At 42.3% G+C, this 221,543-nt stretch overlaps 4 protein-coding genes across 8 annotated transcripts in view; 1 reads left to right on the plus strand and 3 right to left on the minus strand.

The window, feature by feature from the left end:
- ACTN1 (actinin alpha 1) overlaps window positions 1-6,538 on the minus strand; it is a 96,160-nt gene extending 89,622 nt beyond the window's left edge. Inside the window, exon 1 of one of the 3 annotated variants that reach the window (XM_029238793.1) lies at window positions 6,153-6,538. In XM_029238793.1, coding sequence (XP_029094626.1) covers window positions 6,153-6,257 — 105 coding nt within the window. In that variant the 5' untranslated portion in view covers window positions 6,258-6,538. The remainder of the gene's footprint in view (window positions 1-6,152) is intronic. The other 2 variants (XM_029238796.1, XM_029238794.1) reach the window with 2 other exon arrangements.
- Window positions 6,539-24,104: 17,566 nt separating this feature from the next.
- On the minus strand, window positions 24,105-62,735 carry LOC114903544. Its single transcript, XM_029236416.1, has 7 exons — window positions 62,213-62,735; window positions 61,153-61,280; window positions 60,025-60,592; window positions 59,312-59,492; window positions 55,662-55,802; window positions 27,110-27,304; window positions 24,105-25,184 (listed from the first exon to the last, which is right to left on the minus strand). The coding sequence occupies exons 3-7, from the start codon at window positions 60,029-60,031 to the stop codon at window positions 24,986-24,988; spliced, it is 723 nt and encodes a 240-aa protein (XP_029092249.1). The 5' UTR covers window positions 60,032-60,592; window positions 61,153-61,280; window positions 62,213-62,735; the 3' UTR covers window positions 24,105-24,985.
- Window positions 62,736-66,752: 4,017 nt separating this feature from the next.
- DCAF5 (DDB1 and CUL4 associated factor 5) lies at window positions 66,753-166,349 on the minus strand. 3 transcript variants are annotated; one of them, XM_029236414.1, is made up of 9 exons: window positions 166,076-166,349; window positions 138,903-139,046; window positions 136,559-136,595; window positions 135,541-135,680; window positions 133,642-133,771; window positions 113,473-113,686; window positions 92,557-92,623; window positions 78,151-78,278; window positions 66,753-71,906 (listed from the first exon to the last, which is right to left on the minus strand). In XM_029236414.1, the coding sequence occupies exons 1-9, from the start codon at window positions 166,287-166,289 to the stop codon at window positions 70,134-70,136; spliced, it is 2,847 nt and encodes a 948-aa protein (XP_029092247.1). In that variant the 5' UTR covers window positions 166,290-166,349; the 3' UTR covers window positions 66,753-70,133. The 3 variants fall into 3 exon arrangements, with proteins under 3 accessions (XP_029092247.1, XP_029092248.1, XP_029092246.1); XM_029236415.1 differs by having other exon boundaries at window positions 166,255-166,312; XM_029236413.1 differs by lacking the exon at window positions 166,076-166,349 and adding an exon at window positions 165,196-165,532.
- Window positions 166,350-201,168: 34,819 nt separating this feature from the next.
- The window catches only part of EXD2 (exonuclease 3'-5' domain containing 2), a 57,479-nt gene continuing 37,104 nt past the window's right edge, over window positions 201,169-221,543 (plus strand). The window contains exon 1 of the mRNA XM_029238997.1: window positions 201,169-201,217. The gene's annotated coding sequence lies outside the window, so the exon portion shown is untranslated. The remainder of the gene's footprint in view (window positions 201,218-221,543) is intronic.

A 221,543-nucleotide genomic window follows, 5' to 3' on the forward strand; every position in this document is an offset into this window, starting at 1 on the left:
ACACACACACACACACACACACACACACACAACCTAACTGCCAGGGAAAGGGGAGGCTTCCCAGCAAGACCTTTCCTGTCACCTCAGGCAGCAGTGGCGGCTCCTGCTCTACAGTGGCCAATGCCACGCCCCCGGCCGTGACTGGCGTGGCCTGGTGGGATTTTCTGTCTTTCTGGTTCCCTCTGCACCTAAACTGTCATTTCCACAACCCCACATGGGTGGAGCATCTGATACCTAACAGGGGTTCGATCAGCGCTCACTGATTGACTCCACAGGAGAAATGGTCCATGTTCTCACACTGTGAAGGGGCTAGAAGGTAAGAAGCAGAGACACAGCTCTTCCCTAGAGACACACAGTAGCAGGTCTGTGGCTGGGTCCTGTCTCAGGCCGCTCTACCCTGGCAGGGCAGGAGGCACCAGGTCTCATGTGACAAGTCCTCCAGCCAGGTTTGTGGTTTGTGGCCACTGGCCAGGCGCCCAGCCCCAGGCCTTCCTCGAGAAGCTGGAAAAAGGAGGCCCAAATCCCAACCACAAATCCCAAATGACAGGACGCCCATTTAGTTTGACCTCCTCACACAGAACCGCCCCACAAGGAAGGTCCCAGAGGTGAGGGCCTCTCCCAGCCCCGTCCCACTGAGCACAGCCTTGGCAGCCTTCCTCAAGAAGTCAGACTTCAGGAAATGAGTTTCCTCCTTTTCCCTTTGAAAAGGCTGGATCCTACAAGCCCATCTCGAGCGACCAGCAGGCCCTCAATGTCTCATCATTCCTCAGAACTGGAAAGTCTGGTTTCCCCTGTGCTCCGGGCACTCTCACATCTATCTGTCCAGGGCAGGGAAGGTGGCAGCCTCCACCCACAGCCCTGATGCTCTAGGCCTCGTCCATCTCTTCTATCTCTCTTTCGGGCTCTGTCAATCACTTCACCAACCAGTGGGGCACCTGTGCTCAGCGCACCCATGTGGGACAGGTTTCAGAGAGGAAGCAGCTGTAACCGGTCCTGGAGCAAAGCAGGGCTGGGTAAGCAGCTGGGGGTGTGGGCCGGACCCAAAGAACGGCCTCAGCTAATTATCAGAGAGGGCTGAAGACATTCTAGAATTGTCTCTTTTAGAGGAAATCCATTCTCTGAGGTCATTTTACCTGTATTACAACCAGCTGACAAAGTTTTTAAGCACTTCAGCATTCATCTCTTCATCCTGGATACCCAGGGAAGTAGGGAAAGGGTAGGCAAGGGATTCTATACCATTCTATAGGTAAAGGTACTGAGCAACCAGAGAGGTCACGTGACACTGAATGAGCCAGAGCTGACTTCGGGGTCAAAGGTCAAGGACAACACAACTCCCACATCCTTCTAGTCAACCTGGTCTCCTTCTGAAATGGGTTTATATACTACATCTTATCTCAGAGCATCATGGGTAAAGGCCATAGCAAATCTGCTTCCTCAAAATAGTTGAGCACTCACTATATGCTAGGTGCTAGGTAAGTGATTCACCCAGGATCACACCACTAGTCAGTGGAGGGGCCAAGACTTGAACCCAGTGTGCCCAAGAGCATGTCCACCTGCAGAGGTTGGAGCTGGGGTCCAGCCCCAGGATGGGGTGTTTTATCTGGAATGTAAAGCATTTCATCCCAATCTCCACCCCCCTGGCCCGGAGTTGGGAGCCATGCATGATGCCATTTATCCAATTGTTCGCATCATTTCTGGACCATGTACAACAGGCCTGACTCTCTGACAGGCAGAGCACAGGACAGGCTGGGTCCCTGCTCCCATGGACACTGGCACGGGAGTGAAGCAGGAAGGAGTGGAGAACACTGGGGCTATGAGGATGGAGTCGATGGCCAATTCTCTCCTCTTATCTCCACCAGGCATCACTCTGGCTTTAGAAGTCCTAACCTCCTGCCTTCAGGGTAAGCAGATGTCCCACTCCTCCCCAGGTAAACCCACCCACTTTGCAGTCCTCCATCTTGATCGGTGGCCTTGGTAGCTCCTGGGATGATGGTCTCACAGTCCAGAAGCAAGTGTAAACAAAGTGGCCTCTCTTCCTGCCACATCCCCTGACAACCTGGCTTGACGTGGGTACAGAATCAGCATCTGGGCCTATTTACAACCACCTTCTTTCACCTGCCAGGGCCGCCTCTCTGTTTGAACTTCCATCAGCTCAACAAATATTATTTAAGGTCCTACATGTTAAAAAAAAAAAAAAAAAAACAGGGGTTGGCACCTGTGGGAATACACATTAAACCAGAGCCTCTAGGATTTAAGAGGGAAGAGAGAGAATAAAACTGAACAGCAGGGGGACTTCCCTGGTGACGCAGTGGTTAAGAATCCGCCTGCCAATGCAGGGGACCACGGGTTCGAGCCCTGGTCTGGGAAGATCCCACATGCCACAGAGCAACTAAGCCCGTACGCCACAACTACTGAGCCTGCGCTCTAGAGCCCGCGAGCCACAACGACTGAAGCCCACGCACCTAGAGCCTGTGCTCCGCAACAAGAGAAGCCACTGCAATGAGAAGCCCGCGCACAGCGACAAAGAGTAGCTCCCGCTCGCCGCAACTAGAGAAAGCCCACGCACAGCAACAAAGACCCAACACAGCCAAAAATAAAAGTTAATTAATTAATTTAAAAAAAATTGAACAGCAGAAGCTGCCATTTTACATATTCTCTGCTGTCAGCCCAGCAGGGGGGTATTGGAGGCTGAGAGAGGTTAAGTTAACCTGCCCAGGGCCACAAGCCTGAAAGTGTAAAGCCAGGATGCTACTCAAAACCTATGCCCTCTCCAGCCCACCTGACCCCGGGCATGCATGCGAGTGCGCACACAAGGGCGTGGGTGAGACCCACATGAGGGAATAAAGTGGGGACTATGGTCATCCCCCCAAAATGGGCATTCAAACCTGGGGCCCCTAGAAAAGGTGACTTTGGCGCTCAGCCTCCAAGATCAGAAAGACTATGAACGCCGGTAAACTTCCCCAATCCACTGCATTTTGTGTCTGGAGGCAGGGAGTCCAGCATGATGAACTCTGCACTGAAACATTCTTTGAAGGGACAAGCCGTGGCCAACCTGAGGCAGGTTCTTGAGTCATGCCTGCTGCCTGCACGAACTTCTACCTACATCTGCATCAGCCTTACCGTTTGCCCATGAAGTCATTTAATCTGATGCCTGTTAAGAGCCCCGAGGGGTGGGCAGGGCAGGCGCACGGCCAGAGGAGGAAATAGAATGGAAGGGCCACAAGGACAGGGACCTCACCTGTCTAGTTCACTGCTCTACCCTCAGCACCTGGAACTGGGCCTGGCCCAGAGTAGGTGCTCCAAAAGTATGTGCTGAAGTTTCTAATAACAGCTCAGAGAAGTGAAAATGACTTGCCCGAAGTCTCACACATAGCACTGATTGTACCAGGGCTAAAAACAGGGTCTTCAGCCTCCCACCCAGTGGCCTTTGTATCCCACGGCACTGTGTCTTCCTCCTCCCCGCCCTCACCCCCAGACTCACTCTCCCGCCTGCATCTGGAATGGTCGGCCTCTGTCTACTCGTTAACTCTGGTCCCACTCAACCCTCACCTCCCATGGTCAGCAGGGAGGGTGTCAAAAGCACCAAGTTACTTTAAGTCTGATCCTCCACTTGTTGTACCACTTTATATCCCCACCAGCCCTCTGGGAACTAGGGGAAATGTGCAGAAACTGAGAGGAAATAATTAATGGCAGGAAAAAAACAAACCCACCAAAGCAGGTGTTGGCTCCTCTTGGTCCGAGATCTTTGCAGGGTTGGATGCCAGACCCAGTTTTCCGGCCTCTCTCACCAACAAGGAACAAGTGAGGGGAAGCTGCCTGCCCAGAACACGGCGGCATCCCAGCCCCACCATGCACCCGTCAGGACGCTGGGCTGGTTACTTCCCCCTCTGCCCCTTATTTCTTCATCCTCACGTGTGCCCAGCTCACAGAGCTGTTGGCAGTAACAACTGAAACAATATATATGATTAGAAGAGTGCCTGGCACACATCAGCCAATGCCAGCTCTTGGAACTGTTGAGTTTGTCCCTAGATAACCAACTTTCCCAGGTGACCCTGTTCCCACCTGGCTGCCCAAAAGCCTGGTGCACACCCACTACCACCCAGGTCAGGGTTTTTGACTGTGAGTGTGTGTGTGTGTGTGTGTGTGGAGAGAAAGAGACTTATATAATTTTTCTCCCCAACTACTTTTAATATATTCATTCATTCATTTGATAATAATGGGTACTGTGTGCAGGTCCAGTGCCCGGTGCTTAGTCCCACAGTCCTTAAAAGGACCTAATTCCTAATTCTTGGGCAGTCCTGTCACTCCTGCCCCACCAGGCACACAGTAGGTGTTAGGCAAACAGGAATTTTTCCTCTTCTACTGCCCATGGAAGATCCCAAGATATCCACCACATCCTAATCCCTAATTCCACTCCTCACGTCCAATTTAAAATCTATTCTCAAGAAAGCTGCACCTTGTGGGGGGGGGGGGGAAGAGCCCCACCCTTTCCCGCATAGGAATCTCCAAATAACTCCCTTCTCGATTTCACCAACAGCCCAACTGACCCAGGAGATAAACCGGGTGAGGGAGGACTCACCTCTCCCCCAGCTCTCCCAGAGGGGCCGACAGGAAGAGGGGGAGGGGTGTTTAAGCAGCTGCCACACATGGCAAAGAAGTCAGCTCGAAGCCCGGGAACCCTCGGATGCGGCCACAGAGGGCTGAGTCCAGGAGAAGCCAAGACCCTGGAGCTCAGGTCGCCCGGCTTCGGGAAGCCCTTTGTGCGCGTGTTTTAAATTACCTCTTCTTGCCTGATGAAGTGAGTAAAAGGGCGCCGTTTCAGGGCTTAGGATTCCTGAGTGAGCTAATACAGGATGCCTTTGGCTGAAAAAAAACTTCAGTCGGCTCCCTAAACTCCCCCCCCTTTTAAGTTTAAAAAAGGGAATGAATGTTACCATTTTTGGACATGAGCTTTCTCCCTCAAGCCCAGCCCTAACCGCACTATCCAGAGGGACGCGCCATCCTGTCCCCCCCCATTCCCAGATCAGCAGAGGGGTGGAGGTGGGGGGTTGGGGGGTAAGGAGGGACCGGATGGGAGCGGGGGAGGGGGAGGGGGTGTTCAGGGTACGTGGCCGCCTGGGGCAAGAGCTCACCGCTCAGGCAGGAAACAGGGACAGGGCTGGGGCGCCCTCTCCCCCACAACAAGAGTGGGTTGTGAACTCTTCCTGCCACCGGCCACTGTGCCCGGGTCCCATCGCCAGCTCCGAGCCCAGCGCCAGTGGCGGAGCGCGCCCTCGCACGCGGCGCCTGGGACGCGCCTCGCTGGCTAAGCATGGAGCCCCAGTGACTGACCCCAAATATCCCCGGAGACAATGCCTTGCCCTAGAGCCCCTCGACTCAGATCAAGTTGCCCAAATTCGCGATCTCCCGGGAATGAGCGGGGGTCGGAGAGGCAGGACGCAGACGCAAGTCCATCTCCGCTCGCAGCTACCAACCACTGAGTTAAGCAATAAAACGGTTTGCCGTCCAGACCCCGCCCCCCCCAGGGCCCCCTGGGGAGCTCGCGTTTGCCCCCGCGTTCTCCCGGCCCCAACCGCATTCTGGCAGGTCCACCTCCAGGCAGACCCAGAGGAGGCTGCCAATCCCGCCGGCGCCCGCTTCCCCCTCGGCCTGAGGGCAGGGGCTGGGAGGACCCGTGCAGCATGTCCCCTCCAGGTACCAAGGCGACCCAGGAAGCGCGCTGCCACCGCACGCCATACGGAAAGGCGGTCAAGGGGCGGGGAAGGGAAGGGAAAATCGATCCGGAGCTAACAGCCACCGAGCCGGGGACTCAGCCCCAGCCTCCCGAGCACCGCCCCTGCGCCTTGCCCTCCCGGGGCTGGTGCGATTGTATAGCCGGGTGGCCTGGATAGCCCGCCCCAACGCGACCTGCCCGCCGGCGGCCCCACCTCCCCGCGCTTGGCCTCGGCGTTCGCGGGCTCTGGGACCCGGGCGCTCCCCCTTCCGCCCCGCGCCTGTAACCCAACACCCCTCCTCGCTGCGGCCGCGCATCCCCCGCCCCCGCTCGTGCGCGCCTGGAACCGGTTCACAGCCGGGAGCCCAGAGCTCTGCGGGCGGAGTGGCCCGGGGCTGGGGGCTGCGGTGGGCTGGGGTGGGCTGGGGCGGTTGCTGACCTTTCTCTGCTGCTTCTCCCAGGCTGGGTCCAGGAGCAGGTCTCGATCCCAGTCCTCCTCGGGCTGCATGTAGTCATTGGTTTGCTGGGAATCATAATGGTCCATGATGGTGAGCGCGTGCTAGGGGCTGGATTTCTTCCTCCACCTTCTCTCCCGGCGGCGGCTGCTGCGGCTTGCTGCCCCGGCGTGGGGAGGGAGTCGGGGATGGGCTGAGCTGGGCTGGGCTGGCGGGGCCGGGCTAGCTCCCCTGCGCCCGGTTCCGCCGCGGCGCTGCTCGCGAAGGCGGCTGCTAGGGGCGGCGGCGGCGGCGGCGGCGGCGGCGGCAGCGGCAGCGGGTCGAGCTCGCTGACTGCCTGCCTCAGGCGGCCGCTCAGACCTAATCTCCACGCACACTGAGCGAGGCGGACACACTGGCGCTGCGGGAGCAGAGGCGGGCGGGGGCGAGGGGAAGGGGCAGAGCCCTCCCGAGGTTCTCCATTGGCCAGGCCGAGTTGCCCAAACTTCCCCCCATCGCCTCTCATTGGGAATTCCTGGCATCCGTCAGCCGGGCCGCGGCGCATATAGGTGGACTGGGCGGCCCCCTCCGGGCGCGCACGCCCCCGCCCACTCCCCGGGTTCCCACTCCCCCGCGGCTCATGTGACACCAGCTTAAGCTGAACGGGACCGAAGCCGGTGGACGCCTCCCCGAGCTCGGGGACCGAGCGGGCGCGCGCTCGGGAGCCCCAGGAGCCGCCGGGGGATTGGACACTGCCCCCGCCGACACGAAGGCCCCGAACTCCGGCGCGCCGGCGTCCTGTGATCCCGCGCGCGCTCCAAACCCCAGAGTGCCAGGAGCTGGAGGACAGATGCTAGGAAACCCGAAAAGCATTCCATTTTCTCTTTCCCAGGGTCCGGAGAGGTCGGCACCCAAGGAAGGGGGGCGGGAAGTGCCGGAATGGAAAGGAATTTCCTGGGAATTTCCTGATTCTGCCGCCCCGCCCCGCCCTGCGCGACCCCGCAGACCCCTGCCCTCCCCTAGCCAGGTTTCTTGCCAGCCAACTGCGCTCAGAGGCCACACAGCTTTCCCGCCTCGCCGCGGGGTCCTTTGCCGCCCGCCCTTGGGCTCAGGGGCTATGTCGCTCAGCTTTCCGGGATCCCCTGCGAGTCCCCGCGGGCTGGCAGGGCTCGAGCTACCCTCATATACGCCTCGGCAGCATCCCGATAATTCCGAGTGATCTACCTACGCCACGTCCCTCCAACACACACCCCTGACTGATGGAGAAACTGAGGTTCAAAGAGCTGAGCTTAAAAAGGGTTTTATCAGGTTCTCTGGACTCCACAGGCCAACCCTGTAATCTTACGCCTGACAAACAAAGCCATATTGTTATCGGAGAAGGAGGGAGGGCAAGATTGACGAAACACCTTTAACTTCTTGGTGCCTGCCTGGGCTTCCTTCCTCAGGCCTGGTAAGAGGGAGGTCTACCCAGTGGGCTGCAGCAGTGACAGACACCAAGAAGAGGCAGGCCTCACACCCTGGTGGGCTCCTCTGAGGGGCGGCAAGAAGGCCTCCAATAGCTTACGGACAGAGAGTGCTTAATCTCCATTTGTTCCCCTGAGGGGTGACTGGGCCGACTGCAGAAACGCAAGTGTGTCAGTCCAGAGGTGAGTGAAGAAGTTAGGAAGGGCCGTGAATTAGGATACCTGAAAGGCCACAGATGGAAAAGGTGAAGAAACTGCCTGTGACTCCCAGGAGGACCAGCTGATGCTGTTGTAAGCAGATATGGGTGGTGCAGATATGGGTGGTGCAGATATGGGTGGTGCAGATATGGGTGGTGCGGTCGCTCCGGCATCATCAATCTCGCACGTTTATGCAAGTGTCACTGGTCAGCACTGTGCCTGCCACAAGTCCCTGGCTGAGGAAGCAGTGCTTCAGAACCACGGAGACAGCAGATTTGTGGACTATTTTATATCCACTTCTAAACTGTGGCTCTAAACCTGACATAGAGGGTAATGATGCCGCCGTATCCATTCATTCACTCAAATATTTGCTGAGTACCATCCGTGTGTCAGGGGATGTGCTGGATGTTATGTATCTAGAGATGAAAAAAGACACACTCCCTGCCCCCATGCAGCCCTGCAGAGACAGACACAGAAACAAAAATATACTGCAAGGAGATAGATAGTTCCCCGGCCAGGGGGTGCAGAGTGGGGCACAGAGGACAAGCTTTGAGCCCAGCATAGGAAAGGAGGCTCCAGGTATCACCTTTTGGAGGAGGTGAAATTCAAATGAGCCTTAAAGAACAAGAGTCAGCCAGACAAAGAAGAGAGTGGGAGGTTATTCCAGGCAGAAGTAACAGTGTGAGCTAATACATGGGGGCAGGAAACCATGGTATAAAAGGCATGCCTAGCATTTCAGCTTGGCTAGACTAGAAACTCAAGGCAAGGAGGGGCAAGAGGTGGGGCTGGAGAGGTGGGCAGCAGCCAGAACATGAAGGCCTCCTGTGCCTTGTGAAGTGTGGCCCTGAGGGGAACAAGGCTGGCTGGAAGCTGTGACAACCAGTTGCAAAGGAATTGCAATAATCCAGATAGGAATGGTGTCTTAGCGCATTGGGGCTACTATAACAGAATACTGTAGATCACATGATTTAAACAAGAACATTTATCTCTCCCAGTTTTGGAGGCTGGAGAAAGTCCATGATCAGATTTGGTGTCTGGGGAGAGCATGCTTCCTGGTTTAAAACCAGCCATCTTCTCACTGTGCCTCACATGGTGGAAGGGGCAGGGAGCTCCCTATGGTCTCGTTTATAACGGCACTAATCCCACTCATGAGGGCTCGGCCCTCGTGACCAAATCATCCTCCTCATACCGTAATATTGGGGGTTAGGATTTCAACATAGGAATTTGGTTGGGAGGGACATAAACACTGAGTATTTAGCGAATGGAGAAGAGTGGATAGACAAGAAATACTTGATAAAACTGAGAGGCCTAGGAGTTTGGATGTGAGCAGGAGAGAGAGAAGCAGGAGAGAGAGAGGAGTCTTTGCTGCTCTCAACAAATGTTTTTGTTTGTTTGTTTTTGTTATGTTTTGTTTGGCCACGCGGCTTGCAGGATCTTAGTTCCCCGACCAGGGATTGAACCTGCACCCTCAGCAGTGAAAACGCAGAGTCCTGACCCCTTGACCGCCAGGGAATTCCCTCAACAAATGTTTGATATGGGACAGACCATGCACTTTACCTATATTATTTAAGCTCCACCTGTGATGTGAGAATGTCTCCATCTTACAGAGAAAACCGACTAATGCTCAGAGAGGTAGCTAACTAGTCCAAAGTTATGTGTGACTCCTAAAACCATGCCTTTAACCCTGGGATAGTTACACACACACACACACACACGCGCGCGCGCGCACGATATTTGGCAATGTCTGGAGACATTTTTGGTTGTCACAATTGGTGGATTACTATCAGCATCCAGTAGATAAAGGCCAGGGATACTGCTAAACATCCCACAGTGGACAGGACAGTCTCCCTACGACAAAGAATGATCCAGCCCAAGATATCAGCCATACCTAGGTTAAGAACCAGTGTTTTAGCCGTAGATTTCTAGTTTAGAGGATCTGGTGAATGGTGGAAGTACTATCAATTGAGATAAAGAATTCTAGGTTTGGGAGCAGAATCATGGATGGTGTTTGAACCCACTGAACTGGAAGTGCTCTGAGAATGTCCAGAGTCAGCTGTCCAGCAAGCAGGTGATGGCACAGCCCTGACCTGAGGGGAAACAGTGTCTGAAAGTCATCTGACTACGGATAGTATGGACACCATGAGAGCTCTTCTGCTGAGAAGAGCGCCCAGCAGAACCCAGAGGATCAGGACTTAGAAAGGAAGTGTAAAGAACAAGGACCCCTGGAAAGAGAGGAAGTGGTCGGCAGGAGTGCAGGACAACATGGTGTCATAAAAATCCAGAGTGAAGCTTCAAAGTGAGGGGCATCGGCAACGTCAGATACGGCAGAGAAGCCGGGAAAGTAAGGCCTGAAAAGTTGTTTTTAGACTCATACAGGATGCACACTTTGGTTTCTGGATTTTTCACTCAGTTTAATGTCTGTGAGATTTGTTTATGTTGTGGTTTGTATCAGTAGTTGATTTTTTTCTTTGTTTTTCGTTTTCTATTTTTTCCTCCTGTGTAGTATTCCATTGTATAAGCATATGCTAAGTAACTTATCTACTCTCCTGTCAATGCATTTGCATTGTTTCCAATTTGAAACTATGAATAAAGCTGCTATGAACAGTTTTATATTTTTATGTGTGTTTTTGATGAACATATGCATTAATTTCTCTTGGGTGTATATCTACCTAGGAAGGGAGTTGTTGCATCATAGAGCAGATACATGTTTCATTTTAGTGGATATTGCCAGTTTTTCAAACTGGCTGTAACAATTTACTCTCCAAGCAGCAGGATGTGAGAAGTTCAGTTGCTCCACATTCTCCCACCACTTGGTGTTATCAAAAAAAAAAAAAAAAAAATTTTTTTTTAATTTTAGCCATGAAGATGGGTGAGTAGTGGTCTCTTCTTATGGGTTTAATCTGTTCATATGTTTATTGACCATTTGAATCAATAACTGTCATTCCCACTGCCATTGATAATAGCAATTGATTTTTTTAGCTGCTTGAGATAGATGATGACATGCATATTTTATTAATTTCCCCAAATTTAATTCACTCATTCATTCATTCAACAAATATTTATCAAGCAACTGCTCTATGCACAGCACTGGGCTGGAGAGTAAAGATACAAGAGCAAACAAGAAAGATGTGGTCCTGTCTCTCTTAAAATAGGTAATAGATGCTTAGTAAATATTCCATGAATGCTTGTCTGGGGAGGCTGTTTGGCCCCTGATGGGAGCTGTTTTGGTTTCCATTGGAGCAGGTCCATTATGACTTTTCAATAAAAGAAGGTTAAGAAAAACAGCTCCAAAAAAAAAAAAAAATCCCCAGGGTCACATGGGCAGCCCAAGTAAGATAAGATCATAAAAGAAAATGAGAGGGTTCATCTGGGGAACCACCCTGACTCCTTTCTTCCCAGAGGCTCAGCCTTTCTTGCCCCTTTTCCCTCCATTCTTTGGATTTCTCTGGATGCGATGACAAAGGAACCAAGATTGTGGGCAGAGGTCTTGCCACTCTACAGGCCAATGGGTGTGAATCAAGACTGAAGGTGTCTGCTCAAGTCAGTGGCCGGGAAGCGAATACTCAGGTCCTTTCCACCAGCTGGGGCTTTCTCTGGAGCTGCTCAAAGAATGGAACTCCCGGCTCAACAGCAGCAGGTTCTGGGACGCTAGCCCAGTCCATTACCAGCACTCCAGGCAGCCCCAATCCAGCCGGTGATGAATCACCCAGAAAGCCAGAAGTGCTTTGCTGCTGAAAGAACCTACCTCTGGAATAGATGACCCAGCTTCCCTTAGAAAGAGGGAGGAATTATGATGTCTTTGAGTTCTGGGAGTACTTACCAAGCACCTGCTTTGTGCCAGGCAGAATACTAGGAGACTCAAAGAAGAGCCCGGGTCCTCCCAAACCTCCAGGTCTAGCTGGGACCAAACCATGGGCTTCCTCCCCTAGAATTCATCCGTCCAATGGATAGTTACCGACGGCACGGTCTGAGGGTAAAAATGAACTGGATTGACATATGCAGGGACATAAAAAATGCAGAGTGCCACAGCCACTCCAATGCTCCTCAGGCCCTTCTTCTTACCCCGCCATGAGTAATTGACCACACAAGGTCCTGTGGGGAAACACAGACATGTAGGATCTGCAAGATTCTGGAAACTAAAAGCCCAGAGATCTGGGGGTTTCCTTCATTGTGTCCTGAACATCTGACCTTACAGCCTAAGGCTCCTTATGGGCTCTTCCTAAGAGCTAAGGACATGGTTGTGTTTGTAGAAGGCTAGAAGAAGAGGGGAAATCACTATGGTTTCTTGGGTTTCTAGCTCAGAAGGTGAGAGGCCTCAGTTTTTTCTAGTCCCAATAGCAATCTAATTCATTAACTCACTTTCCCCTGAGCTCCCACAGGACACCATTTGTAACTGAGATAGCATTTGTTGCTTTATTGTAGTCCTTTGCCCACATTTCATCTCCTACTGTTCCTATGCAGTCTTACCCCTCTACTGGCCCCCACATAGCCTACTACAGGGCCTAGCACACAAAAGGTGCTCCAGTTCAATCTTTGCTGAAAGAAAAATGGCCCGAGTCAAATGCCATCTCTGTGCCTCCTTTTCCCCCATCAACCTGTAGGAGGCTCTGGGAAGCCAGTCTTCTGCCATAGTCCATGTAAGCATTTCACCAGTCCCCTGACCTCCCAAGAAACCAGTGCTGGAGAAAGTGACTAGGCATCATCCTTCTGCTCCCCAGCCAGCAGCTCTCAGACCTCAGGCCTAAGTCCTCAGCCACGGGTACCGGTTCCTGCCCCTCCCACCACAGGCCCATCAGGGGAGGAAAGAAGACAATCAACAGTGTCCCTCCTGCAGAATCTTTACTGAAAGACTGGCCTGGAACAGGCAGAAAACTTTCTTTGGTTCTCATGCTCTGCCCAGCTCTCAGGTCTTAGACCTCAGGTGATGGAACATCTGGCCTGTCTGGTACCCTCTTTTCCATCTTTTCTGCATATATCTCTCCCCCAAAGTCCAGGGGTCAATCCAAGCAGAAGCCTCAGAAACCTCCCCCTCAGATAGCCACCCTGAGGTCAACTCTGTGAGCAGGAGGTAGTCGTGCCTGGTGGCTGCCCAACCTGAACCCTCCAAGGAGAGGGGGGAGCTCTCCCCCAGCTATCTCTAGTTCCCAGCAAATACTGGAGCAAAACACCCAAATCACAGCTGGGAAGTTCCTGGTGAGTAGTATACCTCAACCTCCACCCCCTTGGGAGGTGGCAAGGGAGCGAGTTCCATGGGAGTCTGATCAACCCCAGCTTCCCCCCCTTAGCAACTTGATCCCACTGGTCTTCTACAGAAGCTCAACCCTAGAGACCTTCTAAGGTCACTCCATGGAAATAAAGGGATAGCTTTTTGGAAGCAGGTGTCCTTAACTGGGCGCAGGAGGGGGTGAGGGTATCAGAAGACATGAGCTCCTCAGTTTATTCACCTGCAAATTGAGAGAGCTGGACTCACCGCCTGGTCTTTAAGCTCTGAGCTCTGTTCTAAGAATATCCTCCTTAGGCTCCTCCTTCAGATCTCCAATGACAAGAGGGTTTGAGTCTTTGGAAACAGTGTTTCTCAATCTGGAGTACTCAATTCCTTTATAAAGGATACAAATTTTCACAAAGTTACTTAATTTTTGTTTTAATGTTCCTTAAACGTGCACAAACATAAAACTAGGCACAAGCTCTTTTCTTTTTGGCCACATCACACCGCATGCAGAACTTCCCCAACCAGGGATGGAACTCGTGCCCCTGCAGTGGAAGCGCAGAGTCTTAACCACCGGACCACCAGGGAAGTCCTAGGCACAAACTTCGTAAGGTTGATGATTGAGATAAAATCAAAACAAGCTTACAAATTGTATTTAACAGAAACTATAAAACCAGTAAGACTCAAACAAGCCATATTAATTTAAATGTGACTGTTGCCATTTGCTGAAATTAAACTACAGCTCCCAGCATGATGTAAGTTCTGACTGTGGTAGAGCAGGTGCTTCTTTCGCATTCAGGATACTTGTATCACCACACGCCAGGCGATGACTCAATTCTCCTATTACTTTCTCTATTTGAACCACCACATCAGGGCATCATTTAACCTTCATTTGGTAGGAACACACTGTCATGCACTAAGTTCTCCTCTGCTGTTTTCTCATTAGCACTCCACAATTAAAGTTTTAAAAATTCTTTTTAATCTTTTGCCAACGGGAGCCTTCTCTCAGGTTTCAACGTCCTTACCTCTAACAGAAGGAGAATCACCTTCATCCCACCTACTTCCCAGGATGGCTGTGAAATATCATTCATTTATCCAACCATTATGTATTGAGTACCTACTCTGGGCCAGATACAGTTCTAGACACAGAGAGTATAGCAGAGACCAGAAGAGACAAAAATCCCTGCCCTATGGAATCACATTCCAATGAGAGAGACCGAGAGTAAGATAAATGAGGAAAATAATATGATAGTATTCAGGAAAAAATTAAGCAGGGAAGGGGAATAGAGGGTGTGGGTTTTCCAACAATACCATGCAATTCTTCACCACCAGCTGGGTGTCCTACACATAATATAACTCAGTTCTGACACCATCTACCTGGAGACAGTGTCAGATCTCACAGGTCAAGCCTCAGTCCTATGGGACTTCAAATGCCACTCAGCAGGCAGGGTTGCCACCTGTGCTTCTCACCCACCAAATATAGAGTCTGAGGTTCTCACGTCCACCTCCCTGGGTTTGATTAATTTGCTAGACTGGCTCAGAGAACTCAGAGAAACATTTTACTTACTAGATTACCGGTTTATTATAAAAGGATATAATTCAGGAAGAACCAGATGGAGGAAGGGCATAGGGCAAGATGTGGTGCTTTGTTTTTGGTTTTGTTTTTTTGGCTGTGCTGTGTGGCATGTGGGATCTTAGTTTCCTGACCAGGGATTGAACGTGCACTCCCTGTATTAGAAGGCAGATTCTTAACCACTGGACCACCAGGGAAGTCCCGGGGTGGAGTTTTTATGTCCTCTCTGGGCACACCATCTCCCCAAATCACCGTGTGTTCACCAACCCAGAAACTCTGGAAACACCCTCCAACCCCAACCCTGTCCTTGTTGGGTTTTTATGGAGGCTTCATTATATAGGCATGATTGATTAAATCATTGGCCACTGGTGACTGATTCAACCTCCAACTGCTCTCATTTCCCTGGAGGTCTCAGGAGTGGGGCTGAAAGTTCCAACCCTCCAATAACACAGTCGGTTCCCCTGGCAACCAGCCCCCATCCTTAGGTGCTTTCCAAAAGTCATCTCATTAACATAAACTCTGATGTGGTTGAAAGAGGTTTGTCATGAATTTCAAGACATCTTTATTGCTCTTACCACTTAGGAAATTTTGAGGGTTTTAGGAGCTCTGTGCCGTAAACAGGACAAAGAGAAAATATATGTTTCTTATTATAAATCACAATATCACAGAAGAGAAGTAAAGGGAGATTACTTTTTTAAATGGGGTATTCGGGGAAGGTTTCATTGAGTAGGGAACATTTAAGACCTAAGTGACATGAAGAAGGAAAAGCATTTGAGGAACAGCCAGGAGGCTAGTGTGGAATAATGCACATGAGACACATATGAAAAAGTACAGGGCAAATGTGGGTATAATAGATACTCATTGTTTCACTGTCCAGAAACCATTTCCTCTTCTGGCAACTGTACCTTGATTTTCCTCTAGGGAGGCACTTCCCCTACCCCAGTCCCTGCGCTGCGGGTAGAGTTGACCCCACCCCTAAACACCAGGGCTGGGCAATGATGGGCCTGGCCAATGAATTACAACGATTGGTTTAGGACTGCGCACAGGGACCCAGTCAGAATGAATGACACGCAATGAGACTCTTGCTGGCACTCCTGAGAGAGAGGCTCACAGTCTCTTCCCCTGGAGATCCCAGCAGTAAGGATGATAGGAGCCTGGAGCTTTCAGGAGCTACCACATGGAATCTAAGGGAAAAAGCCAGGGCAGAGGAAGACAGTTCTAAGAGGTGAAGAAAAACTGAGTCCTGGTGACATCTTTTGAGTCCCTGCATGAAGTTGTACCACTTCTGGAATTCTCAGTTATGTGCATCAATTTATTAAGTTTTTAAAGTTGGTGTGTTATTCATGTTAATATTTGAGAATAAAACCAGAACACTATAGGATACGGCAGATAAATTCAGTAAGATTGTCTTAAAGACTTTATACACTTTTACCCATGGAAAAATTACAGGGTTTTTGTTGCATCTATAGTCACATGTTTTCATTTATTTTTTAATATGTTTCCTTTTTAAAGGATTTTTGTTAATCTAACTCTGGTGACGTGTTCTCTTTCTCTCCTATCTTTTTTATTTTTTTTAATTTTTAAAATTTATTTTATTTTTATTTGCTTAAGCTGGTATATCAGATTAGTTATTTATTGATGCATAATAAAGTACTGCAAAACTTAGTGGCTGAAAAGAGCAAACATTAATTATCTCACTATATCTGTAGGTCAAGGTTTGGGAGTGGAGTAAGCTGAATGATCCTGGCTCAGTGTCTCTCACTGGATCTCAGTCTGGATGATCGCAAGGACCCTGGAGGCCTGACTGGGCTTTCATGATGGTTCACCCATGTGGCTGTTGGCAGGAGGCCTCATTTCCTGGTCATTGAGCTCTCTGTAGGCTGATTGAGTGTCCTTACAACATGGCAGCTGACTTCCTCTGGAATGAGTCATCCAAAAGAGCAAGTGAGGGGGGCCTTTTATGACCTCGACTCTGAAGTGCACATTGTCACTTCCACTTGTTCTGTTTGTTAGAAGTGAGTTACTAAGTCCAGCCTACAATCAAAGGGAGGGGATCAGTCTCTACCTCTTGAAGGCATGAAGACCAAAGAATTTGTGAACATATTTTAAAACCACCACACCTGGTTTGAGTTTGGTATTCTGTCACTTGCAACCAATAGACTTCCGATTGATAGATATTCAGGAGTTTAGTACTATTGTATTAGTGGTGTTATAATGTGGCTTGTGGTAAAACAAACAAACAAAAAACCAGTAGCCAAGAAAGTGGCAACAAACCTTATCTTATAAATGCCAACTTGATCCTGTCCTGCCTAAGCTCAAAAACCTCCAATGGCCCTCATTATCCAAAAGTCCAAAATTCTTTACATCAGACACAAAGCCCACCATGTCCTGGTCCCTGTGTCCTCACTCCCACTCTCCCACAAACTCCCTGCTTCAGAATCTCCAAGCTGCTTGCTCTCCTCTGAATAAGCCATATTTCCATGTGTCCATGCCTTCATCCATGCTGTTCAAACTTCTCCCCGTAGATCTCTGCTCATCTCTCAAACTCAACTCAGACGTCACCTCTCCTGTGAAAATTTCTCTGACTTCACCCTCAAAAATGATGATACTACTATATTGATGTCTATTGAGCGTCAGGTGCTTCATATTTGTTATGTCCAATTCTTAAATCCATAACCCTGAATTTATGTGCTATTTCTGTTATCCCATTTTACAAATAAGAAGATTCAGGTTCCTCCAGAGAGGATGAGAAATGTGTTTATGGTCATCCAGCTGGTAAGTGGCAGGACAAATATTGGTATACCCTAGATAGTTAGTTAGTTAGTTAGTTATTCCTTCCTTTGCTCCTAAACCACCATGTTCATACACCCTGAGTATAGTTTTAGGTGAATCTGGCTCCCCTGAGGACCATGAACTTCTTGGGGGCCTGGACCCCCTGTCTTGTATAGCTGCCCTTCATAGAGCATTTCACCACATGTGTTAGACACGGGGATTAATGTTGTCCATTTTCCAGATGAGGAAATCAAGCCTCAGAGGAATTAAATGGTCAAGGTCTGACTCTAGATTTCCTGCCCTTACATGTAATGGTGCACGAGGCATAGCAAGGGCTTGGTGTGCACTCATTGGAAGGCACAACTGGGGTGAAGGAGCGAATGAGAACCCGGTGGCCCCAGGTGCCCATCCCCCACCATCTCCAGCTGGGGGCTGGGGGGGGGGGCTGCTGTTTACCTGCCTCTGGTTGAATGGGGCTTGGAGGGGTTGGGGGCCCACAGGCAAGAAAAGTGGAAATAATCCAACTGGAAGCCAAGTGTCGGTTTCTGGTACTGGCTCAGCTTCCATCCAGCTGGGTGACTCTGGGTCGTTCTTTCCACCCCTTGGGGCTCCTTTTCTAATGTCACATGAAGGGGAAGTGCTAAGATCCCACCAAGTAATGCCAGGTGGGATGTGAGATGACCCCACACAGAAAGGGGCAGCCCAGACCCTTGTGGGGTCCAGCAGCTCCTCAGGAGGCCAGGGCCCAGGGCTCCTCTACAAGTGGCACGCTGCTTGCTCTGGTGACCAAGGTGGGCCTCTGGCCTGGACTGAGTGAGTGCCCACTCCCTGTGGGTCACCCCAGCTTCTCGGCACTCCACTCAGAGTCCTCCGTCTCATGTGAGAAGCTGAAATGAACTTCCACCCCATGTGCCTTACCTTGAATGTGTTCAAGTTAAATTTTAGCTGCCATCCTTGCCTGGGACCCCAGAGGACATGAATTCCATCTGGAGTTTCTCACAGGCTTCACACCGCCTTGGCTAGCCAAACCGTGTTTGGATCAACAGCAACTTCATCAACTCATCTCCAACCCCAACCCTTACTAAATGCATTAGCGCAGCAAGAGCCCCAGGGTTGACCTTTGTGGCATCCATTGTTATGGCTGTTATACAGACACAAACAAGAGCAGGGGTAATAATTCACAGTGAAGTGGTTCTTCAACCAGAGGGCTGGAGGACTCTGGGAATCATGACCTCCTGACCTGCCTGGCAGCCTCCCACTAGCCTTTTCTTCAAATCCCGCTTCCAGGCTCTGCCTTCTGGGAAGCCCTCCTCCACATTCTCTCTAACTCTATTTTGTCTCCAGCTTAAGGCCATGTTCCCAGGTTCCAGCCTGGAGGAGAAGCCTCATAAGGGACAATGTCCAGGCCTCAAAGATCTTCCTGTCTCCCACTTGCTCCATCATACTGAGTAAGTCCCTTCACTGACCTGTTTCTCTAGATGCTCAGAAGGAAGAATTATTAACACTGAATGTGTTGAAGTGTTTTCAAATACTTAGGATGGAAAAAGAACCTGGGTAAATATAATCTTAAACCTGGTATATGGCTCACTGTGGTTGTTGGTGCCCCCTGCTCCTGGCTGGCCCAAGGTAAAGTACAAGCTGTCCTTAGAGAATTATTATGGTTACGTTCATATAAACTTAGCTGTTGGGCGTTGCTATTGGTGTCTTTCTTATTTTCTTTCCTTTCCTTTGTTCTTCCTCCTTTCCTTTCTTTCTACCATCTGAAAGTCAGAATACATTTGCCGTCACACCAAAACTACCCAGCCTATGGCCAAGAAGAAGCTAACCTACCCCCTAGATCTCTCCAAAATATTTTGGGAACCACAGCAGGTCAAAATGTGTGAGCCAGTCAAACACCTTTCCTTGAATTATTTTGGAAGTAGACCTGCAGGCAGAAGGAGATTATCTGGAGTGAGAAAGGAATGTGCAAAGTGGTAGGGAAAGAAATGGAGATTAGAGAGACAGGGTCTCCAGCAAATACAGCCTTCTCTACAAAACAATGGTGTGGCTTGACAACCAAAGGAATAATGTGGGTTCTGAGATATTTTCAAGTGTTTAAAAAAAGAAGTGACTGCAGAATCAGGGAAGGCCAGTGTGTGTATTTAACTCCCCCATAAATATCGATTTGTCCAACTCCCTGTAAAGAACCAGGGAAAGAATCACAGCTCTTAGATCGAGGTACATGCTGGCCCAGATGGGGAAGGGGGATGGAGATTGAGCTGCCACCTGGACAAGATGAGCTGCAGAAGGGACAGAGACATGGGGAGGAAGGAGGGAAGGAGGCGAGCAGAGTTGGAGTGCGCAGGATCCAGAGAGGGCAGGGCAGCGCACATCGGAGTGGGTGATGGTGGCCTGACTCTGAAACATTTTCTCCATCTGCAAAATGGGGATATTGGCAATGTCTCTGAGGCAAGGTGATGACTAGTCAGGGTTCTCCAGAGAAACAGAACCAGTGAGATGTATATAAATAAAGAAAGAAGTTTATTATAAGGAATTGGCTCACGTGATTAAGGAGGTGAGCGAGTCCCAAGATCTGAAGGCCAGCAGCTCAGGACCCAGGAAAGGCTGATGTTTCAGTTTGAATCCAAGCGCAGAAAAAAAGCCAACATCCCAGTTTGAAGGCCATCGGGCAGAAAGAATTCTCTCTTACTCAGAGGACGGTCAGGATTTTTTGTTCTATTTAGGCCTTCAACTGATTGGATGAGGCCCACTCACATTAAAGAGGGCAACCTGCTCCACTCCGTCTACTGCTTTAAATGCTAATCTCATCTAAAAACACCCTCACAGACACCTCCAGAATAATGTTTGACAAAATATCTGGGCACCTGTGCCCCAGTCAAGTTGACCCATAAAATTATCCATCACGCAAGGTTATGTTGAGGATGGACAAAATGAACTTGCATCTGTGGAATCAATATATATTTGTATCCATGTGTATAGATGGTAGTCAATTGAGTTAATCACTACAACTGTGCCTTTTTCTTGGCCTGAAATTCCCTCCTGTTGTTTTCTAGGTAAAGTGTGTCCTGGAGCTGAGGGAAGGGGGTAGGGACAGCCATGGAAGGGAAAGGTAAGGGGAGTAACAACCAGATAAATATTTCTGTTAGTGGCAGAAGGGTAATGGAGAGCCAGGACCACAGCATCTGGGGCTTAAGAAAAAGAGACATCTAGAGAAGCTTAAATATAGGGTTACAGGGAGAGGGACTGAGGCTAGGCCCTGGCGAGTCAGTGGACTCTCCCCTGGGGAGCCACAATGGAGACAATCCCTGCCTTGGCTCCTTGAGGCCTGTTATTCCTATCAGTCTCAGTGCCAGGGCAGGAGGGCAACCCATCCTCACGTCCCCAGCTACAGGTTATATAAAACATGCGCTTTTTTTTTTTTTTTTGGCCCACGCCACACTGAATGTGAGATCTTAGTTCCCCAACCAGGGATCAAACCCATGCTTCTGAAGTGGAAACGCAGAATCTTAACCACTGGACCACCAGGGAAGTCCCAAAACATCAGCATTATACGTACACAGTACCTATAAGGTCAGAAATTAAATTAGACAAGGATTCAAAATCTTTGTTCTTGGGCTTCCCTGGTGGCGCAGTGGTTGAGAGTCCGCCTGCCGATGCAGGGGACACGGGTTCGTGCCCCGGTCCGGGAAGATCCCACATGCCGCGGAGCGGCTGGGCCCGTGAGCCATGGCCGCTGAGCCTGCGTGTCCGGAGCCTGTGCTCCGCAACGGGAGAGGCCACAACAGTGAGAGGCCCACGTACCGGAAAAAAAAAAAAAAAAATCTTTTTTCTTATCAGAAACAAGACACTAATAGAGGCAGCCTCACTCCACAGGCTTCCTCTGGCCCTCAGAATTTTGAAGGAGGTGGGCAGGGGTGCCTGTCTCAATGCCTGGGAGGTAAGATCTCCTGGAAAGTTGGATATCTTACTCCATTATAGTAGGGCTGGTGTCATGGTTCCAGAAGTATGTACTTCTAACGATCTAAGTGCAAGTCAAGAGAATGTCCACAGACACGGGCCTCTCATGGTTCTGGACCCGACTCCACACCCCCAAGTCCATGTCCTCATGTGGGAGCTGAGCAGAGTGGCACTCAGGGCATCACCTGCGCCGAGCTCTCCAGCACTCCTTTTGTCACAAGAAATCAAACATTACTGTGGGTGATGAGCAACACTTTCAGAACTGGGCAGATTGCAGAGACCATCATTCCCCTGCTGTCCCTGCTGGGACCCCACAGTCAGGGGACCCATTTGGGTCAAGTAGGGTGGGCATGTCCAGAGGAACCAAGGGGCAGGTGGACAGTGGCCTAACGCCCAGCTCTAGAATATGGTTCCTGGGCTAGTTACCCAGACTCTCCGGGTTTAATTTCTCCTCTCTTCTGAACACAGCAGTTCTCAACCCTGGCTAAACTCACTTAAGGAACTTCAAAAAGACAACCACACCTGGGCCCTAACCCAGGCTGATAAAATTAGACTCTCTGGGGGTAGAACCTGGGAACTGGTACGTTAGAATCATTTCAGGTGATTCTAACGTGCATGTCCACTTGTTTTTATTTTGCAGTCTCTAATCTGCTGGGTTGGCATCCGGATAACTACGCTTGTGAGGATGGAGTGGAGTGTGGAGAGAGGTAGCAATGAGGCCGATTTTATGTGGCTGCAGGATTCGAACTGGAGTCACAGGAGCAGATTACAAGGAGGCAGATTTTGGTTCAGACTCGGAAGAAATTTCTGACCATTCCTGAAACACCAGCCTATGAACCACACAAGATGATCCGTTGTGTGTAAATTTATATTGAGCACGCCTAATTTTGCAGATAGATACATTAACTAGTTGAGTAGACTTTACTCCAAATAGCTTTTGGCTGTTTCCAAAATTCAAATTCATTCCCAAGAGCAATCACAGTGTCACTTACCGCAAGTTCCTTAACCTCTCTGAGAGTCCAGGGCTCCCTCCCTAAGATGGTTGTGAGGCTCAGCCACATGCTTCACTGTGGTAAGATTTCAGTGAAATAAGGAAGGAATGTGAAAGCTCCAGATTCCACTGATTGAACCTAAATGAAGGTGAATCCTCAGGCCATCAGTGAAGATCTGAAAAGACGGCATTTATTCCTAGTTCTGAAAGTAGTTTTAAGCCTGGGGTGGAGAGATCTGGGCCTGGGTTGGACTCCATCTTCCCCACCCAGGAGTGACGTGACTTGATCTCTCTGAACCTCAGTTTCCTCCTCTATTAATGGGACTGGGAGGGTCAAATGGGAAACACTCACACAGATCTTAGCAGAGAGCCTAACATTTGGCAAATGCCCCATACATGCTGATACCTTGTTAATTATTATCACCCTTGAAGTGAATCCAGAGCCTACCTAGGTGAAGGGGATAAGCCTGTGTGGATGTGTAAGTCTGGAATGTTTGTTAGGACACCCTGCCCCACCTCTCCGTGGTCGCAGGTCCTGGAGAGTCTGTTGACTTCCATTCAAGTCCCAGGCCTTTGGCTCAGGAGCTCTACTCCTGTAGAGCGTGTCTGGGCGTGAGAACAGAAGCCAAGGCAAGTGTTTGTTTTGGAACAAAGAAGGGACAAGGATGGATTTCTGGAGGCACTGGCCGTTTCCGAGGAAGGAGTCATCTGTTTCTCATAAGATGGAGAGGTGGGGTGGAATCCATTTTCCTGAACTGTCTCCTACAGCTCCTGTGGGTCAGGAGAGGGACTGAGGGAGGAGTAGGCCCCTCCACAGCCAGGCCTAGACTTTGAAAATGGACTTGCATTTCTTTTGTGTCTTCCAAGCCTAGGCGAAAAGCATTTCTGAGTTGTGTGCTCCCATCTTCTCCATAACTGGATGAGGCTGTGTGTGTGTGTGTGTGTGTGTGTGTGTGTGTGTATGTGTGCGTGTGTGTGGAGAGACAGTGTGCGTGCAGGGGAAATATTGCTGGGGAAGGTGTCTAGGTGAGCAATCCTGAGTCACTGGCTCTGGAAAATACCACCAGAGCCCTGATTTAAATTTCTAAGGGCTCTTTAACTTCTCTCCCTCACTGTGGGGTTCAAGAAACTGCTTTCCTGGACTTCCCTGGTGGCGCAGTGGTTAAGAATCCGCCTGCCAATGCAGAGGACACAGGTTCGAGCCCTGGTCCAGAAAGATTCCCACATGCCGCAGAGCAACTAAGGCCGTGCGCCACAACTACTGAGCCTGCACTCTAGAGCCCGTGAGCCACAACTACTGAGCCCACGTGCCACAACTATTGAGTTCATGTGCTGCAACTACTGAAGCCCGTGTGCCACAGCTACTGAAGCCTGCATGCCTAGAGCTCGTGCTCCACAACAAGAGATGCCGCCGCAATGAGAAGCCCGCACACCGCAATGAAGAGTAGCCCCCGCTCGCCGCAAATAGAGAAAGCCCGCGTGCAGCAACGAAGACCCAACGCAGCCAAAAATAAATAAATAAAATACATAAGTTTATAAAAAAAAAGAAAGAAAGAAACTGCTTTCCTGATGTAGCTAAAAGTGTCAGCCTGGCTGTACAAACCCCCACACAGAACCACCCTCAAACACACCCAGCCATCATTAACAAGGGGAAGGTGATTTTTCACAGGGGTTTTGTTCCTCCCCATTCAGCATTCAGGTTCATGTTTTGCTTTAGCACCACCAACATTTCATTAAACCTTACTCAAAAAAAGGAAAAACAAAAAAAAGGCACCCACAGCTCAGAATTTGTTTTGAATTAATTATTTTATTTTTATTATTTTGTTGTTGTTAAAGAGTCGAGGGATGGACCAGGTGAGGTTCAGAGGCCCTACTGCATGTGATATTCCCAAATGTTTCTTTGCGCCGCTTGACATGGAGGGGCAATGGTAGCTCCCTCCCAACTCCCAACCATTCAGCAGCCCCACCCCTGCCCCCTGCTGTGGATGGAAGCCGATGGTGGCAGTGGTGCAGGGAAAGCGGAGCTGTCACAGCTTGTTGTAAACAGATGTCAGAGGCTGTCGGTGCCACATCTCTCAACAAACCCAAATTACGGCCCCAGGATTTCCACAGAAAGAACTGGGAAGTGTGGAGACATAGAACTCATAATACCTGCAGCTTAATAAGGATGGTATGCCTGCTTCCATGAGGAACTACTGATCTCATAGCTATGCTCCAGAGGTCCATGGGAAGGTCTGGTCGGGTGGCCTTGTGTGACTTTACCAAGAATGACCACCTTGCTAGGGGTGGGCAAGAATTAAACATTTAGTGAGTCCCTTCTATGAGTCAACATTGAGCTAACAATGGGCCTAACAGCTTGACACATATTCTCTATTAAATCTTCACCACAGCCATGTGAAGTAGGGGAGGGGAAACTGAGACTCAGGTTGTGTGTCAGTCAGGATAGGCAAGGTTGTGCTGTAGTAACAAACAGTCCTAAGAATCTCAGTGCTTTTATACAATTAGTGTGTATTTGCCACTCACAGCAGTCTTCCATGCAGTGACTCCAAGACCCTGGCTGCTTTGATCTCTTGGCCCACCATGTAAACTCAAGGCCTCTTCCACAATTGCCCTGGCAGGGGAAGAGAGAGACTGGAGAATCATGCATGAGTTGCTTTTTTTTTTTTTGCGGTACGCAGTCATCTCACTGTTGTGGCCTCTCCTGTTGCGGAGCACAGGCTCCAGACGCGCAGGCTCAGCGGCCATGGCTCAGGGGCCCAGCCGCTCCGCGGCATGTGGGATCTTCCCAGACCAGGGCACGAACCCGTGTCCCCTGCATCGGCAGGCGGACTCCCAACCGCTGTGCCACCAGGGAAGCCCATGAGTTTCTTCTTCAGCCTGGAAGTGAACATCTGCTGTCATTTCAGTTGCCAGAACTAGTCCCATGGCCCCACCCGCCTCCAAGTGGGCTGAGTCTTCCATGTGCCAGGAGGGGAGAAGCACAGGATATTGGTGAGAATAGGACGTTGAACACAGGGAGGTTTAATAACTAGCAGGTAGTGGTTGGCAGAACGAAGGTGTAAACTGAGTTCTGCCTAGAATCAAAGCTCTAGGTCTGTCCATGACACTTGGAGCCAGTGAGAGGACCCCTTCCCTCCAACCTCGGTCAGCAGGCCTTGTGTGAGCATCCTTGTGTGACCCGCTGGGCACAAAGGCAGTCATTAAATAGCAACAATAGACCCTTGTACTTCTACAAAGCCTCCCCATTTTCAAGGCTTCTTAAAGTACGTTGCTTTACCAAATCCCTAAAACACCATAACGAAACAGAAAGGGAAAATTTCGTAGCCCCGCTTCTTGAGCTCCACATCTCAAGAAGCCAAAACCAGAAAGGTGAAGAGACCGGACACGCTCAGAGCTAGTTTTTGAAAAACCCAGACTAGAACCTAATTCTGATAAAACCTCATTTAAAACTCTTCCCAACCCATCCCACTCTCTGTAACTTTAGTATCGGGAAAGACCACCCTTTCCCCCAAAATTATCTCCTCTCCTCTAAACTGCCACCCTCAGGACACCATGCCTTCACTGGACCCTCCTCTGGGGGATGTCATCATTAATGCATGCAAAACAATTAATGTGTCACACTGTAAAGCCTTAGGTTTAAGAACATCTGAGACAGAATTTAGATAATGGACAGAACAGGGTAAATGAGAGAGTGCAGGAAGGCTGAACTGAGAAGCCACTGGCCTTGGTGAGATGTGGATAAAGGGGGAGTCCATTCCAGGTGGAAATTCCTTCCTAATTCTCTCTTTCCTCTGTTCTAGTCTATTGCATTTAAAATTTTACTAAGTGCCTTTCCACATACTATTTTATTAAATTTCCTGAAAAATTCTATTAGGGAATTGAGAACTTGGTCAGATCTTTCTTCTCATTGGACAAAAAACTGAAACCTACAGACGATAAAGTGATTTGTCTAGCACCAGAGCAAACTAGAGCCTGAACCCAATTAAAGAGGCAAAAATGTTAAAGAGTAATAATCGTCGATTCTTGTGCATATGTGGTGAAACTGTCACATTTAGAGCTACCTGGTAGCGTATAAATTAATACATTTCATAAAAAAATCAAGCTTTTAGTATGAAATATTTCATACATATAATGGATTTATATATGTATGTGTGATATTTAGAACAATAAAACACTATATCTATCACCCTGCTTATTACCAGTGTTCTAAAACATTAGGTCACTTTAAATTATAAAAATGATGTATACTCTCGGCACAAAATTCAAATCATGCAGAAGATAGAAACTTTAAAGTCTCTTTTCTCATCCTGTCGACCACTGAATCCCACTCTCCAGGATAACCACTGTTAACAATTGAACACAAGATCTTAATTAAGTTCATTTTGGAAGCAATCCAGAGAGATATATATGTACACACATATATATATCAAGAGTCTAAAAATGTCTATAACTTTTGGTCCCGTCACCCCATTGTGGGAATTTATCCCAGGAAAAGACCTCCTAGGATTCCTTCCTTTCCTAGAAATGGCCAAGCTCATTCCCATACAAGTCCTTCCCCTTGTTGTTTCCTCTGTCTGGAAACCTGTTCCGCCAGATTTGCTCATGGCTGGAAGTCCACTCAAGTCTAAGCTCAGATGTCACCACCCCTGAGAGGTTGCCATGGTCACCTGTCTAGACTGGCTCCCTCTCCCCACAAAACCACCTGGCACAGAGTAGGAACGTACATCTGAGTTAAGAGGATAAATGTCCACTCATGAAACCACCATCTGGTCTACTTAGATAAGGGATATTATTTGACTCACCTTGGAACCCAGGCAGCTACTACTGCGAAGAAACAGTTCTTGCTGGCTTTCAAGACTCTAAGGACCTGGCAGTGTGGAAAGTCACCAGCCAGAGGCCATCCCGACTGTCCTTTCTTCCAGCAGAAAGGCTGCCTTTCAGACGTAGATACTTCAAGGTGGGCTGCCTTCCCTCTCAACCCTTTTCTTTCTTGGCTTCTAAAACAAACAAGAGGTAAAGAAAATCTATGGGTGAGAGTCTCTATCAAAACAACACCTAGTCCTACTTAACTAAGCTGAATAATTTGAACACTCTCAAGTCAGACAATGGAAACATTGAGAGTTTCCACCAAAACAGAAACTTGGCCAAGTGGGAGGGATATCCAGAAACCTCCACAGCATTCTGAGTTGGCAGGGGAAGTCTTCTTGCTTAGCCTGGGGGTAGGGAGAAGGGGTGAGAAAGGGAAGCCTAGGTCCTGATCAGAGCTCCACAAACCCTCTCTAACTTTTCTTTTTTCCTTATAGCAAAATAAAACATGTTTACAAAATAAATTACATAAGGAAAAAATCAAAACTTCACATAATCCTGCCATCCAGAGAGGCAATATTTTGTGGTGTGTCCTTGCAGTGTTTTTTTTTTATAGCATAATTATGTTTAAAAAAATTAAAATGTGATTATACTGTATACTTATTGCCTCATAAACTGCTTTTTTCACTTAATGATACACTGTGGACATCTTCGCTTGCCATTAAATACTACTCAATGCTGTCAATTTTTTTTTATAGCTGTTTAGTATCTCATTGTATGGCTGTATCATCAAACAAACACCCAGTCATTGGAGATTTAAGTTGTCCCCAGTTTTTATAAGCAGCTTGTCAATGGCTGTTTCTGAAATGCATTCATGATTATTTCCTTAGGACTAATTTCCAGAAGTGGAATTTCTGTGGTAAAGGGTATTACAATTCTAAGGGTTTTTTTATGCAGCTGTTGTGGACAGCACATTTATATGTTTGAAGAGCATTAATAGACGTGGTTGACTACCTTATTCTTGGTCTCTTCACCTATATTTTTACTGAGTGTAGTGACACAGAGCTAGGAACAGTACATTCAGATGGGAACTTCTGCCTTCAAAGAAGCTTGTAATTTTTTTTAAAATTTATTTAATTTATTTAATTTTTTTGGCTGCGCTGGGTCTTCGTTGCTGCATGCGGGCTTTTCTCTAGTTGCGGCGAGCAGGGGCTACTCTTCGTCGTGGTGCGCAGGCTGCTCTCTGCGGTGACTTCCCTTGTTGCGGAGCACGGGCTGTAGGCGCACAAGCTTCAGTAGTTGTAGCACGCGGGCTCAGTAGTTGTGGCTCACAGGCTCTAGAGCTCAGGCTCAGTAGTTGTGATGCACGGGGCCTTAGTTGCTCCACGGCATGTAAGGTCTTCCCGGACAAGGGCTCGAACCCATGACCCTTGCATTGGCAGGCGGATTCTTAACCACTGTGCCACTGGGGAAGTTCAGAAGCTTGTATTTTAAACAAAATCTTTTGATTTTTGATCTGGACAAACATAAAGCAAATCAATCAAACAGAAAAAAAATGATCTATTAATTGATCAAATCAGTTAAAGACAAAATTAATGGGAGACCCTGATCTCCTTTGTTTTCTATCATTAAATAATTACTTAACTAATTACTGAATTACTTAATGCGTTAAGTTTGCCTTATGTGCATTTATGGTTCACGTTTGCCTTTTATGGCATGCACTGATGACTGGCTGCCTAGTAGCCTTTTCCCATCTCCTCCATATTCTGCTTCCTATTATGGACAATGAAAAGTCAGAAATTCACTTTCCCAGATGCCCTAGCAGGTGAGGGTCGCAAGCCTTTGCCCAATTAGAGCCAAGGGGACATTTCTTGCAGGGATCTGGGAAAGTTTTTTCCCTGTTTGACAAAAGGAGAGAGTTCACAAAACAAGCTCTTATCACCTTGGCCCTTCACCCCATTCCCAGGCTTTGAACCTTGTCATATCAGTGCATGATTCCAGGAGCTGTGGCAACTGTCTTACAATCATGAGGCACTAAGCATCAGGATTAAAAAAAAAAAAAAAACCCTCTGATAATTGTTAGTCCTCAATTACATCAGGGGGGCTGCCGAATCTACCCTGGATTCTAGCTCCCAAAGTAAATATCTTTATGGCTTAACTTAGTGGTTCTCAATGTTAGTGGTTAGGTGACCACATTCGAATCACTTGGGAATTTTGTTAAAGTAAGACCGATGCAATAGGTCTGAGACTCTGTATTTTTATGGACATCCCAGTTGATGCTGATGCTGCTGGTTCAGGGACCACACTTTGAGTAGCAAGCATCACTGTTTTATTGGCTTGAGGCATCTCAACTGGTGCATCCTTTTTCTGGATGCAAAGGTCACCCTCATTATTTCACAGGTGTGGCTCTGGGAACCATGAAACAGCAGGAAGGATTCTTTCCTACCGAGGGTCCATTAGCCCTTCTGAATCATCAACCCCTAGTCAGAACTGGGGGATACCTAAATCAATGCATTATCCAGTGGTAAAGTCCTGGGTCCTGAAGCTGTAGACTGTCTGCAGATGTGCTGTCCTGCACTTGCTGCCCCAGCCAGACCGGCTTTTCTGACCAGATCCACCCTGACAGGCAACCTTAGGCCAAAGGGGTTGTAACTAGAGCTCATCCTTTCTTTGGGGCCCGTTCTCTACCGGCCTCCATCTTGGCTCTGCTCTTTAGGTGGCATCCTTCTCTTTGGTTGCTGAAAGTCAGGTTTCCAAAAACAGTGATGGTGAAATTTCAGGCCACAGAGAAAGAACACTGGCAGAAGCCCTCCATTTCCTTCGGAGATGTCTACACATTTACGCTTTCTTCCCTCTTTCCTTCAGTCTCAGGAAGGACATGCCGGCCTCCTGCCTAACACAGCAGTCCCCAGTCTGTCACGTCTGCTGCTCTGAAACCTCTCAGCAAGGTCATCAGTGACCATGTGGGTTCTCCTTCTTCTCCCAATGGGCTAGTCCATTTCTCTATTCCCTTGTATAGCAAAATCCCTCAGGTAGATTGGTCTGTCCTTGTATCTCCATCTCCTTCTGTCCCATTCACTCCTGTACTCACTCTTGTGAAGTCTAAGTCCCCACCACCCCTCTGAAGCTCTCTTGTCAAGGTTGCCCATGACCTCCAACTTGCAAGTCTCAGCGTTTTAGGTTGGTCCCTATCTTACCAGCTGATCGAAGCTTTTGGCACAGTTAAGCCCTCCCTCTTTCCTGCCTGTCTGAGCTCACTCCCATCAGCACACCCCACTCACATGGTTTCACTCTTACCCTCACTGGCTCCTCTTTCTCAGTCTCCTGGGTTGGTTCAGCCTCCTCTTCCTGACCTCTCCATGGTGTAGGCCTGGGGCCCAGTCCTCACTTCCCTTCCCCTCCCTTCTAAGTTTCTCCAGGGATCCCACCTCTCCCATGGCTGTCAGTCCCATCTACAAGCTAATGAAATGTTATCTCCAGCTTACCTCCCCTCCCTGGCCCCCACCCCGGGTCTAGACTCGAAGCTTCACATCTCCAATTCAGAATTCTCAACTTCTCCTCACCTGCACTATTGACTTAGAAGCTCATGCGGCGGGACTTCCCTGGTGGCGCAGTGGTTAAGAATCTGCCTGCCAATGCAGGGGCCATGGGTTCGATCCCCGGTCCAGGAAGATCCCACATGCTGCGGAACAACTAAGCCCGCACGCCACAACTACCAAGCCTGTGCCCTAGAGCCCGCGAGCCACAACTACTGAGCCTGCATGCTGCAACTACTGAAGCCCGTGCGCCTAGAGCCCGTGCTCTGCAGCAAGAGAAGCCACCGCAATGAGAAGCCTGCGCACTGCAGTGAAGAGTAGTCTCTGCTCTTCATAACTAGAGAAAGCCCGCGCCCAGCAACGAAGACCCAACGCAGCCAAAGCTAAATTAATTAATTAATTTTTAAAAAATCTCTAGTGTTTGGACCCAGACATCAATATTTTTTAAACATCCTCAGAAGATTCCAGCAAGCAGTCAAAGTTGGGAATCAGTGCCTAAAACTCATTCCTCATGCGCAGGAGAGGCAGTCCTCTGGTGGCCAGAGACTGGGCATGGGAGTCACACAAGTTTGGCTCTTGACCTACCAGCTACATGATCGTGGCCAGGTTACTTAAGATCCCTCTGACTCAGTTACTTTACTTGTAAAGTGGTGGGGGGCTGGTACTAACCTCACAGGTGTTGAGGAATTGTATTAAGTGAAGTGACTGATATGTAAAAGGCATTTAATATATCTCATTATTTTTAGTCCATAGCTCAAAGTTCCCCTCATTGGTTGAGTATACTTTCCAACATGCCCAAGGAGACCCCCCTCACACACACACACACACACACACACACACACACACACACACACCACATTTTAAATTATTTTTCCTGAGGCTACATAAAACCTATTGTAAGCCTTGTCAGTTCCCTTCTTGCCTCTCACCATTTCCACCTAGTTTCTTGAAACTATAATACTTATAAGGTTGACCTTGGGTGCCATCTTAGAAGTCCCTGTCTGTCCTCTTTGGTTCTGATTTGCAAGGCACTGCTGCTGTTGGTGGGTCCCCCTGGGCAGGACTTTATCATTTGGAGTCTTCAAATCCCTGGTTAGGAATGGGAGGAGAGTCCACACAGCCTGATGAAAATATTATGTTTCCTTGCTTTGGGCTAAAATTATCTCACCCTATCATGCTGATGGGAAGCCCAGGCAGTTGAATGCCTTCGGTTAATTAAAATGCAAAAATAAATCAATGATTACTTATTAAATACATTTTTCCTCAACAAACCTCTCAAAGCTGAGATTTCTAGAGAAAATGGGCCGTACAAGGGATCACTGGTAATGGTGTGGTCAGGGATCCCTAGACAGGACAGGACTTTAGCCAGTTCATATTCAGGCCTTGGGGCTCAGGTTAAAACCCAGGAGCTAGGGCTGTTCTGGTGGGAAGGGCTGACCTTTGTACTCTGAGGAAGTCAGGAGGCCACACCCACAGAACCTGTCTGCTATCCTAGGCCAGGACTAAAGTCTGAGGTGAGGGGTGAGAGCTGAATAATTACAGGGAAACCATCATGGTAGAGCCTTTGACTTAATAGACATGATTAATAAATACCATCTCTGAGCTCACACCATATGCCAAGCATTTGACATACTTTCTCTTGCTAAGTTCTCCCAACAGCTCTATGGATTAGGTACTAATGTCTCCAGAGAGAGTATCTTCATTCATTCATTCAAGACTATTTATTGAACTCATATGCTCAGTCCTTTTTGGAAACAAAAGCCAACACATTCCCTGCCTCATGGAGTTTACCATCTAGTGGGGGAGACTAATATTACTTGGATAACACACAGATCAATGTATTAGCACACTTTTGTCCACATGCTAGATTGACGTATTTCAGGCAGCCCCTCTCTTGCTACCATATAGAAGTGCTGTATAAACACAAGTAAAACATTTGAAAATACACAGCTGAGCTCAAAAGAAAAAAAGGAAAATCCTCAGATTCCAAAGATAGTGCAAGAACTCAAAGTCAGAATGAGGAGTGAGAGCCGAGCCTATGATTCATGGGGTTTCGACTAGATAAAGGCCCTAAGTCCTGGAGCCTAGAGTTCTAAGGCCCTTTCAAAGATAGGAGGTAGCCCTAGGCTGTTTGAGGCAGGAGGGCAGGAATTTATCCCTCTGAACTTATCCTTTTAAGGCTTAGAGATTTAAAGAGAGAACTAGTCAGGGAAAAAGAAGCCTGGGAAAACTCTACCAATCAGGCCGGCAGGAGGAGCAACAAAATTTTCTCACTGTCCTGAGCTTGGGTGGGAGAAAAGTTCCTGTGAAAGATGGAAGGTCCAGGCCTGCCCCACATGGAGGGGAGAGTTAGATGGCTCCCACTGCATCCCCTCCTTGGTGTGCCACTGGTCCAAGGACTCCTGTGCCAAAAAGTTAACATAAAAGTTAGTCCAGGGACTTCCCTGGTGACGCAGTGTTTAAGAATCCACCCGCCAATGCAGGAGACACAGGTTTGATCCCTGGTCCAGGAAGATCCCACATGCCACAGAACAACTAAGCCCGCGCACCACAACTACTGAGCCTGTGCTCTAAAGCTTGCGAGCCACAACTACTGAGCCCGTGCACCACAACTGCTGAAGCCCGCGCGCCTAGAGCCCGAGCTCTGAAACGAGAAGCCACCGCAATGAGAAGCCCGTGTACTGCAATGAAGAGTAACTCCCACTCTCCACAACTAGAGAAAGCCCGTGTGTAGCAACAAAGACCCAACGCAGCCAGAAATAAATAAATAAAATAAATTAATTAAAAAAAAAAAGTTAGTCTGGAACTTAGGACCCGGACAGAAGCAAAACCTAAAGTACTCTGTAAGGACATTTTCACAGACGTCCCACAACAAAACAACTCCCATTGAAGATGAGTTCCTAACCAAAAATTAAAAACCACAGAGGGAAACAAACTACCATAAGAAATAATCAGTAAATATAAAAATATTTTTTAAAATAAACAAAAAATACAGAAGAATTCACCCCCTAAGAAATGGAAAGAATACAAAAGAAATCTGAAAACCTAAAATAAACATTTTAAGTGATTATAAAGAATTTTCTAAAGAAAATAAATAATAGTAAAGAATAGGATACTATGTCCCAGTGCCTTGGGACAAAATTTGGTCATGAAATGTCTCCCAAATATTCGTTGAATTCCTGACCAAGAGGAGGATCTGAGAAATGGAATATTTCCTACCATATCAGTAAACAAAGGATGTCACAGTCATCAGCGATTGCAGCCCTCCAACCAGCCTGTGAGCCTTGAGGAAACTCAGGAAGGAAAGAATACCTGCCATCTAGCAGCCGTCAGACTGTGGCCACTCCCAACAGTGAGACCTGAGGAAACTCAGGATGTGAAAACCCTGAGGAAACTATGGATGTGAAAACAGAAGATACTGGCCCCAGATAGCTGAGGTGCATATCAAAGGAATGATTTCAGTGAGCCCAGATTCTTGCATCTTCCCATACATAGAAAGATGCTAAATTCCTTAACTTGGGATATCTGGTTTTCTTTAATTAACAATAACCTTTTGATGTTCCCAACTACCTGCCCTTTGTTGCAAAACTCCTCCTTGGAGCAGTTCTCTCAGGGTTACTTGAGATGCTGCCTCCTGAGCTTGAAGTCCTAAAATTTCCGGCCAAATAAAACATAACTCTCAGAAAAAAAAAAAAAAAAAAAAAAAGAATAGGAGACTATGAAAAAACTTGATGGAACACAAGCAAAATAGTTTTAGAAATGAAAAATATATTGGGTTGGCCAATAAGTTCGTTCAGGTTTTCCTGTAACATCTTATGGAAAAACCCAAATGAACCTTTTGGCCAACCCAATTTTTAACAAATTATTTATTAAAATTGATAGATTGAAGAGCAGAATAAGACACAGCTAAAGAGACATTTAGCAAGTGGGATGATTCCTCTGAAAAAAATCACTCTGCCATTAGCATAGTGAGAAAAAGAAGAGCGGAAAAATATGGAAGCAACCATGGCTAAGAGACACAGAGGGGAAAAAAATGACAAGATCTAGCACATCTTAGCTAGCATACCCAGGAGAATAGAGGGAGAATGGGAGAGGAGCAATATTTGAAAAGATAATGGCTGGGAATTGATCAAAGTTTAAGAAAAACCTAAATCTTCAGATTGAATAAGCACCCCAACCCAATTTCTGAGAATAAATAACAAAAATTCACACCTTAGGCACACAGTGCAAAATGTGGAAAAGAGCAAAACTAAGCAGGTAATATTAGAAAGTGTCATAGTTCTATGAAGGAGAGAGTCACAGTCCTAGAATAGCATGTAAGCAGGAAGCGGGGGGAAGGAAGGGGGTGCTTATCTTCCCTAGATGTCAGGAAAAGTGTGATTATTAATTTTATGTGTCAACTTGGCTAGGTTATTGTACCCACTTGTTTGGTCAAATACCACTTAGATGTTTTGGTGAAGGTATTTTTTAGATGTAATTAACATTTACAATCAGTGAATTTTAAGTAGGTAATACTCCATACTGTGGGTGGGCCTCATCCAATTAGTTGAAGGCTTTACGAGCAAAGGCTGAGGTTTCAGAAGAAGAAGGAAGTCTGCTTCAAGACTGCAACATAGAAACCATCCTTGTCTGGGTTTCTAACTTGCTTCCCTGTGGATTTCGGACTCAAGACTGCAGCATGAACTTTTACTGGAATTTCCAGTTGGCCGACCTGCCCTACAAATTTCAGACTTGCCAGCCTCCACAGCCATAGGAGCCAATTCCTTAAAATCTCTCTCTATATCTACAGAGATAGAGATGACAGAGATATTCTGTTTCTCTGGGGAACCCTGACTCATACAGAGGCCTTCCTCAGGCAGCTGGGGGTTTGAGTGAGGTCTTAAGGCTGAGGAGGCCGCCTAATTCCGTTAATTACGCAGAAGAGAGGGAGAGGAAGAGCTTGAAGAGAGAAGGGATGGCTCAGGCCCAGGCCACGGGTCTGGGGACAGGTAAGAGACATGAAGCAGGACCAGATCACACGAAACCTTGAAAATATTTGGGGCTTTTCCTTAGGAGCTGCCGGAAGTCTGGGCACGGTTATAAATAGAGGATGTCCACAGTTACAGAGCAGACGTGATAAGCCTGGGGTCATAATCAGGTGTCCATACCCCAGAGTCCATGTCTTTCCACAGCACCACCTTCCTCCCACAGAAACCAGTTGGGGACGTCTGCTGTTATCCATCTGTCCAGCATATATTCTGCCCTGCTTTAGAAAGCAGCACCCAGATTTTCATTTTAGGGGGAATCTCTCTCCTTTTGGCAGTCTTGGTTGTCACTCCAGCTCCCTCCCCCAGGACTTTGAGCTCGGAGTGGAGTGATGGACACAGGGCTGGAGCTCTCTGCCCATGACAGGGGGACCCAGCACTGCCCCGCGGGACCTGCCATGGAGAGTGCTGTACCATCCCTAGTTTGATAGGTTTGTCATTTTCCTCCATTTCATGCTAAAATACATGCCTAACTATTAATCCCCTGGAGTGATCCCGTGTTCACTTGAGTTTGAGAACCACTGAGCGAGAGGAAGGCAGGTCCTTAGGCAGAAGCCCAGGGCCTTCCAAATACCCATCCACCCTGAGTTGCCCACGATCTCGCTTGCCACAGGGTTTCCTCTACTTTCTTTAAAGTGAAGCTTCTTTAGCCCGAAGTTTGTGAATACATTTGCCGCTGTGAAGCCTAAATGAGACGGTGGGGGGCTGAGTCCCAGAGCCAACTTCAGGGCCCTGTGTGCATAACGCCTCTGCCCTGAACTCCACGCAGTGACAATGACCTGCGTCCCAGACCCTCAGGGCACACTGACCTTGACCAGCACCAACCTGACTCCTCTATAACCTAGGATTTGCGCCGGATTCCTGAGAGAATATCTCTTAGAAAAGGAGGACAGGAGCTCCTGGGGTGCAGGCAGAGATTCAGTCTCTAGTATTGTGCCTGGCACTAAAGGGCTCATCTACAATGCAAGGGCGTAGGGGACAGAGGAAGGACAGAGAGAGGAGCTTCCTCACCTTCTACCTCTGAGAAGATTGAAAACACCGGGATCCTTTGTACAAGGCTGACATGCAGAATGTGCCAGAATTATTTAAATATTGAAATGCTTCCATGATGGTTGCTAAATAGTCACAGCCCTGAGCCCTCCAAACACAATGCTCTGGCCACCCCTGTCCCTCCACAGAGGCCCTCCCCCACCTCCAGGACCCTGCCGCAGTACTTCAAATTGAAGTCAGTTCTGTTTGATCAATGCCCTTGCATGCCAATTGCTGTGTGCAGTGTCACCCGACTCATGAGATTTCCATACACAAGACACCAGCTGCTTCCTGGCTGAGGGGTTTGGCATGGAAATTGGCAAAAGAACCACTTAGCTAAGACCACAGGGTAGACCCATATGATTATAGCCACAGTGAAATCTGGTGTCACGTGGCATTACTGCTCAGGTTCTCATGTGCAAGGAATGGCTGCCACAGGGTTTTGGGGGGTGCCGGGCTGTCTGAACTTTAATGGAAAAACCCTTGACTTGAGTCCTGCTCTGGTTCTGAATATCCTAGCGGTGTGAACTTGAGCAATTTATCTAACCTCTCTGAGCTCCTACAAAATATCCCTTGCACAAGGTTGCCAGGGAGATGAACATATTGAAAATTTAGGAGCTCGGTCCCCCGCCTCAAGGTCTTGTGCTAAATCCAGACCTGTAAATATAGCAATGGAGGACCTGCCCCCGCCTGCTGGCTTCTGCTGTTCCCAGAAGTACTCCCAGTCCCTGGTGATGGTTACCAGGACACCAGCTGTAACCAGGTGCTCCCTTGGCCAAGAAGACACTCCCCCACACCCCTCCTCTGAGGGCCTGCGGATAATAAGCAGGAAGTGGCTGAAGGGCATGGTGGCCCACATGCCTTTTCTTTGCCCTGCCTGTTTCCTGGTGATCAGGGCTCACTGTTGGGGGACAAGGGGAGGTGGTCACCTCCCACTATGACTCATCACTATGTAGCCAGTCTAGTCTTCCTCCAGCCCCATCCCACCCCAACACTCACACACACTACACAGTCAGGCACAGTCAGGAACACATACACCTACACACATTCAGACATATGCTCACATATTCATATACACTCACACATACACACATGCACACACCTACACTCACCTGCAGTGCACCCACACTCACACACACACTCATACATATTTATGAACACTTGCACATGCTCACTCTCACCCGCCCACACACACCTTCAGACACACACATACATGCTCACACCCATTCACATATTCACAAGACCTGTAAAAAGCGCAGTACGGGCTTCCCTGGTGGCGCAGTGGTTGAGAGTCTGCCTGCCAATGCAGGGGACACGGGTTCGTGCCCCAGTCCGGGAAGATCCCCCATGCCGCGGAGCGGCTGGGCCCGTGAGCCATGGCCGCTGAGCCTGCGCATCCGGAGCCTGTGCTCTGCAACGGGAGAGGCCGCAACAGTGAGAGGCCCGCGTACCGCAAAAAAAAGAAAAAGTGCAGTACATGATATAGTTTTAGATTTTTCACACATTAAAAAAAAATTAATAGGGACTTGTTTTAATATTTAGTAGAGAAAAATGACAACCCTATCAAACCCTATCAAACTAGGGATCTCACAGCAAAGATTGTTTAGGACAAAGCGAAAAGAAGGTTGGACAAGATTTAAGTAAAAGGGAGTGAGTTGGTTTAAAGGGAAATGCTGAGTAAATCATGGCAAAATTTGTGTGAATGATCCCCCAAAGCCCTCAGAAACATGGTGCTGATGGGAGTAGAGGGTGAGGGCTCTGTATGGAACATGTGGGGAGAGGAGGCATGCCAGCCCTGAAGGGAGACTTGGGGAAGGAGAGAGAAATTTATCAAGTTTTTCTTTTATGGCTATTGCTTTCTGTGTCCTATCTAAAAAACCTTTGCCTGTTCCAAGCTTGTGAAGATAGTCTCCTATGTTTTCTTCCAGAGGCTTTAGAGTTTTAGCTTTTTTTTTTTTTGCGGTACGCGGGCCTCTCACTGTTGTGGCCTCTCCTGTCGCGGAGCACAGGCTCTGGATGCGCAGGCTCAGCGGCCACGGCTCACGGGCCCAGCCGCTCCGCGGCATGTGGGATCTTCCCGGACCGGGGCACGAACCCGCGTCCCCTGAATCGGCAGGCGGACTCTCAACCACTGTGCCACCAGGGAAGCCCGAGTTTTAGCTTTTTATGTTTAGGTTTGTGATACATTTTGAACTAGTTTTCTTGTGTGGTACGAGATAGGAGTCAAGGTTCATTTTTTTATAAGTAACTTGTTATTCCAGCACAATTTGTTGATATAACTTTCCTTTACCCATTGAATTGCCTTGATGTCTTTTCCTTTTTTTAAAATTAATTAATTTATTTATTTTTGGCTGCATTGGGTCTTCTTTGCTGCTCCCAGGCTTTCTCTAGTTGTGGTGAGTGGGGGCTACTCTTTGTTGTGGTGTGAGGGCTTCTCATTGCAGTGGCTTCTCTTGTTATGGAGCACGGGCCCTAGCTGAGTCGGCTTCAGTAGCAGTGGCATGCGGGCTCAGTAGTTGTGGCACATGGGCTTAGTTGCTCCACGGCATGTGGAATCTTCCCGGACCAGGGCTCGAACCCATGTCCCCTGCATTGGCAGGCAGATTCTTAACCACTATGCCACCAGGGAAGTCCCTGCATGCTTCTGATCGATATTCTGTGTCTGCCCCTTCAGCTTCCTCCTTCCTGCTATTGTGCTCCCTTGCTCTCCAAATTTCAATTGGATTGGCCAACAGGGGGCACTATGAAGAGATAAGAGGGCAGGAAGGGAGAGGTCAGGTATTTGCTCCCTGGCTCCTTTCTTGCTAGTCCAGTTTGTCAGTAGCTGCATTTCTCCACATAAGCCACAGCTTTTGTCAGGTGGCCCTCCCTTAGGACTCCAGTTCTGGTTGATTCAGGTTGTTCTCGCCACTTGCCCCTCTTGCTAGAGATTGGGGCTTTACCATTCCTTAAGGTAACTCATGCCCATACCTTGGCTGAAGACTATCTTTAGTCACCTTTTTTGAGTCTGCATCTGGTTCCTGCAGGGACCCAACTGATACAGTAATCTATGGTGTACATCAACCACACTTTACCCATTTACTTCACTGAGACAGACCTTCCCACGCCCCTGGTTCTTCATCATCCTTAAACATTGCTATGTTGAACCACTTCATGCAGTTTTATACAAACTTATGTAGCAGTTTCAGAATTTACATAGGATACTTGTGCAGGAGCAGGTCCTAGGTAGGTCTATACCTCGTTTAACTAGACACTGAGTGGTTATGCTTCAGAATAGCAGCATCAGCTGATCTGCTCACCCAAATTTCATGGGAGTTCCCAGCCACCCATGTTGATACCAATGCTGGGTGTCACTCAGCTTTCTAATTTTGCCAGTTTATTAGGTGTAAAGGGAGATCTCATTGTTGTTTTAACTTGCATTTGTCTGATTACTCATGAGTTTCAGCATCTCTTCAAGTGCATTTTTAGTTTTTGGATTTTCTCTTTTGCAAATTCCCCATTTGTACTCTATTATTTTCCTCAGGGATTTAAAATTTAAAACACCATGTAGGCAGCAGTGGGCAAGCTTGGCCTTTGGGGAAATCTGTTTGCAGTGTTTACACCTGGCAAATGTTTCCCCTGCCTTTCCTCTACCCCTTACTCCCAGTGGATCCCCATTTGCTGCCTAAGCCTCTCCCCCGCCCCTCAGCAGTGACCTTACCAGTACAGGTGCAGCCACTAGCTGAAAAGTCACTCAGTCTCAGACACTCAGCCTTTTTCATCTATAAAAATAGAAATTGACATAATTACCATGAGTAGGTCACTTATTCATTTAAATGAGCTGGACACTAGGCAGGTCTCCTGGTTACAGATACATGCCCTTGAGAAACTCATGGATAAGTATAATCCAGTGAAACTAATACTACAAAGGCAGTCTGGGCCAGATGTGGTAGGTACAGAGAGGTCATTGTGAGATACAGTATGTGAAGTCAATTTGAATAATAAACAGAACTGCTAGCATTTAAGCACTTGGAGTGTGCCAGGCACCATAGCAACTGCTTTATGTACATCGTTTTATCTAATTCTAACAACAACCCTTTAGCAGTGCTTCTGAAAGTGTATTCTGCTGGCCCCTGGGGGTCCCAAGACCCTTTCAAGGGATCCTGAAAGGTTTAGAGTATTTTCATTATAATACTAAGATATTATTTGCTTTTTTACTGTGTTGACATTTTCGTTGATGGCACAAAAGCTATGGTGGGCAAGACTGCTGATGCCTTAGCACAAATCAAGGCAGTGGCACCAAACTGTATTAATGGTCATTGTTTTCCTCACCGCCACATAGCTGCAGCAAAAAGATTCCAGTTTCACTGAAGAATGCCCCTGATGAAGCGGTAAACATTATCCATCTTATTAAATCTCCCCCAAGTACATGTTTTACTATTCTGTGTGACAGTGGGAAGTACACAGAAAGCACTTCTGCTGCCTTTCGACGACTGTCTCAGGGACTAGTACTCATATGACTGTTTGAGTTGTGAGCTAGATTAGCCACCTTTTTCCTGGAACATCATTTTTATTCTAAGGAATGCTTGACAGACAAACCATTGTTCTTCATATCTGGATGTTTGGCAGACATTTTGTTGAAAATAGACAAAATGAGCCCTCTACTTCAAGGAAAACAACAGTATGATAGAAGTTTGGAAAACTTGTATCTGCCACTATGATCTTGACAGCTTCTCATGCTTAAAGACTTTTCTGATGAAATCGGCAGTGATATTAGGCATGTGATTTTTCTAGGTTGATAATGAGATGTGTCAACTTTCGGAAGATTTGCATATTCTATAAAAAATACTCTCCAAATGACTAATGCACAAAGTTATGAAATTGTCTTCACATATTTCACCCAAAAGCACATATTGCAGCAAAATGAAGGTAGAACAAATATGAGAATCCAGCTTGCAAAAATATAAAAGAACATTATTTTTTTCTCAGTAAATCTTTTGTTTTGGAAAGCACAAATAACTTTGAAAACTTAAAAATAACCATGTTAACATGTAATGGGTTGGATGTTCAAAATTTTTATTTTATTATTTTTTATTGAGGTTTAGGTGAATTACAATATTAGTTTCAGGTGTACCACAAAGCTATTGTTATTTTTAAATTAATAAATAAAGGTGTTTTGATTTCTCAGCTTGAATATTTAATATGGTAAATCTATGAGTAGATAAATATATAGGTATAAATAATATGGTAAATATGTGGATATCTAAATATACAGCTATATCCTACACACATAAAAGGTCTATGGTCTTTATACTCTGTGTTCATACTGTTGTTTCCTTGAAGTGGCAGGTCCTGAGACCAAAACTGCTGCCTTAGAGGTAAAGTTATTAACCAAAATCTGTGGCTGAGGAAACTGAGGTTTAGAGATTAAAGCGCTTGCCCGGGTCACATAGCCCCTAGGTGGTGACACCGAAGTCCAAGCTCTGTTCACTCCACCATCAGGGCTGCATTGCCATGTATTGACAAACAAGAGAAAGGCCTCCTGCAGCACAGAGAGCTCTAAAAGGAGAGACTGTGGGCCTCAAAAACAGCAGGTGCATCTGAGTTGGGGTGAAGGATCCACTCAAGGAACAGGGAAAGCCTCTCAGAACAGGTGACACCCAAGCTGGAATTTGAAAGAGTAGGATGTTGACAGTTCAAAAATTACGGGAAGACTCCATAAAATCAATTTGTTTTATCTCAACAAAATCCAGACCTGGGATCAATGAGGACAGCCTGATGGACTTTGGTTATTTAAAGTTTCAAAGTCATGCCCCTGGCTTATATAAACTGTCTCCTTCCATTTGTATAGGCTCACAGCTTACTAATGAAGCACTTCTGCTCAGGTTGTTTAATTTAATTTCTATGAAAGCTTTGGGTGGGAGGTTGGGCAAACATCATTGTTCCCATTGTACAGAAGAGGAAATTGAGGCTCCAAAAGATTAAGTAAGAAACTGATCAGTGTGGGGACTGATGACATATGAGACAGGGGTAGGAGGATAATTATTTTTACTCTATATCTTTTTATGCCTATTGAATATTACACATGTGCATGGATTAGCTATTCAAACAAACACATTAAATGTTTTTTGTAAATGAGGTCAAGCAACATTCCGAAGGTCACAGAACTAATAAATGATGGAACACTGGGATTCCAGCTCCAGTCACTGGGTTCTGGAACCACATCTTAACCATAATGCTTTCTGGCCTCCTAGAATATGCTATTTTCTGGCTTTAAAAACTGGGAAGCACAGACAGAAATGGAAAATATTTTTATCATTATTAATAATAGCACTGGACAGAGGGCCTTTGAGAGGCTGAGACTTGGGCCTGTCAGGAGCTGCTTTTGTCTAGTTAATGGTGGTAAGTTAGGCCAGTTAAAAGGGGAGGGGGCACCATCCTTGGACACTAGGGAAGGACAGCTCTTCTCTCTAGCCCAATACTGATCAAGCAGAGAAAGCTGGTCCGCTGAGAGAGCAGGTGCGAGACGATGGACCACTGAGACCTATGGAGGCGGGTCACCCACTGACCTGCTGGTTCCCCAATCCAGGTTCCCTTTTGTCCTATTAAACACCACCTAGAACCAACTAGGTGATGGATTTCTGCTCCTGGAAACTAACCCAGTCCTGACAGAGTTCATGCATTAGGCACTTGCTGGGCCATGCTCTTTGCTTTCACACTTGATATGCTTCTCTGGCCAGGATTATTACTATAGCCTCCCAGCTGGTCTTCCTATTTCAGGCCTTGCCCCTCTGTTTATTCTCTACACAGCAGCACACACAGGATGGTTCTGCTAAAATGTCAGTCACTCCTTTGAACAAAATGCTCTAGTGGCTCTATCTCACTCAGAGCAAAAGCCAAAATCCTCTCTACAGCCTGCAAGACCCTGAACAATCCAGGTCTTGACTCCTCTGACCTCGCCTCCCACCACTCTTCTCTCACTCGACCACAGTTACATAGGCCAGAGAGAGTCCAGACATAAACTCATACACCTATGGTCAGCTGATTTTCTATAAGGTTGTCAAACCATTCAATGGGAAAGAACAGTCTTTAGAACAAATGGTGCTGGGACAACTGAATATCCACATGCAAAAGAATGAAGTTGGGTTCCTACCTCACACTATATTAAAAAATTAACTCAAAATGGATCAAAGATCTAAATATAAGATAAAACTATAAAATTCTTGGATACAAATATTTGTGACCTTGAATTATATAATGGTTTCTTAATTATGACACCAACAGTTCACAAGCAACCAAAGGGGGGAAGAGTAAATTAGACTATTATGCATCAAAGGACACCATCAAAAAGTTAAATGAAAAGCCACAGAATGGGATCATGTATTTACAAATCATGTACCTGATAATGGGCTAGTATCCAGAATTCATACTGAACTCTTAAGCTCAACAATAAAAAGACAAACACCCCAATTTAAAAATAGGCTTTGGGCGTCCCTGGTGGCGCAGTGGTTGAGAGTCCGCCTGCCGATGCAGGGGACGCGGGTTCGTGCCCCGGTCCGGGAAGATCCCACATGCCGCGGAGCGGCTGGGCCCGTGAGCCATGGCCGCTGAGCCTGCGCGTCCGGAGCCTGTGCTCCGCAACGGGAGAGGCCACAGCAGTGAGAGGCCCGCGTACCGAAAAAAAAAAAAAAAAAAAAAAAAAGGCTTTGAAGGGTTTGACTAGACATTTCTCCAAATAAGATATAAAAATCGCCAATGTCATTAATCATTAGGAAAATACAATTCAAAACCACAATGAGATACCACTTCACACCTACTAGAATGACTATAATATTCATTTTTTCTTTATAAATTTATTTTATTTTTGGTTGTGTTGGGTCTTCGTTACTGCACGCGGGCTTTTCTCTGGTTGCTGCGAGCGGGGGCTACTCTTCATTGTGGTGCACAGGCTTCTCATTGTGGTGGCTTCTCTTGTTGGAATCACGGGCTCTAGGCATGTGGGCTTCAGTAGTTGTGGCAGAGGGGCTCAGTAGTTGTGGCTCACGGGCTCTAGAACACAGGCTCAGTAGTTGTGGCACACGGGCTTAGTTGCTCCGTGGCATGTGGGATCTTCCCGGATCAGGGCTCGAACCCGTGTCTCCTGCATTGGCAGGCGGATTCTTAACCACTGCACCACCAGGGAAGCCCACTCTTTTTTTAAAGAAACAATGAAAGTGGAAAATAACCAGTGTTGGCAAGGATATGAAAACTTCAGAAGCCTCATACTTTGTTGCTGGGAATGTAAAATGGTGCATGTGGCCACTTTGGAAAACAGTCCTTGCAGTTCCTCAAGAAATTAAAGAGAGTTACCATATGACCTAGCAATTCCACAAGAGAATTGAAAACATATGTTCACACAAAAACATGTTCATAGTGGCATTATTTGTAATAGCCGAAAAGTCGAAATAACCCAAGTTTCCATCAACTGATGCCTGGATAAACAAAATGTGGTATGTCCATACGATGGAGTATTACCCAGCAATAAAAAGGAATGAAGTATTGATACATGATACACATAGAGGTGCCTTGAGAATATTATGCTAAGTGAAAGAAACAAGACACAAAGGCCACATGGCGTACTATTGAATTTATATGAAATGTTCAGAATAGGCTAAGCCATACAAACAGAAAATAGATTACTGGTCAACAGGGGATGGGGGAAAGAGGGAATTGAGAGGTGTGGGGTTTCTTTTTGGGGTGATGGAAATATTCTGGAATTAGGTAGTGGGAATGGTTGCACAATGCTGTGAGTATAGTAAAACCCCAATATATTATACACCTTAAAATGGTTTAAATGGTGAATTTTACGTTATGTGGAATTTATCTCAATATAAAAAATTTTAAGTAAATTTATTTTTTAAACATCTTTATTGGAGTATAATTGCTTTACAATGATGTGTTAGTTTCTGCTGTAAAACAAAGTGAATCAGCTATATGTATACATATATCCCCATTTCTCCTCCGTCTTGCGTCTCCCTCCCACCCTCCCTATCCCACCCCTCTAGGTGGTCACAAACCACCAAGCTGACCTCCCTGTGCTATGCGGCTGCTTCCCACTAGCTATCTATTTTACGTTTGGTAGTGTACATATGTCCATGCCACTCTTTCACTTCGTCTCAGCTTACATTTCCCCCTCCCCATGTCCTCAAGTCCATTCTCTACATCTGCGTGTTTACTCCTGTCCTGCCTCTAGGTTCTTCAGAATCATATATATATATTTTTAGATTCCATATATATGTGTTAGCATATGGTATTTGTTTTTCTCTTTCTGACTTACTTCACTCGGTATGACAGTCTCTAGGTCCAGCCACCTCACTACAAATAACTGAATTTGGTTTGCTTTTTTTTTTTTTTTCCGGTACGTGGGCCTCTCACTGTTGTGGCCTCTCCCGTTGCGGAGCACAGGCTCCAGATGCGCAGGCTCAGCGGCCATGGCTCACGGGCCCAGCCGCTCCACAGCATGTGGGATCTTCCCGGACCGGGGCACGAACCCACATCCCCTGCATCGGCAGGCGGACTCTCAACCACCGCACCACCAGGGAAGTCCTCGTTTCCTTTTATGGCTGAGTAATATTCGATTGTATATATGTGCCACATCTTCTTCATCCATTCATCTGTCAAAGGACACTTAGGTTGCTTCCATGTCCTGGCTATTGTAAATAGAGCTGCAATGAACATTGTGGTAAACGACTCTTTTTTTTTTTTTTTTTTTGCTGGTAGATCTGTATAATTTTCTACACAATTTTCCCTAAAATTTCCCATAGTCTATGTTTTCATAATTTCTTTTTTTAAAAAACACCTTTATTGGAGTATAATTGCTTTACAATGGTGTGTTATTTTCTTCTTTATAACAAAGTGTATCAGCTATACATATACATATATCCCCATATCCCCTCCCTCTTGCGTCTCCCACCCTCCCTATCCCACCCCTCTAGGTGGTCACAAAGCACGGAGCTGATCTCCCTGTGCTATGCGGCTGCTTCCCACTAGCTATCTATTTTACATTTGGTAGTGTATATATGTCCATGTCACTCTCTCACTTCGTCCCAGCTTACCTTTCCCCCTCCCTGTGTCCTCAAGTCCACTCTCTACATCTACATCTTTATTCCTGTCCTGGCCCTAGGTTCTTCAGAACCTTTTTTTTTTTAAGATTCCATATATATGTGTTAGCATACGGTATTTGTTTTTCTCTTTCTGACTTACTTCACTCTGTATGACAGGCTCTAGGTCCATCCACCTCACTACAAATAACTCAGTTTCATTTCTTTTTATGGCTGAGTAATATTCCATTGTATATATGTGCCACAGCTTGTTTAACCATTCATCTGTCGATGGGCACATAGGTTGCTTCCATGTCCTGGCTATGGTAAATAGAGCTGCAATGAACTTTGTGGTACATGACTCTTTGAATTATGGTTTTCTCAGGGTATATTCCCAGTAGTGGGATTGCTGGGTCATATGGTAGGTCTATTTGTAGTTTTTTACGGAACCTCCATACTGTTCTCCATAGTGGCTGCATCAATTTACATTCCCGCCAACAGTTCAAGACTCTTCCCTTTTCTCCACACCCTCTCCAGCATTTACTGTTTGTAGAGTTTTTGATGACGGCCATTCTGACCGGTGTGAGGTGATACCTCATTGTAGTTTTGATTTGCATTTCTCTAATGATTAGTGATGTTGAGCATCCTTTCATGTGTTTGTTGGCAATCTGTATATGTTCCTTGGAGATATGTCTATTTAGGTCTTCTACCCATTTTTGGATTGGGTTGTTTGTTTTTTTGATATTGAGCTGCATGAGCTGCTTGTATATTTTGGAGATTAATTCTTTGTTAGTTGCTTCGCTTGCAAATATTTTCTCCTATTCTGAGGATTGTCTTTTCGTCTTGTTTATGGTTTCCTTTGCTGTGCAAAAGCTTTTAAGTTTCATTAGGTCCCATTTGTTTATTTTTGTTTTTATTTCCATGTCTCTAGGAGGTGGGTCAAAAAGGATCTTGCTGTGATTTATGTCATAGACTGTTCTGTCTATGTTTTCCTCTAAGAGTTTTATAGTGTCTGGCCTTACATTTAGGTCTGTAATTCATTTTGAATTTATTTTTGTGTACAGTTTAGGGAGTGTTCTAATTTCATCCTTTTACATGTAGCTGTCCAGTTTTCCCAGCATCACTTATTGAAGAGGCTGTCTTTTCTCCATTGTATATTCTTGCCTCCTTTATCAAAGATAAGGTGACATATGTGCATGGGTTTATCTCTGGGCTTTCTATCCGGTTCTATTGATCTATATTTCTGGTTTTGTGCCAGTACCATACTGTCTTGATTACTGTAGCTTTGTAGTATAGTCTGAGGTCAGGGAGCCTTATTCCTCCATCTCTGTTTTTCTTTCTCAAGATTGCTTTGGCTTTGGGGTCTTTTGTGTTTCCATACAAATTGTGAAATTTTTTGTTCCAGCTCTGAAAAATGTCATTGGTAGTTTGATAGGGATTTCATTGAATCTGTAGATTGCTTTGGGTAGCAGTCATTTTCACAATGTTGATTCTTCCAATCCAAGAACATGGTATATCTCTCCATCTGTTTGTACCATCTTTAATTTCTTTCATCAGTGTCTTATAGTTTCTGTATACAGGTCTTTTGTGTCCTTAGGTAGGTTTATTCCTAGGTACTTTATTTTTTTGTTGCAATGGTAAATGGGAGTGTTTCCTTAATTTCACTTTCAGATTTTTCATCATTCGTGTATAGGAATGCAAGAGGTTTCTGTGCATTAATTTTGTATCCTGCTACTTTACCAAATTCATTGATTAGCTCTAGTAGTTTTCTGGTAACACCTTTGGATTCTTTATGTATAGTCATGTCATCTGCAAACAGTGACAGTTTTATTTCTTCTTTTCTGATTTGGATTACTGTTATTTCTTTTTCTTCTCTGATTGCTGTGGCTAAAACTTCCAAAACTATGTTGAATAATAGTAGTGAGAGTGGGCAACCTAGTCTTTTTCCTGATCTTAGTGGAAATGGTTTCATTTTTTCACCATTGAGAATGATGCTGGCTGTGGGTTTGTCATATATGGCATTTATTATGTTGAGGTAAGTTCCCTCTATGCCTACTTTCTAGAGAGTTTTTATCATAAATCAGTGTTGAATTTTGTCAAATGCTTTTTCTGCATCTATTGAGATGATCATATGGTTCTTCTCCTTCAATTTGTTAATATGGTTTATCACATTGATTGATATGCGTATATGGAAGAATCCTTGCATTCCTGGGATAAACCCCATTTGATTATGGTGTATGACCCTTTTAATGTGCTGTTGGATTCTCTTTGTTAGTATTTTGTTGAGGATTTTTGCATGTATGTTCATCAGTGATATTGGCCTGTAGTTTTCTTTCTTTGTGACATCTTTGTCTGGTTTGGTATCAGGGTGATGGTGGCCTCATAGAATGAGTTTGGGAGTGTTCCTCCCTCTGCTATATTCTGGAAGAGTTTGAGAAGAATAGGTGTTAGCTCTTCTCTAAACATTTGATAGAATTCACCTGTGAAGCCATCTGGTCCTGGGCTTTTGTTTGTTGGAAGTTTTTTAATCACAGTTTCAATTTCAGTGCTTGTGATTGGTCTGTTTATATTTTCTATTTCTTCCTGGTTCGGTCTCGGAAGGTTGTGCTTTTCTAAGAATTTATCCATTTCTCCCAGGTTGTCTTATTTTTTTTTAATTAATTAATTAATTAATTAATTTTTGGCTGTGTTGGGTCTTTGTTGCTGCATGCGGGCTTTCCCTAGTTGCGGCGAGTGGGGGCTACTCTTTGTTGTGGTGTGTGGGCTTCTCATTGCGGTGGCTTCTCTTGTTGTGGAGCATGGGCTCTAGGTGTGCGGGCTTCAGTAGTTGTGGCATGTGGGCTTCAGTAGTTGTGGCATGTGGGCTTCAGTAGTTGTGGCTCGCAGGTTCATTAGTTGTGGGACATGGGCTTAGTCTGTCTGCCGCATGTGGTATCTTCTCGGACCAGGACTCGAACCCATGTCCCCCACATTGGCAGGCTGATTCCTAACCACTGCACCACCAGGGAAGTCCCTAGGTTGTCCATTTTTATGGCATGTAGTTGCTTGTAGTAATCTCTCATGATCCTTTGTATTTCTGCAGTGTCAGTTGTTACTTCTCCAGTTTCATTTCTAATTCTATTGATTTGAGTGTTCTCCCTTTTTTTCTTGATGAGTCTGGTTAATGGTTTATCAATTTTCTTTATCTTCTCAAAGAACCAGCTTTTAGTTTTATTGATCTTTGCTATTGTTTCTTTCATTTCTTTTTCATTTATTTCTGCTCTGATCTTTATGATTTCTTTCCTTCTACTAACTTTGGGTTTTGTTTGTTCTTCTTTCTCTAGTCCTTTAGGCTTAAGGTTAGATTGTTTATTTGAGATTTTTCTTGTTTCTTGAGGTAGGCTTGTATTGCTATAAACTTCTAAGCTTGTTTCTTGAGGTAGGCTTGTATTGCTATAAACTTCTAAGCTTGTATTGCTTAGAACTGCTTTTGCTGCATCCCATAGGTTTTGGATCATCGTGTTTTCATTGTTATTTGTTTCTAGGTATTTTTTGATTTCCTCTTTGATTTCTTCAGTGATCTCTTGGTTATTTAGTAGTCTATTGTTTAGCCTCCATGTGTTTGTACTTTTTACAGATTTTTTCCTGTAATTGACATCTAGTCTCATAGCATTGTGGTAGGAAAAGATACTTGATACGATTTCAATTTTTTAAAATTTACCAAGGCTTGATTTGTGACCCAAGATATGATCTATCCTGGAGAATGTTCTTCCATGAGCACTTGAGATGAAAGTGTATTTTGTTTTTTTTTGGATGGAATGTCGTATAAATATCAATTAAGTCCATCTTGTTTAATGTATCATTTAAAGCTTGTGTTTCCTTATTTATTTTCATTTTGGATGATCTGTCCATTGGTGAAGGTGGGGTGTTAAAGTCTACTACTATTATTTTGTTACTGTCGATTTCCCCTTTTATGGCTGTTAGCATTTGCCTTATGTATTTATGCACCCTTATGTGTTGGGTGCATAAATATTTACAATTGTTATATTTTCTTCTTGGATCGATCCCTTGATCATTATATTGTGTCTTCCTTGTCTCTTGTATTAGTCTTTTTTTTAAAGTCTATTTTTTCTGATAGGAGAATTGCTACTCCAACTTTCTTTTGATTTCCATTTGCATGTAATCTTTTCTCATACCCTCACTTTCAGTCTGTATGTGTCCCTAGGCCTGAAGTGGGTCTCTTGTAGACAGCATATAGATGGGTCTTGTTTTTATATCCATTCAGCCAGTCTATGTCTTTGGGTTGGAGCATTTAATCCTCTTACATTTAAGGTAGTTATCGATATGTATGTTCCTATTACCATTTTCTTAATTGTTTTGGGTTTGTTATTGTAGGTCTTTTCCTTCTCTTGTGTTTCTTGCCTAGAGAAGTTCCTTTAGCATTTGTTGTAAAGCTGGTTTGTGGTGCTGAATTCCCTTAGCTTTTGCTTGTCTGTGAAGGTTTTAATTTCTCCATCGAATCTGAGTGAGATTCTTGCTGGGTAGAGTAATCTTGGTTGTAGGTTTTCCCCTTTCATCACTTTAAATATGTCTTGCCACTCCCTTCTGGCTTGCAGAGTTTCTGCTGAAAGATCAGCTGTTAACCTTATGGGGATTCCCTTGTATATTATTTGTTGCTTTTCCCTTGCTGTTTTTAATATTTTTTCTTTGTATTTACTTTTTGATAGTTTGATTAATATGTGTCTTGGCATGTTTTTCCTTGGATTTATCCTGTATGGGACTGTCTGCGTTTCCTGGACTTGACTATTTCTTTTCCCATATTAGGGAAATTTTCAACTACAATCTCTTCAAATATTTTCTTCATCCCTTTTTTTTCTCTTCTTCTTCTGGGACCCCTATAATTCGAATGTTGGTGCATTTAATGTTGTCCCAGAGGTCTCTGAGACTGTCCTCAATTCTTCCCATTATTTTTTCTTTATTCTGCTCTGCAGTAGTTATTTCCACTATTTTATCTTCCAGGTCACTTATCTGTTCTTCTGGCTCAGTTATTCTGCTACTGATTCCTTCTAGAGAATTGTTAATTTCATTTATTGTGTTGTTCATCATTGTTTGTTTGCTCTTTAGTTCTTCTAGGTCCTTGTTAAACATTTCTTGTATTTTCTCCATTCTATTTCCAAGATTTTGGATCATCTTTACTATCATTACTCTGAATTCTCTTTCAGGTAGACTGCCTATTTCCTCTTCATTTGTTAGGTCTGGTGGGTTTTTACCTTGCTCCTTCATCTGCTGTGTACTTCTCTTTCTTCTCATTTTGCTTAATTTACAGTGTTTTGGGTCTCCTTTTCTCAGGTTGCAGGTTCGTAGTTCCTGTTGTTTTTGGTGTCTGCCCCCAGTGGGTAAGGTTGGTTCAGTGGGTTGTGTAGGCTTCCTGGTAGAGGGGATTGGTGCCTGTGTTCTGGTGCATGAGGCTGTATCTTGTCTTTCTGGTGGGCAGGTCCACATCTGGTGGTGTGTTTTCGGGTGTCTGTGACCTCGTTATGATTTTAGGCAGCCTTTCTGCTAATGGGTGGGGGTTGTGCTCCTGTCTTGCTAGTTGTTTGGCATAGGGTGTCTAGCACTGTAGCTCGCTGGTCACTGAGTGGATCTGGGTCTTAGCGTTGAGATGGAGATCTCTGGGAGAGCTTTCGTTGTTTGATATTACGTGGGGTTGGGAGGTCTCTGGTGGTCCAATGTCCTGAACTCGGCTCTCCCACCTCAGAGGCTCAGGCCTGAAACCTGGCAGGAGCACCAAGACCCTGTCAGCCACTTGGCTCAGTTTCCATCTCAGAGTCAGCCTCTTCAAGGAAGCTGAATTAAGTCAAGCAGCCATCGTATGGGCAGGGCACTGCTGTGGAGCAGGGTTGGCAAACTTCTTTTGTGGAAGGAAAGATAGTGCTTTTGGCTTTGGTGGACCATATGTTCTCTGTTGCATTTACTGAGCTCTGCCTTTCTAGTGTGAAAGCAGCCATAAACAATACATCAGTAAACTGATTTTTAAAAAAATCTTCCCATAAAGAAAATTCCAGGTCCAGATGGCTTTAATAGTAAATCAGACCTAACATTTAAGGAAGAAATTGAATCAATTCTACACAGAAAATGAAAAAAAAAAAAAAAAAAAAAGGAACAGTTCCCAACTCATATTTTGAGGCCAGCACTACCCTGATACCCAAATCAGAAAAAAAGGTTTGATTATAAGATCACAAGAAAAAAAAATGAATCCCTAATGAACATAGACCCTTAACAAAATTTTAACAAATCAAATCTGGCAATAGGATAGAAAGGGAAATGAGGCATGACCAGTTTTATCCCAGGAATGAAAGGTTTTTTTACCACTTGAAAATTAATCAATGTAATTCACCATACTAGCGCCACTGAAAAAAAAACCAAACAACTATATGATCATCTCACTTGAGTTATAAAATTTTTTGACAAAATTCAAAAGCCATTCAGTAAACAATAAATAGACAGGAACTTTCTTAACTTGTTAAAGGACATCTATGAATAATCTCCAGCCAATATAATACTTAATGGTGAAAGACTGAATGTTTTCCCCCAAAGATTGGGTAAAGAACAAAAATGACCACCTCACCACTTCTTTTCAACACTGTAGAGGAGGTCCTAGACAGTGCCATAAGGAAAGTAAAACAAATAAAAGCTATACAGATTGAAAAGGAAACTACCCTTATTCAAAGACAACATGACTGTCTACTTTGGAAGTCCTAAGGTACCTACAAAAAGCTACCAAAACTAATAAATAAGTTTGGCAAGATCACATGATACAAAGTCAATATACAAAAATCAAATGTATCTCTATATATTAGCAATAAATAGTTAGAAATGAAAATATAAAAATACAATTTACAATAACACAAAAACTTGATTTCTCAGGGATAGATTTAACATAATATGTGAGGAACTCTCTACAGGAAACTATAAAATATTCCTTTGAAAATTTTAATAAGACCCAAGTAAATGAACATTAAATGGACAGATACACCATGTTTATGGATCAAAAGCCACAATATTGTTAAGATATCAATTCTCCTCAAATTAAGCTATTTTTCAATTGCAAATTGTTCAAAGCAATCCCAATAAGCTGCTAGTTGGCTTTTTTATTTTATTTTTTCCCATAGAAATTGACAAGCTGACTCCAAAATATATGTGGAAATTTACAAACTGCTATATATAAAATAAACAACAAGGTCCTACTTGTATAGCACAGGGAACTATATTTAATACCCTGTAATAAATCATAATGAAAAAGAATATATATATATATATATATATATATATATATATATAAAACCTAACCTCTTTACTGTACACCAGAAGCTAACACAGCATTGTAAATCAACTATACTTCAATACAAAACTTTAAAAATTAAATAAAAAATAAAATGTATGTGGAAATAGAAAGTACCTAGAATAACTGAAACAATTTTATAAAAGAAGAACAGGGAATTCCCTGGCAGTCCAGTGGTTAGGACTCCACGCTTTCACTGCCGAGGGCCTAGGTTCAATTCCTGGTCAGGGAGCTAAGATCCCATAAGCTGTGCAATGTGGCCAAAAAACAAAGCTGGAAGACTTGTCTGATTTCAAGACTTATTACAAAGCTACATAATCAAGACAATGTGGTATTTCTATAAAGATAGACATATAGATCAATGGAACTTTATAGAGCCAGAAATAAGCCAATACATATATAGTCGGTGAAATTTTTTACAAAAGGGCCAAGGTTATTTTATGGAGAAACAATAATGTTTTCAACAAATGGTGTTGGAACAACCTGATATCCATATGAAAACAACTAACTTCAACCCTTACCTCACACTTTATACAAATGTTAAGTCAAAATGAATCCTAAAATACAATTGATTTTTGTATATTGACTTTGTATCATGTGACCTTGTTGGACTCACTTGTTAGTTTTGGCTAAGGAGACGGGCAGTTAGGATGGGGGAAAGTGGGGTGGGGGTCATGTGTGAGGCTGGCTAATTTAGAACAGGTGGTCAGGGAAGACTTCCTGGGAGAGGTGACATCTGAATAGATTCAAAAGAGGCAGGGGAGCCAGTCGTGGCGCTCTTTGAGAGGGGGAGTCGGTATCTCCCTGAGCTGCCCAGAATTTGCACTCACGACAATGTTGGGCAGCAGAAGCAGGGGGCTGAGCCCAGGTCTGACTGCGGAAACAGCCTAAGAGAAGAGGCTTCTTTGGAGTGGAGGCTGTAACTGTGGGCACCGACTGATTTAGGTAGCAGGCTGATGGCCTGGGGAAGCGGGTGCCTATTGTCTGGGTGGAGTGGTGCATGGAAAGTCATTTGTCACTTCCCTAGGGTGGCACTGACACCAGCACCCTAGCTGGGATCCCTGTAGCCTCCCTGATGTCCACTGGGACAGAGCATGTCACAACATGATACTTTATATATTCATTTACTTATCTGTCATCTGTGTCATAAAAACATGAGCTCTGTGGGGACAGGGACCCTCAAAGAACAAGCAGGTGACTGCAGTTTCCAAGTGATGAGCAATCTGGCAATCCCTCCACAGCCCCACAACCCTGTGATTATCCTGGGATTCCTGGGGAGGAAGTCAAAGCGTAGGGCCAGATGGCCAGGCATAGAGGTGGTTCAGGCCCTTGGAAAATACTTGAGCCAGGGGTGATTAATAATTCCCATCCCACACAGTGAAATTGGAGACTAGGTTGCATATCTTTTACTTCATTTAATTCTCACAAATGTCCTCTAAGGTAGATTACACTCTCACCATTCCCAGATGAGGAAGCCCCAGCTCAGAGTTTAGATAACTTGTCCCAGGTCACGTAGCTGATAGGTGGCAAAGCTGCTTCTCTCCAGGGCCCAGGGTCTTTCTTTCCACCGAGCTACATACCTTCCATGATGCTTGGCAGGATGAGCTTTAGAATAGGGTTTGAAGCCACAGGTGGTTGTTATGGTGATGGGGCGGGATGGTGAAGGTGAGCTCCAACGGGTGTCCTGAGTGGCTGCTGGCACCTGTGAGACACCAGGAACCCTTGGGCAGGAGAGGAGACTTGGGTCAGATCCTGCTTCACTCAGGCAGCCATCTTGCCCTGGAAACACTGAGGATCACGCGATCCTCAGATTTGGCCAAAGGTCCCAGGCCCAAGAGCAAATCCATTCAAATGGAGGGAGAATCATGTGACAAAGGGGATCATTAGCCAAGAGCCTAGCTTGGAGCACCTGTGAATTCACAAGTCTAACAGCGCACACACTGAGTCATCAGATACAAAGCACCCGGTACTGTGTCTGACATGCAGTAGATGCTCAATCTCTGGTTGTTATTATTATAATAAAGACAATTTCCTTATGCAGAAATTAAATTGGAAGCTGAAGTTTCTTCTGGGCTGAGAGCTGGAGAGCTCTTCAGGGCCAGGGCTGTGGGAACCAGATGAAATTTGTTCCTAATGAGGGTTCTGTGGAAGCTCAGCAAGTAGTTCTATCAAATTAACAGGCCCGATGGACACAAGGGAGGAGATTTCTTCCAGAGCCTGGGCCCTGCCGTCCCTCGTCCCTTGGAAATCAGATTACTGGGCTGGCAGGGCCAGGGAAGAAGCTGAACTAACACAATTACCAGCCCCAGCTTGTCCATCTCAACCTGGGAAAAGGGCAGAGAGGAGGGGAAGGCAGAGGGGAGTCAGCCTCTCTCAGGAAGTTACAAATCCAAGAAAGCGGACAGGATGAGCCCAGCCCTGCTGCAGAGCCCCATCTCCACTATCCCTTCCTGAGATTAGTTGTCTCATCCCCATGCTGTTCCCACGGAGCACCAGTAACAGAGGCCTCTGTCCTCCCTTGGAAATCAGTGTGGTAATTCCTTTTATAGCTAGGATGCCATCAAGCCTCGGCTTGAATCTCCTTAGTGATGGGGTGTTTGCTTCCCATCAAGGTCTTCTATTCTATTATTGATTCAGAAGCAGCCAACTGTAGGCAAAACCACTGACATCTGGTCTTAGATTTGCCACAAACCAGATGTGGAGCCTTGGGCAAGCTTTGGCCCCCATATCCTCTCCTGTAAATGAGATCTGTGACCCTGTGGGAAGCACTGTGTTCGTGTTCTCCATGTCCTTCCACGCTCTCCCACTGGGAAGTGAGCTGTGATTTTCCAGGTGGATTCTGACTCATAGAAGCACATCAGCCCATCACGGTCTCAGGAGTTGACATGGGCGTTGCCCAGGCCGCGGTGGTCCAGGCAGAGCCACCCTTTACAGACTTTCCTTCAGCGACTGCAGGAAGCTGCTCTGGCCTTATCCCCAGACGGGAACAAGGCAGTGTGTTGCTCTGATTGATGATGAGGGCTACCTCACCGCCATGGAGGCAGCCAGCCTGAGACAGAGCAGACACACATGGAGGGCAGAGCCGAGAGAACTGCAGGGAAGGGGATAGAGCCCTGATAAACCTTCAGGCCACTCTATCCCAGAACTTTTCAGTTACGGGAGAGCCAATAAGTCACCATCATTGTTCCATGCAGTTTAAGCCCCATTTTCTGTCACTTGCCACTACTAGCCTCCTAATGGGCAGAGACTCCTTTCAGGCTTAAAAGTGTTGAGATTTTTCCTGAGAGGATATCGGCTTCTCTGCATTTCCATTCGACTGTAGTTACAGCACTGGACATACCCACTCAGTTTCCAAAGGAAGGGAGACTAGGAATCTGCTGAAAGAGTCTCTCATCTCCCATCCAGGTCAGTAAGCTAGGAGGGATAGGAATTTTTCTCGGACCATCCACAGAAAATGATGCAGAGGGGGAGAGGAGTCTCTACCACTCCGCTCATTTCTGAGCCACTGCATTCCCTTCTTCTGCTGCTGTCAGTTTAAGTTGGGTTTCTGTCATTTGTACCCAAGATACCTGACTCCTAAAACCATTCCACACATCTTTGTTTCCCAGCACCCACCACTGTCTGGCACATAACAGACTCTCAATTCAGATTATGCTTTACTTCCCATGATCTGGAGCCTTCTACCAATTTTGCCAGATTCAAGACTGTATTAGTATATGTGGTTGTCTCTTTGGAGGAACGGGTCACATTTTTGGAAGGCAGGTTAAGTTTACTGTCCCAAACTGCTCTAGGTAATTATATGCCCATTTCTCAGAGAGAGAAACTGAGGCTCAGAGAAGTTAAGTATGACAAAGCCAGGAAGGAAAGATATGTCTTCTTAGAATTACACTGCTGACTGATGATAAACTTACTTTTAGTTAATAGAACACCAAAGGCCCTGAATGTCCCTTCCAACTTCCATTGTGAGGAAACCCTCCACCCCAGGCTGGCAGTGAGCCTCTTTGGGCAGTGGAGGACATGGTCTGCATGTAGCTGGTCAGTCCTGTCCTGGAGTCAGCTTTGACTCAGTTCCAGGGAGCCTTTGGCCAGTGCTGGGTTTTTGAGCCAGAAGGGCCAGAGGCAAATGCGCACATCTGAGGGCAATGGCCCATGGGCAGGGTTAAGGTAGGTGAACCTCACCCAGTTCCCTATGAAACCAGAAGCACAAAGAGGAAGGACCCACAGGCAACCACTTAAGCATACCCTCCCCCTCCTGTTTTTCTTTGTAAAAGTCTCTATTGAGATATAGTTCACATACCATAAAACTTGCCCATTTAATGTGTAAAACAATGGTTTTTGATATATATACTGAGCTGTACATCCATCACTACAATCTAAGTTTAAAACATTTTCATCACCCCAGGAAGAAACCTTACACCCATTAGCAGTCACTCCCCATTTTCCCTCAACCCCCCCTGCCCCCTAGCGCTAGGCAACCATAATCTACTTTCTGTTTCTTTAGATTTGCTAATTCCGGACATTTCATAAAAATGGAGTCACACAATATGTGGTCTTTTGTGCAGGCTTCTTTCACTTAGCATAATGTTTTCAAAGGTCATCCACGTTGTAGCATTAATTAGCACTTTATTCCTGTTTATGGCCAAATATTACCCCATTGTATGGATATACCACTTTCGTGTATCCATCAATTCATGGACATTTGGGTTGTTTCCAATTTCTGGGTATTAGGAATCACTCTGATATGAACATTCGTGTACAAGTTTTAGTGTGGTCCTGGTTTATTTATATATTCACCTCTGTTCCCCATTCTCATGTTCCTTCCCACATAGGTAACTGTTCCAGTTTACACAATGTGTATCTTTTGTTTTATGTGTTTATGATAAACGTGTGTTCCTCTTGTGTGCGTGCATTTTTAATTTACACATGTGGTTGTATTATGTTGCAGTCCTTATTCTGTACTTTCTTCACTCAGCTCTGTGGTTTTGGGATCCATCTATGTTGCCATGAGCAGTACATCTGGTCCATTGTGCCGTCTGCTGTAGGTCCTCGGGGGTGGGTTACTACCACATTTTGGACCTCCACTCCCACTTTATCACCCACTTCCCTGGCACCACATGCAAACCCACAGTGGAATCTTGCGTGTCCCCTTCAGAACCTGGGTGAGAATGTCTAGAACGTATGTCCAGGAGAGGATTGCTGGGACATATCAATAGAATATGTGCATACTTACTTTGAGTAGCGCCCGACCGTGAACAGTCTCCACTGCTGGCAGGCAACAAGACTGGGGCTGCAGGGAATCGGAATTGTTCTTTTCGTCCATTTTCCCCACATGGAAATAATAGCCAAAACAGATACTCGCCATCCTGATTTGCAAAGCCTCAGGACACCAGTACTGAGATGCACCGTGCCTACTGAAGGACAGAGATAGACACATCTTTTTACTTCATGTCTCACATCACTTTGCTAAGTTTCTAGGATACTGTCTTCATTTAAACATCCTGGTCTCATAAAGTAAGGTTGTTCTTTATCTATCCCTTGTGGATGAAAATTCTGAAGAAAAACTACTGTTCCAAAAACTTTCTTTTGTTCTTGGGATGCAAAGATCTTTGACCCTACAATGACCATTTTCATGTTTTGTAACTGGGGAGGAAATGCTGGGAGGGAATTGGCTCCTTAAACCCTCCCCAGCACTAGGAGTACCAAGGAACTGGGAAGAGAAGGGAGGATTCAAGGGATCAGCTGGGAATTTTCCCTCGGATTTCTGGTGACTTCCTAGAGAGAGATTAAAATCCTTATGGATAGTGGAAACTGTGAAATTTCTTCCCTGGGGAAACTTCCTACATTTTGGGAGGATCAACCATCTGGGCAAAGCTCAGGGTTAACACATCACTCTGGGTCTCCTGGGGGAGTGGTTTCTTTTTAAGGGACTCGCTCAGCGCTTACCCTGCATCCCTACACCCAGGGGTGCCTCTTTTCACACAGCAGCATCATCCGAAGTCTTTTGCCAAGAATCCATTTGTATGTAACGTGAATCCCTTTGTCCTCATTTTGGTTTGCTAAGTTTGGATTTCTCATTATCGTCTTTTCCTAAGTGAAGGCCATACTCCTACCAGACAGATCAAAGCTCTGTTGGACAATCCCAGTAAGTCACTGGAAGCGTGGGGCGGACAGCGGGGAGGAGTCGCGGTGGCTGTGAGGGTCTAGGCTCCCTCTGCCTGTGGCCACTTCTTTCCCCTCACTGGCTTCTGGTTTTCAAATTCTAGCTCTGCGGAGCGGCTTCTGTGGCTGGCTCTATTTGGAAGTATTTAGGACAAAGAAAGAACCCAGCATTTCAAAACACTGAGCTTTATTTCCATGTCACTTTCTCATAAATGCTGAGAGGGAATAGATTAGGAAGAGGAGAGGACACAGTTGGAGAAGTCGCCAGGACTTCCTACTCCCATTTTTCCTTGACATTTCACTTAATACCGGCATGATGGACATGAAGCCAAAGGTCAGCAGGTCACTGGACCTGGAAGAAGACAAGATTATGATGACAATAATAGCAGCTCTCTTTACCCAGTGCCTACTTCATGATGGATGTTGTGCTAGATGAGATATATATATATATATATATATATATATATATACACACACCCCCATATATATGTACATATGTATTTATATGTATATATATATATATATTTTTTTTTTTCCCCCCACTAACCCAGACAGTAACATTGCAAGGTAAGCCTCATCTCTACTTTGTATAGCCTACAACCCCAGGCTACCCTGGACCCTCACAGTCCCCCCTACCATGGCCCTCATCTCTCCCTGACTCACTGTTCTGCTATTCTAAGGTGGCTGGGCTCTGACTCAGAGCAAGGAGGAAGGAGGTTTCTTGGCACCAGCAAGGGACGCAGAGCTCAGGAGACAGCTGAGAGTTAGAATAAGCTTGTTAGTTCCCTCTCTGCTGGGACTGACGGGAAGCAGCAGCAGGAGAGAAATGCCCAGAAGTGGGTGGAAAGGGGCAAAGGAGAGTCTGATCACCAGAAGGCAGGGATGGTGCAGAAGCTGCTTCTCAAATCTCACCCTCTGATCTCACTGCCCCTCACAGAGCAGGACCCACAGCGTGTCCAAGTGGGGAGGACTGAATGTCAGAAGCAGCGTGGAAAACTGGGCAGCTGAAACTCTCCTAGGCCTTGAAGTCACACTGAGGACTGAGAAGAAGAAAATCCCTGTGACCGTCAGCTCAGCAGGTGTCACAGATGTGTGCTGGGCTCAAGCTTTCCCTCCACCCCCCCTCTGCGGTGACCTGGTCCTTGAGCTAAATGCTGCTCATAAGAGGGGGAAGGAAGGGAGACTGGGGAGGGGAACGCTCTAGGGAGGGAGCCCATAGTGCACTTGGTGTGGCGGCAAGGAGAGCATGAAGGAGGAGACCGCGGGGCTCACATGCCTCCTTTTCTGGACTGGGAGGTCCACTGGATGGCGCTGGCAGGACCACAGTGTGCAGCTGAGCAGGTGGTGCCTCCCATCGCGCTGGGAGGGGCCAGTCTTGTGGACCACAGTGTGAATAGCAACCTCTAGGGTTAGGCACTCCACAGGCTGCAGGGTATAGTGGTCCTGCCCTCCGGGCCTAGAGAACACCTTAAAGAGGCTACCGGCTACTCTAGATTTTGAAGGTGGGAACACTCGGACTTGAGCACCGTCCAGGAATTGAAGAGGCCTCCTGAAGAGGCCGTCATCGGTCATAAGGTCAAGTGTTACTGGCAAGGGCCTGGCCAGAAATCTTCCTGACTGCCAAGGCCTTGTCCCTGGCCCCAAAGGCACCCAGGGCTGAAATGGTAGAGTCCTTGATCTTTCCCTGCATCAGCAATCACAAGAGCCAATGCCCATTAAAAAGAGAAAATCTATGGATTTCCCTGGTGGCGCAGTGGTTAAGAATCCGCCTGCCAATGCAGGGAACACGGGTTCGAACACTGGTCTGGGAAGATCCCACATGCCGCGAGGAACTAAGCCCGTGCGCCACAACTACTGAGCCTGCATGCTGCAACTACTGAAGCCCACGCGCCTAGAGCCCGTGCTCCGCAACAAGATGAAGCCACCACAATGAGAGGCCTGCGCACCACAATGAAGAGTAGCCCCCACTCACCGCGACTAGAGAAGGCCCGTGTGCAGCAACGAAGACCCAACACAGCCATAAATAAAATAAATAAATAACTAGAAGGTCTAAGTGATCTCGGACACACATGAGCCAATCCTCTTGAATGAAGTCAGAGCTTTGCCTCTTAAGCCTGCTGCTCCAACGGTTTCATCTATTTCCTAAGTTCGACTGTTTTCCAAAGGAGACCCCAGAGGCATGCTAACCAGTGGTCCTCTGTCTTTTCACGCCCCCATCCCTCTTCCTGGTTCCCCCTGGCTCCTGTTGTCCAGGGTACCAACATCAGGATCAACCCAGCCAACCATCCTCTTCCTTCCCTTCTGAGTGGAATCCAAGAACTGTCTTTTCCCCGAATTCTTCATACATATTGACCTGAGAGATGAAGAGGTAAAAATAGCGTGGATGTTTAGCGGGCAGGGGCTCCTAACCCCCACCCCTCTGGGATACCTCCAGTGTACTCTCCTGTCTTAGGGGGAAGCGAGGTTGCCGACTGGATCCCAAATTAGGGGAGAAGAGAGAGGAGGTCAGCAGGTCAGATGTAGCTGCTGACTGGACTCAACTGACCTCACGAGGGACACACAGAGCACCCTGACTCAGTAGGAGCCCAAGCCTAGGACATCTTCTCTGGTCTCTCGGCAGAAAGACAAGCTGGGGAAGTTGTAGGATTTAGACACTGGCCTGAAGAGAAGGACAAATTTGCCTTTGTGTCAACTCTTGCCCCCATGGTCAGCCAGATCGGAATGAGGCAGAGTCTCTGCCAGCTCTTCCACCTACTGGGGCTGCCCAGCCTCCCCCAGTAAGGCTAAACTAGGTAGCACCTGCCCATGGAATTCCAACCCAGGCAGGTGCTTGAGGAACAAAGTGCTGGAATTTCCTTTGAGCAGGGAAGTTTAAAACTCAGATAAAGATGAAGGGGTCTGAACTGTAAGCTGCTTCTCGGAGCTAGTTTAGGAAAAAGATCTTACCAGGACCCAGCAGCCAAGAGGAACAGCAATTTGAACCAGTCTTCTTTGGCCTGCAGCTGGGCAGATTCCATTTAAAATTTGTTCCTTCCTCTTCTGGTCCTTGGGTGCTTACAACCGGAAAAGTCTTCTCCCGTTGTTGAGCGCCGGTGTACCTAAAACCTAATGACCTCAGTTCCCACACTCCGGTCCCTTTGATCTTTTCTTCCAGTCTCCCAACATGTTTATTGCTCCCCTCTGAAATTCACCCAAGAGATTTGTTGACATTTCTTGGCGCTGAAACATCAAGACGGCATTCAGCAACCTACGAGCCTCCAGAGTTGCTGAGAGGTGCAGGGACAAGTCACGTTAGTCCGAGTTTAAGGGCCCTGGTGCTGATTTTCTGGGGGTGAGGGTGGTCCAAGCTCAGCGGACTCTGGTTTCCCTTTGCACAAGGCTCTTCCCTCCTTGCGCTTCCTCCTTACAGGCCATCTTCAATCCCTTGCTACAGCTGCATATTGTCATCAGAGCCCCCGCTGGAGTCACACTGGTTGAGGGTGGGAAGATCAAGGAAAGAAGGTAAGCGTCCCCTCCAACCAAAGAACCACATCTAGAAATAGCAAGATGTGAGGAAAGCACCAGCCTCAGAGGCCAGGCCAAGCCACTCTCCATCTCAAAAACGAGGGCACTGGACGGGATGATACAGCTAAGCACCCCTACCTCCTTCAGGACCACTCTTCCCTACCCTTGTTCTAGCTTCTCTTCTGGCAGATGTGTTTTATTTGAAAAGCTTTCCCCCCCCACAAGTATAATTCCACTGCCTCTTTTCCACCAGCAATTCAAACCCCTCCTCTCTCATATTGCTCTGTCTGCCCTCTCCAAGGCCGCACATGTGCTCTTAAATCTCTATTCCAGATCTGTCCTGAGGGTTTAGCGGGCTGGGACTGAACACTTGACCCTTTTTCCCCTTGGCCTAGTCAGGCTTCTGTTGGCTTTTTTACGGTTTAGCTTCTTCTTGAATCAGATGTTACAGAATATTTAACACACATACACATGCAAAACAGTCCTGCATGGAAAACTCCGATAAAAACTTTTCTCGGGCACAAACACAGAACATTTCCATGGCTTGCCACTTTTCTGATTCTCTAGGGCTGGCCCAGTGCCAGATCGGGGAATTTTAACTCTGAAGGCCAGGGAGAAGTTTGCTGTCCCAGCTCCTGAGGTCTGGGTCATCTCCAGTACCACCATATTAAGACTGCAGTTTAATGAAATCTGCTAGTTCTCCCCCATCCCCTGAAGACTTGCTGTAGTAAGCAGGGATCTGTGGGCCCTGTCAGCCAAGGCTGGCTTTTTTTTGAAGCTCTCAGACAGAGCCTTTAGACAGTTGGCTCCCCAAGTTGGAGGCGGTGTCTAAGTCCCCAAACTCAGCTCCAGTCAGGTCCACTATAATGGGGATAATTTACTCTTTCCTGTGGTTTCAGAGTAGGGTTTGCTAATAAACAGTAAGTTCTTTCTCTGTTTCTATATTCCTTGGCAGACCCCATTGAAAAAAGCCTTCTTTGTGGTGTGCACGTTGCTTTCGACAAGCACTGAGAGCAGAATAGAGAGGATATGCTAATGACAGCAAGCACTTCAGTGTTTTCCATACATCAGGCTCTGTTCTAAGCCACACACACACACACACACACACACACACGTGTGCCCACATGTTTAACACTCTAACAATGTGCTGAGACAGGTATTCTTCCCCCCATTTCACAAATGAGGAGCTTGAGGCTCCGAGCAGTTGTACACTTGCCAAAGATCTTGGCTCACAGACTGGTTCTGGTGGGCACTATAGGGATGGCTCAGGTATGAGAACTCATTGGAACAGGATGTAGACAGGCCATGAGATGGAAAGAATGAGATTTTAGACTTAAGAGGGACCTCCATTTCACAGTTCCAAAGAGTCTGAGTGATTTGCCCAAGGTTCATGAAGCTACTCCACTGAAGAAATCAGTACAGAATCCACTTCTTTTGCTACTTCAATGCCACTTCCATCCGACTCACAGGTCTCTCTTAAGAGGAAGAGAAAAGAACAGACATTAGCTTTAGCAATTTAAGGTGGGGTCTTGGAGAGACTAGAAATGTTAGAAAATACTGACTCTGAGACATGAAGAAAATATAAGTTAAAAAAGTGGTAGGGGGAGGCCCCAAATAGTGTCACTAGCCATAGTGCCTAGGAATAGTCCAACAGGGAGATGTTTTCCCTTTGAAAGCCTATGCCAATTGCCAACAAACACACACTCACCTGTTTTAGGTACATGTTTAAGTGTGCTGGTGCTCAGGTCATTATATGATTGTTATTTCATGGAATATATGCATTCCACCAAAGGGAATTTCTCCCAAACCAATCCTGCAGTTTTATTGACTTCCATTTTAAACTTCGGATTTTACTTGGGGATTTTTTTTTTTTTTGGCTGCACTGCAGTTTTCAGGATCTTAGTTCCCCGACCAGGGATCGAACCCGGGCCCTCAGCAGTGAAAGAGCAGAGTCCTAACCACTGGACTGCCAGGGAATTCCCTTACTTAGGGATTTTCAAGAAACTTTATGACCTAGTGTTTTAAAGGCCAATCCATCGCATGTTCAATACTAGTTCTGTGGATCTGGAAAGCAGTTTGAAGGCACCTAGCATTTCATTCCTTCTATTGCAGTCTTCCTAACCTCCTTCCCTCCAAATGTCTTCCATGCCAGCTTCCCTAGACGTTCCCAAGAACGTCTCTCATGCTTAAGGATCTGGATTGGCGCCCAGATATCTTAGTATTTTATTGCCTTTTTCCAGCCTTGGTGGAGGTACTAACAAAGCCAGACACGGGGAGTCTTGAAAGCTAGCATTCTGTACTTCAGCTGGAATATTCCATTAGCTCATGGCTTTGGGCTCCAGAAAAGAAGTCACTTCCCAATTTTAGTAATATGAAATACTAGCTACCCAATTTCCTTACAACATGACTGTCTTGTAGAGAAGCACTGCAGGACCCTTCTGCACAGCTCAAGTAAACTCTGTTGAGTGAACACAACTGAGCAACTCCTCCTGTTGTCCCTGGCCACATTAGTGCTGGCCCCAGTGAAGTTTATCTTTGCCTGTCAGCCTCCATTCTGAGAAGCATCTTACCACCTTTGTACTAACAGTGAATTGCAATCAGGGTGCAGATGGCTTAGATTTTCTTCTCATATACATCTTTCTTCTGCTGCATGTGGGAAGCACTGTTCTTTGAAGAATTTCAAATTTACTTCCAAGCCACTTACTGTTATTTTTACTCTAGTATGAGTGCTCAAGGACAAATGAGCACTTAGACTGAAATACCCCACCTGAGAGAAACCACACAGCTTGTCCGAAGCCCTTATCCTGCTGCTGTGGGCAAGTCTGGACTCACCTCACCTTACCTCACCTTAGTATTTCAACGCTGGCACATCATCTTGCTTAGGTCCTAAGGGAAGGACAGTCTTCCTTTGGAAGCACAGATTTTCCTCACAAGAGTCTTGCTTGGCAAGAATTTTTCAGTTAACTGAAGGAGGCAGCTTTACAGACAGGATATATATATAAGGTGGGTTTTTTTTTTTTTTTTCTGTTAAGAAAAAAAGTTTGCAATGCATGTCTGGGACAGGACAGGAAAAGCAACTTGGTATTTGGAAACATGAGAAAACATAATTCTTTGGAGGCTGTTTGTAATGTCATTTCACTGCATCATTCCCTCAGTTCCAGCTAGTAAGAGTCAATTCCAGGATTTCACTATCCTGAGTCCGTCTAAGTCTGGTGAAGGAGACCAATTAGGTACCTCCTCCTACCCCAAATGTTGTTGTCCCAATGTAACCTTTGTCCCAACACCTAGAAGTGACAATGATCATTGGCATAGATGTAGTGCACCACAGTTTTTCTTCTAGTCTTCAGTGTGGCTCTGAATCAAGTTTTCAATTAGGCAAGAATTAAAACAGGAAAGAAATGAAGGAGGAGGGGTGTCTAAGCAACCAAGTCTTCCCTGGAAGAGAAGAGGAAGCCATTAGAAGTGAATAATAGGTTTATTTGCATATACACAAAGGAAGAGCTAGCGTTGCCAGGAGAGAGGCGGGGCTTGTGAGGAGGTAAGGCTTCAGCAGAGGAAGGCACCTTGACAAACAAGGGACTCCGGGCTTAGTAAATCAAGCACAGTTGCAACCTTCTTTTGCCCCAAGCCCACTACTCATTTAACTCATTTACCTGTTGTCCTAGAGACATGGGAATCATTTACAAAACCAGGTGGAAAATAAAGTGGAGGGAAGGTTTTATAAATCTGGACCAGCCACTTAAAATTTTATGTACAGGATGCAGGAAAAAAACCGTAAGAGGCACTTTTTGAATAGCTCATAACCTAATCAGTGCCATCTGCCCTGTTAGTAAAAATACCTATCATGGAAGAATCTGAGGATTAAATGTGCCTCCAAAGTTGGCGTCTCAAGTTTAGGCGAAGGGACCCCGGAAGTGGTAGTTCCTGCCAAGTTTAGGCGAAGGGACCCTGGAAGTGGTAGTGGCAGGAACTACCACTTCTGATCTCTCCATGATCAGAAAGGAGATTTCTGGAAATGAGAGTGGAATGGCTACAGAGACAAGCATTCCTCAGCCTGCTTCTGTGGGTATGCTGCGGGGCCTATCTCTTGGCAAGCTGAACCTGGGATGTCTCCCAAGGATGGAAGCCATCCTTGCTAAAAATGTCTTTCTTGGACACTAAAGTTGAACCAGAATGAACTTTGACTTCTCTTTTGAGTACCCAAATGAGATAACGGCTCTTAACATGAAAAGACCAAGTCCTGCATTTGGGAACAGTAACTACCAAGTGGCTAGTTCCCAGTGGAACTTTACTTCTTCTCCAGAAAGATATGCGGATTGTCCTTAGAGAAGTCAGAAGTGGCTAGCTACGGACTAGATTAAATAATATAAAACAAAAAGATTGGGAAGGGGAATGCTGACTAGGAAGGGGAAGAGAAACACACACTGAGTGATTGTATCTTTTTTTTTTTGTATATAAAGGATTAAAAAATTCCAATTTAATAAATTTTGGAAAAGCAAATGTAAAATGACTTGGGCTTATAAAACCAGAATTTACAATTATCTGTGAATAGTCAAAGACAAATCATAGAACCGTTTTGATTACAGATTAAAGTAATTCTAATGGTTACAGAATCACTTTCCCACTCCCCGGTGAGATTACAGTTGTTAACTTGTAAGCATCCCCACTGCTACTCACACTCCTTGGTCTCCTTCTCCTAAGCCAATGTTTTTACACCCAAGTCACATCACACACACCAGGCACATCTTTCTTTTAACAAAGCTTAGCAAGGTGATATCTCCTTTTGGCTTAGATCAACAACCTTCCTTTATAAATAACCCCCCTTCCCCCAGTGACTAAATTCACCCAAGTCATCATCCTCCACAGGCTGTCTCCCCTTGGTCCCAGTTCCAGTAGGACAGGTCCTTCCCTAAAAAGAACGCTGGATCAGTGAGGCCACACCAGTCACATGCTAGGTCCTCTCTAAGCCAGTGCCGCTGGTCTCCTAATTGTCTAGCACCTTCGTGCTCAAGACAGTTGTAGTGTTCTCTCTCTCCCTCATTTCTTCCCAGTATTCTCCTGCCTTTTCATGACATCCACGCCAACAAGGTATCTGTCATCCTAGGTCTTCCCGTCTTGTACAGGCCTTCATTAATAACCAAGCGAGTGTGACCACCACTGCAATGCTGAAAAGCTCCTGGTCTTTTCCTCTCTCAATCTTTACCTACCTTAATGAAACAGAGCCAGTGACTCCTCTCTCCGTACTCTCTGCCTCCTAACAGACCTACTCAATAAGAATCTGTTACTTCGAGATGCCTCCTGCTCTGCAAGATCCAGTCAGAACACCACAGTCTCTGTGGACAGCAGCAAGCCTGAGGGAAGATGCCAGTTCCACCAATTCTGACCATTTTGGGTTGAACCAAATGAAGGCAGTACCATACTCTGCTCTTTCCTATACTTCTTCATTAACACACCTATAACATTCACTTTAGTAGTCTGAGCACAAATCTCTTGAAAGCTTTCCCCTTCTTTCAATATGCCTAGATGCCACCACATGGGGTCAGGAAGAGCCTGCTGGCTTTCTGAGTGCCTCATAGGAACTAGCACCTAACTTGTTAAAGTGTTACCCACAACTGGTTATATTTTATGGCCTCCCTACAGTATGGTATTGCGCCATCGCTCGATTTGCAACCAGTGAAATTTATCAGGGGTCTATCTATGTTCTCTCAAATCTGATCTTAAGTGCTAACCTCTCATTAGCATTAAAAACGCTCCACTTTTAGTACGTCTACATTAAATGATCAATGAAGAAGTGCTACTGAGAAAACATGGAAGATTTCTTTAAGAAAGGAACCATGCTTTCCTTTCCAGCACAGCCAGTGGGCTGAAGGCCTATTTCCATTCTCGTCTCCATTCTTTCAGCATAAATCCACTACTCACTGGCAACACAACCTGATTTAGCAGGCACTCATTATTAAGACCAGAACACCTATGGCATGTAAATGGGGTGAGATGGCAGAAAATACAGATCCATAGATCCTTTCTGATGGAGAAAAGAAAGAAAAGTCTGAGACAATGAGCTCACACATGCCAGCGCACACACACAAGAACAAGTCAAACATCTCAACGAGGATTTACTTTAACAGAATCTGCACAGGTACACTATGCTCAAGTCTTACTAGGAAGGAGTCACTTGGATTTGTTTCCCTTTCTTAACACAGCACAGCCAGTGGCCAGCTAAACATCAGACCCATTGTTGAATAGAAGGGAGCAGCATCAGACACAAAACTTCAGGCCCTGGTTTTATGTGCCTTTAATACTATTTTTCCTTTCCTCTGTGTTCACTAAACAGGATTTAAAAATTTTTATAAAGCTACTTTTCATAGCTTTTTGCTTTCCCTTTGTATTTATCATGTTTTTAATTTCTTCTCTGAGGAGGAATTCTCCGAATCTGTGTCTTCCAATTCGATTCGGTGCCTTTTGAGGCCACTGTGGCCATGAACAGCCCTGCTGCTGTCTGTGTCTGGGGGGTCAGTGGGGTCCTCTCTCGTTCCAGCACTGGGGGTCTCACAGGCCATTTCAGACCCACAACAATCTTTGTGTAGGAGCATCGCTGTCAGGGACAAGTTATCATGATCAGTGTCCGAACGTCCTGGGGACGAGCAGGCCACCGCCTCCAGCTCCCCAAAGCTCTGCCCATTGCTGTGGGGATGAGGGGGCCGGGGGTGTAAGCGCCCATTGTTGTGGTTGGCACAGATGGTTTCGAGGCTCCTCTCCTCACTGTCATCAGACTGGGTCCTCAGACAGTTGCCAGACCCGCTGCTGAGAGCGGAGCCAGATGCCTTGGGGACAGGAGGGGAGGGTGGCTCCTCAGCCCGGCTGCTCAGGGCCTTGCTCAGGGCCTTTCCATTGAGCTTCTTGGTCTCAAAAGAGTGTTCTACAGAGCCACCAGTGTTACTCGTGTCCTGAGAGGTGTCCTCTGGTGCCTCAGCCCAAGGGTGACCGCTGGGCTCATGGCCTGGGCCATTGCTGGGATTTATGGCAGAAGTCCCTTCTTTAAAAGCGTCCTTGCTGTGGCCTGCGGGGGGCAGGTCCTGGCTCCTCTGGGCCATGGTCGTGTTTAGACAGGCTTCCTTACTGGAAGAAGGGGCTGGGTTGTCTTTGTGGCTGGTTCCTGCTCTCCCTTCATCTGCCTCCCCAGACACAAGCGAGCTCTCTCCCTCTTTGTTATTTGAGTAGGAGATATAGGAGTAGCGGAGCCACTTGTAAGCTTTATAAATCTTGCGCTCAACTGACTCTATGTCGGAAGTTGGCGATGCTCGGCTTGGCTGAATCTCCAGAGTGGACGTGCTCCGCTCAGGAGAGGAGGTGGGGGAAGAAGAGAGGTCATCTACTTTGATCTGGGGGTAATCATAGTTGTCTTCTCCAATGCAGGTGTCAGTGGGCTTGGTCGGGGCACCAGGCCTCTCCTCTCGAGGCATCTTCTGCCGGCGCCGCATGGCGTTCCGCTGCCGGGTGGACGCTCGCCGTTCATTCAGCTCCTCCTCATCCTCGGAGCTGCTGGGGCTGCCAGAGCTGCTGGACTCGTCTTCAGGGCTGGGAGACCGTGGCCGGGGGAAGAGATCTGTGTCCAGTTCAACCTCACAGGCGTTCTCTTCTGAATCGGACTCGTTGGAAAGAGCCAGGAGGCGTTTGTCCTGGTAGCGCCGCAGGGCAGACAGGCGCTGCTGGCGAGTGGTGGCATCCTCGCACGTGGGCGGTGGCGGAGTTGAAGCCACCACATTTGTGGCAGTGACCCGCAGGGGGCCCAGGTGGAAGGCGCTGTCAGCAGACTCATCCACTGTGGGCGGAGGGGAGCGGGGCAGCGAGGCCGAGGACTCGGAGTCGGTGTAGCCCGAACGCTCACTGACCCCTGCGTGCAGCTGGAGGATGGTGCTTTCGCTGAGGTCGCTGTCTGAGTCGGAGCTCCAGCCCTCGATCTCGCGACGCACCAGGGAGTCAAAGAAGGCCATCATCCGGGGGTCTTCCTGCACAGACTGGTTGGCGTAGTCGTGGGACAGGCCACTCCCACTGTTCAGGACAAGGCTGATGTACTCTTCGTGGGTATAGAGACAGCGAGAATCATCCTCAATCCGACCATCCAGATCTCCGGTACATCCTGGCTGCTTGTATGGGCTCCAGATCTGCACAGAAGGCGAAAACAAAACCAATGAGGGCTGATCAGAATGTATTCTAAAGCTGTCGGCCATAAAGAACACTAAGGCAGAGCTTCCCCAGACCCTCCCCGTCACTGAGCCAGGACTTGGTAACCAACTTTAAAAATATAATCCAGACTGGATTATGTGGGCCACATATGAAAATGGAAGCTTCCAGATTCAAATGTGGGACAAAGCACGGTCTAGGACACAGCATTAGCCTAGTTTCAGGGGACCCAAGTCCTGTCTCTAGGCCCAGGATAAACACACACCCTGTCTGCCACTACCCCTCTTCCCTTTAGCTTCCTCTATTAGTAGCTTGGAAACTACAATAACCCCCTTCATAATCTCAGAGCACAGAGGATGACTTGAAGATTGGCCAATGTGTTCAAAGCTCTCAGAACACTGGAGAGGTACCACTTTTCCAAAGTGAAAAGAGACCCAGCAGTCAGTCCTCTGCGAGTTAATATTTCAGCCTATAACTCTACTTCTCCCCAACTGCAACATTTCTATTTTAAACTAATGGGAATTGCTTACTGGAGCTTGATAAGAATAGCCAGCTGCCTACACTGCAGTTCCCTCTTGGACGTGCAGGCATCAGTTACCCAGGAATCTGGGTTCTCTTAACCAGGGAGCTGCTGCTGGCTTGCTCCCCAGCTCTTCTGTTAGCTGCAGGAATAGGTAGGACACACCTTCCAAGACCACAGACCCATCCCTTAATACCCTTCCACTCCACGGTCAGAGACATGGGCGCATAGCCAAAAGGTGGCAGAACTAGGATTCAAACTAAGGTCTGTCTGAATGCAAAAGCCCAACTTTACAAGTTGAGTAAGTTATGCAAAAACGATATCCAAGGTAATTAAGCTGTCACTGCAAATGAGAACGATGAGCTTCACCTGACTGCCAGACTGGTCCAGAGCAGCACAGAGAAGCTCAATTACATCAGCTGGTAGTCATGGCAACTCAGATGAAATTCCAGATGATTTTCTTGCCTTGACAGGCTGGTGTCTATATTTAGATAGCACCCAACCCAGAAAACAGTGGCTCCTCATCCCTATCCTCTATCAAGACAATGGCTTTGTTTCGGCAAAGCTGTCCAAGGACAAATTCGCCTTCTTGTAAGCGCTGTTCCTGAGGCCCTTTCCTTCCGTGATTTACTTTGATCTCCTGGGAGACAGTGTTTCTTTGGAGGATCCCCAGTTCAAGAGGGGCTGAAGAAATCTTCTAGGCTAAGTGTCTTCACCAGTTCCCAACTCAGATTCATTCCTCCTTCAACTCTGTTCCCTGCCCACAACTCCTCAGGTGTTCTCCCATCTCCAGCTTCATAATCTTACTCAGGGGAGTTTTAAGGCAGTGGTTCTCAAACTTTGGCATGCACGTGAATTACCTGAAGAATAATTAAAATGCTGACTCCTGGGACTTGCCTGGTGGCGCAGTAGTTAAGAATCTGCCTGCCAACGCAGGGGACATGGGTTTGATCCCTGGTCTGGGAAGATCCCACCATGGAGCAACTAAGCCCGTGTGCCACAAGTACTGAGCCTGTGCTCTAGAGCCTGCGATCCACAACTACTGAAGCCCGCGTGCCTAGAGCCCGTGCTCCACAACAAAGAGAAGCCACCGCAACGAGAAGCCCGAGCACTACAACGAACAGTAGCACTTGCTTGCCGCAACTAGAGGAAGCCTACACGCAGCAGTGAAGACCCAATGCAGCCAAAAATAAATAAATAAATCAAGGTGTTTTATCTTAAAAAAAAAATGCTAACTCCTGAGCCCCACCCTTAGAGATTCTGATTCAGTAAGTCATGGGTAGGTTACCAGGGCTCTGCACTTTTAATTAGCACTCAAGGGGTAAGTGGGGGGACCAACTTTTAAGAAACACTGGAATATAGTTAGCATAAAATAAGTAGCAGAAAATAAAGGCTTAGCCTGAAGCAATTCTCAAATTCTTTGTGAGACTCAATTTTCGGGAAACATTTAGACCTGGCCTTCAGCAATGGCCCAAGCTGTAAATGACTATCTCTGCAAACAGGTGTCTCTGGGAATAAAAGTTTGGTGGCTTAGAAAAAAACCGAGGGGGGGACTTCCCTGGTGGTCCAGTGGCTAAAACTCCATGCTCCCAATGCAGGGGGCCCGGGTTTGATCCCTGGTCAGGGACCTAGATCCCACATGCTGCAACTAAGAGTTCACATGTCGCAACTAAAGATCCCGCATGTGGGAACAAAGATCCCGCCTGCTGCAACTAAGACTCAGCACAGCCAAATAATTAATTAATTTATTAATTAATTAAAAAAGAGAGAGACTGAGGGGTCCAATAGGCAAAGCCTTTAGGGTGTTTTGGGGTCTTAGTCTATATTCTGGGCTAAAGTTCTCACTCCCCCAGTTTAAAAATGGAAAATGTTACTAACCATGTTGCATAATATGAAATCTATATGTACTTCCCAGAAACTCAGAATTTAACAGAATCACAAAATGTTAATGGTGAGATTCTTGCTGGCCCAACTATCCAACAAGCCTAGATTTTAATCTACTACCCAGCCTCCTATATCTTCACTTCAGGAATGAAAATCAAAATACTGAAAGTTGGCATTTATATGCGCTCTGGAATGTATTAAGCTGAGGTAGACTTTCATTCCTGAAGCTTGGAATAATGGAACAAAACAACGCTGGATCAGGAGGCAAGAGTCTTGAATGTGGATTCCCACACAGCTCTAGTTCGCTGGTGATCGTGGGTGAAGCTCAGCTTCCTTATCTAAACAGTGAAATTAGATGGGTCTCATGCAATCCTAAGATTCAGAGCAAAACAAAACCCCTGTCCCAGACGGCCAGTCTTCAGTCCTCAAGGGACTTGCCGCACAGAGCTGTGGGAACTAGTAGAACAGGTAGGAACCCGAGCCTCAACACTTCACATGGCCCAGAGCAAATGACTTCATCCTTGAAACCTCTTTCTCAACGGTAGAAATGAGAATGATAAAATGATATAACGTATACCAAAGCACCAATAACTGTGGTGCTTCCTCCTTCGTTTGGCAACTGAATACCTCAACTAGAAGGTCTGAGACTCATCCTCAAAGAGACTTTTGAACAGCAGAAGCATTGACCATCCCGATTATGTTAGTCCTTCCTCATCCCTAAAATATCAATTTCAAACATTTGTGAAACTATTTTTCTTACACTGAAAGTCAACAACTCAGAAGTGAAGCAATGAAAACACAACCTCCTGTTGCATGTTAAGTGTGGCTAGATGTTTCTCTTCATGGGGGGGCAAAGTTCATGAGAAAAGTAGGAGGGATAAGCAGCTTTCTCTTCAAGCCCAGTGAAAAGTTTAGCACAAGAGGCTGCTGAGGAAAAGGATGCAGTTCAATTCTTATTCAAAGCATCATCGAAATGGAAAGCAATTTAAGTAACAAGTGTTCTGATCTACACAGGTGACCATGACATGCTTGATGTAGCATCTCTAAGCCCTCTTCTCTCTTTGTGCTATCACACTAAATTTAGACATTTGCCCACCTACCAAGAAAAACTACACAGATAGAGACTTAAGCTGTTATTCAGGGATGCTCCACACTCTCTAATCCGGATTCCAAGACTTCCTGGGCCCACCTCTGGCCTACCATCCCTGCCTTACATCTTAGCCCTCCCTTTCTGTGCTCTTTACTTTGGCCAAATGATCATTTTCTAAACTGGTCCTACACTTTGCTGCTTCTGAGCATTTATTCATGAACACACTGCCTGGAATGCAGTAGGTGATCAATAAATATTTATTGATTCAGTGAAATAATTAAATGTCCATTCTCTCTCCTTAGAATGGTCCTCCCATCTTACTCCTTTCTTTTCTTTTGCAGGCTTTTTCCTTCAAAATCTAGTTCAAGTATTACCTACACTGAGATTACCCCAGATGGGGAAAAAAATTTCCCCCGCCCCACACAGCACTGTTTCTATCTCTTATGTACTTATTGCATTTTTCATTACCTTTATTTCTTATCTCTCCTACTGGGTCACCAATTCCCATGGGGACCTGCATTACCTTTCTTTCTTTGTGTTCCTCACAGGGCCTAGCACAAATTGCACACAGTAGGTATGGTTCACAAATACAGGGTGAGTAAATGAATATTGGTCTTTGAGGAAAAAAATGACAGCATTTGCTCCATCTTGCTATCTCTTATGTTTAACTACAAAATGAACCCCCTTTTTTGCTAAGTGTGGGCATTCAAGGGGATAGAAGACCTGTTATGGGTGAGAAGAGGCTGGCCCTGACAATAGGGACTCTTCTCCTCCAGGCCAGAAAGGCATCAGTAAAGGACAAGTCAGGGGGAAGGTGGAGTGAGTAGAGAGAGAGGTGGAGAGAGAAAAGCAGGCTGGACTAGAATATGATGGAATGATGCTCTTTGAGCCATTGATCCTCTCAGAAACAGCAAACAAGAAAGTGACTTTTATTAAAATAGTCAGAAATTGTCAGGCACAGGTAACTTACAAGGCACTCTTAGGTGTCAAGTCACTGTTAGCACCCTCACTTGACAGATGGGAGACAGACTCGAAGGGCTGCCCAAGGGTACTAACTGTACTGACTTAAGGTTTTAAATGGCTAAACATGCCTACTGGTGAGGCAATGTTCAGACCTCACTGGAACCTGAAAGCAGTGAGCTCCATAGTTTAGTCTGAATATTTTCACAGAGAAAATATTTTCTTCTCCTTCTTCTCTGAGAACTTGGCTAGTTTCCAACCTATGACCTTTCGGGTAAGGACTCCGGTTGATTAAACAATAATCGGGGAGACTTAGCACAGAAGCATCCCAGAGTGTACAGCCAAGCAGGAATCTCTGTTCTAAAGGAGATGCTCAAGCAGAGCTCCCTGAAAGAATGATGTCAATGGGCCTAGAGAGGACATGCTACTGTGCCAACCCATGAGTCACAGGCTACAGGAGAAGGGAAAACAATGCAAGGGACAGGGGCAATTCAATGACTGCCCAAGTGAAGGACTACTGAGATGATCAAACCCAGCAGGGGCATCAGGCTGCCTGCTGTCTTCCCGCTAGCATGGTAAATGTGGCAGTATACTAGGAAGAACAAAGAACAGGGCTCTATGCTAGCCTTACCACTAATTAGCTGTATAATTAACCCCAGACTGTAAATTTACAATTTAAACCTCATCGTCTACAAAAGGAAAAGTCAGTAAAAATGATCTAGAAGTCCTGTTCTAGCCCTGTTTATTTATGGGTAAATAAATGTATGCAATCTTGAAAGTCAGCCCTGATCCACAGGACCAATAAAATCTAAATAAAGGAAGTTGGAATAAGGACAAATAAAAATATTGACCCATACTCCAACATTACATTTTTGATAGCTTCTTCTGCCTCAGATACAAGTTGTATAGTTTTTTGGTTTTTTTTAAAGAATGAAAGAAAATGAAAACTATCAATTTGTTACAAATCAATTTTTACTTTTCCCCTGAAACTTCCCTCAGGTTTTCAATGTCATTTTGGGGAAAAAAAAGAGGAGTTTTATGTTTTGCTGGGGAGGGGGGGATATCATCTATCCTTATTTAATAGTCAAGTTATCACAGGGTCCTCAAGAATTTGTCATTTGCCCTGAACCCTCATTTTCTCAGATGTGGAAAAGGGTTACTAGCGACTGGAATGTGAGTGATGGGCAGCGGGCCATCCTTCCGTGGATGCAGGCCAGGCTGAGTCTCTCAGTTGCAAGCTCTGAAAATATTCCTTGGCAGGGTTAAGTTCATTCAGTCAATGTGCAGTTGATGCAAGTGTTTAGCCTCAGTCACAACCACATGCAGTGGCTGATATGCATGTGGTTGTGATATTTTGATATGTCCTGAGACAAGTTAGCTATGGTTCCGGTAGTCACTTAGTTATGAGGACAGCAATTAAGGAAAAGTGCACACAGAGTAACTTTGGGGATGATAGCTTCTTTACCTCCAGATGGGGTTTGGAAAGCAGAATTCATCAGACTCCAGATCAGAGACCATGGAAATGTAGTGGCATACAGGTAGTATCTAGTTTCAAAACCTAGTGATTATTTTTAAAAATGGCCCTTAAAGGAGGGTTTTAAAACCACCCTCTTTAACATCAATTTTTCCATATTTTATAATATGTCAAAACAATTGAGAATTCTGATAGACCTTCGGTATGTTTAGCTATGAGGTCCTACATACATTCAGTTTTTTCCATTTACGAATTGCAATAATTTCTCTAAAAGGACAAGAGGGTAAGGTGCCTCACCTTGATGATCTTTTCTACACCAGAAGAGCAGATCATGTAGGTGTGGGGGTTAAATCGGACCTGGTTCACAATAGACCGATGCCCTTTCAGCACCATGAAGGCTCCGTTGACCACCCTACCAATGCCACCTGGGAAGACAGAAGGAAACAAAAATCAAATGACGAAACAGATGGAAGTAAACAGGTTCCAGTAATGGCAAACAAACAGCTCTGAACCAGAGCCAAGATATCTTATTAACTGTACCACCAGCAGAATGCTTAATCTTACAGATAAAGTTGCTATGGAAAGAAGGAAGATGAAATATCTCTCGGCATATGTGCTCTTACCAAGAGCCTTTATTTAGTCTTTAAGCATTGCCCACGCCCACCCACTGCAATTCCATTGTCAATGAAGCCACAGCCACTTAAAACATTTCTCAAGGTTTTGATCCCCAAGATAGAATCCAAGTGTTACCTTAAAAAAGGCCAGTCATAAGCAAAACGAGACTGAACTGCTTGAGAACAGGTGGCAGCTGAGCCAGGGACATGCAGAACCAGAAGCATGTAATTACTTAAAACGTGCAAAAAAATCTCTGATCCGGTTGCCCTCATTTTCTATAATGAAAACAGCCAACAAAGCAAACAAACAAAAACCTCTGGGAAAATAATGGAGAAAATCCCTTCTTCACTCTGATGGCAGGGAGAACTAAGGATAAAGAAAGGAGATATGGGTCACTTTCATAATAAGCAGAGCCCAGGTATTGAGAATTAGAGAGTGTGGGCCTTAAATACACCATGTATGGAGGCCATTGATAGAAAAGCTGTATCTTAAGGACCATCCTGTAGGCTTTCTTCTTCAATGACGGCGAAAAGTACCAGAGGCCTAGAACTTATAGATGAAAATGTCATCATTTATGAACTCGGGACAATCTCAAAGGTTCAACTTCACTGGTAAGGGCATCACACTCACAGAACAAATGCACCCAAGTTCTGAATAAGGTCGCTTCTGAGCAGCCATCAACAGCTCAGTACACACCAACTGGCAAAATGTGATGCATACAGACACAAACAAATGAGTGTTCATTTATTTAAGCAATGAGTGCCTTCTTAGACCCTACCAGGAGCATGGCACCACTAGGGCACAAAGTACCATCACGCACTATCTCAGCTCCACACGCCTCCATCCCAGTCCCAACTCCACCTTGTTCAAACATTTATTCCAAACGTTTCTCATCTCAGTATCTGGAGGGAAAATGGCCAGAACAACATCCCTTTTCCAGAAATAATCTGGTTCTGCAGAAGGTGTCTTCTGCTTTTGGCCTCCTGACAATTCCTCCTTCACCTCTTCTGCCTCATGAAAGATATCCCTCTTTATTGACATGTACATATCTTTTTTTTTATGACAGCAAGAGGTTTCAGACTGTACTGATTTGCTCCTTGGTGGTGCCAACTTGGCTAGCACCAGGTGCTTACTCTACTTTGTGAGTGACAAAAATATCCTTTGCCTAAATTTTCCCCCATGTTTGACATTATTAATATTTGAATTATTCAGGATGGATAATGTATTTAGAGCCGTTCATATTTCAGCCCAACATCATCATGTTTGTTAATAAACTATAAAGGAGAAGAAAAGTAACTAGGACATAGGTGTGTTTTTATGGAGACAAAGGATCAGGAAAGGTTTAAGCACCAAAGGTAGGCTGCCTTGATGGGAACCCCTAGGCAGCCTGAGTGCACTAGGTTCCTAGGGTGGAGTGGGAGGAGGGGAAGGTAACCTGAGCCTAGTCAAAGTACAAAGAAACTTGAGAGAATTAAGGAAAAGGGATCCATGGGAATCTAAAACAGTTGTCTCAATACAGTGATCTCACCACCCCAAGGAGTTCCTTTGGGTGAGTTTCTTTTCTATATATGGTTGATTCAACAAGTAGCAGTCCTGCTCATGGATCTCTTCTGAATTCTATGTTTCCAACATCCTACTCCTATTCATACCCACACTGGGGTGGTCACTAGCAAAGAAACTTACGGTTGAACCTAGTACCAATCTCTTGTTTAATCCTTCTGCCTCTAAGAAAAAGAATTTAAGTGACTCAGAGAATTTCAGTGACTTCTTCCAAGTAGCTAGTAAATGGCAGAGCCAGTATTTGAACCAGAGTCTGTTTGGTTATAATGCCTAATATCGTTCCCTCTGTAACAGTGGCATTTAAGAGATGAAAAGGTTTGAATAGGGGTGGAGTCAAAAGGTCATAACTGATTTCTAAATCCTTCTGGCAGTCATTGTACAAGTTGATTTTCTTTTTAAGTCCTAAATTTAAAAGAGGGGAAGAAGAAGATTCTATCCAATGGTATTGTGATTGCAAGCTCTACAGTATCAGCACAGGACATTTCATCACATTGCCAACACTGAATAGTCTATGAGAGCAGAACTGGATCTCTTGCACACCCAGAACCTGGGGTGCAATGCCTGAACTAAAGCAGGAACTTAGTAAAACTAAAGCAGGTATCCATTGTTAAATGGATAGTGTTTCAGGAGAGGGCAATTCTAGAATAAGTACCACCAAAGGAGGACAGTTAGAAGGTCTCATGTCTTAAAGAATCAGCTACCAGAGAACTAAAGTTTATCAACTAAACCAATCTTTCTGTCAAAGATGACTTAGAATACAATTACGATAACTTTCATATCTAAGGAATAACTGAAGGGTATCAATGCTTGAAAATTCAAACCATGGAAAAACTGTTTCTAATGCTCTTTCAAGCACTGTGACTTCATCTGGTTTCTCTTCTTGGCAGCAATTTTTTAAAAAAATAAATTTATTTATTTTTGGTTGTGTTGGGTATTTGTTGTCGCACGCGGGCTTCCTCTAGTTGTGGCTAGTGGGGGCTACTCTTCATTGCGGTGCGTGGGCTTCTCATTGTGGTGGCTTCTCTTGTTGCGGAGCAACAAGGCTCTAGGCACGCAGGCTCAGTAGTTGTGGTGCGCGGGCTCTAGAGTACAGGGTCAGTAGCTGTGGCACATGGGCTTAGCTGCTCTGCGGCATGTGGGATCTTCCCAGACCAGGGCTCAAACCCGTGTCCCCTGCACTGGCAGGCGGATTCTTAACCACTACGCCACCAGCGAAGTCCCTTGGCAACAATTTTAATAAGAGATTATTTCTCCTTCCTACCCAAATGCGTACCCAGAAAATCTGAAAATGAAGAGGAAGTCAACAGAGCCAAGAGACAGAAGGTGAAAACAGGTACAGGAAGTACTGCTGCCATCTGTATAAGGTAACCCAGGCTGCGTACAGAGAATCATAGCAATGAATGGGCTTCAGAGAGGTTCTCTATAGTCCCTCTCCTGGTTTCCAGGTTTCAAGTAATTGAATACAGCTGCTACTGTACAGTTTACATACAATGATTTTTAGAGAATAGATGTTTTATCAGTTCTGGAGATTTGTATATACCAGATAAATTTCTTTAGTCTGAAATGGCTAATGTCAAGATGCCAATACCAGTACAACCTTGGGGCCTCCTCTCCTCCATTATCTAACCAGAGCCTGCTCATCAACAGGAGAATCGAGTTGGAAAAAGTTAGGTGGGGAATATTTTTGCCAAGAACTATATAACCGGGCTTCCCTGGTGGCGCAGTGGTTGAGAGTCTGCCTGCTGATGCAGGGGACACGGGTTTGTGCCCCGGTCTGGGAAGATCCCACATGCCACAGAGTGGCTGAGCCTGTGAGCCATGGCCGCTGAGCCTGCGCGTCCAGAGCCTATTGCTCCGCAACGGGAGAGGCCACAACAGTGAGAGGCCCGTGTACTGCAAAAAAAAAAAAAAAAAAAAAAAAAAGACAGATATTGGTATAGGAAATGCTGGAAGCACGGGAAAACTTCATCTGGTAGCTCTAGACTTGAGTAGCAAACAAAAGCCTGCAGAACACACTGATAGGGCAAGATGGGAAGCAAGGACATAAAGGAGTGGTACTACTTTGCAGGAAAAGAAGTCAAAAAATCAGGTAACAATGGTTATTGCCATGATGCAATGGACTTCAAATCTCTGTAATTACCTAGTCCTTCCCTAAGCAATAAGACTTGGGCTTGGTGATATTCACCAAAGAATCCAATGGTTAATTCAGTTCCCATCCTAACTCGTCTTATTTGACTTATTAGCAAGATTCAATAGAACTGCCTCCCCTTTGGCACACTTTTTTCACTGCCCTCCTAGGATCACCCTCTTTTGGTTTTCCTGCTACCTCACTGGTGACTCCTTGTTGATTTCCCTTTTTGGCTCTTCTCCCTGGCTTTTTTTTGGGGGGCTACTCAGCGCAGCATGCAGGATCTTAGTACCCCGACCAGGGATCGAACCCATGTCCCCTGCAGTGGAAGTGCAGAGTCTCAACCACTGGACCACCAGGGAAGTCCCCTCCCTGCCTTCTTAACATAAGAATGCCTTAGGGCTCAGTTTTTGGTCCTCTTCTCTTAAACTACCTATACTTCACTCACTGCTGATCTCAGTCACTGGTGTCCTCATCCAGTCTGTGGCTTTAGATACTTACCTATATGGTATCAAAAAAATTTTTATCTCTAGTCCAGGTCTTTCCTGAACTCCAGACCTCCATACCTCTAACATCCAAAGTGTTTATTCAACAACTCTACCTGGTAGTTTAAGAGAGATATTAAACTCTACCTGCTCTCCCTTTCTCCCCCAATCTAATCTATTAGGAAATCCTGATAGCTTTACTTTTAAAAAAAAATATTTATTTATTTAGGCTGTGACAGGTTTTAGCTGCGGCACGTGGGAACTTCGCTGCGGCATGCGGGTTTCTTAGTTGCGGCATGCATGTGGCATCTAGTTCCCCGACCAGGGATCGAACCCGGGCCCCTTGCATTGGGAGTGTGGAGTCTTAGCCACTGGACCACCAGGGAAGTACCCCCTCCCCCTTTTTTGGCTTTACTTTCAAAATATATCTAGACTTCAACCCCTATTACCTTGGTTCAAGCCACCACCACAGCTCACCTGTGTGAGAGAATCCTACTAGTTCTCCTCATTTCTACCCTTGGCAGCCCCACTCCCACTATCTACCCTCAACTCAGTAGTCAGAGTGATGCTGTTAAAATAAGTCAGATCATGTCAATCCTCTGCTCAAAATTCTCTAATGGCTCCCCACATCACTCACAATAAAAGCCTACATGATTGGACACCCCTATACCCCATTTATCTCTATGACTAAGCCCTACTATTCTCCCCTCAGGCACATTCTCACTTCAAAACCTTCATACTGGTTCTACCTGAAATGCACTTATCCCAGATTTCTGCAAGGCTCTCTCACCAAATTTGAGGTTTTGTTCAAATGTGACCTTCTCAGTGAGGACTATACTGAATATCCTATCTAAAATTACATTTCCCTGACTCTGTTCCCATACCACTTCCTATCCCCCTTATTCTGCTCTATTTTTTCTTTTTCCAAAGCGCTTCTAACCTTTTAAACATACTATATAATTTACTGTATCTATTGTTAATTGTCTTTTTCCCCTGCTAGAATGTAAGCTCCATGATGGCAGGGCTCTTTTGTTCTTCTGCTGTATCCTAAGCCTCTAGAACAGTCTCTACCTAGTACATGGTAAATTTTCAACAAGTATCTGATGAATGAATGAAAAGGTGTGAGTGTATTAGACTGTGGAATATAAGCATGCAGGAAAGAACCCAATCTCCATTAGTGGGCTTCACCATCCAACATGCGGATTACCCAAGTGTCTTTCTCCATCTTCCTGCTGTCAATTTTGTGTGTTTCTTTTATTGTGTTTTGACTATAGTTAAGAGCAGAGAAATAAAGTAGCTAAGATCCTACTTATCCTTCACAGTCCTCTGAAATGCTAATTCCATGAAAACTTCACTGATCCCCCGAATCTCTTCAAGCCCTCCTTAATTATCTTTTTTTATAGGCTTTGGAATCCATTTTTAAATTTAGTGTGCACATACACACATACCCTTTTCTCATCCCTCTTAGATTGGAAGTTCTTGGAAGGCAAGAAAGTATTCATTTTTCAATCACCCATAGGATTTGCATAATGTTTTATCTAAGGATACTCAGTAAGTGAACAAATTAAAGTAAATCTCATTATTTCCTCTGGAACAAGGCTTGAAGCAGAAGGCTAAAGCTGTTATCTACCAAAAGGAGGTTTGGTAAGTACCTGTCCAGGCAATTAATCTATTTCATTCCTGACTCCACTGGTAGAGTTAATGAGGAGCCATGAGGGGCAAGGGACTCTTTCTTTTCCTCACATATCTAAAAGAGTTGTCCAAACAACCTCTTAGTAATTCCAAAAGGCCCTAGTGAACACTCCCAGGGCTCCAAGTTTCAAACCATAAAGAGAAATACAATCAGGGTACTGACAATACAGAGAGAGCAGTGGCTGCCTCCTGGGGATCCTGTAACCACTTAAGAGTTAAGAAAAGCCAGATGGGACAGCCAGTGCTGTCAGTAAAGCTCAAAGAGCTCCACAGACAGCAATGCTTAATTGTACAAAAAAAGTCAATTACACTAAGTTCTTCTTTCATCTGTACTTCACATGTGTTTGCAACCAACTACTTGTGGCCAATTAAAAACAGCTGTTCTTCCTATTACATGGGAGGAAAAAGCAGATGCCCAGGCCTAACTCACTGAGAGTAAATGCATGTCTAGAAAAAGGAGGAGAGACAGAGTAGGCACACGTATGCAGGCCCAAGGAAATACATTTACAGCTGTTTCCAGCCGACTTCAACAGCCTACTGTCAGTGGGGGGTGGCTGCAGTGACCTGGCAGTGAAGCTGCATGTTTTCCCCTCTATTCAGGGAAAAAACTGTCGTATAACTTCCCCCCTCTTAAACTACTGATGAGTCAAGAGCAGCCTTCATGCAAGAAAAACTCAACTGACCATTCAGGAGGGCCCCAGATGAGCACCATGGCTTGGTCTCTAAGGAGTTTTTCAGAGGAAAGTTAAAAGGGAGAAAGCTTTTAAAATGAGGAATAGCAACATTTAGTAGCTACTGAGCACCCTCACAATATCCCTAAGAAAGCAGATATTATTACTACTGTTGTTATTGTTTGCATTAATATTCTTATTTTACAGATGAAGAAAGTTTGGCAAGATTAAACAATTTTTCCAAAGCCTCCAACTAAGAGACGAATGCATCAGGAATTTAAACCCAGGCCTACCAACTCTATTACATTACGCTTCTTTCCATAAATAGTAAGGTCTTAGTGTAGAGGCATATCTCAGGGGAAGCAATTCTATCAGTGAAAACCCTAAAGTCCTTTCCAACAAGAATTAGGGAAAAGGGAAGGAGAAGGCCGTATGAATATTTTCCAGAGACACCAACATCTACCAAATGTAAACCCATTACGTCTATTACCTAGGTTACTAGGCAGCAATGCTCTGGAAATTATGGATCTATGGGCATTGATCTTACACACAGCAGTAACAATGTCTTACATTTGAAAGCACCTAGTTTTCAGAAAGCCTCCAAGGCTGTTAAGTCATCCACAATATGAGGTGGTAGGGCGGGGGGTGGAGGTAGCAATTTTACAGAAGAAACTGAGACTCAGACAACTGCTGTTATATAACCTGCCTAGAATCACTCAATCATTTGGTTACTGGAAGTACTGCAGACTTGAATCCAGGTATGATCTTAAGCCTAACGCTCCTTCCCATACACCATACTGGCTCTATAGATAACGGCCAGCCTGCTTATTTTATCTTCAGAATTATCACATAGAAACAGATGCTCTTCCTACGTACTTCGTAGGTGTAAAATATATTCTGATGGGCTGCTTCTTTGCTACAGCAAAATCCCCAGTTCCTTCCTCTGATTTTTAAAGAGGTTTTGAGAAATGAGTAATTATTTGACATCAGTTAAAAAAATTGAGCCTAATCCTCCAGGTAGGAAGTTTTACAGTGGGTATTAGTTCTTACATCTTGAAATGATTGAGGAAGCCCTATGTGAATTACTTAGCCAACTGGCTAATTCTGTGTTGTTTATATAATAAATAAACTTCATCTCTTTGGAGTTTGTGTAGCAAAAAAATTTCTCCAGTGATTGTCAGTCTTTCTGAACAGGAGAATGGAGAAGAAAAAGATGCTCTTGCTTGTGGCTCACACTGAGAAGCACACAGCAGGTATTCAATAAATGCAGATTGCGTGTCATCTGATTATGCCATTAAGGCATATAACAACAAGCCAGCTTCCTCCCATAGCCTGCCTCAGTATCTTACTTTCAACTGGCATGAACAGAGACAGCGAGCTCAGCCTTTTCCAGATTTGTTTAAGTCAAAATGGCAGTAGATTAGATGAGGAATTTCCTGACAGATTTTTCATTATCTAAGCATTCAAAGCTAGAACTCAAGGCCACATTTAGCCCTTTTATGTTATGTTTGGCTTGCTGAACCTTTCTAAATGTTTTTAAAAACTATGAATTGCCAACATTTAAAAATAGAGAGCCTACATATAAGAACTTTCTAATCACTGGAGTTGCCCTGGGGCAACAAGCACCCTATCATGGGGGGCAACCTAGCAGAGGGTTTAAGTTATTCCTAAATAAAAGTGTACTTTAATATATGTAAGTTATAACTCAAAAAAAAATTATTGGGGGGATATGTATGTGAACAGAAAATTCTACAGACCACTGATCTGGGCTAAATACATGCAGCATGTGAATGCTTCTGCTGGGATATCATGTTTTCATTTTTATTCATTTAAGAAAATTTTATTTCTTTTGTGATTTATTCTTTGTCCAATGTTTATTCACTAATTTTTTTCTTTTTCTTTTTTCATCAAGGAGTATAAAAAGGATACAGAAAACAGCATAAAAAGTATAGCTTAGGGGCTTCCCTGGTGGTGCAGTGGTTGGGAGTCCGCCTGACGATGCGGGGGATGCGGGTTTGTGCCCCAGTCTGGGAGGGTCCCGCATGCCGTGGAGCGGCTGGGCCCGTGGGCCACGGCCGCTGGGCCTGCACGTCTGGAGCCTGTGCTCCGCGGCAGGAGAGGCCGTGGCAGTGAAAGGCCCGCGTACCGAAAAAAAAAAAAAAAAGTATAGCTTAATGAAGTTTTTTAAGGTGAACACCTGTATAACCCAGGTCTCAAGAAATGGAATTTTTCCTGGCCATTCAGAGGCCTCTATATGCTTCATTCCTATTACAACCCCTTCCCTCCCCTAAAGAAATCATTATCCTGACTTGTACATTAATCGCTTCCCTGCTTTTTAAAATAATTTTATTCATCCAAGTATGCATTCCTAAATACTTTATTTATTTATTCTTGGGTCACACCGTGCAGCTTGTGGGATCTTAGTTCCCCGACCAGGGATCGAACCTGGGCCTTCGGCAGTGAAAACTCGGAGTCCTAACCACTGGACTGCCAGGGAATTCCCTTCTAAATACTTTAGTTTTGCCTGTTTTTTGTTTTAATATATCTTTTGGGTTTCTTATACAATAGATTTCCTCCTGTCCATCCTTCCTTTTCTCATCAAAATGTAAATACTTGTTGAAGAACACAGATAATTTGACCTATATCCTCACAACGTAGTACAGAACACTCCTCTGTCCTCTGTGCTACCTGCAAATTGAAAGCTGGATCCTGAGGTCTGATTAGATTCAGGGTTATTTTATTTTGCAAGACCTTAGGCACCATCGTGTTTCTTCATCAGGAGACTCTTAATGTCTAGTTGCCTTTCTTTTTGTGATGTGAACAGCTGTAGATGCTCAATGTTTAGAGGCATTAATTCACTGAGGGCTGCTAAGTGATTATATTAAAATTCTATAATTTCTTTTTTCTAAAATGTCTTCTATTTTACCTATAATTTTGAAAGATATTCTCCCTGGATTTTAGGTTCCCTAGAATTCTAGGTTGGCAGGTTTTAATTCTTTAAGCACTTTAGGGATATCATTCTACTATATTCTGGCTTCCATAATTTGACCATCAATCTTATTGTTGCTTATTTACAGGTAATTTGTCCATTTTCTCAGACTGCTTTTGGGCTTTTTCTCATTATCTTTCATTTTCAATAGTCTGACATGATATGCCTAGGTGTGTTGTATTTATTTATTCCGCTTGTGGTTACTGAGTTTCTTGAATCTGAGAATTGGCATATTTCATTTGTTCTGGAAACTTTCAGTCATTATCTCTTCATATATTGCTCTGCTTCACTTTCTCTCTCTTATCCTTCTGGGATTCCAATTTCATATGTTAGATCACCTGTGTCCCACTTGTCTCTTACACTCTCTGCTTTGCTTTTTCCATTCTCCATTCTTATCATCCTTCAGTTTGAATGTCTTTTATTGACCTGTCTTCTCTTCACCAAGCCTGTCCTCTCAAGGTTAAACAAATCCAAAAAATTCTTAGTTTTAGACATATTTTTCAGTTCTACATGATTTTTTTTTTCTAGGTAGATTCCAATTCTCTGTTGAAATTCTCCATCTTTTTATCCATTTTGTCCATCCATCATTTCTATTTTCTTTATCACATTTACAACATTTCAAGTTCCTGACTGTTTGACTTCAATATTTAGATAATATTGTGGGTTGGCTTCTTTTGATTACTGACCACATTTTCATGTCTCACAATTTTTTTATTGTATGCTGGACATTGAGGATAAAGAACCATGGAGACTGCTATGGACTGAACTGTGTCTCTTGCAAATTCGTATGTTGAAGCCCCAACTCCCAATGTGACTATTTGGAGAGAGGGGCTTTAAGGAGATAATTAAGGTTAAACAAAGTCATAAGGGAAGGATTCTAATCCAATAAGACTGACGTCCTCATAAGAAGAGGAAGGGACACCAGCGATGTATGTACACAGAGAAAAGGCCATGTGAGAACACAATGAGGAGGCAGTCATCTGCAAGCCAAAGGAGAGAGGCCTCAGGAGAAATTGAACTTCTCAGAACCTTGATTTTGAACATCTAGCCTCCAGAACTGTGAGAAAACATGGTTCTGATGTTTACAGTCTGTGGGATTTTGTTATGGCAGCCCTAGCAAACTAACAGAGAGATGAAAGCTGTTTCCTCCATATGCATTTACCCATTCCACTCTTGAGAAAAGAAGGGGCTGATCACCCTCAATCCAATCAGAAGGAACCAGGTCAGCACTGGGTTGAATAAGTCTACTTCTTCTTTTTTTAAAAATATTTATTTGGCTGCATCTGTTCTTAGCTGTGGCATGTGCGATCTTCGTTGCGGCATGCAGGATCTTTCGTTGTGGCGTGAGGGCTTCTCTCTAGTTGTGGCACGGTGGCTCTTTAATTGTGGCGTGTGGGCTTAGTTGCCCCACGGCATGTGGGATCTTAGTTCCCTGACCAGGGGCTGAACCCGCGTCCCCTGCATTGGAAGGCAGATTCTCAACCACTGGACCACCAGGGAAGTCCCAAGTCTACTTCTGGTTTCAAATGTCTCAAAGGCAAGACCTGTGGCGTGCTTGTTGCAGATCTCTTCCACTAATGGAAGTTCGTGTCCTACTTACGTACCAGGAGACTGTAGGATATTACACTCGGCCTTTCTGGCCCAGCTCCATCCTCAAGTGTAGTCCTTTTGGACTTTTGATGGAGAGCCTGTCAAACCTCTGTTCTCTGCTCTGAACATTCTGTTCTTTGGAGGTTTTAATCTTACCTCTTTATCATCCTTTCCCAAGTAGGTTCAAAATGCCCTGTGGAGCAGGACCTTCCCACTAGGGGAACTTGGTCTCCTAAGCACTGTATACTGTGGGCATTTCATTCTGCTTTCCAGCCTAGCCCCCTAGCTCCCAGGGCAACCCCAGCACCCAGCAAATGTCCTATAGGGAAGACTGGTCATGTGTTTGGGGTTCCTCTAGAATCCAGTCTATCCTATCAACACATGTGGCCATCGAAAACTCTGATTTCTTTTGACCCTGGTAGAGTCTGTCCATGGCAGCCCAAACTACAGCCTGTACATAGATGCCCTCAGGAAAGAACATGGCCAGCACCTTCTGCTCAGTTAGGAAGGGCTCTTCCTTCTTCTGAACTTCAGTTCTCCTCACAGACTTTGTAACCACAGCTCTCTGACATCTTTAAAAATATGGCTTTTGTAATTTGATTTTTGTACTTATTGCAATAGGAGCTACCTACTGCATCCTATGTGGAATCTGACGTCTAACAATTTATTTTTTAATAGAAATTTTATATCATTCCCTTTTCCTCCTTGAAATAATATTTCTACTTTACCTACCTCCCCCCAAATTTCAACCTAATATATTTTAATGAAAATCTATCATAGTTTCACCAATAAAAATATAATTACAAACTTAAAATTTTCTTTATTTACTGTGACTGTAAGGCTCTAAGTGTTAACATTTCTGTATTGGATTTGAGTTACCATTACAATACTTACTGGAACACAATTGATCAAAACAGATATACTTTTAATGTTTTATAAAAACCAATTATTATAAAAAGGAGCAATTTATTGTAAGTGCCTAAGAAGATAAGGTAGAAGATGGTGGAGGGTTGGGTTATAGCCCTATGATTAAAGGATACTTCAGCTTTTTTGGCATCTTAGAGGTTTTTACACCTTAAGGGCAGTGCACCATGCCAAGGTTCAAGTGGCCAGAAATTTCTGGAGTACTTCCAATTTTCTGGTGTTTTTTGTTTGTCTGCTTATTTGTTTGTTTTTCTGTAAAGTGGGGGAAGGACAAAGGGAAAAGGGGAGGTGGGAAAGGACAATACACATGGAATTTGAGAATCTAGAAATGGATTCCTTTAAACCAGCTGTGCCTATACAATCCTTGGAAGGTCCAGGCACCCATTTCCCAGTTTTGATACTGGAATCCTAAATCAGCTATGAGGGTCCCTGCCAACCCAGAGATTGCACACCCATCTACATATAAAGACAGCCTAACAGTGGCCTGTACCCTAAGTCAGTACAGAAATCAGCAGGAGGTGAAAAAATCTACAATACTACTGCTAATTCTTTCCCCTTCTCTTAATACAAACATGAAAAAGATTCCAGAGGACAGTCCTGGGGGAGGGGATGATCCACTTTCTGTTTTAAAAGCCACACTGACTTAATAATGAAAAGCTTTTCAAGATCAGGTAAAAGATACAATTAAGCCCATAGATTATTTCTCAGCTAATCAATCTAGGACTTACAGGGGTGGGAGACTTAATACAGAACTATCTCTAGTGCTGGAACATCACTTTTTGTTCAGATAGACTGTTGCTGTCCCATCTGGTAGTGCTTCAAAGGTAAGATGCTTCACTCATGCTTTCCAAATTCCAGAAGGGGAAAAAGGTCTTTTGTAACTTGTTTAGTAACCAGACCACAGCAACAGGACAGTTTCCAAAAGTAAGCCTCAACAAGTTTTGAAAGGCAGATGTTAGGTAACAATATTGTTAATTCAGCAATAGGCAAGCCAACAACTTTCCTAAACTCTGAGCACTAGACACATCTTGTGTAATATAATCAGCACAGTCCTCTATTACTTTCCTGATGGCCATTTTCCAGTTTGATGCCATGTATCACCTGGAGCAGATGGCTGTACTGAGCTGTCCTGAGAACAAAAAATAGACATTTTTCTACCAGTAGGAAGCAACCAGTGTAACACTCATCTGAGCACGTGAGGACACTATTATCAAGAATGAAGAGGGCTTCCCTGGTGGCGCAGTGGTTGAGAGTCCGCCTGCCGATGCAGGGGACACAGGTTTGTGCCCCGGTCTGGGAAGATCCCACATGCCGCGGAGCGGCTGGGCCCGTGAGCCATGGCCACTGAGCCTGCGCGTCTGGAGCCTGTGCTCCACGACGGGAGAGGCCACAACAGTGAGAGGCCCACGTATCGCAAAAAAAAAAAAAGAATGAAGAATGGTCCGCACTGCCTGAAAGCTCAGATGGCCTAGATCCAAATTTATGGAAAGTAGCAGGCTCTTTTTCAGAATACATCTAGAGCAAAAGCAGAAATATTTCTTCCTAATTTCTCTCATGTCTGGGGTTAGCCAAACTCCAGGGAGTATATCTATCTGTCCATCACCAAAGAAAGTTTCCCTTTACCTAACATCACCAGGGAGGCTAAAAGAAAGGCAGAGGCCCTACCAGCTGTTTGTAGAGTCATAAGCAGGAATGTGCACATGAATAATAAAGGAAAAGCATGTAAAAAGCAAGATAATAATACTCCAAGTGTGAAACAGGAGAGAGGAAAATGGACATAAAGGAGATCTATGAAGTCTAAAGAAAAGTTCTTAGGAGGAAAAAAATCTGAGCATGATTATGTCAGATAAGGGTATGCATGAAGGTTATAGCTAAATTTGGCTCCTAATTTTTATTTTAAAATTTACTTTGGTCACTTTCCGAAAAATTTTTTGTATTAAAAGAGAAATATCTTCCTCTACTGCTAAAGATCTGCCCTTTCAGGGCACAGCACGCAGGAGGTCAATAGAGCCAACATTAGCAGCAGGTTCACACTCGGGATACACTCACCTGCTTCTGGATCTGCAGGAATTCTCCACATGTACAGGTTGAAGTCATCAGAGCCTGACAGGATATACTGTTGGGACAAAAAAAAATCTATTTATTACTTATGTATTGATTGATTATCTACCTATCTATCTATACAGAAAAAGGTTTTTAAAAATAAACAAGATAAATGAACATATATTCATAAGGCACCACAGAGCAAACACTCTCTTAAAAGTATTTGCAAATCAAAAGGCTAATTGGTTAAAACTTGGCAACAACCAACCAACCTGATTTAAAAACGGGCAAAAATGGGCAAAGGACTTGAACAGACATTTCTCCAAAGAAAATATACAAATGGCCAATAATGTGAAAAGATGTTTAACATCACTGATCATTATGGCAATGAAAATGAAAACCACAATGAGGTACCACGTCACACCCATTAGGATGGCGATTACCAAAAGCAAACAAACAGAAAACAAGTGTTGGTGAGGAGGTGGAGAAGTTGGTACCCACTGTGCATTGCTGGTGGGACTATATAATGGTGCACAAACTGTGGAACACAGTATAGAGATTCTTCAAAAAGTTAAACATAGAACTACCATATAACCCAGAAATTCTACTCCTAGGTATATGTCAAAGAATTGAAAGCAGAGACTAGAGATATCTGTACACCAATGTTCAGAGCAGAAGGCTCACAACAGCCAAACAAACTAAATGTCCATCAATGGATGAACACATAAACAAAATGTGGTATATATCCCATACAATGGAATACTACTTAGCCTTAAAAAGGAAATTCAGACACATGCTACAACATGGGTAAAACTTGAAGACATTATGCTAAGTGAAATAAGCCATATACAACAAGACAAACGTTGTATGATTCAACTTACATGAGGAACCAAGAGTAGTCAAATTCATAGAGACAGAAAGCAGAATGGTAGTTGCCAAGGACTGGGGGTAAGGGAGAAATGGGCAGCTACTCTTCAACGAGTACAGAGTTTCACTTTGGGAAGATGAAAAAGTTCTGGAGATGGACACTTGTGATAGTTACACAACAATGTGAATGTACTTAATGCCACGAAGCTGTACACTTTAAAATGGTTTTAGTGGTAAGTTCCATGTTATGTATATTTTACAATTTTTCAAAAAAAAATTTTTGAATTTTATTTTATTTTTTTGTACAGCAGGTTCCTATTATCCATTTTATACATATTAGCATATATATGTCAATCCCAGTCTCCCAATTCATCACACCACGCCCCTCCCCCCAGCCCGCCACTTTCCCCCCTTGGTGTCCATACGTTTGTTCTCTACATCTGTGTCTCAATTTCTGCCCTGCAAACCATTCAACTGTACCATTTTTCTAGGTTCCACATATATGTGTTAAAATATGATATTGGTTTTTCACTTTCTACCTTACTTCACTCTGTATGACAGTCCCTAGATCCATCCACGTCTCTACAAATGACCCAATCTCCTTCCTTTTTATGGCTGAGTAATATTCCACTGTATATATGTACGACAACTTCTTTATCCATTCCTCTGTCAAGGGGCATTTAGGTTGCTTCCATGACCTGGCTACTGTAAATAGTGCTGCAGTGAACATCAGGGTGCATGTGTCTTTTTGAATTATCAGTTTCTCTGGGAATATGCCCAGTAGTGGCATTGCTCGGTCATATGGTACTTCTATTTTTAGTTTTTTAAGGAACCTCCATACTGTTCTCCATAGTTGCTGTAACAATATACATTCCCACCAACAGTGGAAGACAGCTCCCTTTTCTCCACACCCTCTCCAGCATTTGTTGTTTGTAGCATTTCTGATGATGCCCATTCAAACTGGTGTGAGGTGATACCTCATTGTAGTTTTGATTTGCATTTCTCTAATGATTAGTGATGTTGAGCAGCTTTTCATGTGCTTCTTGGCCATCTGTATGTCTTCTTTGGAGAAATGTCTATTTAGGTCTGTCTTCTGCCCATTTTTCGATTGGGTGGTCTGTTTTTTTAATATTGAGCTGCATGAGCTGTTTATATATTTTGGAGATTAACCTTTTGTCTATTGATTCTTTTGCAAGTATTTTCTCCCATTCTGAAGGTAGTCTTCGTCTTGTTTGTAGTCTCCTTCGCTGTGCAAAAGCTTTTAAATTTCATTACGTCCCATTTGTTTATTTTTGTTTTTATTTCCATTACTCTAGGAGGTGGATCAAAAAAAGATCTGGCTGTGATTTATGTCAAAGAGTGTTCATCCTATGTTTTCCTCTAAGAGTTTTATAGTGTCCAGTCTTACATTTAGGTCTCTAATCCATTTTGAGTTTATTTTTGTGTACGGTGTTAGGGAGTGTTCTAATTTCATTCTTTTACATGTAGCTGTCCAGTTTTCCCAGCACCACTTACTGAAGAGACTGTCTTTTCTCCAGTGTATATCCTTGCCTCCTCTGTGATAGATTAGTTGATCACAGGTGCGTGGGTTTATCTCTGGGCTTTCTATCCGGTTCCATTGATCCGTATTTCTGTTTTTGTGCTAGTACCATATTGTCTTGATTACAGTAGCTTTGTAGTATAGTCCGAAGTCAGGGAGTCTGATTCCTCCAGCTCCGTTGTTTTCCCTCAAGACTGCTTTGCCCATTCGGGGTCTTTTGTGTCTCCATACAAATTTTAAGATTTTTTGTTCTAGTTCTGTAAAAAATGCCATTGGTAATTTGACAGGGATTGCATTGAATCTGTAGATTGTTATGGATAGTATAGTCATTTTCACAATATTGATTCTTCCAATCCAGGAACATGGTATATCTCCCCATCTGTTTGTATCATCTTTAATTTCTTTCATCAGTGTCTTATAGTTTTCTGCATACAGGTCTTTTGTCTCCCTAGGTAGGTTTATTCCTAGGTATTTTATTCTTTTTGGTGCAATGGTAAATGGGAGTGTTTCCTTAATTTCTCTTTCAGATTCTTCACCATTCGTGTATAGGAATGCAAGAGATTTCTGTGCATTAATTTTGTATCCTGCTACTTTACCAAATTCATTGATTAGCTCTAGTAGTTTTCTGGTGGCATCTCTAGGATTCTCTGTGTATAGTATCATGTCATCTGCCAACAGTGACAGGTTTACTTCTTCTTTTCCAATTTGTATTCCTTTTATTTCTTTTTCTTCTCTGATTGCCGCGGCTAGGACTTCCAAAACTATGTTGAATAACAGTGGCGAGAGTGGACATCCTTGTCTTGTTCCTGATCTTAGAGGAATTGCTTTCAGTTTTTCACCATTGAGAATGATGTTTTCTGTAGGTTTGTCATATATGGCTTTTATTATGTTGAGGTAGGTTCCCTCTATGCCCACATTCTGGAGAGTTTTTATCACAAATGGGTGCTGAACTTTGTCAAACACTTTTTCTGCATCTATTGAGATGATCATATAGTTTTTCTTCTTCAATTTGTTAATATGGTGTATCACATCGATTGATTTGCTTATACTGAAGAATCCTTGTATCCCTGGGATAAATCCCACTTGATCATCGTATATGATCCTTTTAATGTGTTGTTGGATTCTGTTTCCTAGTATTTTGTTGAGGATTTTTGCATCTATATTCATCAGTGATCTTGGTCTGTAGTTGCCTTTTTTTGTAGTAACTTTGTCTGGTTTTGGTATCAGGGTGATGGTGGCCTCATAGAATGAGTTTGGGAGTGTTCCTTCCTCTGCAATGTTTTGGAAGAGTTTGAGAAGGATGGGTGTTAGCTCTTCTCTAAATGTTTGATAGAATTCACCTGTGAAGCCATCTGGTCCTGGACTTCTGTTTGTTGGAAGATTTTAAATCACTGTTTCAATTTCATTACTTGTGATTGGTCTGTTCATATTTTCTATTTCTTCCTGGTTCAGTCTTGGAAGGATATAGCATTCCAAGAATTTGTCCATTTCTTCCAGGTTGTCCATTTTATTGGCACAGAGTTGCTTGTAGTAGTCTCTTAGGATGTTTTGTATTTCTGTGGTGTCTGTTGTAACTTCTCCTTTTTCATTTCTAATGTTATTGATTTGAGTACTCTCCCTCTTTTTCTCGATGAGCCTGGCTAATGGTTTATCAATTTTGTTTATCTTCTCAGAGAAACAGCTTTTAGTTTTATTGATCTTTGCTACTGTTTTCTTTGTTTTTATTTCATTTATTTCTGCTCTGACCTTTATGATTTCTTTCCTTCTGCTAACTTTGGGTTTTGTTTGTTCTTCTTTCTCTAGTTCCTTTAGGTGTAAGGTTAGATTATTTGAGACTTTTCTGGTTTCTTGAGGTAGGATTGTATTGCTATAAACTTCCCTCTTAGAACTGCTTTTGCTGCATCCCATAGGTTTTTGGATCGTCTTGTTTTCATTGTCATTTGTCTCTAGGTATTTTTTGATTTCCTCTTTGATTTCTTCAGTGATCTCTTGGTTATTTAGTAACGTGTTGTTTAGCCTCCATGTGTTTGTGTTTTTTACGTTATTTTTCCCTGTAACTGACTTCTAATCTCATAGCATTGTGGTCAGAACAGATGCTTGATATGATTTCAATTTTGTTAAATTTACTGAGGCTTGATTTGTGACCCAAGATGTGATCTATCCTGGAGGATGTTCCGTGCGTGCTTGAGAAGAAGTGTAATCTGCTGTTTATGGATGGAATGTCCTATAAATATCAATTAAATCTATCTCGTCTACTGTGTCATTTAATGCTTGTGTTTCCTTATTAATTTTCTGTTTGCACGATCTGTCCATTGGTTTAAGTAAGGTGTTAAAGTCCCCCACTATTATTGTGTTATTGTTGATTTCCTCTTTTAAAGCTGTTAGCAGTTGCCTTATGTATTGAGGTGCTCCTATGTTGGGTGCATATAGATTTATAATTGTCATATCTTCTTCTTGGATTAATCCCTTGATCATTATGTAGTGTCCTTCCTTGTCTCTTGTAACAAGGAAGGCTTTATTTTAAAGTCTGTTTTACCTGATATGAGTATTGCTACTCCAGCTTTCTTTTGATTTCCATTTGCATGGAATATCTTTTTCCATCTCCTCACTTTCAGTCTGTATGTGTTCCTAGGTCTGAGGCAGGTCTCCTGTGTACAGCATATAGATGGGTCTTGTTTTTGTATCCATTCAGTGAGCCTGTGTCTTTTGGTTGGAGCATTTAATCCATTCACGTTTAAGGTAATTATCGATATTATGTTCCTATTACCGTTTTCTTAATTGTTATCGGTTGTTTTTTTAGGTCCTTTTCTTCTCTTGTGTTTCCCACTTAGAGAAGTTCCTCTAGCATTTGTTGCAGAGCTGCTTTGGTGGTGCTGGATTCTCTTAGCTTTTGCTTGTCTGTGAAGCTTTTGATTTCTCTGTCGAATCTGAATGAGATCTTTGCCGGGTAGAGTAATCTTGGCTGTAGGTTCTTCCCTTTCACCATTTTAAGTATGTCACGCCACTCCCTTCTGGCTTGTAGAGTTTCTGCTGAGAAATCAGCTGTTAACCTTATGAGAGGTCCCTTGTACGTTATTTGCTGTTTTTCCCTTGTTGCTTTTTTTGTTTTGTTTTGTTTTTGCGGTACGTGGGCCTCTCACTGTTGTGGCCTCTCCCGTTGCGGAGCACAGGCTCCGGATGCACAGGCCCAGCGGCCATGGCTCACGGGCCTAGCCGCTCTGCGGCATGTGGGATCTTCCCGGACCGGGGCACAAACTCGGCAGGCGGAATCTCAACCACTGCGCCACCAGGGAAGCCCCCTTGTTGCTTTCAATAATTTTTCTTTGTCTTTAATTTTTGCCAATTTGATTACTATGTGTCTCGGCATGTTTCTCCTTGGGTTACCTTGCCTGGGACTCTCTGCGCTTCCTGGACTTAGGTGGCTATTTCCTTTCCTATATTAGGGAGGTTTTCGACTATAATCTCTTCAAATATTTTCTCAGGTCCTTTCTCTCTCTCTTTTCTTTCTGGGACCCCTATAATGCGAATGTTGTTGCGTTTAATGTTGTCCCAGAGGTCTCTTAGGCTGTCTTCATTTCTTTTCATTCTTTTTTCTTTATTCTGTTTCGCAGCAGTGAATTCCACCATTCTGTCTTCCAGGTCACGTATCCGGTCTTCTGCCTCAGTTATTCTGCTATTGATTCCTTCTAGTGTTGTTTTCATTTCAGTTATTGTATTGTTCATCTCTGTTTGTTTGTTCTTTAATTCTTCTAGGTGTTTGTTCTTTAATTCTTCTAGGTCTTTATTAAACATTTCTTGCATCTTCTCAATCTTTGCCTCCATTCTTTTTCTGAGGTCCTGGATCATCGTCACTGTCATTATTCTGAATTCTTTTTCTGGAGGGTTGCCTATCTCCACTTCATTTAGTTGTTTTTCTGGGGTCTTATCTTTTTCCTTCATCTGGTACCTAGTCCTCTGCCTTTTTATCTTTTCTATCTTTCTGTGATTGTGGTTTTTGTTCCACAGGCTGCAGGATTGTAGTTCTTGCTTCTGCTCTCTGCCCTGTGGTGGATGAGGCTATCTAAGAGGCTTGTGCAGGTTTCCTGATAGGAGGGACTGGCGGTGGGTAGAGCTGGCTGTTGCTCTGGTTGGCAGAGCTCAGTAAAACTTTAATCCGCTTGTCTGCTTATGGGTGGGTCTGGATTCCCTCCCTGTTGGTTGTTTGGCCTGAGGCAACCCAACTCTGGAGCCTACCCGGGCTCTTTGGTGGGGCTAATGGCGGACTCTGGGAGGGCTCACACCAAGGAGTACTTACCAGAACTTCTGCTGCCAGTGTCCCTGTCCTCACGGTGAGACACAGCCATACACTGCCTCTGCAGGCGACCCTCCAACACTAGCAGGTAGGTCTGGTTCAGTCTCCTATGGGGTCATTGCTCCTTCCCCTGGATCCCGATGCGCACACTACTTTGTGTGTGCCCTCCAAGAGTGGCGTGTCTGTTTCCCCCAGTCCTGTCGAAGTCCTGCAATCAAATCCCACTAGCCTTCAAAGTCTGATTCTCTAGGAATTCCTCCTCCTGTTGCCGGATCCCCAGGTTGGGAAGCCTGACGTGGGGCTCAGAACCTTCACTCCAGTGGGTGGACTTGTGTGGTATAAGTGTTCTCCAGTCTGTGAATCACCCACCCAGCAGTTATGGGATTTGATTTTATTGTGATTGTGCCCCTCCTACCGTCTCATTGTGGCTTCTCCTTTGTCCTTGGATGTGGGGTATCTTTTTTGGTGAGTTTCAGTGTCTTCCTGTCGATGACTGTTCAGCAGTTAGTTGTGATTCTGCTGTTCTCGCAAGAGGGAGTGAGAGCACGTCTTTCTGCTCTGCCATCTTGAACCAATCTCTCAAAAAATTTTTTTAAATTTAGGAGCTTCCCAGAGATCTGTTATGCAAGCCCAAGCATCCTGAATTTCCCTGTTGTCATCTACATCTTTGAGCAGGAAGCCATTGCCAACCCAGCTATGAGTTAATGACAGAGACGTAAGCAATCCCCTTTTATGAGGCAGCTTCAAACTGCCTGATCTCAGAAAGAGAGGACACTAAGCCAGATCTATTTTAATTAGGACTCATAAGAGCACTGTCTAATAGCAACCAGTGAGCAATTCTGAGAGTTCATTTATTTCCAAAGATTAACAAAAGTGCTTTGCTTTAAGTTTAGGTCAGCGTTACTTCCTACCTTTTGGTCCCACCTGCTTATTCCCCCAGAAAAATAAAGGCCTACAGTTTTCTAAAGAAAATTTCTGGGCTTCCCTGGTAGCGCAGTGGTTGAGAATCTGCTTGCTAATGCAGGGGGCACGGGTTCGAGCCCTGGTCTGGGAAGATCCCACATGCCGCGGAGCAACTAGGCCCGTGAGCCACAACTACTGAGCCTGCACGTCTGGAGCCTGTGCTCCGCAACAAGAGATGCCGCAATAATGAGAGGCCTGCACAGTGCGATGAATTGTGGCCCTCGCTTGCCACAACTAGAGAAAGCCCTCGCACAGAAACGAAGACCTAACACAGCCAAAAGTAAAATAAAATAAATAAATAAAAGAAATGCATTTCCATTCTAAAAGTAAATTTCTGACTTAAAAATGACACTGCAAATATCCAAAAAGTGTAAGTCCAACATATACACAACCTCATGCCTAATGAATACATTACTAAATACTTTGTAATCATTAAAAATCAATTTACCAGTCTTCAAAACACTAGTAAAAACGTGAGAAAGGAGGGAAAGAGACTCATGTTCAAAGATGAAGAAAGTGCTATCCACAGGGGTTAGGTGATTTGGCTCAGGGCACAGTGGAAAAAGAAGTGGGTTCAGTTTCCTCATCTGGTTGCTCATTGCTATGGTCTACATGTTTGTGTCCCCCCAAATTCACATGTTCAAATCCTAATGCCCAATGTGATAATATTAGGAGGTGGGGCCTTTGGGGGGGTGATTGGGCCTTAAGGGTGGAGCCCTCATAAATGGGATTAGCACTCTTGTAAAAGAGACCCGGCAGAGCTCCCTAGCCCCTTCTGCCATGTGAGGAAACAGTGAGAAGTCAGCAGGCTGCAACCAGGAAGACGGCTTTCACCAGAACCCAATCAGGTTGGCACCCTGATCTTGGACTTCCAGCCTCCAGAACTGTGAGAAAGAAATTACTGAAATTATAAGCCACCCAGTCCATGGTATTTTGTTATGGCAGCCATAACACACTAAGATACCCTCTGAGGCTCATTTAGTTCTAAGATTCTATGATTACTCTGTGAAGGAATGATGTAAGCCAGATCAGAGCTGAAAATCCCTAAACTGCTGGCTCACAGTTGCTTGACGAGTCACTACATAAGTATGTTGAAAATAAGGAAACTCAAAGTCTAATCGTGTTACACTTCAATTTAAAAGTTTCCTCAACAACAGAAACCAAAGACCTCAGGATTTTAAAACTGGGCAAAGTACCTGAACAGACATTTTCCAAAGAAGAAATGTACAATGGCCATATACAAATGGCCAATAAGCACACAAAAAGATGCTCAACATCACTAATCATCAGGGAAATGAATATCAAAACCACAAGGAGATACCACCTCACACTCATTAAGATGGTTACTATCCAAAAAACCAGAAAATAGTTCCTCAAAAAATTAAAAATAAAATCACTATATGATTCATCAATTCCACCTCTGGGTATATAGCTAAAAGAACTGAATGCAAGATCTCTTAGAGATATTTATGTAACAATGTTCATAGCAGCTTTATTCACAACAGCCAAAGAGGGAAGCAACCCAAGTGTCCAGCAAGAGATGAATGTATAAACAAAATGTGGTGCATACACACGATGCAACAGTATTCAGATTTTAAAAGGAAGGAAATTCTGACACAAGCTACAACATGGATGAATCTTGAACCTTATGCGAAGTGAAATAAGCCAGTTGCAAAAAGACAAATACTGTATGATTCCACTTATGAGGTTCCTAGAGTAAGTGAGTAGTCAAAATTCATAAAGACAAAGTGGAATGGTGGTTACCAAGAGCTGGGGGCAGGGGAGGGAGGGGAGTTAGTGTTTAATGGGTACAGAGTTTCACTTGTGCAAGATGAAAAACTTTTGGAGATAGATGCTCGTGATGGTTACACAACAATGTTAATGTACTTATCACTACAATTATACTTAAATATTTTCCCCTTAAAAATAGAAGAAAAAACGAAAAGATGAACCTTCACTGTCTTGACTTAGGGTCCATCCAGTAACTCCCTGCAGTTTAATGACACTATCTTGTTTGAAGTTAGGAAGTTGGAATTCAGGAGCCCAAAGGCTTTTCTCTCACAGCCTGTTTGGCAAAACTACCTACTATCAATAGTTAGGGGAAAAAATTCATTAATTACACACGAACCGAGCACTTATATGCCAGGCACTCTGGTGTTTACAAAAAGATATATAAGGTAATACCTGGGTTCTCAAGGAGCTTAAACCAAGTAGAAAGTATACATGTAGGTACACAGCTACCCTGCCATGAAGTCGAGATCACTAGGTGCCATTATGAGAAACAAGGTGCCACCCACAGGTAAAGATGTGGTAGAAAAAGGCAAAGGAAAGAGGAAAGATAAAGTGCTCATGTAGTCTACTGTTTTAACAGAAACAGGAAGCACGGGTAACTCACTCCTTCATACCCTGCTCAAGTCCCTCAGGCCTTACTGCTTAGTGTACCTGATCTCCAACTGCCAGTATCCATATCTCTTTGCCTAAGGGCTTCTCCAAAGCTCAGGAGGCTGCAGGGTACTCTAGGGAATGAACACTCCCTGTGAGCAGGGTCCAGCAATGACTCATATCCCAGCTGCCTAGATCCCAGGTAGAATAACCCTGAAGTGTGTGTTCTATACCCTTTCCCCTCAGAATCAAACTCCAATTGCCCACAGTTGTAGTTGGCTCACTAAATCATCCTTCTTTCCCCCTATTTCACTTTCCCACTCCTCTGATATTTACTGCATTTCCAAATAAATTACTTGCACCTGAAACTTGAACCCAAATTAAGACACATGGGGGAGGGAACACAAAAGAACTGTGTACTAATAATTTATATATAAAACATATTTATTATTCAACAGCTCATCATTTCATGCTCTGTGTTTAAAAGAGGCTATAAAACTTCATATAGAGAATTCCTGTTACCCTGTGCACCCCCCTCCCCAATATCTTCCCCAAACTAAACAAACAAAAAATAAATATTAAAAGAAGAGTGGGGCTTCCCTGATGGCACAGTGGTTGGGAGTCCGCCTGCCAGTGCAGGGGATGCGGGTTCGTGCCCCGGTCCAGGAGGGTCCCACATGCCGCGGAGTGGCTGGGCCCGTGGGCCATGGCCACTGGGCCTGCGCGTCCGGAGCCTGTGCTCCGCGGCGGGAGAGGCCGCAGCAGTGAGAGGACCGCTACCGCAAAAAAAACAAAAACAAAAAAAGAGTGAACCAAGGCTGGGCTTATCAGAGGTTTTACTATTTCATTGCAAAGGATCAGTGCTTTCCCATTTGCTCAACTATTCACCAGGGAAAGCCATGAAAAGGTAAAAGGGGACTCCCAGACAGAAAGCTGACGCACAAGGCTTCCTTAGAAGGAAAAAAACTCCCACAGAGTTGAGGCCTCTTGGATTTAGTATGACAGCTCCAGAAATAGGTGGAAAATGAGTACCATGTACAGGCTTCCTCTCAGAGACAAGGGCAACTCCTGACCCTTTCTTCCTCTTGCAGCCACAACAAGGGAACAGCTCAGGATAATTTCCAAGGAGGGGGTCTCGACGCACTGCCGGCTAGTCAGACTGTTTAACTGTTCACACACACCGGAATCACAAAACTGCCCTGAGGAATTCATTTATGGCATTTCTTGGTTGTCTGCTGGGCCCCTTCCAACATTAAAAGTCGGCTGCCTAGGATACCGCTGAGAGAGTGAAATAAAAATGAGTTCATCCATTTACTCATTAAACAAGTATTTACTGAATGTCTACTATGTCTACAGTGTTGGGCACTGTCCCAGAGAAAGGACTGATCAGAAAGACCCTGTCCCTACCTTCATGTGACTTACATTTTATTGGGTGGGGAGAGGAAAAGAATTTTATGCATATATAATGTGAGTGAAGAGTAAGTAGGGGAAAAAAAGTTAAAAAGAATATATGTATGTAATGTGTCCAGTGGTGGCGTTACAGAGAAAAATTAAACAGCAGGTTAGGGCATGTAGGGAGTGCTGGGGGTGGTTAGTTTCATTTTATACAGGGTAGTCACAGAAGGCCTCTCTGATAATATGGCATTTTGAGTACAGCCCTGAAGGAAATGAGGGAGCAAGTTATATGGCTATCTGGGAGAAGAACAGAAGAATATTTTACAAGGGACAGAGCTCTGGGCTATTTTAAAATACAAGGTAGGGGCGGTCCATTGGTTAAGACTCTGTGCTTCCACTGCATGGGGCACGGGTTTGATCCCTGGTTGGGGAACTGAGGATCCTGCATGCGTGTGGCAGCAGCAAACAAACAAATACCACCACCAACAAAAAAACCACAAGGCAGCCAAAGGAGCTTTTTCTTTTCTTTTTTCTTTTCTCTTTTCCCTCCCTCCATCCCTCCCTTCCTCTCTTTCCTTCTTCCTTTATCTCTCTTTCTTTCTTTTTTTCTCTCCCTCCTCCCCTCCCTTCCCTTCCCTTTCTTTCTTTTTAAAACTTTGCAGAAATAAACATCATTTCAAGTGGACTGAGTCCAGAGATACATTTAACATCATCAGAGCAGCTGGAAAGATTCCTCTCCTCCCAGTTGAAGGAGGCTGAAGCCTCTGACTGAGGGGTGAGTGACAAATTAAAAACTCACTTCAGGGGGTTTCCCTGGTGGTGCAGTGGTTAAGAATCCGCCTGCCAATGTAGGGGACCAGGGTTTGAACCCTGGTCCGGGAAGATCCCACATGCCGCGGAGCAATGAAGCCCATGTGCCACAACTACTGAGCCTGCGCTCTAGAGCCCACGAGCCACAACTACTGAAGCCGGCGTGCCTAGAGCCCGAGCTCCTCAACAGGAGAAGCCACCGCAATGAGAAGCCCGCACACCGCAACGAAGAGTAGCCCCCGCTCACCGCAACCAGAGAAAGCCCACGTGCAGCAACAAAGACCCAACGCAGCCAAAAGTAAAATATAAATAAATTAATTAAAAAAAAAAAACCAACTCACTTCACATGAGTGTTTCACCTTGTATCCTCACAGAGATAGATGGGGCAGGGCTCCAAATGAGAAAGAATGTTTTAGGGAGTCCATTATCTAGGCAATAGAAGCCCCATTTCCCCAAATGCTTTGAGGTATGGGGGATAGGAGACCCACAGCCTACTTCAGATCAGAGAGTGGAAGACATACTTAATTTTAACTTGGCTTTGTGGGTAAGATGGGTGATACCAATGCAAAAATGAGCATAAGTTGTTGTGTGGATCCACACCATCCACAATCCTTCCCAGCTGGCCACAGAGGTTAAAGGTTGGTTACACTCTAACCCCATCTCTCACTGTTCATTCATTCCATAGCCCAAGAGGGCAGCCTGTTTACTGATCTTGATGCAGCCCAGTCATCTTAAGTAGAGCTAACCTAAAGCCAGTGCATTTTATCTAATCCACTGTCAGTGTGGAGATATTAATTTGTTCAAGCACAGGGACAGAGCAACAACTGTTCCTCTTAATAGATTTCAAGGAACTACCACCATGACCACCACCACCACCAACAACCAAAAAGAAAAAAAAAACCACCCCCCTCCATATTAGCACCCTGTCACTATCTTATTTGCCCACATGTCCTCTGTCAATCTATTAACCTTTAGAGAAAACAGTCACTCACATAATACTCCCTACTCTGGTAGACTGCTGTAATGCCCAGTGTCCCCTCCAAGAACTCCTGAAACCAAAAAAATGCCTCCCACTTCTCACCCACCCAAAATCCACGTTAAAAAGAGGAAAAAGTTCCAGCATGCAGGAGGAACAGACCATCCACTGATATACTCCAAAAATAACCCAGAATATGTCTTAGGTTCTTTGCTAACAGAGAAATCTCTTTCTGCTCAATTTCTCCGCTCCACTTCTCTAAGTAAAATATATGTATATGATATGTGTGTGTAAGTGTAAAGTGTGTGTATGTGTGTGTGCACAGCAGTTAATATTCCCCAATATCTGCTGATGGAGAAAGAGATATATCAATCAGCTATTATTCACTGAGTACCGATCAATTTACACAGTTCTCTCTGAGGTTCCTCCCATAGTAATTGATTAATTATTCTCCAGTAAATGGCACGCCTGTCTAATTAACTGTATTGAATAGGATAGAAAAACCAGATGGCTCTCTAGCCTGGATCAGCAACAGCAGAAACTGCTATTTAACATTTAAATCAAACACAGCTCTCATTTCTCCCTGACCTTTGTCAGAAGGGGAAAAAAAAATGTGACTGAACCATTTTGTGATGTGCCCTCTATAAGATTATTTTCAGTAAAAGGTTTGCCAATTGGTATATAATATACCTTTGATCATATCACTTATACCCAGAGCCTATCACAAATACTATCCAAAGCAAACAGGAAAAGTTTTCTTTGGAAATGAGCAAAGCCATAGGTTTATCTGATTTTATTTGTGGTCAGAGAAAATACAATTCCATTGGCTACCAATAAAAGCACACAAATATGCATACCCATAAGATTAACACTATTTTTTGCATGTGAAGTTTCACGTGATTTTTGCTTCTTTGGATCATTTGCCATTTCAGCTCCACTAGGCTCCTGGATTCTTTGGTTTATTAAAATAACTTTTATGGGTTCTGAGTAGGAAAAATTCTATTAATAATAATAAAAAAGTTCCATAAAGACAGCCAATAACTGTCAAATAATCAGTAGGGAAGAAATTTAAAAAATGCTCTAAATCTCTAACAGCTGCTTGTAACAAAGTAGGCTGCATTACTTAAAGATGAATCTCTGTTTGGCAAAACTCTTTTGGAAACCTGGGCAAGATGAGGGGTCATCAACCAAACGGCCTTCAACAATCAATTTCTCCTCTGTGGGCCTTAGTTTTTATACTTGGGGACTGGGAAGTGGGGAGACGGCATCACTCATTTCAGTCTGCAAATATGTATTTATATTGTTTATTCAAGCAAAGGTCTCCAGTCTTTCAGAGGAAGGAATATTATTTCCCTTTTCCCTTTTTTTAAGATACCCAAAAATGAGGTAAAGCTACTTAAACACTACAAGGAGAATGGGGCAGGTAGAGCAGGTTATACTCTGTTCCCATCATTAATATCTACCAGGGATTTCCTAGTGAAGCCCAAACTCCTAGTCAGGAACTATATATTAAAGGAGCACTGCCATGTTGTATCACCAGATCACATCAATTCCATTTGTTCCTAAGAGGAAATCAGGTCACCTAGTGGTCCTTTTCAGCTTAACAATTAAAAACCAGACTATATCTAGCAGGTGTGCATATACTCCAAAACCTTGTAAGCTTTCTAAGTTCTACATCAGTAAATGAACTAAAAGATGGTTTAATCCTTGAGTAAAATCTTAATCCAGGATTGCTAATACCTGAAATCCCTAGTTTTCAGGAATTCCATAAACTCCTTAATATTACAGGCAAAACGATGTGCATATGTACATTTTTCTGAAATGGTGTTCAAAGCTTTTAGACTTTCAAAGAGGTTCAGGAGTCAAAAAGATTTACAAATAGCTGATTTAATAAACAAGTTATTTTCATGCTACCTTCTCTTTATAAAGTAGAGTCTCCTAAAATATTCACCTAAAAATACATACAACAAGGAATTCCTCTGCCATAACTGTGTTCAGCTCTTCCTCATCAGCCCATGGAAGAGGCTATTGCCACTTGATCTGAAAACACAGGTGGCAGCAGGTCTACGAGGAAGAGGGTACAATCATAGGCAATGGACTGAGCCTAGTCCTGGTTCAGCTACTGATTAGATCTGCAGTTTCAAACTACTCTAGACCTTAGTTTCACATGGAGATGAAACCTGTTCAACTATACCCAAAGGTTGCTGGGAGGACTAGTATGACATGAAAGTGCTTTAGAAGCTAAAGAGCAAAAAATATATAAAAGAAAGGCAAGGAGAAGAAGAAAAAGTTAGCTTAAAGATACAAAGCAAGTCAAAGGATAGAATCTGAGAGTTGAATCTCCCCTATTAAAGGTGTGCCTTTATTTCAGGAGAACATATGGCATGCCACGCCCCCACGTGAGCTTAATCAGGGCTGTATGGAGTTATTAGAAAAAAAAAAAAGCAGAGTTATAACTTTCTAGGTTCCTTTACTGGCCTGGAGTGCACTTCCTGGTGAATTCCTACACCTCTATTATACCCGTATAATGTCAACACAGAAAGGTTGAGTGGTGATGTAATGTCTGAGGCCAAGCCATGTATTCAAGGCCGTTTTGTTGGATTCACAGTGTACAAGTCAGCTCTTTTCTCCAGGGGATGAGATACGATGATTTAATTATCATGATTTTAGGGGTCTGCCATCTGTCAAGTTCAAGAGAAAGACCTCTGTAAGTGATCCCAATGTTCAGACACTCCAGGGCTCAGCCCTTTCAAGAAAACTTTATTATTCTTTCTCCTTCCTTCCCTATCCCACTTTCGGCAAGATGTAGGGATTACCAGGCCAGGTGTTAGATGAGACTAACGAAAGAGAAGACTTAAATTACCACACTGTCCATTTCCAGGCCACACCAACCAGTTAGCCTGAAAGACTTATTTCCCAGAAGCCTGAGGTGCTCTGCTGGACTCTCGCAATCTAGGGCAAGAGCCATTTAAGGAATTGTGAAAGAAAGGGAACAAAAGCTGGGTGCTGTCTTACAAGTGTGTGCCAGAAAAGCTAGCAGGTGGAAAATTGGCCTTCTTTTTTAACCCTGTTAAGAGATTGGCTCACTAAGTATACAGAGGGGAGTGTGAAACTTGGGAGCCAGAATGTACCTAGTCAGGCTTCAGAGAGAAAATGAAAAACAAAAAAATCCAAGTATGATACAAAAGCAAGGAGGAGAACCTTTGGGTTCAGGCAGCCTCGAGGAAGGAATGCTGTTTGTTGTTTTACTAAAAGATTCCTCACTATACTGCAAGGTTAGAAGGTGGGCTGCCTTTAAAAAAAAAAAGTTAAGGCTTTATTTGGGGCTAATTGTTCCTGTTGATGCCCAATCAATCTGATGTCACTCATGTCACCTTATCTGATGATAGAAGTTATCGAACTTGAGTAAGATTATACTAGCAACAAACAAACCATGTATTTTTAGCCAAAAGTGGGGATGACAGAGTGTATATACAGGGGTTTGAATGAAGATCTCAAAGAGTGTGCGAACTGGCAGTCACGTGAATGTGTCTACCACAGCATCTGGCGCACAGGAGATGCTCAGTAAATATTCGCTTTCTTATTTTATAAGATGCAGGGGATGAAAACGCAGGAAGTTAGGAAGGGTTCAGTAGGAAACAGGAAAAAGGAATGTGTCTCCACTCACCTATGAATTAGTGACAGACCATGAAACTAAACATGACAGGAAAACATCCTGCTGAAGCACAGAGGTTTGAAACTGGTGGCTCTAATAAAGAATAGATGTTATGGTTCACAGGTTTGTTTCATTCATACAATGAAGTATGAATTTGCTGCAATACTTAAAAATCAGGAAACTTCACGTAACAAATCTTTACTTCTGGCTTCCCCCGAAAAAACCAAAGGCCCTCCTGGCAGCAATGGGCTGAAGCTGCGTCAAAGCTTCATTTATATGGCATTCACTTAGATTTAGGATGGGGTGGGCTCTCCAGCTGGCCACGGTCCCCACTACTCACTAATGTTTACTTCTAGCCCAACTCACTCATTTTTGCTGCTTGCCTTGCTTAAGGCATTACGTTGTGACCTTCTGTAGAGTGAAAAGGAGTCTCTACTGAGAGCTCAAAAATCTGGGTTCTAGTCCTACTCAAACTTGTACATGTCTTAACTTGTATACCTACCCTCTCTAATCCTGTTTTCTCATCTGTAAAAGGAGGGGTTGTACAAAATGATCTCTAATAGCTCTATAATTAGAATTGATCTACAATGGTGGCAATGTGTATGGGGAAGACACAAAGTAGGCTCAGTCGGTTTTATGCTTTATTCTGATCTTGAAATTTTAGTTTCATTTTGGGGCTAATGAATTACCTAGTGAACGTAGAACAGTCTTATAGGAAGTACAGGCTCTCTGGCATAATGGTTTGATTTGTGTGGACTGAGTAATAGTGTAATTAAAAGCCAGAAGACTGTCTCAGATAGATAGGTCGCTTACTGCCTTTCTTGACCATGTTCATTCCTATTATGGAAATTCGCAGATTCCTCTCTGGGATGGTTACTTACCCAGCCTATGACTAAATGAAGAGTTCCAGAGCACAGAGCCTCGGGCTGTGGGCGTACTCAAAGCATACAAGAAAAAGATCAAATATAAAGACCGATATAAGGAAAGGGTAGGCTTTGGAATTTGAAAGCAGCTAAAAAGATCCTGTCTGAATCAGTCAAAGAATATACCTATCAGTCCTGCAGATCATACTATAACTGTGGCAGCTGCCGCTTTAGCCCTGAGTGTGGAAAGTCAGAGCCCATAAATCACCTTTGAGAGACATGTTTCAGGAATGAGACAATAATTTTGGCCTCCTATGCTACACTTAGAAAGTATAAGCTCAGTAGATTAGTTTCACTGAAAATCCATTATTTAACTCATCCTCTTAAAGCTCCTGGAAGTTGAGCAGGAAAACAGGTACTTATCAATCCTGACTTACAGTTATACAAGGCTTAGGCCTGGAAAGCTAAAAACCACACATTGACCAAAGTACTCAAGATTCACTTCAACAAATATTTATTGTGCTCTCAGTGTGCCAGGCATTGGAGACAAGATAATGATGAATTAGCTACATTTCTTAGTCCCTAAGGAGTGAAGAAAACAGCCAAACATAAATCTCTGTACTTCCTATTCCCTAAGTTATATACTTCTGATAATCTATATAGGGAATATAAACAGACTTTAACTCTGAAATGGATTTGAAGTTAGACTCAATGACTTCCCATCCTCCTCTATCCATGGCAAACCACTTATCCCAACCAAAAAGCAGTCTAGTTTGTCAGAAAGGATATATTACCCACAAACTTTTCCCATAGGACAAAAATCATACGTAATAGTCAAATCTGAATAGAGAAAATCAAAAGCCATTCAATGTTTTTATCATTATATATAACCTGAAAGGCCAAAACAACTACATCTTGTCAATGTACATAACCAGGACCACCACAAAACACCTTGTGTGGCTCTGCCTATGGCAGTATCTGTACCTGTCCCCCCGTATCTCAAAGTGGGTAATTATAACCTAGGTCAAAAGTTCTCAATCAGGGGCAATGTCTGGGGACATTTTTGGTTGTCTGGGTGACAGCTGGGGGAGATGATACTGGCATCTAGTGGGGAGAGGCCAGGGATGCTGCTAATTAACCTACAATGCACAGGACAGCCCCACAAAATAAAGAATTATCTGACCAAAATGTTGACAGTGCCAAGGAGGAGAAACCATGGCCTATGTGCTCTTACATATTGGTTAGAGGCCTTTCTTCTGGGTCTTTTTTTTTTGTGTGTGGTACGCGGGCCTCTCACTGCTGTGGCCTCTCCCGTTGTGGAGCACAGGCTCCAGACGCGCAGGCTCAGCGGCCATGGCTCACGGGCCCAGCCGCTCCATGGCATGTGGGATCTTCCTGGACCGGGGCACGAACCCGTGTCCCCTGCATCGGCAGGCGGCCTCTCAACCACTGCGCCACCAGGGAAGCCCTGTTCTGGGTCTTTTAAGGACTCCATGCAGGCAGGTTCTGGCTGCTAACATAGAAACTAAAAGAAAATACAACATCCATTCTCCTTCACCTCTTTCTCCTTTCTCTCAGGGCCTGTGTCTCCAGTAATAAAACCTAATAAACCACTACATTTCTACATTTAGTGCCTGCTCTTTATTGTTCAATGAAATAAAATCACATGCATAAGAGGTTGACAGAAGACGGAAAACCAACAAAAGCAAGGAAGAAAGGTAGAGAGGGAGGCAGGGGCTTGGTTGTCATTTCCATACCTATATGAAACTAAATCAACCATTCTGCAGAGCAAAAAACTACCTATTCTATTGTGAGTCACATCATCTCTAGAAACTGCTTCTTTCCACCCAAGAAACAAACTGTCTATAAAAACTAAGTCTATCAGGCATTGTGGCCTCTCCAAGGAGATATCGCTTATATAACTGAAGCCACCTAGTGGTTTTAAGTGTAGATTGCAGCTAAGCAGGCCCTAGGACTCTGACAAATATAAATTCTGAATTTAGATATATATTCTCTATTTATAAAAGGGGAAATTCCTAGCCTGGACAACTTAAAAGATATTCTCAGTTTCTTTAACATGCAACTCAAGTAAAAAAGCATTTATTGTGCTTCTACTACATATGCTAACCTTTAAGCTGTGATGTCGGGGAGCCTCTGGGAGCCTCTACCTCAGCTAGGGAGAAAAACCCCAGCTACTGCCTTCAAAAAGCAGGGTCTTCACAAGTTCTCAAAGAACTGTTTCTTTTATGCCCCTTGCCCACAAATAACTTTAAAGCAGTGGAGTACAGCATGTGAGAATTGTATGTCAAAGTTTAACATAGTTGATGGATCCAAAGCGAACACTAAGAATTAGCAAGACTAAGGTTTCTATTTTCCCAATCTAGATGTGAAATGGCAATAAGATTTATTGTGTTTGAGAAGAAAAAAAAATTTATCCATTTATTTGATCAATCCTCCTTTATATTTGTCTTTACTCAGCTTGATTACTCAGACCAGTCCAACTGATCCATTCACTGACACCCACTTCAGAACTCTATGGCCAAGAGAGACAGGTATAGCGAAGGTATAGGTATGTTTCTAAATTGCCAGCTCTAAGTCAACATCAGCATCTCGATTTCACAGCATCTCGATCTGTGAAAAGGCTGGAAACTCACAGCTTGGGTTCTCCTTCCCAGTTGTGATACTGGCAATAAAAAGGAAAAACGTCAGCATCTGGCTTCCTCTCAAACAAAGCTGCTCAGCCCATTTCATCCAAGAAAAAGGTGCCATTCAAAGGGGCTATTCAGGATGTATGTCTCTTGGAGGGTACTTACAGTGTTTCATACATCATTGTGTTTCACTGATACAAAAAAAAAGGTGTCTTTTTTTGGCAGGCTAATTTTCCATGGACTTCCTCCTTTCTTTTGAAATGACACACTCTTAGAATCTTAAAGTCTGTTCACAAACTTGGCAGAGCTAGGTTGCTCAGAACCATATTGTGGTTTATGGTGTGTGCCTCATATTACCCAAAGGCAGCTCTGATGGAAAAACTCACTATTAAGCCAGAATGTCTCCAGACACTTATTGTTTCCCCTCAACTGTTTCTACCTGACATGGCTAAAGAGAAATAAAGACCAGTACAGAAAGAACAATCTGAGAGGAAAGCATGAGTGTGGGATGCAGGCAGCAGAAGGCACTTACCTGGTCACGATCTCCTGCAAAACAGCAGCTTTTCATGGTACATGAGTTGAAGTAACCCTGATTGTCAAACTGGAACACAGGCAGGCGGGAGTGGATGTCATAGAGCACAGGAGGCAGGCGACGTCTCAGGGCCAGGAGCTGGGTCCCGTTGCTGTTGAATCGCACACTCATGGCACTTTGGAGGGATAGGTTGCCCCCGTAGCGCAGGAGAGAACTGGAAGGCAGAAAGCACAGGGATCAGGCATGAGGCAGGCTGGACAAGAGTCTGCAAAAAACACTGCATTTTGTACCAGGGCCTCCTGTCAGGCTTGCACATCTGAATTTTGGCAGAAAGTTGTTTTTATGCAGTGGGCTAGAAGGTAATAAAGAGGACGGGGATGACTCCTTGATTACATTAAAGCAAGTTATTTAACCTGGTGGTTCCCCTCTTCAATCTCTGAAAGGCAAATTACCAGTAAATTTATAGGAAAAGGATAATACAAGCATCTTGAAAGAAGAGACATATTAAAATGATTAGTTCTTTTATTTACCAGAGCTACATACACAAATAGATACTTGTCAAGACCCTGGCAAGTCAGTGGTGTCCACACTAACTGGCTAATCATGGATGGTATTTAAGGAATATATTTGTCCTTTGAATTAGAGATACAAGAACCATCAGCCAAAAAAAGATATTCTAGTTTATTCTGGATTTTTAAAAAAATAATAATCACTTTATTGCTTACACATTTATTTTTGAATTTTCAATCTGTTTACAGAGAATTTTTATATTCCATATGGCACAACTCAAGAATAAATATTAAAGAAAAATTTTAAATTAAACACAGAGCAAGCAGTTACAACAATTAGAAAAGCAAGATGACTTGTTTCCCTTTACAATTCCCAAAGAGTTTATATTTAGCTTTAAAATATACTTTGGCTAATATATATAATTCCATTTATCCACCTTGTACTAGAGAGTGGTATGATCTGGTTCACGCAGTATTCTTCTTTAGTTTCATAACGTTCATAACATTTTTTAAAAGTCACACAGTATGGTTCCAAATAATTTATTTTGATGACTCAGAAGATACTTACAATGTGTTAACTAGGATGGCAGTGAACATTAACAATTATACAGTACTAAGTAACAAATGGTGTGTGTTTTAACTTTCTAGTAGTCAGGCTCCTTGATTATGATTACCCAGACACTATTTTATTATAGAGGGATGATGGTTCATTGTCCATGTCAACCAACTTTTCTTTCTTTAACTCTTGGAACACGAAATTACTGGTAAGAAAGTGAGATTAAGTATATGCACTGGAGGGACGTCCCTGGTGGTGCAGTGGTTAAGAATCTGCCTGCCAATGCAGGGGACGCAGGTTCGAGCCCTGGTCCAGGTAGATCCCACATGCCATGGAGCAACTAAGCCTGTGTACCACAACTACTGAGCCTGCGCTCTAGAGCCTGCAAGCCACAACTACTGAGCCCGCACGCCACAACTACTGAAGTCCATGTGCCTAGAGCCTGTGCTCTGCAACAAGAGAAGCCACTGCAATGAGAAGCCCACACACTGCAATGAAGAGTAGCCCCCGCTCACCGCAACTAGAGAAAGCCCATGCGCAGCAGCGAAGACCCAATGCAGCCAAAAATAAATAAACAAATTTATTTTTAAAAAAGTATATGCATTGGAGAATGCTATAGAAATGAGGGCCACATCAGTGCTATTAACTCACTCTGCTTCACAAGACACTGTGGTCATAAAAAGAGATTCTAGTAGTTTAAGAAAAAAAGTTTATAAATTTAGGGAATCAGAGCTGGAAAGGGCCTTGAGATACATAAATTAGAGCCTGCCAGACTTATTTGAAACATTTTTAAGGAAGAAGTTTTGATAGCATTTTACCAAGTGAAAACTTAAAGAACTATATGTTACCAGAAGAAATTTAACACTGAATGGATAAAACACATTTTCTTTTATTTCTTTTCTGGCAAGAGAGTGATGGAGAAGTTTAAGGGGACAAGAAAGGAGATATCTCAAAAACAAAACTAAACTGAACCGAAAAAAAAACAAAAAAAACAAAACCTGTAAACAACCAAAAGAGGAAAAAAAAAGGTTTATAAATGTGAAAAAAAGGAATTAAAAGTAATTTACAATTATAATAGTGTCTATAGGTTTTATAGAGAATAAATTACTCCTGCTATTAGTGTTAGCATGTTTGACCATTTGACAGAATTGAATTCACAACTTTGGTTTTTTCAACATGCTGTTGTATTAACCATAAATCCAAGAAATCATCTTTTCTCTGAAACTCTGATATTAATTTTGGTTCTGAAGACTCTTTAATATATTCTTTATATACAGTTAAATTTATATCATTATACAGATATAATGAAATGATATGTGGTGTAAACCTTTATAACTGGCAAAGCGCTATACAAATTAAAGAGATTATTACTATAATGTTTTTTAAAAAAGAAAGCGGATATCCCATGGGAAAAGGAGGCCCTGGACCACAGTGCAAAGGAAGCTGCCAACCTGGCCTAATCATAAAAACATTCTGCACCTCCACTAGCCACAGTGAGTCCTTGTGTCCCCCAAAGCAGTCTTCTCACCAGAGGGAAGAACGCTCTAGTACTGCAGGTATGTGTGGAAACAAGGCTTAGGCAAAACAGACTTTAATCCTCTTATGTTTGGAAGGGAAGTAAAGAGAGAAGTGACTTAGAACACGGTCCCTAGAACTCTAAACATCAAGAAGAAGCCTGGTACTCCTGCAGTCCCCAAGCAATAATCCCTGCAGAGCAATGTTCTTATAATGTCCTAAACACAGGCCACAGTCATTCACATACAGGGAATGAATGATGGGGCTGTTAGAGCCCAGGCATTTCCTTTACAGGGTGTCCTAGCTGCCACAGGCATGTGGTGTTATCTAAACACTGATCTCAAAAACAATGAGAGCCTTTCAATTCAAGATCAGCATGGAGTGTGCAAATAAACCAGTATCTGTACGACTGAAGAGGAGTTGGGGGTGGGAACAAGACTCAACAAAAAGAAACTTGGTCAGCCACAGCGGCAGGGCATTGCATCAGCTCAGGCATCCCTGACAGGAAAGCTGGGGCCTCTGGCAACACCCTTTCCATTTGTTAACAGGAACTTCCTCTGCAGATTCTAGTCAGGCCTGCAGGAGTCTGCCCAGGACAGGCATCTGGGCCCATCCCATTCCCACCCAAGCTCCTATGTCTGCAATCTGGCCACTCTACAGGGGTCTGTTTGTGGGCTCCACAAGAGTCACTAACTTTTCTCTTAGTTTCTGGGCAGGGAACTCCTCTCTCTCACACAGGGAGGGTAGGTACATAGGAATCTTGCTCCTAGAGTGTTTAGGGGTGCAGCTACCAAAAAACTGTAGCAGCAGCTACTAAAACTGAATACTTCATGTTTGGGTGCAAAAATCCTTTCAGGGGGATAGACTGACACCTGAAATTCAGAAAGTGAGCTACATTAACTGTAATTTCTCAGCAGGGGTTCTGCAGCTGGCTCCTCCTGTTGAGAATGGTAAGAATGGTCTTGTTCATCAGGAAGAAAAGGCTTAGGAGCAGTTTCCCCTCACAGTCAAGATATAAAGATAATGTCAAAGATCCTGTTGTTTACGATTCCAAGGGTAAGATGCATGATAAATCATCTGGGACTTTTAAAAAATGCAGATTGGGACTTCCCCAGCAGTCCAGTCGTTAAGTCCGCACTTCCACGGTAGGGGGCATGGTTCAATCCCTGGTCGGGGAAACCAAGACCCCACAAGCCACATGGGCAAAAAAAAAAACAAGGCAGATTCTCAGGATCCATCCCCAGATATTCTAATTCAGTCTGAGAAGTGGACCCAGGAATCTGAATTTAACAAGCAACCTTAATTAATTATGATGCATGTGACTTTCAAACCACACTTTGAAAAATATGGTTCCATTTTGGAATTTGGGGCGGCAGGTGTAGAGGGGAAAATAAGGTGGAGAGAAAGCAGATTACTAGAGGCTCAGCGAAAAGCCAACCATACAATATGGCACTTTTTACAGCCCCATGTCTAACAGCAGAAAGGACTCTAATTCCTTTTAAGATCAGAGTTCCACTCTACCAACAATGCCTGAAATGTTTTTTTTCCTGCCCTCAACACATTCCCTGAAGGAGAAATTTCTTACTTCTTCTTGGAGAACTGATGGTACCTGTACATAAGAATGCCTCAATCTTGACAGCAGAGGTGCCACCATCTCCACTCCTCCAGAGAAATGGTCACCATTACACACCCAAATGAGATGAGCAGTATCTTGAAAGGACTAGCAACAAGTTAAAATGAGTTCAAATCAAAATATCCCTAGTGGGAAGCAGCTGCATAGCACAGGGATATCAGCTCGGTGCTTTGTGACCACCTAGAGGAGTGGGATAGGGAGGGTGGAAGGGAGACGCAAGAGGGAGGGGATATGGGGATATATGTATACATATAGCTGATTCACTTTGTTATACAGCAGAAACTAACAACATTGTAAAGCAATTATACTCCAATAAAGATGTTAAAAGAATTAAAAAATAAATAAGATAAAAGCAAGTAAAATAAAATGATTGTTAATAGATTTTAAAAAACCCCAAAATATCCTTGTAAGAAAAATAAAAGCAATCAATCTATTCCCAGCCTATCTTCAACCAAGAATTTGTCATAAAATGCAACAAGAATGGGGTAGGAGGTGATCCAAGGGTCAGCATGCAAAAGACGCAGGACAAAAAGCAAGAGAACCTTAGAACATCAGGAAAATATTCCTCACTAGTGTGTTCCCCTGGGTTTTTGCTTTTTGGCCCCTCAAAAATATTCAATTGGACTTCTTTATTGCTTTGGTGGGATAAAAAGAAAAATTTAAAAAGTCTTTGGCCAAGGCTAAAGTCTTGGAACAGAAGAGAAACAAGCCAAGGCTGTTTCCAGAAAAAGTGACTAGGAGTATCAAGTACTGCACAAGATAGAGCATTGGTAAACGTTCCAAGATCTGGCTTCATGAACCTAGATTTCCATAAATCCATGATTAAGTAATTCATCGACAGTGCCAACAAGATTTTCCAAAGCCCACTGGCATGAATTTCTTCAGAGTTTCTATGTGAAAGTTTCCTAACACCTGTGAAACACTTGGAGTCAAGGCACTGCTACTCCAAATCACAGGCATCAGAGCTGGTATCAGACAACGAGAGAGGCAAATTCAATGTTCCACGGGTAGGAGAAAATCTCTCCCCTCCAGTTTCTGCTTTAGGACAGGATGACCTATAAGGAATACAGGGGCATTTTGTACTTCCTATAACACAACCCAGAGAACATGACAAATCCTAGAAGATACTAGAATTAAGTAAAAAGTGAAAATGTTCAAAAAGTCACAGCCCACATCAGTTCCGTTCAAGTGTGTTCAAGATCTTGGTGATCACTTAACCTTTTTCTTTCCTTTTTTTTTTTAATTGAAATATAGTTGATTTACAACATTGTGTAAGTTTCTGGTGTACAGCAAAGTGATTCAGTTTTATATATATATATATTTTTTCATATTCTTTTCCATTATGGTTTATGACAGGATTATTGAATATAGTCCCCTGTGCTATACAGTAGGACCTTGTTGTTTATCTATTTTATACATAGTAGTTTGTATCTGCTAATCCCAAACTCCTAATTTATTCCTCCTCCACCCCCTTTCTCCTTTGGTAACCGTAAGTTTGTTTTCCATGTCTGTGAGTGTGTTTCTGTTTTGTAAATAAGTTCATTTGTATCATATTTTAGATTCCACATATAAGTGATATCATATGGTTATGTTTTTCTCTTTCTGACTTACTTCGCTTTGTATGACAATCTCTAGGTCCATCCATGTTGCTGCAAATGGCATTATTTCATTCTTTCTTATGGCTATGTAGTATTCCATTGCATATATATACCACATCTTCTTTTGTTTTCAAATGGTTGTGCTGTGCATGCACTTGTGGGATTTTACTTCCCCGACCAGGGATTGAACCCGTGGCCACGTTAGTCAAAGCATCGAGTCCTAACCGTGGGACCACCAGGGAAGTCCCTACCACATTTTCCTTAACCATTTCTTTTATGTGAGTTGGAAGGAGAAGAACCTGGGCTTTCTCTTTTGTTTTTTCTAATACAGTCCTCAGTTCCAAGATTGAGACTTCTCTAGGGGAAACCAGAACTATTGGACAATAAGCCCGAGAAAGACACACTGTCATCTGTGACTAAACAAACTTATTTTCTTCAGAACATGATCCACTGCCAAGCCTCTCTGGGTTGAAATATAGATACAGGTTCAGTGTCCATGGTAAAATTTCCTTCCCTTTTTGAACATCCAGAAATTTAAGTCTGAATGAGGTCAGCAGAAGTGCTAGACTAAATTTCTGATAAAAAGATCTTCAGGTAATCAAATGGCATATCTAGTCCCTCCATGAAGCAAACATGGATGGTAGGTATTGCAGTGCCTCTAATCATCACCTTCCAGAACAGGGACATACCCAGAGTTCAAGTGACATACAGTCCACGGTTTTGCCTTTGGCTCAGAGGATCCCAAAAGCCACATAAAACCAACCAAGATCTCAACCTTATGCAAGATCTCAAAATGAATTAAGAAGCAGTGCCATAACAGTTTTGTTCTTGGACACTCATGACATTTCTACGGAATTAGGGACTCAGCATTTAGTCATCTCAGTTCATCAGATGACCTGCTTATTCAAAACCCCCCTTTACTCTGAGCTGTGGAAAAACAGAGAGGGGTTTTGTAAGCAGCCATTTAATCTTTATCTTAAGCTATTCTTGGCCCTACCGTCTGACAGATGTTACACAGCATCAGCCCTGACCTCACAGTGTAGAAAACTGGAGAGGAAGAGTTTAATGAATAGTGGTTGGCAGGAGGAAGAAAAAAGCCAGGGGAAGGGGGAGACTGAGATGGCAGTTGCTACAGCAACAGTAACAGTGCAGAAGGAGTGGGTGGGAATACAGGCAGACTCTGATGGCAGGAGGAGAAACTGGGTGCGTGTGCTGACTGTCAGGATACAAGGCCACAAAGCTAGAGGAATGTTAAAGAGGAAAGAGGCAAAGTCTAGAAAAAATCCTAAGCAGAAGAGGGTTTGAAAACAACAAATACAATTTGGTATCTTCTACAAGAACACTTATGCAAACAGTTGAAAACAAGAGAAGAGAGGAATGCAAAGGAAAGGGGAGAGAAGGCCAAAGTGCTGACCGATGAGACATGATTATAGGAAGATGGCTTATTTCATACAGGAGCCACTTACTGAGAATGTGTCCAAAAACCAAAGTCACCTCTAGTTGGCAATAGTATAAATGTCTTAGGATAATGGCTTTCAAACTTGTTTATAGTAAATCTTTGTAGTAAGTACATCTTATACTGCATTCCAGTACACTCACATTTATTTAGCATAAATTCATTAAACAACTTACTGTCTGCCGTGTGCAATGCACTGATTTTCTACTTTCCATTTTCTATCTAATAAATACTTGTGACCATCTAAATTAATTTCATGGCCCAATGGATTATTGAAAGAGCTTCCTATCTTATCTCCTTGCTTCCACTCTTGGCCCATGCTTCATTTCATCCTGAACAAGACAGCCAGAGTCATGCTGATCCATGAGTCAAGACCACATCATTCCTTTGCTGAAAATCTGCCAGTGGCTTCCCAGTTCAACCAGATTAAAACCCAAATTCTTTTTTTTCTTTTTAAGGTTTTAAATTTTATTTATTTATTTACTTACTTACTCATTTAACTTTCTGGCCGCGCCACGTGGCATGTGGCATCTTAGTTCCCTGACCAGGGATGGAACCCACGCCCCCTGCATTGGAAGCACAGAGTCTTAACCACTGGACCACCAGGAAGTCCCCCAAACCCAAATTCTTTATGATGTCAACAATGCCCTAGACAGCCCCTCAATCCCTATGTCTCTGGCTCTGCCCCCTAGCACTCATTTTACCTTATTCTGCTTCAACCACATGATGCCTCCTTCCTGGTCCTAGAATACGTCAGACATGTTTCTGCTTTAGGGCTTTTGCACTTGCAAATCCTGAGGGAACGTTCCTCCCCAGATATGAGCATGGTTCGTTCACTTAACTCTTTATTCAAATATCCTTCTCAATTAGCCTTTCCTGATATACCCTATGCAAAAATGCAACTTCCCCAATGCTCCCTCTCTCTCTTGCCTGCTTAGTTTTCTCTACTACATGAATCACCATCTTACATACCATATATTTTTACGTACTTATTTTTGTTTCTTATTTGTCCTTTTCCACTAGACTATTAACTTTTATATCTTTTCCTGTGCATCCCAAGTGCTTAAACAGTGCCAGACACATAATAGGCATTCAGTAAGTAGATGCTGCATGATCTAATGGATCATGAGTAGCAATCTGAAAAACCTGGCTTAGAACATTAAACAAAACAGGCTCCACAAAGTTTCACCTGGCTCCTGACATTTGTCTGCCCACAAAGTCTAATCTTGAGAGGCAAGCAGAAGAGCAACATAAAAATCAGAGAAATAGCAGGAGGCTTGAAGATCATCGGAGTCAAAGTTTTCTTTCACAGGCAAAGGACTGTGGCCTAGAAAGTAAAATGATTTGCCAATGACCACTTAGGTCTTTTCCTCCTCACTGACACCACCACACGTCCTTCAAATGAGTTAAATTTATCTACCTGCTAATAAGCAGCTAACAAGAAGGAAGACTTTAACAGGTAAACAGGTATCATAATTTTATCTTGTATTTTAAAGCAAGTTTCTGATATTTGTAAAATAAAAGTTCAAAAGGAAAATTAATACTTAAACTTTAGGAAGTCAATTACAAGCTAAAAAAAGAAAATTTATCTATCAGGTTTCAGAAGGTAGAGAGTGAATTCTACAGGCTTTGAATACATGCCCTATCCAATTATGTCTAAGGATAGATAGTGATAAACACTGGGATTGATGCATGTACTAAGACCAACAAGAAGATATGTTAATTAGGCTATAGCATTTAGGTAATTTTTTTTATACCTTTCATTTTATTTTCCAAGTTTTCCTACAATGAACATGAACTTCTGTAATCAGAAGAAAATATATCATTCTAAAATGTCATCTCAAACATACTCCCTCTTTAATTAAGGGACCACAGAAGATAGCTTTGAGAAGAGTATGACAGTGGGGAATTTAAAGAGCTTCTTAACTGAAACTTCAAATAATATGCTGCCCCACAGGATTCTGGTATAGATGCAAATCTGAAATTAAATCATTGTTTGAAATTCATATAATGATAGTTAAACAAAAATTTTCAAAGGACTCTGAAAATTTCAGTGTCCCTCACCATCCTTCTCAATGAAGGCAAATAATATCCCTCCTTTGAAAGGTTTTTAAGTACTAAACAGGCCTCCCTTGGTTAGCACTGGACATAGTACCAGCTCAGATCTGAAACTACACCTAGTTTGATTTCATTCTGCAGATCCACCATTCCACTTCCCAAGCACCCATAAATAAATGGCAAAGTTGTATTATTGGAATAAAAAACTGATTCAAAACACAAAGTTTTTAATGTAGAATTCAGAAACATTAGCAATGTTCTTGGAAACTCTTCTATACGTGGGCAAATTCATGGATAAATGAAGCCAAGATTATTAAAGAGTGTATGAAGACATCCCCATCTAAAACACGTGACTCACACCAGATAAAATACAAGGGGTCAAACCTAAGGTCACAAAATAAAAAGTTCAAACTATGAAGAATTCACTGAAGGAATCAAATCACGATAGATACCCTTGAAGAAGCCACAAGTTCTTCATTAAATTTAATTTCCAAATATTACTCAGCCATAAAATGGAACGAAATTGAGTTACTTGCAGTGAGGTGGATGGACCTAGAGTCTGTCATACAGAGTGAAGTCAGTCAGAAACAGAAAAACAAATACCATATGCTAAATGCATATATATGGAATCAAGAAAAACGGTACTGATGAACCTAGTGGTAGGGCAGGAATAAAGATGCAGACGTTGAGAACAGACTTGAGGGGGATGGGGAGGCTTGGACGTAGTGAGAAAGTAGCATTGACATATATACACTGTCAAATGTAAAACAGACAGCTAGAGGGAAGCTGCTGCATAGAACAGGGAGATCAGCCCAGTGCTTTGTGACCACCTAGAGGGGTGAGATAGGGAGGGTGGGAGGGAGACGCAAGAGGGAGGGGATATGGGGATATATGTATACATGTAGCTGATTCACTTTGTTATACAGCAGGAACGAACACAACATTGTAAAGCAATTATACTTTAATAAAGATGTATAGGGACTTCCCTTGTGGCACAGTGGATAAGAATCTGCCTGCCAATGCAGGGGACACGGGTTCGAGCCCTGGTCCGGGAAAGATCCCACATGCCACAGAGCAACTAAGCCTGTGTGCCACAACTACTGAGCCTGCACTCTAGAGCCCACAAGCCACAAGTACTGAAGCCCACATGCCTAGAGCCTGTGCTCCACAACAAGAGAAGCCACCGCAATGAGAAGCCCGCACACCACAACGAAGAGTAGCCCATGCTCGCCGCAACTAGAGAAAGCCTGTGCGCAGCAACGAAGACCCAATGCAGCCAAAAATAAATAAATTAATAAATAAATTTTTAAAAATAAAGATGTATAAAAAATTAATTTCCAAGATGTTTGTTTGTAAATTGTATCATCTAATCCTTTCATTAATCCTATAAGGTGGACAGTGAAGGTAACATTATTCTCATCTCAAAGTAGAGGAGACCTAGGTCCTGAATGCTTATGTGACTTGGCTTTAACCATACAACAAATAAGCAGCAGAAATAGGGCCAACAAGTTGTTTTCTGCTTCTTGGTTCAACAAGATTTCACAGAATACACTCTGGAGATGGATTATTCCACCCAGCAAAAAAAAATAGCATCATGTAACAATGCATCAGGGCCAGAAGGATTCATCTAAGTAATTCACTTCATACCCTTCCCTGTAGTTCAGTAACTCATATATTCAGGCATGCCTTTACTGAATAAGCATTTATTGAATACCTGCTAACTATTCTAGACAATATGCTAGGCACATGAATTTAAAGATGAAATAAGATGAAAGGACACTTTCAAGAACTAATCAGGGACAAGAAAACCAACAGTTTCCTTCTATAACATGAGGAATATGTGCTGTGAGAGACATAGGAAGAGTATCTACCCTCCACTGGGTACACAGGAGGGGGAGCAGTCACAAAAGACTTCCTAGAAGAAAAATCTAAGCTGACTCTTAACAGAGAGAGTCAGAGAGTTGACTCAAGTTCTTAACTGGCAAAAGAAACGAGATAAATCTGGATATGTTAATATAGATAAATCCCCAACATACGCTGATGGGTGAAATAGTCAAGTTGTAGAATAACTGCAGAGTGGTACATCATTTGTGTGAAAAGCATACATGCATATAGAAACAAAAATCATATATTTTCTATGGGTACATGTATAAGCATATAAAAGCAAAGAAAAAGTTCTGGAAGCATATACTACAAACTCCTAACACTCATTACCCCCAGAGGAGGGGGCAGGGGACCAGGACTGGAAGAGGTAGTCAGAAGGAACTTTAGCCTTACTGACAGTTTTAAAAGGAGAATGTTATTATGTGTTATTTGCATTTAACTTTTTATTTTGAAATAATTATAGATTCAGAGGAATTTGCAAATAAATTTTCTTGTAAAAAGAATTTGCAAAGAATAAAAATCATATGATCATCTCAACAGAGATGCAGAAAAAGCTTTTGACAAAATTCAACATCCATTTATGATAAAAACTCTCCAGAAAGTGGGCATAGAGGGAACATATCTCAACACAAAAATACAATAAAGCCCCAGCTAACATCATACTCAACAGTGAAAAGCTGAAAGTGTTTCCTCTAAGATCAGGGACAAGACAAGGATGCCCACTCTTGCCACTTTTATTCAACATAGTTTTGAAGTCCTAGCCACAGCAATCAGAGAAGAAAAAGAAATAAAAGGAACCCAAATTGGAAAGGAAAAAGTAAAACAGTCACTGTTTGCTGATGACGTGATACTATACATAGAAAATCAACAAGGTTCTTTGAACCCTTTACCCAGACTCTCCCAATGTTACCACCTTGCATAACTACAGTATGATGTCAAAACAAGGAAATTTACATTGGTACAATCTATAGAGCTTACTCAGATTCTGTCAGTTATACATGCACTCATTTGTGTGTGTGTGTGTGTGTGTGTATGTGTGTGTAGCTCTGTGCAATTCTATCACTTGTATAACTTCATGTAACCACAATACTTATCTGTACCATCACCACAAGACTTCCTTGTGCCACCCTTTTATAGTCACATCCACCCCCTCTACCTCTAACCCTAACACCTGGCAATGACTAATTTGTTCTCCACCTCTATAATTATATTCTCCCATGAATGTTATATAAATGGAATCATGCAGTATGTATCCTTTTGAGATTGGCTTTTTCATGTAGCATAATTCACTTACGGTTTATCCAAATTGTTGCATGTATCAATAGTTCACGGTTTCTTATTGCTGAGTAGTATTCTATGGTATAAATGTACTACAGTTTTTTCTGTTTTTAAACTATTCACCCATTGAAAAACATATGGGTAGTTTCCCGCTTTTGGCTATTATGAATAAAGCAGCTATGAACGTTCATGTTCAAGTTTCTGTATGAAAGTAAGTTTTCCTCTCTCTTGGATAAATGCCCAGATGCGCAGGCTCAGCGGCCACGGCTCACGGGCCCAGCCGCTCTGCGGCATGTGGGATCTTCCTGGACCAGGGCACGAACCCATGTCCCCTGCATCGGCAGGTGGACTCTCAACCACTGCGCCACCAGGGAAGCCCAAATTTTCACTTTAAAATAGTTAATTTTATGTTATGTAAATTTTAACTCAATTTTTAAAAAAGAATATCTTTCAGAGATACATACTAAAGTATTTATAGAGGAAATGATATAATGCTACATGGAAATGGATCCAAAATAACTGGGAAGGGAGGTCACAGAGGAAGAATAAATGAAATAAGATTGTCAATGGGTTAATTGAAGCTGGGTGCTAGGTATAATGGAGTTTATTTTACAATTCTACATATATATATGTGTATGTGAATTTTTTAATATAAAAAGCTTTTTAAAAAGAAGAAAAAGTCAAGATTTGATTTTAAAATAAAGTGTACTTGATTTAGGAATTTGGTATCACCTCCTCCTGAATAACAAGAGTTGGGGAGAATTAAAGGGAAGATATGAACTGGAACATGCTTCCACAACTCCCATCCGTTCACCAGGCATTCCCCAGATGCTCTGGTCTGAAGCTAAGTCTCTTTCTATAAAAAGGCACACTGGTGAGAATGAATGGACACAGGGAAGCTCTGGCCTAAAGCCCAAAGACCCTGGGTCCAAATGAACACAGCAGCAAATTCAACAGACCGCTGAATAATCACAGCTTCCACCTTGAAGGATAAGCAAAGTTGTCAGATCACCTGGGGTATGTATTAAAAAATGGCAGATTCACAGGTTCTGCCCCAGATCAACAGTTCAATCTTTGGGTCTGTGCTTTAGGAAGCAGCACGTTAACAACCTCCCCAGGTGATTCTGATGCCCTCTAAAGTTTGAGAATCACTGGGTTAGGATACTGGGGCCCTGGTATCTTCTAGTGGCCAAAGCTGATTCTAGAGCTCCACCTTGTGGCCCAAAAGCCAGAAAGCAATTTTGCCAGAATCCTTGACTTCCATACATCACTAGTTGACAGGTGTCCAAAGCCCCAGAAGAACCCTTACAACCTCCTCTAAGGATTTATTCCCTACAGATGACATTTTGATCCATGCCATTACACTCAGGGAGTTAATGAAAACATTACAGAAAGCTAGCTTTGAGAATACATACTATTTTGGGATGAATGTAACACTGTACTCATTCAATATTTACTAAGGGTCCATAACATTCTAAGCACTGTGCTAGGTGATAGAGATTAAAAATAAATAAAACATGGCTCTGTCCTTAAAAATCCACAGAAAAACATGAGAATTAATAGTACAGATTAGGACAAGCGCTTCCTTCCTGAGAAGTAATTCCTGAGCACTGGAAGGAAATAACAGACATAATACTGGTCTGTCTGGAGATAAAACAGTCACAGGAAAGATAATCAATGATGGCAAAAGCAGTGACTGAGACATGCAACATGAATGCCACAGGCCGTAAGCATTATACTTTACAGAGGCTCTAGATAGAGCGAACCCTTCTGCTAGAAGTGAGGGCAAGCTTCATTCATTCAGCATGTACTCTGTGCCAAAACTGGGCTAGATGCTGGGGACACAGTGAGTAAAGTAAGCTTTAAGAGTAAGTAACAGGGAGACATAGCAAGGACGTCTGCACTGATGGGCTTCCATTTGATCTTGGACCTTGAGGGGTAACTAGGATTTGAATAGGAAAAGAAAAATCAAGAAAAAAGGAGAAATTCTCCTCTATGTGTGTTTGTATGCAGAGGTGGAGTTACAAGGGGAGAAGGGACACTGGTACCAGCGAAGGGGTTGACTGCTTGCGTAACGAGTTTTTATTTCATCCAGTAAACTAGGTCATACATTCATTCCCCAAAAAACATTTTCTTGGAGCATCCTGCATAATTGGTTCAGGGGATATGGCCATGAAGAAAGATAAAAGGCAGCCACTAAAGCTCCTGGGTAGGGGAATGGCAGAAGTGATGTTTAAGGACATGTGCTATGTGCCAGAAGCAAGAGGCAGGTTAAGAAGCCAGTGTAGTCAACACCTTATGGAAACAGTGATATGGACCTGAAATAGGGCAGGGGCTTTAAGAACTGAAAATAGTGACCAGGCACTAACACAGAGCAAGGCTGGTCATGGCAGAGGGAGGCAGAAACAGAAGAGTCAAATGGGACTCTAGGATTTTAGCCAGGATGAGTACAAGAGTGATGGTGACATTAATAAAAATACAGAACTTAAAGATACGCAGTTTTCCGGGAAAAAAACAAGCTTTTATTACAGGCTTCAATAGATGGGACATTTGCCTGAGTATTGGATATATACATATAAACAGTAAAGATGGGTGAGTGGGAGAGGAGAGAGAGAAAGCAGAGTATAAATGCCTTTTCGGGCCTTTGAAGTTGAACACTTGGGCTCTATTTTCCCATAATAGTATGAGTAGTCCTCAAATGCAATGTGGCAGAGATTGCCTAGCTGTTCAGAAGGCAAGGAGTTACACTTAACTTGGTCTCTACAGAAGTAGGATTGGTACAGGCCGAGAGAACATTTAGGCCCCAAAGCCAGGTGAATTACTAAGAGCAATTCCTTTCTGAGAGCAGGAATTTGCACTCATTACCCATGATCAAGTGTGTCATTTACACAACACGTAAAAGCTTATAAGGTAAGTCTTTACAGGAATTCCTGGCTTGCCCTAGTTTTATTATTGAGTGGGAAAGAACCACTCTCTTTATTATCCTTGTCAAAGCAAGACATTGTTACCTGTCACAGAACTAATGGTTCCTGACAAAAACTGACAAACTAAAGATACGAGAAGGGAGAGAGGTGGTGAGTGAACAGACAGCTAAAACAGGCAATGAAAACGGTGAGACAAGGAGAGTAACAGCAGGGAAAACTTCACTCTTCCTGAACACTTTGGGTGTTCAAGGAGTTCAGTTTTGAAAACTGTTCAGAGACCACTGCAATAGTCCAAGCAAGACATCATAACTGGGATGTTGGCAGTGATAAAGGAGAGGATGGTTGTGAAAAGACATCGGCAGAAATAATCTAAATGAAATAAACCAAACCTCGCCCAAACTTGCAATGTATACTTGGATATGTGAAGTTTTCTCTTATCCAGTTACTTATACTCAAGTTCCCCAGCTATGCCCCCCTCATTTCCACTAAAATCCCCAAAGCAGACCCTCAAGCTCCAATGACTGTATGACCAGGGAAGTAACATAAATGAGAGAAGCACACCCGGATCAAGACATCAAGGAGTGGTGGAACCTGTAACACATCCCAAAGGTTTAAAGAGGAACCCATGACTCAACTTCGGCTGACTGTTGCCATGTGAGAATAAAGATCCAATGATATCAGATCTTTTGAATTTTTCAAGAGATGGTAGAAACTGTGATTTTTTCTGTGTAATTTTCTAAACACTATTACATCATGTAGGCCAAGCAAAATATCTCCGTGGGTTGAATATGACCTATGGGCAACTAGTTTACAACTTCTGTTCTAAAGCTTTACAAAAGAAAAATTAAGAGCATGTGCGGGTTTCCAGGGTTAGGAGAGCGAGAAACATGGGAAGTCAGCATGAAGACTGGGGCTGGGCCAGAAGACAGTGAAAAGGGAGGCAGAAAGTCTAAAGGCCTCAGACTCTAAAGTTGGATAGGCCCGTATTAAAAAAATTTGAGAGGAATTCTGACAAAGTTTTATTTCAAGGAGGTATAGATGAAAGAAAACTAGTACAGGGGAGGATATAATACACATATATGCATGTTATTTCACCTCTCTGTACCTTGACTTCCTTATCATTAAAATAGGAATAATAGAATCTATTTCATAAGGGTGTCATAGGATTAAATAAGGAATTATTCATATAACTGTCATTATCCCCAGCATGTAATGCTTAATAAATGTTAGCTATTATTTATTATTATGAGGCACTGAGAGGTGAAGTAACATGCTCAAGATCACATGGCTATTAAGGTATACTACCTGGCTCTGTACCCAGGATGTACTTCAGATTCTACACTCTAAACCACCAAGCTCTTCTGCCTCCCTTTACAATCTGTACAACAGGAAGTCAGGTCAGATGATAACTGAAGTCCCTTCTAGAGCTGACACTTTATTCTACCAGCCAGCCCTCTAGTCAGCTTATTTCAGGGCAGTAGTAGGACAAACATGAACCTGTTCACACTCCTATGGGCTACCTGCTGAAGTGGAGAGACACAGCTTAGGCTTGGGGTAGGGCAGGGAAACCGTTCCAGCATGGAACCACCCATAAGGTAAGGTAGGAAGGGAAAGATATTCAATGTGAGCCCCCCTTATTGTTCCACAGAGATATATTTGTTTCTAGGGAGCCAGTGGGCCACTAGAAAAGGCCCAGAATTCACACATGTGCCCAAGCTACTACAAGCTGGAAGTTACTTAGAAGCCTGCTAAGGAACCACAACAGGCTCCAAATCAAGAATCTTTAGAACACTGAGTGACTCATCCTCTTGGGGTTCAAAGGTCTCTATGAGAACCTGGTAAAAGCTCTCCTTGTCCCTAGAAAAAAATGCCACGTGTGCTCACTCAGATACACAAGCACACATGATTTTACCTGCAATTATAAGGGGTTCACAAATTCCCTAAAATCTTTCCCTAGACTTTAAGTATCCCTGAAATAGATCATCTCTCCTGTTCCAGGCTTGTCCTCCCAGGCAATTCAGAATTGTCCCAAGATCTGGGTTGGGGTTTCTAGGCAGCTGTGTTTAGGAGACAAATCATCCATTGCAACTCAGCATAATTAATCCTGCATGGAAAAGACAAAGGGCCGTCTCTTTCTCCCCATACCAACTTGCACTGAGAAAATTCAAACAGAAAAGATCTGCAGTTTAATCCCCAAACACTACTGGATGTGAAGAACAGGACCTCAAGAATATTTCATACCCTTTTTCTGCCTCATATCCAAAAAACCTTAGAAAAGTTGAAAGAAACAGGTAAAAACATCCTAGTCTCCACAGCACTGTGCTCCTCGTTTTATTCTAAAAAAGGAATCAGTCAAGATTGCCAATTAGCTTTACTAGATGACTTTTCTCCCACATGGGCTTTGAAAACTATAGGTTACCAAAGAAACCACATAACCTCACCCATAAATGAAGAAGTAATCAAAACAAGAAGATATTTTTCCCCCATAAGACCTGCAACAGTTTAAGTGTTCATGACGGTCTGGAGATGCATGTAGTCTCATGCACAGTTGGTAGGTTTGTAAATCAGTGCAGCCTTTTGTGGTCGTGGGAAAATTTGACAATTTTTATAAAAAATGTAAAAACGTACACTCTTTGTTTGATGCAGCAATTACCTAGATATTTTTGCAAAGGTAGGCCAAGATAGACATGTGATCAGGGTCAGTGAAGCATAGTTTATAATGGCCCAAACAGGAAACAAGAAGTCTGGTTGCTGGGTACATCATATGAATGGAATACCATGTAGCCATTAACGGAATGTGCTAGATTTGCAAGTGCTTACATGAAAAAAGCTCCAAGACATATTATTAATTGGAAAAAGAAGCTGAGCACAGTGGTATTATTATGTGGTTCCTTTAGTCTAAATTCTTTTAAGGATATATATTCCTTATGTGAGTTACACACATTAAGTTATGTTCTGGACAGATACATAAGAAACTGTTCACTGTAGTTACCTTTGGAGATAGTGACTAGAGACCAGGAAAGAGAAGTACTGTATTGATGTAAAACATTTAAAAAACATACAAGCAACAGAGATAATCTTGAGATGGGATTTTCTTTTTCTATCTTTTTTTTCTATTCATTATACTTTTCTGGATATAGACCTTAAATCTAATAAATGTTACTATAAAAGTAAAGCAGAAATCTCAGAATTTTTTTAAAAAGAAAGAAGCCATGTTTAGTGAGGAGACAAGTAAAAAGGGGAGGAGGGCCCCAATATAATGCACAGTAAGAAGCTGGTAGGGGAAAATCGGGAGAAGCATTAACGTTCAACCCCCCTCTTCTCTCAAGACACTGCTAACATCATGAACTGCTCAAGCTTTCCACTGGGGATGAATAGCTCAGAGCTCACTCCAGTTGCCAGCTATTCATTCTCGGTATGGGAGATAGCAGGTTGGGAGAAAGCTGGCATCTTTAGTCCAAATTCTGCCTTTTGTGATAAGGACAAGGCAGAACAGTTGTTCCTGAAGAGCCCAAAGTGGCAGAGGAGGCTTGGGCCGAACACAGGAGACTGTCTTCCTGGCAGAGAACAAGCCTCCCTCAGCACACAGCGTAAATGCACAATAGGGGTCCTGCTACTACACGCATTTCAGCCACATGGAAAAGGAAGAGCCAGGTGCATAGGCAACAGAGAGCAGGAGAAACCTCTGCTGCCCTACGGAGTCTCAGGGAGCCCTGCTCAACACCAGGGATCCCCTTCTGGGCTACACAGATCTGCCATAGATCCAACCTCACCAGACTGCCCCATGGAGAGAATTAGCTAGAATTAAAAATCACCAAGGAAGGTAATCCTCTGTACTCAATTGCCCCTTTCATCCGAGGCCCATGAAATAAGTCATAACCTCGCTTACTTTCCATGATACTCTTCTGCAATAGTACCTTAAAGTGGGAAGTTAACTCCATGTAGAATTTTCAGAGGACCCAGCAATGCATGCAAATCTTTCATAAAGCAAGGTTCGGCTTCATGCACAGATGCCATAAAAGGTCATCTCTCCCCCATGGGATTTAAGGAACATGAAAGAGGCTCCTACTTGCCCCATCCACATATTTCTCTTAATGATGTCTGAAATTCCCCCATTAGTGATTCGGATCATCAGCTCAGAATTGTCCTAAGTGTACTCTTTAATAATGCAAACAGAAGGGGAACACATTAGGTCCCTAACACTGTAGTGCGGTGGCTCTTAACCTTTACTGTTGCAGTCACTGGTCCTTTTGTGAAACTGAAAAAAACTAAACTCCCTTCTCAGAAAAACAGATGAATACACAATATAATTTCCATGCAGTTTGGAGGTTCACAGTCTTCCTGAAGCTCATATTCCCTTCAGCCCGGGGTTAAGAATCCCCAGTTCAGGGGCAATGCATTTAACAAATCACCATCACTCCTCCAGGAAACCTCCCATGCATTTGGGGAACCCTGGACCTAAAGATAGAAGGTAGTGCTGAAGAGAGCTCTGCCATTGCAAAGTCTGCCTAGAACTGATCCTGTCTAGAGTCCAGATTACAATTTATGATTCCTCCTTAGCAAGGAGTGTGGATGTCTCACACTGCCTGCCCCCTGGAAATAGGGTCCCCCTGGCTTCAGAGACACTGGGATATGTTAGGAGATGTCCAGCTGAGATCAAATGCCAACCAGGTTCTCAAGACTGTTGCTGACTGATGACATTGCCTGAGAGTTGAGTCAGGGGAAACTTTTAACAACTTCTGAATAAAGGGGGCTCACCTCTGAGGTTTTCGAATATCCCAAAGTCCCACTCCTTCCTTTGAATTGGCTGTGGCCAATAACCTGGGCTCCACAGGGTTGAACATGACACTGTGAAAGGCTGATGGGTAGTTGGCCAGGCAGAAGGGCTCTGTGAAGAGAGAAATTCTGATCAGTCCACTTCAGGCACTGCTGGGCCTGTGGCAGGCAGACAAGCAGGAATGTGAAAGCAAGAGGCGCACAGCCGTTAACAATCACCCCAGTGGGCTGGAATCCAGTGTAGGACATCATTCCAGTAGCCACGCTTGTTCACAAGGTCCCAAGTCCTGGCACACACCCTTCTGCACCAGAAAGTCTGCAAACAGCAACTTAAACACATATACACAAATTTTAAGCTATAATGCCGATAAATAAACATAGTACCTATTCAGATCCTGTAACAAAACAGAAATGGTCACTGTAAATGGGAAGTTAAGCTGTTTTACAGTAAGTAAAACTGAATTCCTCATGAGCTAAAAAAATTCACAATCAATTACTGGTAGGATTATTATACCTTAATCCAAATTTACTAGCTTTAGAAATTGAAAGTTTTAAAACTACACAAAGATTTAATGAAGACAAAATAAAACAATAGTGCAGTTTTTCCTTCTGGTAATATTGCTCCCTAAATTGAAAAGAAAATAGCCTCAGTCTAGAATTTTAAGATTTCATTTCATCTAGTACTTGAACTTCTCTTGCATCCAGCCAGTTTCTAATCAACTTCACCTAGAAACCCTGCAGCCTCTTGTATATACTAGCTGGCTCCAGGTGAGGAAGGAATCACTTTGCTGCCTGGGGGGACATACTCCTATGGAAGTTGTTTAGAAGCAATAGACAGAAAGCACTCCTCAGTCTATGATTTCCATATGTGATACTTCACAGGCCTCTGGGCACAGGGAGTGCTCAATAATCTCAGCCACGAGGCAGTTCAGACAAAGGAGAAGTGCACGTACCAAGCAAACCACTTCACTCAAACATAGCTGCTGCTTTTGGCTACCAAACCTGCCTGACTCTGAGAACAAACTTCTCTTATAGCCTGAACCTCAATAATGAGCACAGACCAGCATGTTAAACGCTCAGAATACAGAAGAATAAAAAGACTCAGAGCCTGCCAGACAAGGTAGGCAAGATAGTAACTCTATGTACATAGGTATGGTCATGACAAAGCTGCACCAAGAGTGGGGCTGGGGGTGGCACTGAGGGTATGCTGGAGGAAAGAGCCTTTGAAGATAGAGTGACAGAAGTCTCTCTGCAGGAAATGGGCTGAAAAGATGCATTTCCTGAAGAACTTCAGAGAAATTCAACAAGACAAATTCTTCATTTTACATTTCAGAGACCCAAAGAACACATTTGGAAGAGGAACTCACCCAGACAATCCCCCTTAAACAGAGGGTATCTGCTATCATTTTAAGTTCCTACGCACAGTGAAGGTGAGGTTCTGTGGTTCTTTCAGCAAAATAACAACCCTGGATCTAGGATGTAAGAAAGTGCACAACACGCCCATTCTCTGTAAGTAACCAAGAATATGTGCATGTCAGCACCATGCACAAAGCTGGCCCTTGGTGGCTACTCTCTACAAATGAGGCACCACATGTTCTGCTCCTTGGGGCTACTACACAGCAAGATACTGTGGTATTTACTCCAGGTGCAAAGGTCTGTGGAGATTCACAAGTGACTGGAGGAGGACTGGCAGAGGTGCCTCACTTCTGAGTACTCAGGGGTAAGGTGGGACCTCCAGAGACACATTTATGTCCCTATGTGAGTTTCCTCTCCCTTTATAGCACTTCTACCCAGGCTACTCAAGTCATAGACTGGATCTGCTATGAAACTGACATCAAACTCTTCAACACAATCCAATCACCTTTTGCACAGTGACCCTACCTCCATGGGGAGATTCCCGGATGTCCCAGATGAGAACCCGACCATCATCTGAGGAGCTGGCAAAAATGTTGTCATTCACTGGGCTCACTGACAAGCCATACACCGCATCTTCATGAGCAAACACATCTAAGGTCTCACTGCTGAGAGACAGAGAGCAGAGAGAGGCACACAGGCACACACATACACACAAAAGTAGTGCAGAGTTAAAGCCCTCTAGTTCCTAGAATGGAGTTCTCTTTCATTTCCAGGAGAAAGTCAACCTAGCTAAACCCAAAGGATATTACATTTACTGAAAAGTAGGTATTCGACTTCCAGGTTAAAAAAAAAAGTATTACTAAAGAGATAAGACTTCACGACAAGTTTGCTTTTTGCACTAAATAAGCATATTTAAAGGTGATTCAAGGGAATTCCCTGAAGGTCCAGTGGTTAGGACTCAGCGCTTTTCACTGCTGGAGCCCGGGTTCAATCCCTGTTCGGGGAACTAACATCCCCACCCCCAAAAAAGTGACTCAACTGATGAGTTTCATGTTTTCACTTACTACAGAATGCATCTGCTTGTGTACAGTCTTGGGGGTGGTGCTGGATTTCCAAAAAGCGAGGGAAAGCTTTAAAGCAGCCCTGATGCCAGCAGGGGCAGAAGAGGGATTCCTGGCAGTCTGGCATGGTGAGTAAAAGCATGGCTCCAAAGCCAGGCTGCCTACGTTCAGATCCTAACATCACTTGACTTTAAGTTACCTAATATCTCTATGCCTCAGTTTCCTAATTGAGATAATAGTATTGCCTCATAAAATTATTGAGGGTTAAATATTATGTTTCATTCCCTTACAACCTCTCCCTTTAAATTTTTACCTGAAAACTATAATTTTATATCAACTTCGTAAATCTTTTTCAGCAAAGGACAGTTGAGTTCATGTTATTTTCTTCAAAAAACAAGAACTATTTCGGTCTAAAGAGATACCTGCCTTTCTTCATACGAAAGACAGAGTTAATTACCTTCACATACCAACAATCTATTTACCTTTCAACATCATGGAGGATAACTTGCTCATCATTTCCTGCAAGGGAAAAAGCAGACATTTGGTAATTCCTGCAAAGTGACCCTGTTCATATTACAATTCAGTATTTTAAAGATTTCAGGAAAAACAAATGAACAAAGTCAATGTTAATATTTACAAATTAGGAGTGTTAATTAGAAAAAGGTTTATAAAAATAGTGAAGAAGGATAGGATATTCTTATAGAGAATTTGAAAAAGCATAATAGCATGTAGATATAACATAATAAGTTTCCAAAATGCATTATCCAGTGGATGATTAAAAAAACAAAAAACTGTGGCTATTCAGGAAAAGAATAAATGATCATGGGCAAATCAATCCATTCATCCAAGCTAGCTTTTTTTTTTAAACAAAACATTCATTAACTGTGAGACCTGGAAAAATATCTGTAACTTTTCTATGTCTCAGCAAAATAGGAATAACAATTGTATCTACTTCATAGAGTTATCGTGAAGACAAGAATATAAAAGCATTTGGAGTAGGACTAAGCCCCTAACAAACATTTGCTACTATTCATACCCTCATCATCTTTTATAGCATTAAAATCTAATGATAGTGTGATCCTAAATAATGGGAAAGATTTTATCCACAACTTTTTTCTCTTGCATTTCTCAAGGAATCTAAAAATACTGCATCCATGATATGTGTAGTCCTGCCTTCAAATGGTTTATATAGCCAAAAAATAAAAATCCCAAAATGAAGACAGTAAAAAAATTTCCCACTCTATGCTAAAAGCATAAGCAGTAGAGATGTGGCCAGGTCATCTTAAAGTCCTCACTGTAACTCTATGGTGGGTTCATACCAAGTAAATCAAACCCATACTAATGCCTTTTAGGTAACAGGCACAGAGTGAGGTGCTGAGGATACGAGAGGAATGAATAAGATTGAGGAATTCACAGTCCACCCGCACAAACAACTAATAGTGACAAGACGGGTTATCTTATTGTAGCGATATGCTCTACAATGGGAACACAGATAAAGGAGCAATTATGTCCTTTATGAGCAGGGTGAAAGTACATGGCACAAAGGGGGAATATTTTTATGGGGAAGGAGACACTTGAATAGAAACTCAAGTAACTCAAAACTCTTACCGATGGAAGACTTATGGGAATTGGTGGGGTCTGGACAATTAATCATGGCCTATGGAGGAAGAGTATGGGCAAAAGGCACAGAGCACTTAAGATGACAAGTGATTTAGTGAATTAGAGCACAAGATGCAGGGGAGGAAGATGAGGCCAGATAGGCAGACTGGATTGAGGCTTTATCCTGTGGATGGACATGTAGGGTCAAAGGTCCACATGGTTGAAGAAAACTCGTATAAGCAATGAATAAGGAGAGTTAGATACCGGTAGCAGAAATCACAGCAGGACACTGCAGTAGTCCAGGCCAAAGATGAGGACCTGAATCAGAGCAGTCGGTATAGCAAGAGAGCAGAAACTAAAGGATGGATATGAGGCTTCCAAAATAGATCTGACAGTGTAGTTGGTGACATACAAGATGTGAAAATGAAAGAAAGGCAGGTCTGAAGCTGACTTTGAGATTTCTATTAGACTGAACCATATGAAACTGTCATTTTTGTAAGCTGAAAATGCTCCAATGTCAGCAGTTTCTTAAAAGTTAAACCTAACAACTTACATAATTAGTTGAATGGTGATAATAACCGAGAAAAGGAAACCAGGAAACAAGAGGAAATATTGTGCAGGGGAGAAGGACTAATAATCTTAGTTTTAGATCTGCTGGATTTAAATTACTTTTGGAAAACAAAGGTAGATATTCAGTGGGGAAATCTGCAGTGCAGAAGAGAGGTCAGGGCTAGAAATGTAGTGGTCAGAAAGGAGTGTGACTGATGGATGCCATCATCAAGAGGCTGGCTTGAGCAAAAGCCATTCCAATTATACCCCAACACAACGTTTTTTCAAACAGGAGCCATCCATGGGTCATAACACCAATTTGAGTCACAACCTTTAAAATCTTTAAAAACAAAACAGAATAGAATAGAAAAAAAAAATCAGTGTACCACACATACTAAGGTTAAGTACTCTTTCTAACATGTTTCTGTGTACCAGACTGCAATGTGAAAAGTTTTCTACCAAAAAAGAGAGAAAGAACAAGAGCAAAGGAGAGAAAGGACAGACAGACATTAGTTTAATACATGTGTCTAAACTGCTGTAATACAGAGAAGACAAGCTAAGGGAAAACAGTAATTCCACAACTCAATGAGATAAAGGAAGGAAAATCAAGGAATAATTTTAGCACTCCTTTATCTGAAATCCCAGCCACAATTTCCCAAGGGGAAATCTCCTTCTCACCTCCAGAGAATACTTTGGTGTTCCCACTGTTGAAAGCCAGGCAAAAAATGTTGGAATGATGCTCTCCTTTCAGCTGTATGGGCTTAACTCTGGAGTGGATAGCTTGTTCCATGTGCCATAGTAGAACCCGGCGATCATCTCCTCCTTGAGAGGTGAGTAAGAATCTAGAGTTAAAAGAGCTGACATTTCAAGGCTGACATTTGGTTCTGCCAGCCTGAATCCCATACTTTCCAAAACTGCATCTCCCCAACTCTGTGAGATTCTGATGGGACACATAAACCCAGAACTCTACCCCCTTAACCATCAGTAGACACATGGCCTCTAAGCCACTCACTTTTCCCCAGAAATTACATCTTGAACAGATACAGAGAAATTTCTGAATTTCCAGAGACCCAGTTGTTTAAATATTTCTTCATTTGCTACCTAAAATCCTTCCACTAATGTCCCCCCACCTTTTTTTTGTCTAACAGAACCTGAGTTGGTTTCTACTGCTTGCAATCAAAGAACTCTAAATATGCTAGTATTTATACCATAATAGTTTCCAAAGCACTCTCCCTGATGTGATCTGACTATGGGACACCAGACAAATGACAACTGAGGAGGAATTGCCTGTCACAGTAGCAGGATTAAGACAGAACTTGGCTCTCATGAAGCTCAGTCCAGCTCTTTCCTCTGCATAATTCTCAATAGTCTGAGTTGAATGAGCAATATTATACTGCATGAGCCAGCTCCTGGAGAATGAGAAGATACATGCTCTACATATTCTTTATATTTGCAAACGCATTATACACATCTGGAAGGATGAACAATGGACTGTAAACAGTGGTTACTACTTCCAGGGAATAGGATTAAAAGAGAGGTAGAGGACAGATTAAGAGGGTTTCTACTTTTACTTTATAGATTTGGCACTGCTTGACTTTTTTTATTTTATTTATGGCCGTGTTGGGTCTTCATTGCTGCACGCGGGCTTTCTCTAGTTGCGGCGAGCGGGGGCTACTCTTCATTGCGGTGCACGGGCTTCTCATTGCAGTGGCTTCTCTCATTGTGGAGCGTGGGCTCTAGGCGCGCGGGCTTCAGTAGTTGCGGCACGCGGGCTCAGTAGTTGTGGCTCGCGGGCTCTAGAGCACAGGCTCAGTAGTTGTGGCACACGAGCTTAGTTGATCCGCAGCATGTGGGATCTTCCCGGGCCAGGGATCAAGCCCGCGTCCCCTGCATTGGCAGGCAGATTCTCAACCACTGCGCCACCGGGGAAGCCCTGCTTGACTCTTTACAACAAACCTATATTATATTCCGAATAAAAATTTAACTTACAACAGGAGCAAACATGGGCAGCAAGCCATAGTAAGCTCTATACCTCTGCCTCCCCTCCTCCATTCAATATAATAGCCACAAATTATATCACATCCATAACAAGGGCATACCATGCAACCATTCAATCAGTAGATCTCTAAGAACTAACTCAGAAAGATGACCAAAGGTCTTTGTTAGGGGAAAAAATGAGGTGTAAAGCAGTATGCATACCAACATCCATTTGTGTAAAACAAATTTTTAAAAAGCTCCAATACAGCAGGAACCTTGTCAGTTTTGTTCACTGCAGAATTCCCAGCACCTAAATGAATGTCCCAAAGAGTAGACATTGAATGAATATGCTTATGCTTGCATATCTATGCTTGTATTTGCAAATCTAGATGGCTACAAAAGAAGTTTTTAGTGGACACCACCTCTAGGCTAGAATTGTTTGGAGACTTTACATTGTGGTAAAATATAAATAGCAGAAAATGCACCATTTTAACCATTTATAAGCATACAATTCAGTGGCATTAAGTATATTTGCAGTGTTGTACAACCATCACCATTACCCATCTCCAGAACTTTTACATCATCCCAAACTGAAACTCTGTACCCAATAAACAATAACTCTCCCCAGTGCTCAGTAACCACCATTCTACTTTCTGCCTCCATGAATTTGATTATTCTAGGTACTCCCATATAAGTGGAATCATACATTTGTCCTTTTGTGTCTGGCTTATTCACTTAGCATAATGTCTTCAAGGTTCATCCATGTTGTAGCACTTATCAGAATTTCATTCTTTGTAAGGCTGAGTAATATTTCATTACACACATACTGTTATTTTTTTTAGTCCATTCATCCATCTATGGACATTTAGGTTGTTTCCATCTTTTGGCTATTGTGAATAACGTTGCTAAGAGCATATGGATGTACAAATATCTGTTCAAGTCCCTACTTTCAGTTCCTTTGGGTATATACCATTGGAAAATTTTGTTTTAATTTTTACTTTATACCTTCCTTTACTACTTGACATTTTGCCATAAACATATTTCCTCTTTTAGTAGAAAAAAAATCAGTAGAAAACATAGTAGCCAAATCATACTTATTCTCCCTCCCCTAGAAAGAAGTTGCCTTCATTTCTTGAGTTCCTTTGTTTCTTGAGATCCTTCTTCCTTCCATTGTCCGTCAAAATCAAGTCCTGTGTCCTCCTCCAAAGTATTTCACTGTCAACCCTTAAGGGAATGATCCCTTAAGTATGGCCCACAATGTTCTGTGTTTATGATCTGCCTAATTCAACTATGAGTTCTCTGGCCTGGGATGGTTTTCTAAATTCTATGTCTCTTATAAGTTAAGGTCATGAAAATAAGCTTTGGGTTTTTGTTGTTTTATTTTCATGAAAAATGGCATAAAGGGGTTTTCCTCCCTATTAATAGATTTAGACAGGCCATGGGCACTTTAGTTCTACAGTCTCTACTCTTACTGTTTTTCCCCAACACTTGAGGCCACAGGTCAGGGACTTGGCACTGTTTTTGTTACTTTATATCTTATATTTAGAGAAATATTTCTCTGTGCCCATGTCTCTATCAAAAGTGAAAAATTAAAAGATAAAGAGGCCCACATGTTTCTTCAACTTACTCATGTTTCTAATCTAATCTCCCTGAGCCTGAGTTTCATCAAATACAAAACTGGGATCATAACAGCTCTACTCGCATGGGTTTTATAGATTATAAAGTCAAGTACAAGAGAGTTAAGTAATCTGCCAAGGTCACAACAGTAAGTAAAGTGGTTGAGCCAAGATTCAAAAGCAAGCAGTTAAGACTCCCCACTCTCTTAACCACTACTCTGGATTGCTTGCCTTATAGAATGAAAAATAAACCGTAACTGACAAAGCAAATTCAGCTGATGGACAACTGAAAGGATTCTCTGACTTGGTAGCACAACTCAAAAATGAGTAGGTAAGAATAAAACAAAGGACCACAGGAATAAAAACAGAAACCAACTTAAGTGGAGTAAACGGAAGGAGCAGGGACAGGGACCAGGAAAGGCTTTCCTGAAATTATAAAGATTCTAGCAATGCACAAAACCGATAATGGCTTATTATAAAGAACATACAAAGAATTCCTACAAATCAACTTTGAAAACAACTAGGAAAAGAGGCAAATATGACAACTCACAGAAGAGGAAAACCAAATGACCAACAGAGATTACAGAGGATCTCAACCTCTGTAGTAATCAGGGAAATGTAAATTATAATTTAGATACCTTCTTACAAAATGGCACAAAGAAATGTACAAAAGAATGTTCACTGCCTCACTGTTCATAATAGCAAAAAAAAAAGGTAGATAACATAAATATCCATCAATATATAAACTGATAAAACCGAATGGAATACAAACATGAATGAAGTCTAAGCACAACGAAACACTATACAGCATTTAAAATGAGCTACAGATACGTGTACTGAAATGAATACATCTTGAAAACCTAGTATTAAGTAATAAAAACAAGTTTCAGAAGGATATGTAAAGGAAAACATTAAGTATATAGTTTTAAATATGCAAAACAATACCATATTTATGAACACACAAATAACAAAAGGGGACTTCAAATGTACCTGTAAAGTTTTATTTCCTTTAAAAAAAAAAACAATAGATTGGAAGAAAATTTAACAAACTGTCAACACTTTGTCAAATCTGATTGATACTTCTCTTCTTTATGTTTAAATATTTCATGACATTGTTACATCTATGAGATATAGTAACAGTACTGTGGTCATGTTAAAAAAGAAAAAAGTTCTTATCAGTTAGGGGTGCATTCTGAAGTGGGTGAAATGGCAAAAATCTGTAATTTCCTTTAAAATATTCCAGAAAATAAAAAGTAGGGGGATAGGTGATTAATAAAATGTTGATAATTGTTGTAGATGGGTACACTACATTTTTGTATATGCTTGCACATTTCCATAAAATAAATAAATATATATATTTTTAATGTTCATGATAGAAAAAGAAAATAAGACTCTCCAGGATGTGCTGGGATACCCATAGCAAAGAAATATAACTGAGGGCACCTCTGTGTTTGTTCATTAAGACCTATGCAGGCAGTACAACCTCTCTTGAACTGCAGCAGCTTAAAAAAAAAAAAAAAAAAAGTTCAATAAAAAATAAAACAGAATATCTATACCTATGCACTCAAAGTCATAACCATTCTCAGCCAAAGGATCTTCCCCTATCATCCAGACAGCATTATCTTTAATGCTCATTCTAGATTTAATTTTGCCAAATAAATTCTTTCTGATTTTAAAAGAATGGTTATTTGTAGAGTGCCTTGAGATCATTTAAAACGATGTGTCCTGGGGCTTCCCTGGTGGCGCAGTGGTTAAGAATCCGCCTGCTAATGCAGGGGACACAGGTTCGAGCCCTGGTCCGGGAAGATCCCACATGCTGCAGAGAAACTAAGCCCGTGCGCCACAACTACTGAGCCTGTGCTCTAGAGCCCGCGAGCCACAACTACTGAAGCCTGTGTGCCACAACTACTGAAGCCCGTGCACCTAGAGCCCGTGCTCCACAACAAGAGAAGCCACCAAAATGAGAAGCCTGCGCACCACAACAAAGAGTAGCCCCTGCTCTCAGCAGCTAGAGAAAACCCGTGTGCAGCAGCGAAGACCCAATGCAGCCAAAAATTAAATAAATGAATAAATTAATTAATTAAAAGTAAAATAAAATGATTTGTCCTTAGTACCTAAAATGATGATGACAGCCCAAGTCCACAGAAGATTGGAATCACTGAGGCAGAAATTATCGCTATGGCAGGGCCTGCTTCCTCTGCTTTGCCCTCAAGGTCAGTGTCAGAAGATGGAAGGGGCACATGCCCCTCCCACCCCCATTTCCTTAGGCAAGGTATTAAGAGCCCTGTGTAAAGATGACACTTTTCAACCACGTGTTGGCAAAAAACACCAACGGTGCAAACTGAGGCATAATCTGAAATTGCTGGGCTGCTTTTAAGCCAGTAGAGAGAGCAGAACAGCTGTGCCCAAAACTCTGACCCCACAAAGCAAAGGAGGGCTGGTGAAGCAAGGAGGGCTGGTGAATCAGTTTAGAACATGAAAAAAGCTCTACAGTTCTGTCTCTGTGAGTCACCTGGTCAGTTCAAAAAACCAAAGATGTATTGTAGAGTCCCACAGAGAGAGACTGTCTGACCTGCAAACAGTCCAAGTGAAGAGTATGATCCTTTAAGCCAGCTCCGTAAGTCTGGCAGCGGTTGGGTGCTTGTGGGGTTGGCCTCTCAGACACTTCAGGGGGAGCACCAGGACCTCTTAGGAAGGCAAGACCTTTCTGCTTAGTGCCAGTGCCAGGCAAGGGACAAGGAGAGGCCAGGCCTTCTAAGCCTGGTTTCCTCACAAACCACTGCTTAGCTTCAACCCAGGTGAGAATCCCAAGAGAATACAGCTACTTATGCTGGTCATCTTGGGTTGATTTAATTCTGTATCAAACTCACCAATTCATCCTAAAATGTACTATAATCACATTGTGGCAGCAGCTCTGTAGTTACAGAAAGACTTTATATTTAAACATTACTCTTTTCCAGTGGCTTGTGAGCTATAAGCAGAAAGTCTGCAAGCTCTCACACCGTGCTGCTAACAGAAGAAATTATTTAACATTCTTCTTAAAATAAGAAAAGTCCAGAAAAGCTGAGGCACAGAAGGAAAGAATTTGCTTTGGGTTTCCTCAAAGTCAGCCAAGCACAGGACAGATCTGAGAGAGCACTCTGAAAGTCGGGATCAAATGCTCCTGCAGCACAACATTGTTTGTAGAGCAAAAGACATTTACATGTCCATCAAACTAAGTCTCATTAAATAGTGTTCAGTGAAAAAAGCCAAACACAAAAGGACAAAAACTGTATGATTCCACTTATATGAAGCACCTAGAGTAGTCAAATCATAGAGACATAAAGTAGAAATGGTGGGGGCCAGGGGCTGGGGGAGGAACAATGGGGAGCTGTTGTTTAATGGGTACAGAGTTTCCGTTCTGCAAAATGAAAAAGTTCTGGAGATGGATGGTGGTGATGGTTGTACAACAATGTCAATGTACTTAATGCTACTAAACAGTACACTTAAAAATGGTTAAAATGAAAAAAAAAGAAAAAAAAAAACTTAAAGGGCTTCCCTGGTGGCGCAGTGGTTGTGGGTCCGCCTGCCGATGTGGGGGACACGGGTTCGCACCCCGGTCCGGGAAGATCCCACATGCCGTAGAGTGGCTGGGCCCGTGAGCCATGGCCGCTGAGCCTGCGCGTCTGGAGCCTGTGCTCTGCAACGGGAGAGGCCACAACAGTGAGAGGCCCATGTACCGGAAAAAAAAAAAAAAAGAAAGAAAGAAAGAAAAAAAAATGGTTAAAATGGTAAATTAAAAAAAAGGAGTTCCGTGGTGGCCTAGTGGTGAGGATTCAGGGCTATCACTGAGGTGGCCTGGGTTCAATCCCTGGTCGGGGAACTGAGATCACACAAGCTGTGTGGCAGGGCCAAAACATAAAAAATAAAATAAAATGGTAAATTTTGTATTATGTATATTGTACTACAATTTTAAAAATGCAAGAAGTTTACTGTTCATATATATACTATGTATTATGCAGGCAAAAAAAAAAAGCATGAGGCAGCTCTGTCTCTTCTGCTATGGCATAATCACTATGATGCAGTGTTAGTGACTGTGTTAACTATTCAAAACATTTTCTTTTAAAAAATGACACAGTGGGATTAGATTCAGGGTTTAGGGTTCCATCTTTGCAGGCAGCAAAGGTGGTACAGGAAGTGCAAGCTTTTGAATAAAAGTGTCTGGATTCAAATCCTGGTTTCACCACCCATGTGTCCTAGGTGAGTTATTCTACTACTCTAGCTTCAATTTTATGACTGTAAAATGAAGAAAATGCCAACTATCTCCCAGGGTTGTTATGTGTTTGCGTGAGATAATAAATATAAAAGCACTTATTAGCCCAGTGTGTCATTTATTAGGTATATACACTCCTTAAAACATCCTAGTTTCTCTTAAGTATCCTCCATGAATTTGTCCCAATCTTCCAAACTCTTGTTTTAGGTGGCATTAGAGTATGAACAGCATGATGTATTTTAATAAAACAAAAGAATACACAAATTTGTACATGGAAGGGCAAAAGTAAAATGGTTAACAGAAGTTACTCTTGGGGATAGGAATTTTACTTAATGCCCTTTTATACTGCTGCAGTTCTGTTTATTTTTTTAACCTGCAAAGATTTAAAGGAAATCAAGCAGCCTGGCTTTCTTCTCAGCCTATTTATTCCTTCTTCTCCATGTGTGTAATCGCCACTCTGCGGAGCCAAACCTCTTTTTGTGACAACCATACCTCTCCTTGAGCTCTAAGAAGAAGCATGGAGATATAGAGGTGCAGCCTATGTGCCATACAGCCCAGCTACATCAGTGTATGAGAAATAAGTCTGTTTTGTTATTTCCCCAAAGTTGAAAATAATTAACTTTTGTATAAAAGTTTATTCACATATATCTTCACTTGCGAGGTAAGGATTATATAACCCTTTTTCCAGATGAGGATCAGAGAGACAAAATGACTTGCTAACAATCTAAGAAGCTAGGCCTGGAGCCTAAAACCAAGGTGTATCCTTTCTACCAAAGTGCAAGAGGCCAGAACACTACTTACAATTCCAAGTGAGGATGTTTCACAGCTTTACGCAGGGAAGAAAAGCACCATCCATCCAGAACTTTTCATCTTCCCAAACTGAAATTCCATATCCATTCAATATCAGCTGTTCATTCCTGCCTCCCCTCTCCCCTGGCAACCACCATTCAACCTCTAGAGACACCACTTCTGTCTCTATGAATTTGACTACTCTAGGTACCTCATATGAATGGACTCATACAATATTTGTTCTTTTATGACTAGCTTATTTCATTTAGCATAATGTCTTCAAGGTCTACCCATGTTGCTGCATGTACCAGAATTTCATTCCTTTTTTGAAAAAAAAGACTGGATTTTTAAAAAAAATTAATTTGTTTGGCTGCACAGGGTCTTAGTTGCAGCACGCGGGATCTTTGTTGTGGCGCGTGGGCTTCTCTCTAGTTGTGGCGCGTGGGCTTCTCTCTAGTTGTGGCGCGTGGGCTCTAGAGCGCGCTGCTTAGCTGCCCCGCAACATGTGGGATCTTAGTTCCTTGACCAGGGATCAAACCCACGTCCCTTGCATTGGAAGGCAGATTCTTAAGCACTGGACCACCAGGGAAGTCCCGAATTTCATTCTTTTTTAAGGCTGAATAATATTCTTTTGGATGTATATTCCACATTTTATCAATTAATCTGTTGACAGACATTTAGATTGCTCCCACTTTTTTGGCAATTGTGAGTAATGCTATTATGAACATGGCTGTACAGATACCTGTTCAAGTTCCTGCTTTCAATTCTTTTGGGTACACACCCAAAAATGAAATTCCTGGATCATATGGTAACATTCTATGTTTAATTTTCTGAGGAAATGCCATACTGTTTTCCACAGCAGCTGTATCGTTTTACATTCCCACCAGCAATGCACAGGGTTCCAATTTTCCACATCTCATCAACACTTGTTATTTTCTGCTTTTGATTTTTTGGTTTTTTGATAATAGCTATCCTAATGGGTATGAAATATTTGTTGGCCATTTCTACCTTCAAATAATAGACTAAAATGATTCTCTTACTGAATATCTTGGAGCACATCATTCTACAAACAGTCTGTTATTTTTCTTTATGTATGGTTTTATACTTACCTACCCTGAAATTCAGTTACCACTCTTCTGCTCACTCATTCCACCCAAAGAGTTGCCTGCAGTTTATTTCCATTGGTTTGGCATTCCACTACTTGAAGGAACTAATGTCATATATAAATTGGGGCTATTTATATGCATTCTCTCCTCAAATCACTTACAAAAACATTAAGAGCACTAATCTCTGTTTACCCAAGCATGCCAATTCTGCAATTAAACCTACTTTAGAGATGGATGTAGTGTGAGGCAGCACAGCATAGCATTCAAAACCATAGGCTTAGCTTTGCTCTACAGTAGAAACTAACACAACATTGTAAAGCAAGTATACTCCAATAAAAATTAATTTAAAATAAATTAATTTAAAAAAACATAGGTTCAACTGTCAGTGTTGCTACCCACTTACTAGCCATGTACCTTTAGACAGGTTACTTAACCACTCTAAATTGTACCCTCTCATCTGCAAAACTGAAAAAATAACTCTCTATTCTATAGTGTTATGTTAGGATTAATGATAGATCTGTGTGAAGGGCTTGGCCCACTGCCTGATACACAATACAAGCTAGATAAATGTTAGCTAATTATTATGCTATTTGAACTCCAACAATAGCTAACATCAGCTCAATTTACTCTGGGTCAGGGACTATCCTAAGGGTTTTACATGTAGTGGCTCTTCAAATCCTCTTAACAGCCCTATGAAGCAGGTAGTGTTATCCTTATTATACAGATGAAACTACAGAAAAACTAAATAACCTGAAGGTGCACAGCTACCAAGAATGGAAGTTGGGATCTGAATCCAGGTAATCTGTCTCCAGAGACGGTGCTCCTTACCACAATACAATCCAGCCTCTCAAGTACAACAGGGGCCAGGTAGCAAAGCAAATGAGTGAAACCTGCCAGATTAAATAGCAGATTAGAGGTTACACAACCCTTTTTAAAGGAAAGCCACTACTCAGCTCCAGCCAGTTACTGCCACAGCAGAGTGCAGGCTTAAGTCAACCAGATCTTCCAATTTTTTAAGAGAAGATAGCAACCTGATTTTTGCAGGCTGAATGCAGGCCTCAGTGCAGGCTGCAATTAGCCCATGGATAAGTTAAAATGGGGTGATTTGCCCAAGGTCACAAAACTGGGGTCCAGTTTTAGGTACTTCCTAAATCAGGAAATAAAAAAAAAATCAAATGGCAAGTGCAGGCAGGTATGGAGAGATAAGGAGAGGTGGTATCACACAAGTTTGCTCTTCACTACAGAAGTAGCCACAGGAGTGATATTTCTGCTAATAAGCTGCTCTTACCTAGTACCTTTTTCCTAAAAACTGATTCTACTCATCTACCTATTATTTCATTTTTCCACATGTCCAATTAGGCTAGTAAGGCAGAAACATTATCCCCATTTTAAGGATGTAAAGGGTGAGGCACTGGTGTGCCTCAATGATGGAAGCCTTGACTCCTTGCTTGAATCACCTGACATTAAATGAGAAGCAGAAATTAAAGTAGCAGCAACACCCTAAAGAGACAGCTAGAACCCTAGGAAATAAAATAGTTTCTCTAAAATTAAATGATTAGTAGCAGTGGGGTTTAACAGAACTAGGGTTTTTAAATCCTAAGCCAGCACACCAGCCCCTAGACAATGTCTCAAATTCCTGAGCAGAAATAGAGAAAGGAATACACATCAGAATCACAGAGTAGAGTTGGAAAACACCTAACAGATCATCTTCTCCAACATCCCCTTTCTGCCAATGAAGAAACTAAGGCACAAAGAGGTAAACTCGCCTATCGAAGAGCACACCATCAGTTAGAGGCAAAGTGAGATTCAAATCCAAGATGTCTGATTCCAAAGCACCTGTTCTTCCTAAAGTGTAGTAAGCAGAGGCCACTGGATGATTTCAGAAAGTAGAGAAATGATTTTAACAATTATGTATTTTAATGTGTATTAGGAAAAAGAAACCTAGACCATTAAACCCATGACTTCATAGACATTATAATGATATAAAGTTTCCTTTCAAATATTGTTTTAAGGAGTCAATTTAGAAAAAAATGTTAAATAGCACAGATGATACCCCTTAAATGTGACAAAAGTCAAAAGGGTGGGGCTCAAACTTCTGAAATTTAGAGAATAGTTTACCAGGCACCTCTACTACCTATCTCCTTAAGAGGGGGACTCTAAACCTGAGGTTGTGATTTGACACACACTCAAACACAGACAGAGTAACTAGGTATTAATCTCTAAAGGCATTAGGAGAATGTGACCATTTTAACAAAGAAAGCTGCAATCTTATCAGTTACACTGTAATCAGCCTAAAGGAAGACTACAAAGCGGCCAAAACTTCAGACAAAAATATTCAGCCTCACTAATAATCAAGTCCAGTTGTATGAGAACTTCAGTAATAATAAAAAATTTTAATACCATCTTCACATATTGACTGAATAGCAAAGATTAAATGATGCCCAACAATAGCCATGATGCAGTCTAATAATACAGTGGTACAAGTATAAATAAATTAATTCAACCATCTCAGAGGACAAATATATATCAAATGTATTTTATAAATTATAAAAAAACTTTGATCCAGAATCCCATTTCTAAGATTTTATTCTCAGGAAAAAAAAAAGTTTTTGCAAAGGTTTAGTTATAAGAATTGTGATAAAAGCAAAAAATAAATAGAATGAGAGGGAACTGGTTAAATTCTGATGTAGGCCCTTGACAGGATACAGTGCTGCCATGATATATCATACATTAGAACAGTTCTCAAAGTATGTTCCACAAACCCCAGGAGGCCTGCTAAGTCAAAACTACTTTCACAGTAACACTAAAATGTTATTTGTCTTTTTCACTGAAGCCAAAGAGTTTGAGAATTTTTGCTTTAGAATTGTGGTTCTCAACCAGGTGATATTGCCCCCGCCATGGAGCATTCAGCAATACCTGGAGACATTTTTGGTTGTCACAACTGGGGAGCTGCCACTGGTATACACATATAGTCTTAGGCCAGGGATGCTGCAAAATGTCCTACAATGCCCAGGACAGCCGCCTATAACAAAGAACCATCCGGCCCAAAACATCAATAGTGTTGAGGTTGAGAGACTCTGCTTTTGAAAATACTCAATGACATATGAAAAAAAATGTCAATATTAAGAAAAAAAGATAAAACAGCAGAGATGGCCTAATTCCAATTTTATTTTTAAAATATGTACATTTAAATACAAAAAAGTCTAAATAAAACATGTCCCAGGTGTCTAAAATGGTCATCCTGAGTAGGTGGGATACTTCTTTCTTTAAATATGTATTTTCCAAATTTCCCATAATTAATACATAACATTTTAAAAACTTATGAATAAGTGGGAAGTCTGTCTCATAAGTGCCATATTCTGATAACTTGTATGATTCAACAGGAAATTCTCAACAGTAAAGTATGGAATTCGTAAAATATCAAAGAACAAAAAGATCCTCAAATAGAGCTAGGGCTAAAAACAGATCCTCAACAACAGTAAGGATTTACAGGGAAGTTATGATAGTGGATGATGCATTTATTTTGAGGTACTCCCAGACCACAGACTGTCTTCATGTCCAGTCTCACTTCTTCTGCCCTACAGAACTAACCTGCACAATACACTCTCCTCATTAAACCACAGATGCTCTTCATTCAATCTGAGAAGTTTCTGATTTTTAAGTTTTTCTTTTTTTAAATAAGAAGATTGCCTGCATAACTTCTGCAAAATTCCTTGCATAAGCAACAGTAACAACATAATAAAGCTTTCTTTTCTCTTCTTGGGCAATTTCTAAAAATTGAACCAAAGCAGGCACCAATGCTTAGTCCTTCCAGGAAGGTACACAATATCCACCCAAGAGTAGGTATAAACAGAGAGGTCAACTCTGAGACTAAAATCAAGGGCTGCTTGAACCTGGTTGCCAAACATGCCAATTTCAGTTGTTTCTTGCCAGTATGTCTAAGGCAAAACATGCTTCAGCCACCTATGGCAGCAAGCGATAAGATATCTGTACTAGGCCATCAAACATGGTTAAGACACCTAAAAGAAAGAAACAACAATCCTCAGAGACTCCAATTAGTCACTTGGCTTTAAGGAGTAACATGAAAGATACAACCGGAATTTAGATACAAGACTTGAATGGAAATTCAGAATGAGGAAAGTTGTGTAATAAGATTCTGACGGGTATCTGGATTTGCAAAAATTCCTTCTTCTGGGTAATGTTCTTGGAAAACCTTTTAAAGTAAGGAAGTATAGGCAGGCTAAGAACTAAAACTGGAGAGTCAGCCACAGTGACAGTCTGCCTCCACCCTGGAAAACCTCTACTACTCATCTGCAAAATAATGAGGCGCTACCAACTTAATCAAAACAACCATGTTCAGAGACAATAAAACTGCAGACAGAATGTACTCGTGAAGTAAGCCACTTACTTGAGTAAGTCCTTTATAAATGCAGAACCTCATAATTTTCCGTACTGAGGGACCAGGTCAGAAGACCCAGATTTTAATCTTGCTTGTACTACTTACTAGTTGTGAGCTACTGGGCTCATCACTTTACCTCTTTGCTCCTTTATGCCCTTATATGTAAAATTAAAGGCTTCAATTAGATGATCATTAGTCCTTTCCAGCAATAAAACTGTATGATTCCACAGAGGGAGAACATCAGCAGCCTAAGATCACAGAAGGGTGAAATCAGGACTCTAGGCCAGATCTCTTAAACTTCTTTAATGATGACATTACACAACACCAAAGATATTCTACAGCCAACTGCCCACATATCTGAAAAACTACAATCCCTGAAAACTCTTCGCCGGGCCAATCTATACACTTGAGGGGGCCAACTTTTATTCCAAATGTATATGGTGCTAGATAGATACTCCACAAAACTAAGCCTTTAGCATGGTTTTAGTATTATATCACTTTGGGTTAAAAACATCTTAGGAAAAAAACTCCAACTCAGTGGAGAATCATTCGTCAAAACATCTTTCCTCAAAATCAACTCTGCAAAAACATCAACCCACAGGAAGACTTAAAAAGAAAAAAAGAAAGAAAAAAGAATGTACAGCAAGTGATCAGTAGAACAAGAACTATAAGAAGAAGTATATAGAAAGGAAGGGGTAACTTACTAGCCTCTGGATCTAGCATTTTCTAAATGGTTTTAGCCTTTTTGTTTGTTTTTCTTTCTAATAAGAGGACAAGGAGGAGACAAATGACTAACCAACCACTCTGCCTCTCAGATTCAATTTAGTACCTTAAAAGTGGCAGTTGAAAGACCTGACGTGGGGAGAATGGGGGCTTGGAAGCTTTTCCAGCAGAGGCATTCAACAGTGAATGGGAGGAGTTAAGAGACTAGGGCTTTGGTTCTACCTGAGTGCCAGACAACTCGGACAATCATGAGCAGGTGGCCATGTGACTTATAATCCAAACTAGGACCTTTTCAAGAATGAAAGGAGCACTAATAATTGTACTAGGATGTTGGGATGGTTCCAAGTAAACCAGGATATATGGTCATCTTAGTTATAAAGGACCCCAGCAAAGGCAGGGGACCTAAGGAGTTACTTGATCAACCATTTAAGGTAATCTTACCTCACTTTATCAACCGCAGGAGCCCCAGCAGAGGCAAAAGGGAAGATGGAAATCAGCCTTGCTGCTAATATAATCTCTGCTACTTGGATATATTATAAGCTTGTCAGTTACTTCAGATGCCATTTTCTCATTGATTTCTACATGCCCCAGCCCTCTGGAATATAACTCCCTTAAGATTGGCCCTAACAGGAAAATAGTACTCAAAGCACATAGACCTGATCTCCATTGCATATCAACTCTGTATCCTGAGAGGTACATGATAGAATCTCGGGCGTCTAACACTACAAAGTGCAAGGACTGAGGTGCAAGGTGGCAAAGCAAGTGCAAACATGCAGGCATGAGAAGAGCAGACAACTAAAGTGACGAACTACTGTTGTCAATGCTTTCCATAAATCCCTGACCTAGAAAAACTGAGGTGAAGAGCAAGTGGAATCCAAGACCAGAACCTGAAGAGTAACCCTCCTTGTTCATCCAGTCAGTGTGCAAGCTTGGAAAGAAAACACCTTTTTCACAGAAGCAGAGTGAAGCTGCTGGTGACAGAAGTAAACTTAACCTGCAATAACACTATGCTTCATTTTACTGTCAAAAGTGCTTCCAAATGACTTACAGTGCTCTCTGGGCAGATCGCCCATGTTACACTGTTTAAACCTTCTTCCAAAAGGCACTTTATTCTGAAGCACATTATCTGTGTCCCAAGCATAGATATTTTCTCCCCAGGTATAATTATAAGGAAAGATACCTATTTCTGTTGGCTGAAATTCAGCCATACTCAAGCAGCATACTTTCAGCAGAAATCAAACTCAAAACCACAGGCTCAGTAAACACATATGTATTATTTGTACTTTTAGTTAGATTAATGGAGAAGAGGAACCAACTTGGTAACCACAGTTTGTATACCCACTCTTAATTACAGTAAAGGAGGTGTGAAGTTGGTCACATAGTTGAAGTAAGTAAGCGTAGAACATGCAGTGTTAAGGAAGAAGGAGACTTTAGAAGACAGCCAAGATCCACCAGAGGGCAGACAGCAGAAGCAAGAACTACAATCCTGCAGCCTGAGGAACAAAAACCACATTCACAGAAAGATAGAAAAGATGAAAAGGCAGAGGGCTATGTACCAGATGAAGGAACAAGATAAAACCCCAGAAAAAGAACTAAATGAAGTGGAGATAGGAAACCTTCCAGAAAAAGAATTCAGAATAATGACGGTGATGATGATCCAGGTCCTCTGAAAAAGAATGGAGGCAAAGATTGAGAGGATGCAAGAAATGTTTAACAAAGACCTAGAAGAATTAAAGAAAAAACAAACAGAGATGAACAATACAATAACTGAAATGAAAACTACACTAGAAGGAGTCAACAGCAGAATAACTGAGGGAGAAGAATAGATAAGGGACCTGGAAGACAGAATGGTGGAATTCACTGCTGTGGAACAGAATAAAGAAAAAAGAATGAAAAGAAATGAACACAGCCTAAGAGACCTCTGGGACAATATTAAACACAACAACATTTGCATTATAGGGGTCCCAGAAGGAGAAAAGAGAGAGAAAGGACCTGAGAAAATATTTCAAGAGATTATAGTAGAAAACTTCCCTAACATGGGAAAGGAAATAGCCACGCAAGTCCAGGAAGTGCAGAGAGTCCCAGGCAGGATACACCCAAGGAGAAACATGCCAAGACACACAGAAATCAAACTGACGAAAATTAAACACAGAGAAAAACTATTGAAAGCAACAAGGGAAAAATGACAAATAACATACAAGGGAACTCCCATAAGGTTAACAGATTTCTCAGCAGAAACTCTACAAGCTAGAAGGGAGTGGCATGATATATTTAAAGTGATGAAAGGGAAGAACCTACAACCATGATTACTCTACCCAGCAAGGATCTCATTCAGATTTGACAGAAATCAAAAGCTTTACAGACAAGCAAAAGCTAAGAGAATTTAGGACCACCAAACCAGCTCTACAACAAATGCTAAAGGAACTTCTCTAAGTGGGAAACACGAGAGAAGAAAAGGACCTAAAAAACAAACCCATAACAATTAAGAAAATGGCAATAGGAACATACATAACGATAATTTCCTTAAATGTGAATGGATTAAATGCTCCAACCAAAAGACACAGGCTGGCTGAATGGATACAAAAACAAGACCCATATACAAGTTGTCTACAAGAGACCCACTTCAGCCCTAGGGACACATATACACAGAAAGTGAAGGGATGGGAAAAGATATTCCATGCAAATGGAAATCAAAAGAAAGCTGGAGTAGCAATACTCATATCAGATAAAATAGACTTTAAAATAAAGAATGTTAAAAGAGACAAGGAAGGACACTATATAATGATGAAGGGATCTATCCAAGAAGAAGATATAGCAATTATAAATCTATATGCACCCAACATAGGAGCACCTCAATACATAAGGCAACTGCTAACAGCGATAAAAGAGGAAATCGACAGTAACACAATAATAGCGGGGGACTTTTAACACATCACTTATACCAATGGACAGATCATCCAAACAAAAATTAATAGGGAAACACAAGCTTTAAATGACACAATAGACCAGATAGATTTAATTGATATTTATAGCACATTCCATCCAAAAAGAGCAGATTACACTTTTGTCTCAAGTGCACACGGAACATTCTCAAGGATACATCACATCTTGGGTCACAAATCAAGCCTCAGTAAATTTAACAAAACTGAAATCATATCAAGCATCTTTTCTCACCACAACGCTATGAGATTAGAAATCAATTACAGGGAAAAATAACGTAAAAAACACAAACACATGGAGGCTAAACAATACATTACTAAATAACCAAAAGATCACTGAAGAAATCAAAGAGGAAATTAAGAAACACCTAGAGACAAATGACAATGAAAACACGACGATCCACAACCTATGGGATGCAGCAAAAGCAGTTCTAAGAGGGAAGTTTATATCAATACAAGCCTACCTCAAGAAACAAGAAAAATCTCAAATAAACAATCTAACCTTACACCTAAAGGAACTAGAGAAAGAACAAACAAACCCGAAGTTAGCAGAAGGAAAGAAATCATAAAGATCAGACCAGAAATAAATGAAATAGAAACAAAGAAAATGGCAGGGGCTTCCCTGGTGGCGCAGTGGTTGAGAGTCCACCTGCCGATGCAGGGGACACGGGTTCGTGCCCCGGTCTGGGAAGATCCTGCATGCCGCGGAGCGGCTGGGCCCATGAGCCATGGCCGCTGAGCCTGCGCGTCCGGAGCCTGTGCTCCGCAACGGGAGAGGCCACAACAGTGAGAGGCACGCATACCACAAAAAAAAGAAAGAAAGAAAATGGCAAAGATCAATAAAACTGAAAGCTGGTTGTCTGAGAAGATAAAATTGATAAACCATTAGCCAGACTCATCAAGGAAAACAGGGAGAGGACTCAAATCAATAAAATTAGAAATGAAATAGGAGAAGCTACGACACCGCAGAAATACAAAGCATCCTAAGAGACTACTACAAGCAACTCGATGCCAATAAAATGGACAATCTGGAAGAAACGGACAAATTCTTAGAAAGGTATAACCTTCCAAGACTGAACCAGGAAGGAATACAAAACATGAACAGACCAATCACAAGTAATGAAATTGAAACTGTGATTTAAAATCTTCCAACAAACAGAAGTCCAGGACCAGATGGCTTCAGAGATGAATTCTATCAAACATTCAGAGAAGAGCTAACACCCATCCTTCTCAAACTATTCCAAAAATTGCAGAGGAAGGAACACTCCCAAACTCATCCTATGAGGCCACCATCACCCTGATACCAAAACTAGACAAAGATACTACAAAAAAAGATAATTACAGAGCAATATCACTGATGAATATAGACGCAAAAATCCTCAGCAAACAGAATCCAACAACACCATGATCAAGTGGGATTTATCCCAGGGATGCAAGGATTCTTCAATATATGCAAATCAACCAAAGTGATACACCATATTAACAAATTGAAGAAAAAAACCTTACGATCACCTCAATAGATGCAGAAAAAGCTTTTGACAAAATTCAACACCCATTTATGATAAAAACTCTCCAGAAAGTGGGCACAGAGGGAACCTACCTCAACATAATAAAGGCCATATACGAAAAACCCACAGCAAACATCATTCTCAATGGTGAAAAACTGAAAGCAATTCCTCTAAGATCAGGAACAAGACAAGGATGTCCACTCTCGCCATTATTATTCAACATAGTTTTGGAAGTCCTAGCCACGGCAATCAGAGAAGAAAAAGAAATAAAAGGAATACAAATTGGAAAGGAAGAAGTAAAACTGTCACTGTTTGCAGATGACATGATACTATACACAGAGAATCCTAAAGATGCCACCAGAAAACTACTAGAGCTAATCAATGAATCTGGTAAAGTTGCAGGATACAAAATTAGTGCACAGAAATCTCTTGCATTCCTATAAACTAACAACGAAAAATCTGAAAGAGAAATTAAGGAAACAGTCCCATTCACCATTGCAACAAAAAGAATCAAATACCTAGGAATAAACGTACCTAAGGCGGTAAAAGACCTGTACTCAGAAAAGTATAAGACACTGATGAAAGAAATTAAAGATGATACAGACAGATGGAGAGATATACCATGTTCTTGGATTGGAAGAATCAACATTGTGAAAATGACTGCTACCCAAAGCAATCTACAGATTCAATGAAATCCATATCAAATTACCAATGGCATTTTTTACAGAACTAGAACAAAGAAATCTTAAAATTTGTATGGAGACACAAAAAACCCCAAATAGCCAAAGCAGTCTTGAGGGAAAAAAACGGAGCTGGAAGAATCGGACTCCCTGACTTCAGACTATACTACAAAGCTACCGTAATCAAGACAGTATGGTACTGGCACAAAAACAGAAATATAGGTCAATGGAACAGGATAGAAAGCCCAGAGATAAACCCATGCACCTATGGTCAACTAATCTATGACAAAGGAGGCAAGGACATACAATGGAGAAAAGACAGTCTCTTCAATAAGTGGTGCTGGGAAAACTGGACAGCTACATGTAAAAGAATGAAATTAGAACACTCCGTAACACCATACATAAAAATAAAGTCAAAATGGATTAGAGACCTAAATGTAAGACTGGACAATATAAAACTCTTAGAGAAAAACATAGGAAGAACACTCTTTGACATAAATTCCAGCAAGATCTTTTTTGATCCACCTCCTAGAGTAACGGAAATAAAAACAAAAATAAACAAATGGGACCTAATGAAACTTAAAAGCTTTTGCAAAGCAAAGGAAACTACAAACAAGACAAAAAGACAACCCTCAGAATGGGAGAAAATATTTGCAAATGAATCAGCAGACAAAGGATTAATCTCCAAAATATATAAACAGCTCATGCAGCTCAACATTAAAAAAACAAACAACCCAATCGAAAAATGGGCAGAAGACCTAAATAGACATTTCTCCAAAGAGGACATACAGATGGCCAAGAAGCACATGAAAAGCTACTCAACATTACTGATTATTAGAGAAATGCAAATCAAAAGTACAATGAGGTATCACCTCACACCAGTTAGAAGGGGCATTATCAGAAAATCTACAAACAACAAATGCTGGAGAGGGTTTGGAGAAAGGGAACCCTCTTGCACTGGTGGTGGGAATGTAAACTGATACAGCCACTATGGAGAACAGTATGGAGGTTACTTAAAAAAACTAAAAAGAGAGCTACCATACAACCCAGCAATCCCATTACTGGGTATATACCCAGAAAAAACCATAATTCAAAAAGACGCATGCACCCCAATGTTCACTGCAGCACTATTTACAATAGCCAGGTCATGGAAGCAACCTAAGTGTCCATCAACAGATGAATGGATAAAGAAGCTGTGGTACATATATACAATGGAATATTACTTAGCCATAAAATGAAACGAAATTGGGTCATTTGTTGAGATGCGGATGGATCTAGAGACTGTCATGCAGAGTGAAGTAAGTCAGAAAGAGAAAAACAAATATCGTATATTAACTCATATATGTGGAACCTAGAAAAATGGTACAGATGAACCGGTTTGCAGGGCAGAAATAGAGTCACAGATGTAGAGAACAAACGTATGGACACCTAGGGGGGAAAGTGGCAGGGGTGGGGGTTGGTGGTGTGATGAATTGGGAGATTAGGATTGACATATATACATTAATATGTATAAAATGGATAACATAACAACCTGCTGGGGCCTCCCTGGTGGCGCAGTGGTTGAGAGTCCACCTGCCGATGCAGGGGACACGGGATCGAGCCCTGGTCTGGGAAGATCCCACATGCTGCGGAGCAACTGGGCCCGTGAGCCACAACTACAGAGCCTACGCGTCTGGAGCCTGTGCTCCGCAACAGGAGAGGTCACAACAGTGAGAGGCCCGCGTGCCGAAAAAAAAAACAAAAACAAAAAAAAACGTATGTACTACAAAAGCTTTTTTTTTTTTTTTTTGCGGTACGCGGGCCTACGTGTTACTACTGTTACAGTAGTAACAGTTGCAGCAGCAGCAGTAGCAACCAGAGCAACAGCATGGTCTAAGCCCTTGTGCTAAAAACTTTACAGGTGTTATTTCATTTAATCCTCACCGCAACCCTGTGAGATGCATCACTGTCCTTATTATATGACTCTTAATCTCTCTATATAACTGTGGATACTTATATCCCATAAGAATATGGGAGACCCATATGAAATAGAAATAGGACTAAATAGTGAGTCCAATTATAAATATTACGCCCAAGTAATTTAATGCCTCTCCCCATTCAAAACTCCTACTTAATTAACACTTTGAAACAGTATAGTTGCTGATGCTATCTGAAAAGCTTCTGAGGGTGCTTTTTCTACATTTAGTCATAAGCATTAAAAAAGAAATCATAATCTCTCACTGTAACTCAGAACTTCACACTATGGGCTATTAATCTGCTAGTGCTACCAGTTCCAATGCCTTAAACATCAATTCAGGGTAAATAATATTACAGCAACTCTTATCCCAAAGAGCTGAATATTTTTATTTACTGCTAAGATTCTATTTACCAAAACCATTTATAAGATATAAGAAAGCAGAGAGTTAAATATACAGAGCTACACTCTTTTTTTTGACTGTGCCTCACAGCTTGTGGGATCTTAGTTCCCAACCAGGGACTGAACCTGACCCCCGCAGTGAAAGCGCTGAGTCCTAACCACTGGACCGCCAGGGAATTCCCCCAGAGCTACATTCTGATTGGTCTGTCAGAATGCAAGAAGATGTTCATCTTCTTCCCCAAGAGAAAATAAAAAGACTTTTAAGCAAACATATTTCCATTCTGGGGAAAAGGAGAAACCTAAGAGGAGGCAATGGAGGCAATTTAAAGAAAGAATCAGATGCAACCAAAGACTTAAAAGGTAAACCCAGGCTATCCCCTAAATATGTGTACTAGCATAACCTCCTTGATGGTGTTACAATCTCTTGTAAGTAGCACTTAATTTTGTTCCTTATCTCTCAAAGAACTAACACCCATAAATATTCTAAGATAAGACTGCATCAGGCATAAGCTGTCCTTTATAGAATAATGTTCACTCAAACCCATATAGTTCACAAAGTACCTTCACATATGACATTTCATTGAACAGACCTCATTGTTAGGTAGTGAGGGCAATTTGTTAATCCCGTTTACTGATGAGGAATGCAGGAACTTGCCTAAATTCGTACAATCTGTGACTGGTAGCGCCTCCAACATATCACGTGACACCAAATCCCAGGCTCTTTCCCCACCATATTGTGCCTCCTCATTCCACATCAAAAAATCACAAAACTATCCTGTCTGCCCCATTTGCACATGTCCATTACCATCACTGTAAGAACAAGTGTCAGCTAATAATGAAACCACAAGTAATAAGTACAAAGGGGAAAGAAAACAAACTCAGCATTTTTTCTGAGAGGCTGGAAACTCTGTTCAGTACCCAATCTAAACTTTGCCTAATGTAGCTGTCACAACAGCCCTTCAGGTGGGTGCTGGTATTCCCATTGCTTAAATCTGGAAAGAGAGGCTTAGCAACTTGACTAAAGTTACACATTAAATGACACAGCAGTGATTTTAACCACGTGTATGCTATACCACACTGCCTTACATGATATCACAGTAATGCCCCTTTCAGCAATAAAGAAAAATACTTTTTAGGGCTTCCCTGGTGGCGCAGTGGCTGAGAGTCCGCTGCCGATGCAGGGGACATGGGTTCGTGCCCCGGTCCGGGAAGATCCCACATGCCGCAGAGCGGCTGGGCCCATGAGCCATGGCCGCTGAGCCTGTGCTCCACAGCGGGAGAGGCCACAACAGTGAGAGGCCCGCGTACCGCAAAAAAAAAAAAAAGAAAAATACTTTTTAGGTTAAAATACTTCTGTATTTCAAAATGTCAAAAAACATCCTCCCACTTGTTGCTGTCACACACTCACTTCCCAGCTGAGCACCTTTTCTCCTTCCTGGTTTTCTCTGCTTTACTCTTAAATCTGCTGGCCTCATTGTGCCCTGGAAAAGGGGCTAGCTATTAGAACAAAAAAGCAATGATGCATCCTTAACAAACAGCATTTTATAAGGCCATAGGAATCATGCAAATATTATTTTTGGCCTAGGTCTAAGTTAATTCTATCAAATAGTGTGTGTCACGGAATTCCCGGGCAGTCCAGTAGTTAGGATTCGACACTTTCACTGCTATGGCCCCGGGTTCAATCCCTGATCAGAGAACTAAGATCCCATAGGCCGAGCTGTGCGGCTAAATAAATAAATAAAATTAAAAGAACAAAAAAAGACAAAAACAAAACAAAAAACCCCAAATAGTGTATCAGTTACAAGAAACGTGAGCCTGCCCAAACAATTAGAAAATGAAAACAGTGAGCAAACTATGAACAATCTATCATTTTAAAAAACTGTTTTTCTTCCAGTTTTGATATATAATTGACATACAGCACTGTGTAAGTTTAAGGTGTACAGTGTAATCACAATGATAATCACAATAAGTTTAGTCAATTCACTCTACCATATAGATACAAAATTACAGAAATAGAAAAAAAATTTTCTTGTGATAAGAACTCGAAGGATTTACTCTCTTAACTTTCATATATAACATACAGCAGTGTTAATGATATTTAACATGTTGTACATTATACATTTCATCCCTAGTACCTGTTTGTCTTATAACTGGAAGTTTGTACCTTCTGACTGCCTTCATCCAATTCCCCTGCCACCGGCCCAACTCCCCCGCCCCCTCCTCTGGTAACCACAAGTCTGATCTCCTTTTCTGTGGAACAAACTATCCCTTTAATCACCACTTTCAAGAGCTTTAACCAATCCAGACAAGATACAAGCACTACAACAAAATGTATAAAAGTAATCTCATTACCATCCTAGAGTCTGGCCTCCCACCACATTTTTGGTGAAACATTAGGGATTGATAGCATTAGCCTCAAAATACCATGTGCTCCTCCCCTCAGGTGTTAACTGCTAAAGAAGGACAATGATAAATAAGATGTAAACACCTTAAATAGGTTTAAATTTGGGAAGATTATTGAAGGACTTCCCAGAACAAAATTTAATTAGCTTTAACAAGTGTATTTATGACTCCCAGAGGGGGCTTCCTTATCTGAAGCGAACAGGAGGAACTTTCTGTTGCGTAAGTTGTACTCATACTAGGTGGTGAATAAGCTAATTCTACCGTTCAGGGAACAAGTAAGAAAAGCTAACGCTAGCTGAGCTAAACTGGAGGGGCAGGTGAAAAAGCCTACTGGAAGACTAGGAACAAGGACATGAGTAGATAAAAAGGAAACAGGGAGAACTAAGCTAGAGGAAGCGTGCCGGGAAGGAGGAGGAGTAAGGGACAAAGAAAGTTGGAACCCAGGAAGTACTGATGGAGATGGGCAACTCAGGCCTAGAAAAGAGGAAATGAATGACTAGAACCAGGTTTACCAGAGCCTGCTTGTGGAAAGGACCCTGCTCCTCTATAGACTAAAATTAAGATAAAGGAAATGAACTGGTCAAGTCTAGAGAAAATTGGGTTCATGGGGGAAGGTACTACACAAGGATTAACTGGTAGAAAATGGAGGCAACTTTTTAGCATCTTTAAAAAAGTGTTAATGGGGACTTCCCTGGTGGTCCAGTGGGTAAGACTCCACCATCCCAATGCAGGGGGCCGGGTTCATCCCTGGTCGGGGAACTAGAGGCGGCAACTGGGGCTCGACGTAGCCCAAATAAATAAATATATATATTTTAAAAGTGTTAATGAACTTTAAATGGATGAAATGTATGGCATGTGAATTATATCTTAATAAATCTGTTATTTTTAAAAAGCGTCGCAGACGTAGAGAACAGATTTGAGGACGCGGGGAGGGGGAAGGGTAAGCTGGGACGGGGAAGGGTAAGCTGGGACAAAGTGAAAGAGTGGCATGGACATATATACACTACCAAATGTAAAATAGCTAGTGGGAAGCAGCCGAATAGCACAGGGAGATCAGCATAGCACAAGATCAGCTCGGTGCTTTGTGACCACCCAGAGGGGTGGGATAGGGAGGGTGGGAGGGAGATGCAAGAGGGAGGAGATATGGGGATATATGTATATGTATAGTTGATTCACTTTGTTATAAAGCAGAAACTAACACACCATTGTAAAGCAATTAAACTCCAATAAAGATGTTTAAAATAAATAAAAAGCGTGTTAAATTGAGCAATGTATGACTACATTTATGATTTAATCAACACGATTAGCTCAGTCTGTAATAGCACCCCCCAAATTCCCTCACCCTGTAGGGTGCATTTACTTGTGTCTGGGAACATGTCTGTTGGAATACATCACTCTGGGAAGGAGACAGGAGTATGATGAATACAGAAGTAGCAGCAGGGGAAAAAACTGGGAGCTCTGTAAAGAGCTCTTCCCCCATCTTTGCCCCTGGAATTTTTGGCCCTGTGGGGGAAGGAAGCTTTTGTTTGGGGTATGTCTCGAAGTGGAATATCAGATTTCTTCAGGAGATGATCTAGGACCAAAATCTACCTAGTCAAAGAGAAAACGATCTGAAGTGGAAAAGTCAAGTCAGTTCTGGAGAAACCCCAGAAGGTTTATCATGAAATGATCACAAGTCTTATCTCTGTTACCCCCAAACTGGACTGCACGCCCCGTGTCACTTCCGAATATTACTCGCGAAGACGACGGATGCTTTGCCATGATCCCAGAAGTTTCTGGCGAGCTGCCCACTGACGTAAATTAGAAAACCATTCGGGGACCGGCCTGGGTGAAGCGCGGCGCCACGTCCAGCGCTGGGCTCCCCCTTCCTCCCTCTCGATATAGGAAAAGGGACGGGGTTGGGAGGGCAGAAGGCGAGCGGGAACGCCAGATCAGCCGTCTTCGCCCTCCTCCCCTGAACCGGGTTTCGGGGAGCCGCCCCCAGCGTAACCCATCCCCACTCGCCAGCCGTGGGCCCGCGACCCCCGTGATGAGGGCGGCGGCGGCGAGCGCCCCCACGGGCGGCAGGAGCACCTCCCCCGGAGCAGCTATCGCCTCCACCCGCCCGGCCCCGGCCTCCCCGGGAGCAATAGGCTATCGATTCAGCTGCCTGTCGCTAGGAGCCCCGGGAGAGCGAGGCCTACACCGCCCGGCCAGAGCGCCGGCCTCGATTTCGCCACTTACCCAACACCGGAGGGGGAGCCGGGGGGCAACCAAGCCCAGCTGGGCGGGAGGAGAAGGCGCGGAGACCACCTGCAACGGCAGGCGCGGGGAAAGGGGGTGCGGGCTCGGGGCTCCAGCCAACAAGTCTCCCGGGGTCGTCCACCCCCCCACCCCCTGCCTCGCAAGTTGCGCATTCAAGTTCAGGCCGGTGCCCCTTGGCCTCCAGAGCCCTCGGCACTCCCAAAGCCATAAGAAAAACAAGATACGGAAGAGGCCACTCCAGGACCCGAGGAGATGGCGCTGGGCCCGAGGGCGACGAGGGGGCGGCCCAAGGGGACCCGCTCGTCACCTCCCCTCCGTTCACCCGGAGTCGCAGCCCCGACCCCTCCGGCGGCCGGCCCTGTCACAGCCCGGCCCCCCGGCCCCAAGGCCCCTTCCCGGGACGACGGAGACGGGCTCGAGCTCCCCCCGTCGCCGCCCCCGGCATCCGGCGTGCCTCGGCCTCCTCCCCCACCAAATCGCTCAAATGCCCCCAGCACCTTTTAAAGTACGCGGAGGAAGAGTTTCCCATCAAACTTTGTCAAGCGGTAACCTCGCCCCCCTCCCCGACCCACACTTCCACCGCAGTCATCAGGAGAGATCACTTTACACTTGGGATAAAGCGAATTAAGGACCTGTCAACCATTTTAGGTCTTTTTTATAGAAGACATCCTCTCCTACCCCTCTCTCCCTCCCTCCCCCGCCAGGGTTTTAATTTGACACCCACCTTCCCACCGCCGAAGGGGGGGTTTAGGAGGGAGGGGGTGGGGACGGAGGGCAGGAGGAGGGTGGCGAGGGAAAACGGAAAGGGGAGGTTGGAAGGGGGCCGGGAGGCGCGGGGAGGGGAAGGGGGTTGATTTACCTGAGACCAGCCACTGGCCTCCATTGTTGGAGAATTCAATGGCATTGACACAGCCGAAGTGGCCCAGGAGGTCCTTCTTGTAGAGGTTTCTGCAGCCTCGCAGGCGTCTCCTCTGAAAGTCCTGAGTGAGCAGGGGGTCCCCATGCAAGCCCCGCTGGGACAAGAAGCCCACCACTGACCTCATGCTGTCCCCCAGGCCAGCTCTCCTCTTCATGCTGGAACCGCCGCCGCCGCCGCTCGCGCCGCCGCCCCTCCCTCGGCCTCACGCGCGGCCGGCGCTCTCCCCCCACCCGACCCTCCCCCCGCGCTGCGATCCGGATGGTTCTTTAACCAGCCATAGCAGACGGAGCGAGGTGTGCAGACACTCGGTGGCGTTCGCGGCTTCCTGACGGTCCCCTCCCTCCCCTTCCCCCTCCCCTAGGCTCCTCCCTCTCCTTCTCCGCCTCCTCCAGCAGCTGATCCTCAGCTGCAGCCGCGCTTCCGCGAAGCGCGCGGCCCTTCCGCCGGCGGCGACGGGGGCCAGGGAACGCGAGTGGCGGCGGCTCCTCCCCCGCCGCGGGCTGAGGGCCGGAAAAACTCGGGCGGGTGGCCTCTAGACCGCGGGCGGCGGCTCGGCTTTCCCGCCGCAGCTCCTCCCCGCGCGAGGACCGGGGTCGCTCTGGGCGGAGGCCGGGCTGCACCCCCTGAACGGTGCACTCTGTGAAGTTGGAGGCGCGCAACGATCAAAGTGGCCGCGGGGCTGCGGACTCGCCTTCCTCCCACAGAGGCCGGCGGTCCATCGCCGCGGCGAGTGTGCTCCCGGCTCTTTTTTTTCCGGTCCGGAAAATGCAGCCCGAGGTGGCAAAGAGGTGGAGGGAGGACTGCGGGCAGAGGCTCCGGTTGTTCTACCTCAGTTGGCCTCATCCTTGGGCCGCCCGAGCCCTGTCCAAGGGAAAGGAGCCAGGAGTTAGGACTGGACACTCGGGGTAAGGTTGCTTGGGGCCCCCCAAAGAAAGTTTTGACACTACCCCCGCCCCATCCAGTTTCCTAATTTTCCCTTCTTCCAACCGTTCAGTGAAAAAGGCTAAACTGGGTTCCCTCGGTTAGATGATGAAGTGGTATATGGGGAAAAAAGTGTGTGTGGGGGGGAGGAATTTTTAACTGAAAAGAAAATTGCCAAAACCGAGTTGAGAAAGCCCAGGTAAGCAGAAAGTACCTCTGTTCATTAGTTCCAGGTACATCTGCAAGACACAAGATGCATTATTCGAAAATAGAAATATATGTTATTTAATTGGGTGCGGTGAGCCCCTCTTCAAGGCCTTGAGTGTGGAGCTCTGAGGCTGTACAGCTGTTAACTAGCAGCTGCGTTCCAGGCCAGAAGTAGCTGCACTACAGTCGTCTGGGAGCCTCCGCGGTGACCCCAGTGAGGAGACAGGTGTTAAGTGCCTTGGAATATTAATGGAATATTATTTCCCTAAACAGGAAAATGTGTAATACTTTCTTTTAAAAAGTTTAATTCTTCGGATGCTTCATAGTGTTTCTTCATTATAATAGCACCGTAAAGATCAGTAGTGGTATACCATCTTGATTATAACCAACACCTTTTCTTCATAGCAACCAACATCTTTTCTTCATAGCAATGTCTTAATGTGTAATTAAACATGTATTTTCGTGATTCTATCAGCATGTTCCTCCTATAAGTTCTCTGAGAGCAGGGACCATGCCTATTCTGCTCATGGGTATATGGCCAGAGCTAGCACATGCTGGAACTGAGTAGCCACTCAAATATTTGTTGAATACATGAATGAAGTCAGGGAAAGGGGAAGAATGAGGAGGGGAAGGTAATGCATCAGTGTCAGATGCATTGGGTTTGAGGTAACTGTGCTTCATTCTAGTGGAGATGATTTCAAAGCCAGTTTCCCATCTCACTGTTCGTTTGCTTGACGTACTCAATCCACACATTCAAAAACAGGAAGCCCTCTGGCTCCTTCCAGTTAATAGGATATCATTTATACCTACTTTGTTTTGCCTGGGGTGGGGTGGATGTGCACAGTAATGATGTGGTTGAAGTGGCCTTTACTGTGGCAATATATGACACCCTCCCCTCCCCTCTCAAGCACATACTTCTCCACAATTTTAAATATGACTCGCTTTTCCCCAATCCCTGGAATAACTGTCCCATTTATCTCAGCCTAAAAATAGACCAGGATCCGATCACAAGCCAGCCCAATTCTAGGACTTTGCTGGATACTTCCTTAACTGTTCAGTGACCAGCCAGGACAGAAATGTAGGGACCTCTCAGTCTGTTTATATCCTACTGCTAGTCTGGGCAGCTTTTTGTAAGGAGAGTGCAGAAAATCTCTCTTATTCATGTAATTAGAGTTGCCAGATAAAATGCAGGATGCCCAGTTCTGTATGAATTTCAGGTAAACAATGAATAATTTTTTAGCATAAATATGTCCCATGTAGTATTTGAGATACGCTGAAATTATTATTCATTGTTTATCTGAAATTCAAATTTAATTGGGCATCATGTATTTTTGTTTGCTAAATCTGGCAATCCTAGCTATAATATAACCCAACTTCAGAAGATCAAGCCCCACCATAGCTGTTTACTTTTATTATGAATTTGACATAGTCCCTTGTGTCATTTATTGCAAACTAATAATGTACATAACGATATAACACAAACAATTAACTTCAATGACCATATGAGCTTGGCCTTTTTGATATAGGCATTTATTGTAAAAAAAAAAAGTCAGTGTACTTAGCTTAAAAATAGCAAATGAAATTGGACTCCTGAGTAATCTCTCCAGTACATAGACTATGTGGAGGAAGAGGGAGAAAAAGTAAAAAATTCATATTTTTCTTACCTAGGCCAAGAAACTTCTGTATATTAACATTCACATTCAGAAAGCCTGGAAACACTGTTTTGAAAATTCATTCTGGAAAAACCAAGATATGGAAATTACTGAACATGGGAAGTCTTGCCTAATTGCTCCACCATGAGTTGAATACTGATTAAACATAGAATTGTCAGAAATTCATTTACTCTTTGACTTCTATTTTGCTTGGCCCTGATATCACTAAAGAAAAAGTAAAGAATCTTTAAAAGCACTAGATGCTAAGGAAATGTTCAAACATTAGAAATTGTTTAAAAAACTAACCTAAGAAAATGCTAAGCCTTTTCTCGCACATTTACTAAATTTTAGCATATTAAGGGCTATGTATGGATAGTAGCATCTCAGAAATTTTTCACTTCAAAATATTTTCAACTTTAAAATAAACTGCTACTCATAGATAAGAGATATTAATTTAGACAACGATCAATGCGTCAAATATATGTATAATTTAACTGTAATGTCATTTTAAAGGATAAGTTATTGGTCATTTCAAACAGACAACAGTCAATTTTAATTTGGGGAAAAAAAAGAAATATGTATTTAAATGCAAATTCCTCCAACAAGATCTATAGGACATACATCCATTCTTTTTAAATGATAATTTAAGGGCTTTCCTGGTGGCGCAGTGGTTAAGAATCCCCCTGCCAATGCAGGGGACACGGGTTTGAGCCCTGGTCTGGGAAGATCCCACATGCCGTGGAGCAACTAAGCCTGTGCACCACAACTACTGAGCCTGCGCTCTAGAACCCGCAAGCCACAAGTACTGAGCCCACATGCTGCAACTACTGAAGCCCGCGCACCTGTAACCGGTGCTCCACAACAAGAGAAGCCACTGCAATGAGAAGCCCGTGCACCGCAACGAAGAGTAGCCCCCACTTGCCACAACTAGAGAAAGCCTGCATGCAGCAACGAAGATCCAACGCAGCCTAAAATAAATAAATTTTAAAAAATGATAATAATTTTATTAGATATAATTGATATACCATAAAATTCACGTTTTTAAAGTTCACAATTCAGTGGCTTTTTAGTATATTCACAAAGTGGTGCAACCATTACCACTATCTAATTTCAGAACATTTTCATTACCCCAAAGAGAAACCCCATTCACATTAGCAGTCACTCCCCATTCCTCCCTCCTCTTAGCTCCTGGCAACCACTAATCTATTTACTCTCTCTGGGTTTGCCTATTCTGGACGTTACATATGGGTGGAATCATATAATATGTGGTCTTTGTGTCTGGCCTCATTCATTTAACAGTGTTTTCAAGGTTTATATTTGTAGTAGCATGTGTCAGTACTCTATTTGTTTCTTAGACCAAATTATATTCAGTTGTATGGACAAAACCACGTTTTGTTTCTCCATTCTTCAGTTGATAGGCATTTGGGCTGGTTCCACTTTTTCGCCATTATGAATAATGCTGCTATTAACATTTGTGTACAAATTTTTGTGTGGACATGTTTTCATTTATCTTGGGTATATATACCTAGTAGTGGAATTGCTGGGTTATATGGTAACTCTATGTTTAACTTTGTGAGGAACTTCCACACTGTTTTCCAAAGCAACTGACCATTTTACGTTTCCACCAGCAACGTAACATGGTTCCAGTTTTTTCATATCCTTGCCAATGCCTGTTATTGCCTATCTTTTTTTTTTTTAATTATAGCCATACAAGTGGGTGAAATGGTTTCCCATTATGGTTTTGATTTACAATTCTGTGATGGCCTTTGATGTTGAGCATATTTTCATGTGCTTATTGGCCAGTTGTATATCTTCTTTGGAGAAATGTCTACAGATCCTTTGCCCATTTAAAAATTATTTGTCCTTTTATTGCTGAGTTGTAAGAGTTCTTTACATACTTTAGACACAAGTCCCTTATCAGATTATAATCTTTATATATGTTTTCTCATATTGTGAGTTGTCTTTTCATTTTCTTGATTGTATCCTTTGAATCACAAAAGTTTAAAAATTTTGTTAAGGTCTAATTACGTATTTTTTCTTTTGTTACTTGTACTTTTGGTGCCATATCTGAGAAACCCACCTAATCCAAAGTTACAAAGATTTACTCCTGTACTACTTCTAAGAGCTTTATAGTCTTAACTCTGACATTTAGGTCTATGATCCATTTTGAGTTAATTTTTGTATATAGTGTGAGGTAAGGGTCCAACTTTATTCCTTTCCATGTGGACATCTAATCATCCCAACACCATTTTTTAAAAAGACTGTTCTTTCCTTCATTGAGTTGCTAGTGTATGGGCTTCCCTGGTGGCGCAGTGGTTAAGAATCCGCCTGTCAATGCAAGGAACACGTGTTAGAGCCCTGGTCTGGGAAGATACCACATTGCCGCGGAACAACTAAGCCCATGCGCCACAATACAGAGCCCGCGTACCACAGCTACTGAAGCCCACATGCCTAGAGCCCATGCTCTGCAACAAGAGAAGTCACCGCAATGAGAAGCCCGTGCACCACAACAAAGAGTAGCCCACGCTCGCCGCAACTAGAGAAAGCCTATGCGCAGCAACAAAGACCCAATGCAGCCAAAGATAAATAAATTAATTTTTTAAAATTGCTAGTGTATAGATACACAATAGATTTTTGTATATTGACCTTGTATCCTGCAAATTTACTTAACTCATTTATTAGCTCTAATTGGTAGGTAGGTTTCTTAAAACTTTTATGTACAAAATCATGTCACGGGCTAATAGAAATACTTTTACATCTTCCTTTTCAATCCACGTTCCGTTTATTTCTCTTTTTTTTTATCTAATTGCCTTGGCTAGAACCTCTAATACAGTGTTGAATAGAAGTAGTAAGAGCAGACATCTTGTCTTGTTCCTAATATTAGTCACCATTAAATATTGTGTAGGCTGTGGATTTTATGTGATTCTGTTATCAGGTTGCAGAACTTCCTTTTTATTCCTAGTCGTAGAATGTTTTTATCATGAAAGGATGTTGGACTTTGTCAAATGCTTTTTCTTTGTATGCTGAGATGATCATATGGTTTTTGTCCTTTATTAATATGATTTTCATATGTTAAACCAATCTTACATTCCTGAGATAAATTCTACTTGGTCATGGTGTTTAATCGTTTTTATATGTTGCTGGATTCGCTTTGCTAGTATTTTGTTGAGGATTTTTGTGACTATATTCATAGAAATGTTTGTTTTCAGTTTTCTTGTGATGTCTTTGGTTTTGGTATCAGGGTAATACTGGCCTTATAAAGTGAGATGGAAGTCCATCGGCTATTTTTTGGAAAAGTTTGTGAAGGATTAGTGCTAATTCTTCTTTAAACATTTGGTAGGATTCACTAGGGAAGTTGCCTGGCCTGGGCTTTTCTTTGTGGGAAGGTTTTGATTACTGATTCAATCTCTTGTTATAGTTCTATTCAGATTTTCTATTTCTTCTTGATTTGGTTTTGGTCGTTTGGGTGTTTCTAGGAATTCATATTGCTTATCTAATTTGTTGGCATGTTGATAGTATTCCCTTATAATTCTTTTTATTTCTGTAAAGTTGTAATAGCACCTCTTTCATTCCTGATTTTAGTAATTTGAGTCTTCTCTATTTTCTTGGTCAGTCCAGCTGTCTTGTCAATTTTGTTGATATTTTCAAAGAACAAACTTTTGGTTTTTGTTTATTCTCTTTATTGTTTTTTGCTTCTCTGTTTTATTTATTTCTGCTCTAGTCTTTATTTCCTTCCCTCTGCTTGCTTTGGGTTTAGTCTTTTTCTAATTTCTTAAATTGGAAGGTTATGTTACTGATTTTAGATCTTTCTTTTTAATATAGATATTCACAGCTATTAATTTCTTTCTAAGCACTGTGTTAGCTGCATCCTATAAGTTTTTGTATGTTGTGTGTTTTCATTCATCTCAAGGTATTTTCTGATTTCCCTTGTGATTTCTCCCATTAGTTAAGAGTATATTGTTTAATTTCCACATATTGTGAACTTTCTAAAATTCCTTCTGTTATTAATTTCTAATATCTTTTTTTTTTTTTTTGTCCACACCGTGCAGCTTGTGGGATTTTAGTTCCCCGACCGGGGATGGAATCTGTGCCCCCTGTAAGCACTGGACCGCCAGGGAATTCCCTCTAATACATTTTTTAAAAGGGGCATTTTTCACAGGTCTTGAAGTGAGTTTCCAGTCTGTGAAGTAATTGAATTCAGTAATTAAAGTCAGAGTATCATTTGTTACTAGAATTTTCAAATCACAATCCAACTTACTTTCCAGACATTTCGTTCAAGTTTTCCATGCATAATTTGTCTTTTGAAAAAATTTTTTAACATCTTTATTGGAGTATAATTGCTTTACAATGGTGTGTTAGTTTCTGCTTTATAACAAAGTGAATCAGCTATACATATACATATATCCCCATATCTCCTCCCTCTTGCATCTCCCTCCCACCCTCCCTATCCCACCCCTCTAGGTGGACACAAAGCACTGAGCTGATCTCCCTGTGCTATGCAGCTGCTTCCCACTAGCTAGCTATTTTACATTTGGTAGTGCATATAAGTCCATGCCACTCTCTCACGTCGTCCCAGCTTACCCTTCCCCCTCCCCGTGTCCTCAAGTCCATTCTCTATGTCTGCGCCTTTATTCCTGTCCTGTCCCTAGGTTCTGCATAACCTTTTTTTTTTTTTTTTTAGATTCCGTATATATGTATTAACATACGGTATTTGTTTTTCTGTTTCTGACTGACTTCACTCTGTATGACAGACTCTAGGTCCATCCACCTCACTACAAATAACTCAATTTCGTTTCTTTTTACGGCTGAGTAATATTCCATTGTGTATATATGCCACATCTTCTTTATCCATTAGTCTGTCGATGGACACTTAGGGTGCTTCCATGTCCTGGCTATTGTAAATAGAGCTGCAATGAACATTGTGGTACATGACTGTTTTTGAATTATGGTTTTCTCAGGGTATATGCCCAGTAGTGGGATTGCTGGGTCATATTGAAGTTCTATTTTTAGTTTTTTAAGGAACCTCCATACTGTTCTCCATAGTGGCTGTATCAATTTACATTCTCACCAACAGTGCAAGAGGGTTCCCTTTTCTCCACACCCTCTCCAGCATTTACTGTTTGTAGATTTTTTGACGATGGCCATTCTGACTGGTGTGAGGTGATACCTCATTGTAGTTTTGATTTGCATTTCTCTAATGATTAGTGATGTTGAGCATTCTTTCATGTGTTTGTTGGCAATCTGTATATCTTCTTTGGAGAAATGTCTGTTTAGGTCTTCTGCCCATTTTTGGATTGGGTTGTTTGTTTTTTTTGATATTGAGCTGCATGAGCTGCTTGTAGATATTGGAGATTAATCTTTTGTCAGTTTCCATGCATAATTCTTTGTGATGAATAAAGAAATCCACTTTGAAATAACCTTTATGGAGTGAAAGTGAACAGAAATTCTCAATGGCCAGGATTATTCATTTGATATTTACTCAGTGGTATCTTCTGTGCTGTTCTATGCCAGCCATCTGGGTTTTGTATATTTGAAGTTTTCTTGACAAAATCATCATGAGCCAGCTGTTTTCACTTATTTTTAATTTTAGGTTTCCACATGAATTACCCCTGGTGAATGGGTTAAAACAGTTATTGTTTATTGCACTGGGTATGTAGTCACATAGCCAAGATTTCTTTTCCAGAGATGGTTCCATGGATATATAATGTTTATTGAGCATCTTCAGTCTGCTAAACACCATTTAGAAAATAAAATTGGGCAATGCCCCTTCCCCAAAGTAAAATATAACGAAGGAGAAGCGAGAAGATTCTTTGATAAAGATGTCAAATATAAATTGTCATTGTGGGTTCAGTGGTAATCGAGGACAGGCTCCTGGAAAATGAACTGATCACAGCATGTGTTTATAAACTTGTTTCCCCTCCCTTCTGAACAAACCACATGAACTCAAGATGTAAATAGTATCACCAGTATTCTTGACTATAGTATAGATCCCACTTAAGTTGGAGCTGGAAGTATGAGCTTGCTGAAAGATAATCATTATTCAAATCACAAAATGATAAAGCCCATGGGGTCTCAGAAATCACCTGGTCAAATCCCTTCACCATTCTTTTTTTTTTTTTAATTGGCACATGGTTGTTTTACAATGTTGGGTTAGTTTCTACTGTAGAGCAAAGTGAAGTAGAGTTCCCTGTGCTATACAGCAGGTTCTCATTAGTTATCTATTTTATACATATTAGTGTATATATGTCAATCCCAATCTCCCAATTCGTCCCCCGCTCTTTCCCCCCTTGGTGTCCATACATTTGTTCTCTACATCTGTGTCTCTATTTCATGGTGGTTTTTTTTTTTACATTATTTATATTTTACTTTGGGCTGTGTTGGATCTTCGTTGCTGTGCACGGGCTTTCTCTAGTTGCCGCGAGCAGGGGATTCTCTTTGTTGCAGTGCAGAGGCTTCTCATTGCGGTGGCTTCTCTTGTTGCAGGGCACAGGCTCTAGAGCGCAGGCTCAGCAGTTGTGGTGCACAGGCTTAGTTGCTCCGCGGCATGTGGGATCTTCCTGGACCAGGGCTCGAACCTATGTCCCCTGCATTGGCAGGTGGATTCTTAACCACTGTGCCACCAGGGAAGTCCCTCATGGTTTGTTTTGATTACCATTGAATCTACAGTATCAAGAAGAGGTCCTGGTCACTAGTTTTTAGGTGAACGAATCTTCCTGAAATGTCCCTGGTCAATACTCTCTTCTCTGTCATATCAGGTCCAGACTCCTTTATCTGCCTATCAAGTCCCTCCATGATTTGTCTCCACTGTATCTATAATTATATTTCCTGTTACTCCTCATCACACATCCACCAAGTAGGCTGGTAGCCCGTTCTTCCCTGCATACGTATATGCTCACACTACTCTACTAAATCCTATACATATTTTGAGGTCCACTTCATCCATTCAAATCCTATATATACTTTGAAGTCCTCTTCTTCCACAAGCCTCTTTTCTAACAATTTTAGGCCACATTAGTTTTCCTTTCCTAAGATTCCTGTTTTGGTTACAGTTACCATCACAGTTTACCATTTAAATGTTTAATATTTCTATATGCCTATGTAGTTTTAAAAAGTACTTCACATACTTTTTTTAGCTTTGTAACAATCCTGCGTGGTTGGACACAAATTATTATTCATTAACTCCAGAAATGTTTTTGAGCATTTACAATGTACCAATGCCCTAAGAAGACACAAGGAATATAATAGTGGGTAAAAAAAGAAGACCCTGACCAATGTTCATAGTACTTATGAGACAGAGACAGACTTTAATCAAATAATCATGCAGTAAATGTAAGATTACAATACTAACAATTGCTACCATTTACATTTATTGAGCATTTATTATGTGGCTGGCACTGTTCCAAGTCCTTTACACATATTAACTCATTTTATATTCTCAACCACCCTATGAAGAAAGTATTATTATTCTATGTTACACATGAGGAAAATTACAGTTATGGTACATAAAAGTGTGTGGTAACTCAGTTTCCATATATAACAAATTCTTATTGGTAGAGCCCTTAGATCAGTGACTGATGTGTAGTAAACATGCCTGAGTATTAGCTATTATGATGATGATGGTGAGAGATTAAAATGGGAGAATCCTATTAGAGACATTGAGGGGAGCTATGATCTGAAGGAAAGGCAGGTGTGAATGCGGCCAAGTGGGCAGTTGGGTGGCCGTGTTCCAAGCAAAGGCAACAGCCCATGCAAAGTCTCTGGGGGCAGAGGGGGTGGAGGGAGACCTAGAAGGCACCCATTGTGGCTGAAGCACAGCTGGAATGGAACATGGTATCAGATGAGGATGCAGCCTAGATTATGCAGGGGCCTGGCCACGTTGAAGATTTTGGTCTTTAAGAGTCACCGAAGGGTTTTTAACAGGGGCTTATGTGATCAGATAATGCATTTTATAAGATTATTTTGGCTACTATGAGAAGAAAGGATGGAGGGGGCTGAGAGTGGATTAGAGTAGATGATTAGGAAGATTTTACAGGAGTACCCAGGGAGAGAAGATGGTAGCTTGGACAAATCTAGTGAAAGTAGAGTTAGAAGTAAATGGATCTAATATAAAAAGATAGAATTTGGTGATGGATTGGAGAGATTAGGGGTTGAGGGACAAGACATCAGGGCCTAGGTTTTTGTATAACTGTTCATTGAAATAAAACTCCTGGAAAAGGCTAAGTTTTGAGGGAGAAAATCATGAGTTCAGTTATATATACATTGAATTTGAGATGCCTCTGAGACTTCCAAGAAGAATTGATAAGTAACCTGAGTTCAGATGCATGGTCAAGGCAGAGGTCATTGATAAAGAGGTGGTGGTAAAGTCCTAGGCATGGACAAGAATATCCAGAAGTATTAACTGGAAAGAAAAGAAAAGAAGGCCTAAAACCGAGCTTTGAGAGATGCTTGGGGTTAATGCATGGATAGAGGAGGATATATTTACAAGGAGTCAGAAGGAGTGGTCAGAAGGATAAGAAAAAAACTGGGAGAGTACTGTCATGGAAGCTGGAAAAGAGAGCATTTCAAGAAGTGAGAGTGGTCAAATTGTGTCAGTTGTTGTTGGAAAGTCAATAAGATGACTGAAAAATGTTGGATTTGTTGACACTAAGATTTTATCAGTGAGACATAAGTGATCTCAATCAGAGGTCCTTTATGGGTGTGATAACGCAGGACCCCAGAGGAGAACTGGCTGAACAGTGAGTGGAAGGAAAGGAAATGAAGGCAGTTAGAGGAGTAGCTAGAAGGGAAGCTAAGATCCAGGAAGGGTTTTGTTTTGTTTTCTTTAACAGGAAAAAAAAAAAAAAGAGAGAGAATGTTTAAAACCATTGAGGGTCCTATTCAGAGGAAAAAAAAAAATTGAAAAAGATATATAGATGAAACCCGACTGTATAGTCCACAGGGAAGAGTTGTGAGGAGGCAGAGTTGAGGGAATCCAAAACACAGGAAAAGAATTTGGCCCTAATTAGGAGGAAAGACAGCCCCTCCATTAAAACAGGAGGGAAGGAAAACAGGATGGGTACTGGTGAAAGTAGGATTATATGTTTAGCACTAAGAAGGTGGAGAATGGGATAGTTTCTATTTTTTCAGGAAAGTCAATTGAGCTTCCACTGGACAGAATTTATTTTGCCTTGTTACCAGTTAAATACAGTTTACATAAGTTGTAAAATACCTCCAAAGCAATAAAAAGCTAGAATCAGATAACGTGGAAAGGTCTGCTCTAAAGAATGCATAGTTTTCCATTGGAAACACCAGTTATACTTTTTGCTTCTTCCAAATTTCAGTACACCTCTCATCCCAGAGGTATGTGGAACCTGAGAGTATAAACAGCACCATTTGGGTGGGGCAACAGGAAAATAGTGTCCTCAAGGGAGAGTCAGATTTTAATAAAGGTAAGAAATTGAAGAGAAAGCTTGACAATGCGGGGGCTTTTGCAGGCTGTGGATAATAAGTTCTAGAGGGCACAGTGGAAGAGTTTGGAAGGTAGGGTGAGGCTGAGAGAAAGGCAAGGTTGTAGAGAGTAATATAGGCATAATAATACATTAGCACTTTGGTTCTCAGCGGGGGAGGGAGTTGCCCTCCCACCCTAAGGTTGTCAGATAAAACACCAGAAGCCAGTTAATTTTTTTTTTTTTTTTTTGTGGCTGCGTTGGATCTTCCTTGCTGCGCGGGCTTTCTCTAGTTGCGGTGGACGGGCTTCTCACTGTGGTGGATTCTCTTGTTGCGGAGCACGGGCTCTAGGCACCCGGGCTTCAGTAGTTGTGGCTCGCAGGCTCTAGAGCGCAGGCTCAGTAGTTGTGGTGCACGGGCCTCGTTGCTCCGCGGCATGTGGGATCTTCCCGGACCAAGGCTCCAACCCATGTCCCCTGCATTGGCAGACAGTTTTTTAACCACTGAGCCATCAGGGAAGCCCGAAGCCAGTTAATTTTTGAATTTCAGATAAATAAAGAATAGGGGATGAAAAATATATGTCCTGTTGTTTTTGTTTTTATTTTGCTTTTTTGTTTTGCTAAATCTAGTAACTCTACCCTAAGGGCACATTTGTCATCTCTGGAGAAGTTTTTTGATTGTCACAACTGTGGGGGGAAGGGTGCTATTGGGATCCGGTGGGTTGAAGCCAGAGATGCTGCCAAATATCTTACAATGCACAGGACAGCCCCCACAGAAAGCATTTTCCAGCCCCAAATGTCAATAGTGCTCAAGTTGAGAAACCATGATGTATTTGAACAATGATCTATAAATTTTTTATCACAAACTCTCCTTTCAACATTTAACACACACCCATGTTATATGTATATAATGTAATACTGTCCTAATATATTTGTACACTTTTAAATCACAAAAAAGGTTTAAAAATTTAAAAACTAGGGCTTCCTCCTGGTGGCACAGTGGTTGAGAGCCCGCCTGCCGATGCAGGGGACATGGGTTCATGCCCCGGTCCGGGAAAATCCCACATGCTGTGGAGCGGCTGGGCCCCTGAGCCATGGCCGCTGAGCCTGCGCGTCCGGAGCCTGTGCTCTGCAACGGGAGAGGCCACAACAGTGAGAGGCCTGCGTACCGCAAAAAAAAATTTAAAAACTAAAGGATGAGATGAAGCTGAAATAAACACACTATTTTAAAATATAAATTTTGTTTATTTTCTATACGAAAAGCGCTTTTTGCTCCCGTGAACTTTTTTTTTTTTAAGCAAGAGCAATCTGATTGACTTTGCTTTATTTTTGAAATGGTGGTTTAACACACTATGATCTTATGATTTCTGAAGTTTGCCTCTATGATCTGTTTACTTTATTACTTCGTTTTAATGGAAATGAAACACAAAAATACAAAGGATCCAAACGGAAAGTAGCTGGCTGGGCTTACTCAAACATGAAATTAATTTTTCAGTCCCAATGAATTTAACTGAAATTCATCTAGTTAATTTTTATCTTCTATATCAATCAGTTACACTTGCAAATTAATCAGAAGATGTTATATTTTTAGCAAATATATTTAAAATTCACTGAATCTCTTTTATTCGTAAGATTCTTAAACACAGTAGAAAACTATTTCCAAGGTTTTATGCATGCAAATATGAACATTTTATAAGTGACATACTTCTATGTTTTTTGGCAAAAAAACACTCCTACCAAAATAGAAAGACTTCTAAATATCATTTTTCAAAATATTCGTTTACAGTAGCTTTCAAAAAGCAGTTGTTTGTCACTCATTACACTATCAACTTTATCTTGAAGGAAAAGAGTTTAAAACATTGTTTATTAGTATCTATAGAGTTGCATACTACTGACAGCCACCTTATCATCATTAACATCATCCACATTTGAAAAAGTTAGCAAATTCAAATGCTCATTTTTTTGTAAAAGAAAAGTATACGTTATCCCTCACCACTGTCTTCCCCAGCAGAAAAAAAGAAAAGTGTAAGTTATTTGTAGGTTCTGACAACTATTTTAATACTCTGACAAGAAACACTTAGCAAATCTCTGAGCGAAGCCACATATCTTTGTCAGCAATCCCCTTTTCACCATAGACCACTGTATTATGAACACTCTGCTACATAAAAGTCTTGGTTCTATAAAAATGAACATACTGATGTCATCGCTTAAGCACAAAAAGTATAATATGGGTGAGGACTATCAATCCATTTGCACTGTGGAGCTCCTATGTCTCCCTGAAGATACCAAAATGACTCATAGCCAGCTGGCATCCAGACCAAATAAGGATGCCAGTGTCCAGCTGTATGTTAAATAGTAGCAAAGCTGAATTTCTTTATTATTGTTTTAGACTTAAAAGTATAAATAGAAATCTAACATTTTTTGTTAATATCCCAGTATACCATCACGCACACCCAGGACGTGCCTATCCTACTCCACTGTGGGGACCATTACGTTAGAGGATGGTGTAGCTTGAGACCATTTCCACTTTGCTGAGGTTATGTGAGGCCAAGACAGATTGAAGTCAGAGAGACCTGGGTTAGAGCTTCCTAAAATGGCTCCATCGTTCATCAGCTGTGCAGTCTTCTGCAAGTTACATAATTTCTGCGCTTCTGTTTCTGTATTTGTAAAATGGAATAATATTGTAAAGTGGAGATAATAATACCTCACGGGACTGATGTGAGGATTAAATAAAATAATGTTAACATAACCATGCCACCTCTCCTAAACACTCACAAATTGAGCCTACTCCCCAAGCCCTTGCCCTCAGCCTTGGCCTACCCATCTGTTTCACAAGGATCACGGAGGCTATCAGTTGAGAACTCCCTCAGTTTCAGGCCTCCTCATGGAGGCCTCTTATCACTCCTCTTATCCAAGCACAGTGCTTTCTCTGTGCAGTAGAACCATCTCACGTTACCTCCTCATATACTTTGCTCAATTAATTATCCTTTCTCCTATATATTAACCAAACCATCCAATTCTATTGGCTTTTCCCCCTAAGTTGACAAATATGTTCGTGTCTCCCAACATTGAAAAAAAATTTTAAACTTAGGTAATAAGTTAAAATCCATATTTATGCTCTCCCCAAATGTCTGAGAGGAAACCATGAATAACAGTTTTGTTTAGTATTTATAACTCTACCTCATTGTTTAAAATTCCTGCATAACATAATGTTGCATAGTCAACAAATATCTCTTGCATGTCTACATTGTTCTATGTACTGAGGGTATAGCAGTGAACAAGCTGGATAATATTCCCTGCCCTTCAAGAGCTTACTTTCTAAAGGGAGTGGAGCACAGAAAGTCAATAAGGTAAACAAGTAAATATATATAATATGTTAAATGATGATAACTACTTTGAGGTTTAAATAGGGTGGAAAGAGAAAGCATCGCTGGGAAAAGTGATATTTGAATAAAGATTAAAAGGTCAAGGAGAAGCCCTCAGGGATATCTGGGGAAAGAGCCTTCTAAGCAGAGAAAATAGCAAATGCAAATGTCCTGAGGCAGGAAGAATGCTTGCCATGGAGTTACAGTTACAGTGTCTATATATAGGCAATGTTATTTACTTCTCATATTCAGTCCAAGGTCCTATCTGCATATATTGAAACCAAAAGACTAAATTGTAGGGAATTCCCTGGCAGTCCAGTGGTTAGGGCTCTGTGCTTTCACTGCCGAGGGCAATGCGGCGCGGCCAAAAAAAAAAAAAAAAAAAGACTAAATCGTAAAGTTAACAACCATCAGCAGTCCTTATGTAAAATAATAAGGGAAAATCAGGAGAGAGATTCTTTTTATGTACACACATAAAAAGCTGGAAGAAAATATGCATAGCTATTACTGTGCTCATTTCTGTAAGTGGTCACAAGGCCATAACTGACATTTATAAATGTTGTCTTCCACTATCCATTCATTATTTCCTTTCCCTCACCCAGAACCTCTTTTTCTGGCCTGAGTTCTTTAGCTGCTGGGATGAACTAAATTTTCATTCCTGAAGAATCTAAATGCCCTTCAGGGTCCTGCTTTTTTCTGGTTGCTCTAATTTTCCATTAATCTTTTTTATTAGATGTGGAAGTGCTGAAAGGCTTCCCAGAGAATCTCTTGGGTTCCAGAGAAACTCTTGGGTACCTGTGTAACAGAGACCCAATTCCCCCTTGTAATTAGGATCAATCACCTCACCCAGATGAGCAATCCTTTTATTTTTTTGGCTGTGCCCCTTTCGGAATCTTAGTTCCCCAACTGAGGATTGAACCTGGGACCCAGCAGTGAAAGCGCTGAGTCCTAACTGCTGGACCGCCAGGGAATTCCCTTGAGTAATCCTTTCTTGGCTGTTGGTTCTGTGACATGAGGAGCCCAAAATGGCTAGGGGGGCATCTAACTTCCCGTTCAAAAGAACTGTTATTGTGTTTCATGGTAGAAGCATTACTCTGTTGGGTACTAAGGCTTCCAAACCAACAGAACTCAAAGTTGCAGACATGGGAAGTAAAAATTCTGGAAGGGTATTATTAGGTGTAAGAATGAGAAAAGCCATTTCTACTTCCAACCCTTGATTTGTGGATACATGCATTCTGGCTGTAGAAGAAATAGCACTATATATTAAAGAATATATTGAATTTTATAAGATGATCCCAGTCTTTCAAGATGCTATCTCCCCACTGGCAAGGGTGCTGAAATCAAGCCATTAGTAGGCTATTCCAGCACTCCATCAGGCCACATGCTTTTGGATAATAAGGTATATGGAAAGATCAATGAATTTCATAGACATGAGCCCATTGTCACACTTCTTGTACAGTGAAATATGCTTCCCATTAGAAGCAACCCTGTATGAAACACCATTACAGTAAATAAGGCATTCTGTTCAAGTCTTGGATAGCGATGCCGACAGAAGCACCGTATGAGCAGGGAAGACAAATCCATACCCATAATATATGTCTATTCTGGGAAGGACAATTGCTGTTATATAAGGGGTCCAGTGTAATCAACTTGCTACCAGTTGGCTGACTGCTTCCCCTAGGAGTGTCGTATTGAGGTCCAGTCTGTCTTTATCATAGGTGTGTTAGACTTGCTGAGGAGCTTACTTAGGTCAGACTTATTGAGGGGAAGTTGACGTTGCTGAGTCCACACAACTTGGCCACATTGTACTTGAGCTCATTGAGCAAACACTATTGTGTCTGGAGAAAGAAATGAAGTGATATTCATACTAAGTGTCATCTTGTCCACCTGACTGACAGCCTCCTCTGCAGTGGATGCCCTTTTGTGAGCATTTTTATGAGACACGTATTACATTCTGCTTATCGGAGAGGTCCATTCACATACCTCTTCCCCATACCTTCTTTCTACTTATCTTCCAATGCCGCTGTTCCTTCCAATTCCCTAAGCGTATTGTGAAGCTGTAAGCAACTGCCCATTAGTCAGGGTAGGTGTGTTCTGGCCATTCTTCAGTTCAGATAAAGTGGACAACCAAGTGTATTTCTTGAAGATCTGCCCACTAGGAGGATTTACTTCACCACTGTCTTTTAAGGATACTCCTATTGGGGGCTGTAATGCTACAGCTGTGTCTTCTGTTTGGCGCAGAATTATCTGTAAATCAGGCATGATTCGGGTAAATTACATGGGCTGATTTTCAAATGTTAAGCCAACTTTAAACTCCTGAGATAATTTTTGTCCTCTCCCTTTTTTCTTTTCTTTTTTCTCTTTTTTTTCTTGATCAGTCTGGCTAGAGGCTTGTGGTTCCTGTTGATCAATTTTTTAAAATAGCCTTTGTTGGGCTTCCCTGGTGGTGCAGTCGTTGAGAATCTGCCTGCCAGTGCAGGGGACACGGGTTCGAGCCCTGGTCTGGGAAGATCCCACATGCCGCGGAGCAACTGGGCCTGTGAGCCACAACTACTGAGCCTGCACATCTGGAGCCTGTGCTCCGCAATGGGAGAGGCCCGTGCACCGCGATGAAGAGTGGCCCCTGCTTGCCGCAACTAGAGAAAGCCCTTGCACAGAAACGAAGACCCAACACAGCCAAAAATAAATAAATAAATTTATAAAAACAAATAAATAAAATAGCCTTTGTTTTCATGGATTATATGCCCATTTTCTATTTTGTTGATTCCTACTCTTATCTTGATTATTTCCTTCTATTTTCCTTGGGCTTAATTTGCTCTTGTTTTTCTAATTCCTCCTGGTGGAAACTTAGATTGTTGATTTTTGCTCTTTCTTCCTTTTGTGTGTTTTTTTCTTTTTTTTAAATATTTATTTATTTTGGCTGCGCCAGGTCTTAGTTGCGACACATGGGCTTCTTAGTTGCTGCATGCACACAGGATCTAGTTCCTTGACCAGGGATTGAACCAGGCCCCCTGCATTGGGAGCATGGAGTCTTACCCACTGGACCACCAGGGAAGTCTCTCTTTCTTCTTTTTGAATGTAAAATATTTAAAACCATAAATTTCCCTCTAAAAACTCCTTTATCTGTATCCCACAAATATCAAATGTTTTATTTTCATTATCTTCTAATTTATCTTGGTTTTTTTGACTTGTGGATTATTTAGAAATGTGTAGGTTGATTTCCAAATATTTTGAGTTTTCTTAGAATGTTATTATTTATTTGTAATTTAATTCCATTGTTAGAGAAATACTCTTTAAAATTTCAATGTTTAAAATTTGTTTTATGGTTTAACATGCAGTCTCTCCTGGTAAACATATCATTTGCACTTGAAAAGAGTGTGTATTTTGCAGTTGTTGGGTGTGGCATTCTATAAATATCAATTATGACAAAATAGGTGATAATGTTGTTCAGTTCGTATATGTCTTTGAAGATTTTCTACCTGGTTGGACTATCAGTTGCCTAGAGAGATATGTTAAAATCTTCAATTAAGACTATGGAATTGTCCATTTCCCTTTTAAAATTTATTTTATTTATTTATTTTTGGCTGCATTGCGTCTTTGTCGCCGTGCACGGGCTTTCTCTAGTTGTGGTGAGCGAGAGCTACTCTTCGTTGCGGTGCACGGGCTTCTCACTGCAGTGGCTTCTCTTGTTGCGGAGCACAGGCTCTACGCGCGAGGGCTTCAGTAGTTGTGGCCAAGGGCTCAGTAGTTGTGGCTTGCGGGCTCTAGAGTGCAGACTCAGTAGTTGTGGCGCATGGGTTAGTTGCTCTGCGGCATCTTCCTGGACCAGGGATCAAACGCATATCCCCCGCGTTGGCAGGTGGATTCTTAACCACTGCGCCACCAGGGAAGTCCCCTCCCTTTTAATTCTGTTAATTTTTGTTTCGTATGTTTGGAAGCTCTGTTATTAGGCATATACACATTTATAATTGTTATGACTTCCAATATATTGACCTTTTGTTATTACAAAATGCCCCCTTTTATCTCCTGTAGTACTTTTTATCTTAAAATCTGTTTTATCTGATATTAATACAGCCACTCCACTTTCTTACACTTACTGTTTGCATGTTTTTTTCTATCTATTTACTTTCAAACTATCTGTCTTTATATTTTTAAGTGTATATTTTATAGGTAGCAAATAGTGTAGTTTGCCTTTTTATGAAGCAATTCTGCCTGTCAGTTGAAGTGTTTAATACATCAACATTTAATGTAATTATTAACATGTTTGGATTTTGGCCTTCTATTTTATTATTTGTTTTCTATTTGTCTCTGATTTTTTGTGCCTCTTTTTTTCCTTTTTGTCTTCTTTTCAACTATTTAAATATTTTAAAATTTAATTTTAATTTATCTATTGACTTTTTATCTATACCTCTTTACATTACATTTTTAATAGTTGTTCTAGGGACTTCCCTGGTGGTCCAGTGGGTAAGACTCCGTGCTCCCAATGCAGGGGGCCCAGGTTCGATCTCTGGTCAGGGAACTAGATCCCACATGCCTTAACTAAAAGATCCCGCATGCCCCAACGAAGATCCCTTGTGCCACAACTAAGACCTGGCACAGCCAAATAAATAAATGAATAAAATAAACATATTTTTAAAAAGTTGTTCTAGGTATTTCTTTTTTTTTAGAAATTTTTAATTTTTATTTATTTATTTTTTAAATATTTATATTGTTGTGCCGTGTCTTAGTTGTGGCAGACAGGCTCCTTAGTTGTGGTATGCAAACTCTTAGTTGCAGCCTGCATGTGGGATCTGGTTACCTGAGCAGGGATCAAGCCCAGGCCCCCTGCCTTGAGAGCGTGGAGACTTAACTCCGCCAGTCTTAACACTGCACCACCAGGGAAGTCCCCGTTCTAGGTATTTCTCTTTACATCCTTAACTTTTTTTAAAATTAATTAATTAATTAATTTTTATTTATTTTTAGTTTTGACTGCGTTGGGTCTTCATTGCTGCGTGTGGGCTTTCCCTAGTTGCGGCGAGCGGGGACTATGCTTCGTTGCAGTGCATGGGCTTCTCATTGCGGTGGCTTCTCTTGTTGTGGAGCACAGGCTCTAGGCACGCGGGCTTCAGTAGTTGTGGCATGCTGGCTCAGTAGTTGTGGCTCACGGACTCTAGAATGCAGGCTCAGTAGTTGTGGCGCACGGGCTTCGTTGCTCCACGGCATGTGGGATCTTCCTGGACCAGGGCTCGAACCCGTGTCCCCTGCATTGGCAGGCAGATTCTTAACCACTGCACCACCAGGGAAGCCCTACATTCTTAACTTTTCCCAGTCTACTTAGTTAATATTTTACCACTTTACATAGAATGTAGAAGACTTGTAAGTCTACAGATCAATTTTCTATTCCCCATCTTTTATGCTATAGTTATCTTATGTATTACAGCTACAAATGTTATAAGCCCAACAAGACAATTTTTGCTTTAAACAGTCTTATGATTTTGTTTTTGTTTTTTAATTATGGGTGGGAAAAAATCTCTTGTCTATTTACCCAGATATATACCATTTCTGATGCCCCTCATTCCTCCTAAAGAGCTGATTTTATGCCAGGTATCATTTCTTTTTAGTCCAAAGAACTTCCTTTAGTATTTCTTGTAGTACAGTCTTGCTGGTGATAGATTCTTAAAACTTTTTTTTTAATCTTAAAGTTTTTATTTTGCCTTCATTCTTAAGGATGTTCTCCCTAGGTATAGAATTATGCGTTGTCAGTGTCTTCTTTTAGCACTTAAAAAATGTCAGTGCACTGTCTTCTGTCCTCCATTGTTTCTGGTGAAAATTAGTAGTTTTTTGATTCATCATTCTCTTGTATGTAATGAGTCATTTTTCTCTTGCTGTTTTCAGGACATGCTCTTTTTCTGGTCTTCAGCAGTTTGAATATACTATGCCTAGGCATGGTTGTCTTTGAATTTACACAGCTTGGGATTTACTGAAATCTTTGGGCCTGTAAATGTACGTCCATCCACAAATTTGGGAAATTTTTGATCATTTGATCATTGTACCTTCAAATATTGTTTTCTGTCTCTTTTTCTCTCTCTTCTCTCCTTCTGAGACTCCAGTTTAATATACATTAGATTTTTTTAATGTTTTCTGTGACCTCTGAAGCTCTGTTCATTTTCTTTCCAATGATTTTTCATTTCTGTTTTTCATATTGGATCATTCCTATTAGCCTGTCTTCAAGTTAAACTGACTCTTTGGTCAACTCTACTCTGTTGTTACTTTTATCCAGTGAATTTTTTTTAATATAAATTTATTTATTTATTTTTGGCTGTGTTGGGTCTTTGTTGCTGTGCATGGGCTTTCTCTAGTTGCAGTGAGCAGGGGCTACTCTTCTTTGTGGTGCGTGGGCTTCTCATTACAGTGGCTTCTCTTGTTCCAGAGCATGGGCTCTAGGTGTGCGGGCTTCAGTAGTTGTGGCACGTGGGCTCAGTAGTTGTGGCTCGTGGGTTCTAGAGCACAGGCTCAGTAGCTGTGGCACACAGGCTTAGTTGCTCCACAGCATTACAGTGAATTTTTTATTTCAGATTTTTTTTTTTAGTTCTGAAATTTCCATTTGGTTCTTTTCTATCATTTCAATTTGTCTTCTGAGATGTCCTATCCTTCTGTACATTATGGACATTTTTCCTTTTTATCATTTAAAATGGCTATAATATCTGGCTTAAAATCTTTGCTAGGGCTTCCCTGGTGGCGCAGTGGTTGAGAGCCCACCTGCCGATGCAGGGGACATGGGTTCATGCCCCGGTCCGGGAAGATCCCACATGCTGCGGAGTGGCTAGGCCCATGAGCCATGGCCGCTGAGCCTGCGCGTCCGGAGCCTGTGCTCCGCAACGGGAGAGGCCACAGCAGTGAGAGGCCCGCGTACTGCAAAAAAAAAAAAAAAAAAAACTTTGCTAATTGCAGCAACTGTATCATGTTGGTATCCCTCTCTGTTGATTGTCTTTTCTCTTGAGAAGAAGATGTAATACATCATCTTATTTCCTCATATGTCAAGTAATTTTGAAATGTTGTGGAGACTAAATTCTATCTAGTCTCTATTAGATGTCTGATAGTTATTTTTTTTTAAGGAGTGTCAGTTTTGTTGTGGTGGTGGTTGTTTGTTTTAACATGCCATTAGGGATGATTCAAACTGCAAACTGTTTTTGGGCTGCAGCACAAATTTCAGTTCAGTTGTTTTATCTTTGGTTGGGCTGCTTGCAGTTTGCCCTGAAAATATGCAATTCAGCGGTTTACCAGAAGTTGAACAGTGTTTAAACACAAATTATGTGGCTCCCTCTGTCTAGTTCACTCCTTTCTTGGATTCTCCTCTCACTGTCCAGCAGCTGTGGGTCCCTCCAACTCTCTCCTCTGGTTTTTCAGAAAGACTATGAATTTTCTATCAGTGTTTTAGCACTCTAAGTAACTCTGGATGAAGCCTGCCTTCAGGTTAAAGACTATTATAAAACATAGAAAATCATCCCATTCTATTGCTATCTTGTAGGTGCTGACCTCCTGTCAGAATCTATCTGCTTCTTTTTTCACTCCCAGTGCCTTCAGAGAGTTGGCTTGTGGTATATTTTGTCTAGAGTCCATGTCTAGTCCAGTACAGGAGCTTACTAGGACATACCATAAGTGGAACTCCAGTAACATTTCAGATTACAGAAAACTTGTGAAGGTAGATTAAAGAGTTCCTATACACCCCATACCCAATTTCCTCTATTATTAACATCTTATCTTAGTACAGTATATTTGTCATAATTAATGAACCAATATCATTACATTATTATTAAAATCCATACATCAGATTACCTTTGTGTTCCAGGATCTCATCAGGGGATCCACTTTACATTCAGTTGACATGTCTTCTTATGTTCCTCTTGGTTGTGACAGTTTCTCAGACTTTTCATTGTTTTTGATGACCTTGGCAGTTTTGAAGAGTGCTGGTCGAGTATTCTGTAGAACGTTGCTCAACTGGGATTTGTTTGATGCTTATCTCATGATTAGACTGGGGTTATGTGTTTTTGGGAGAAAGGCCACAGAGGTAAAGTGCATTTTCATCACATTATATCAAGGGCATTATATGGACTGAATTGTGTCATCCCCTGTCCCCTCTCCCCAAATTCATATGTTGAAGCCCTAAGCCCCAATTTGACTGTTTTTGGAGATAGGGCCTATAGGAGGTAATAAGGTTAAAAGAAGTAATAATGGAGGGGCCCTGATCCAATAGGATTAGTGCCCTTATAAGAAGAGATACCAGAGAGCTCTCTCTCTCTCCATCATGTGAGGACACAGTGAGAAGGTGGCTATATACAAGTCAGGAAAAGAGGTCTCAGCAGAAACAGAATTGGCTGGCATAGCCTTCAGAACTGTGAGAAAATAGATTTCTGTTCTTTAAACCATCCAGTCTAAGCTGTCTTGTTATGGCAGCCCTAGTTTATTTAGGCAAGTATGTACTGTCAGCATGACTTACTGCCTTGATAAGCTGGCTGAGGTAGCATTTGTCAAGTTTCAACACTGTAAAGTGACTCTTTTTTCCTCCTCGTTCCTTGCTGTACTCTTTGGAAGGAAGTCCATACATTGACTCTTCACTCACAGTCTTTGACCTCTGCTACTTCAGAATCCCAGCATCTCCACTGCAATCAGGGAACCCATCTCAACTATAACTTCTCCCTTCGTGAAACCTGTCTACAGAAAACAGTCACCAAATAGTTTACAAGGATACTGGTGCCCATTCACTAATGTATCTTAGTGCTTTAGAGAAGGGAGTGTCCTCTGGGATTTCTCAGATGAGAGAGTGAGGGGGTGGCAATTCATACATGATAGATCCACTCCAACATTTCTATCTCCTTAAGCCTTTGGATGCCTTCTAAGTATGCCAGGAAGGTTTTGCATCTCAACTTTATTGAATATAGGCCACTACTAAAATGCAGTTTCAGTCAACCAACTGTTAGAGTCATTTCCAGCTGCACAGATAACACAGTAAATCTAGAATTGTGATGAGTGCCCACATCAACAATTCAACCAAATCTAATATTACATTCTGTCTTCTTTACTTATTTCCTTCTTGGAAAGGAAGAATCCATTCTTCCACATATTCTCCAAGTTTCTTCAAATATAAATCAGCAAAGTATTGCAACATTAAGTACAAGTCATTTCTTCCCAGTCAGACCGTGGAGAATGTTGCGATCTGACCCTGGTTATGGATCTAGAGCAGTGGTCCTCAGCTGGGGATGATTTTTTCCTCTAAGGGTACCTTTGGAAATGTCTGGAAATATTTTTGGTTGTCACAACTCAGGCTGGGGAAGCTGCTACTGGATCTAGTGGATAGAGGTCAAGAATGCTGCTAAATATCTTACAATGCACAGGACATCTCACAACAAAGAATTATCCACAGCCATTGAGAAACCCTGATCTACAGCTAACAATGAGTGGTTGGAGTGAAACTTGGGGAACATAGACATCCTGCAGATGATATAATTACAGGACTTTTAAGCAAGGGATGAAGGGCTGTTTCTACTGGAGAGATTTGGGCATTCTAGAATCTTAACTTTGTGTTCCTAATGTCCCCATTCCAAGTTTCAGTGTCACACCCTTCCCAAACAATGCTCCATCTTTCACTAGAGTTTTGGCAAGGCTATGAAATCAACTTCTGTTGTAATACTGAAACCTGCACAATTAAATTTTATGTTTGATTTAGCCTTCAGGTGCAAAAACTAAGGGGTTCTTTTAGGGCTGCCGTAGAAGCTTTTGTCGTGCCTTGAACTGAATGTTTAATGACTTGAACTTTTCATTTCTTTATGTAAGTTCTTCAGTGCGTGCAAATAAAGTCACTCCCAGCCTACAGTTGTTATAGTCACCATTACCATCAGTCAAATATGGCTCCAAAGCATTTGCGTTAGTGGGCACTTCAACACAAATGACTAAAGGTGATAAAATGATGTCATTACGTCTCATTTCCCGTTGATGAGTTGCTCAACATTGAGTTTGAATTTAAGGATATGACCAAATCAACCCGAAATCCTATATCTGAAAGTCTGTTTCTTAGAACCACTCTTAGACTATTTTCTGTATTAGTCAGGATTCAATAAAGAAACAGAAACTGCAGCAGTTATCTGAGGAAATTAACACAAAGAGTTATTAGAGCTATCACAGGTGTTGGAGAATTGAAAAGGGAAAGTGAAACAGAGAAAGTAGTAACTGCAAGCAGTAGATGGAGAAATAAAAGGTCAAGGTTGGGGTTATTGAGACCAAGCACTTGAAGGAAGGGTCTTAGAGGTGGAATCCAGACCCTGAGGAGAACATGCTGCCTTGTACTGACCTTATACTGGTACCTCAGTGGCTCAGAGGAGGGACCTGAGTCCCGAGGTCTGTCAGGACTCAGACCGCTGAGGAGGTTGGCTGGCTGGCTGGTACTGGTATCTCTGAGGAACGTGATAAGCCTCCTTCTGGGAATATGGAAAGAAGTCCAAAGCTGGAACCAACCGCTGCTGCTGGCATGAAGAACTGTTGCCTGGGTGACACTGATAGAAACAGGAAGTGAACAGGAAGGAGCAAGTCCTTTCTCCCTTATTTCTGTCTCTGATCTCCCACTATTGGCAGAACCTAACGGAGAGCCAGGCTGGCAAAGGAAATATGTGAATTGCAGAGACCTAGCCTAGCACCAAAAGAGAGAGCAGAGGTCGGAGGGTTTGAAGCTGAGGAACAATTTCTTTACGATCAGCATAGTTAGACAACCATTATTAGATTACATACAAAAAGATGAGGGAGCGGAAGGAGCCTAGAATATTTCACAGGTTTCTAGTATTAGTAACCAAAGGAATAGTGGAGAAAGAGGTAGAATATATGTGGAGTGGGGAGTAGAGAGGAGGTAGCTTGTAGTGAGTGAAAAAATCTGTTGCGATTGATAAATTTAGTTGGAGAAACCTGGAGTCTAATATAGTATAATTCAAAGTGTAGTCTCTGGATTAGCTAGTATGCAATTTTTAAACATTGTGGCAAAATACACAAGATAAAATTTATCATTTTAATCATGTTTTAAATTGTGGCAGGTAAATAAATATATAAAATATCTTAAAATTGACCATTTTAACCATTTTTAAGTATACAGTTCTGTGGCATTAGTTATATTACATTCATATTGCTTTGCGATTGTCATCACTATCCATCTCCAGAACTTTTTCATCATCCTGAACTGAAACTCTGTACCATTAAACAATGACTCCTCATTCCTCCTTCACCCAGCCCCTGGCCACCACCATGAATCTGACTGTTCTAGCTACTTCGTATAGGTGAAATCATACATTATTTATCCTTTTGTGTTAGGATTATTCACTTAGCATGATGTATTCAAAGCATGTATTATAATTTAATTCCTTTCTAAGGCTGAATAATATTCCATTTTTGGTACATACCACCATTATGTGCAATCTGTTTCTATCAATCCTCAACAAGATAAAAGCTTGTGCCAAAGTATAAACTACCTATGTCAGCAAGCACAATGTTAAGTTCCCTTCACATTTCTGTTGGAAGATTTTTCAGTGAAGGAAGCAGAATGCTGATTTACATTCCATAGCAAGGTCATTTGCTCATTTCAGCCCAGTATTTTGAGTAGCATTGGTATAATAAGTATTTAGAGACACAGCTTTGGACTGGAGATTTGGGAATCATCTGTAAAAGAAAAAAGTCCAAACTAGGACCAAGATGCAATTTTTGCGTAATGTGATTTACAGCCTCTTTCCAGGAAGAAATTAGAATTACTGATTAAATGCTCACAACTAATGGGATTATAACTTCTGAGAAACCAGTTATGCACCCACTCACCCTTCAGTTAAGAGTATAGTGAGTTTTACCAAATATACTTTTCTTTTTTGTATCTACTCTAAAATGATTTTCTAACCAATCTCTTCCTCTCAGATATCCCTACCAAAAGTAAATCTTTGAATTTAACTTCTTAAAGGATAATAGTTTTTAAAAAAATCATGATAGGTGCAGATATGAAATGAATGTGTCAAAGATTTAATTTAACTCATTAATTAATGAGGGAATTGGAAAAGATGTTACAATCAGTTCAAAGGAACATCCAAAGACCAGACAAGTATCTAAGCCCATGGGAAATGTTGAAACCAATTTTCTTAATAGATGCAAAGCTCGCTTATTGGAGGGTGTGGGGGGCAGGGACGTCAATAGAAGCTTCACCTAACAGAATTTATTTGCAAATATAAAGACAATAATTATTTGCATTACTATTAGTTTTTTTTTTTACAAATTAGCTTATATCTCTTCAGTTTTGTAAAACAGTTCAAAGTCAGTAAAAGGCATAAATCCCATAGAATCTGATAAGTGGCAAGAGTATATTTAAAACAATGCATAGTTTCCAATTTCCCAGTAATCTTTCGGTTCATTTAAAAGTATTTCACACTTTCTCCCATATCCTACTACAGAGCTTCTTCCTTATTGCAAGATGATAATGAAATTTTGATACATGCTCATATCAAAATTATCTGAGAATTTTTCTTCAACACTTGGCTTCTAACGTTGGTTGCCGATGTGAGAGAGTGATGCAGGAGTCTCGAGAGAAGTGATTTTCACTGAATTCTCATATTATTAGCATGGCACCCCTATCCTTAACTAGATAACATAACCTCTACCCTCTCCAGGAAATCAATCCTAAACCTTCTGCAGGGGCCCGTAGGGTAGTGACTTGGGAGCTAGGGAGGAGCTGGTGGTCTGCTTCCAAAGTAGACTTTTAACCAGTTATTGTGCTTTTAGTCCCAACTTTTACCTGCTTCTTGAGGTACCTGGTGCTGCCAGTTCTAGGGTCTTCTGGTGGCTCTCCGGGACAGAAGATGAGTTCTGCTAAGTCAGTTCCCACCATCCTTCTGCTTTCCAGCTTCCAAAATGTTAGTGATTTTATGTCCTGTTCCGTGAGAGACTGACTATACAAATGGACAAATAGCCATACCACGTATGACAATAGAACACTGACCCCTAATCTCCACGGCAGGCAACCAGCCTCTGGGGCAGTCAGCCCAGAAGTGTCAGTGAGTCAGCTTCCTTATATCTTGCCCCCACTTCCAACACAGGACCAAACAGAAAGCCGAAACAATCACAGAAGAAGCCTGGCTTCCATTTAGCATATCCCTAGCTTCCCCATGACAATGAACTCCATTCAGAGAATATCTAAAGCCTTCCCTTGTTTTCACTGTAAAGATTTCCCATTTCTCTGCCTGCCTTTGAGTCTTTGCCAAACAGAAGTGATGGTGGCTGACTCCCTGCCACAGCAAGTTCTGAGTAAATAGCTTCTGTTTTTTCTCATTTGGGTGGCCTTCATCTTTTTCTATATCTTTTTACCTTGAAGCTTTGTGTTTTCCCATTTTTTAAGAGGGATTTCAGGGCTTCCCCGGTGGCGCAGTGGTTGAGAGTCCGCCTGCCGATACAGGGGACACGTGTTCGTGCCCCGGTCCGGGAAGATCCTACATGCCGCGGAGCGGCTGGGCCCGTGAGCCATGGCCGCTGAGCCTGCGCGTCCGGAGCCTGTGCAAAAAAAAGAGGGATTTCAGGAGGAAGTGGACTTATATGTGGCTCAGTCCGTCACCTTTAACTGGAGTTCTCTTTCTGTGCTCTTTTCTCTGTGATCTAGAGGCCAGAGTCTACACTTTTCCCCCAGCTCCAGAAAACCCAAAATAACCTTTGTCTTTTCCTCTTGCAAACCTGGATGCAAAATTCAGCACCTATTCAAAGTCCTCCAAAGAATCTACTGGAACAAAAGCATTAGAGAACAATATAGACTTAAGGGAAACCTACCTAGGAGGGAGAGAAGATGAAGCTGCATAACACGCACCCCCCCATGACCCCGCATAAAGAACTTAAACTCACATCCCAGAACACTTTAAACACTCTTTCTCTCCCAAAGTGTCTCCTCCAAGGTGTCTTTCTCCCAGGAAGATTCAGCCTTTCAGTTTTTCAACCCCTATTGTTAGATGAACTTGTCTCACTGGGGGATGTATGTATCTCACCCTCACTCTAAGGAGGCTTCATGAATTTCTTCTAAATGAATTCAGGCATCTTTCCCAAGAGGTAGTCTCATTCCGGCTCCTTAAGAGAAAAAAAAAGTTCTGATTCTCTAACCCACCAAAAAAGGATACCTTTTCTCACTTGCTGACAAACAGTCTTTTTGTGTTTCCAACTAGCTTGTAAGCTTCTTGAGTGCATAGCTACATATTTTTATAATCTGTATAGTACCTAATAATATTACAAAAGTTTATAGATGTGACCAGCAGGCAGAAAGGAGCAATAGAATTTCAATGGAAGGAAATAGGATATTCAGAAAGAGGCTATTTAGTGGTTCCTCAAAGTTTTGACCTTTATCTTCAAGACACTAAACAAATCCAGTAAAGGGTATCCACTTTTTTTTTTTTTTTTTTTTGCAGTACGCGGGCCTCTCACTGTTGTGGCCTCTCCCGTTGCGGAGCACAGGCTCCGGACGCGCAGGCTTAGTGGCCATGGCTCACGGGCCTAGCTGCTCCGCGGCACGTGGGATCTTCCCGGACCGGGGCACAAACCCGTGTCCCCTGCATCGGCAGGCAGATAGATTCTCAACCACTGCGCCACCAGGGAAGCCCAGGGTATCCACCTTTATTGTACATCTACTGGGCACTGTATTCAGCAAGTTTAAGTTGACCTGGGTGGCATGCATTCATTATTAGTATCTTTCATGTCCTGTATCACTTAGGGATTGGGTTCTATTGCTAGTAACAGAGACTTGACTGCATGGCTTAAAAAAATTAATTTATTTTGTCATGTAAAAGAAGTCCAGAGGTAGGTAGTTCAGGGTTAATACAGACTATAGAGGGAATCAGGGGTCCAGGCTTCTTCCTCCTTTCCACTCCACCTTTCTAGGTACCTGGCTTCCATCTTCAAGGTGCCACTGCAGTGGCAGAGGGCTGTGGAGTGCCAGCCATCAGGTCCTAGTCTCAGCAAGAAAGAAGTAGAAGGGTAATGACAAAAAGGCAAAAAAAAAAAAAAAAAAAAACACCAAAAAACGCCCCCTTTTTAGTAACTTTACCCAAAGTCCAATGCAAAAACTTGTTTATACCTCATTGGCCAGAACGTAGTCACATGGCCACCATAATTATTCACAATGGAGACAGAAAAACGCATTTTTTAGTGCATTTAATACCCTGACTTCTGTTACTAAGTAGAGAGGAGAATGGATATTGGGTAGGCCACTAGCACTTCTGCCACAGTTCCTCTTAAATTTTCTGTACATGATGTCCTAATGCTTGGCATTAAGTTGTCCTTGGAATCAATAAATAAATGAATAAACCATTTTTAGATAAATCAAGCAGTTCACAACATGATCTCTCTCTTTTTTTTTTTTTTTGTAGTTAATTGACTTTATTACTAGAGCAGATTTAGGTTCAGAGAAAATTCTAACATAAAGCACGAGTTCCCATATGCCTTCCCCCCATCTCCCCCCGCCTTGCCACACAGGCACAGTTTCTATTAACATCTTCCACTGGTGTGGTATGTTTGTTACAATTGATGAACCAATATTGATGCATTATTACTAACTAAAGTCCATAGTTTAGGATTTTCTCCTTGTGCTGCACAGTTCTATGGGTTTTAATACATGCATAATGTCATGTATCCACCATGACAGTATCATACAGAATAGATTCACTGGCCTAAAATCCCTCTGTGCTCCACCTATACACCCCTCTCTTCCTCCCCAGGAATCTCTGGCAACCACTGATCGTTTTACTGTCATCATAGTTTTGCCTTTTCCAGAATATCATATAGTTGGAATCACACAGTATGTACCCTTCTCAGACTGGCTTCTTTCACTTAGCAATATGCATTTAAGGTTCCTCCACGTCTTGTTATGGGTTGATAGCTAATTTCTTTTTATCACTGAATAATATTCCATTGTATGAATGTAATACAGTTTTGTTATCTATTCACCTATTGAAGAACGTCTTGATTGCTTTCAATTTATGACTAAAGCTGCTATAAACATTTGTGTTCAAGTTTTTGTGTGGATTAAGTTTTCAACTCATTTGTGTAAATACCTAGGAGCATGATTGCTGGATTGTATGGCAAAACTATGTTTAGCTTTGTTAAGGAACTGACGAAGTATCTTCAGAAGTGGCTGTACCATTTTGCATTCCAGCCAGCAATGAATGAGAGTTCCCGTTGCTCCATATCCTTGTCAGCACTTGGCATTGTAGTGTTTGGATTTTAGCCATTCTAACAGAATTTCCAGAATCAATGAAATACTGGTATCCCATTATTGTTTTAGTTTACAATTCCCTAATAACATATAATGTTGAACATCTTTTCACATGCTTATTTTGGATATCATATAACTTCTTTGAAACGTCTATTCAGATCTTTTGCTCACTTTTTAATTGGGTTGTCGAGTTTCAAAAGTTCTCTCTGTATTCTGTATAACAGTCCTTTATTAGATATGTGTTTTGCAGATATTTCCTCCAAGTCTGTGTTTTGTCTTTTCATTCTCTTGTCTAATAAATTTTTGGCATAAAGTCATTCATTATATTTTCTAATTTCTTATATCTCTGCTGTATTTTGTTACGTTCCCCCTTCTAATCCTAGTATTATTTATTTGTTGTTATTTCTCTTCTATCTGGATCAATCTCACAGAACTTTTTTCATTAGTGTTTTCAAAGATCTAACCTTAGTTTTGTTGGCCATATGAATAACATCTTTTTCTATTTATTAATTTATTCTCTGATTTTTGTTATCCTCTTCCTTCTAGTATTTTGGATGTATTCTTTTGTTTTTTCTAATGTATTACCTGATCACTTATGTAATTGATTTTTAGTCTTTCTTATTTTCTAGTGTAAAAAGCATATAACGTTATCAATTTACATGAATCCTATAAATTTTCATATATGTATAGTATTTATTATTACTTCTCAAATCTAATATTATAAATTTCCATTGGGATTTCTTTTCTGAGCTTTAAATTACTAAGATTTTTTTAAAAAAAATTCTCCAGGGGCTTCCCTGGTGGCGCAGTGGTTGAGAGTCCGCCTGCCGATGCAGGGGACATGGGTTCGTGCCCCGGTCTGGGAAGATCCCACATGCCGCGGAGCGGCTGGGCCTGTGAGCCATGGCCGCTAAGCCTGCACGTCTGGAGCCTGTGCTCTGCAACAGGAGAGGCCACAACAGTGGGAGGCCCGTGTACCGCAAAAAAAACCCCAAATTCTCCAAATATATGGAGTTTTAAAAACAATCATTACTGATTTCTAACTTAATTGTAATGTGGTCAGAAAATGAGATCCGTATGATAGCATTTTTTTTTCAGTATGTAGAAAGTTGCTCAATGGCCTAAATTAAAATTAATTTTCTTAAATCTTTGTTTTTAAAGTATGTGTGTGCTTAAAATACTGGGTGTAGAGTTTATACATGTTCCTTAGTAAATGTTAATTAGTAGTGTTGGAGACAATCCTGCAATCACTGGTGAGTCTTGGATGTCTTTTCATATTTAAGAGTGCTATAGGCTGAATGTTTTGTGTCCCTTCAAAATTCATATGTTGAAAACTAACTCCCAACCTAATGGTATCAGGAGGCAGAGGCTTTTGAGAAGTGATTAGGTCATGAGGGTGGAGCCCTCATGATTGGGATTAGTGCCTTATAAAAGAGGCCCAAGAGGACTTCCCAGTGATTAAGACTGCATCCTTCCAATGCAGGGGATGCAGGTTCAATCCCTGGTTGGGGAACTCAGATCCCACATGCTGTGTGGTGTGTAAAAAAAAAAAAAGAAAGCCCAAGAGAGCTCCCTACCCTTGGTTAAGTGAGGACACAGTGAAAAGACAGCTGTCTATAAACCAGGAAGTAGGCACTCACCAGACAATAAATCTGTCAGCACGTAGATCATGGACTGTGAGAAATTTCTGTTGTTTATAAGCTACCCAGTCAATGGTATTTTGTTATTACAGTCCAAAGGGACTAAGACAGAGTGAAGTACTAAAAAGTTGACTGGAAATTATTTATGCATAGATGGGGCTTGTTGACTGGGCCTTAAATGTAGGGTGATTGCTTATGGATGTAGACAGTTTATTATGGGATCCCTCAAATGATATATCCTTCCATTCTAATCTAATTTCTGTCCTCTAAAATTATACTGATATTTGTTTCACTGCTATTATTGCCTCTCCTGTTCTTTTTCTTCTTTGGGCTTATAAACTTTTCACTCCTTTATTTTCATTAAAAAAAAAAAAAACCCAAAGAAACCCCCCCAAAAAACCCATCACTTTTTATTGATGTATGTATGCATTCAGAAAACCAACATAAATATGCAACCTGAACACACATGTAAACCAGCACTCAGATTAAGAAACAGAACATTATTAGCACTTCAAGAACCTCCCCATGTTCTCTTCCAGAGTCACTGCTCCACTAAGAATAATCACTACATTTGTTACCCAACCATACTTGGGTCCGCTCACCTGCGCATAGTAAAGCCAATCTACTGACACTGGATTGTGGTGTAGGAAAGTGCAGCATTGCAAGACACCAAGCAAGGGTCCAGGCAGCTAGGGCTCAAAAGATCTGAACTTCCTGATGGCTTTCAGGGAAAGGTTTTTAAAGACAGGGTGTGGGAAAGGGGTTGTGGGTGTGAGTGATCAGCTCGTGGACATTCTTCAGATGGGTTGGTGATGAGGTACTAATAATACTACTGTCTCATGAGGTTATGAATATTAAATGAGACAAAATATGTAAAACATTTTGCAAAGTTCCTAGCACACTGTGATCACAGTCATCAAATGGCGGCTATTATTATCCCTTATACTGTTTATGCACGTCTCATTTCTCCTATTTTACACATTCTATGACAAAGCAACAGCACATAGCACACATTAGCTGCCTCACAAATAACAGTTGCTGATAAAGACTGGGTGAATGAAAGTTTTTAAATATAAATGGAAGGTATTGTGGTTATTGTTATAAAAGATGGCATAAATTATTATAATGGCTATAGTATAAAATGTGCTGCTAATGAGGAACATTATTTAAACAAGTGTCTCTTCTATTTACCTTCATCATTTAACAGTTAAGAATATCTATGCAGTGGAGAAACACTACTGGAGCTAATTAGTAAGGACAGTTAGATGTCCCAGATTGCATTTGTAAGGGTTCCAGAGGCTTCTTTCTTTAAAACCAAAACAAACAAAAATATCACCTGGAAACAAAAACAAAAACACCACTTATCTGAAAAGATGTTAAGGTTTTCCAATTTTAACAAATCTTTTGTTCAGCAGTGGAGAAACTCGGGAGGCACCACCTGCCCCCAACTGCTTCCGTACAAGATGGCGTCGTCCATTTGTACACCCTGACTGGGGTTGTCCCTTCAGCCCGTCACAGGACCGGAAGTGGTTTCGGTCCTAGTGGATCCGGGTGGGTGCCCGCAGGTGGCCACAGAGGTTCCAGGTCTTCAATGTGAGGCGCCGCAGGTGTTCCCGGTGGGGTCCAGGGCCGCAGGTAAGCGAGGATCAGGGGCGGGCGAGGCTCTTCTCCAGACTTGTGCGAGTGGCGGAGGGGGTTTCCAGCGCGGATTGAGGAGAGGGCTCAGGAAGCTGGCGATGTCACCGTGTGCGGGGGCGACTGCTTGCGGGGACCTCGTTTTCCCCAAGCGACTTGGCCCTGCCCCTCTCCCCGCCCCGCTCGCCCGTTGCGGGGGCGGTTCAGCACCCAGGTGCGCTCCGAGGGCTGTCATCTCGGTCCGCGGCCTCCCACGCCCTTCCCTGGGCGCCTCTTCGGACCCCCTTTTGCTCTCTATAGGAGTACATACCAAACCTTCGTGGCTTCTTTTTTTTTAAATTTAATTTAATTTATTTTTTATACAGCAAGTTCTTATGTTATCCATTTTATACATATTAGTGCATATGTCAATCCCAGTCTCCCAATTCACCCCACCACCACCCGCCCCTCGCCTTCGTGGCTTCTTGACCCAATTAGCTAAAACGGAGGCACCGCTCGCAGCACCTGGCAACTGCTTGGGCGCTGCGTGTTGCACGCGTCCACAGTTACAGTTTAGTCCCCTCCATTCGTCCCCCGCCCCCATTGTTACCACCTCTTTCCTCCCAGACCACACCCGCTGCTCCGGGCCTTGCTGGGAGCCACCTCCTTCCCTTTTCGCATCCCTGGAATAGATCAGAACCAGAACGTTAATGATTATTTATTACAAAATTGATATCTGCTCGTTTAAATATAAACGAAACCCAAACCTTTATAAACTTTTAATATATTAATGGACGCAAACTCCCTTAGATACCCATTCCTTGAAAACACTATACCGTATTTTTTTAGTTTCATTGCAAGGGTAGAAGGAACAGTACTGAAAGGTTTTGTTAATATCGAAGTTACGAGGTACGAGAGAAAAGAGGTTTAAGAGGGGGAAGGAATTATAAATTTTGGTCAAGTTGAGTTTGTTTTAAAAAATGTATTTATTCTGTATTTATTTTGGTTGTAGTCCATGCATACAATCATATCAGAAATTTAAAATAGATCCTCTTTGACCTATCTCTTTACATCTCCATCTTTTCTTATTTAATCTCTTGACCCCAGGTAAAAACTGTTATCAGTTTGGGGTGTTTTTTCTATTTCTTTGTCTTTACATTTATTGATATGTGTTTGTACATATAAGTATGTAAGGTTTTGTGTTAAACTTTTACAAATGTGGCATATTGTACCTCTTCAACAACTAGACTTTTTATGCTTAAAAATGGGTCTTGGAACTTTTTCTTTGTCAATATGTAGACATCTAGCGTATTCGTTCTACCTGCTCTGTAAATTTCAGAGTGTGTTAAGTTCCCATTGTATGTGAGATACCATAGGTTGCTTACAGTTTTTCACCATTAGGCACAGTGTCGCAGAGAATATCCTTACACCTGCGTCTGTGTGCTTGTGTGAGCGTTTGTCAAGGATAGAAACCTGCAGGTGGAATTAGTGGGTAGGAGGGTGTGGACGTTTATTGCCAAACTGCCCAACAGTATATAATCATACCTATTTCCCCAGCTCTTTTAAACATTTGATGGTATCAATCTTTTTTACTTTTGCCAACCTGATGGTTGGAAAATGACTCTAATTTGGTGTTTTAATTTGTATTTCCCTAGTCATTGGTGAGATTGAGCATCTCTTCATGATTGTTGGCTGTTTGTATTACCTCTTTTGAGAAATGTCTCATTTCTATTGGGTTGTCTTTTATATATGGTAGTGTTTTATATATTCAGGATATTAATCTTTTATCATTCATATATGTTTGAAATATTTATTCCCAACATACTGCATTTTAAAGTTGTTACTTACCTTTTAACCATAGAGCATCTTTGTAGAACAAAAGTTGTAAATTTTATGTTTAAATTTATCAGTCTTTTACTATGTGTATTTTGTATTTTGTGGCTTTCATTCCTTATCCCAGTGGTTCTCAAATGGGAGCTATTTTGCTTTCTAGGAGCAACTTGGCAATGTCACGAGACATTTTTTGGTTGTCATCTAGTGGGTAGAAGCCAGGGATGATGTTAAACATCCTACAATACACAGAAAAGCCCCTATAACAAAGAATTTTTCTGGCCTAAAATGTCAGTAGTGCTGAGGTTGAAAAACCCTGTTCTACCTTGAAGCAGAGTTTTCTCTTATGAGTATGTTTTCTCCTGTAAGTTGTTATATGGTAGAGTTTTTCTCTAATTCCTGTGTGAGTGTGTTTGAGTGTGTGTGTGTGTGTGTGTGTGAGAGAGAGAGAGAGAGAGAGAGAGAGAGAGCAAATGGTGTGTGCCTTACTCTTTCCAAACAATGTCACTCTGAATATCAGTCCATTCTTGACCCACTAATCTAAAATGACACATTTATCATGTACTAATTTCTCACCCACATAGTGTCTGTTTCTGGACTCTCTTCTGTTCTATGTCCTAATTTTCTATTTTGCTGGACCAATACCATAACATTCTATATCAAATATATATTATACTTTGATATCTAGTAGTGTAAATAGTCCTCATGATTATTTTTATTGTTATTTTATTAGACGTCATATACTTTATCAGCTCACATACTCATTATTTAATCAGTGTTTTGGTGGTAGTCTTACAATTTATTTTCCAGATTAATTTTAGAATCAGCTTGTCAAGTAGTTTTTTTGATTTTTTTTGTTTTGTTTTGTATTGTTTTGTTTTGGCTGCATTGGGTCTTTGTTGCTGTGTGTGGGCTTTCTCTAGTTGTGGCGAGCAGGGGCTACTCTTCGTTGCGGTGCATGGGCTTCTCATTGCGGTGGCTTCTCTTGTTGTGGAGCACGGGCTCTAGGCACGGGGACTTCAGTAGTTATGGCACGCAGCCTCGGTAGTTGTGGCACACGGGCTCAGTAGTTGTGGCTCACAGGCTCTAGAGTGCAGGCTCAGTAGTTGTGACGCATGGGCTTAATTGCTCCGCGGCACATGGGATCTTCCTGGACCAGGGATCAAACCCGTGTCCCTGCACTGGCAGGTGGATTCTTAACCACTGCGCCACGAGGGAAGTCCTCAAGTAGTTTTTTTTTAAAGTGCCTTTATTGAGATGTAATTCACATAATTTGTTGTTTAAAGTGTACAATTCAGTGATTTTTAGTATATTCACAATTATGCAGCCACTACAACCTAATTTTAGAACATTTTTATCATCCCCCGAAGAATCCCATACCTATTAGCAGTCACTCCCCTTCCCATTCCCCAACACCCTAGCCCTAGAGAGCCACTAATCTTTCTGCCTTTATAGATCTAAATATTTTGTATAAATGGAATCATACAATTTGTGGTATTTTGTGATTGGCTTCTTTCACTTAGCATAATGTTTTCAAGGTTCACCCATGTTGTAGCATGTGTCAGTACTCATTCCTTTTTATTGGTGAATAAAATTGTATCATATGGTGTATTTGTTTCCTAGGGATACGGTATTGAAGTAACGCAAACTGGGTGGCTTAAAATAACAAATGTATTCTCTCACAGCCCTGGAGGCTATAAAGTCCAAAATCAAGGGGTCAGCAGGACTGTGCTCTCTCTGAGGGCTCTAGGGGAGGATCCTTTCTTGCCTCTTTCTAGCTTCTGGTGGTTGCCAGCAATCCTTGGCATTCTTTGGCATTCCTTGGCTGCAACTGTGTAACTACAACTTCTGCCTCTGTTTTCTTCACATGGCCTTCATCCCAGAGTGTCTATCTTCACATCGTAATTCTCTCTGTGCAAGTCTGTCTCTGCGTCTCTTCTCCCCTTCATGTAGGACACCAGTTATATTGAATTAAGGGCCCACTCTACTCCAGCAGGACCTCATTTTAACTTAATTAGGTATGCAAAGGCCTTTTCCAAATAAAGTCACATTTGTAGGTAATGGGGGTGAGGACTTTTAGCATATCTTTTGGGGGAACACAATTCAACCCATAACATTATGGATATGCTATATTTTATTTATCCATGCATGAGCTGATGGACATTTGGTTTGTTTCCAGTTTTTGGCTATTATGAATAATGCTGCTATGAACTATTGGGCGGACATGCGCTTTCATTCCTCTTGGATATATACTTAGGAGTGGAATTGCTAGGTCATGTGGCAACTCTATGTTTAATCATTTGAGGAACTCCCAGATTATTTTCCAAAGCAGCTGTACTATTTTCTGTCAACATCAGCAATGTATGAGAGTTATAATTTCTCCATATTATTGCCAGTACTTATTAGCTGTCTTTTTAATTAGAGCCATCCTCATGGGTGTGAAGTAGTATCTCATTGTGCTTTTGATTTGCATTTCCCTAATACCTAATGATGTTGAGCATCTTTTCATGTGCTTATTGGCCATTTGTATATCTTCTTTGAAGAAATGTCTATTCAGATTCTTGCCTGTTTCTTTGTCTTTTTATTATTGAGTTATGAGTTTTTTTAATTTATTTTATTAAAAAAATTTTGGGGGTCTGTGTTGGCTCTTCTTTGCTGCCCATGGGCTTTCTCTAGTTGCAGTGAGCAAGAGCTACTCTCTGTTGTGGTGCGCGGGCTTCTCATTGCGGTGGCTTCTCTTGTTGCAGAGCATGGGCTCTAGGCGTGTAGGCTTCAATAGTTGCAGCATGCAGCTCAGTAGTTGCAGCACGTGGGCTCAGTAGTAGCGGCATGTGGGCTCTAGAGAGCAGGCTCAGTAGTTGTGGCACATGGGCTTAGTTGTCCCATGGCATGGCATGTGGAATCTTTCTGGACCAGGGATTGAACTCGTGTCCCTGCGTTGACAGACATTCTTAACCATTGCGCCAACAGAGAAGTCCCATAAGAGTTTTTTATATAGTCCAGATACATGCCCTTATGAGATCTATGACTAGCAAATATTTTCTCCCATCCCATGGGTTTTTTCACTTTATTGATGGTCAATTCATTTTTTTGTTTCTTTGTTTTTTTGTTTTTATTTCCATTACTCTAGGAGGGGGATCAGAAAAGATCTTGCTGGGATTTATGTCAAAGAGTGTTCTTCCTATGTTTTCCTCTAAGAGTTTCATAGTGTCCCATCTTACATTTAGGTCTCTAACCCATTTTGAGTTTATTTTTGTGTACAGTGTTAGGGAGTGTTCTAATTTCATTCTTTTACATGCGCTGTCCAGTTTTCCCAGCACCACTTATTGAAGAGACTGTCTTTTCTCCAGTGTATATCCTTGCTTCCTTTGTCATAGATTCGTTGACCATAGGTGTGTGGGTTTTTCTCTGGGCTTTCTATCCTGTTCCATTGATCTGTATTTCTCTTTTTGTGCCAGCACCATATTGTCTTGATTACTGTGGCTTTGTAGTATAGTCTGAAGTCAGGGAGTCTGATTCCTCCAGCTCTGTTTTTTTCCCTCAAGACTGCTTTGGCTATTTGGGGTCTTTTGTTTCTCCATACAAATTTTAAGATTTTTGGGCTTCCCTGTTGGTGCAGTGGTTGGGAGTCCACCTACTGATACAGGGGATATGGGTTCGTGCCCCGGTCTGGGAAGATCCCACATGCCACGGATCGGCTGGGCCTGTGAGCCATGGCCGCTGAGCCTGCACGTCTGGAGCCTGTGCTCTGCAATGGGAGAGGCCACAACAGTGAGAGGCCCGCGTACCACAAAAAAAATAAATAAATAAAATTTTTAAGATTTCTTGTTCTAGTTCTGTAAAAAATGCCATTGGTAATTTGATAAGGATTGCATTGAATCTGTAGATTGCTTTGGGTAGTATAGTCATTTTCCCAATATTGATTCTTCCAATCCAAGAACATGGTATATCTCTCCATCTGTTTCTATCATCTTTAATTTCTTTCATCAGTGTCTTATAGTTTTCTGCATACAGGTCTTTTGTCTCCCTAGGTAGATTTATTCCTAGGTATTTTATTCTTTTTGTTACAATGGTAAATGGGAGTGTTTCCTTAATTTCTCTTTTAGATCTTTCATCATTAGTGTATAGGAATGCAAGAGATTTCTGTGCATTAATTTTGTATCCTGCAACTTTACCAAATTCATTGATTAGCTCTAGTAGTTTTCTGGTGGCATCTTTAGGATTCTCTGTGTATAGTATCATGTCATCTGCCAACAGTGACAGATTTACTTCTTCTTTTCCAATTTGTATTCCTTTTATTTCGTTTTCTTCTCTGATTGCCAGGCCTAGGACTTCCAAAACTATGTTGAATAATAGTGGTGAGAGTGGACATCCTTGTCTTGTTCCTGATCTTAGAGGAAATGCTTTCAGTTTTTCACCATTGAGAATGATGTTTGCTGTGGGTTTGTCGTATATGGCCTTTATTATGTTGAGGTAGATTCCCTGTATGCCCACTTTCTGGAGAGTTTTTATCGTAAGTTGTGTTGAATTTTGTCAAAAGCTTTTTCTGCGTCTGTTGAGATGATCATATGGTTTTTCTTCTTCAATTTGTTAATATGGTGTATCACATGGATTGATTTGCGTATATTGAAGAATCCTTGCATCCCTGGGATAAATCCCACTTGCTCATGGTGTATGATCCTTTTAATGTGTTGTTGGATTCTGTTTGCTAGTATTTTGTTGAGGATTTTTGCATATATATTAATCAGTGATATTGGTCTGTAATTGTCTTTTTCTCTACTATCTTTGTCTGGTTTTGGTATCAGGGTGATGGTGGCCTCATAGAATGAGTTTGGGAGTGTTCCTTCCTCTGCAATGTTTTGGAAGAGTTTGAGAAGGATGGGTGTTAGCTCTTCTCTAAATGTTTGATAGAATTCACCTGTGAAGCCATCTGGTCCTGGACTTTTGTTTGTTGGAAGATTTTAAATCACAGTTTCAATTTCATTACTTGTGATTGGTCTGTTCATATTTTGTATTCCTTCCTGGTTCAGTCTTGGAAGGTTATACCTTTCTAAGAATTTGTCCATTTCTTCCAGGTTGCCCATTGTATTGGCATAGAGTTGCTTGTAGTAGTCTCTTAATATGCTTTGTATTTCTGCGGTGTCTGTTGTAACTTCTCCTTTTTCATTTCTAATTTTCTTGATTTGAGTCCTCTCCCTCTTTTTCTTGATGAGTCTGGCTAATGGTTTATCAATTTTGTTTATCTTCTCAGAGAACCAGCTTTTAGCTTTATTGATCTTTGCTATTGTTTTCTTTGTTTCTACTTCATTTATTTCTGCTCTGATCTTTATGATTTCTTTCCTTCTGCTAACTTTGGGTTTTGTTTGTTCTTCTTTCTCTAGTTCCTTTAGGTGTAAGGTTAGATTGTTTATTTGAGATTTTTCTTGTTTCTTGAGGTAGGCTTGTATTGCTATAAACTTCTCTCTTAGAACTGCTTTTGCTGCATCCCATAGGTTGTGGATCATCGTGTTTTCATTGTCATTTGTCTGTAGGTATTTTTTGATTTCCTCTTTGATTTCTTCAGTGATCTCTTGGTTATTTCGTAATATAGTGTTTAGCCTCCATGTGTTTGCAGTTTTTACGTTATTTTTCCCTGTAATTCATTTCTAATCTCCTAGTGTTGTGGTCAGAAAAGATGCTTGATATGATTTCAATTTTGTTAAATTTACTGAGGCTTGATTTGTGACCCAAGATGTGATCTATCCTGGAGAATGTTCTGTGCGCACTCAAGAAGAAGTGTAATCTGCTCTTTTTGGATGGAATGTACTATAAATATCAATGAAATCTATCTGGTCTATTATGTCATTTAAATCTTGTGTTTCCTTATTAATTTTCTGTATGGATGATCTGTCTGTTGGTGTAAGCAAGGTGTTAAACTCCCCCACTATTATTGTGTTACTGTCGATTTCCTCTTTTAGAGTTGTTAGCAGTTGCCTTATGTATTGAGGTGCTCCTATGTTGGGTGCATATAGACTTATAATTGTTATATCTTCTTCTTGGATTGATCCCTTGATCATTATGTAGTGTCATTCCTTGTCTCTTTTAACATTCTTTATTTTAAAGTCTATTTTATCTGATATGAGTATTGCTACTCCAGCTTTCTTTTGATTTCATTTGCATGTAATATCTTTTCCCATCCCCTCACTTTCAGTGTGTATGTGTCTCTAGGTCTGAAGTGGGTCTCTTGTAGACAGCGGGTCTACAAGTGGGTCTTGTTTTTGTATCCATTCAGCAAGCCTGTGTCTTTTGGTTGGAGCACTTAATCCATTCACGTTTAAGGTAATTATCAATATGTATGTTCCTATGACCATTTTCTTAATTGTTATGGGTTTGATTTTTAGGTCCTTTTCTTCTGTTGTGTTTCCCACTTAGAGAAGTTCCTTTAGCATTTGTTGTAGTGCTGGTTTTGTGGTGCTGAATTCTCTTAGCTTTTGCTTGTCTGTAAAGCTTTTGATTTCTCTGTCGAATCTGAATGAGATCCCTTGCTGGGTAGAGTAATCTTGGTTGTAGGTTCTTCCCTTTCATCACTTTAAATATATCATGCCACTCCCTTCTGGCTTGTAGAGTTTCTGCTGAGAAATCAGCTGTTAACCTTGTGGGAGTTCCCTTGTATGTTATTTGTCGTTTTTCCCTTTCTGCTTTCAATAATTTTTCTTTGTGTTTACTTTTTGTCAGTTTGATTACTATGTGTCTCAGCATGTTTCTCCTTGGGTTTATCCTGCCTGGGACTCTCTGCACTTCCTGGACTTGGGTGGCTATTTCTTTTCCCAAGTTAGGGAACTTTTTGACTATAATCTCTTCAAATATTTTCTCAGGTCCTATCTCTCTCTCTTCTCCTTCTGGGACCCCTGTAATGCGAATGTTGTTGCCTTTGATGTTGTCCCAGAGGTTCCTTAGGCTGTCTTAATTTATTTTCATTCTTTTTTCTTTATTCTGTTCTGTGGCCGTGAATTCCACCATTCTCTCTTCCAGGTCACTTATCTGTTCTTCTGCCTCAGTTATTCTGCTATTGATTCCTTCTAGTGTAGTTTTCATTTCAGTTATTATATTGTTCATCTCTGTTTGTTTGTTCTTTAATTCTTCTAGGTGTTTGTTCTTTAATTCTTCTAGGTCTTTGTTAAACATTTCTTGCATCTTCTCGATCTTTGCCTCCATACTTTTTCCGAGGTCCTGGATCATCTTCACTATCATTATTCTGAATTCTTTTTCTGGAAGGTCGCCTACCTCCACTTCATTTAGTTGTTTATCTGGGGTTTTATCTTATTCCTTCATCTGGTGCAGAGCCCTCTGCCTTTTCATCTTGTCTATCTTTCTGTGATGCGGTTTGTGTTCCACAAGCTGCAGGATTGTAGTTCTTGCTTCTGCTGTCAGTTCATTTTTTAAAACTTTTTTAAAAATTAAGTTTGCATTTTATTTACTACATTATTTTGAGTATTTGAGTAAAACAATCTCTTGTTTATTAAAGAAAAATAGGGTAATTATCGTACCTTCTGTAGAGAGTTGTTGAAAAGATTAAATGAGTCATGTATATATGAGTATACATGAGTATGCATGTAAAGAGCCTGGCACATTATATGTGCTCTATAAGTGACAGCTGCTATAATATATCTGTGCTCTTCAAGTCTTCTTCTATATCTTCAGTAAAGCTTTCTGTTTTTCTTCATATTGATCTTGAACATTTCTTGTTGAGTTTACACCTAGGTTTGTTTGTGTGTACATGTGGTTGTTGTTTAAATACATGTGGCTTGTGGGACTTCCCTCGTGGCACAGTGGTTACGACTCTGTGCTCCCAACGCATGGGGCCTGGTTTCGATTCATGTTCAGGGAACTAGATCCCACATGCATGCTGCAACTAAGAGTTTGCAACTAAGGAGGGCTCGAGCTGCGACTAAGGACCCCACGTGCTGCAAGTAAGACCTGGAGCAACTAAATAAATAAATAAATAAATAAAACAAAAAACATGTGGCTTGTAGTTTTAAAACAGCTTATATTGCTATGGGATTTTCTTCATATTGTTATAATGGGTATGGAAAGCTATTGATTTTATATTCATCAAACTTTCAAAATTTTAAGTTGTAAAAGTTGTGACTTGTTTACTAATCCAGGTGATTCCAATGCTGCCATTCTGTTAAGAGCTATTCTTTTCCATTCTGCCTTCTTCTGCCCTGATTTGGATCTTCTTTCCCTCTTGGCCGTGCTATTGTGAGTCTTCTAACAGGTCTCCTTGCCTCTAGCCTTGCCCGCCTGCAGTCCAGCACCCACACTGCCACCATGGTGTTCTTTGAAATAGGAGCCTGAACTTGTCACTTCCCTTATAAGTCTGTTATTGGCTCTCCATTACCTCTAAGGTTTTATCTTTCAGGGTAATAGAAGGCTCCTCACAACTTGACCTGTATCTACTCCTTCTCGCATCATCCCTCTCTGTTTCCTTACTTGCACATTGGGCTCTAGCACAGTGCTATCCAGTAGAAATATAATGTGAGCCCCATAAATCATTTAAAGCTTTCTAGTAGCCACATTAAAAGTATAAAAAGAAACAGGTGAACTTAATTTTAACCGGTTTTATTTAACCCAGTATATCCAAAATATTATTTCAACGTAAGATGTAAAAAATCGGGAATTCCCTGGCAGTCCAGTGGTTAGGACTCTGCGCTTCCAGTGCAGGGGGCACAGGTTTGATCCCTGGTCAGAGAATTAAGATCCTGCAAGCCATGTGGCATGGCAAAAAAAAAAAAAAAAAAGATATAAAAAATCAGTATGGAATTAATAGAGATAGAAAGTATAATAGAGGTTACCAAGAGTTGGGGGAGGGAGGAATGGAAAGTTATTGTTTAATGGGTACAGAGTTTGTTTGGGATGATGAAGTAGTTCTAGAAATGGATAGTGGTGATGGTTGCACAACCTTGTGAATGCAGTTATGCTACTGAATGTTACACTTAAAAGTGATTAAAATGGTAAATTTTGTGTTATGTATGTTTTACTACAATAAAAAAAGGTCACCTTAAAATATCAATAGAGAAATTATCAGTAAGATATTTTTTACTTTTTTTAAAGAGTAATTCTTCAAAATTCGGTATTTTACACTTGCAGTATGTGTTAAATTTGCTTGTACTCTTTCACGAGTACCACGATGCTTCGTGCCTTTTGTGTCCTTGCACGTGCTATTCCCTCTGCCTTGTGCACCTGGAGAATGTTTGCTCATTTTTTAACACCAGTACCAGTCTCAGTGTTCATCCCTCTCAGCGAGTGTTTCTCTTAATAATCCCCTCTTTCCTCTTTGCCATCCCTGTACTCGTGTGTGCTTCTGTTGTTGGTGTTTCCTCACCAAATTGCAGCTTGTTCAATACATGCATTTCTCCTTTTCTGAATCCTGCATTTTTGAAAGCAGCTTGTGCCATTTAACTCTTTTTACCCAAAGTCTAACACAATGTCTGGTTTATTGAAAGTGCTATTTACATGTTTGCTGAATGAATCCCTTGGCTGGGAAAAAACCCACACAAAATCTCTCCATATAAAAATGAATTAGTAAGTTTTTTGAATGTTGCCAACAGTTCCCTCATATGGAGGTACCCCACTTGCTCCTTCAATTTCCCTGTGAGGCCTTTCTTTTTCTCAGGCCACACATGATAAAGAATAAGTAAGAACCTGATAGCCTGGGAATTCTAGATCTGAGGAAGCCCTTCTCAATGGAAGCAAATCAATAATACTTTGTTTTTTCAACTTTTCTACTGTAACGTAACCTCATTTTAGTGTTATTAAACATGGAGATAGTTTGAAATACAAAAATAAATTTGAAAAATGAATTAATAAAAACACATGTTAGATGCTGTTATTTTCTTTGAAGACAGAAATTCACTTTTCTATACAAAAACATGTTTAAGTTGGGAGGGAAGGCACAATCAAGATGAAAATCGGTTTCAAAGGGTAAAATGTTTGGCTGAAGCAGACAAGAGGAAATTTAGAAGAAAGAAATGTAAAATTTTGGATTTAACTGCAACGTATAAATTACAAGTATATAAAATGGGGAACTCAATATGATTTCAGTGAATTTTAATTTACCACAAACTCTATGAGGGTCGGTGTGATTCTGCTATTCAAAAACCTATCATTTCATCCATCATTAATAAAATATAGGGTCCAGACCCTGGGAAGTAATAGTACTAATGTAGTCCACATCAATTAGAACATGTCTCAAGTTTTGAATACAAACCTGGGTGCCACATTTAAGAGATACCTTGACAAGCTTGGAGCCATTCAGAAAGATCTGGCCATAATGGCAAGTGGTCTATAAACTAGGTCACGGGAAGCTGATTGGGTTAAGTAAAATGTACTAAGGGGAGTCATAAGAGCTATCTTCACATATTTCACAAGCTCTAAGGAGGGAGTAAACCTTGTCATTTCAGAGGCCAGACTGAACATCAAAGAGAGCAGTTTCTATATAGGGAACTTTTACAGAATGCAAGGACTTTTCAACAAAAACTGCCTCTTAAGGTGATGAACTCTGTTCCTGGATGTATTCAGGTAGAGATAAGGTCATGATCTGTCAGGATTACCGTGGAAAGAAATCTTGAATTTTGTGAGAGCTGAATTTGGCTTCTAAATTTTAACTCTATGATTCTTTGTTTTCCTTTAATAGTTCTGTGGTTTATAGAACCTCAGTAGTAGTCATAGCTAACATTTATTGAACCCTAATGTGCTAGCCAATATGCTGAGTATTTTGATCATCTTACTTAAGTCTCACAATAATCCTGCATGGTAGGTACTATCCTTCCCATTTTACTGAGGAGGAAACTGAGGCTTAGAGAAGTTCAGTAATTTGCCCAAGTTTATATAGCTAACAATTGGCAGAGGCTGGATTTGAACTCAGGATATTTGACTCTACTTTATCCTCTACTTTATGCTATTCTCTAAACATTTTAACATGTTTAATTCATTAAAATGAGATTTATTTCAAGAATATAATCATATGTCTTAAATGTTAAGTGGGATATTTACTTTGCCTATCTCTAAAAAGCACCACTAAAAAAACTTATTTTTTTCTAATTATGAATATATACATACTCGTATAGAATTTGAAAAATCAAAACTATTTATAACCCTACTACCCTTAGGTAACCATTGTTATCGGTTTGATGTTGTTGTTTTATACAATTTTATTTTTTAAAGAATGGCAGATCCTTTCAGTCACTGAAGATGGTGAAGCACTGAAAGCTTTGGATCCCCAAGCAAGTCCTTAGCAGGTGTTTTAGTCTGTTTGGGCTGCTGTAATAGAATACCACAGACTGGGTGGTTTATAGACAGCAGTTCTCACAGTTCTGGAGGCTAGAAGTCTGAGATCAGATTGCCAGCATGGTTGAGTCCTGATGAGAGTTCTCTTCTGGGCTGCAGACTGCCAACAACATCTTATTGTATCCTTTTATGGCAGAGGTCAGAGAGAAGCAAGGTCTCTTGTGACTTTTTAAGGGCACTAATGCCAGTCACAAGGGTGCCACCCTTTTGACCTCATCTGATCCCAATTACCTTCCAAAGGCCCCACTTTTTAATACCAAAAATTTGGGGTTGTGATTTCCACATGAATTTCAGAGGGACACAAACATTCAGTCTATAACACAAGATTTGATTTTTCTCACTCCTAACCCAGTATTGAACCATACTGCTTCTTTATAGTATGAAGGCTCAATAAGGGGAAAAAAAATTTGTTTCACATGAATAAATGGATTTTTGTAATTTTGATAATTGAATTAGAAATATTTATCATAGGACTTCCCTGGTGGTGCAGTGGTTAAGAATCCGCCTGCCAATGCAGGGGATACGGGTTTGAGCCCTGGTCCGGGAAGATCTCACATGCCACGGAGCAACTAAGCCCGTGCGCCACAACTACTGAGCCTGTGCTCTAGAGCCTGCGAGCCACAACTGTTGAGCCTGCAAGCCACAACTACTGAAGCCCACGTGCCTAGAGCCTGTGCTCCGCAACAAGAGAAGCCACTGCAATGAGAAAACTGTGCACCACAATGAAGAGTAACCCCCGCTCGCCGCAACTAGAGAAAGCCCGCGCGCAGCAACGAAGACCCAATGCAGCCAAAAATAAATAAATAAATTCATTCATTTATTTATTTATTTAAAAAATATTTATCATAAAATGTTAACATATAATACCTTGAATTGAGTTTTATTCATTCAATAAATATTTATTGTTATCAGTTCTGTGCTACTTGCTGGAGATATTTATATATAAATGAAGAAACCAGTTAAGGTCCCTATACATGCTGGAAATATTTATATATAAATGAAGAAGCCAGTTAAGGTCCCTATTTTCATGAGGTTTACATTCTAGTGGGAAAGATAGACAATGAATGAACCAGCAGTCATTAATTCTTTAGTTGGGCCAACAGGAGAAAAATCAGAAATATCCCTGAATTTTGACAATTGCATACACTTGTGTAACCCAAGCCTCCATCAAGACATGAAACTTTACCACAGTTCCAGAAAGTTCCTTCATGCCTGAAATGCTCTTCCTTAGAATTTGTCATATCTGGCTTTTTTTGTCATTCAGTGCTCAGCTTAAATGTCTCTTCCCTGTACCCACCTCTCCCAGAGGCAACTATTGTTCATATTTTTTTCTACCATAGATTAGTTTTAGCTGTTTTAGAACTTTATATAAATAGAATTATACAGTATCTCTTTTATATCTGGCTTCTTTCACTCGGTCTAATGTTATTTGAGATTCATCCAGATTGCATGTATCAGTAATAAGTTCCTTATTATTGCTGGTTAGCATTCCATGTAGATATACCACTAGGGCTGTTTCCAGTTTGGGGCTGTTATGAATACAGCTGTAATGAATATTCTTATACAAGTCTTTCTCTGGATATATTTAATTTCTCCAACTTGGGACTCAGAGAACTGTACCAAATCTGACCTCCTTCATCTTCCAAATCTTCATTTTGTGGATATTGAGTTTCTTAATCCATCCTCTGTGTCTCTGTTCTTATATTTTCTACCTCTTTATCTCTGTGATGTGTTCTGGGTGACTTTCTCAGATTTATCCTCAATTCGGTAACTTTTTCTCTCTCTCTGTATGTCTGATCTGCTGTTTAACCTGTCTATTGAGTTTTTTAAAAATTTTAACAGATATTTTTCATATCTAGAAATTCTACTTTTTGTTGCCTCCTGTTCATGTTTGGGATTTTATTTTCCTGAATTTCCCTGGTTGTTACTTTGAAGTCTCTTTCAGATCTCAGTTATAGATATTTTTTTGCTGGCTCTGTGAGCTATTATTATTGATTTTAGAGTTTTGGGTTTTGTTTTGTTTTCATTCGTTTGTGAGCACTCTTCTAGGGAGTGATCTTCCGTGGGAGTCCTGCATGTTTCCTGCATGATAAAACAGTTTTACCATTGCATGGTAAAACAGTTTTATGATCAGCTCTGCCTGGTTCCAACAGAACTGACCAATTCTAAGCATTTTAGTTTTAGTTTCTTGGCTGAGGGTTTCCTTTTTCAAGGATAATGTGTACTTGGGTCCTTTATCTGTCCAGAGTGCAGGTTTGAGGGGCTGTCCTTTCATGAGGGACTCTGTTCATATTCCTTTTTTTAAATTGAATGAAAGATTCTTTATATTCTATAATACTTTACAGTTTTCAAAAGTTTCACACACATGATTTCATATAATCCCAAAATAACTCCCTTTTTTCCTCCTACCCCTATATTGCCCCTCCCACTTCCCTCTCCCCACTGGTAACCACTAGTTTGTTCTCTGTGAGTCTGCTTCTTTCTGTTATATTCACTAGTTTGTTGTATTTTTTAGATTCCACATGTTGGTGATATTATACAGTATTTGTCTTTCTCTGTCTGACTTATTTCACTTTGTGTAATGCCCTCTAAGTTCATCCATGTTGCTGCAATGGTAAATTTGCATTCTTTTTTATGGCTGAGTAGTATTCCTTTGTATATACTGTATTTTCTTTTTAAAAAAAATTATTGAAGTATAGTTGATTTACAATGTTGTGTTAGTTTCAGGTGTACAGCAAAGTGTTTCAAATATATACATCCTTTTTCAGATTCTTTTCCCTTATAGGTTATTACAAAATATTGAGTATATTTTGAGTACTAGGCTATACAGTAGGTCCTTGTTGGTTATCTATTTTATATATAGTAATGTGTATATGTTAATCCCAAACTCCTATTTTATCCCTCCCCCACCTTCCCCTTTGGTAATCATAAGTTTGTTTTCTATGTCTGTGGGTCTGTTTTTGTTTTGTAAATAAGTTCATTTGTGTCATTGTTTTAGATTTCACAATTAAGGGATATCATATGATATTTGTCTTTGTCTGACTTACTTCACTTAGTATGAATCTCTAGGTCCATCCATGTTGCTGCAAATCGCATTATTTCATTCTTTTTTATCGGTAAGTAATACTGCATTGTGTATATGTACCACATCTTCTTTATCCATTCATCTGTTGATGGACATTTAGGTTGCTTCCATGTCTTGGCTATTGTAAATAGTGCTGCAACGAACATTGGGGTGCATGTATCTTTTTGAATTAGTGTTTTCGTTTTTGGGGGGTATATACCAAGGAGTGGAATTGCTGGGTCATATGGTAGTTCTATTTTCAGTTTTTTGAGAAACCTCCATTATGTTTTCCACAGTGGCTGCACCAATTTACCTTCCCACCAACAGTGTACAAGGGTTCCCTTTTCTCCGCATCCTCGCCAACATTTGTTGTTTGTGGGTTTTTTTGATGATAGCCATTCTGACAGGTGTGAGAATGTGGTTTTGATTTGCACTTCCCTGATGATTAACGATGTTGAGCATCTTTTCACGTGCCTGCTGGCCATCTGCATTTCCTCTTTGGAAAAATGGCTATTCAGTTCTTCTGCCCACTTTTTAATTGGGTTGTTTGTTTTGTTTTGTTTCTTCATGTTGAATTGTATGAGCTGTTTATATATATTGGATATTAATCCCTTATTGGTCATATAATTTGCAAATATTTTCTCCCATTCAATAGATTGTCTTTTCATTTTGTCAGTGGTTTCCTTTGCTGTGCAAAAGCTTTTTGTTTTTGGCTGTGTTGGATCTTTGTTGCTGCGCACAAGCTTTCTCTAGTTGTGGCGAGCAGGGGCTACTCTTTGTTGTGGTGCACGGGCTTCTCATTGCAGTGGCTTCTCTTGTTGAGAGGAGTGGGCTCTACGCGCGTGGGCTTCAGTAATTGCAGCACACAGGCTCAATAGTTGTGGCACACAGGACCTAGAGCACACGGGCTTCAGTAGTTGCGGCACGTGGGCTCTAGGGCACCTGGGCTTCAGTAGTTGTGGCATGTGGGCTCAGCAGTTGTGGCTCATGGGCTTAGTTGCTCTGCGGCATGTGGGATCTTCCTGGACCAGGGATTGAACCCATGTCCCCTGCATTGGCAGGCAGATTCTTAACCACTGCACCACCAAGGAAGTCCCTTTTTTTTCTTTTTTTAAAAAATTAAAAAATATATTTTTTTAAATAAAAAAAAATTTTTTTTTCTGTGCAAAAGCTTTTACATTTAACTAATTCCTATTAGTTTATTTCTTCTTTTATTTGCTTTAGGAGATGGATCCAAAAAAATATTGCAATTTATGTCAAAAAGTGTTCTGCTTATGTTTTCTTCTAGGAGTTTTATAGTATCCAGTCTTACATTTAGGTCTTTAATCCATTTTGAGTTTATTTTTGTATGTGATATTAGAGAGTGTTCTAATTTCATTCTTTTACATGTAGCTGTCCAGTTTTCCCAGCACCACCTATTGAAGAGACTGTCTTTTCTCCATTGTATGTCCTTGCCTCCTTTGTCATAGATTAGTTGACCATAGGTGCATGGGTTTATCTCTGGACTTTCTATCCTGTTCCATAGATTTATATTTCTGTTTTTGTGCCAGTACCATACTGTTTTGATTACTCTAGGTTTGTAGTATAGTGTGAAGTCAGGGAGCCTGATTCCTCCAGCTCCATTTTTCTTTCTCAAGATTGCTTTGGCTAGTCAGGGTCTTTTGTGTTTACATACAAATTGTAAAATTTTTTGTTCTAATTCTGTGAAGAAATACCATTGGTATTTTGGTAGGGATTGCATTGAATCTGTAGATTGCCTTGGGTAGTAAGGTCATTTTCACATTAATTCTTCCAATCCAAGAACACTATGTATCTTTCCATATGTTTGTATCATCTTCAATTTCTTTCATCAGCATCTTATAGTTTTCCAAGTACAAGCCTTTTACCTCCTTAGGTAGGTTTATTCCTAGGGATTTTATTCTTTTTCATGTGATGGTAAATGGGATTGTTTCCTTAATTTCTCTTTCTGATAGTTTGTTGTCATTGTATAGAAATGCATCAGTTTTCTGTATATTAATTTTGTATCCTGCAACTTTACCCAGTTCATTGATGGGTTCTAGTAGTTTTCTGGTGACATCTTTAGGATAGTATCATGTCATCTGCAAACAGTGACTGTTTTACTTCTTCCTTTCCAATCTGGACTCCTTTTATTTTTTTTTCTTCTCTGATTCCTGTGGCTAGGACTTCCAAAACTATGTTGAATAAAAGTGGTGAGAATGGGCGTCCTTGTCTTGTTCCTGATCTTAGAGGAAATGCTTTCAGCCTCCACCATTGAGTATGATGTTAGCTGTAGGTTTGTCATTTATGGCCTTTATTATGTTGAGGCATGTTCCATCTATTTCTTTGTATGTTTTTAAAGAATGTGTACTCTCAAAATGCTGGGTGCAGAATTCTTTTTTTTTTTTTTTTTTGTGGTACGCAGGCCTCTCACTGTTGTGGCCTCTCCCGTTGTGGAGCACAGGCTCCAGACGCGCAGGTTCAGCGGCCACGGCTCACAGGCCCAGCCGCTCCGCGGCACGTGGGATCTTCCCGGACCAGGGCACGAACCCATGTCCCCTGCATCGGCAGGCGGACTCTCAACCACTGTGCCACCAGGGAAGCCCTGGGTGCAGAATTCTATACATGTTCCTTAGAAAATGCTAATTAATGATGTTGGAGACACGCCTGCAACATGTTCCTTAGAAAATGCTAATTAATGATGTTGGAGACACGCCTGCAATAACTGGTGATTCTTGGATGTCTTTTCATATTTAAGAGTGCTATAGGTGAATGTTTTGTGTCCCCTCAAAATTCATGTGTTGAAAATTAACCCCAATTGGGGGGGCTTTGAGAAGTGATTAGATCATGAGGGTGGAGCCATCATGAGTGGGATTAGTGCCACTCCCTTCTGGCCTGCAGAGTTTCTGCAGAAAATAAGCTGATAGCCTTGTATATTATTTGTTGCTTTTCCTTTGCTGCTTTTAATATTCTCTATCTTTAGTTTTTGTCACTTTGATTACAATGTGTCTTGGTGTGTTCCTCTTTGGGTTAATCCTGTATGGGACTCTGTGCTTCCTGGACTTATATGTCTGTTTCCTTTCCCAGGTTAGGAAAGTTTTCAGCTATTATGTCTTCAAATATTTTCTCAGGCTCTTTCTCTTTCTCTTATTCTTCTGGGACCCCTATAATGTGAATATTAGTGGGCTCGATGTTATCCCAGAAGTCTCTTAAACAGTTCTCATTTCTTTTCATTCTTTTTTTTTTCTGTTCAGTGGCAGTGATTTCCACTACTTTGTCCTCCAGGTCACTGATCCATTCCTCTGTATCATTTAGCCTACTATTTATTCCTTCTAGTGTATTTTTCATTTCAGTTATTGTATTCTTCATCTCTGTTTGGTTGTTCTTTATAATTTCTAATTCTCAGTTAAAAACTTCTAACTTCTCACTTTGTGCATCCATTTTCCTCCTGAGTTCTTTGATCATCTTTGCAGTCTACTCTGAACTCTTTCTCAGGTAGATAACCTATCTTCACTTCACTTAGTTCTTCTTCTGGGGTTTTGTCTTGTTCCTTCATCTGGAACGTGTTTCTCTGCTGCCTCATTTTGTCTAAGTTACTATTTTTATTTTTATGTATGTGGTAGATTAGTTACATTTCTTGACCTTGAAGAAGTGTCCTTCTGTAGGAGATGTCCTGTGTGTCCCAGCAGTGAGCTCCTGTCTCATCACCCAAGCTATATGCTTTAGGGGTTCCCCTTAAGAGGGCTGGGTGGGTCCTTCTGTTGTGGTGGGCTGACTGTATGGGTGGTCTGGTAAGCCTGGTTGGTCCCTAGTCTGGTTGGTTGCCAGGTCCTGCCTTGTATGGATGCTGCTGGGTGCTGTTAAAAGGGCCTGTTAACAAGGTGACTGGCTTCAGAACCCTAGGGAGTCCAGGGGCTAGTGCTGGCTCCACTGGTGGGTAGAGTCAGGGTCTGGAGGACTCTGGGGCTGTTGCCTGCCTACTGGCGAGTGAAGCCAGGCCCTGAGGTTACTGTTGGACTACTGGCAGGCAGAGCCAGTTCCTGGAGTCTGGCTGCAGGGTCCAGGGATCCCAGAGCTTTTTTTTTTTTTTTTTTTTTTTTTTCCGTGCGCGGGCCTCTCACTGTTGTG

The sequence above is a fragment of the Monodon monoceros genome, unplaced genomic scaffold, assembly GCF_005190385.1.
Source record: "Monodon monoceros isolate NGI ecotype Baffin Bay Population unplaced genomic scaffold, NGI_Narwhal_1 Super_Scaffold_21, whole genome shotgun sequence".
Lineage (NCBI taxonomy): Eukaryota > Metazoa > Chordata > Mammalia > Artiodactyla > Monodontidae > Monodon > Monodon monoceros.

Coding starts and splice junctions, on each gene's coding strand:
- LOC114903544 (XM_029236416.1), bottom strand. Junction 55,803..59,311: donor ACGGTCGGGCGCTACTCAAA/GTAAGTATGCAC, acceptor CTCCTGCCCAAG/GGTTCCTGGTGTCTCACAGG. Junction 25,185..27,109: donor GTAGCTGCCTGGGTTCCAAG/GTGAGTCAAATA, acceptor GTTCACTTCCAG/GCTGAAGAAGAAACTCATGG.
- DCAF5 (XM_029236413.1), bottom strand. CDS start 165,424: ATGGCTTTGGGAGTGCCGAGGGCTCTGGAGGCCAAGGGGCACCGGCCT. Junction 139,047..165,195: donor GGCTCCCCCTCCGGTGTTGG/GTAAGTGGCGAA, acceptor TCACCTCTCAAG/GAGGAGATGATCGCCGGGTT. Junction 133,772..135,540: donor CCGGGAATCTCCCCATGGAG/GTAGGGTCACTG, acceptor CTCTCTTCACAG/AGCCCTTCTGCCTGGCCAAC.